Source organism: Plodia interpunctella, chromosome 13 (assembly GCF_027563975.2).
Source record: "Plodia interpunctella isolate USDA-ARS_2022_Savannah chromosome 13, ilPloInte3.2, whole genome shotgun sequence".
Taxonomy (NCBI): domain Eukaryota; kingdom Metazoa; phylum Arthropoda; class Insecta; order Lepidoptera; family Pyralidae; genus Plodia; species Plodia interpunctella.
In genome coordinates, this window is record NC_071306.1 from 3,451,485 (window position 1) to 3,739,842 (window position 288,358).

The following is a 288,358-nucleotide window of genomic DNA, read 5'->3' on the forward strand; positions in this document are numbered from 1 at the left end:
TTAAAATTTTTAGTTTTTCATTTTATTTTTAAGCTTAAAAGCGTCACAATCAACGCGAACAAAGAGAGCGGGCGCGCGCGCGCGCGCGCGCGTGTGTGTGTGTGTGTGTGTGTGTGTGTGTGTGTGTGTGTGTGTGTGTGTGTGTGTGTGTGTGTGTGTGTGTGTGTGTTTGTGTGTATACACATGTGTGTGTATACACAGTGTGTGTATACACATGTGTGTGTATACACATGTGTGTGTATATACATGTGCGTGTGTAGATATAACGACTCACTCTAATTTAATTTTATGACCTCAAAAATAGTTACATGTGGTTACAGTAAACAAATGTACTAATGTTTATCCACAAATCGAAATGTCGAATCCTACTACCGTATGAGTTTTTATCCAATACCAATCTGTCAGTATAAAACATACCGTTTCTAAAGTGAACGAGAAAGAGTCAATATGGGCCCTTATTTTTCGCGAACGAACAATAAATATTGCTTCACATACTCTCACGTCAATCTTGAACTTAATATAGCACAAAAATACGTAACTACGTGACTGAGGTTTTCTTTGTGCTTTACTAAAGATAAGTAAATATATTTTTCTTCTACAAAAACTACCGTTTAATAATTTTCAGATACTTTAAGCTCAAGTATGTTTTGTCTTGTTCTATCAATGGCAAATTTTGTAACGTGCGATAGTGACAAGGCTTAGGGTGAGTTGCATAAGAAATTACTTTTATCAATGAAATTAATGAAATTTTGAAAGTGAAAGAAATATTTTTGAATGTTGTATTTTATCTATTTGTTTGCATATCTCAGTAGCTTTATCCGCGGCCCTGTCCATTTCCCACGGGAACAGTTATATTTCCGGGATACCCTATGTCCTTCTCCGTGCTTCAAACTACATGTGCGCAAAATTTTAATACGATTGGTCAAGTAGATAAAGCGTGAAGAGGTATCAAACATAGTGTGTAGGATAAAACAAATAAAAATATACTGCGCTTCTCTCTTACTTTTGAATTCGGCAGTAGAATATAGTTAATAGTAAATTTCCTAACTTTATTAAATAATGTTTAAGTTCGACATAGTTTAAGTATTAATAGTGCAAATATATGTAATTGAAGAATGAAGGGTACGCATAAAAACCAGTTCGATTCGCTGAGCTGAACCAAAACATCTGATCGCTTCGGCTGACAGCCCGAAATCCATTTTACTAGACTGACAGGCGATAATTCGATATGACGACGGAAAACCCACGAAATAAACAATGGCGTGAGGATTTTGTTAACTTGTTATCGATTTATTTATCATTCATTGTGCAACTGTATATGTATGTATGTATATATTTACGAAGTACCTTGGTTTATTTGTCTTTCTTTCATCTCTTTTCTTCACGGATGTTTCACTGCGTCACGCTTAGCTGTAGATAATACTAATAGAATAAACTTCCCTTAGTCGTGTTCCCGAATATGTTTGATATTTGGGTCTTCACGAGATGTATGGCTTTCGTATAAAATTGGCAACTAGATATATATATATATTAACGTTGGGTTAACGTCCGCGTATAATCTGGGCTTTTGTAGCGAGGATATAATATAATACATAATATTATAATAATATATAAGAAACATTGATTGTAAAGAAAATATTGAAGGAGACTACCATATAAAATAGTATATTATAAAAAATGGTAATTTATATTTAAAAAATGGTAAGCCCTTCCGGCATAATAGGGACCAACACTGTTTGAATGAGTTTCTTTCGGCATTTCTTATCAGCAGTGGTCGTTCCGAAATGCTAGTAGTTTGTAGCTTTGGTAAACATCATTTAATTTAGAATATGATGTGAAAAAGTGCCTGTGAAGGCCTAATTTCTGAATAAATGATTTGATTTTGATTTTGAATAAGAGAATGTAATTGACAAGAGACAAATTTATAAAACGAAAGTTTGTGAGGATGTACTCGTATTTGTGTATGTATGTTTATTATGCTTTCACGCTAAATCTAGTAGACAGATTGTTATGAAATTTGGTACACGATAATAGCATGACTTAACACATAGGGTACTTCTTAGCCCAAAATTCCCACGGAAGCGAAGCCCCAGAGCATGTCAAATATTTACAGCAACAAAAGGTGATATACCCAGTGAAATAATTGGAATAATTAAAGTTGAAACTTTGTAGACTAACCCATCCTTAATGGAGCTACACCCACATAATTCAATTAAGGAGTTAGAGCAAGACAGACATTCGTCTATCTTGCTTTGTCTCGGGCATTAACGTTGATCCCTGCCAATATTGCAAAAACATATTTGCCTCATAGCGATTAAACCATAATTAAAGTTGGTTCTTGCCAAAGTTTCAGGGTAGCAGCTAATCCTGGGTGACCTAACCCCCGTTTAATATTCGCTGTCACACTTGGGATTAAACTGCGATCTCAGCTCTAGATATATCTATCTATCTTCTTATTTGCGTGGAACGTTTGGTGGAGTATATTAAGTTTCTCGCGAGAATACGGCAATACTATTTGAGATTATTCCAGTTGGAAATGTGCACTGTGCTCTAAAATATTTAATAATTTATGTACGAAAGTAATCTTAATACATAGTACTTCTACTTAATACAAGTATTATACTTGTATTAAGTATTAAAATTTTAATACTTAATTATTAATAGGAGAATTAATACTTAATTATTAGTTATAATATTTAATCTCATCTGACTTCCCATTATTATTCTAAAGGCGAAAGTTTGTTACTGTGTTTGTTACTTCTTCATTCTCAAATGGCTGGACCAATTTGTATGAAGTTTGGTATTGAGGTTGCTGATATCTTGGATTACGGCTTATGATACTTTTTATCCTGAAAGTACACAATTTCCGTAGGATTTGGTAAACAAGTTTGATAGTCAATGGCGCTTTATAAAATAGATGGCGCTTCTGTGCATAAAATTAAAAATGTATTTTTTTATGTAATGTAATTTCACATTGTTGAAACAATTACAATGAATGACAAACCGTGGATGACACCGGGTGTTGCATAATTTTAAGAAAAATCTAAAAATTTATGGACAATTGGATAATTTGAAACGATGCCAAACCCTTTAGCCAGTCAAAAGCATGAGCCAAATTGAGACATTACTCTAGACACGCATTTCTCAATGGCGTAATATCCAAAATATTTCATTTTGTGAATAGTTAAAAAATTTGACGAATGAATACCATAAACGAAGTACAAAAATATTTTATGGCATTGACGAGTTAGTATCCCATAAGACAAGTATCGAACTCACTTATCTGTGAGATTTGATTTGTCCTTGTTTTACTTTTTTGTATTTGATTTGTCCTTATTTTGCGCTACTACAATATGTAAATCGCTTCGAATGAAACTGTTCACATAATTATGATCGAACTTCACTTAGAAGTTCGTTTGATCTTCAATTATAGTAATTATTTTATATTTGCGTATTATTATTTTTATATTATACTAATTATTTTACACTAGCTTTTGCCCGCATCAATTTCACACGAGAACATTTATTTTTCCGGGATGAAAGTACCCTATGTCCTTCTTCGTGCTGCAAACTACATATAACTAAACAACATGTCAAGAATGTCAAAGATTTCAAATACTGGTTGAGCAGACAAAGTGTGAAAGGGTAACAAATAAACTTAATTTTGCAATATAATATTAGTTAGGAAATTCCATGGATCATTATTTTAATACACTAAAATAAAAGCAAGAAAAAACTGACTCAAAATATTACATGTCCTTTAAAAACCTTATCATAACAAACACTGCAGTTCTCAGCGCACTGTTTATACTAACGCTTGGCGTGAATCAACCGCCATTGTGCGGGACAATGGCGCTCGAATAACTTTCCGGAAGCAAGTTTTCTTCAGGAAATTACTCCACACAAAGTAATGTAGGTGTTTCGAGAACCACATTTCTCCATGCCAACTTGCTTCGGTAAGTTGTTTGTATTTTAATCAGTATTTTCACTATTATATTTTGAAAATACTTGTCTAAAAAATATTGTTGATTTTTAAAGATTTGGCTTCGATTTTACTACCAGACACCGACTGTCTAAACGTCGACGTCAAAGAAGTCCTTTTTGAAAATTATGTTGTTGCCTATCAATCTATCAACCCTTTTTATCTTTTGCATGACATCCACGTAAGGATATGGCGAGTCAATATGCTAGGGCGGAAATACAATGAAAATATTTCTTCCTACCTAAATATCGTAAACAGAACATTAACTTGAGCGTAAGATGATTAATGGCATCCTCATTTGACTGCGAGTGGCAACATAGTCAAGTCTTTATATTACGAAACATTTGAGCCGCATCTGTTTCAGATCTGCGATTAGTGTGTGGGTTTGTTTCTTGTTATTAATCTTCCAACGTATCTTGCTTGCATTTCTCTGTCATTTTTATTATTTTACTACTACAGACTATTAGTCGGGTTTTGGAAGGATCCCTTTTTATAGGTACCTAGAGCGCAGACCCATTGCAGTCGATGATCAACCCAGAAATTGTATGGAGATTCGATGTCAGTTGACGAACGTCAATGTCAAAACATATACAGAACAATGGAGAGGCACAACGCAACGTAGCAATGCGTTCTCGCTCTTATTCAATTGCACGGTAATCACTAGAAGTTTGAATTATCCTTTTATATAACCTTTTAGTGGTTGAAAATAAATTATAACAAGAAAAAAAGTCTTGTGTCTAGATTAGTGTTCATCAAAGAGTAATAAAAGTACTTTTATAGAATAAATCAATTGAAAAATAAAAATTCTTCAAAGTGAATAAATAACACAAATCTCGACTTTAAAGTAGGGTTACTTTATTCAGAGTTCTCAGATTACTTGCTTTCAATTAAAAGTGCTAATGGAAAGAACTAGAATCCCCACAATGGAGATCATTAATGTTCCCAAGTAAAAGTTTCCTTGATTCATTTACTTTCCCTTTTATTTCAGCATTAAGTGTAGGAGTTATTATGTTAATTAGCTCTATGGAAGCGGAATCAAGTCTTTGTTATCGTATGTATATTATTATGAAATAACTAGTCTCTAAACAAATATTCACTTTATTCAACATTTTTATATCCTCAAATAACGCGCTATCGAATCACCTGATAATTGTTCAATACGAACCATATACATCTTATATATATCTTTACCTTAATTAACGTTTTAATTTTCTCAGTGAGATCGATAATCGCGAGATCCGTCATAGCATTAACTCCTTTCGCCTAGTTATACCTATTCACGAATTCCATATCTACTCCCCAATTCCTTTGCTGTCCAGGCTGCAGTTTATGCAATGCATTGCAAGCTGATATTCACAACGCCCATTCCTTGTCATCTTTTAGGAAGCAAGTAAAGTCTCATTATATTGGTCTTCTTTAATCTATTACCTATTATTATATCTTTATCAACGTCATTAACTCTTGTCTGAATGTATATCTGTATCTTAGTATTTATTTATGATATAATTTCTTTTGTTTAATGTATGCAATGATATTAACTTTGCTGCTCCCTCTTAGTTCATTCTTTCTCTTTCTCAAAAGCAAATGAATCAAATTTCGAGATCTTTCTGGGAATTACAATTTAAATATAATATTTAATTCATTTGAAAATGTTTACATTTTTCACCCGAATTGTTACCTTTTTTTAACCAAATTACTCAACTGTCTTTGGCTATCCGAAAAAAGATTCGAAGGTCTACCCCATCTTAATTAAATGCCGCTACATAAACCTTACCCTTTAAAAAACTTCATTAGTCCCATGACTTGCAAAATTACAAGTACAGTTAAGTATTAAATTTTGAACAATTAGAAACTCTAATGCATTAGCATAACAACTAAGCACACAAAATAAGTTACAGGAATAAGTAAGAGGCGACATAAAAAATGGTTTTTACAGAATTTACTTTACAATGACATCTTTGAAGTAAAGACGCAGGTGGGTAAACACAAATTGAAATAAAAATATATGTAATTATTTACATTGGAATATTAAAACCTGGGGGTGCCATGAAACATAAAACACGTAGCACGTCATGGCTTCCACATGTTCACCCTTTTTTTAAATGACGTTAGTAACGTGTTACGTATATACGATATACGTTGTATATACAATATATGTTTCGTGCCTTCAGTTTCAGCTTTATCGTTATACATGTTTACATTAAAGTATTTTCTTTTTCATTTCATAGACTACAATAAACATTCTAAACTACGTTATCAATCAGACAAACTAAAACAGTAGTTACACAATTCCAAAGTAATTATTCGCACGAACGATTCATCGAATACGAGTACTGAACTTAGATTACCTCAAATTATAACTTGAAAACAAACAACACGTTAGAATAGTGACACAACACAATCATCAACAGAGTATGTTCCATTGTTATGTTGTGCGTAAATACTAGAGGTTTCCCACACACAAGCCAAATATGAAACTTTGAATTTATAGACAATATGGCAAAATTGAAGGCTTACCACGAAACACATACGTGGCACGTTCACATGTTACTGTTTCTTTTCCATAAAGTATACGCATCGTCTAAAAAAAGAGAGAATGTGTGGACGCAATGACGTGCTACGCGTCCTATGCTTTATGGTAGCACCCCTGTTCCATAATCGAAACACGTTTCATGATCCTAAATAGTTCCGTGGTTAAAATAAAAACTAAAACTCCATCTCTGTAACTTTCGCGCATTTCAGGTTTCATAAACAAGGTTTTGAAGATTCGGCAGTGATTTTACAACAGGCTGCCTATCTGAAGTCAAGCCTCCTTAGTTGCTAAATGCTATAAGGCTTATCAGCTACCAAGGCAATATGTCCCTTTGTCGCTTCATAATACTTCCACAGGACGATATTATATAGTAGGCTATTCTAGGCATGACTCTAAGTAAAGACAATAACCCTTATCCAGTCCAACGTCGCTTTTTTGCGTTCACCGACACCAGTCCGATTGCTTCCGGAAATTTTTTCGGGTATTCCGCGAGGCAGAAATCATCAGATATCTCAAAACTTTTGTATGAACACTAGTATCATAAGTTATATTAATGACATCCTGCGTGCATGCGTATTTATTACACATTGTTTGCGGCAATTGTCTCGTAGCATTCTTTATTGACAAGCAAAAATGTTTATTGACAAACATTGAATTTGACGAAGCGCCTTCAACCAACTTTGTTCAGTGTTTTCTGAAATGCTAAAACCTTCAGTCGACTTCACGCATATATGATCATGTTAAGAAAATTTTTAAAAGCTCTCGGTTTGTTTTTACTCATGTGGCTAGTGTCGATGTTGACTGTAGAAAATAATGTCAAATACAAACACAGCTTTCGACATCGTCGAGTGAATCATGTGTATAAAAAAATATTAAACAATATGTCAACTGAATCTGCATTTAAAGGTAATTATTTGATTACTAGAAATCACGCGGGCAAAGCCGCGGGTAAAAGACACGCGATCAAAGTAAATCCTTCAGTCATTGTATTACATACTATCTGCTTATTACGGCTTCGCACGGGTAAAATCATATTAAATTATACACCTAAACCTTCCTCAGAAATCACACTATCTATTTTAATAACCCGCATTAAAATCCGTTGCGTAGTTTCAATGATCTAAGCACATAGAGACAGACAGCGGGAAGCGAGTTTGTTTTATACTATGTAGTGATTCTACAGAGCTGGTAAAATTAATTTGATTCGTATCGTCTTCTGTCCTTAATTCAATTTATCATTTTTTTTTCAGTATGGAGATCAATTCAGCCGGCACCTTTCGAATTAACCCTAGATGAAAAAATTGATTCACTCAAAATATCAACGTTACTACCGCCAGGTATTTAATTATTTTATTATGTACAATCTATATTGTCACATTCCTTCTGCAATTCTTAGGGCGAGTTGCACTAGTCAACTATGACGTTGACTTTAACCGGCGCGCAGCCGACGTTTATACAAAATGGCGTACTTTTCGGTTACCGCGCAGGTTAAAGTTATTGGTGATTGGTGAACCCACTTTCAGTTGTGATTTAGATTTATGATGTTCAAAGTAGCAGTAGTAGTAACTAAACACTAGTCTTGATCTTTTTTATTGAGGAATAGTTGAAGGAGCGCGTCATTTTAATAAACTCCCTCCTACTTACCTATGTTAAAAATGTTGACTCGCTCGCCATATTTCAAAAAGACTGGTCAAACACGTAATCTTAAATATACCAATCTAAACTTTGTGAGTGAATTATAGTACTTGATACCTGCTCCTAGTGATAATTATGTTTTGGTTCATTCTTTTTTTTATGTAAGTTAAATACTTTATTGTGAAACCTTTAGGGACAACGAACGAATATATAATATTGTCAATATTAATTAAAGTTCTCATGTAAGTGAGAAATTGTCCTAATGAGAATAAATGTCTTTAAACCTTGATCATTTTGTCAATTTTGTCTTATTTCATAGCAGCAATACCTTCACCTCTATACTGTAGATAAAGAAATTGAAAATAGTTTACGAGATACATGGTGTGTTATTTGTCCATATGTCTAATTTTAAACTTCCCATTGCGTTATTAAATATTAATAATAAAAGTACCCGAAACGTCCGGGATATTAAAATGTTAGCTGTGCGTGACGTGATATCTGTTACATTATATTTCATATCATATGCCATTACAATAATATGCCCGTTTATTTTTATAATAAAAATGGTTCATATAAATAGTAGAAACCAATATGTGTTATGAATGATTCCAAAGGAAATGAGGAACATTAGTTGGAAACCCATAAGCTAATGGCACTACACTTCATGTTATGAATGGACATCTATGCAGCGGTAATAGTGACTATTTCGTAATGCTTGTAAGCAGCTTGATTTGTTGTCGATTGTACCTGAGTACTTTAATTATGAGTTCCCAATAGTGACATGTAGCGACCAAAGATCAAAGAAATCTGAAAAAGGTCGCGTATCGTCACCAACTTCGTTGTGCCATATAACATGAACTTTTGGCTCTTTGTTTGGAGACAAACTGATCCTATCAACAAACAAACTCGCGAAGTCAATTACTAAGGTATGGAAAAAGTTTCCTGTGTGGAAATATATTTCCGTCTTTGAAATTAGTTTAACGTTTATTACATTTTTTTACATATTGATATAACAAGAAAATTAACGATTCATTTTCGTTCCATTTCAGGAGAAAATGGAACTCCGGTTTTTTTAGAAGATACCAATAATTTGAAGCTTTATATAAGAACGCAAGTAATTAAAGGTTGGCACGATCACGCGTTTAATCAGTATGTGAGTGATATGATATCCTTAAATCGAAAACTACCAGATGTAAGGGATGCTTGGTAAGTTGAGTTCAATAGCAGTGGGTCACACCCGTCAACTTTGATGTTAATTTTAACCTACGCAATCGCTAAGTAGGTGCGCAATTTTGTCAAAACGTGGACGGCACGCAGGTTACTCGTAAAGTCCATGTAAAAGTTGACTGATGCAACTGCCACAAATTCTGGCCTTTAATTTAATACCATTACAATTCTTTACAAATAACAGATCACAAATAAGGTGATCTTTGTGAATTCGCTATGTTGGAATACGCACATACATCACATGATTCAGACCAACCATTCCGCGACGAAATGGCCAACCTGATCCCATTTTAATTTTGCTGCAACGACTTTTACATCAGCAAATTATACTTTACTTGGGAATTATTTGAAATGTCAAAGATGTTATTCTCTTTTCAGGTGCAAGAAAGAGAAATACTCCCAAAATTTGCCGGCAGCGTCCATCATCATATGCTTCCACAACGAAGCGTGGTCAACATTAATCAGAACTGTGCATTCGGTACTAAACAGGAGTCCTCGTGAACTGATCAAAGAAATAATACTATTCGATGATTATTCCACAATGAGTACGTAATTTTGTTGGAAAAAGGCAATTTTTGAATAAAACTTTAATAGCGGTCGTTGGGCTCCGACGCTCAGTGGCTGACGAAGTGTCGGAAGAACGCTCAAATGGGAGATATAGTAATGATGGGAAGTAATCAGTATGTATTTTACATATTCCCCATATGTTTGTACCTATATAAATTTTACTCAATATATGCAATTAACAAAGCTCTCTATTTATTATTGATAAACAAGATTTTTCAATAATCGTACAATACTCGACAATAATCGTATTATAGAAACTTTCACAATATCTCCTGTCTTCTCTTCTTCACCATCATCTTATCTCTATCTGTTTTATTTGTTCGTTACTTATGACTATGGCTCAAATTTCTCAAGCCTTTATGAAATATGAAAAATACTAAAAGACCTTTATAGTTGGAAGGTATTAATATTTGTAATGTGTCAACACTGATCCGGAAACGGAAATAAACAGTCATGACTCCAGCCGGCGTTTCCTTACGTAGCAATAGTAACAGTCAAAGTTCTGATACTTTTCCAATGATCCATATATTTATGTATAGCTGAACCATGTCATAAGTACTGATGTACCTACCTGTAATAATTCTCCTTTGCAGAACACCTCAAGTCTAATTTAGAAGACTACATCAGAAAGCTCCCTAAAGTGATATTAGTAAGGAGTGCTAGAAGAGAAGGCTTAATCAGAGCCAGAATGAAGGCCATCGAATATTCCACCGGTTCAGTTTTAGTTTTTCTTGATAGTCATTGCGAATGCATCAAAGGTAAAATAATTTTAGTCTCAAAATGTTCTGTTGCATATCGATCTATGAAACTATTATCTTATGTGCACTAATGTTTTAAAAGAGGAAGCAATGGAAGGGGGTACTCATCGGAACTACTCAAGGAAATAACATTATTTCTAAATAGCAAATGGTAATTGTTGAACCTAACGTTATCAAAGAAATCAAGTTTCGTATCTAGTAAAATATAAAGGTATTTAAGCCAATAAAATTTAATGATGATTATCTTGTCTATATGTAAAGTACTATTATATACAACTGCTATAATAAGCAACAATTATTTCCCTTTTTTTTAATTTGTAAGTAGGATTGTTGCAAACACTTCATTCTTAAGTTTTTATCCCTAATAGATGTCTCCTCTATTACAAAACAGGTGTAATATTATATATATATATATATATATATATATATATATATATATATTATTACAGGATGGCTTGAACCTCTTCTAGATCGGATAGCCAAAGATCCAAAAACAGTAGTTAGTCCAGCCGTGGATCTCATCAACGATAATACTTTCCAATATACACCTCAGCGTGCAAATGATTTACGCATTGGAGGATTTAACTGGAATTTGAAATTTATTTGGATGCTTATGCCATATAAAACACAACTGAAACGACTGAACCCTGCTGCTCCAATAAAAACTCCTACAATATCTGGAGGTCTTTTTGCTATAGATAAAGAATTTTTTGAAAAAATAGGACTGTATGATGAAGAATTAGATACATGGGGTGGAGAAAATCTAGAATTGTCTTTTAAAACGTGGATGTGTGGTGGGAATTTAGAAATAGTACCATGCTCTCATGTAGGCCATGTCTTCAGGAAGAAGATACCATATGACAAAGAAGATGCATCTTTGAATAGGAATCTATTGCGCGTAGCAGAGGTAAATTGTGTTATGAAGCCAATTATCATTACACTCGTTTGACTAATAACGATATTTTTTAAATACAACTTTTTTCAATTACAATTAGTAAAAGATGCACTTCCTAATCGCGAACAATTTTATACGCGTCCTATTGCATCTTATTATTAACAAATGTATTATATTAAAATCAACGATCGAGTTTTAGTAATGAAAGTAGTTTTTCGTGTGTATACACGAAAACTACTTTCATTACTAAAAATTTTAAAGAAGGCAACACAGCCATCATGAAACATCATTCTATAGTTATTTCTAGATAGCGGTGATCACTTACCATCATCTTGCTCGATTGCCGTAATAAAGAGCCTTCACGAAAATTTAATTTGTTTTTTCATTAATGTTCTTATTATTTTCACAACAGGTATGGATGGATGATTACAAAAAATACTTCCTCGAAAGAATAGGTAACCCCAGGATATATCTTAAGGACGTAAGCGATCGTAAAAAGCTGCGTGATGATTTAAACTGCAAATCTTTTCAATGGTACTTGAACAATGTTTATCCGCAGTTGGAAATACCTGATAAATATGTTGCAAGTGGCATAGTAAGTAACTTTTTTTGATATATTATATTTGTTGTATCTCGTCTCATTCTTCTTCCTCTTTTATTATGTATCCATCGTCTGCGAAAACATCTCTTAAATGTGTTTCTAGATTTCATTAAAATATTTAAATGCAAATAATGCATTTTAATCTGTAAGTTCTAGTAGAATTAAGTACCTGTCTACTTAATTCTAATAGCTTTATTTTTGTCTTTTCAGATTTATAACATAGGACAAAGACTATGTTTAGACATGTCGATATTTGACGGCGATATAAAGTTTCTTGTACAAGCACTACCTTGCCATTATGGAGGTGGTAATCAAGTAGGTACACAATAAAAAAAATTACAACACCTACTTAAACAATAGTTAGTAATAATGACAACTTAGTTACATACCTTGTTGTTTGAAAGTATATTATTTACATGCCATATTTTTTGGCGCAGCATGTAAAGTTACATTACATATCGTAACACCTATTTGAACCATCCTTTATGTAAGTTAATATATGTATTAATATACGTGGCTACAGTAGTTTGACAACTAGAGATGCTGACAACGGTGCGATGTGGAGACGAAAAAGTATGTAAGCGGAGCCAACCCTCATATATACATAGATGTGAGAAAGAGAGAAAGATACGTGGCTACAGTATTAAAAATTTCTATGAAATTTTTAGTCCTCAACATTTTGGCCAGTACATTTATATTAATACTGTCTTTACAGTATTGGATATACACAAAGCAGGGTCACATCAAAAGAGACGAATATTGTTTGGAATATACAGGAAAAGTTTTGCAAATATTTCTTTGCGACGGAAGTTTTGATCATCAAAGATGGCTTTACAACAACATGGTACTTGATTTTTTTTCATATTTGTCACTTTTTAAAAACTAATTATCTATGATCTCCACTTCTTTTTTATTTATTGTTTTTATAATATCTATTACTTCATAAAATTGACCAATGGGCCACGGGTTTTACATGATTTGATATTTGGAACTTGTATAAAGCCAAGTTTTAAAAATGTAGATTGGTCAGTAAATATAAATTTTTGACAGTCAACCAACTGTCGAAATTTCTGGAAAAATTCATCAAGAGCTACTTTACACCTGATCATTTCCTGCTTTTTCTGCCCACTAGTGTGCAACCATTTGTTCGCGTATGCCACCTATTTTTTCTATTTAGCTAAACGTGGCCTTCAAGTTTCACAACTCTTGAACGGCTGTATCTACTCCGTATTGGATAAACACAGATACAGATAATCTGTTAAACTATTTTTCACTTTCTATTACCAGTACTTTAATGTACTTCAATTTTTCATTCATATTTATTCAATCTTTCATTTCATTCTTACTTTCATTCATTTTTACTTATTATATTATATTGTCGAACGATGATTTATCAGAAATGTTATTTGATTACAGACCCGCCATATTAAACACGTAAAAACTAAAAAGTGTCTACAAATATCGAAATATGCCAATCAAAACTCCGACTTCGATTTTACAATAACAGTTGATCAATGTGCGTCTCCAAGCTTACCATTGCAACAGTGGGCGATGCAGAGATTTATATCTGAAAGATTAGATCCTATTTTGTATACCCACTGATTAACCTCCAACGTTGACACAAACACAATACTTAGTGCTGGTTCTTCGTTCACTTCTCGAATCGATTCGAAGTGAGATGCAGCGAACCAATCACATTGCAGTGTGGTTGTCGTTGCGGCACAATGGCGCAATGTGATTGGTTCCCTGAGAAGTGAAATGCAAACCCGCACTTCGCCCACTAAGCGAAGATCTGGCCGAGGTATAATGTATCAATTTTACATTCGAATATTAGGATGTTGAAGACTATTATTTGTAGTTGAAGATTTTTTTTTTATTTATTGTCTCCTAATACCTCATGACGCATGGAACTTTATGCGCTTGGTGAAGAGGATAAATAACAATTTTGTATCGGCTGATGACTGCAGCGATTTTACCATATGCTCATTAATTTATTTCTTCATCTTCAGACTTCCTCAAAATGCTCAACTCATAGTTAAGTACGAAGATAAAATGATAAATGAATTTATAAGGCCACCAAACTAAGTAAATAAACGTAAAGGTAACATTCCATGTTTGTTATAACCAGACTACCAGACAAATATAAAGCTGCAGCCACACTCGTTCCTACTTTGTCCTCAACCGCAAAGACCGCGTCGTTTGACTAACATCATTGTGGTTTGAAGGAAAAAGCTTCCAGGATATTTGCTTTACTTTGTTTAGTAGGAATTTTAGCATTCTTGTAACAATTTAGTTTTTTTTTTTATATAGTTTATAAATCTTTTCTTATAATACTAAGTCATATTTTTTTTTTGTAGTTTAATACGAATACTCTATAAGACAATTTATTTTTTATTTTGCAATGTGCGTGCGTGCATGCCAATATTGTTGTAAAAATAAATTATTTTGATACCGATTTACCCAAAGTGTTAACTCTTTTTTTGTATGTTTCTATTTTGATAGAAAAAAAAAATCTTTTATCTGTTAACAGATGAAATGTAATGTCATTTATATATGTTCCGTAGTTTTAAAGATCTAAGCATGTACAGCGTGGGAAGCGACGTTATTTTATATTATATAGTAATTTTTAAACCCTTCAATATTTTAAAGGCACGCATATTATTTATAGAGATAGAACTGTTATAAACCAGTTACATATAAATATATGAGTACTAGATGTTGCCCGGGGAATTTTGAAATGAAATATAGACTATATAGCAGTCTTGGATAATGTACGTTTCATATGGTGAAAGAACTTTTAAAATCAGTTGGGTAGTTTCGGAAATTACCCGCCTCAAACATACAAACTCACAAAGTCACAAACTTACAAACGCTTACCTATTTATAATAATAGTATAGATTGATCGTACTTTTTCGAAAATTTTAAATACGGTAGTAATTATTAAAAATTATTGTCGTGTCTCTTTCTCTCTGATGATGACTCTCTTCAGCTAAAGGTTAGTAAAGTAAACAGTTAACTCATTAACAATATTAAATGCATCACAACATCGCAATATTTAACTTACCATCGTCTGCTTGCAGTACTACGACAAAATAAACTCATTTATTAAATTAATGGCGACATAATATGACGTAAAGTCCATTGTAAATAGCCTATAGTCCAAATAGAAATTAATTTTGCTCAGCATCGTAATCTCTTTGTTATAATGATAAATACGGTAATTAAGCTAGGGTATACAGGTAAGGATGATTCATAGCACTGCAGAATTAAGTCGAAATAATAGCAATATTTTTTTTCTAATCAAAAATTTATTTGAGGCGTAAACTGTTTGCTTTTTTTTATTTGTAATATAAGCCCCCACACTGTCGGATGCGAAAGCGAATGCATTAACATTGCGTAGTTTGTATGAGTGCTTTTAATTACCGCAATGAAATATCAGCAATGTATACCGAATCCGCCAAAGTTTGGCGAACTGTTCGCGGATAGTGCGGAGACGGCATAATATATTTGAGCACCTTTGTGCTTTATTTCAAATACTCATTTAAAAAGTAATTATTATTGTACTTACTTTATTTTTAAATTTCGAATAAACACTGATATTTTTAAATAGAAAAATTCAAGGTATATAATTTCAAGTGTTTCCCTATTTTTGTTACTGCAACACATACATTTCAGTTTTTAGTGTAGATTAATTTTATCAAAGCAACAAAAAGGCATTGTTGGCTTTTTCATCGGTTTTTAAGTAAGTACCTAAGTACATACATGTGAAAATCCTGGGCTCTGACGCTTTACAACTAAAGAAGTAATCGAATGCATTCAGAGGGCACCATAGAATCGATTCGAAGTGCGACGCAGCGAACCAATCACGTTACAGTGTGGTTGTCGTTGCGTTACAATGACGCAACGTGATTGGTTCGCTGCGTCTCACTTTAAATCGACTCGATGGTTAGATGTATAGCAAACCCGCACTAAGTCCTCATCAAAACATTTTTACTTCAATTCTTAGCTAGCTTTCTGCAATGATTTATTTTGCGGTACGCCAATTTCTATATATTTCGAATGCCATCAAAAAATATATAATGACCCATAATGGAGTAGTCAATTGCCCAAGGGCAATACATTAGATAAGGTTTGAACATCTTAAACATCGGGCATAACCATAAAAAGCCCATAAAACCTTCGTGTAGCCTTAAAGGGGAAATGTCAATGCAATAATATTATCGACATCGTTATTTAATGGCATATAGGTATTTTATGACAAATATAATTTCGGGGAATAATCTTTGTGAGTTATTGAACTAGCAACAGTTGCTTTTAGGTGATGAATAAATCTGATAATACACTCTATGAGAATGAAATATTTAACTACATAAATTCTTAAATGCTCTAATACATATACACACCGTCAGTAAGCATCGCTTATTTTATTTATCTTAAACTAGCAGTCCGTGGCGGATTCGCCCGAGTGAAACTGCAGCTGAACCTTACTCCGTGTAGTACTTTTTGAGTTTATCGCGAACAGACAGACAGACGCGGCAGTGGACATTGTTTTATAATTTACAAAAATTATGATAGCTTATAAGCTATCATAATTCTTACCGTAGTTATAACTACCATTGAGTGGACTTTAATTGAAAATGTAAACAGACAATTTGATTTCACTGGTGTGTTTTTGTATAAAAAAAGTGTAAGATGCGATTACTTGATTGGGACTATAAAATCTGGGAGCCCATGATATCGGTTAAGCTGAACGGGTATTTATTATGTGATGCCGATCATAAACCAGACTCCCTCATTTCCCATAAACCAGAATCGAGAATTTACGACCAGGGAGAGGTAGCTATCTTCCGGACTATAAGATGCAACACTGTGGGATGTGTAAAAATAGTTTTGGTCGTTCTCCCTTTGCACGGTGACTGTAATTTTTAACAATTTAGATTTTTTTTCAAACTCATAATTCGTTTTATTGTCCCGATTGTTGTGACCGGTATCATGGATATTTACTTGTATCATCTAATTACTAAAGAAATTTAAAGAGTTTTTTTGGTTTGATTTAAGTAAGCGATATAAAATAATGAATAGTGCAATGCTCCAAAAGTTAGGTAATATCAAAGTCGAGAAAACTAGACTAATCCATATTTATATACTAATATTAAAGTAAAGAGAAAATATTAGTTAATGTCTTTTTGTTTCGAATTCGACAGACGAATTTTTCATAAGTAACAAAAGTTTTTAAATGGTTTTACCCGAGCGAAACCGGGATGGGTAGTCCTTGATAAAGTGTAGATATGAAAATTATCAGTCTTAAACAAAGTCCGCGCGAAACACTAGTGCACTCATAAATTCAGCGCACCCCTAACATATTTGTTAACCGTCCTTCAATTCTCACTGCGATCAGTTTTGCGAACGTGAAAACTTGTGCAATGTTGAGCCTTATTTCCTGGTAATAAGACGCTCATGGAGTATCCATGTAAATTAAAGGCTCTAGTTTTCAGGGCGCAACTCCGAAGCAATTTTTCTTCATCCCTCCCTTCAATATGTTGCGGTAGCTTCTAAAAGGCGCCATCTATCTTATATAGTCGGCTATTATGCAAATTAGTTTGGTTCGGTTCGGTTCGGATTAAACCGATAAATACTGGTTTTTCTATTAACGACTTTGTATTTATTCGTGCAACAATAAAGTTTTTTAGTAGTTTTTTTTAGATCACACTGGCTAATTTGTGAATAATAATGAGTTATATTTTAAATCAAAACTACAACGATGAAATGGAACACTTTGAGTTTTTCTGCGCAGATCAAAGTTAAAGTCAAAGTTGACTCGTAAAACCCACTCTTAAATTACAAATTTTTAAATTTAAATAGAAAATAATAAAAATATCTTAAGTAAGGAATCGTCTCATACGTTTGATGAATTGTGACAGAGTTTTGAATACCTTTAACTTTAATTCTCTCCCAAAATTACCTGAAAACTCTAACTGCTAAAAGCAAATATAGAAATGTTTTGCAGGGTCGAAAATATTTGTGAAAGAACAAAGTTATTTCATAATACACTCCCAAAAGTTCGTAGGTCCTTAATAATATTAATAAACTCCGATTTTTTTCCTCGAAAGTTGTTTGTATTCGACACAAACATTTTTTTTATTCACACCTCATTACAAAAATTGTGTTCAATTACAGAGTAAATATTGTATCAAGAATAAATGAAACTGAAAATTCATTAATTGTTTTATTTTGTTTTCGATAATAATAAGGTGTTTGTCTGGGAAAAAGGATAAACAATTTTTGTAAACTATTAATATTTAATCTCGGTTTTATTAGGGGTTGTGATGTCGCGAAGCCTGGTATCAGCGTAAAAATATCAATAAGAAGACCTATTTCTTTGGTTGCAAACAGTATGAAAAAATATCATGACTATAAACTATTTAAATTAGTACCTTTTTCCCGCGGCTTCGTCCGTGTTTATTTCCTAGATTTGCTTTTAAGCAACACAACCACCGCAATGTGTCAATTTCCCATTGTGTGTGAATATTTAATTATTATAGCACTAGAATACTACTAATTCGAATCCGAGTAAGAATGTCATAATTCATAACACATTGGTCATAATGGGAAAGTAGCATTAAGTAGTAACATTTTGACAAAGCGACATTATGTACCTGATCGCATATTGATGATCATTTTGTGATCAAACATAATACCAATACATATTACATGTGTTAAGAGTTTGATTAGTAACATAGAAGTTCTAGTTCGAAGTCTTTTTACTTAAATTTACATAATATAGCAACCGCACGGTAACTTACTAAACATTGGTCGCTCAGGTTCTGACCACATAAGCAGGTTTAACTTTAGATTTATTTACATAGCCACCACTTGCGTCTTCTTACATGAATATACTTCAAAGCTTCGTTTAATTCAGTGTATACTTTACAATGTCTATGTTTGTTAATTACAAGCCTTAAATATATTTACAAGTGACTATGACTTTTCATAATCTGTTACAAATAAATACGCTGTGTGTGTTAAAAATAAATAAATAGTTTAAGTTCAAGAATCATGTCCACGGTTGCATATGGAGCTGTGACGCTCCGAAGCCTAGGGTCTGCGTAAAAAAATAAATTTTATAAATTTGGCTAGACTTACGACCGGCTGCCTGTCTGATGTCAACTCTCTTTTGGTCAGTCATAAGATGACTTGAATAAAACATGACACCAGTGTCAATCATACTCGAAAAGAAAGAAGAAAGATAAAATAGAGGATTTGCTCAGTTTTCTTCTATTCAACCCAGTGGGAATGAAGCTAACTTGAAGAATCCTGAAGCTATAAAACCGAAATCACTATTTTTATTTTAGTGAATCTAATATACTAAAGTTGTATTTATTACAATCGAAATACGGCATCAAAGCGGAAAAGTTGTTGTATTTCTAAATATTCAATCAAAGTTTGTTCTTACCTATAGACAACTTTTCGCCTGTAGATATATAAACATGAAGTAATAAAAAAATATACTGTAAAAGAATGGCGTTACGTTTATTTTGAATTTTTAATATAATAAGTAATGTAACTTAACATATGAGAATTTTTATATACACTATCAGGTACTAATCGATGCATAATTTTATATTTTAGACTGGCTGGGTTTGATTCCGAGCATAAACAAAGAATAATATTTTTTTCCTGGCGACCATCTTTGATTTTCACATTACTCATCCACAGATTACATTGCTATTTATCAGCAAGAGCGTCCTGTAACTCACAGATCTATTTGCTACACATAATTATCCTCTTGTGCCTCGTCATGTCTAGATAGATTGACGAATGCTGGTGCTTAACCCTCTGAGAGACATAATTTTGTCTAGCACGTCCATATAGTAATCGCAATAAAATTATAGGATTTTAATATTTTGACATTTTAGATCTTGCCAATTCAAGATTTCAACATTAAGTTAAATGAATACAATCTTAATATGGGTTAGGGGTTAATTTTTTCGCATAGTTTATTTTGTCCTATCGTTCTTTGGCATATTGGTTTTGACATAAAATATTTTGGCATAATAGATCTAAGGCATGATTGAATTTTGGCATACGGGTAAGGAAGGCATTTGACTTTTAGGTTAAGTTAGTTATGCTTCAAATAGTTATACGCATAACTATTTGAAGCATAACTAACTAACTAAAACGTTATGCTTAAAAATCATTATATCATAATTCAGTATGCTATATTACAATATGGTTTAAATTTTTATGCTTATAGATCGGTTATACTAAAAAATGAAAAAGTACCAGATCCTCCTTTACTTTGTTGGCGAATCTTTGTAAAGTTTTACCTTGGGTAAGTTCGAAGGACCCGCCGAGATTCGGATTCGGTAAAAGCAAATTTGACGACTGTTAGACGGAATGTTTCATAAATAAAGAATTACATTGGTTCTACTTACATGATTGAGATAATAAGGAAAATGTTTGTTTTATCACCATGTATAAGTGGGAAGGTATAATAAACATGTTAGAATATGATTACCATTCTCTTTTTTTTTTTATAAATAACGGATGATTTTTTACTGTAAAGTCTCAACTTCGTAGAATCCTGGTTGCCTTCACGATTGTTCTGACCGCGCGTCCTGTGTAAAATACACCTTTAAATTTTAAAGATTTTACTGTGATTTTATGACCGGCCGCCTGCCTCTAGTCGATCCTCTTTGTAAATGCGGTGGTTGCCTATCAGTAGCCAAAACTATATATCCCTTAGTCGCCTTGTACGGTATCCACGGGAGGATATAGACTAGTAATAGGACTAGTCTTTAGGGCGGACTTTAATTTTTTAACCGACTTTAAAAAAAAGGTAGAGGTCTTCAATTCGTAGCGATCTTTTATTTCTAAACCGCAACACAGCAGGACAGCAAAAAATAATTGTTTTTCGTCCCAGTCATTTTGGCCTTAATTACCGCCACACTCAACTGAAACTGGCCATTTGGGACAAAAAGAAACAAGTTTCTAAAAGAATTTCCTCATAAATAGTCTAATTAGCCCATTCTGAGACGGGTCCGTCATTTACATTTGAATTCATTTAGCCATTGATGGTACATCCGTACGGACGTAAAAGACATTCGGTAGATTGAGCATGTACTCGTAATTAAGACGAAGAAAAATGTAAAAGTTTTTTTTTTCAGTTGTAGATTTAATTTATTTTTTGTTTAAGTTTTATTATAATTAGATCTAATTTAAGATTCGTTTTAGTGTTTATTTAATCGTTTATTGTAATTATTTATATCATATTGTAATGAGAACAAAGTTATGTTTCTATTTATTTATCGAGTGTGTTAATACCTAACACTGGTAACAGATTTTATCGTCTACTACTATTATAAAATTGAGAAATAAAATTATACTTTAGACTAATAAGTATGAATACAATTCATACCCTGAAATATATAGTTTTATTTATTTAGGTTAAACATTTTGTCGATTTTAAGTTCTTTTTTGCACTGAAAAAATAGTGTTGTTTTATTTATGAATTTGCACATAATGGGTACTGACTATTACCCAGATGAATATTCCGTAGTACGAGATTTGTTGTTTCTAAAACGCATGATTAAACACGAAATGTGATTATGTCTGCCCCATAACGTTTTCTATATATGGTATTAACAATAATTGTATTACGAGATTTCCGTAGCTCGTAATGACGTGCTTTGAACCCTATTTTCTAGGCTGTCAACTCCAAACTTATCATAAGACCATAATGCCCTCACTTCGTGGAACTTCGCAACCTTTCGTTGCCCGACTTGTTAGGGTTGGCCCAAATGGGTTTTCTATTAAAATTTGAATTAGTTTTGTGATCTACGCCGATGGCATAATTGGTTATTAAAGTTTGCAAACCACTGGGTAGGTAATAAGCAATAAGTTTTCCGGAAATTTACTTTGGTACAAATGATCGATGTGAGTCTTTGATAAAATCATCCATAAAAAGCTTGATTAACTTCGTTGGTACATGTTATTTAGGTTGGAATTGGATGGATTCTAAACACCTCATCAAACTGTGTCATCACTTTAATTGACAATTATTGTTAATACCATATATAGAAAACGTTATGGGGCAGACATAATCACATTTCGTGTTTAATCATGCGTTTTAGAATTTTGTATATATTGAAAAATCCGTGGCTGAAAATCAGTGCTGGACATTTTGTTTTGCGTAACACTGAGCCCTCACCTATTGCATGTACTCTCCAGTTTTATTTGTGTTAGTAAAATGTTTGTTGGGTGTTTATGCAATAAAGCTGTCTATTCTATCATTTTTCGTTTACAAAAAATCCAGTTAAAAAATGGACAACAAACGCGCGGGTGCCTCGCGTCATGCATCAGTTCGACGCGTCGTTTTTCACCGTTCAGTCGATCGGGTCACTGACACAGCTAATTTATCATGTAACAACTGTTACCGTTTCTAAAACAATGTCACACTCGGCTCTGATATATTTTCGATCAATTGATATTTAATCATTGACAAAATATTTTTTCATACCCATAAGTGTCGTTAGTGGAATATCTCAAGTGTCAAGTGTCAAGAATATTTAAAATGGGCCCAGAGGCTTTTCTCTCGTGCGAATTCCGGGATTAAAAGTACCTTATGTGTACCATATTATATTCTACCCGTGCACCAAATTTCATAACAGTCCGTCTACTAAATTCGTGAAAGAATAACAACATGAGTCAGATTGGTATACAAACTCATGTGACTTGAGTAGGATTCAAAACTGGGACCGTTCGATCAACAGGCATCTTAACCAATAGACAACCACCGATTCAAATAACAATTCCATAGTAATAAAAGTATAGTTGAACATAATATTATTCTGTTATTTATTTTTTGAATTATCTGTCTAGATAAAAATCATGTTATCATTCGGATCGTATCAAGGGAAAAGGCAACACTGAAAGCTAAGTATCTATGACATTTCAAAAAATACAATAAATCAACTTGATACGCTAAGCTTGTCACTTCACAGACAAAAATTGAATTGTTTTTTGAACGTGAGCCGACATGTATCCGAAAACAAATTCAAATTTTTTTTTGCACGCAGTATGTCTCCTGAATATATTTTCGTGCGTGCCGAATACATGAAGTAAATAATTTAACTTTTTCTTTGAGTGTCACGACTAAATAAATATTCTATTTAGTGTCCGGTGTAAATCTTTACCCGATGTACCCATCTGTGTACAAGTCATAGGTACTCGTGCATTGATTCTAGATGTGCGTAGTGCAACTTTGCTATTTATATGTCGAGTCGATTCGCAGTGAGACGCAACTAACCAATCACAGTGCATCATTGTGACGCAACGACAACCTTACCGAAATGTTCGTTTGCTAAGTCTCACTTCGAATCGACTCGATAGTAAAGAGTGAAATGCAAACCCGCACTTCGCCCTAATAGAATATGTAAAAAGACCGGTTTAAGAACCGGTCTTTTTACATATTCTTATTTTTTCAAATTCAACCATTACAAATTTTGATTTAATATTTAAGTAAAATACCTAATCAATGAAAATAAACTTATGATGGTATTCTATTTCGAAATTTTTAAATTCCTGTGTTTTTGGGATATCGAACGGTATCATTTGCAATCACTTGCAGTAGATTGATCTGAAATCTCATTTCTAATTGCATACTATATATTTTATTTGGGCTAAGGCTGCATAGTGCACACTACACACGTATTTTTCATGAGCCGATATTTTGTCTTTGTGATTACTTATGTAAGGTACTTGTGTAGTAGGTACTTGAATGTCTTTCATTCTATTCAGTATAATTAGGATGTATATTGTATAATGAATCTAAGTGCTCTTATCGAAAGGTCAAGTACATTTTATTGAAAAAAGGTTGTGAGGACTTTGAATAAGACCTATTTTTTATTGGATGGCTTATTTGGTAAGACTTTTTTTTTATTAAGTCCTTGACTCCGCTGCAATAGCTTAATTATTTTTTTGTCAATTAGTAATGTATAAAATGATAATGTCTGTTCGCCATATACTCAAAAATTAGTCCACAAAGTTTCATGCGGTTTTCACCGGTAGATAGTGTGATTCCTGAAGGAGGTTTATTTTATTTTGAAGAAATTATATAAAAAATATAAAACATAACATAAAAATAAAACAAATTGTGAAAGTGGTTCTGCAACAATTTATCATAACAAATGGTACAGAGGAGGAAGGGATCACACAATCTCTTCATTTATCACAACGAGAACCAGATTTGGAGAGCAATGCGGCAAACGGGTTATTTTTTAACCATTTTTCATGCTAACATAACAAAATATGTCTCGGTAATAAGTAAGTATTAATTAAATCTTTTACTCAATAAAAAACAATCCTACTTATGATATCCAATTGTTTTGCTGTTGAAGTACTTAAGTGCGCGGGCTATGGGTTTTGAGGAAGGTGGGAAGGTATGTAAGAAATATTGGCACTGACTCCCGCTGACGCAAAATCGTATCTGATACAACGCATATCGCTAGCAATACAGCGGGGAAATGCCGCAAGCGTCATGGGCACATTGGTACAGTTCAGGAAGACTGATGTGATAAGTTAGATTATGTATGATATGTTAGATTGGGTAGCACCCTCAACTTTGTCGTTAATGTAAACCTGTGCGGAAAAACGCATTTAAAAATTTTAAAATCAATGACAAATTTGACTGGCGCAACTCACTTACTACTACAGGATCAATTTTGAATTTCAATGCATTTTATGTTTCTAAATGAACGTTAAATATCTATATTTTTTAATCAAATAAACCTCATTGCTTTTTGTATTCCGAGCACACGGGAGAGAAGCAACTGAAAGATGTAATTTTTGTTCAATCAACTCGTTCGAATCATCCCATTACAGAATCCTTTGAATATCCTCAAAGGTCCTAAGTAAATAATTTCATCGGTTGATTAAAAACCAACTATAATATCGTTTGCTTTTGAATGGATATTTTGAAATTTATAAGGTGGTATTATTTATAAGGTGGGAAGGACTTGCAATTTGACATTTATTATTTCTCTTTCATATTATGTGGCTGTGTTGATATATAAAAGTTATAGTCTTTATTTCACATCAACTTTAAGAACGGGGGTACATCAACTTTGATGTAAGCTTTAACGGCCGCAGAAAAAAATAAAGTATGCCATGTTAATAGGCAACAATATTATTTTCACGGAAAAAGTAAAATCACAGGCGAATTTTTAAAATTTTTAGTTTATTTTTTTTGTTACGCTGACCGGGCTTCGCGGCGGCACATGCAGTGCAATTGTTCAAAATACATGAATTATAATTTTCTCTTTCATTATCAGTTTAAACATTTATCATCAAATTTAAGTACCACATAAAAGTGACTTTTTCCACCTTTCACCTGCAAAAAGGACACCCTTAATTTCGCTTATCTAAGTTTGTTACGGCTTATTAACTCAAGAGTTTTCTGGATGGTTCTAAGCAGATAATCGCTGGTCACGAGGTAACTTAAATGGAAAAGTTTTAGGCCTGCTTTACGCATGCCCTCAGGGCTAGTATCGGTTTTAGTATACTGTGTACGTGGTGAGAAATGGACTACTTTCGACAACCATCTTAGATATATCAGATTATATGTAATCAATCAGTATGGTTTCAACTCATCCTTATTCTTACACATATTATAAAACAAACTCCTCTGCCGCGTCTGACTGTCTGTTCGGAATAAATTCAAAAACTAATGCACAAATTTCCATGCAGTTTTCACCAATAGATAGTGTGATTCCTGAAGAAGGTTTATGTGTATAATTTATGATTTTTATCCAAGATGGATATAGTCAACTCCTTTAATTTAGTTTCATTCAAATGTAGTACAATTTGAATGAATAATATTTATAGTGTATGTCCATCTCTCATATAAAAAAGGAGCAATGAATTTTTGTGTGGCTATTTATGGCGGATACTTATGGCAACAGAAAGATATGATGAACGATTAATTGTCCAGCGACACTGGACGAGAAAATTGTCTTATCAGACAAAAGACGTTGTCTTGTAATGTGGATAATGTTTAAAACTTAACCTCGTAAAAAACTTGCAACAGCCAGGGTTTGGAGTTCATGGCGGGGACAACTAGTCATGTAGTTTATTTCTGCTATTTTGTCACGCATAGCAGTATAAAATTAGGTTATAAGGACAAAAAATAATAAATACGATCTTACCTATACCTTATATATATACATATATGACGGATATACCTGACAGGGCAAGTAAAACTTGTAAAAAATGAAATGGTAGGTACCTAAATGCCACTGCATTTAGGTACCTACCATTTCATTTCACTATTTAGTAATGATATTTTATTTTTTTGGGTAAATATCATAAATCACTATTTAGTAATGAGAAGCTATTAAATTCTACGTAACAAGATTAAGGATCGTTAGTACATTATACGGGCTTATTTGCAAGGAAACCAAATTGTCCATGTATTAAGGCAACCTATTTTTGATAAACACATTTTATACTTAGAGATTTACTTAAAGTTGCAGTTCTTGCATTGTTGTGTTCCGATTTGAAGGGTTTTGTGTGTGCAAAAGATACCACAAATAGGCCACAAATCATTTCCACTCGTGTAGGTACTGTAATCTTGTTTTTCAAGATTTTATATATAACTCTTTAGTACTAATAGTTTTTGAGCTAGACCGCAGACTGACGGACGGGCATGGAAAAACTATAAAATATGTATAAATTCAATTCTATAAATTCAATGCTTTTTTTTTTATTTCGTAGTCCTATAGACAAGGTACCCTTATATCGCCATGTCCGTCTATCCGTTAATTAAATTTAATGTTAATGTATTTACATGTTACGAAATTGCTTAAAAATTTAATATGCATTTGTGTAAATTCAACAAACTCCACACCTAAAGCAAACCTATTCGTAACGTGATAACTGTGGCGGAGTCAAATTCGGAGATTTTACAGTATTTCTGCCACGGTTAAGGAATTTTTTAATATATTTTCTCAATGTCTCGGTTACCATCCCCTTAACTCTCTTATTGGGCCACGGGTATTCCGGGCAAACCTCTTTCGATCAATCATTCAGATTGAATATCGGCTAATTTGGTTACCCTCAACCCTTTCATGAGATTTCTAATGGAAAATGTCTTATGTAAAACTTTTGGTTAGACTTAGAAATAGAAAATCTATTTTATTTTTTTGGGTAAATATTTGTTTCTCGATGGCTTGGTAAAGTTTTACGTATCAGTTAAATATTATTATTTAAGAATAAATATTTACGAATTTATATCTATCTCAGATTTTTTTATTGCTAGCTTATATATGTGTAGTGTTCATAATATATGTAGTAACATATATTATGAAAATACATGTCTAAAAACAAAAAAAAGTTAAAAATAAAACTAATGAATTACTAATATCTGATGAATTTATAAAATTGTTTCCAAATCCCCAAAATATAATTTTTCCTTCAAATTCTTAAGTTCTAATTGCGATTTCACTCACGTACCAATTCAGGGCTGACCAAAATGGTTTTGTGACATTGAAAAATATACGAATGTAACCTTTAGGACGTTTTACAAATCATTCAGGCCCTTTCGCAATTTCTCCTTCTTTGACCCAAATCGACACCCAGCCTTTTGACTAAGATGTAACACTTAACATTACACCGATGCCAAAAGAGTAGTATTAGTAAGTACTGCGGGAAATGAATGAATGTGAGCAAAATTTTAATATTTCTAATATAAAATTGTTTGGATTAAAAGTATACAAATTGTAGTGACAAAGAACAATATAAAAATATTATTATTTCTTCAATTTACAAACGGCCAATTGCCAATTTTTTTTATGAACTTGTAATAATCGTTTCAATGTTTGTTTAAACGATTATAACATTAATATAAATTTTGCTAATTTATCGTTGGTTTGGTTCGCTTTTGTGGTTTAGCACAATGTGGTTTAACTTATAGGACATTATTATAAAATTATTTCATTGCGTAAATTCCGACCAATTAGATTAAAATGCATTCCATTGATGTTATCTGTGATAAAATGAATAATCCAAAAAGGAAATAAAACATATCGATGAAATTAAATTCTATCGATACAGGCCAATTTTAAAACTAGACTACTCGTCTCAAACTCAATTATCGTGATTTATTCAAACTTCTAGCAAACATTCAAAACATAGCGTCGAACTGAAACTCACTTTACGTTTTAGAATCCGTTAGTTAGTTCACTCACGTCCTTGTTTCAAGTAGACTTCTGCATTGAAAGCGCGTGGAACTAATCTAGCAACTATATTTCAATAGAAATGATTTAAAATTGACTTCTAACAAAGATTTCTTTGTTTAAATTCTCATTCTTAATACATTAGTCGTACTCAATTTTATAATTTTCTCTTGTTCGTTAAAATAAATATAGAAAAGAGATTCAAACATAAGAGTGTTTCTTAGTTTCCAAACAATTTCCTTGTATGATAAAATATGGGCTAATGAACCTCTCGCAGCTTGTAAATTTAATAATCGATATATTAGAAACATTTCAAAATAAAGACAAAATAGAATCTTAAAAAATAGATCGTATTGAATCTTTGCAAGTGAATTAAGTCATCAAAATTGTTATGAGATTCGAAAAATGCATCAGCAGTCTTCGCTAAACGTAAAAGTACAATCACCTATACATCAAATTATGCAGCTTCGACCCAATCGTCGTGGTAATAGCGACGAATTTAAAATGAATTTGCGTAGTTTGATATGCTGTCGACTGAAAAAGTACCACAGATAACACGTCAGACAAACTTTCTCAAAACTCGTTGGAACTTTACGAAACAAATTCGTGTCGTGTCGATTCGTCTCGTTTCGCGGAAAGGTGCAAAACGGTGTAGGTGTGTTCCTTTTAGCTCTAGAATTTTCATGAGTTATTGTTTTAGCTGTCCCACTATACTGTAAATTCATAACGTTCAATGGTTCACACTAAGCACTAATACAATTGACAAAAACACAGTCACATCTGTGAAAACTGGTACTACATAATATTGAAAGACGTGCAAAGACACCTGTGCATTTCAATTATAAATATTATATTGATCATGATAAATGCAAAAATAGCACTCATTAATCAAAATACTTCAACAAAATTTTAAGTATACGTCTAAAAATTATGAAAATTCACACAATTACGGATCAACTTAAAAATCATTTCCGCAAATAGGTAGTAGCATAGTATGGTAGCATTTTTTGTATGTTCGGGTAGTATATTTTGTATGACATAATAGTCATAAAGAGAATCCAGCAACCGGTCATGTTTTTCAAAATTCCGCTGATGAAATAAAATTTCCGAGTGTAATCGGATTTGCGGACGGCGAAAACACTCCGGCTCCACCCGTGTTCTAAATTACATTTGTTTTTGTAATGTATTAAAAGACTTTCCCTTTGTTTTTAATTGCGAAAACGGATTTTGCTATGAATTTGAATTTATTCATATTAGCGAGCTTTTGGAATCATGTAAGCAAAACACGGCAGCGAATAAGTATGTTTTATATTATTGAGATTTTGGTATTGTTAAGATTTTAAATGACAGCTCTATGACACAATATTGCAAGAATTATGCGTTGATTTTTTGTATTTAGATAGTGATAGATTTATTTATTTTATAGGAGTGATATTACTTTATTATAATATTATCTTTGTTGCCCGTTGTCCGTCGGCCAAGTTCATCTGGGTGGACCACAAAATTGTGAAGTCGTTTACTATGTACCTTTGTTTAGAGCAAGCTTTGGATTATATTTTTTTAATAAGTGTAAGTAGGTATATAAGGAAACTGATATTTATATTGCTAACTAAAAATGAATGAATGCCATCTATTTGTCTGTCTCTTTCGCTTTCACGGCTAAACCGCTGGATCGATTTTGACGAAATTTGGTATGCATATATTTAAAGACTCATAATATAGGTTGCTTCTTTTTCAAAAATCAACCCCTAAATGACTTTAATGGTAAAAAGGTGTGAATTTATCAGCGTAAGCGGGGGTAAATTACAAAATTTTCCCCTTGCTTTGGCAGAGAAATTCACGCGGGCGAGGCCGCGGGCTTTTGCTAGTATATTATAAGTATGTTTGGGATATGTCATTATTTTTGTGCCGTCATTATCCTCGGAGTCTTGCAAAGTATTTTTCACGTACGCATTATCTTGGGCTGTCAGTCACGCAGACGATAGGGTAATGGCAGATGCGCGCCAGAATTCCAAATTACCGAAGAATTTATTCAAATGGAAACGAAGAAAAAGAATTATCTTTTCGTAGATAAAAATGCATTTTTTTTATTTCTTTACTTTGAAAATTTATTAAGTTTTCCTTTTAAATAAACAAGTATAATGCCTAAATTGTAAATAGGTATATACCTATTTACAATTTAGGTAGTAATATCCTCTAAAATATCGTTGGTTGACTGGAAGAGATTCCCTTCTTGGGATAATAACGCCATTACATTTACCTTCTTGTTATGTATGTGTTACGGCTAAAACCCGAAGTGCGGTTACACTTAAGTTTAGCCGGACTCAGTTGGCAAGACCTAGGTGTAATGCAGGGTAAAATAAATATACGGGACATATGAAACTAAATTAAGGATGGAATTCGTGAGAGAAGGATTTATCTAGAATCATGTAGCTATAATAAAGCTTCTTCCACAAATAAATTGCATATTTATATTCACTATCATTAAATCTAAAAAGGTACAAACAAATTTTAATAACAAATCATAGATATTATTCATTATTAAGCTCTAACTTAAAAAATAGTTTAAAGTTCCCAACGCAATTAAAAAAACAGAAGCAAACTTTAAAAAAATTTAAAGTATACCGTTGCGCATTCTAAAACTAAACTAAAGCCATTATTCAGTATAATTACACCTTAAACAGAATGTGGAGAGCTTTATCCATTAGTACGGTCCGCTGTTAATTTTAGCTTTAATTAAAAATAATTTCTCTTCTAGTGGACACTGGCGATGTGGGAAAAACGTTTTTTTTTTTTAACTTACTTTACATTCAATCTTATAAAACTAACTTCTTACAGAAATGTTTGATAACCGACTAAGAATTAGTTCTTAGTCGGTAAAAAGCCCCGGATATCTCTCTCTCTCTCATTTGATTTATCCGCGAGTCCCTTGTCTGCGTGTTCCCAGTTTTTTGCTCAACAGTTAAGCGTCAGAGCCTAGGGGTTCGCTTTCTTAGTAATCAGACCATCAATTGCTCAGCATAGAGCTTAGTTGAAACCAAAAAGAGCTGACTGGAGCATCTAGTTCGATTTTGAATCGCCCCTTTTACTCAGGCGGGAACAGCATGGTCAACAAATATTTCTATAATTCAGCGGATAATAGACTGGTTTAGAGAATATACAGATAAATAAACTTACCTGGAGCACAGATTAAATAATACCCCAGTACCTGGAGAGACCGTCGCTACTTGTTGATAAGAAAATTACCTTTAAAAATTATGTTTATTATGGTTGCCGTCGGTCAAGTATTTTCAGTTGCCATATTCTAAATCTTAAAATTTAATTTCCATATTTGTTAATAACACAAATAATGTATGGTTTAAATCATATCCACTAACTTTTATTCCCCGGAAACTCATTAATGTTCGTGGTAACAAAGTACCCGTTTAAACGTAGTAGTGGTTTTAATTTCGCTCGGAGCGTCAGTTTTAAGGCGATCCATTTTAGTTGTTATTAAGTTTCGACTTAACAGTAAATATGACAGTGTTAACTAGGTTTGTCACGCGGTTTGCCTTTTTATTTATAGTTATATATTGATTGAAAAAAAAAACACTTATTACGATGTTTGATAATTTACAAGTTCAAAATATTCGAAATTACAATTCAAAAGATCTCATAGATTTCGAACATAATTGGAATATCCAATCTTCTTTAATATGCCGCAGTATCATATTAGCAACAGTACTGGCAGAAAATTAAAAAAGAATAATTTTGCCTTGAAATTGGAACCAATAAAAAAAAATAAAACATCAAGAACTAGAGCGAAAGAATACAAAAAGTTGTTATTAACTTCTTTGAAGTAGTAACTAAGGTTGCAACTGTCAGTAACTGCTATTACCGAGTTGAATGTGTCTCAATGCAGTGCTACGGAACCAAGTAGAGCTAGAGGCTATGTCTTAGGAGCTCTATTCGGCAAAAAATATGCTGATCAAAACGCATAGGTACGGTTTGTAAACAATCAGTTTTCGTATATAAAAATAGCTGCGCCCCGGGGCTTCGTTCCAGTAGATAATGCGTGAAGAGTTAACTTACAAACAAACTTACTTTCGCATTTATAATATTAATTTCGGATTATAACTGGAAATACTAAATAGTTTGTATAACTGGTGAAGGAAATTAAATATTTAAAATATCAAAGATAAATGTGAAAAATCGATATTGATTCACATTGCGAATTAATCATAAAATGTTATTGCAAATAAAGGATGTTCGGTATATCTCGATTGTTTTCTATGTTTCAAGAACCTAAACAAACATAGTATAGAGAGGTGATTGAGATTTAGTTGATGAGTTATCAATTCAAGTGTATAAGGCAATCGCGAACCACTTCAGAGCATGACATAAACCTTATATAAATATTTATTACAGAACTGCGAAACTTTATAAATTAAAATTTTAATTAATTAATTATAAATGTCAGGTGGTCGGAATCCGAAAATGTATGGTAGCAGCACTAATTACAAAACGAGGACATTCACATGTTCTGGAGTGAAATTCTGGATACCTCGCAGACATCTATTGTCTTGACTCGTAGATTGTATGCTGCAGGCACTATGTTAATATTGTTGGTGAATTTATTTTCGGGATAAATTTTGATGTTTCTTACATCTTACTGTCTAAATTTTTGTTGGTGAATTTAATTTCGGAATAAATTTTGATGTTTCTTATGTCATACTATCCAAATTTTTGAAACCTTTTTTTTGTTTTCTATAAAAGTATTTAGCTCTTCTTTGAAAGAGTAATCATCACTTTCCAAACCATGTCAATGATGTCTTTATAAGCTTTTGCATTAATTGTAAATAAAGTTAGACAAATTTCATATGAATAGTAATTGTGATAGTAATTTCATCAATAAAGACTATGAATGCAAAAGTTTGAAAGCAAGTTCGTAACGATGTTTTTTACTTAATCTCTCGGATTGATTTTAAAGAATTTAACGTATATAATTAGTTGTGTAGAAATTTTCACGGGAGCGACACGGCCCAACGCGCAACTAGTACTTACTTAATAAAACAAATCTACAAGTATTAAAAAACAACTAATTATCATTACTCTACCGTAACATTTTTGCTCTACAACAATATTACTACTGCATACCATGCCAGTTTGCTTGCATTAATTACGACATGTTTTGTGCCAACTCCGTCTAGATACCCGGGAAATATGACTTAAGTGTGTAGGCTCTGTGTACGCTGGCGTGGACATTACTCTGTGCCAGTTTCTAGCATGTCACTGTTTTGCTCAGCAGGTAAATACTTAGGTATAAGCGAAGCCCCATTGCTCATGTCGTGGTCTAACGTTTTGACCTCCTTCGACAGACAACGTAGAAATTGTATAGAGTTTCTACGTACGACTACATCATCAAACACATCATCATTACGTCTATCTGTGTCAAAATGTATAGAAAACAATGCGCTACGTCGTCGAATGGGGCACGAGTGAGCAATAGGGCATGGCTCAAATGGAGTAAAAAATTACGAGCGCTCTATATGATGATAATACTACTTGTCAATGTCAAAATCAAAATATGTTTTAAGAAACTAGACCTTCACAGGAACATTTTCACGTCAAATTTTAAACTTATTAAAAAGATCACAGAGATCACGCAAGTTTAATGTCTGTTCTATTGTATCCTAGAAGTTTATATTCACTTTTTTAGACTAAATAGGTGCCATGCATGAGAGCTTTATCGAGAATTTTTGGAAGAAACTTTTAATTCATCCTTTTTATGTCTATTTTCCCAGTTTTGTAAGAGATATTTGTTCCACATAACTTGCACATGAGTCGGTCCTAATGGATACTGTCGGTGTTTAGTCTGTGTAATTAATCTGAGTTCACCGATAATCCGTCTTTTAGAGGGTTCCGAGCGAACATCCATCTATCGTGACCCTGTATTTATCTTGTGATCGTGCATTAGTGTTGTCATTACACACTGGTCACAGTCATCAACACTTGAAAAAAATCTTAAAGTAAGGACAACTTTTTGTGCTTTGGTGAAACGCGAACTAGTTTGGCATAAGGAAGAAGTGGGAAAAAAATCTATGTTGCAATATTCCCATACTATACGTTTCATAACTGAAGAAATAACCTGGAATGCGCTCAGATGAAATAGAAGATATTATCTATACATATACATATACACTAGGGGCGATATATTATTATCTGTTTAGTCTTGTCTGTGTTGATCTCTGTCTGTATCTCTGCGGATTATCTCGTGTTTTACCTCCCTCATTCTCGTTTGTTCCCGGTTTGATTGTGGACTATGATGACTACTATACTTCCGAAGATTCAGCTATATGATGATGATTATACGATCAGCCTACCTGATGTTAATTATCTTTAGAAAGACTTGTTGCTTAATACCTGTCGAGGCTTTTTCATATGATATTGACGGGAGGATATAGTCCTATTCTAAAATGAGGGTTTGTAGGTTGGAGGATTGGTGGGTTGGCATATGGACAATCCACATGCCAAGAAAATACCTTAAGTCTTACAATAATTTTCTGGTAATGTGAATATAAGTTTGTGTTTGATTTTATAAAGTTATTTAATTTAATAATAAAATCGATAATACCTAGACACAACCTACAGAATGTCTAAGTAACAAAGCATATAAGTACGCAGCTATGAAAAGACTAAGATACAAGTACCATATAAAGAAGAAGATCCACGGAGAGAGGATATTTAATAAATACGGGTCTCGTTTACAAGGCAAACAACTCATCAGCCAATACAAACATGGAACGCTTTGAACTGTGTATTTTTTGGCGTTTCAACGACTGGAGACGTCGGCATGACAATTTTGGCCTTTGCTCATGGGGTAAGGTATCGAGCGTTTCTTTTTTGGAATGTTCAATAAATCCCATAAAGAAGTACTTAGGCCCTCGGACCACACTCACATTAAATTTAATTCTTTTTTTTCTTAAGGAAGAAATCGTTTCCATAATCCATCATAAAAATGTCCATTACCCTAGTACAGATTAATTATTGGGGTCGGATAGCAAAATTAATTCATGCCTTTGTTGAAATTTGAAAAATTTTAATGACAGCGCGGCCTTGGTGGTTGAAACGCTCTAGGAATGAATCATTGATACCCTAGAGAATTCAGTGTCTCGACGTGATGTGACCCTATTTTACGGTTAAATGCCTGGTGCGTTTTTGCGTGAAATGACACTTTATTTAATTATTAATAAGGCTTGCTGTACTCCTTTGATATAATGCATGTCTTCGTAAACTGAAAGTAAATTCCGAAAACATGAAAAACACATCTTCAGATACCGCCAACTAGTCATTGAAATAATTTTCTAACATTGTGCGTGCATGTGGTTTACAAACAGTATATTATATTTTATCTAGTTCATGTCATGTCACAGTTTAATCTACACAAGATGTCTTGGCACATGAATCAACGTCTTCCGTTCTATGCTCCATTACGCCACTAATCGTATGGGATTTCACGTTGATGCCCTTAATTAATTGCTTATACGCCACGGACCCTCTAAGATTGCCTCGGATTGTAAAGATTAGATCTGGGTAGGATTATGTTTTAATAGGCAAAGCGGTAAAGTTTTACTTTGGATCATGCAAATGGGGATTATTACAAGAAATATTCTTAGTAATTCTGGCGGCTGTTATACCTGTACACATTTATTGTAAAATATTGCTAAATGGTTATCTTTTTTAATGAATGTTTAGTCTGGCTCGTGCCCCGTTGCTCAGTCGTACTATATTGCGACGACGCACTACTTAGCAGCTCCGATATGCTCTGTTCTCTATAGATTTTACACTGACGTGCGCTGACGTACTTAAAAACTGTACACAATGTCTAGGATGGCAACATGACGGAGGACGACGTAGCGTAATGAATATAGGGGCATGGCTCTAACCAGTTAAATTAGAAACAAATACTATCACAATAGATAAAAGAAAAAGTATCCATGCCGCACAGATTCCTCTTGCAGGACGTGGGGTATGCGTAAAAAGAAGTGATAATTGTACCTCTATCATAGATTGTGTAGTATAGTCAAATAATTTTATTATAATTGGAAAGATTTCAACACAGCAGTTAACATAGGTAACCTCATATCTGATGAAATAAATTCCGGTGCTAGAGAATATTTTTTTTATCAAAGATAAGTAAAATATTTTGAGTTATAAAAAAAATGTGGTTAAAGTTGTACAGTTTTCTACCTAATTATTTAAAATAATTTCTATTGTCATAAAAATTTCTGCACGCCATCTAACAGATACTTCATGGATCATTTAAAAAGGTGCTCTGTGGCCAGCCGTTGAAAATGATTTTTCACCAAACAACGAAACCATGGACTTCGGTTGATAAATATTTAGTATCCTGCCTTCAATTTAGATGTCGCTAAGGCAAGTCGACTTCAAAGATATTTTCTGGGGAAATTTTATCTAGTTCCGAAAAATTAAGGTCTTGATCATTTCATGATACTAACACGTTATTATATACTTCTATCTAACAGTTTAACCCTTTATTCAGAAAAAAGTTAAAGCATATTTTAAGCTAAAGTATGTTTTTTATTATTTTTTGTTTCGAATACTTAGGTACTATAAAATGATACTGACAAAACGTACCTACTTTAAACTTTTTTATGAATAATGGTGTAAAAAGCGTAGGTGAGATTACTGGCTTACATATTTGTAGACCTTTACTTAGGTAAATAAATTTGCAATATGTATATTTATGCACGAAATTAAGTAAATTCTTGCTTAATTGTATTTTATGAAAAAAATATCCACAAAACTTTCTCCACATTTTTTTGTGAGAGTTCAGTATATTGAAAATAGTTTGGCGTCGGAATGCAGCTAAAATATCTCATTTTTTTATTAAATCTCTACGATTTTCCTTTACAATTTTATTTATATACGAAATTGCAACTGAGTGCAATAAACTGTCTCCCTCATTGTGAACATTTATTCTTTAGATCAAAAACATTCTAAGTTTTAAGTTTTAGTTCGTTTTAATAAACATGTTTTATCATATTAATAATTCATTCAGCCTATGCATTAATGTGATAAAATTGATATTGAACTCCGAGGTCAAATACATCCATTTCATTCAAGAATTTAGCCTTCGTCCATTGAACACGGAGCCAATATCGTGACGGTGTCATATCGATGTCATATTTGGGCATGCGCACTAGACTTGGCGCATGCGTACCGTCAAATGCTCACTGTTGTGTACACTGTATCATTTTATGCAACTTAAATTGACATGCTTCACTAATAAACACAAATACCTTTGCTATGGTATTATAACTACGTTAACGACGGTTTAGAAAGTAGTTTTAGGTGTAGACATTCAGTTGGTAGAATTTCAGTTTATGTAGATGATGTTATAATTTATTTTCTCGAGTGACGGAAGTATATTATTTCTCAGTGCTGTAGGCTCCTGAATACTAATTACGGGTTTCTTTTTGTGTAAAGGAGATATATTTAAAGGTAAGTTGCATGTTTATTTAACATATAATGATAACAAATGTATAGATATACAACTGATGTGGGCGTTACACCAGACGATTTGCGTGGGCGGAACATCTGGCGGGTCGTAGACTAGACGTCAGTAAATAAGAAAGTAAATAGATATTTGGTTTACAAATATTCATTAAATTCAGACTTTAAAGAAATTGTATCTAACAAATAAATAAAATAAATGTGTTTTTATAAATGTATCATTAATCAGATATTAAAAAGATACTGCATGATAAATTTAATATCTTTCAAGTCAGTCAGTTCAGGAGGGGCCTGAAATTAGATTTTACCTGCCTTATTACCTCATTACTCTTACCCGGATAAAATCAATATTGTGTCTATGCTTTGCAAGTGCTCACGGGTCGCTGGCCGTGTCCTATATATGGTAACTAACAGGAAATTATATTGCCAGAATGAGCTTCACAGATTGAATACTGGATCGCAATTATTGCGTAAAAAAGAAACTGGTGGAAAAAATTAAACTTTTTTTAAATGAGATTTTTATTGAACGATATGTTATTAAATAAAATATCTGCCCACTTTTCTTACCAATTATCTCTGTAAACGTCCACCTAGGTAAGCTTATTATCATAGGAATAGTTTATTACGCAAAGGAATAGTTTTAATTTAAAATGATATAATATTATTTTAATATTTGAAATTAGAGAGAGAGAAACTATATGCGTCGTCATATACTTTTTTCGAATCTACACGTTTCTCTTTCTTATGTACAGATAGAGAAACGTGTAGGTGTTAGAAAAACACAAGAAAAAACAGGAATCAGCGATAATAACTTTTGTTCCACATCGTGTGTATGAGTTTTACAACGCCTATCTATCTTGCCAGTATATGAAAAGGCTTTTATTTCATTTCGCTAGTGTAGCTCGTTATCATACGTTTTTTTTTTGTTTTTGCTTAATTCTCACAATTTTAACATTACATAGTATAAAGTCGTCAAAGTCGCTTCCCACTGCCTGTTAGTCCCTATGTATGCTTAGATCTTTAAAACTACTCAACGGATTTCGATTCGGGTTTTTAAAAGGTAGATAATTTAAGAGGGAGGTTTATATACCATAACACACATATACGAAGCTGGGACGGGCGACTAGTAAATAATGTGAGATGAACAATGTACATAGGACATCAGCTAATTTACTTTTAATTGATTCTGTTTATTTATTCAAAGATTTAATTAAACAAGATGAAGGTGTAAATTTTATTTTATGTTTTTATAAGAAATAGAATAATCTTGAAATGAAACTTACATTAGAGAAACTTGAGTGAACCATCTTAGAAGTCTTTTATGCGATTCCTTCACATTTACAATCGATGTGGGTGCAATTTATAAAATAAAGCGACTATTTCAATCTGGAAGCTTTGCAAGTTTTGAAGTTGGAGTATGATAAATGTTTTAGGTACTTACAAGACTAAAACTAAAGCGTCTAAAAATGAGCAAGCTATGCAATATTTTCGGGTTTGTTAAATTATTGTTGTTGTTTGTTTGGTTAAAGTGAGTGAGTGAGGTTAACAACCATCAATATACAGATTGTCAATTTTATTTAAGTTGTACAGATTACAAAAAAAAAACTAAAAATTTAAATTTCTCCAGAGCGTTTGTTATCTAAAGCACCCGCTTCCTACCTTAGGCTTAACATTAACTTTCTCCACTACCCACGGCCTTTAGCATCCATAGCGATCAGACAAATGGTATGCATATATACAATAAAACTTATGACAAAACTAGGTGATATAATTCGCTTACTAACGTCAGTCACTTGGGCCTCCCTTATTTCATTTTGCGTGAAGTTACGCGTCCCATCCATTTCCTCTTTCCCTCAGTTTCCCTCAGTCTACAAGTGCTAGCCGTTCAGGCTAGACGTGTTGGCTTAGTGTTTAAAACATAATATAAAAATACGACAAAATGGATATCACTATAACAAGGCACTTTAGTTTAGATGAAGTAAGTCTCTATAAAATTCAAATTTAAATATTATTTTTTATTTTAAATTTGTTTTTGTTTAAATTAAGTTGAGTAAATTAAAATATTTAAAGAAATTTCAATTAAAAGTTTTGACAATATTTACCTAAATACAATGTAGCGAATTATTATAATTATTTATTTGGAATTTATTTTACTTTAAATAGTTATGCAATTTTTTTAGAAATGTTTCTTATATTTTAGGTCTTAAGATTATCTCTTAGAGATTTTTTTTCAAAAAAATCTATATATTACGATAACAATGTACCTATTAATTTATGAAAAAATTACTGCTTAAAATGAAATCTAGCCTCTTGCCCTAAATTCTATCTCAAGAGATGTAGATATAGATCTTTATACAGACAGAAGTTATTCAAGAATGAATTATGAGTAAGAAATAGGGATAAATATCTTTCTGTCTGAGTAAAATCTTGATCCAATTATTTTGAGAAACTGTTTTTACTGTTGTAATTACATTTCATTACTGCGCAGAAAGACAAATTCCTTGAATAATAATAATCATTTTGGTTTCCTTCGAATAACTCGGGTTTTCCATCATAAGTTTTTAATCGTTTTGTCGAAAGGAATTGTTTCAACTGAGATTTATGTTTTAACCACACGTTGCTTGAGCCAGATGTAAATTATTACAAGTACAATAACTACACAATTTGCCCCGCACGATACCCTATGTAGTAGGGAATAGAAGCGATTTTACAATGAATTTATCTAGACTTTGACGAGCTGTTTTCTATGGTTATGGTTGAAGACTTTTTGTTTTTGTTTCTCTTTTATTGTTCTAAGATTTTGCCATGATTCATCATGGAAAATTATGTTCCGAAACGAAATATATAATATACAGAATTCTTGTCATATTTTCGCAATAAGTTTATAGACACAACATCTTCAAAAAATGTTAGGCAACAATAACAAAAGACAAAGTACAACAAATGACATAGCAAGGAAAGACGGGTGTTTGAATGAATATTCATATAAAAATATATTTATGGATGTATATTTGTCCATAAACGTAACTACTGAAATATAGCTTGTTATATAATATTTGATAAACCGCACGCACTGAATCCCATAATTCAGAGTCATTATTGTGATCAATTGTTCCTGCCTTTAGTTAATTTGGGGTGTGTGGTTCCGCCCTAGAATATGCCCAATCAATCCATATCCTTCCGTGGATGTCGTACATGGTAGCTAAGGGACACATATAGCCTTGGCACCAATAAGTTGGAAAATGATCACAGTTTGGAACAAAAATGGTAAATACTCGGAAGATTATAGAGAGCCTTTAGTCAATTAATAGTAGTTAGGCAAGTTATTCGAGTAGAAAATGTTAGTCAGTCAGTCTATTTAAGTTGTTTGACAAATTGAAGAAAAAAGTAAAACATCATATTAAGTTCACGGTCGAAAGCCTGCTGTGCTCATCAATTTATCGAAGGATATTTTTTCTCCTTTTGAATCTACCACACAGAGTTTTAGGCGTATCAAAATTTTTTTTAAAGGCATAAATAAAATTTCTATTGTGATTTTAAATCTGATCATTTTTTGTAGTCGTCAATGCGAAGCGGGGCGCTAGCGGCGATGGAGGCTGAGCCTGACCTCAGCACCTTTGAGAACAAGTCGGGCTTGGCCGAGGACATGAAGTTCCTCGCGTCCATGCCCGAGCTGTGTGACGTCACGTTTCTCGTGGGTGACACCAGGGAGCCGGTGTGCGCGGTGAAAGCCGTGCTCGCTGCGAGGAGCAGGTGAGTGAACTGGCAGAGAACTAGTCAAACTTCGTTGGAAACTGCCCGTGGGACGAACTGAGCGGTGTGATGTCATATTCCTTTTGGGTGACATCAAGTACGGGTATGCACCTACTCCTGCAGGTGAAGAAGCCGTTACAGTCAAAGTATATTTAGTTTTTTAATACAATTATACTAATTTTCAAAACTTTTGATATATATAAGTAACCACAACAAATTCTTGAAAACCTGACAAAGCATAATTTAAATTAAAAACAAAAAGTTACACAAGCAAAGAACTTTATGTTTTGCTCTTTTATTTTTTTTGACGACGGGCGGCGACCCTTTGAAAACTTTCCACTAACAAGGAAACTGTAACGAAGTGTACTATTTTATAAAACATAGTTTTCCCTCTTTCAGTTGTTTTCTCGAAATGTATTTTAGAATTATGGCAGCTTTGCTGCGTCCCAAGGCTTCGCTCTCTTAGGAATTTCGGGATAAAAAGTACCCTGTGTATTGTTCCGGTTTATATTCTACCCATGTACCAAATTTCATAACAATGCAGTAGAAAGAGTAACCAACAAACACATGTATGTGTACATAATACACATACCTCACAAACTTTCGCATTTATAATAGTAGGCTGTTATTTATTCTTAGAAATAACAGGAACAAAGTGTAAGCCTAACTACTTTAAGCTTTCTTTTTATTTTATTTTGTACTACCTAATGAATAAATGAATTTTATTTATTTCAGACATTATACAGTCCATGTATGTTCTTAATTTTTAATTAATTGTTTATTACTCTGACAAAGCCTATAGTTATTGCTACAAAAACTTACACATTTGTAAAGTGAAATCATTGAAAAATAATTTTGTAAATGGGTTGAGTAGTTCTGAATATTACCCTCTACATAAAACATTATATTACAGCATATTACATACTTAATTACACAAAATATAGCTATTGCCAACACCTATTCGGGCTAAGGATCTCATTTCCTCCCTTTGATGGCTTTTCTTGAGTTATCAGATTGCCCGCTATTCGTTGAGTAAAAATAAGGTTTCTGTGAAGAACAAAGCTTAGTCAAGATTAATCAAGCGTTTGAAGATTAGGAGTTTTTTTATATCATTGAAGTTACGTATCATTTTTGTTAGTTTTTAAGAAAAATACAAGTAAATACTTTTGAATTATAAAACTATTCAATTAAAAAAATATTACTCATAACAACACTTTTTCAAACGAATCTACTTTTATGTATATTTTAAACAGTAACTGATACAATAATAATCACTGTGCCAGGAGTTCTGGCAATATCGAAAAAAATTGTCCATAGCCTACATAAAGTATATCGTATGTATGTATTTTATGTGTATTAGTATGTGATAAAGTAAACTTTAATATAACAGCTTTATGAGGCCGTAGTAAACCTTATAAAACATCGCTTGGAATCTCATAAAAGGTCAAGTATCTCTATAAACATGACTTTGTATCGTCGGCCGTGTTCATCATTACTGACATTTCGTTTGACTACAGCACTTAATGAGAGCTGTATTTTACGCTCGCAATACAGGAGTAATGGAGTGTTTGTGTTAAGAAAGAAAGAAAACATTTATTTGCCAAAAACATGAGTACAAATATACAAATTGACGTCTAAATGAATTAAACCTACACGTTTTACTGAATATAGGTATGCAAATATAAATAAATAAAGAGGAGCATGCTATCCACTAACAATAACAAAAAATAAAGAATTATAATGTATACTAGCACTAAATTATATCGGTGTCTATCATTAAAGAAATTATTTAAAGTATAATAACATTTATCATTTAATAAAGACTTGAGGTGTTAACTGTGATAAACACATAGTGCTATATAAGTAATATAATGTAATAATATAATTTTGTGAATTCAAAAACTGATCATATTTTGATATAGTTTACAAGGTTTTTGTAAACTACATTGTATTTGATTTGAGTTAGCCTTTAATGATCGATGAACAAAAATCGCTGTATTTTATTATATACTTATTTTTATTGCGATTTATCTCAGAATTGTTTTTTTTCTATTTTTGTATTTTGCCTGGTCTAGGATGAGATAAAAAAAAATATTATGAAGTCGATGAGATAGATAGGGTCAAAGCGCTGACCTAAGAAATACTTTCTTTGTAATTATATATTTTTATAATTGTAATGGTAGTAAGTAAGATGATGAAATAAATAAAATAAAAATATATTATCATATTTTCTCATATCAGGCCAAAGTAAATGGTCCATAGCCATTAAAAATAATATATAATACCTAGTCTTGATTAAATATGTATTTAATATCGAAATTATCTTAATTTAAAATTTGTTATTTTCATTTCTAAAGTTTTAAATATTTTATGAACTTTGTACTAATGTTATTTACATATGAAATATAGGACTTCGCGACTTATAAAAAAAGTCAAAAATTATTTATTTGCTTTAAATATGGTACATATTATTAGATACCTATGCATATCTGTTAGATTGCATTTAAGAACAAGCCTAACCCAAAATAGTAAGGTTGGTTTGTAGTCCCATAAAAATGATAATGCCTATTGAAAGAAATAAATGATACCCACTATACAGTATACATATCTAAATATGCATTTTTCAACAGGGTATTCCAAAAAATGCTGTACCAAGCCCCCAGTCCTCAAAGGAAAAAGGAACCGGCTCCTCGTGAGAACAAGTTGAGACTCTTCCTCAAACGCTCATCCGAACCTTTGCTCAACCTACAGAATGCTGCTCAACAGGTACCTATAATTTTTATAATAGAATTAAAACCGTGTTGAAATGCTACATGTTCATCCTTGAAGTTATGTCTGGTGACGAAATAGATACTGCCCTTTTTGATTGTCAATTCTTGTTTTCGTTTTGACATTCGTGTTTTTTAAATATTATATTGTTCGAGACAAGGGCACGAAAACGTATGTTTTTAAAGCGATCGCGATTAATTTGATCAGAAAAAAAAAGCTATTCAAATATTGTTATATATAATTAATGAAAAAAGGTTGCATGTTTTTCCAGGCGTATATAGGTTAGGCTGTGGTGACCATTTACTTTTAGGTTAGTTCGCTGACTACTGTCGAAGTGGAAGATAATAAAATGAAAGAATAGACTAGAAGTTTTATGAAATCAATATTTTTTTTTTACTTTCAATCACGTATACGAAATATCAATAGGTCACGATGTAGACATTTCATCAAAAATCTTCGGAGTCCGGTGACATTATAACAGTAACGAGAATATTCAATCTGGTGGGAATTCTCCAAATTTATTGCTTTTTGCGTCGTCTTAAGAGTTTTCCGATACGTACTTACGAGGGACCACCAAAGGTTCAAGGAATTTTTTATCGGCGAAAATCCATAATGTGACGTAGATCACATTTAGTGATTTTTAGTTAAACGGTTTTTTAGATTGTAATCGTTTCAAATGTAAAGGGATTTATTTAGTTAATTTTCTTGAAAATGACATTAGTTAATGATGATGAAATTACAAATACAATTTTAAAATATATAATTATATTTCGATATTAAAAGTAGATATATTAAAAGTTACCCATAATTTCATTTTAAACTCTTAAGAATTAATAATCGTTATAATCAAATGTATACAAAGTAGGCAACTTTTTGTTAAAAATAAAGATGATTGAAAAAAAAAATGTTACTGGCCACTTGTTCACAACATATTCTCTGCATGAAAAATAAATCTATTAAAAAGGAAAATTGTATCGACAAAGCCCGCCAAATTTATGTCTTAAAAATTGAAGCTATTGGCTAATATAAATATATTTTATGACAAACTGAAACAGTTTTAATGTGTTCACTGCAGAGGTCGACATTCGCGCAGCAATTGGCTCCGATACAAGAGGTAAAACACACCTTTTTAGGGACCAATCATTTCATCGGTCAATTCGGTGTTCATATTGTAAATTTTCCACTTACACTATGTAGATAGGTGATTTTTTCAGCTGACTTTATTATTATTATGTCTTAGGCCGTCACGATATTGTGCTGCATGTTTTATTTCGTTGTTATCTAAATTTATTGATGTTGTTTATTACTTTAAGAGTTCAAAATATTTTGATGTTTTATTTACAAAATATGATGCCCCAAGACAATGATATTGTGTATATTATTTATTTAGAACATCAGTCGCATTATGCATAATTAGCAAAATTGATATTTCTCAAAAGTTAGTAACTTTCAAGATGGCTGCCAATTTTTTTACGATTTTCATTAGCCGCTTCATAATAATATATTATTTGTAAAGATATTAAAATTTTGATTCGATTAAATACAATACATTTTATGGTGCTTCAGTTTTGTGAATAAAACATTAAGGCTGGGTTTCCAATTTACTATTGTACTGTTATTTAGCTAAAGCGATATACAATTATCGAAAATGTTTATAGAATATGTTTCCTGATTTTAAATAAATCATTTGTTTCGTAAACTGTGTCAGTACTAAGACTTAGAAAGGCATTTAATATATATGATATAATTATCATCATAAAGAAATACGTTGGAATATCATAGAATAATAAATGTATTTTGTTGGATTTTATCGCTGTCTGCACACAATCGGTGGAATATCAGCCTAAATTTTATTTTATATTTTGATTAATTGGCTCAAATGCAAAATTTTGCACTAAATTGCATGTCTATCGTATTGTTTATTCTTCACACATATTGATTTCTAATTTTTTCGTGACAATTGGAAAATTATTTTAATTTTTGCCGATAGATGCTTACCATGATATTTTAGTTTAAATTTTAAAAAATTGAACGTGTTTTAACATGAGTAAATTACTTATACCTATTATTTTTTCTACGTTAATTTGTATTCAGGTGTAATTTTTTTAAGTTGTGATTCTTGCATATAAAACTTAACACTTTTTTTTTATAAATGCCTATATATATAAGGCGCAGTGTCTTTACGTTGTATTTCTGACATATAAAACTTTATAAATTTTTTACTCCCTTTTTTTCCTAACAGCCATCTTCTCAGCAACATCAGACCTTGATCATCGAGGAGTTTGAACCTGACGTCTTTCGTCAGTTGATCGAATACATTCACACGGGCTGCGTCACTTTGCAACCAAGAACATTGCTCGGTAAGTAAAAAAACTTAGGGTCGGTTGCACAGTCAACTTTGACGTTAACTTTAAACATGGGCATAAAAACGCAAAGTACGCCATTTTGTTAAAATTTATATTTTTCTGCAGGGGTTGATGGATATTGCATTTGTTTCATATTTAACATGGGAATACAAAGCTTTTTTGTTAATCGGATCTACAAAATACTTACTTGGTCAATCAATCAATCTATCAATATTTGCATAGATAGAAGTCTGTACAGGTGCTACATTTGATATACAATAATATCCCTTTTACATTTTACCTCTAACTACCACATCTACAAGTTTTCAATTAATATAAAAAAATATTCTTTAATAATGTTGCAATATAAAAAACTATTATTAATATATAAATAAAAAAAAGAATGTGTGTCACTTTGCTAAAAATAGGTGATTTATTTTCGACGACTAAAGATTAACAAAATTGAATATATTTTCGCCAAGCTGGGGGCTAAATTGATTTGTCCAGTCAACCGAGGTCCAATACAAAGTGGACGGAAAATCCAATTTGATTTTTTTGACAACAACGAGCAGGGAAAGGCTTTGTGATTTTCATTTCTGGAGAATGTGTCCAGTGTAACAATGTATTATTTAATGATACTGTGTTATTAAATCTTCACATCTTTTGCGTTTGCGAATTGATTATTCATTATTATTTTCTGATGATTATGACGAAGAAGAGCTTCGATATAATGAGTGAAACTGACATTAAATGTTACCTAATATTCTATTAAAAATATCAATTAAAAATTTATATTTATCAAATCTGTTTCTGTACAGAATAAAATCGTATTTAAAACTCAACAAGCAGAGGTACGTACTATAATTTGAAAAGTTTTAAATATGCGAGTTTTATTTCTGGATATATCGCTACCTTCCTCACTTCTATTTGTTCGTAACGACTAACCAATAGTCTGAGAGTTTTGGAGATCCCTTCTTATATCTTTACAAGTACATACTCTGAAAGTAGAACAGCTTCACATATTTATTGTTATAAATAAACGTTTAAACGTGTGGTTCCGCCCTAGAATAGGACCACTCTATATTCTCCCGTGAATGTTTTTCGAGGCGGCTAAGGTACACGTAGCCTAGGAAGCTGATTGGAAACAGTATTTCCAAGGAGGATTAACGTCAGGCAGCCGGCCAGTTTTAAAATCATAGCTGAATCTTCAAAATTTTAAGATTGCGGAGATGAGAGAAAGATTATTGTTATGAATATAATAAAATATATAATGCTACATTAAATTATTTCATAACTAATTGAATTCATAAATCGTTATTACAATTAAAAGTACCTACCTATTTTTAAATCAGTAATAAAATTTACGTTTCGTGTAACTCTTATCATAATTCGTTATTTTGTGTAAAGATGTTTCATTATGGACAATAAACGTTATTCTATTCTTCAAACAGTGACAAGAAAGTTGACTAGACAAAAATTAGAAGATTATTTTGTGATTAAATTTTCTTGACAAATTTATACAACAGCAGCGACTCTCGATTAGACTGGATACCGGTCGATCTGTACTCCTTTAAAATAACGTTAAATGAAAGTTAAAATATAATGCCTATTTAGAAAATGAAGAATTTTCATCTTTTTTATAATTATGTTATCTGTGAGTAGTTTAAGTTGTCTGCGAGAGTAAGCGTTAGTTTCGAATCTCGATGCCAAAGGATGTCACGGCCAGGCAACCTTCGTCACGTCATGACAAAACGTGTAATGAGCTGAGTAGTTATCCTTTATTTTAATAGGTTTCTCACTTTTTACAGAATTCTTAAAGAAAAAAGTGTTAAAAAAAGACGAGCTGAACAATCAACAAATTAGTTTTTTTTTTTTTTTACATAAATGTAAATTTTTCAACTTTTATTCGTCGTCAGTCAACTTTTTGCTTTCAATGTACAAAAAATGTGCGTTGAGGAGTTCCCACTGATGCCGTTCCTGGGTGCACTCATGCTTATCATAATAATGCATTGTCATCCAAACTAAATTCATTTCAAAATTGAGTTGCAAGATCCTACCCGATACATTTTTATATCGCAAGTTAAAGCTTGTAAAAAGTGGATCCATTTTGTAACAAAATATTCTGTATCGTAATTTTTAAATTTCTAAAATTTGAAAAATTACGATACAGAATTTTTTGGGTTAATTCTGTTCCGTGTAATTATTTTTAAAATGCTATTTTTAAAAGGATTCGACTGTTGTTAAATATTTATTGTACATTTGGCGAGGTCGCCGTTTGCAGGGCAATCTACAAGCAAAAACAGTTTTAGTTCAAAGCAAAATTTGAAATTTTGACTTTAATTTTCAGATTTTTATGATATCCACCCTCTTTAGAAATACTGCTTTTGTACTGCTATCGTAATTTTTCAATTTCTAAAATTTGAAAAATTACGATACAGAATTTTTTGGGTTAATTCTGTTCCGTGTAACTATTTTTAAAATGCTATTTTTAAAAGGGATCGACTGTTGTTAAATATTTATTGTACATTTGGCGAGGTCGCCGTTTACAGGTCAATCTACAAGCAAAAACAGTTTTAGTTCAAAGCAAAATTTGAAATTTTGACTTGAATTTTCAGATTTTTATGATATCCACCCTCTTTAGAAATACTGCTTTTGCCTCTTAACTATTAATGTTTTTATCTAACAAATAGGACATCATATGAGTATATAATATGGTCAAAATCTTTGGACGAGAATTATATTAGAGTACGCCACATAGTAAGATAAACTAAATAAAAAATACAAATCCAAATTAAATATTTATTATTATCATTCTTCATAGATCTATAAAGTAAATTAAATACATGAAATCTGGAATATTCCCAACAATACAGAGAGTACAGTAGGAGATAAATGTATGCAAACTGAATCTGTGCAGAATGTAGAAATTCCATTAGAGTGCATTTACCCGAAGGTAGCGTGAAAATTGGATTATAGCTCTTGGTATAAAATCTGGCATACTATATTGTATTATAGCATAGTTGATGGAGTGTCATGTGTTGAAATTTGAAATAGATAATTTTTTATTTATAAAAAAGTGATTTTTTGTGTGTGTGATAAAATTATTCGAGAGAAAACGTTTTCACTAAAACTATAATGACAAATCTCTTTGATTTTTGTGTCAATTGTGAAACGATGGCACACAAGATTCTAGATGTATTGGTGTCACTATTTTTTAATATATATTTTTCTATAAAAAAATATTAAATATTTACTTTAGGTTTCTAGATTGTTCAAAACTTCTTTCAAGATATAACTTCAAAAGGATTCGATTTCTTAAGACGATTTTGAAATATAAATTAAATAAATATACACCCATACAACCTCCTATGTAGTTCCAAAAATTGTTAACAAAAACATTTTAAATACTAACTTTTACTTAACTTTTACTCTGCTAAAAGGTAGGTGAAAATGAAAAACTGAAATTCCTGTAGAGCCGCAGACAAAATTCACTCGTCAATCTTAAGGCTCGTCTCCAGTACATCGGAGAAGAGATGTGGTGCATAGCTCGAGGATAGAAAATTTTTCGGTGATAGTTGCCTAAATCGATGCTGAGTGGTGTGGAGATATATATTGTCTAAAGAGAGTTGTATCGCTGTACAGTCAACAGCACAACAAGTTACCCTGCATGAACCTTTATGCGCGGTAATAGCGGCGAGTTTACAATGCATTTGGATAGGTTTATGTGTTGTTGACTATACCATCACTATCCGTGGAGGGTTGATGTTAGGCGGCCGGTTGTAAAATCACAGTTTTACAGGCCTCGCAGTGGCGAGGCCTGTAAAACTGTGATTTTACAACCGGTACACAGTGGTGTATACTATACATTTCATCCCGGTAAATGGTCAGGTTCCCGTAGGATAATTGAAAAACTAATTATGAATCAAAATTGCGGGACGAGACACGCAGCTAGAAACAGGAAATTAAACTAAAGATGAGAAAAAATGCGAATTTGAATCATATAATATAGTCTTACAGAGTACGCGATAAAAAAATTACTGAGATTTTTCTATGAAAATCACGCGGGCGAAGTCGCGGGCAAAAGTAATTCATAAAATTTTCATTACTAAACAAAACTATTTCTAGTCTTTGTTAAAATTTGAAAAATTGTAATTAGTACACAATAAAGTACATTACTTGTAAAGGTCAAAAGATTCGCATGTGATTTTAGAATCATACGTCTGCCTCTCGTAAAGGGTTTCGAGAGGCAGAACTACTACTCAAATTAAAATTCATTTACCTATTTCGAAAAAAAAACAATTCATTACATGTTGCTAGCGGGGACTCAACAATTAAGTTCGCAAAAACTACTATAGCAAACTTGGCGCTACTGTCGCTAATTTACACACGTGATTTTTCTGTTATTTAGTTTCATATGTGAGCGCGTGACTTCTTTTGTATACTTAATTATTTTCCATGGCTTTTATGGCGGCTATACATTATCGTCAAACTCAGACATATGCCGACGCGAATGCATGAACATTGCATGGTTTGTATGAGAGCTTTTATTTACCTCAACGAAAAACCAGCTATGTATCCCGAATCTGCCAAATTCGGTAAATATTATACAACCAATGCTTTTAGTAGCGAGTACTCAGGCTGCTGATACGAAGCTACGCTTGTCGTAGACGCGTAGCGAATGAATTCGTAGCGGAGTAAAGATGTCATTATTTTGTGAGCGTAGCACATTCGTCGAGCGCCATCGCCATCTCTATAATTATATAGGTATTTAATCTATGCTCTCGTATTTATTGCAAGGCCAATTTTTATTGTTATAGGTACAATAAAAAAAATACGTACTGCAATGTCAGTAATAGAATAAAAATTAAAGATTGTTATTAAAGTTGTAATTATTGTCGCGAAGTCTGAATATGATCTAATAATTAAACAAGAAAATCTTAAATCCATTATTGCCATGACTCACCTTTACGCTAGTGTTTTTGGGAAATGAATTTCCCAGCCTCCATATCTTTTAAAGTATATATAAATAAAAATTGTCGAGAAAAAGTGCCTGTGAGGGTCTAATTTCTGAATAAATTATTTGAATTTGAGTAATTAATTTTTATAATTTTCCCTATTATTCCAGGAGTAATGAACGCCGCGGACTACTACGGCCTGGACGAGTTGCGCCGCGCGTGCGCAGGTTTTGTCCAATGTTGCATCACAGTGGACACCGTGTGCGCATTGTTAGCCTCCGCCGAGCGGTACATCCAATATAAGTGTACCAAGTCGCTGGTACAGAAGGTAACCCAATACCTATATGTAACACAGGCCATATAATAACATCCTCTACGCTCGTCCCTCGGCAACCGGTTATTAATATGGAGTAAAAATATAGTTGTGCTTGGATGAAGTTATTAAAATGTTATTAAGTATAGTTTTATGTATGATACGTCTATGGTTATAAATTTAGTAACCCCCGACGCAAAAAGAGGGGTGTTATAAGTTTAACGTGTCTGTCTGTTCCCGATTTTCGTTTCGTTTTTTTTTTTGTTTCATAGATAATTTTATCCCGAGTGTTCTTATCCATGTTTCATGAAAATCGGTTCAGCCGTTCAAAAGTTGTAGCGAAATGAATGTTGGAAGTCGGGAGTTTTTTAATTTGTCTAACAAATAATTATGTATATATATATATATATATATATATAGAAAGTTTCCATTTTATAATGCCCAACGTATGATGTAGATTTTTGGATATCTGCATCCGTTAATCGTCGGAACCCAGGCTCTGCTAATTGTTTCTATATATTTTCTTATGCAATTAAGTAATATCAAACAAATGCAAAAAATCTAACGGTATAAATCATAAACTAACTTCAGATCAAATTCCATAAATATATTTAATAAAAAATGGTAGGTACAGATAATCCTCCATCAAAATATATTTTCCAGGTCTTGGAGTTTGTAGACGAGCACGGCAACGAGGTGTTGAACCTGGGTTCTTTTACTCTGCTCCCCCAACACGTGGTGCGACTGATACTAGCCAGGGATGAGTTGAGAGCTGACGAATTTACCAAGTTCCAGGTAACACATAACATAAAATTTTATTTTGTATTATACTGTAATCGAATTTGGTTATTATTGTCTAGTAATCAGTAACTGTTGTAATTCATTAACAAATGTAAAAAAAATATAAATTTAACATTTCTCTAAGGGTTAAATCCTGAAATCCTGTATTTAAACCTTAGGGCAATGGTCTATTATCTGACATGATAATTATATTAACATCATCATATCAAGTGTTATTACTAACACTGGTGTCAGATTTTATTCAAGTAGCCTAAAGGCATCTGACACGATTTTTACAACTACTTACCGCCAACTAGTGTATTTCAACCAATGTGCAGGTTTGCTCACTATGTTTTCCTTCAGTGGTATGGCACGAGTAGGATATGAACCTGAGACCTTTCTATCCACAGGCGGGTGTCTTAACTATTACACCACCACCGCTTTAATTATGTTTAACAAAATAAATCAAACCATGAAGCTATGTGGCCAGTATTGGGACAATATGATTTCACCTGTTATAATAATTATCAGCTATCGTCAATACACAAAAAGTATACATAAAAAACCATTTCAAGCAACAATAAAAAGAGAATAGCCTCTTCTACTTTGGCGATTTAAAAACATTTCCCGCGACAACAAAAATAATGCCCCTGCTCTTGTTTATATTTATGACGTCACCGCGTGTTGTCGAAATTCTAGGCAGCCTTGATGTGGAGCAAGAAGTACTGCGATACGAACCCGAACATGTCTCTGAAGGATGTGATCGGCAACTTCCTGGAGTACATCCAGTTCCATAAGATTCCCGCCAACGTATTGATGCGGGAGGTCCATCCGCTCGGTCTGGTGCCCTACTCCATCATCATGAACGCGCTGGCTTACCAGGTGCGGTGTTACAGATATTGGTGTAGTGTTATCATGTAGTAGTTGTGTTGGAGCTATTCAATGGAAATTTACAATTAAATAGAAGTCATTTAAGAAATTTATCTAACAGTAAATTTTGAATGAAAGAACAGATTATAAATTTGCACATGAATCATGTGCTATTCACTGGACTAATTTATTAGGAGTATTTTTAGTGACAGTGACATGTGTTAAGACAATAGAATAAACCGTACGAAGTATCTCACTCTGTGTATTCCATGGATTTAGTAAGCTAAATCCATGGAATATACAGAGATTCTTCTGTTGTTAAGACTTGCATATTATTGGTTGGTTGTTCATCAGATATTTATGCCATCTTTCAGGCTTGTTTATGTATGTTTGTAACATCGATCGTAGAAACATTGAGTAGAGTGCTGAAAACGCTCTTGTTGCAGGCAGACCCGGCCAGCATAGACCCAGGCAAGCTGTCCCCGGCCCGCGTGCGGCGCGCCGGCCGCTCCATGTCCGTGCAGTCCTCCCTCGACCCCTACGGGTCCAACACCACCCTCTCCTCCACTGGCTCGAGCGATGTCCCCTCTTCAGACTCTCGGCACAACTAACGCGAGGGGAACTTCCCCCGTCCCACGCCCGAACCCGTCCCCGGCCCCTCCTCCGCCCCTGTCGCTCCTCTTCCAGACAAATCTGACAAACCTCCCGAGAAACTTGGACTATTCTCTTCTATCAAGCGAGCCGCTAGCAAGAAATTCGGCGATCGGAGGTCTCCCACTCCAAAAGTTAGGGAACCGCGTTCCAAGTCTGATAGCATTAAACACGCAGCGCTGACGAGACAAGTCTCGGAGACTGTAGCCGCATCAGGAGATCCGACTTTCGAAAGATGTCGCCCGAGAAAACGAGACAGCGAGACCGAGTTCCCCGTTCGCAAGTCCACCTCAGAACTCTCTGAAAGTTTCCCCTTCGTGAGACGCGCTTTAGCCGAGATAGAGAACGGTTTGAACTATTTCAGAAAATCTATTGCTTTAGAAGAACCGAAGTCGCTCTTTACAAGGACTGAACCAGTGGTAGTCGTCGCAGCAGCAGAAGATGATCCGCCGCTATCTCCTCCACCCCCGATGGGATTGAAAGAGCGTCGAGGCTCTCGTGGTTCCCCATGTGCAAACCTACCACCACTTATGTTACCTCCGAGTACCCCAGAACCATCGCCGAGTCGTTTATCTCCGAACCGTTTGTCTCCGCAGCCAAAAGAGCCACAATCTGCTCCGATAATAAGAGGGAATCCGCCTCGTCGTTCAAGAACACGCTCAGAAATGCCTCCTGATCCCCCTCCACGCTCTCCTCAAACACCAAGACCTGCTTCTGTATCTCCGAAACATACATTTGCATTCAAGATCGTTTTGAAAAAGGTGGAGAGCACACCTAATACCTCATTCGATCGTCCCGACCAATGAGAGTACCTCCTCTAAGCGCGACCGCTGTTTAGCGGTGGAGTACTCGAGGATAAACGCGCTTTTCTCCATTTCCTAGAAAATGCTAGCATAGATTAGTTAGCGACGAACACTGGTGAGGTTTGTCAAAGAATTTGAAACGTGATGCTTCGGAAATATCTAATTCTTATGAGGTCAGAGCTGGTCCTCTGATCCATGTTTATTATCGGCACGAATGTCGATATAAGGTCTTTAATAAAATGTACTTATCGTATGTAATGAATTTAATCTGTTAACCTGAATTGTATGAAAAATATATAATGTTCGTAAAATGTTTATGATATCAAGTGACTGTAAATTTATATTTTATATTGTTGTTTCAATGTTGTGGAGAATTGAACAATTTCTTTCGATCCATTGATACACGTTGACAAATTTCAAAAAGTTCCGCTATCTTGTACCTCAAATATACCTATTCAATTCCATAAATAAATATATTATAGGGACAAATATTGGGAACACAAAAGAAAATTAATGTAAAATTTCCTAAAGAATTTAAAAATAGTTTTGGCCAAAAACCTCAGTCATAATCCCAAACTATGATTATACCATACATTTCATAATGTGCCTACATTCCTTCTATTTCAAAGTTTTAACCTATGTTCACTGTAAATACAATGTAATTTTTATACCTATAATCTATCAATAAACAATGTGTGTATTTTCGATGTTATACAAAACTACCTAGTGTGAAAATATTTTTGTATTGGTGTAATATTCATACAATGTATCTTTGAGAGCATATATTATTTTGAAGCTAAATATGCATGATTCGTAAATTTGTAAATTAAAGAAATGAAATAAATGATTCAGTTGACATTACTTTTAACATTGGGAATCAATAATATTCGTAAGAGTACCTAATATTATAAACTGGGTTAAATATTAAATGAGGTATTCAAATAAATCATCTAAGATATTTATATATCACTTAAGTTTAATCGATAACGCGATTTACAATTTTTTTGATGTGATAAAATTAATGGGTAATGCTTTTTAATTCCAAAACTGTGACATCACAGAACATCACTATCGTACAACTTCATATTCTGCTAATCTCTTTGGCATGCAATGAAAACGAATAAGTACGTGACAGTAGGTATACAGTAACAATACACAAAACAGTGTACAGATAAGTGTGGGCTCAGCATAAAACTGTGAAAGACATTTTTCGCTCTCAAAGTTACATCAGACAACCCAACCACAATAGCTGTTGTATTCGTTCGTTGTGGAGTGATAATAATATGTGTGATTAATGAATAAATATATACGATGTGAATGATTATTATATACATACTCATTATAAACAATTCATAATACAGTTGAAACCGTTGCTGGAATCCACGTAACGTAACATAGGCCAACAATCAAAGTGTCTAACCGCACATTATGAAATTATTAAAGTAGTTTTCTATTACACAATGAGGAGTCCAATGGCCCAGTGGTTTGCGCGCTTGGCCTGTAATATATGGCTAAATATAATTAATATAATAGTGGCGGTTAAATCACTCTCATAGTGTTCGGTCATTGGATAAGTGACGAAAAATGTATTACCTTGAGTTTCTTCATGTTTCGGAAGGCACGTTAAGCTGTTGATGGGCTAAATAATTCGCAATGGGCCCGCGTGGTGGATCACGGCCCATACTCCTTATCCATCCATAAGGGAGGCCAGTGCCCCAGAAATAGGGACATTAAAATAGCTGATGGTGATGATGACACAATATAATTCCAATTGACTAAATTCGTTTAATCATAATTGTGACCAATATAAAACTAATAAAATTGCTAAGGTGGGTTGACGTCAGGCAGACGGCCGGTTGTAAAATCCCAGCCAAATTAAATTCAGTTTTTGCTCTGACCTAATGCAACTAACACGCGTAGATCAGATAGATAGGATTTTTTTAATGAAATCCTTGAAGTAATAGGCATAATTCGTCAAGATCTATTTTATTTTTCGCTAAAAAATAGAAAAAGAAATTGATAAAAATGTTAAGGTGGCGCCAGTGTGCGGTTAGATACGGCCTTAAATCGAAAAAGTAGCTTTCTATTTATTTTATACTTCAAATAATTATTAAAATTAAGCAATGACTTTTTACTAAATACATCAACAAACTTTGTTTATTTAAGGAATAATGTATTTTAAACTGCATTATATTTAAACTTTTTTAACAGTAAAAACTACTCAGATCTATAGATATATCTTGACTGGTCTGTTCTAAACATTTGTTGTATGAGATATTTGTGTTTTCTATAAAACATATTATGTAAATAAACATGTTGTCAATGAAACCAGAAACTGTTTTATATTAACCCATGCTTTTGACTTAATACTGTTAAATATGTGTAAGGAAAATATTTATCAATCAATCAATAAATTTAAGGACGGAGGTTCTTGTCAATGAATTATAAAATCTATGGCAGGAAACAGAGTAGAATGGAAACATTTATATAGATTACTAAATAATTTCTCATCTCAACTAAAGTTTTTGTATTTAGCAGGCATAAAAATTTTGTGATCGTGAATTTTGTTGAACTTAATTTATGCACGTTGGCATGTGTATAAAACAATTTTGCGTCATTGTACCCTAGAATAGGCCATACTACGAGGCTTCTTAGGGATAAATTGCTTTGCTAGCTAAGAGGTATCAATAGCATTCCCAAAAAGGATTAATATCTAGCACTCATTATAGCGGTGAATGTGAATGAGTAAGTAATTTATAGGTAGGTATATTATTAATTTATAGTAACTTCTTAACTTAAAATAGTTATAAATTATTTGACATAATGTGATATAACGTCTTTGTTTTCTTTATGGATTTAATAAGTTCTTCGTACGGAGTAGGTACCTACTAATTCCATGTTTTACACAAGTGCACAACGCCGTTAAAAAGTTTTCACTTCAAACATACTATATCACATTTTGACAATAAAACCTTCGATATGTCAGCAGCATCTGTTGAAATCTTGAGATGAGGTTCGTGCTTTGGCAGCGAAACAGATGTTTTACAAAAACTTGGATCAGTTTCAAAAGTTGAGTGCACTTTGGATTGCAGTCAGATTCTTAATTCCGACGTCATTATTGGGAAAACGATAAAAGAGAAAGAAATATTTTATAGTTCTTTCTCTTTTATAAACGTATTTTGGCTGAGGGTCACGATCATGAATTTCAATTAGGTACCAATTAACAACACACATAAAGACTTTAGTGACTATTAATGGAGTGACATTGTCTTTCCATTTCACACAGTAGGTAATAAATTTATCAATTACTGCCCAGATTCTACGTGATATTTTTTAATGATTTCAAGATTTTTAGAGAAATATTCCTAGAGAAAAAAAAAAACAAAAATCAACTGCTCTTGCAAGTCTAATAATATAAACTTTGTTACAGAGGTAAAGAAAAACATGAAAGCGAAAAAGTAGTTCCATAATTATACATTCCATTATTCCCTTTGTGTTTGCATTATTATCCAACAAGCAGCTTTGTTGTATAATAAGTTGTGAAACGGAACGAGTTGTTTCATGGCAAGAGTTTTCATTTGTGCCCCTCGTTAGTTCTGGAGGGCACTCTTCTGCTCCTCGAGATTTTGACCCAAAAAGAATTACTGTCGCCTCTCTTTTATGTTCATTTGCAAAGTTTGCTGTTTTATAAATCTGTGCATCTGAATATCAAAACCATGGAATCAGTAGGTACTCCGTTGTACCTACTAATTCCATGTTCAAAACAAACAATCTGACAAGTCTTATATCTATTTTATGATACTTGATTTGTATTTTTGTTTTATTGTCTTTAATAACTAGAAATGCCCCATAGAGTATATTTCTATTTATAGGAAAAATTTGAAACATCGCGTTTTGGAATAAGAAACTCCCTTAAGAACCCTACGTAATACTCTAGTGTATAACCCTAGTGTACAATAACTATTTATTACTATTTAAGCAATATAAATAATCCTTAAAATATTCTCACATATTTTCCGAGTATATACCGTAATAAACTGACGACCAATTCCATTTATAGACTACGTTTATTGTACTTTTATTGAGTTCCAACATACGGGATCGTAAATGCTGTGTATGGTTTTTATTATTGTTATTATCTTTCTTATTTATTTTGCCATTAAAAAGGGCAATTATTATAGCTGATTATGATTTGGTGTTAGCCGCGTTTTAATATATAAGATCATAAATTTCGCTTTGCGCTCCGCCGGCCTGCGGCACGTTGACGTCCGTCGAAGATATCATATGAATGCAAAACAACGTAGACATTGTATGGTGTTTTGACGAACGTCATTGTTAAAACTTAGAAATCAACAGAGCGATAACTAAAAAAATTACTAAAACAATTGTAAACTAAAAGACTAAGAAGAAGTAAAAGTGAAAGACTGGAGGTGGAGTGCAGATTAAATACATGTATGTAATCTCGACATTATTATGATGCCAATTTAAAGTTATCAAAATAATATTTGGAGACCTATTGTCATAAATGCCCCAATCAATAAATCATATTGCTAACACTGGTGTCAGATATTATTCAAGTCGCCTAAAGCCATCTGACAGGACTTTTTACGACTACAGTAGCAGGCACCTAGTCGCATATACACTAGTGAACTACTGTCTACCAGTGTGCAAGTTTCCTCACGATGATTTCCTTCACCGGAAGTAAGTGGTGGTCTATGAAAACTATATGTGTCAGATTGGTATATAAACTCATATGTCACGAGTGGGATATGAACCTGAGACCACCCCTGTGGATCGAAAGGTCTCAGGTCCATTACACCACCACCACCTCTTCAATAAATACCTAGTAACTAAAAAAAACGTAAAAATTCAAATGAAAAGTTTTACTGCTTAATAAAAAGTACTATAGATATATTCCACTTGCGTTCATATTTTAAATTAATTTCGTCGTTTCATAAAACATGATGGAATTTTTGATGACTTTGAAAAGTGAAATATTTATCTTGCAAAATTAAAAATGGCTGTTAGTCACAATGGACGAAATATATAAAAGTATTAATATAATCCACAATATTAATGCTTCAAAGAAAAATATCGTCAATGTAAGGTATTGTCACAAAAGATAATGTTTAACGAACCGGCATAAAGGGATCGTGTTACCCATACAGTATTACCCGATATTTGATATCTAAGAGCTGAGCATTTGTCATCATGTTTGCAAATATCACACTTTTATATTGTAGTAGAAATAAAAAAAAAATCCGGTGAAGGAAAACATCGTGAGGAAACCTGCACACTGGTGTGTGAAATGGAGAAGGCAATGGCAAACCATTCCATTAATAATGCCAACAAAGTTGTTGTGTGTGTTTCATTCCACGTAATGACCACGACCCTCAGCCATGAGGAATATGACTATGAAGAGAAGAAATAAAAAATAGACCTACCCATAATTTTGATTTCTTATTTTAGTACGATTTTTACCGTAAAATATGATTTCTTATACATAAATAATTACAACAACGTCCATCAAGTATTGACATTTAAAGTAGTTCGAATTTTTATTCAATTTTCTGTCAGTCTGCAATATAAATATACTTTACTTTTAAAAATAATACTCACTACATGCTAACTGTTGTCAATAAATATTTATGACGACGAATTTGTGTTTGGATATGTCTATAGTCTGTTGCATCAGTAGCACATTTAAAAAATAGAACCAAGAATCGTGTAGGTAGTCTTAAGCCACGTTTGGCAGGACAGTGTTTATGGTAGAAATATTTATGATAGTACGACGAAGAGAGACGAAAACTATTCCCGATCGAATACTTTTCACAGGTGTGCGGTGAGGTTCCCCAACATGCGATTATGTCACGACTTCAACATCCCCATAAGTTCTACTATACCTGCCCTCTAACTTAATATAATGGCTATTTAATTGGCTACTTTAGCCTTATGTTTTATAAATTTTTTTTCGCAGATCCACTGGAAGAAATCTCTATAGAATTAAGTATTTCCTTTTTGCTTAGTTATGTTTTATATTTACACTATTATGTTGTGTAACATAAATAAATCTCCAAGTCGAGCAAAAAAAAGTACGAAGCATAATAATTTAAATTTAATAATGAACGATGCGATTAAATAAATCTAATACTGAATATAGGATACTAACGATTTTGCAAATTAATTAAAATACTAACGCATATTTTGCTCTGTTCGTTATCTTTAATATCGTCTTACGTACAGAATACTAATGACGTGGCTTTTCTTTGTTCTACAGGATTTTAGACAAAGCGTTAACCTGCAGGTCTTGAAGGTAATGGAATGCATTGGATTTTATGAGTACTTTTACCAACAATGTAAGGATATGGTACTATTATCTATGAAATTGATTTTTGTGCATAAAACTTTCTTATTTATCGCCAAGTCGATTTATGTTCACTTACATTCTGTTGCCTGAAGAAAATTAATTCAAAATAAAGTTCTTTTTTTTTCAACTACACCTTGCGATCTTAGATATGTGTATAGTTAGGGAGTGACTATGATTTTGTAGTGATTTTATACATTACTTCATAATATTATACATTCTTATTATAGGTTGTAAATTACTAAAAAAGATAACATTTTTCGTTATTACATGTAAAAATCTTTTTTAACAAGATTGGATGGATGCCTTATAACGTCATCAATTATACTGGCTTCGTCTTTGAAAATCAGAGGATCTTACGTTACGCTCCTTGGCTCGAAATAATGTCAAGGCCCAATTTCCCTGATTTGTCGTCTTTAATTTTTATATTTTATTTTATTGAGATGAGACCATCTCATCTTTTTTTTAATTTAGCTGCCACGTTTATATCAAAACATTTATTATAATTAGGTGTATGTTTGAGTAATTTGCTTCAGTACATAAAATGATACATTTTAAGTATCAGTACAATCAATATAAAAATAAATAAATAGAATAAATGTATTAGCGAAATCAATAATGTTCTTTCTGAATTTCAAACTCTTTTACGATGCTTACAGCTACCTCTTTATCCATTTTGTCCCTTTTCTGAAAAGCATTGACACAAAAACGTTTACAATATTATCATAAAGTTTACACTTGACTGATCCTACAGTCATTAACGACTTTACCTTAAAATATAGATATTAATACGGGTAAAGGCGAAATATTTAAATAACCATTATTTAATAATGATATGAAAATTAAATAACTCTTCCTCATATTACAGCCGTGAATGCAACCACGCGCAAAGTTTTTAAGCCAGCCAAACCAGTTCAAAGCAGTGTACTTTAACAGCTGACTTGCATATAATATTTGTGAACATGTCACAACAAACATAATGGATTGCAATTGAGAAGTATCGATTCCTGAGAGTACTCCTGTAGAGGAAAGATGCTGAGACGGTATAATAATATCGTGAAGCTTGTGACTAGAATTGAATAGAAATACTTGATGTTAAGAAATTATACTGGATATGACTACAACTTGTTTTTACATCACATCAACAATTTAATGTCCCATTTGTTGGGACACTGGCCTTCCTTATCGATAGATAAGGATTAATTTTGTTTGACCTTGTCAATAAAAGAGTTGTCAAAACAGTTTATTTATCGATATTTTTCCCGCCACTTTCATAAGGTTTCAGTGGGTGCATGGGTAAACAGAAATTACATGTTGACCCACCGGTGGGTGAAGCTGGTGGGTGGACAGGTTGCGGCTTAGTTACAGCTCATAAGGGCCCATATGAGCCCAAGTTTGGTGAGGAACAGAACTCTTCAATAAGGGTTATTCTTACAGCACGGAGATATTTTTTTGCCATGCGTTACAAGACCTCTCTGACGACAATAAAAGCTTATGTCAATATTTTCATTATCTTAAATTCCAAATTTACCAATCGTTTACACTTGATCGTTCCTATCTCAACTCCTTACTAATTATTACGCATAATTTTTTTTGGTGTCATTTCTAGTATATATTTTATAGTCATTGGTAATATTGTGTGAACGCTTTTGTGGAATTGTAGCAATGGCAGCTGCTATCTCTTGTTCTGGTATTACTGCAACTATCTTCAAGTATTCACAGTTCCGTTGTGATTGTATATATCTTGATTTCACAGTGCCAATGGATAAGAATTTTATAGTTGTTTTTACTTTTTGTCATGATTAGTTTTAGTTGAACAATATACACTTTACCTTTTAATTGTGTAAAATATATCGTTTACAAGTAATGTTTCAATGGGGGGTCTTTGACTACATATATTCCAAATTTCATTAAAATCGTCTTGCTGTTTAGCCGTGAAAGCAAGACAGAAAGACAGACGTTCGCATTTACTATATTAGTATGGATTACTCTACGTCTAATCAATAATGGTGGATATAGAATAGTCAGTTCAAGATTAACAGGACCAGTAATAACGAATTGTGTTATACAAACGTATATTTCAATACAACGTATAAACACGGTGGTCTAATATAATTACTCAGGAAACATAACTTAGTTCATTATTAATGTGGGTTCCAGGAACTAAATTATTGTGCTGCTCCCTTTATAAATGTAACATCAAGTATAACTTCAAAACTAGAGGACAGTCTTTTAGAAAATTGGTGAATCTTTGTTATTATAAATATAGAGCATTAATTCTTAAACCATGTATAATTAGAATTCAAATTTATACTAATATTATAACAAGCGAAAGTCTGTTTATCACACTTTCACGGCTAAACTACTGAGATGATTTTGATGAAAATTAAAGTAATATATAATTAAAGTAGATATCGTTAAAAATCCGAGCTCAAGCATGGACTACCACGGGTTAAGCTAAAGCTAGTTTAGCTTAAAATGGTCTTATAAACCTACATTTGATTTCGAACAAAAATTTTTGTATATTTTTTTAATCGGACTAGTAATTTATACTAGTCCGATTAAAAAAATATACTTCCATTTAAACATTCAGAAAGAAGAATTCGCGCTACATATAGTAAACGAGTAAGACAGGACTGGTTAATAAAATATAATGAGATGGTGTAAACGATAATATTAATGCGATTAGTCGGAAAACTGGGAAGCCGACAACCGTGCGTATTGGAGACACAAAAGTTCGAAAGCGGCGACTTCGGGCTCCAACACTCAATGGCTGAAGAAACCGGGAAAACGCAAAGATAATAGAGGGTTAATAAAATGACTGTAAATTTCATTTATTTCTTTAAGATCTAACAAAAATAGATATGTGTTGTAGTAATATAAGAATCAAAGTGAACAAGGGTAAACGAGATGTGTCAGTTCGCACAATGAGGGTGGAAAAAGCGATTCATTTACAATGCTGGCCTACTTTGTCTTTTGTTTTGACGTGACATGCGAACACGGCATTGCAAGTGAAAGACTTTAATGAGAATACATTAAACATTTTTTGTTTTTAGTTTAGATTTGGAAATAATTTGTAATGGCTGATGTTATAAACGCAAAATCAACCCGCAAATAACTATTTTGGGGGTTAAAGTTTGTATAAAAATCATGTCTGTTTCGCTTTTACGGCTTCGCTTTTACGGCTAAACCGCTGGACTTTTTTTCATGAAATTTGATATGCGTATAGTTACATAACCCCATTCAAATACTATGTTTTTCAAAAAATAACCACTAAAGAACTTTAATGGGGGTTGATTACATTATTTTCATACAAACTTTCGTATGAAAATAATGTTGAAGAAGACGACTTATCTGGGTAGTAAGAAAACATTGGTCGTAGAAATTAGTAATTTGGAATGGGTAAAAATATAATTATGTTTTCAGAAGAAGCTATTCCACGCTGACGAAGTCATGTGTAAACAGCTAGTTAGTTCATAAATTAAAAATGAGTAAAAATAGAATCGAAATCCTATTAAGAAAGAAGAATTATATAAATAAATATTTCAAGTAATTAAAAAGTAATTTCATACTGTCGCAACTTTAATGAAAATAATATTCTCTTATTTTCAATTGTGTACATAAGTACAATTATCACTACTTTGAATTAATTAAATAAAAAGCAAATAATTACATGTAGTAATTATTGATACATTAAATAAAGTATTACAGATTAGCTAACAATTATAGTTTAGATACACATATTATTATACTACACTAGATTACACAGTACAGGATAATAGTTAGATAGAAGCATAGAAGGAAAATGGAACATAGAAGCTTCTCGAAGGATTTCTTTTAGAATTATTTTATTTTCTCTTTGATCTCCTTTGGAACTCGTAATCCTCAAAAGGAACGGAAGTATTAACCGTTTTGCATTGTCTTCTCAATTATACAGTCTCATAATGAAATATGTAAGATTACCTGGATTTTAGAATTAGTTTAATTCCGTACCGTAAGTATGATTGGAGAATCACGTAGTTATTCGTGAAACTAAATATCCAATAATCAAATAGTCGAACGTGACAGAAAGGTTAATCGTTTACTCGACTGTGACGAATACAACCCTGGGCTCCCACGCTTTGCAATTGAGGAAGAAACCGAGAAAACGATTAATTTTGACATCTGTCTCCATACAGTCTTTCAACTTTAAAAATACAAGTAACTCACATGTACCTTCCAACGGAGATATTGGTTTTAGTCTCAATTTCTTTCGGACCCGTACAGGTTCGAATCCTACTCGTATGCAGCACGAGTAGGATTCGAATCTGTATACTAATCTTATTCGACCTTCGCTTATAATTTCTGTACCCCGGGTGTATATCAGTTTGTTTATTAAATATTTTAATTATATATATTTTATTATCAATCTCATATTCAATACAGTGCATTACTGATATTTTATTTATTTTACTTTAATAAATTGTTTAAATTTCAGAAAATCTGACCGCGACTTTCTTCCCGTGAAAGGAAACGTCGTGAGGAAACCTACGCACTGGTTGACTATTTAGTTTATTAGTGTGTATGCGACTACTTATTACTACATTGCAATAAATAGTCATAAAACTCATGTCAGATGCTTTTAGGCGATTTGAATATCTGTCACCAGTGTTTACAAAAGCACACTCGACTAAACAGACATCACTTTATATCAACGTTCTTCTATCTGACTATATCATTTGCTCATAAAATTAGTGTATTAAGAGAGAAAGACATAAATTATAATTTAATTTTCGAAAGGTTATTTTAATACTACGAACAGCTTAACAGCAGCGTCATTAATAAACCTTATAATCCTCGACACTTTTCCCAAGGCACGATATTGTGGACCGAAATCTGATTCTGGAATATTCCGTTGCCGTACAGATCTTAATTACGACATAAAACTTACCGATGATCAACTGGCTTGAATTATAATAATTTAGAAAATACATTAGTAGAAAAATTAACATCAAAACATAAGAAAATAAACAACGTTGTTGCGTTAGAAGCTTAGCTGAGCAATTATTTATGTGGGCTATATTTATATATATTTATATAGCCCATAATAAAAATGAGAAAAAGACAAGATAATTTGTATTAAATTGCTTTCACCTCAATTTACCGACAGTTTTCTACCTATTATTTTAAGTCACTAATTGTTGACTCATTTTGACTTCTCGATAGCCCGTTTCAAATATAAATATTTGCTGCTATAGACATAATAAACATTATAAATATGATATAGTAGGTAAGTAACTACTCTACACTAAAATAATGGTGTGCTCACATGTCCACAATATAGCCAGCTCCACACTATCGCCAAACTCAGACACATGCCGACGCGAATGCGTGAACATTGCATTTATTATCTGTTCTTTTAGTTGCCGCAATGAAAAACCACCAATGTATAAGTTTGGTAAACTGTTCGACGACAGTGTGGAGCTATCATAAGGACTTTGACCAAGAAGATTGGCTACACAAGCCATTGAGTACTAAATTGTTGAAGCTGCGTATACCCACCCCGTTTTTCATAATAAATACTCAAGCATTCTTTAAGCTAAAGTATGTTTTGTCACTATCGAACTTTATAAATATTTGTTCAAGCTTGCTATGATTTTTTTCTGAAAAACAGGGATAGTGTATAGCAGTCGGAACAAAATTATACGCACATAATGTTGTTTTCGTCTTTGGTTTATATTCAGCAGTGAACTTTTTGTGGACAGCCATAAGATGATGAATGTTGCTTTTCTGGTATCTATAAAAATGGTGTAGATTTCATATAGTTACATTCTAAGGATAGGGCGACAAATGATGTAGGAAACAAATGCCTGGCCTCGCCTAGCAGAAATGGCAAACCCAAAAAGTGCGGGCTTGATTTTGTCAAGGAGGTACCCTGAGCTTGGACGCTTAGCCCTAGAGGAACAAAGCGGGAAACGCGAAAGATTCAAGAGGATTCTTCTTTCAGACGTCGATAGGTTTTGGAATGGTCAGTCTTATATTTCACATATTTCGGTCTTGTCATAAGAACAAACAGTTGTTTTCTAGTGTGCTCTACACCTACACACAGATAACTGAGCCGCAATGCAGTGCAGTCATTTTAAAACACATTAAGTGTAATTTGTGTGACTTCGTTACACTTAACAACCTTTTTCTGCACGTAAAAATTAAGTATGTAAGAATTCTAGGACATTATTGCGTATTTATTTTATACTAACTGTTGTTTTTAACTCCGCCCAGTAGTGTTCTGCATAGGTTAAAATTAACGTCAAAGTTTATTGGTACAACCCACTCCTAATTCTACATGTTTCACCGGCTATGGGTATTCCAATTTCAAATAGAGAGTTTGCTATCGCAAACACATTTTGTACTAAAATAAGAACACAATAAGAAAATGTGTTTTTTTTTCTTGGGTAGTAACCCTAAGAAAAACGTTGTAGAACGAACAATTAATTATTTTTTCCACGCGAACGAGTAATAATTCAATTTTCTTTATAGTTTCTCGTTGTAAATGACGTTTGCATGAATTTCCTGTTCGGTGGCATAAATTAATAAACTTGCTTTATCTATAAGTTTTTGATTAGTAATCGTTATGACCAAGACTACATATTCATTTTAGAATCTACTTTTGCCTTCTTTTTTGTCAAATTCAAAATTCTTTACTCAACTTACTTCCAAAGCGCAGGTTAAAGAGAAGATTTTTTACTCTTCTCTGTGTTTGTAACTAATACTATAATGTTGTTTCTTGCCAGTTGACTGGAAGATCTAAAAAAGCTACCGATGAAGCTAGCCTGAAGTTTTTACCTGAGCGAAACCAGGACAGGCCGCTAACACTCAATAAAACATGCATAGAGTTGATTTGAAGTTCATAACACTAATACTAGGTACCATCTACTATAAATGTTGAAAATAATCAATACTTACAAACTATGAGAGCACTAATATAACATACGCCAACTTAATACTCGAAAAACTCCATCAAGCAAACACTAAACTACATAGGGATGGGACATTATATCGAGTTTAATTTGTCGATAATTTAAAAAGGTTTTATTAAAAAAGACAACATACTTAGATCATGTAATTATATGTATTCAATATATGAAAATAAAATATAAAAAAGTAGACCCTGGGCTTCGACGCTCAACGTCTGATAAAAACCTGGAAAACGCTTAGGTAAGCGAGATTCGATTGTTTAATAGTTTATAGATTGGGTAATGATAGTTTTTTTATCGGTGGGGCATATTATTAAATTGCATTAAAAGACCCACATATAAAAAAACTATATATTGAACCACTCGAGTAAAATGTATTAATACTTAAAATAGTAATACTGAGTTTCGGGATAACAGCTATCCTATTTCACCTACCTACCTTACGAATCGGTGCAATTTATCTATTCTATATGAATACTCCGCGATCGACGACGGTTTAAATTAAAAACTCTGTTGAATATTATTAAAGTTTTTCAGATGATAATAAAATATCTTGGCTCCGATTTTGTTTAAATCAAAATCGTTGAGAGTACGATGACAATGTCACGATTATTTGTTTCGATAATGATATTTATCGTTTCAATGACGATTCCAACACTAATCGAATGTTTGGCTAGGCTGACCTATGAATTCTTTCCACAATGGGAAATCCAATAAAGCTTTGGCTGCGATACAACGAAATCATTATTGAAATATTAATTGTCGAAATATTAGTGCTATGTACATTATCGTACAACGCGACTAAGGGGCACGCACATAGCGAGGTTAGTTAGTATAGGAGAATAGTTTTTAAGCTTGAGTTATTTATTTTGATACTTTAAAATATTATTGTACTTTTGTTTGACAGGAAAATCTACACTATACTGTGGTTTTGTGTTTGAGAGTGCTTGAAATAATAGAAATAAGATTGTGTCAGGCGGTTTGGTTACGTGATGGGAACGAAAAAATAAAACCACTACATAAATTAATCATTTATTTTTCATCGTGATAGTAAATATACGTAAGGATGTAAATAATTGTACAATATACTTAGATTTTATTATATATTACATTAGAATTATGAGCATTTATATAACTATTGTGTCATTTATAGATATGTACACCTTTTGGTAAAGTCTACGCGAATAGAGACTAGTATCATGTAAAAGCTACTTAAATTTAATTAAGTACCAAATTTATTTAAATTATAGAGAGATATATGGAAATTTTAATGTTAAATTAAAAATGTCAAAGAGTTATTGGAGAATAATGATTTTAATATATTTAAAATGTGTCTATTCCCAATATATTTTTTAAAATTATCATTTTGAAAGACATTGAGTAGTGCATAAAGATCTATTCTCCGTCTTGACGACATATTGTTTAATAATCAAAAAATATGTAATAGAATCGTTAGTTACCTTTTGATTATCAAAATTAGCGAGATGTCTTGTCACTTCCAATCGTTTCATTGCGAATCAGCAAATAATTAAATCAAATTATTTTTGAAAAGATTTTTTTTTGTCAAAAGACAAAACACCTTAATAATATAAAATCGAATTTGATAAATGCGTACCATTCTGAAATATTAAATTTTACAGACTAAGATCTTTTCCGTGAAAATTGGAAAATATTTTGTTTTGAGTGAATTTACAAAATTGCGCCTTTCTTTATACTTTTTACAAAAATAAAACAATGATTGCAAAAGTATTGGCACAAGGTAACTTCAGAAAATATTATTTTTAACAGGATTCTAAATTCTATTTTTCTACATTATTTTATAATCCAATGCCGTTATGGCTTAAAAACTAAATTTGCGCTTGAATAACAGAAACGTGGATAATAGAATAGAAGTGCTGTTCATTATTTAAGTAAAGTGATACAAGGACACTTTTACAGTACGAGCCATGCCCCATTGCACAGTCGTGCTCCGTTGCGACGACGCCGCACGCTGTGGCTCCATTGTGTTCCACAGGCTTTGACATTGACGTGCTTTAATATCCGTCGAATCTCCATACAATTTTCATTATAGTTGTTTTGCGTTGTCTGTCGACGGTGCGCGACTGATAATCTGGTATGGCTTTAATGCGTAAATTAAAATTTGAATTCGATTCAACCAATCTCAAATCGAATTTTATTCAGTGAAATTGAAAAAGTATTTGTCACCTACTACAAAATAATATTATGTGTATTTAAATAACTATTTCCACTTTTGGGCAGTCCTTAGCCCTCATTGGCATTAAAAGATGTTTTGGCGCTTTTATAGCACTTCAGATATAAGTGATATTCGACATTCAACATATCTTCCAAGATCTCAGTACTTGAAATTAGATAAATAAAAATGCTGACATGTAAATATATAATGTGCAACACACGGATACCTATAATATTTCATCGCTATGAAAAGTGCTCGTGTTGACTCAGCCTAATGTCTTTCTGTTCTGGTTTTCAAAATGAGGAGTTTCGGAGTCGGTTTTCTCTAACGCATAATTCGGTCTATTTTTTTTTATCAGTGAAGCAGACTGGATTGGTCACAGCCAAGGCTCAGATACCTGGTTAATTTTGAAACCGGTTTTCGCTTTGTTCGGAGATGCCTCCATACATATGTAAACAGCGATTCAACTTGGACAATACTTTTCTTTTCCGGCGTCTGATCGAAAGGCGTTTTCATTTTAATTTCGTTCGATTTTTCAGTTATTCAGTTAAAGTCATATGCGTATAGATCGCAAGTGTACCGCATAGAGCGGAGAAATTACGCGTTACTTGGTTAAACCATTTTTAAACCAGATAAAAAAATACCGGTTTCGAGCGCTGATCCCAGTTTCTAAACACATCTCTCATGATTTTAATCAGTTAAAAATTTTAAATGGTGCATTACTAATTAACTTATTGCTAGAAGGTCTTTGGTAATTATACAATGTACATTAATTCAACATTTACATTTCATTAAATACATTAAAGGAGATAATTAACTTCACTTTATGTAAATTCAGATGTTTCTCTTTATTACCAAATTAATATTCAATAAAGCGAATAGCGCTTGTACAGTCGACATCACAATAATCAAATTCTAATCAAGACAGCCTGACTGTACAAAAACTGTTCATAATGAATCATCTAGGGATGTGCACACACAAAACAGCTATCTACTCGATGTAGGATACATATATTTAATAGTGGAGGGAATAATGCATAGTCTTAGGTCCGAAGTATTAAGTTCAATTATATTATATTCCGATATTTGGAATTAAGGCCTACACTGACATTTGGCCGTCCCTGGCCCCTAAGTACCAGTCCAAATAAAAAGTAAAAATCTAATTGTACAATTTAGTGCCATCAAATTCTAAAATTACGAAATTTTAAAAATCAAAAATGAATAATTTTTAATTGACAATATTTAAAATACTTAATTGTTCTTCGTTTAACAAAAAAACTTGACAATAAATTATCCTATGTAAAATGAACGTATTTATTGTGTTAAAAACATTACTAAAACAATGTTTATTATATAAAATGTCTTTTGTTTTAATATAGACCTTATATATTGATAAATACCATAATGTTAAACTCTCAAATTACAATATTTAGAAAAAGATTAATAACTTTGACACCGTCATTCTCTATTTTTCAAATATTTATCATCTATATCGTAGTGAATAAAATTAATATAAAATGTGAATCACTATTAATATACCTACTATTTTAAATATCCTTTTAAAATTTTATATGTAATACTGTGATATCTGTCCTCCAAAATCACTCACATTTGTCGTTAAATACTCGACAATTAAATGGGGAAAATTTAAATTAATATTACTTGATTTCTTAGGTCATTGTCCATAGAATAAAATCTCTAAAGATACACTACAAAGTCACATTATTTTCTTCTCAGATGTTTTCTAACAAATTCGTTTCTTAAAATCCTAATACACCATGTGCAGAATACATCATTGGACCAAAATTCAACCTTCAATTCTTGCAATCTTTCTAACACTAACATGCAAAATGAATTGTTTACAAAAATGTAATATCTATAATAAATATTAGCACACGGCATATGAATAAATTTTATTCTGAAAAAATAAAACATTATGCTGTAAAAACAATAGTGGACATATAAACAATATATTCAATTCATCGTCAATTATCAAAAAATAAATGAATATTATATAAATTATAATTGTAAACATTGCAATTGATTACAGAAATTACATTTTTAATAAACAACGATAAGTATCTACGTGAAACATGATAATATTAAAAGTACTGTAATTATAGGCAATATGTAAAATTTCTACACTTAAAAACTATATTTCCGTATATATTATTACACTCATAGTGGACTAGCAAATGAAATCGAAATATCTAATATCGGATTTATATACAAAACTAAATTTCTTCGTAGCTTATATAGTACAAAAATTGCTTATAAGATCATTTGATACGCACTAATTTACTTAATAGAATTTAAAGTGGCACTGATAAGTTAAATATTATTAATTTACTTACATTTTTATTGTGCAGTCGTTAAATATATTAAAGTGGATTCAAAAATCTATACGCCGATATCTTAATACTCAATAGAGAGAGGATAGGATAATTACAAAAATATACACATCAAGGGTAAATTAATCACACCGTACGTACCTAAAAAGACTATGGTCCCTCTTCAAGACACACATTAGAATAGCTACAGATGAGAATTTCACGTGAGAGTTTTAGAAATTCGTTGTAACACTGTTCCGTATCACTCAAACAAGACTCCAAAAATAGTTCAGGGGATTAGCCACGGATCAGCTCAAGGGCTTGGTGCGGGACTAGGCCACGGAGGCCTCATTTTTTCCAGCACATATTTGAGCTGAAAACCGGTATGGAAATGCTACAGATACTCATCTATTTGATCGTAGTCCTCGTCGGGAGGTGACGGACCGGAGACTGACAAGATAGGTAGTCCAAAATGTTTCACAGTCTCCACACTACCGCTGTCGTCGGATTTGGCTTCCTCGCTTATAGTCTCTTCCCTGGGTGGTTTAGCGGTGCAGAGGCGTTCTGACGAGTCGCTCATTGTTGTGAGCGGAATATTGTCTGCTGACCTATAAAGATAATGGATAAAGCCTTTCAAAGGGTATATTGAAAACGGGTAAATTATTCATGTTTTACAGGCTGCCGGTGAAGTCATTTTTACGGACGGTAAACCTATAAAAATTACGCTTTTGTTTGGATTCAAACTGACTTTGAAAAGTTTATATAAATGGTTGTTTAATTCTTTAAGAGCTTCATTATGTGGTCTAAAGAAAAACTAAAAACAAAAAACATTATTGGACACGTGTGAAAATTAAAATACAGTAAAAAGTACATACCTAGCTTTGCGACATAGTTTCGATTGTGAACCATGTCGTCTCAAAAACTCGCCCGCATCGAACCCAGCAAACCCTGTGGGTTCAGCAGATACGAATATGGCCGAGTTGACTCGGGGTCGATTGCACCGGGCCAGTAGGTGCTCCTCACACTCCAAGCTTTGTGTGTGGGTGTGGGACCAGCGCATATGCTGAAATAAATTATTAGCATTAATGATAAGAAAATTATAAGAATATTAGACACTAGTTTTTCCTAGCGATTTGGTTAGTGTGATTTTGTCTGCTTCGCTCTCGGTGGTTTTCAAAACGAAATATATAAAACTTGCGTGTCATATTATGAAACTGGATATCACGATGATTTATCGTATTCATAGTGAAATATAATCAATGTTTTTTAAGTTTTAAATTTAAGATACATTAATTAAAAAACAATTTCGCAGCGAGTAAATAGTAAACACGTGACAGATACAAACTAAAACATTTAAATCGAAATTAAAGGAAAGTTATGTTGACAAAAACGTCAAGTTCCTAAAAAACAAAGCTGAAAAGTAGAATTGGATGCAAAATAATTACACGACTTCTGTCATGTACATATTTGAAAACATGTTTGAAAAGCTCCAAGGGAAATTTGCGAGTTAAATGAAATTATAGCAACTTTCAAATAAGATTACGTGTGTCCTCGGAACTCAGAATGAAACGGAGTTGGCGAAATTGATTCATTTAGTCTAAATAGACCTTCAACACAGATGTAAGTCTATATGTTAATGCTCTTATGATTAAAACGTAGCATGTATTTACCCTACAATAGGACTATACCATATCCTCCCGTGGATATCGTATGAGGCGACTAAGGGACATATAGCCCAGGCTATCTCAGATTATTTTTACCTCGAGTGTCGTAACGTCACAGCCCCGAACGAAACCAGGAACATGCGAAGAGGTGAAAAAAAGAGAGAGTACTCTTGTAATAAAAACAAGGAAGAAGAACTGGCTGCATTTTAGATTTTAATACTTGTAGTAATATTAGTTTGTATTACTAGTTTCCTTAGAATGATTTGTATATCACAAAACAGATATTCAACGCGCACGTACCTTTTATCCCTCATGGTACACGTTTAATACCTATTTGAAATAATTACATATGAAACTCGGAAAGTTTAAATTAAAATTAGTTACATAAATATTACTGTGATCCTATTGGATATGAAATCAAATAATTACCAATTTTCATATAAAGTATGCGGACAGACAGCTAATTCATTATGAACAAAATAATCACTTTTAGGTAACAATTTGAAAATTGTTGGCTATCGACTTTTTATCGATAGCGATAATGTCTCTGGTCGAATAAAGTCAGTATTGCCTAAATCTCGCTACTTATAAAACCAAATTACTCCAAGCCGATTGTTATTAAAGTGGTCAATATCTAAGAAGGTAAATAGATTATCAGATATTTGCGGATCTGACCCCGTTATCAATATAAAACATAAAGCACACTTTAAGCTAAAGTATGTTTTGTCACTATCACACTTCACAAAATTTTGCATTAACAATACGAGACAAAACATACTTAAATATGCTTTAATTATTTGATATAAAATATGCTTTAATTTTTGCCAAAAATAAAAGTTGAACATGAACCAACTAAAAATTAAATTAACACAATGTTTTCTAATCTTTTTGTATGATATCGTACCCTTCTAACCCGCATAATTCGATACCTAGCTAAAACTCCATTTGTTTAAAGGTTCTATGTACGTGGTCTAACTTTTTGCTGCGGGCTTTAAGTTAGCCCGCATATATATTGTGATTGTTAGAAACTTCATAATCAGTACCTACAAACCTGAAAAATCTTGTGAATAAAAAAAAACGATTTTGCTCTGACTATATTTATTCTTTAATGCTAAAAAGCTTTTTGCTATTTCAATTTCACGATTTCACGAAGACTTCAAAAGAATCCCTTGTTACAAATGTATTATTTGATTAAGTAAGTACATATTTTATGGACAAAATAGAATTCTCTATAAGACTATCTTTTCTCATTTATTTTGTATCGACTGAACACACTTTATATATACGAATTGCTTTGTGAAATAATTATCATTGTAATTTTAGCATAAAAGTAGTTCGTACAATTCATCAAATAAAGAAAACTAATCTATATCTGTAATTTTGGTTAATTTTCTTTTAGATACTTGGTTGGTTGGTAAATTACTCTTCAATAATTTTATAATAAATCTCGTTGTTACGCGACTGTGAAAATTAATTTGACTATTTACTGAAAAATTTGATTTCATAATTAATAATCATGGAAGTTTAGTTTAACCTATTCAGAAATTATTCACAAGTATAATATGAGGTTGAATGTGAACCAAATATATATAGTATTATTTTTTCATTTATTAGAATTAGAAAATAGTGAAGAAGATCTTTATTTTCTTAATTAACTTCCGCAAAAAGATTCGTCAAATTATTACAATACTTTCCAGGATTATACCTGAACCTGACTCAAAACTCATAATAAAATATTCATTTTCTTTACTATTAAACTATTATATATAGTGTAGAAACAGTAGGTAATGTTGATTCAATAATCAATACTTGTTCGGTTTTTTTCCTGAAAGTGTATAGAAATAGACCAAAGGCATTGAGAGATCTAGTTCACGCTGCTCAAACCCCTATCTATAAATACATTACTGTCCGCACTAGGATATCCTACATTTCTATGCTAAAGCCACCGCAAAATTTACATACAGTGCGTCATACTCCCTAGAGAATATAACAAGTAAAATTGTATATTCGAAACAAACTGTCGCGTGTCTCTTCAGTCATTATGATGAGCATGAAAATACTTACAAAATTCACTACTCATTGACCGTGAACGAAGAGCTTTTATGACAGCATTTTTGAGAATATTACTTCCCTATAGCTAGGCAATAAAGTTCATATTGCCGTGACGTTGTTGAAAATTTTAAGATGCTCAAGGTGATATAGTCTGAGGGCACGCGATTCGCAAGTTAAGTGTGGAAGGGAACGTTGGAGAGACATTTCCGAGTTTTTGTTCTGAAAGTGTTGCCATATTCGAAATCATCAGGTCATAAAAATATGGCATGTTTATTTTTGTGGTTTTCCTCGATGTACACTTACAAATCGAAGTAACTTCTGTAATCGTTTGTATTGATAAAATATTTCTGATATTTTTAAGCTGATTCTGGGTCATAAGTATAAACATCCTACATCCACTATTTTCAGTTTATTTATTTATGACCTTTACGCATTTGTCTTATATAATCTTGAAATTTCGCACAAGTACTTATTGGAGTCATAGAGTAGGTGGTAAATTCACACGGCTATATGTAGGAGTGCGGTCTATGCTGGTATGGCCACGTTTTACGTTAACCAGCAAATTACGTAGGAAACAAATGTCTGCCCGTTTCTCTCTGGTCCTGGCAGAAGGCAATTTTAAGAAGTCTTATGTCGTCAAGAATGAACAATATGCGTGTCAATAGTCTAATATAGAAGGATGGAAAAGACTGTGCTAATTTGAGGAGAAAAGAAGCGATCGTTGAACTCCAACGGTCTATGGTGGCGGAAGAAACCGGGAAGAAGCTGAGAAAGAGAAAAAGAAAAGCTGCGGTCAAAAGCTAGTTTAAAAGAATGTCGATGAACGTGCGAAGGGTTCCAAAATTTGACGTAGAGTAGAAAAGCGATTCTTAAATTCTAACGCTCTATGGCTGTCCGAAACATATCTACCTACTGCCTCCACGGTTAGACAAGTTATGTTACGTAACGAAAGAACCCTGAACCCTGAGTTTCATACAATGGCGGCGGAAGAAACCGGGAAAAAGCTCAGCTAAGAAAGAGAAACAGAAAAGCCGCGACCAAAAGCCAGTTTAAAATATATTTCAGGCATCGCAAACATTTTTATACGTTCTTAATGCGTTTTTAAGAATGCAAGATAACAAAACGGTTTACATTAAAATCGGCCTCATTTAAATCGTGGTGGATGATAAAATACCATCATTTTATAACATCGCTCGCGTGTTGCTCCTAAGACAATATGGTACAAGGTCTTGTTTCATTATTGAAACAAAGGAAAGTTTACATTTGGCGGTATCTACACTCACACAAATGCTTTTATGCCCCGTGCCTTGTACAACAGTTTAGCTTTGTCAAATATTATTTCAACTTTAATATTTTTACTTAAAAGTTATATAATGGAACATTGCAGTTAAAAACCTATTTATTTCAAAATGTATTTTTTTTCTTCAGAAATAGGTAGAAAGTACCAATTATTACGAATTAGATCTTTATCTCTATTAGTTACATAATCAAGTGTCTATATACTTCTTATATCGTTCGATAGTCTGATGGAGAGACCGATAGCAGCGGCTTGGTAAGTGGCTCCTCTTTACCGATACGGAACCTTACAAAAGTAGCTAAGTCTACCAAAAAGTAATTGATTATGGCCAAGTGGACCCCGGGTATACAGCTAGTCAAATATAACGAGGAATATTTGGACAAATATTTGCCAAGATTTAGCAATCCATTATGAAATAAGTTCTGTTGACTCAATAAATGGAGCGAGTACTTTGTATTAATTAATTGGCCCTTTTTATTTCAATGCCACGGGACAGATTTTTTGTAATAACACTTTTATGTCTGTGATTCTTTAAAACTCTTAATTTATCATATTTTAAAACAGCCACGTACATAGTTTTTGTCACCAAAGGGTGACAAAAAGAGATAAAACATTAATAAATGATGGTTTGAATTAAAAAACAAAAAACCTAAATAAAAAAATAAATTTTTAAACACTATTATATTTAAATAGAATTTTTAAAAAGTTTAATTCACTAGTAGAATGTTGGTACTACGTGTTCTGATATTAGGTACTTATGACATGCAGATGGATTTTGCGCATACAAGCCTAATAATATATGAAAATTATTGGGCTTGTGGATACATTTAAAATATTATATTATGACTAAGTGAGTACCATTTGTAAACTAGAAAAACCGATATGTACAAATAATCCAAATCAGAAGTGAAATATATAAAAATAAGATTTTCAAAAACTAAAATTATAGAAATCTTCCAGTCGTTTATAAGTTCGTTTATAATGTAATATTGAAAAAGAAAACTTCTGGGTAGGTAGGTACGTCATTTAATATTCATTATTCCCGCAAAACCTCTCGCAAGGTACGAATAACAATCTTGTTAATTTTTACGCTGATTTTGCGAATAACTTTGCATATTTCCAAAGTTTCACTTCCTCTTCAAGTTTCTTTCAGATATGAACACGAGAAAATTATTTTGACATTATTTTAACTTCTTTCAAGGTAAATACCTGATATATTTTACAATATCATCAAAAGAGAATGAGAATTTTTTGTTTTCAACAATAAAAACTTACCAGCGTATTGGCTGATTGCTGGTATGCGCACTAGAAAAACGAAAATAAATAATATAATAATCGATAAAATAAATTAAAATTTAAAAACCTTCATTACATTACATACGTGCTTGATGTTTTTCAAAATTGCCAGTGCGTACGTGATAAGTGAAAAATGGTCGTGAAAAATAAAAACTCACTAGTGTGGTGCTTGCACATTACTATATTTCAAAACTGTTTCAACCTATCCTATCCTTCCTGTTTCAACATAGAAATCATATTTGATGATTTATACAATTTTGCCTTCGTGAAGTCTATGACTTTGAAGAAAAAAACATTGAATAAACAAATGTTTTTGAAAGTTAATTAGATTCATAATTTAATTCGAAGATGCAGAATTAAATCTTTTCTCACTGTTACCTGTAATTAAACGAGAAATTCGCATCTCAATTCGAAGTCTTACACCTATCTGGCCATTTCGGAAACTTTGGCAGCCAGTTGTTAAAAAATAAACAATATTAAACATATCTTTCAGTCCTACTCCACTATACCCTCTGTACTAACCTAACAACAACACAGAAACTGAACAACCGGCGAATTCCTTATTTGCCAAGCGCATTGACGCGTGAACTAGCGAAAAGTGCTGAAACGTGATAGCGTGCGTGATAGCTTGGTTCTTCGTCCTCGTCTTACTTGATGGTCACACCCGGAGCACCTGCATTGGCAGAGTTGGCAAGCCCGCGGCGGAGCGCGGGCAGGGCTCCGCTAGCTGGTGTGTTCTTCATTAGCTGCGTGGAGCAATGCGAATTGACAACCGCAGTCGCGCGCGCTCCGCCTGGGATATTGGAAGCAACGGTCGAGGAGGCAGCAGACATCCTGAGCACCACACTAGTTGAGAAAAGCAAAGCTAGAGTTTCTGTTTCGAAGCTAAATGTGGCTACATCGCGAATTTTTTAAAGATTTGAGACAGGTAAGCTTCTGTGTCATGTTATATTGAATTCAACGTAAGAATCGAAAATTAAAATAATATATTTTTTACGATAAATGATGCTCAAGAGTTGTTTAATTTATTTTACGTTAGCCCACTTCTAAACTGGTAGACTATAAGTTAGAGTGTCGCCTAAGAATTGTAGAAGCAGAGCCGAAGTCAGTAGCTAATACTCGTTATGAAAATAAGCAGCTTTTGATTAAATCTAATTTAAAACTCGTTGGATTGGCATCCTCTAGCCGTGAAGAAAGTTAAATCTAGAATAATAAACTAGAATGTTTAATTACCTGTGAAACAATCCTCTAAGTGAATGCTACAGACGTTCTTAAGTCTTTTCAGTAACGTTATTTGGTACTGTAAGTAACGTTACTTGATGGTACTGTAAGTGGTAGTGGAATTTTAAACCATAAAGCAACTACAAAGATACCTAATTTAGTATTAAGTTCTATATAAAACGGTCTAATTAGATCTAAACAGCGGTGTCTAATGGTAATTTCTTTATTTCACTATCCAGTATTTTGAAATTCGATACTACAAATTATGTAATTATTGCTTTCTTTAATTTTATTGTTCAATAAGTGCTTCTTTAGTTTAGTTCGTAGTAACATTTAGTTTTTTTTCCAGTGCCAAGTAAAAAACGACTAAAACTCCTAACTGTTCATAAACATACCCTACTCCCAAAGTACTAAACTGAACACCCGACCTTCACTCAAGTAGCTTATTCCTTATTTCACGGTTTTGTGTATTACAGACAGTTAAAACTTTTCTTGAATAAAGTTCTTATGTGTGAACTTTATTCAAGAAAAGAAAAGTAATTCGCAATTTAATATAATAATGTTAAACAAGACTATTTATCCATCAAAGAGAATAATGATGAACATTGCTGGATTGCAAAGAAAATTGTGTTACGTCATCTAAACTATGGTCGCCTAATTTACTTTTGAACCATTGAACCCTTTTTGAAAGCAAAGGTCGCCGTGTGGGCAGCATAAATTATTATGACACAGCTGACGTCCGACAAAATGGCCCATCCTTTATAAACAGTAGGTATTTTAAATCAATCACAAAAAATATTGATTCGCCTTAGTAAGTTAAAGTTGTTCATTTGAAGCAGCGAAGTGAATAATTCTATTTGATGCCGAGTGAAAATAATGTGGTATTGATTCACCTCATCGGGTTTAAGCGAGAACTCAAATAAACGTTTTCTATGTCGACGTCTAACAAACATTTCAAAAATCTCCTGGATTTGAACTTAGTTTAGACTCGCAATTTGTTAATATTGAATAACCGTTTACTGGAAGAGATGCCTCGTCAAGAAACCCCAGATGGTAGCGTCGATCGATTAGAACATGCCTCGTTAGTTGAGAGAGGTGAGAACGTGTCTCGCCCGGGGCAACAGCAAGAAGCCCAAAATCAATCTGGTTAAATTAACAATTTAACAACTTCTATATTGATAGAATCAGGAACAAATACAAGGTTTAATGACCTACACCATAGATACAAGTTATTATTTTGTTATGGAGGAAGCCATATCACGTAAGGCAAAGAGTATAAATAAAAGTTTTTTCATAATAATCCTATCCTTTGATGTGCTATTCGGACGGAATATATTTCGGTAAAAAATTGGGTTTGCTAACCATGACGATACATAATTTACTTTCAGTTTTGACTAATTTCGCTTCGTTTCGAAAATATATGGTAGAAGAATTTCCCTAGTAAATTTTTATTTGAGCCTGCTGGGAAAAAAATCTTTGAGTTGCTTCCATTCGTCTGCTGCATTTAGTGGATAATCTAAATTTATATCATTACTAGCTTTGGCCTGCGACTTCGCCCGCGTGGGAATTTTGAGACAAAATATAGTCTATATAGTAATCTTGGATAATGTTGACCTCTCTAATTGTGAAAGAATTTTTGAAATTGGTACGGTAGTTTCGGAAATTACCCGCATCAAAAATACAAACTCACAAATGCTAACCTCTTTATAACATAGTATATAGATTGTACATATTTATTTACAACAACGAACTTCAAAATTAGACAAAAGTTATGATTACAAAGTAAAGCGAAGACTGGTAGGTAAGATTGGTAGGTACTCGTTTGACCGAAAACTGACAAGCATCACTTTAACAAACTTTGGTCTTTCAAATATTTTAATATCAATCCCGGAGACTTCAAACTTCGATTGTACAAGTTTCAAACAGCGAGCACTTTCTGCCAATTTAATGATGGCCAATTACATTATTTTTTGGTCAAATTATTCGGCAATCTCGGCAGATTTCCAGGCGATGTTCTCATTTTTATGTGAGACTTAATATTAATATGGCATAAAACATAGGCTACTATTCATTGATGATATCAGAAAAAGTTCTTCGTATAAGTACCTATTGTAAGCGATAGTTTTTAATTCAAAAATTCCTGGAATTCAGAAATTATCCTGGGTCTAGTTTTATGAGTTAAAGGGTCACGTCGTCAGAAAGGGCTTTATTAATTTAGCTCCTCCTTATTTTCAATATCGTGGTGAATCCATTCAGTTAGTAAATATGAATAAACACCGAAACATAAATGTCAAGGACAAAGTTGAGTCATGTTGGAAGAATAAAAAGTAGAAAAATAATACTAATGTAATGAGACAATTTAATTATCTAAAATGTAAATTATACGAGACATTGTCTATTGCAGCGTTCGTATTAGGTAGAACGTTAATGATTTAAAAGCAATCAACAAATGAAAAACATCTTTAATTATTTCAAGTTGACAAACTATTCACACAAATTAGCTATAAATCCACATCACCACGAGTCATTCCCAAAGGCTTAGAATCACTTCAGACAGATCCAATGTAATGTCCCCAAATCCCTTTGTCACCTCCTTCTTTGTCCCACGTAATCTCAGGATTTTGTTTCGAATTTCCATGAGGAGCGGAGAGATTTGTGTCGTCAATGTATCTATTTTGGAATCTCTAGATATTTTATTCGAAATGTGCTGTATAAAAATGATAGTCTCTTATTTATGAAAGTTAATTTTACATTTGTTTTAGAAATGAATTCATTATATCTTTGAAAATAATCGCAGTGAAAGTTTAAGAAGACGTTTCCGATCAGTGTAAATTTTAAAATGTTTTTTGTTAAATGTTTTTTGTTAAATGTTTTTTTTTTTTACTGTAAAATATCTGATGAAACAGATATCGTTTTAATACTCAATAATAAATTATTTACTTTGGATACTATTGTATCCGAACGGTATATAGTAAATGTTAGCAATCGAGTTCTTAAAACTATATCAGTAATATATTTTCCTTCATTTTACGACTTACATTTTGCCTCTAAAGTTTCAATGGTAGGTAAGGCAAGTAAATTGCTAGATGCATTGCAACAATTTATACCCAGTGCAGTAAATAATACATAAATGAATAGGCCACACTAGACTAATGAATAGATAGCGTGTGGAAAAAAACTAATTTTGTTTTCAAAACTGGGCCATGTTTTACGTGTTGCAGTTCGAGTAGTTCAATTTAATTTTGTTACTATGACATTTTTTCAAATCATTTTGCTGTGTTAAAATGTATATGCCTATTTCAATAGAATTGAGCCAAATTGCACCCATCATCGGTTCCATTAAGTGTACCGATCTATAATATTAATATAAGTAGTTTTATGGCTTTGCTATCGTGTAATATTTAATAGTTGTAAATGAAGTGAAATAAATAAAAATATTTTTCAGGTGCTGTTCCACGAATTATAAAAATAATAGCTACGCCGCGGGACTTCGCTCCCGTGGGAATTTCGGTATAAAAAGTATGTTTTATTCTAGGTAATATTTTACTCGTGTACCAAATTCAATAACAAGCCGTGCAGTATATTTTGCACGCACACATGCACAAATACATCCTCACAAACTTAAAACACCTCGAGTTAAGTAGTGGTGATCTATTTGTTCTGAAGATATGAAAAATATAGGATACTTATACACTTCGCTTAAACTCAAAACGCATCGATTTACGATGTCGTTAACTTCACTATTAGACTGACCAATAATGTTTAAAAGAACTTTTACTAATCACAAGAGAGTGCCAACATGATAAATCGATGCTAATCAGGTGTGAAGAGTTTGACCTAAAAGCGTTTAAATGACGTAAGAGTTTGGACAGACACTAGACCAAAAATAAAGCCTTTTGTTTTTATATTTTATCAGAAGAAGTTATTATACCTATTTATTGAAAACTTATAATGGAACACATTACGGGTGAGTTGCACCGTAAAATTTAACATTAATTTTAAATGGCGCGCCGCAGACATATAGATAAAATGTTGTACTTTGCGTTCTTTTTCACACTTTCGCTTAAAGTTAACGTCAAATTTGACGTACATCGTCAAATTTGACGAACTCTCGTTTGAAAATACAGACTTTTTTTTTTATTTTGAGAACAAAAAAAGAAGACTACCTAGGTCTCAATAAAAATATAATTCGCAAACATTGGAAGAGTGTTTTAATTTAATTAATTAATGTCTGTTGTGTAGACATAGACATGTATTTTATTTACTAAATCTAAAATGTATTATTTGTAAGTACATGAATTATTAATTACTGAATACATTTTCAATTCTAACGTAAATAGCGTTTGATTTAAATGTTACACCTAGTTTAATGCCAGTTTCATATTAAATAATATGGTAATATTTCTCTACACCAGGATATCTAATCTAAAACTAAATTAGTTCCTTCATAACGTACACGTGTACAAGGAAAGGTGAATGTTACGGCCAAAACACCGAAGTGCGGCTAGACCTTGGTATAGCCGCACTTCAGATTTAAGATATGTTCGAAGTAATAAAAATAATCAATTCTGTATGATTTCAGCTAAGATAGAATAGATAGATAGAATTGATAAGAATGTTTTTTTTATATATTTGTTTTTAATATGCATTAAAAACACAAATTGTAACATTTTTAACATTGCTAATGCTAATGTAAATGAATGTAAAGTCGCGAAACTTGGTTAAAGAAACAGAATAGGACGACCAAAATCAATTTTCCCAAACTGTTTACATAAAACGATTTTTTATTAAAATATGGGAATATTTTACTAGTTCGGGAATATTTTAACGTTATTTGGCGCGTAACCTTCTCAAAAGCCGTAATTACCTCTCCATATTTTTTTCTTTTTTCGCACTCACTCAAAAATGAAGTTCCATTTCAATTTTAATTAAGCTTTCGTACTTGCACGTACTGGCACTTTAGCTTAGATTGATATTCTTTTGCTACTTTTAAAAAATACTAATATAAAAAAATATGTATTTGATGTAAATAAATTTATAAGTATTTATTGACGACCTCGGTGGCGCAGTGGTAAAGTGCCTCTGAACCGAGAGGTCCCGGGTTCGATCCCCGGTGCGGTCATGATGGAAAATTATCTTTTTCTGATTGGCCCGGATCTTGGATGTTTATCTATATATGTATTTGTTATAAAATATAGTATCGTTCAGTTAGTGTCCCATAACACAAGTCTCGAACTTACTTTGGGGCTAGCTCAATCTGTGTGATTTGACCTAATATATTAAATAATAAATATAAATTTTATATTTATAAGTTTACCCATAAAATGTAAGTAGTTTAATTTTTGCTAAAGTGAAGCCTGAAATTGATTTTAGTAAAGTTTTAGTAAAGTATAACCAATAGAAGTTCATTTTGCATGAATTTTCTAAATTTTTAAAAAGTTTACACAATTTTTGCACTTACAGAAAATCATGATCGAAAAACTAGTCATACTATTATTTCGTGAAAACCGTACGAAATTCCGCTCCGTAGTTTTTAAGTTTATCGCGTTCATTCTAACAGAAGTGACAGGTAGACTTATTTTAATAACACGTGAGGATTAAACAATAAAATAACGAAAAATTTACTTTCCATGCTATACCCAAGCTTAATTTGAAAGTAAATCTATTTGTCTATTACCTAGTCTTATTGAGATGTAGCTTCTAACCCAATAAAATTCTTCAATTGATTTTACACTCGTCGCTGCCGTAACTTCGGTATCTTTATGTATTCTCGTGACAAAGCTTGGTTACGATCAGAATCAGATCTCCCCCCACTTAAAGGACGTAGGGTTTTACAGGCCATTTGTATCAAGGGAGTCTTTGATAGTAAGATTTGAAGGGCCTCGTCAAATTTATATTTTGTTTCAAATAACTTCACTGATAACAGCCTTTGCGACGACCTTTATAATGCAATTATTTTCAATTGATCAATAGTGATGACCGCAACTGGTTTTTATCTGATCGTATTTCCGATCAATAGAAATCAATAGTGTCATTTTCAATAGAAATAGATATAAGAAAAATAATTTACGTATACATAAATTAAAAAATCTTAAAACGAAATTAATGAAAATGTTATCAAGCATTTCATTTAATAGAATTGCAGTTTATTTGCGGCGGACACTTTTTATTTGCCCGGTACAAACCCGTGGGGCATTATAAAAGGGAATAAAACGCGTTTTACACTTCATTTTATAACATTCGTAAAATGTCTGAATGTACGTCTTTACGTCTACAACATTGCGATTGCGGGATCTATCATGTTTTACTTAGGACTCGTAAAATTCATACGTTTTCTTGAAATTACTACGTTGCTTTATCTATGCCTTTTTATGAGTGAATGCGTAGTTTATGCTTCGAATCATCGTTGTGTAAAAATATTATATTCTTTCTATGACTAATATAATGTAAAAGAGTGAATTTCATATGTTATTTTTTATGCTACAAGTAAAGTTAGGAAGGTATTGTTATAATGTATGTGTTTCATAAAACGAAACTTGTGCGACTTTTACCATTGCACGATGATAAAGAATAATAAACAACACTAATTTCAATGCATAAACAAAAAAGAAATACCTACTTTCAATTACACTATGATAAAAATAACTTGAAAAAATTTAAATTGTACCTACGCTCTAAGGATATTTAGTATCTCTGAGATATCTCCAAACCTATTCTGTCAAAAGCTACAATATTGTTTTTATATTAAGTGTCATATTGCACGCTAACATTTCAACGGGTATTCAGCAACATTTTGTTGCATTTTTTAAATAAAAATCTATGGACATCGTTGCTTTGAGTACATTGAACGGATAAAAACTTATACATATTAGGTTTCTGTAATAGTTGATTTTAAAGTGTGAATATATAAATGAAGTTTACCTAGAATATAATTTATGGCAAGAAAAACCAATCTAACTCAAGTAATGGGAAAAATACGAATTTGCAGTTACAACATAAAAATTAAAAGTACACGAATCTCATCATCATCATCAACAGCCATTTTAAACGTCCCATTGTCCAACCAACCCAACGGTAAGGAGTTTGGGCCATGACCCATTACCCGGCCCATTGCGGTTTGGCGGGTTGGCGGTCATGAATCAAATTTGGGTAAGTATTTTGTTTTATTTTTGTTTCTTTATTTTTAAATTTTAATTTTGTTAATAAAAATAATAATTTTTAAAATGTCATCCTATTAACCTTACTATTATTTGTGTGAACATTGAAAACGATTTCACAATTCATTTACAATCATCCAATCAACAGTCATTTGGTAGTCAACCATTTTTAAATATAGCTCGTTGCAGGATTTGCCTGACCTTCATGGCGTGGTGCAATGCGGTTCAGATCACGCTATAGCCACAGTTGCAAATAAATTCCTGTCTTAACCTTGGTGGACTGATAAAATCTGAGTTTATTTCTCATCAATTATAAAGTCTGTATTATGACGATTTTGATATCTTTCAAGCTTCAATAATAAACATTTAGTTCTTTGATTATGCTTGCATTTTCTTTTACGTATGGGCTTGCAGTAGTTTTTCTTTGTATTGTCCCTCTTTCTCTTCAATATTTGACATTGAAAGAAAGAAGTATATTTTTTTCTATATTTATTTTATATTTTTAATAATGAAATGTATATTACTATATTTCCCTAATTAAACTTTCTTTTAGATGGTTTCAAGGTTGGTACTTTACATTCTATTCGTATGTGTAACTACGCCTTAATTATGTCAATTCACTTAACATTCGTTATGGTAGGTACTAGGTACATTCATTCCGAAATTAGCATATTTTATTTACAATAGGTACGTCGAAAAGACCCATATCCACACACAGATAAACATACTCACCAAGAACCTTCACGAACGTGACATCATATTCTTCATTTAAAATTTGTATCCGACACATAAAAATGAAAAGAACATATTTTTAAAAAATAACATTTACCGAACACGCCGACGGTGCTGAATGTGCACCGCAGGTCCCTCCTGCGGTAGCTGCTGCCAATGCACTGCTTCCAGGCACCTATGAAACAAAAAAGATAAATATTTCCAACAATCCATTCAATCCTGAAACAGCAAATGATATCTAAGATATTGGAAATGAAGTGAATAATACGCCTAATGAGCTAACAAATGAGATCATTGACGAACAAGATTAAATATAAATAATCTACCTACACGATAATCTAATTCTACTGATTTTATACGTTTCTGCTACAGTATGTAGGGAGCAAATAGGAACAAGGACTTACACTTTGCTAATGCTAATTCTATTACTAATATAATAAATGAAGATTTTATATATAAGGATATGATCGAGGAGCAAAGAGCCATGTAATACACTAGCAAATTTAAAGTAGGAGGAATTGGTACAGTATTCTTGAAAGCTGCTGTAGCAATTTTGGGCAAAAATTTTAACACACCATATTGGGGTCCTATAGCGGCGATGGAACGAGGGGATGGCAGTGATCCACCTGCCAAAATATTTCTCTTTGGAAAAATATAGTAGAAATCTAGCCAATATTTTTCTCGAAAGGATCTTTTCATATTAATATTTTCCCTAAATATTAGGTTTGTGCAACTTGTTATGAACTAAATTATAGTGTAATTTAACTTTTAAACTATTGTGTCTGATTTACATACAAATTAAAAAAATTACTACTATACAACATCACGACTTATATAAACACATTATTATAATTGAATTTCAAAATTATTAATGAAATGAAGTGAGTCTCCTGCGTTACGTAGCGCATATCAGTCTATGTGATTCGTCTCTTGCGCTCTTGAGGTGTGTGATAGAGATAAACTGTATTCACGTAACGACTACACGCCACGCCGTGAACATTTTTAAAATATTTTCAGTTTATTTAAAACTATAGTTAATAAAAATGTATAAAAAATTGATCCTTTGACATCAAAATGACAGTCTTTCTCACCTTTAACTGTTCCTGCTTGTAATCTGGCTGATAGGGCAGTAGCATCCGGATCTTGCCCCATCGGTTGAAGAAGAGTGCAATAGCTCCGATCCACACTATCAGAACTAACACTACGATGCCTATCTCCACGCCCCTTATCTATGGACAAAAAACACACGAATGTGTTTAGGAAAGCTAACGAGAACGGGTATCTGTTTTTAGACATCCAACTAAACTTTATTGTTCATTTACGCATTTATCATTATACTAGCTCCCCATAACTTCGAATGTTAATAAAAATCCGTATCCCGTGGGAATTTCAGGTAATCCCTTCTTAGTGCTCCCCTACACTATCCTAGGAACCTACACACCGAATTTCGGCTTCCTACGCCCAGTAGTTTCGCCTATGCGTTGTCTGTCAGTCAGTCACTCAGTAACGCAATAGTTTTATATATATAGATGAAAAATATTGTTGAGATTTCATCGAGTAACTAAAGTATTCCAAAGACCAGGCCAAGTGGAGAATAAAAAGTATGAAAATAGACTCCGAAGCTGTCATCATAGAAAACCGCTCAGATGTGAAAGTGTTAGGTTGATAATATTATGATGATTATTTTATATCTATTTATTAATTTATATACACAATATAATAGTGTAAATATGAAACTTATAAATAGGAAACTAAGTACAAAGGAACTGCTTATTTCTATAGACTTCTTTTTAAGTGGACGCGAAATAAAAATGCCAAAAAAAACTCCCTTTCTTAGCAAGAAACTTTATAACCACTATAAAAAATGTGATTCTTATTCGTCCTTGAAAACTTACTCGACTTATTGAATAATTATTTTACTCCACATAGCGACTGAACTGAAACTATTATAGTTTCGTGTTATGCATAACTTGATCACGCAATCCCTAATCCAATGGTAAGATTACATAATTTTTGACCGCTTAACCACATTATAACAAAGAGTTTTACCCTAAACTCTGTCATGACGTATATCGAATTTATTTCATTGAACTCTGGTATTAAATATTATCAGAGTGGTTTATAATAATAGATTTAGATTCGCAATGAATGTCTAAGTAAATAAATTAAAAACTAGAAACTCTACGAGAATAACTTTACTAATTACTTGCGAAATCCAATTGAGTGTTAAATTTCAGTTTAACACATATACATCCGTGTTATTTATACAAATCTTCATATAAGCTTCAGAGATATCCGGGTAAAATAAAAAAATAAAATTCAGTTCATACTTCTTTTGTGCTAGCTGCACTCCGGGACTTTATTAAAAATATCATACTTATGTAATAGAATATAACTTTTAGGGTGGCTTGCAACGTCAACTTTGACGTAAACTTTAATGTGTGCAGTATAACGTAAAGTACTCTATTTTTCAAACCGTCAGCGGCGCGCCGGTTAAAATCAATCTCAAATGAACGTTGATTAATTGATGGTGAGTTTCAACTTACCCTTAATATGGCTGTTAATTACAAAATTTACGAAAGAGCCTGATCATCCAGGACACAGGGTATTCTAATCTGGAACCCAGACCTCATCATTACATGTCGTAATTGTATTGTAAGGAACAAAATTATAATAGCGTATGATTTTATTTTAAACTAGCCGCCGGGCCCGGCCCCTCTTTGCACGATCTATTAGGCTGTAGTGTATGTTTAAACCTTAATTAATAAATTGTCTAAACAACAGTGAAAACTGCATCAAAGTTGCGTGATATCAAAGAAGAAAACTTAGAAACATACAGACGCGACGGGCGATTTAGTTTTAGGCTATTTCGTTGTTTTAAATACATTAGCAATGAAAACATTGTGATATGTACCGTAGGGAAAGTTGGTGAAGGATCAGGTGGCGCGACAGATGAGCGGGGCGTGGCCCCTCCCAGCGCGCCGTCCTGTTGCGGCGACGTCCGCGGGGGCTCTGCAACAGAATATCGATATTAATGCCAGCTACACACAACTATCGCTGATTCTGATGACGTAAATCAATGTACATCGTGAAGTTTATATGTGAGCTTATTTTACTATCAGCAAAAACCAGCAATGTACGTTAACACAAACCACCAAGTTCGAAGTACTGTTTGCTAGTGTATAGGCAGCTTATAAATCAAAGCCAACTTGCACACTAGCGCCACCGTAATATTTTCACCAATTCATTTTTTTGAATTTTTTCAATTTCAGACTTTTATTGGACACAGCGGCTACCAAAATCCAAGTCGTAAATTGTGACTACATTTTGTATAATGAAAAATTATATGTTTATCTTGTGTACCATAATCTCCAGTAGTATGTTTCTAGTTTTTGCTATAAATTAAAAGAAATTGATAGATATGTGATGATAGCGCACTGATGTGTTGCCATACAAACACATACATAAGACATATCGTGATAACCATGGCACAACGATATTGTTATTAAACTTGTAGAATAAAACGGAAAATTATTAATCAATTAGCTTTTACTCGGCTTCACCCGCTTCACTTTCCCAAGGAAATTATTCTTTTTTCCAGGATTAAAATTAATTTATGGAGTTTGTGTTATACAAAATTTCAAGAATATTGTTTGAGTAGTTAAATCATGTAGAGGTGACATAAAAACTACTAGGATAAATAGTTGTGATTTGGATAGGATTTTTGGACATGAGCTTAGAAATTTTTTTTTCAATGATTATCATAATATTTTTGGTCATTTTATTTGGAAACATAATTATCATGCTTTTGTTTTCCAAGATATTTATTTATTCGTACAAGATATTGATATGTTATCAATGGTTTCCTGCAGAGGTGGCAGCATTATGCATTCGACAGAGATTAGTGAAAAAGAACGGTCTTTGTCCCACAGGATACTAAAGGAGGCTAAAAAATGTTAATTAGCGACACCTATAGAATTTCTGTAGCTATATAACAACCTATTACATTGCAACAAGACAGTTTAAATGTCGAGTACAAGTTTAGAAGTCGGTCAGAGAGCTTTCAGTACGCTCTGTGAGAGTATTTAAAGCGTGCTTGGCGATCCAAATGTGAGAACTCGTATAGTCGACTAAGAAATTGTTTACAATCGTCTATTACATTTATTTAATCTACAGGATTATTAGTAAATCGCCAACGACCTTCTTCTTATTTCTATCTATCGTTTTCCTGTCAAAACAATGTCACCTTAACAGCAGTTCACCAAATAATTAACATTATGTGAAGGATGTTTAGCGTGCCAATGGTCTGACAACTAGGGTTGCCGACGACCGTGCGAAGTGGAGAAGAAAAAGTAGCAAAGCGGGCCCTGGGCTCCGACGCTCAACGGCTGAGGAAGACCCGGGAATACAATTAGATGATCTTTCATCTGATCTTATTCCCGGTTCTGATTAAGGGAAAATTACCAATATTAATTTAAGTAGCAGAATTGGGGATGTCGATATGGATGTGTTAGTGTGACAAGAGTTAGGAGCAAATATATTAGAGGGACTATGAAGGTTACTCCGGTAGTAGATTAAAAATAAGGGCAGGTATATCTAACATGGTGTTTGGTCATGTAATTAAATGTGTGAAAGTATATTATGTACTATGACATATTATTATAAAAAAACAATGTAAAAAACAATAATGGTAAGCCCTTCTGGCATGATAGGGACCAACACAGTTCAAATGAGTTTCTTTCGACATTTCTTCTCAGCAGTGGTCGTTCCGAAATGCCAGTAGTTTGTAGCTTGTGAGAAAGTAATTTCTCACAAGCTACAAACTACTACATAAATAGTAATATTTAATACAAAAATTGACGTGAAAAAGTGCCTGTGAACGTCTAATTTGTGAATAAATTATTTGATATGAACATCTTGTGAATGAAAGTATGACAGAAATCAGATTGTTGCGGAAAAAAAGATATTGGCGAACACCACATTTAAAATTGATTTCAATATATAGAATCTGCTCATACCTATCTGGAAAGACACCAATGGCAATTAGATTTATTAGCCAGACTGTACATTTCAAGCATAAAACAATATTACCCATCAACAAAACTAACAGCAGTTACGAGTATATGCAAATAAAATTAATCTGCATCGTTGCAACAAAACTGCAATTTTGTACTGCACTTACACAGAATGGTCAATTAGCTTACACTGAGATTTATTTAATAACAAATGCTCACCTAATTCTAGGCTAGCGACAAACGCAGCAAGTTAACGGAACGCAGCGCGATACGTCAATATAAGTCATGTGTTTACTTTCGGCCTATATGCATGTCGCCGTCATTACCAAACACGTACTTGCACAGCTTTGCAACCCTACGGTATTTAGTCGCTCACCTAGGACGTTGGAAAACAGACTGTACTAAACTCAAAGATAAATAAAATTAAATGTACTCGTCTTAAACGACTCGTAAATTCAGAATAACCATTACAAGACCAGTCTTACACAATATAAAGATAATATAAACCAAACTATATTTTCAATACAAAAGATAAGTAGGTAATAAAATATACTGGCTTTTGTCCGCGGCTTCGCCCTCGTGAATTTCTCTGAGAAAGCGGAACCGACATGAGTTTCGTACAAACTTTCACCCCCCATTATAGTCATTTAGGGGTTGGAAAATAAAAGTTCTTCTAATTGTTTAAAAAAACATAGGTATCTATTCGCACTTATATTATTTACTTACTACCTGTAGCCCGCGGCTCCGCCTGTGGCAAAAAGTAGTCTATGACACTCTCCAGCTTTCCAACATTCCACACCAAAAATCATGTGATTTTTGGTGTGGAATGTTACGGAGCAACAAATTGATGTCAATTTGTTGCTCCGTTTTGACGTTAAAGACTGACAAACAAACACACTTTTACATTTATAATACTGTTATGGATTAACTACACACTTTATTAAAAGAACATATAAATAATATATACAAACATGAAAGGTAAAGACGATACTTCTTTTAATTTTATTCCATAACAACACAAGTATCTACTTGAACAGAGAAAACAAATATTAAAGCTCTGACAAGCTTTGCGATTGAGAAAGCATTCGGGAAATCGTTCAGCTGAGAGAGTGAGCGAAATTGTAAGCAAGTTTTCAAGAGTTATTCTTGTGCACTGACATTATTCTACGATTCTAGAACGTTACCCCAGGGATATAGAATGCAAGCGCATGAACTCATTGGCTTCAAGCCAGAGGCGTTGTGTTTCCTGTGAAGTTTGATCCAGAACTGTTAATTGATAGGGTTATCCCTCGACACGATTGAACGTAATAAAATAATCATTTTTGTGTATGAAAGTGTAATGTAAAATCGGAGCTGAATTTACACATTTTATGTAAGCTGAGCCTCGCGGCGTCACAGTACCGAATGAAACCAGGAAGTTGCGGATATAAGAGCTGAGAGAGTATTTTGTCAAGATTTATTTATGCCCACGTCATGTTCATCGTCTGATAGGAAAATGTTAAAAATTTGGCACTGTTTTGTACTTCGTACTTGGTTGTACCACCTGCAGTATGTACTTGTGGCCTTGTGAGTTGAGTAGGTCGTAGATATACCTACCTACCTTGTTTTCGCACGTGTTGCCCGTTGGAAGTACCTACATTTACTCAAACCGCAACTGCACTGATTGGAATCGTAACAATCTGTTTTCGTTTTTGTTCCCTTTCTGTCGTGTGTGTATAAATAATTGATAACATTGATTTCAGTTTATATTCAAGTCGTCTTGACTAATCTACCATAACAATAACGATTACCGCCATCTAGTGGCAAGTAGGTACACACATTAGTGAATACACTGTGCAGGTTTTGCCATTATATTTTACCAGTACCAAGTAGTGATCTATTAAAACTACTCTACATGATTTAGATTGGAATACAAACTCATGGCACGAGTAAGATTCGAACAAGTCTTTCAAACATAATATTGGCGTATTTCTGATAATGGGCCTCTTAATCACTGGACCACCACCGTTTCTTACTATTTATCTATATATTTTATCTACTGTGTATTGAAATTGTAAAATATTATATATGTTAGCAGTGAAAACAGTGAGGTGGCTGTCTGGCAGATCAAGGAAATGAACTTTCTGGAACGCTGCCAACTCCACAGTGTAGAATGTCTGTTACGAGTCATAATGAGATCAACTCTCTTCAGACTGCATTTAGGAGGCAAGATGCGAATCAAGCTATTTCTACAGCAATTTTCACTAAAGAGGATGTTATGAATGTACGAATCTATATATGATATTTAACGATTTCTCTATCAGTAGGGCAGGACCAACTTTCAAAAATTTTCAAATAAACTTTGTAAAATTCCAACAATATTTATTACAGTGTGTAGCTCTTATATTTACTTGGATGCTCTTATAATTATTTAATGGCGATAAAGTATTTTAGGTAAATACCTATAAAAGTGAGTTTGAATGGTGAAGCGCGAAGAATATGTGTTATAAAACTATAAAGCCCAAATTGATAAATATTTTGTTGAAGTTCAAAATAAGTATAGGTAGGTACATAGTTATAAGCCCATAAACCTTTTTTGATACAACTCCGCGTGGTTATATAGATATTAGTTACACGTTTTAATCACAACAATTCTTCGTGATGGAATTTTTTGTAAAAACTGTAACTTTATTTTATGTTTTCTTTAAAATACTTTTATATATATTTAATTAATGTCAGTCTCAAATGAATAGCCACGGTCATGTGAACCTAGTATTTTTCTTTAATTAAAACGAACTAGGTATTATTCCGTTTAAATTAACTCCACAAATCTTGGGCTCAGTTAAATTGCTTTTGAGGTCAAAGTACCGTTAAAGGAAAAACACTGTGATTTTATCATCATAATAGAATAAATCAAATTTTGTACTTAAATGAGAATTGTTTGCTTAAAACCTCGTGAAGGGAAATTTATTTGCATTTTAACAAGTTCCTCAATTTTATAGTACTTTTACGGATATTAATTCGGTTGGCATACAGAAACCGGTAACAAATAAAAATAAAATTTGCAAGCATTTAGAACCGATACTTCATAATGTTCTTCCAGTTATAAGATTGAACCTTAATTCTTAAGGATGTGCTGCACAGTCCAACGTTGATTTTAACCGGCGCGCCGCTGACGTTAAGACAAAATGGCATACTTTGCGTTTTTCTGCAACTTAACTGTTAAAGTTAACGTCAAAGTTGACGGTGCAACCCAACCTTTTAATGTGGTGTTTATTTTCAGCCATCTTTTACTAATCATATAGTTATGAGAAGGATTTCCACTCATAGCAATTGAAACAGATCGATATTTTTTTTATTTACGGAAAAGGATAACTGTACCATTCATCTCTGAAAAAAAAAATATTATTTTGGAAAATTACCGCTAGTTGTGCAGCGGGCAAAAGTTAGTACCTCCATAAAATCTGAGGACAGCAACTGGCAAAAACTAGTACATATAAGTCTTAATTCTCGCGGGACCTCTGGGTTTGAAATAGCTATGGAACTTGAACTTGATAAACGCAGAGGGCTTACCATCATCTCTTAACGCGATCCACTATACGGCCTAAACTGCATCGCGTATTCTTACCATGGACTTAATTTATACTTAATAAATAAAATAAATAAATAAATTTTTAGTATGAATGCGATTCATTTTAGGTTCGTAAATTGAACGGAGTTGCATTGGAATCGTTCTGAAAAAGTTGATGGTAGGCCTACAGAGGTCGGTTTTAATGTTTAGTGAGTTTACAACCGGGGAACGGAAAAAATTATCAAATATTGATAGATTTATAAACAACATCCAAATATGGAATATTTTATTTTAATCTTTACAAATATTACGTCAAACAAAATACATATAATCGCACAAAGTAATACAATAATTTAGTAATAATATACTTGCCTAACTTATTTGTGGGCACAGCAGTGCCCCCGCAAGTCGAGCAAAAAAAGAGGCACTGCCGTACCATCCTTTTCTCGATTTACAATTGACCCGTAACGTGTCCGGGGGAAAGGTGCCTAAAACACACTGGCAGCATTGTCACGCTGGATTGCAATGGCCAATCTCTGCACCAGAAAGACTCGAAGTGGGGGTCACCATTCTTTTCATCCATTCTATTCCCCAATTCGCTGACTAAACGTTTAATACTATACCCAAATTAAATGGGCATTATTTAAGAGGCCTAGAATATACATTCTAAATATGTATGTAATACACTATACGTGTATTACTACAAATTAGGCTCAAATGTAAGAGAAAATAATATATTGCATTAAAATTCATGTTATCTGATTTTCATAAGGAAGCAAAAAGGATTTTAATACCTCAAAAAAATGAAGATAGATAGCTATATAACAATGTTTTATCAAAATCCATCTGTCATTAGCAGTAATAAAAAAATATGTTCTAACCCGGCAATTACGTGTAAAACATATAACGGTAGCAATAAAAAAAGAATTGAAATTTTTTATAGCGCATATCAATGTCCCAGTTTCAATCGATCAACGGGTCACAGAGGGCATAGACCATAATGAAAGGTCATATTAATAATGTGTTATGGGTACTAAGTGCGTATAGAATAGGGACTAAGTACACGCTCATCGCACGCAACAGGTACCGCCTATTAAATTATCCATCTTTGCGATAAAGCTGATGTTACACTGGCCATTAATTGTAACTATAATAGCGAAGAATAAACAGAGTTGTATGAAATCATACGGAGATATTTTACCTCCCAATTTGTAGGCCTCTGAATTATGTACGATATTACAGCCAACCTTTATATGTTTCATCATCATTATCGAATTTAAAGTTCCTTCCATTACTCTTTCGCTTCGTATAGCTAATTTCTCCACTTCTTGACAAGACATGACGCCCACTTTTTGTTTTATTTGCCTGATGTAAGTCCGTCTTGGTCTTCCTACAGAACATACTTAGATTATTGATCTGACACGTAAGGTAGTGTTGCTCCTGATGTTCCATAAAAATCATTTTGAAATTAGTATGGATCATCAGGAGCAGGAGTGGACAGAGCATTGTCAGTCTAAAGTTGTAACGCCACGCATTATGACCTCTTTAGTCATATCGCGTGCGCGCTGGCATGATTTTTATTTCTTTCAGCCTAAATTCAAAATTTTAAATTATTGTTTCACTTGATATTTGGACACATTTTGACTCATTCATTACCATAACGATATCGGCACGTACTAAAAAATATTGTCTTGTTTACCCCATTAAAAGAGCAACATCTTTATAAAGTATCTAACTAGACAACTGTATCAGCCATTACATGCATTCGGTATGGAAAAAATCACGGATATACACACTCTTGAACTGTAATAATGCAAAGATGTACAGTTTATTCAGTGCTGAATCTTCAAAATTGTACTGTAACTTAACATAAAGTATAATTTACTTTGATCTCGGGTTTCGCAGCGTCACAGCCCATACACAGGATATTTCAAATATAATCTTGATTGTACGATGATTGTATGATTGTAATCGTAATACACAGAACTATATTTCTACATTTCACTCTATTTTGTAGAAATAAAGGCTCAGATTAAAAAGGTGGTCTATTTTTATATCTAGCGAGAAATGGTAGCGTGTCATAAAACATAATACGGTTATCTGCGGTCGAGAAATTTTGTGGTCTTTGTGATATTTTCTCATAGATGTAATATGTACATTGTCCACAAGGGTCTCATTATATCCAAGGATTTTATATTCACTGTTATTCAAGAAAATAAAATTGTATTATAACATTGTTCGTTGTTGTTATTGTAACTTATTTAAATTTTCGTAATTTCGGATTTTTTTTATTTAGAAGTAATTTTTATTCTTAAGTTATATAATAATTAAATAAATAAATAAATATATTAGGCCAATTACACAGATTGAGCTAACCCCAAAGTAAGTTCGAGATTTGTGTTATGGGATACTAACTCAACGATACTATATTTTATAACAAATACATATATAGATAAACATCAAAGACCCGGATCAATCAGAAAAAGATCATTTTCCATCATGACCCGACCAGGATCGAACCCTAATCCATAACCATCTCGTTTCAGAGGCAAGCACTTTACCACTGCGCCACCGAGGTCGTCAAATACTCAAATCTCAATTTGCTCGGTAAACAAATTAAAATATTATGATAATAGATAATATATAGATTTATAATTATCAAAATGAACAATGAAAAGTATAAAGTTTGCAAATAAACTAATTTCGTACAGAATGATAGAACTAAAATATCTCGAGAGTAATTTTTTTGCCAATTTATTATTAAAACACAATATAATGGGCTATTTAACTTGAGTACCGCAATCCATTCAGCCACTTTGAAAGATTTACGGAGCTTAGTTTAGTTGCTGGCTAGTAATAAAAACAGTCTTGACGTAAAAGAACCAATTTTATATACTTACGTTGATGAAGCGATAAAACATGTTCGGACTAAAAAATCCTACTTTTTTTCTCAGTATTTTACCGCTTGCTTTGGCATTAACTACAGTAACTAGTTGACAAATATAACTGAATTGTAAATATGTGTATTTGGGGTTTTAGATAAAGCATAAAGATGTAATCGCAATAAAAAATGTACATCGCTTATTTAAATAAAAGGTAAATATTTAAAAAATAGTTCTGAGTGTAGGCATACACAGAATTATTTTGAAAAGATAGTCCAGGGAAACAAATTCTGTAGAGGTTGTGGCCGTTTTGTGAGTACCTAAACAGTATAGAACCAGGTGATATTGGTAGCTCTTAAAAATCTGCGTTTAGTTAACGTTATCGTATACTAACAAAAATTTTGCGCTAAGGCCACATAATATTGTATTAAATATAATTTATAGGTAGCCTATTCATTAATGTAAAATGAAATAATTTTTTATGGTCTAAAATTCTACCAATAATGACACACAGAACAGAGAGTCATTTAAAAAATGTATATCAAATCATCATCGACCAGCCGTTTATGTATTATCATATATATCATATATATAGTCAATGCATCTCGTCTCATCATGACAACTACACGTAAAGTTACTCTGCACTCTACGTAACGGTAAGAGCATTGAAATTGCAATGACATTGTTAAAGTCCACCGTACAAGTAAAGAAGACATCCTGTTAATGGAAATGAATGGGTCGCATGTCCGTCATATTTGCTGTGAGCACGCGAAACGCGATGCAGAGTTCGTTAACACGAGTGCTGAGTACTCACTGGGGACAAAAGTACTACCTAGTTACGAGTATAGTCGGTTGAATTTACAAGCTAATTAGTGGTGCGCGGTTCCCGCCCAAGAATAGAACCAGTCCAAGTCCTCCCATCTCATAAAAATACTACAAAAGCCGCATAAAAATACTTAAAAGGCGTGACATAATGACAGGAGTGGAGCAGGACACGATTTAAAACATAGATAAATCTTTAAAACATATAAGGTTTTTTTGCAATTGAAATAACCGAAAACGTGTGCGAATAAGAGTGGAATAAAAAGACAGTCATATGAACCTTCAATCATTTAATTCTCTGATTAGATTTGGAGTAGTTTTTCTTTGTTTTGTCCTTCTCTTTCTTTTCAGTATTTGACATTGAAAGAACGAGCCAATACAGAGAATAACTATTCCGAAGCTAGTCAGAGGATAACGTTTTTATTAATAAGGGGGTTAGAACGTAAGTATTTTAAATAGGCAAATACCTACGCTACGTTATGGACTATCGTTTTTTATTTTTTGTTTTTAGTTGTGTGGTTGATTCGATACCTAACACTTATAAGAATATAAAACAATACAGCTCACTTACCCAGGGTGCGGAAGACAATAGGCCTGCTCCTATACTTATGGCCGCCCCACAGAGCGGCGACAGTCACTTGATACTGTGTGTCAGCCTCCAGTCCACTCAATATGACGGCGTCCGAATTGCCAGCGACCTCCAATACCACTCTGTAACTAACGATCAATCAGTCAATTTCGTAGTAGTCTATTGACATGGAGGAAGGGAGAAAGAAGAAATGAAACTAATCTAATAGTTATAATAAACAAAAGTTGGGTCGCGATAAAAGGAAGGCAAAACGTGATAGATTACTGGACCAACGAAAAAAAATATGGATTTTTATTGCGACAAATTAATAAATTACGGCAGTACAGTCTGCCATTTTAACTTCGAATTAATTTCTAAATTTTCAATTGTAAAATTTATTTAATTTTAACTTATATGTGGAGATAAAGTTTTGAGCATAAAAAATAATATGCATTTTTTTTTTGTTTTAACCAATTAGAATATATGAAAATATGTTTTGCTTTTTTAAAAGCACTTATGCTGAAGCTCAAATAATATCTAAAATTATCAAAATCTGTAAGAGGCAAACGTGGCGCTTTCCCAGTACTAAAAGTTAACACGTTGAACGCCATGACAGATAAACATGGTTAGCTCATTGAGCCACGGCGGACACCATGTGACCGCCAGTATGTCGGGTCCAGGGAGCCGCGTCGGACAAGGTGTGTCCGCATGCCCGCGATAACTTCAAAACCTTCTAGACGGCCGACGGACAGCGTTTTGACTGTTTTTACTAAGGAAAGTGATCCGCGCGGCCTCATAGTACAAACAGGTTACTTGGCAAAAGAAAACTAAAAAGGACTTAGAATTTCTGGGCTTTTGAAAATGTCAGTTCTAAAAATGACTACTCAAATGTTAATCGTTTTTGACACTATTATATAATATACAAAGATATATTTTTTGGGCGTTATGATGTGTTGTCTTTAGAATTATTTTACTAGCGTCAAGTACGTACCATATAAATTAATGGGTTCAGTAGGTAGTATTTAATAAAGAAGCCACTTTTATAAGGAAGTGCGCAGCTAAGAAGAGTTCACAGAGATATATAAACTCTTTGAAAATATATAAATTAAATAAAGTAGGTAATAATATTTTATATTTTAAATTATATTTATTTAAACCAGAGATCAATTTTAATCACATTTATATAAAATAATGCTCGTAATGAACTTCTCAAACATCAGAGCGAACTATCAAATCAACAAAACGTAATAAGATGTTAAGTTTAAATTTCAGTTACTAATAAATCAATCTAAAACCTATGCCTTAATAAAACTGTACTGTATAAGAGCCGGTAAATTAAAAAATGACATATCCTTTTAGAAAAAGTAAAAGAAATCTAAACGTGTACTTTAAAAAAACAGATATTGCACAAAACTGGATTTCCAGGACAAACGCTACAAAAGGTGTTCACTTTTTTGGTCTTATTGCGTGCTTCTAGACGACCCATATTTTTGACATTCATCTTGTAACATTCTCCACAGTTTCGTCTCGTTTTTCTGGATGGTCCGTCAAATTTTTCCAATACATGTTTCTTTCTTTTTTGTCTTGAAGTCGTTGGTTCACCTGATTGTTGTGTACTACAAAAAGATTTTAAAATAGCAATTCTGTATTGTACTATATTTATTTTTCTTTTATTTACTGACCGGTAAATAATATGACTATTGATGAGAGCTATATTCAGAAGCATATCCACTGCAATTTTTTTGTACCATCTTATTGATTTGCGCAATGGGGTCGAATAAGAAGCCATCTGGTCTGCTAAATCGACACCTCCTTTAGCCTTGTTATATTCCAACACGATTTGTGGCTTCCTCAAAACTTTTCCGCGTTTTGTAATCTCTACGAAGCGCACCGAGTGCTTCGTGGATAATACAAGAACATCGCGCTTATCCTTCCACTTTAATACAGTTATTCCATCTCTACTCTCTTCAGCGTAATAATGACCCCTCTTGAGTTTGGTGCTTATAACTTTTTTAGGAAGCCCCCGTCTATTTTTCCTAATGGTCCCAACAAGATGTGTTTGTTTATCTAAAAGTCTTCGTGCTAAATCAATACTAGTATACCAATTATCAGTGTGTAAAGTATGCCCCCTGTTAATATAGTCTTCACATAAATCCATAACGACGTTTGTAGGTGACGTGTTTGTAACATCGTTTTTACCAGCATAAACATTAATTTTATGGGTATATCCAGGAACTGAGCACAATTTAAATAATTTGATACCATACTTATGACGTTTATTTTTGTTGTACTGTCTGAATATAATTCTACCACGAAAAGGCACCATACTCTCATCGATGCAAATATCTTCATTTGCAATGAAATGCTGGCGAAAAGAGACATTCAAAATATTCATCAAATTTCTTACACGATGAAGGCGGTCGGATTTGTGTTCATCGTCATTTTCAGAAAAATGCATCATGCGAAGCAAAATTTCAAAGCGGTTACGTGACATAATAGTTCTGGGAAAAGGATGTCCGATAACTTCATCCTTAGACCAATAATCTGATAATTTTGGAAGCTTGACCACACCCATGAAAAGAAGCAAGCCAAAGAATTTTTTTATCTCATAAAAATTTGTTGGAACCCACTGTTTTATTCGTGCACCAGCAGAAGCTTCTGGGTTCTTGGTTATTTGTTCTATTGCGAATTTGTTAGTAGCAGAAACAATAAAATTTATCAAGTCATCAGAAACGAAAAGCGAAAAGAAATCAGCTGGAGACTTATTTTGCATTGTTGAACGAACAGAAAATGTTGGCCCAGAAATGTCGGTGAAAGGAATCAAACGCCTTTGTTTCCCTTTAGGAGGTCCCCATTCATTGCTATGGGTTTGACTGACCATGTCAGGTAAAATATTTTCTGAATCACTTGCCTCACTTTCTGAGCAAATAATGCGGCGGCGTCGACGTTTAGGTGGCTGCAATAGATCAATCTCCTCATCTTCAGAAGAAATGTGAAAACTTAAATTCAAGAGGCTTATTTCAATGTTCTCGATTTCATCTAAATCTTCTTGTGTCACTTCAAAATTTTCAAATTCTTCCATAGTGGGTAATAATAACAATTACACGTGCAACGGAACCCTAATTTTATAAAAATACGACATCACCTACTCTCACGCGATCGCAGTGGCAAATGAACGAGCAAAGCGTCGCATTGGAACCCGCGGGTGCGCAGACGGCGTGGCGCGGGGGGAGCCGACAGCGGGACCCGCGCGGCCCCCGCGCGACAACATACGGCTGAACATTTGACTGGGCCGTGACGGACACTGCTGTCTGACATTTGGTTATTCGGAAAATAATTACGAAATACGTGTTTTTGTAAGTTGTCCATAATTATTTTGTTATTTCCTTACTATATTTGCAAAAAAACTCCTCGATGATTTTTCAACAACTTTTGATTTATTGGTGTGGCTCCCGGCGAAAAGTACATGGCAGACACACGGTGTCCGTCATGGCGTTCAACGTGTTAAGTACCTACATAATAATACTTAATATTAAAACCCTACAATATTCTTAAATCTAAAGCTATACCCTACATTAGACAATTGGTTTCTCTGGGCTTAATTCCCTTATTAAAGTATCATTCACAAGTATATCGAAAATAATGATGACTTCCCGTAAGTCGTTCTGCGAAGCAGAAATAATCCCCATATAAAAAGGCGTTCGAACTCACACAAAGCATATACCTATAATAATACAAAGAGTCACAACAAACGTTTTACCCAGGAAATTTATCGGTAATACATCTTCCGGCGGTCACCCCGCCTGTTCCGACCACGTTTTGTGCTTGATACTTTGCTTTTAGGGTACCGTCATAAGTGTGGTATTAGTAAAAAGTAAAAAGTAGGTAACCGAGCTCCAATCGGTATTCGGTCAGGCATTGCATTTTGAAGGAGCCGCAGGCAAAAGCTAGTCAATTTCAGTATTTTTCAAATTTCAATAAAATCGATGGTTACATTGAAAAGCTCGAAAACGAATTCAGCTTTGTATTGGGGCCATATCTAAGTTTTATATAACTACAACACTTAAGTACTACATAAAATAAATAAGGTACCATTAATACTTGAGCATTTTGAAATCTACTTTGTATTAGCTGTAAATAAAAGCCAGTCTTCAAATATTTTTACATTTAAATCAAAGTACGGATCCTTCATATGAAATCGGCTCGCCCGTTTCCTTTCTTTGCCGGTTACTTACAACTTATACAAAGTTTTGTTTGCGTGTAGTGTTGCGAATCGAACAAAGGTTTTGTTGAGTAAAAGTAAATGAAACCTAATATTTTTTTAAAAGAGGGACATTATACACGACCGGATGTATTTGATTTCCAGTTACATTATTTTGTTTGTGATACTATCACGTACGTTTTATTCTATCGAAATATCAATAACTATCAGAATACCAATAACTATAATTTTTTTCGTACAAACAAGTAGATGAAGTATCATTTCAAGCATTTATGTGCCAATGCCAAGGAGACTCCTCTCCACAGATTAATCTCTCATTATTAGCTGTAATAATTATTTTAGTTGTTTTTATTTTTGTACGATTATTTATCTTAAAACTTTACTGCAAAAAAATTACAGATAAAAAATAATGTACAAGTTGTGGTGGTATTCATGTTAAACGTCAAAAAGAAGCGCTCAGAATTCTAATTCTCTCTATATCAGTCCAATCTCCGGGCATGATGGATAGCATATTTGACACGGACAGTTATCGACTCCCACAGGGGTCAGATTAACCGCCAATCCATCAGAAAGCACTCAGCCTGTTTAGTCTGTGATAACGTTGACAGTGAAAACAATGCTGCGTTTTTAAATATTTTTAACGTGAACTTCACAAAAGAAAAAAATAACTAGATCAAAATCGATTCAGCTGTTTGGCTGCTACGATTTTATGGACAAACATACTGATACACAGACACGTTAAACTTATAACTCCCTCTGTTTTTGTGGGTTAATAATAATTATATATAAATTTGAAAGTAGTTTTAATTTAGCTAGAATTTCAAATTGCTTGTTAAGTCCCAGTTTCTGAGAAAGGATTAAAATCTTGAAATGAAACTGAAATCTTATAAAATCCCGAGAGAAAGTTGCTACAAAGCTCCGTATAATAAGGAGTATGCTACAAAAAGAATGCAATCTTATTAAAGGTGAAGCTACGTCTAACAAGACGACATAGTTAACAATAAAAAAAATGATTAGAGTTGTTTAAAATTATATCTGTAAAGAAAAGTCATTACCTATGAAAAGTTAAGTTATGCAGCAGTTTCACTTGACATATTGCTATCGCCGGTGCCGTTGTAACCTCTCAAAAAAGTCTGACGTTTAGAGCATGGATTGAAGCACTTCACGGAGAACCTACTAATTCCATGGTTTAAGATTGAGTGAAATTTGACACTGATTTTAATCGGCGCGCCGCTGACGTTTAGACAAAATGGCGTACTTTTCGTTTTTCTGCTCACGTTAAAGTTGACGGTGCAACCCGCTCTTAGAAAATAGTCAATTTTAAAGTTAAACACGATAGTAAAAGGTCGAAAGACAATTGAAGTCGCCACCAAACCAAGAATTTCCATAATATATTGTCGTTTTTGCAAAGTTTCCCACTATCAGTTAGCAAAGGTATTGAATATTTATCAGTTTGCGGTATTGGCTTGCGGATTTTAATACATACATATATTAAACTAGTCTGGGTGTATATTGAAACTACTGAAAGAAAAGTTAAAAGCTATAAAAAAGATTTTGATATTTTCATTATAAGTTTGTAATTTATCACCAGAAATTGGAGTTGAAAAGATTAGATTTAGATTACAAAACATCGATAAGTAAGTCAAATTTGCATTACGAGAACTATTTAATACTACAGATATAGATACCACGTCTAATAAATTACTGCCATTCACCGTTGTGAAAATGACACGGAAAGAAAAAATGCCTAATGGTTGGAATAAACACGTTTGTGATTGATAATTTGTCAAAGACCAATAATCCTACGGAAACAAAACTCCAAGAAACCACATCATGGCATTGTGATGGATGAGCAGTTAACATAAATAAAGAAAATCTTCATACAAACTTTGCGATCTGTTGATAACTAAAGTTTAAATATCCTAGGGATTTTGGGACAGAACATATTGTTGTTTGTAAACTATTTAGATGAGGCTGGGAGGACTCAGCTTATCTTATAACACGAGATTATGTTGGAATAAGGACATTTCGTCCTCGATATTGTCGGTAAATGAAACTGTAATATCATTTACAATACTGTCCTCTTTCCAACTTTTTCATCTCCACTTCGCACGGTCGTTGGCATCCCTAGTTGTCAGACCATTTGCACGCATATCATCCTTAACGTCATATCCTCTGTGATTTTCCTAGTATATTCCATAGGAAACACTGGGCAATCGTCCAATTCTGACGAGACTATGAAGATAAAGGTTTATATAACGTACGTTATTAACTTAAAAAAGTACGAATATATTTTTTACCAAAGCTTAAATTATTTAACTTCTATATGAAACGTTTTTTACGTTGTTCATTTTAAAATATACCTAATTCATGCTAGTCATAAAGTTACGACTTTTTTCGCGCGCGAGGAAATAACAAAGCGTCTCCTCTTATGTACATCCATCGTGAAAAGTGTTTGAACAAAAGAGTAATATTCAAAAAGTGGTCTTTTGTTTCCTGATATTGACCTACATTTCTATTTTCGCTGAAATTCACTTTAAAAGAACCTTGATAGGTTTCTGAATTTAGTTACAAATCGTTGCATAAATTAAATGCCATATAATTTTTTATGACTTGGAAAAAATAAATCAGTTATATGTGCTTAGTAAAGAGAAGTGACAATTAGACCACTTACTTTTGGTTATATATATTGCCCGCATTTTTGGCCACAAAATACCATTTTAACTATACAGCTATCACTTATACTACATCTCCTTCTCTGTGTCAAATTGTATCAAGCCGATCTTGAGATCGGCTTAGTATTTTTGTATTTATTGTTAACTCACAACAAAAAAAAACAAAATTTTCTGTTTGTAATATGTATAAGAACATATGGAAGGTTATCATTTAATCATTCATGCATATTCACAGCATCACAATAACAATTGGTTGACAATAACAACGTAGCGAAAACAATAGCCGAAAATAATGACGTCACAATATCAAGCTTCATAGTTGCAACAGCCTTAATTTGCTCCCAAAATTTAATATCAAGTTGCTTTCAATTACCCTTACACAAAACAACGATGATATACAGAAACAATTTAATTCGGTTGTGTTATATGGAAATCTTACGAAGTATAAAATTTTACTACTTTCCTCGAAGAATATGACGAAATACAAAGTACATGCTTTTCCAAGCGAGTTACTTACGTTTATTTCATTTAAGAGTTCGGAGAAGGACATATGTTACCTTTCATGTAGATATTGTTTTTCCCTTGGAAAATTCACGCGGCAAAAGCTATATAATAATCAGCTAAAAAATTAAAAGAATGTCATTGGATAAACGATTCCAAGTGCTTCTCTATTCTATTTCCATTTTGTAATGTGAGGGCGAAGCGAGTAGCGAAGTTAAATCACAGTGATTCAATTTTAAGACACGTTCTTAAAATTTAATTACTGTGCCAACTCAAAATTTTTGACAATACCAGTGTCTTTGACAGTCATAACTAGCGACCTAACCCGGCTTCGCTAGGGTAAAAACCATATTAAATTATACAAGTAAAACTTCACACACCACACCAATACGCAGGAAAAAGATTAAAAGCTAAGTCAAAAACAAAAAGGAAAATAAAAGAAAACATATAAAATTAGAAGCAAAATAAGCACGACTCGATGAATCCTCACCTGGCGTCCGAAGGTTTATAGGTGACATCGTACTTCTCCACCAGGTCTGCCGTGGTGGACCACGACACCTTCACTGTTGTTGGGTTGAGGAACGTCACTGTGATATTCTCTGGCACACCGGGTCCCATTGAACCTGATCATGAAAAAATATTTTTCAGATTTTCTTTATGATTTACTAGCTTATGCCCGCGGCTTCGCATCGCAGGCGTGTAATTCGTCTGCCCTATTATTACTGTCAATATATCTTACCTATATACAAGAAGTTAGACCATCTGCTATATAACTGAGAAAGCCGTATCAAATTCCATTTCCTGTAGTTTTTACGTTTTGTGCGAACAAACATAGCGCACTTACAGTTTTATTAAATGTACTTATTATATAAATATAGATTGCAAGTTACGAAAGACTTGGTTAAGATAAGGAATGATTATGCGAGAGGAAGCTTGAAGGTGGCAATCATTACAGGAAAATTGGAAAGTAAGACATCGATGGTAATAGTCACGTTATGAGACGGGAGGAGAGCGACGTTATAGGGAGAGTTAGGGATTTTAAATATAATGGGGAAAAATAGGGGAAGGTCAAACAAAACATGGATGATTATTATTGCAAGTCACAGTTTTAAGTAGTAACATATATAAATGAAGAATACTTAATACAATATTGATATTATTTTCTAGTCGAAATGACTAGTTTTTTATCTAATCTTTGCGTGTTCCCGGTTACATTCAGGGCTGTAACTCCGAGAAGGCTTATCTTGATAAGCGTAAAAAATAACCTTAAATTGAAGATTCCATTGTGATTTTACAATCGGCCGTCCTTGGAAATGCTGTTATTGCCTATCAATTGCCAAAGCTGTGTTCTTAGCGCAGACCATTTAACTAAATTGTCTGTGGTTTTTAGTCATCACGTACAATATAACAATCAAAATATCATAATATATGGACAATGAAATGGCTGGTTCAACAAAATGTAATTAGGTAGTAAATTGGTACAGTCAGCAGCACATCAAACTACCCAAATTCATTGCAAATTCGCCCTTATTTCCGGTACATAAAAATCTATGGTGGGTAACTTGATATGCGATCGACTGTACCTACCAAATTATTCAGGTAGTTTTTGATATATCATTTATCGATATTGTCATAGGTTTAGATTGTATTTTTTATTACGAGAAAAGGGCAAAACAGTACAGAAAATGCCAAATCATTTATTCAGAAATTCTGTTTGCATGTATTTTTATCCCAGCGGAAATTCGTCACTTCGTCACAAAATAAAATATGCCGATATGAAGTTGCAAGATACTGCACTTTGAAATACTTGAAGCGAAAAAGCTTTCAAAGCTTGCACGAACACGAAATCGAAGCAAAAAATATGATTTCGGTTGAAAGCTCAAAGCATTAATGTATATGAAGGATTTATTTTGGCAGGATTTGGGTTTCTAAAAAATTTGAATATCAAAGCTCAAATTTTTTAACTTCTATACGAAACTTTTTTTTACGTTGTTCATTTTAAAACATACCTAATTCATGCTAGTCATAAAGTTATGTCTTTTTTCGCGCGCGAGGAAATAACAAAGCATCTCCTCATATGTACATCCATCGTGAAAAGTGTTTGAACAAAAGAGTAATATTCAAAAAGCGGTCTTTTGTTTCCTGATATTGACCTACATTTCTGTTTTCGCTATTATTCTATCTATAACTTTGAATATCAGTATAGACTAGGGAGAAGTGTACCAGCCACTTTGACATCAACTTCAAATGACTATAATGGCGTTCTTTGCGTTCTTCTGTTTAAGAGTTTAAGAGCTGGAGAGTGACAATTGTCTGCGATTCTTTGTTTAGCGAACTCGTCTAATTATTTTTATGCTACTTTAATAACAAGTTACTTAATTTTATGTCGTACGTATTAATCAAACACCAAAAAGATTGCTGTATAATTGTTTTCTAAGCATTATTGCATTAAATGCTTTATACTATCTGCTTATTTAAGTATTCTGAAATATATAACAATGGTTTAAAATTTAAAATCCCTAATATTTTTAAAATTAAATTTAGCACACCCTATAAATAGGGGAGCCAGCAGACAATGTTATTGATTCAGCACAACCAAGTCCCAGGTCATTTTTTTGTACTAAACAGCTACCCCATCATAGATTTATTCCGCTTGTTGTCCACGTCTTTGCCTCTATAGGGGCCAATTGATACATTTTTCCTGTTGTCCCCCATTAGTATGTGAGAGGGCAGACAAGAATTTATTCTTTATCAATATCCAATTACTACAAGACATTACCCCTAAATTATAAGACTTAAACCCCATAAACAAAATTTACTCTTGTAATCCCCAATGAAAATGAATGATAATTATACAATAGATTGATGATGAAAACTAAAAATTCTGAAACATTCCCTTATGAACTTGCTTTTGTCACAAGCTTTTATTATGTATTTTATGAGGGCCGATGAAAATAAAATATATCTCATGTATCCCATGAGGGCCAAAAGGAAGAAAATATTCTGTTGGAGCAATTGCTTGACAAGCGTAATAACCCTCATAATATAGTGTCACGATATCACTATTTATGTTCTAACTACTAAATAAAAACCGTACATAGGTAACATACATCTTGATGTTGTTTTATAATTTTAAACGTGCGATCTTGACAATTATATCTGACTTTTATATTATTTTTAATAACTTCGCTATAAAATGCAACAAAGCAATAACAGCTTGAAATTAAATTATTTATTTATTTATATATAGACCTGTATGTACAGATTAACAGACATAACATCCAAAACACTTGCATGCTAGTCAACACTAAATTATAAACTAGAAATTGTAACTAAAATTGTAAATTATAAACTACAAACTAGAATTGTAAATTATAAACTACAACGTCGAATTGGTTAGATATTTTACAAAATCATTATTATATTTATAAAATGTTAGTACAATAAAGTCATGATAATAATAACACGTCATACAATTAAATTAATAGTATTTAAATAGGCTAATACATTTTCGATAAATACACTTATGGAGTCATTGAATAAATCTGTGACATTGTTTTTAAGGAGCATGTCTTCATCAGTCAAATAATTTTTTCACGCTGCGGAAGTTTAAAGTTTTTATTATCATCAGAGAGATCTTATTGCATTCAACGCGTGATAAAAATATTACGTGCAGTAAACCGTTGAGGCGTTCCCTCGTCGGGAGCCGATACTAGGTGCACCATCAAATCAGGATGTAACGATCATCATAATAATGCATTGTGCACCCAAACTAAACGTGCATTCAAAATTTCAGCTCAATAAACTGCTAAGTACTAGATTAATAAGTCTCATTCTAGATCCGTTTAAAATCTGAGTGTTAGCAATTCCTCCACCCTTGATCAGAAAGAAGAATCTGTAATTTACCTGTCAAAACTATCAATATGCAGTACTAAAAAGTTAATTCAATAACTGTGTCCTCGATATTCAGCTATATTATAGTTAATTGGTCTAGTCATAACATTCGATAATATCACATTTACATTTACGAGCACGATAATTTTGTGAAAATAAAATTATATAGACAAAGACAAAGATTATTTATATACCTAAATATGCTATTACTTTTTTATTATATACCTAGTTTATTATTAATCGTCTATAAAGTCGATCTACGATTTATTATTTATATAGGTACGACTATGAAAAATAAATGTCATGTCATGAAGACGGCATTCGGTTTTTATCTTGTTACATATCGCTTCGAAGTAATGTTGTATCGCGCACTCATTCGAATAAATCGATACATTGAATTATTATCATTCGACCACATGTCTTTTCCCATTAAATAAAATTAATATACGTATAGAAAATTTCAGATGGACACTAAACTGTAATTTTGCAATAAATTTCATGAATGTGGTAGTAAAAATTTCATGTTTGACCTCCATTTTAAAAATTTTAGTCAATTAAAAATAGTTGTCCCGTATCGTCTATTATTTTTTTACAAATTTACGTATCGTAAAATCGATTCCAGAGTGATGTTCGATCGAATAGGTTCCCTAGGACTATAATTAATATCTGAACGGATTGAGTACGGATGGTTTTTTTGAAAAATAATTACAATGATATTCTAAAAGTGGGAATATTGGGAACGCGTCATGAATTCATCGCATGGAAAATACAAAACGCAAGTTTGTAAATTGTTGTAAACTCTGAGTGCAAGTCGCGATGGCTGGAACTCGACCAACGCTGTGCTATGCTAAGTTATGCCGATGCTAAGTTTTAAACAACCAATAGAATTTAGTTTATCAAAAGTTACGAAATTGTATTGGTTTAACTTTCGCGATGCGCCACTATTGAAAAACCTAAACAACCAATAGAATTTATTTTAGTAAAAGTTACGAAACTGTATTGGTTATCTCGCGATGCGCCACCCAACTGGGTATTGAAAAACCAATGGAAACAAATCACGAAATTATATTACTTTGAAGCTTCGCTCTGCATAGCACAGCTTCGGTCGATCCAAGTCCAAGATACAATAAAAATAAGTAGAATACAGACCAGCGTTGACGAGACGCAGCAGAAGCGATAGCGCGAGAGCGACGGCGGCGGATTGCGCGGGCGGCGCGCGCCGCATGTCGCGCCCACCCAGCCGCTCATGCCATACCGCTTCTGAAAAAAAAAGTAATTACAATTTTTCAAATTTTAACAAAGACTAGAATTAGTTTTACTATCTGTACATCTATTTTCAATGGTAATGAAAATTTTATGAATTATTGATTGTTAAATGATTCCTTTCTCAATAAAACTGACGGAACGTATTGACACCGTAGCCGCAGCGGTAGAAGGGGATCATCTTTCTACTCTCTCTCTCTCTCTATCTTCGCATATTCCCTGCTGCATTCAGGGCTAGATCATCTTCAGGCTTTGGCTTCAGGCTAGTTTTTGCCAGGGACTCCAAAATAGCACAAATCACATTCATAAATGTAACACGATCTGTTACACAATTATTTATGTAAAATTTATTTGAGTGTTTTACTTGTTTTGCTCTTCACACTTATGAAACTGTAGCAGATATACATATGTTTGAATCTTGTTAACGTTTTTCTATGTATGTCCACATAGATATAGACACTACGTATACAAATAGACAAAGTTATTCGAATGTAGACCTTATTTCGTGTGACAGACATTAACACTAAACATATTTATTTGAAAACAGATCATTCATTCAGCGTAGTTGGCAACCAATGACAGAAAACTATGGCAGTTTAAATAGAGGCCTTTGCCCAGTAATGGGATATATAAACAAGCTATTAATAAATAAGGGGACAATAATAAAAAGATTTAACTATTAAGAAGAACTTATTTAAAAAAAACTATAGTAAAAATTTACCTTTGTAGTTAATTTGTAATCTTAACCAAAAAGGTAAAATTAGAGATATGGTTTCCGTACGTCCGTAGAATTCTACCTGCATAAAAATTACATGAGCATTGAGTTATAACAGCCCTATAACCTTTACTCAGTCTATAATCATAAAAACATAAATCATAACGTAAATTCTGCACCACCGCTGCTGTAATATGGCACCTACAAAACCCATTGGGCTAGCAAAAATAAAGTTAGTATAGAAGAATCTTTCATTTGGAATTTTATTAACATTGACTTAGAGATCTTAAAGATATAAATCCTACTAATATCATAAAGGTTTTGGGGATGTATGCATGATTGTTACCTTTCACGCAAATCTATTAGACTAATTATTATGAAATTTGGTAGACGGGTAGAATATAACCTGGAATAACACATAAGGTACTTTTTATCCCGAAATTCCCACGGGAGCGAAGCCCTGGGCGCTGCTAGTACCTATATATATAATTTAATAAGACTGATAATATTAAAGTAGTATAAAATTATTGTGACCTATTTTTCTTTTTACTTTAAATCGGTCTTATAAGGGTGGGTTGCACCGTCAACTTTTATGTGCGCTGGACGTATGATTTATCTTTGAATGTCACAGACCAATCAGCCTGTCAGAGTTGTTTATATGCCTAGGTCGCCTGGTACTCGTACGATATCCAGATTACGAAGTTTTCCCTTCAAACGCTTCTAAGCGGGAACCACACGCCCAAAGATAGGCCGCTCTGGCTTCTATTTATTTTGCCGCGTAAACGGAGAGTTCACGCGACGAAAATTCTCTTGAATGATTTATTCCGTTAAGCAAAGTGGCCTTTGATGTCAGATGTCAGAAACCCTGGTTGGTTTACTTTAAGCACCTTCGTCTTTTCATTATGTGGATGCTTCTGTATACTAATCACCATTGGACACTATCAAATTTTTAGTATCAAAATATTTGCCAATCGAACATCAAAAGACTTCACTTTATTTAGTAGTTTTGGAGAAAACTAGTTTTTTTGTATCAAGTCAAACAGACAGATTTACGAAATAGAAAAAATCCTAAGATAGCGTATATAATCAAGGTACGGGACCCTCTCTCCGCATATTTAAAATGCACTTGACCGATTTGTTTATTAATGTTACGTTTTGAGTAAAGTTCCACAAGGAAAAATAAAAAAGCAATAACAATTTTTACAGGTAATATTTATATTTAAATATTTATATATAGGTATTTATATATTTTGCATCCACATACAATTCTCTTTATGGTTAGATTACTGTTAGATAATGCTTTTTTGCACTTTTATATTTTTGGGCAATAATAAAAAGAAATAAAATTTATCAGACATTGTTTCTAATGGAACCACTAATGAACGGCATTGAATTCATCAAATCATTTTTTATTTTACCGAAGAAAATAAAGCGTAAAAATGGATTTAATCAAATGTTACACAGGCATGTCAAAAAATTTAAACAGTAGCCATAAATTTTACTAATAATGTTTTTTAAATTATATGTTACGTGACAATGTTGATGTACTCATATTATTATGGATCAAACTAACATTGCATCCTTACTCCGTTTGTGTGTGTCACTTGACACTAATGATCGAACTTTGATCACCAAAGTTTTGTTGATAAAACAACCTATAAAGTTACATAACTTTGTTACTCTGATTAATTTATCGTTCGAGTTCAAATATAATCAATTTTGTATAAGATAAAGTATTAATTTCTCCAATAGAGAGTTTAATTCCTGAGGAAGGTTAGGTGTATATTTTATTATGTTTCTATGCAAGGAAAGCAGGGACGGGCCGCTAGTATAGTATTAAACAATGTAGCCCTTTGCGTCTGTCTGTTTCCAAGCATTCTTCTTTTAAACCACGCCACAGATTTTGATGTAGTTTTCACTATAATTTGCATAATTTATTCCTGAATATCGTATATAAAGACCGCGATCGAAACCGGGCGAAATTTATCAAGAAAACCGCGACAGCTCCACGGCGTAGCAATTTTCAAGTCGACCAAAAGGTAGTGTCTTTACAAATTGCGGCTCAAGTAAAGTTTTATCTTAATTACAAACCCTAAGGCTTTCTTGTTTCCTCCACAATGAAAATGAAAAGCCATTATATGCTCCAAGTCTTTCAGCCGAATTTTAGGAGTTGGATCACGTTTCGATGGATCAAGGGGTATACGATTTGTCGCGGGGTCTTTGAAATTGGTATTTTTGGTGTTTCAAAAAGAGATGAGACATAATTTGTTTAGAATATCGTTGTCACTTAAAAATTGAGAAAAATATATTTATTGAAACCTACTTGCAATAAAATAATCATTATGGGTACCTAGTACTATCTATTTTTTCTTACGTTTTTCTTAAATAATATATATTTATTTAATAGTTAATTAATAAATAGAAATAAAGCAAAATACTCCACATTTAACTAAACATAAAATCTGCTATTTTAGTAATACAGTTTTTATTTTGCAAAGTGAAGGTATAATTTCAAAACTTAAAAAAGGGAATGAAAAATAATTAACATAAGTTGAAAAAAGTCTATTTAGTGGGTCAAAACATGCGCGTCTAAACGGTCCGAAGTCAAAACATAAAATAATATACTTACTCGTATACTCGTATAGATAATAAAGCATAATCCATATGAATCCATATTATAAGCAAACGTTGAATGAGTACCTACTCACTCAAAAAACGAACACGTGAGTCCATTTACCTTTATTAGATTTTTTTTAATTTGCTTATTCATCCCAGGAAATTGTCAGATGAACATTTGTTGAAACGATATTTTCACAATGGATCGTATTTTTTTATCTCATGTTATACCATAACACTTTTATAACTCACTCATACGTATTTATGGAAATGAAGGTGTTCGTCCTTTTAATTTCATACGCACATGAGTGCGTATGAAATTAAAAGGACGAACTACGATCCATTTCATCGTTAAGTTTTAGTATTGACGTTTTGATCCCATTTAGTATAGACAGACACACTACATAAAATTTGTCTTCTGAAAAGTAGCTAAAAATTACTCGCACGAAATTAAACGACGATTTCACACTTAGACATTTACCGATCTTCAGATTCGTGGACATTTTCGAATATAAATTCAGTTGCTGTTTACAAAATTGAAATTGCAGTTTGCAAAAGTGACCAATCCAGCATGATAGTTAATTTTGTACTTTACGCAGATATATTGAAAATATTATCGATGAAAATATTATTAACTCATTATGATGCAAATTGAAAATTTTGTCATCACAGATAGCAATACAAAAATCATTAGTTTTAAATATTCAAATGAAAAGTAGGCCAACACGCGTACTAGTGCTCAATTTCTTTAAATTTATAGCGAAATCCAAAAAATACCACAGAACATTATGCTACACTAGATAAAGGATTTTATTAGGATCATCAAAATCTGCCATGAGAAAACTGCAATGCCCCACGGCATTGCAGTTTTCTCAGTTTTCTCTTGGCAGAAGAGACAAACTCAAAAATGCTGCCTTGATGTCGTTAAGAAGTATAAACCATGCGTACCAAAGGTCTGGCTCCCGATGATAACATATACCATGCTAAGTGGAGAAGAAAATATAGGAAAGACTTCGAGAGAGAAAGAGAAAGCAGAAGCAGGCTTTCTGATTTTACTAGTTCCTTCAGTTCAATTCAGTGTGCTCTTCGAGCCAATATTTATGTGTCATAACAAATCAATCTCATTAACTGTACAGTGTCATCAGATCGATGCGTCACAGGTAAATTAATCACGTCGGTGTCCTGGTCCAGTGTGACAATATTGTGTGACGTCATCAATGACACGGCAGCCATTCATGTGATGTGGAGGGAATTACAGCCAGTGGCCGATAAATTAAAGATTGTATTGACCGAATTTTCAATTTTGGTTTCGGATTTTGCCGCAATATTGAAGACACACTTAATGAATAAAGTGACATTAATTTTTGTAGATAAATAAACGCATCTTAATATAAAACCGGAACCAAAGGTTTTCTAAAATATTCGTATTTATACGCGAAGTAAGTACCTCAAATACAAAGAACATCATCAATCCTAACTTTTAACCCACGAAAAAGAAGGGTGTTATAAGTTTCGCCACTAAGTGTGTCTGTCTGTCTACGTGGCCCTGTAGCTCATCAACTGGTGAACCTATTTGGATTGGATTTTTTAATTGATAGCTATTTTTTATGCGGTGGTTCTTGAAGATGTTTGATCAAAATCGATTCAGCCGTTCAAAAGTTGTAGCGAAATGAATATTGAAAGGCGGGCCTTTTTAAATTTGTCTAACAAATATACTTGTATTAATCTAAGATAGTAACCGTAAATGCCTAAAATGTACTGCCTATGTAATACTTTTCAACGAATCAAAATGCCTAAACAAGTGTAATTAATTAAATCATCGATTTCAAAACTACGCATTTTGTTAAATCGTTTTCCCAAAAACTAAGGACTTTTAGCCGGTAGATACCAATCGACGCGCACCGTTGATTGATCGATATTTTCGTCACGGATTTGAATTGAATGAGATTAATGAAATCAGTATTAGCTTTCAATTCGTTAGGGAAGTATTTCTGGCTTAATTTTTTATCGGCTTTGAGAAATTTTATCAATTTTATTTGTGACGAATTTGTGGTGTGGAATGAATTTGGCGCAGCTTCAAGCGGTAAAACATTTTAAATCCTGTTTTATGGGCTGTAAACATAAATATACCACATTCAATTCCACATTGCCATATTCGTAGAATAATATATAGGTTATTTATCTGAATAAATAAAAACGCATAATGCTTTTTAAATATTCAAACATACCTACCTATACCTACCGATAGCTAAATAACAAGTAACAGTGAATACTGCATGTAAATCCATTGCGTGGTTTAAAAGAGCTTAGAAACAGACAGGCGTGGAGGGCGACTTTGTTTTTTTCTATATTAGCTGCGCTCAGGGGCTTCGCCCCCATGGGAAATTTCCCCAAGTGATAAAAGGTACCCTATGTGTTATTCCAGGTGAAAGAACAACAAACATACATCCAAATAAGTACATCCTCACAAACTTTCGCGTTTATAACATTATTATTAGTAGGATTGTTGTAAAATAGAATCGTTATATATTTTTAACAAAAAAAGTATATACCTGAACACAATTAAAGCGATGTCAAACTAATCCGGATATCATGAATTTAAATCGAAATTCTCTATACCGTTATAATAGGGCTATCAAAAGCTTGTAATGTAATCCGACAGAGTTTCCTAACAATATTGTTAACAGAACGTGAAGTATTCAATTGAGTTGTCTACTGCGCGTCCCTATTTTGTTGTGAAAATGAGCATCCATTTTTTCATTGTTCTGTTAGCTTTTCTTATATAACGAACTAGCGGCTTGTTCCGGCTTCGCTCGGGAAAACTATAATAAAAAAAGTAGGTAGCCTTTGAGGATTCTTCTGTCTCTGCGCAAAGTTTAATCACATCGACCTAGCAGTTTTTGAGTTTATTCATTACAAACAAACAACCAAAATATTATATGTTTACTGTATATAATATTAGTATGGATAGGTACCTATATAAGTAAGTAAAAATACTTACTTGTATCAAAAACATGATACACGATACAATTTTGAATAAAACACTTAGAAAAATGTACAATTATTATTTTATACTTATCACTCGCTAGTACAATTTCTTCCAGGCAATCTTAAGGAAAAGAAATTTACTATATATCTACATACATATAATAACACTGTATGAGCGTTATGTTTATTCAAAAACCTTTATAAAAGCTATAAAATATCTTTACATAATATTCATGTCTGTCTATATTAACCCGATAAAATCAAAAACTACCGGGCTGATTTTATCACGGTTTTCACCAATTGAAGTGTGATTCCTATGGAAGGTTTAGGTTTACAATTAATTATGTTTTAGCAGAGCGAAGCCGGGTCAGCCGCTAGTTAAATATGAATAGGCCGAAAATATATCAATTCACGTCCCTCTGATCAACAGCTCTTTAAATATATCGAGTGCGTCCTTCGTATGCGCAAACAGAATGTGTTTGACAGTGGTGAAGCACATACTGTTTTTAATTAAATTAAATGTTGATCGCTATTGAACATTAATTAGTTTGTATTTATGTAAGGATAGATAGAAATAGAAAACGGTTTGTCTTACCACAGACGCTAGTTTAATAACAAACAATGAACAATTGAAAAAAAATACCATAAAACAAAAGATGTATGACAGAAGAAGAATATACAGAAGATGTATGACAGTAAAGCAAAATGGCCATAACTAAAATGAGATTGATGAATGATGATAGCGATTGATTGATTCGGCGCTGCAAGAAAAAATAATATTTTCTATCATTAATCTGACATTAAATTATCGTTCAAAAATCAGTTAGATAAAATCGTCGTCTAATGTGATGTATTTTATTACCAATACATAATATGTTTGAATGGCTGTTACAAATTAGGCTAACTAACGGTTAAGTTGGACAGAGGAGATTGGCGTACGCGAAGAGAGACTATGCTCAGCAGTGGGCACAAAGAGATTGAAATGATGATGAACTGTTAAGTTATTAAAAAAATCGTAACTTCATACTTCAAACTACATGTATGCAAAATTTCAAGAAGATTGGTTGAGTAGACAGAGCATGAAGAGGTAACAAACAAACTTACTTTTGCATTTATAATATTAGTTAGGATTAGGATTAAAAACCGGATTTCGATTGGAATAAAGTGAGTGGATTTGGCGCAGCGTGCGTGAGAAATCAAAGCGAGCAATTACATCAACGAAACATTGTACCAACAGTGGATTATTGTGTAAATACGCTCAGTCAGTATTAGGAAGCCGTGGAAATACATAAACTGCCGGAAAAATCGATTGTTCCTACTTTACGCATTGACTGCGCACCTGTGAATGCCCGAATTTATGTTTAGCCAGAGATATTTCGTTTGACATATACTTACGTTTACTAGCGGCCCGTTGCGGCTTCGCTCGGGTAAAAGCCTAATAAAAAATGTAGCCATGTCACTCGTGAAGATTTCGTATGTCTCTGTGCCAAATTTCATCAAAATTGATCGAGTAGTTTTTGAGTTTATTACAAACAAACAAAATACAGATCTTTTCTCTTTATAATATTACAAGACGTCTGTCCCAGCTTTGCTCGGGTAAAACCATAATAAAAAGTAGCCTAGTATGTTATTCGTGAAGGTTTCATCTATCTCTGTGTCAAATTTCATCAAAATCGAGCGTTTTTTTGAGTCGAGTTCATTGCAAATAAAAATACAAATCTTTTTTATTTATAATATTAGTACGGATTAGTAATAATTGTATTATATGGATTATTGTCATGGAAGTATGGATAAAATTATTTTTTTATTTTTTTTTATTTGGGACAATAAACAACAGTACAATTTATATCTTAGTCTAACTTACAATTTACATTTAAAGTATTTTTAATTATACGCCTATAATACTATATTATTAAAACCATGACTAAATTATTTTTGTCAAATTTCGTATTTACAATTTGAGTAACAGTAATATTATATGAAATATAATTGCCCTAAATTCAGTAATTAATAACAAATCCCATACGTGGTATATGAATGCCCAAAAGGGAGCGGTCGCCCACATCAGAAAACCTTGATATGGACATGACCTCCTTTACAGAGGACAATTTAAGCAACGTTTCGCAGTAAAATAATTAATAAAATTAACCCAAGTACATTTTCAAAAATAATTTTGTATGGAATAATATTTTCCTTAGCACTTTGCAAGCATTTGTAATTAGTAGCTTTAAGTAACAGATAAATGATTTAATCAGACGTCGCATATCATTTTAATACGAAAGAATATATTTTTCAACGATTTCGATTTTATCCGTTTTGAATTGGCGCATAATCTCATACATCTGAATTGCTCAAGCAATACGAGTATATGCAATCCGTAAATCTCTCGCTCACTCAACTTCGCATGTTCCCGGCTGCATTCGGGGCTATGACGCCACGAAGCCAGGGTCAGCGTAAAAATAAACTTTATTTTTTCTAAGATTTGGCTATGATTTTACAACCTGTCGCTTGCATCACGTTAACCCTCCTAGGTATTGCTATTATAGCCTATGAATTGCAAGGCTTTGTGTTCCTTAGTCGCCTCGTGCGATATCCACGGAAAGATATGGAGTAGTCTATTTTAGGGCGGAATCACACCAAGTAAACACATGATGTTCATGAAAGTTTATTACAATTTTACTTTTTATCTAAAACATTTTCTATGTTCTTAATTTCCGATACAAAACAATAAAAACCGTTAATAAAAAAAAAGGAATAACAATAATCAAATTCACAAAATTGTACCTAAACACTTCGTTATCCGGGGAAAAGTCAAATAACAATTTCCTCTGGAAAAATTGGAAAACCGCAAAAATTACTTGGGACACCAAACGCCGCCGGTGTTAATCTGGCTTGTAGGATGAAGGGTGAATTTCATATTGTATTACGGTTATTTTGGTAGAACGCCTTTAACACATAGTAATTTTTCTTATTTTTTGAAACCAACCTTATTTTAATTATTGTAACTCATTATATAACTTGTCCGCAGCTTCGCCCGCGTTAATTATTAGTTGTATGAAGGCATTCAAATAATTTAACGTTATATGATTAATTGTCACTTTAATTGATCAGTTTTATTAATTACAGGATTTACTTTTTTTTGTTCTGATTATAGTATCTTAGGGATGATTTTAGACTCAAAAATGTAATGTAGACAGGAGTCTTGCAAGCTCCATACATGTTTGTTTTTGATATTAGAAAAAAATGTCTGATTGACTAGCTGAGGCGTGGGTTTGATTCCGGAACTCATTTCATTATTAAAACTACTTTAAATAATATGAAGCAACATAAAATATGGTTCCATAAATATATAACATCTGCAGAATTTTATTAAGATTGTGGACATGCTTCGGAGTAAAATAGAAGTCGTATATAAAAATAAAATTTCCGTTTGACATAACAAATGGCGGCAAAACATGCTAATATAAAACCTGAAATAAAGTAAGTACCTACGTTTATAGTACAGTAGCAAAAATTTTACGTTCCAGTTATACTTATGTTATAATCAAGCTTTTAATAGCGTAACGCTCAATAAATCTGAAAATATGAAAGCTGTCGTTTTCTAATTTTCAAATATTTACTAATGGTGAGTTGCACCATCAAAGTGTAAAGTTCTGACAGTGAAAGACAGTGCAACTCTCTCTGAAGCATCTAAGAATATTTAAAAAAAGTTTTTCTTTAGTTTTCCATATCTTGGGAAATTCATATATTTTGTTTATCATGTGAGGTATGTTTACACATCACTGTACTGAATTTTAATGTATAAATACCTATTATTATATAGATATGTAAAGTTATTGAAATTTTCAAGGCAACTGATAACAAGGCGAGGGCGTATCCCTTAGTCGCCTTGTATTACGTTCAGAAATGGAGTTGTCAAATTCTAGTGTATGAGCACCACCAATATTTTCCATGATTTACCTGACATATAAAAAAACACGAGACCAAACTGTTATAAAATTCCGTCGCCAGTCAGCGTATTATGTACGTCCTGTATTACAACATACGATTTCAGTTATTTTTCATAACAGCTAAACCAATGAAGAATCGTCAACATAGCCATTGCTCTCACTCATAACATGTTGTAGGAGTTTAAGCACAAGAGCGGAAAATTATATTTCCACAATTAAATTGACTTGTTAACCAGCTTGGAGGTGTTCAGACGAAGGTTGTTATTATTTTAATAGACCCACACAAGTTTATTAAAAATAGAATATGTAGTTTATAGTAATGATAAAGTTGACCTGAATACAGCTGGGTCAATACGAAAGCCTTGAATGTGATATGCCGCTTTCCACTACGTTCTATAATAGTCGAATGTGTACTATACTGACAGGATAAACTTGTTGACTTATTTATTGTTGCAACTTAATATGACGTTGACTTTAACCGGCGTGCCATTTTCTGCACATTAACGTTTAAAGTTGACGGTGCAACTCACCCTGTAAATACAGTCTGTGTATAAAGAGTTGAACACGAACTACATTTTTTGGCATCGAATGGTCAAGATTGGTTGATAAGCTCCCAGTATTGCCAGCCAAGAGTCAGTGCTCTATCTGTACTCTATACAGTGTTTGACTGTACCGTATGGACTGCCTATTCACTCTTCAAGATTTTTTCTTTACATCGCACTTCACTTCACTTCGCGATTTAAGTTACGCTACGACAATCCAAAATAGATTATATTAAAGGACACAGACACAATTGACCATACATTTGTTATTTTCGCGTCGCATCGTGCCGCTTTGTCTCCATATGAATAACCTGTAAGTGGCTCCTTGAAACATCCACACGAGAATAGTATATAGATAGCCTTGGAATAGAACTACCATATTCTCGTTCAAGTGGTGTATGAACCATAATCTCCCAAATATAAAATAAAAAGTATTTAGTACATATTAAGAAATTTTTAGATAAACTGAACTCGTTTCTCCTCCAATCCTGTCGAGATAAACTCAATAAACCCCTGTGTTAGCTCCATTTACTTAGTTACATTCACAGACCACTTTTTCAGTAGATAATACAAGCTATTCTATATTTTATATTTATTTAGACAAATCTATTTATAATATCTTTTACTATTGTTGACAAAATATTATCCGCCCGGCTTCTCATCTGGGTGGATGAGACAAATGTCCTTCCACACGTCAAAGTTTCAAAAGTCGGCAACGCAACGGTGACCCATATCGGGTTGCTAGTATCCATGAGCTACGGTGTTTCCTTACCATCTAGCAACACGTATGCTCGATTACCTACTATACTATAAAAACGTGAAAAAAATTAGCATCAGACAGAGATTCGGTCGTCCGGGATGACTGACGTGGTCTAAACATTATATAATATTTAACCGACAAACTTGTTTCTTAATTTCCTGGTGACCGGATTCATTGCTTAGTTTTTCAATATTAAAGTTTCAAATTGAAACCATCGTGCTGTCTATTTCTTTTTCTATCAATGGACACACTGCAGCGTCTAGTATTCTCACCTCAAATTGACTCGAAGATTGCTTCGCGGGCATCCAATAATTGTTAGCTACTGTACATAAATACTTCTTCAGATTTTTACAGCAGATTTTCTTTTGTTATTTTATTTCGTACTACAAGACATGTAACAACAACACTCTTATTAGCTGGATAATACAATTTTACGTGAACGGAATATAAACGTCTAAAGCATAGCTCTTAATTGCGTTAAGGAAAAAAAAAATTAAAAAAATATTTGTTTATATATATTTACAAATAGTTGATTTTGTACTAAGATATTGAAAATGACGGTATTAATTGTAGTTTAATTATTCATGAAATCATGAAATATAAATAAATAAATATATTAGGACAAATCATACAGATTGAGCTAGCCCCAAAGTAAGCTTTAAACTTGTGTTATGGGATACTAACTCAACGATACTATATTTTATAACAAATACATATATAGATAAACATCCAAGACCCGGGGCAATCAGAAAAAGATCATTTTCCATCATGACCCGACCGGGGATCAAACCCGGGACCTCTCGGTTCAGAGGCAAGCACTATGCTGCACTACTGCACCACCGAAGTCGTCAAATTCATTAACTTTCACATTTCGCGTTATAGTCACGCATTTTATTATTGATTCATGTCAGCTTGCTATCTTTTTGCCTTGAGCGTAGCCTATATATACATCCTTCATCTAAATTGTTCTACCCTACTTTTTCATAGCAATAAAGATCATTGTCCAATTTTCTCCCTTCCTCTGAAAGGGTCAAGCCAAGTAGTGGCCTGTGGCTGGTCATTTCGTGCCAATTGGAGAGCTTACAAGTCAATTTAGACCCTTTTCTATAGTAATCGAAAACTGAGGAACTATCTAAGAAATGGGTCGGGAACATTCCTTTTCGCGCGAAGTTATTCCCAATTTATCTCACTCGAGTTAAGTTTTTTAAAATGCCTGTTTTGAGTCTACTTAAAAAGTTTTTGTTTAGTTTCATCTATCATATTTGTCCATATTTCGGCGTCTGTCTGACTGTTATCATATTTTGAAAGAAGAAAATAAGTCAAACTTATAATATATATTTTGTGTGTCAAAAAGGTCGCCTCTCAGCACGATATTGCGGTAAGAACCACAACGCTAGTCTTCCGAGGATTCCGTTATAAAATTAAAATTACATCACTTAAAAAGGACAACCAGCCTAAGATGGCGCTTCTCTCTGAACAAACAACAATATTAAATTTGCATATTTAAAATTAAAAATTGAACGAAATATATTAAAAGGTTCAGTAAATATTTCGTATATATGTATATATTACAGGTTAAACTTACCTACTTACGTAATTTGATTACATACACCGAAGTCGTGTAAATTTTCCACGTTCAATTTTCATGACAATGTATTTGTATGATCAACATGCCCTAATGGTATAACCACAATCGGCTCGTAATGAATTAAACTTCTCAATGATTTAGTGTCCATATGTGTTTTCTTTTTGTCATGCGTTGAATGTAAAAGGATGCCTCTGAAGACAATAAAGTATTGTGCCAAAAATGTTATTTTTAAGTAAATATCTTATTTCCAAAAACAAAGCAAAATCTGACAATCTGATTTTTCTCATAAAATTATTTTCCACTTGAACGACACTATAACGATTGTAAAGTTTTCCAATCACGAATTTTAAAGCCTTTTAGCCGATTATTTTACTTCCAATGTTGTTTAAGAAGTCTTAAAAATGAAATTAATTTCGAAAGAAAAATAAAAGTACTTCAATTTTTATTTTCATTAAATTATAACTAACTAGAACTAAACTAAATAAACTAACAAGAAATCTTTGCAAATATGATTTCAATAGGGATTCGAGATTAGCACATAAGTAGTTTGAAAGTCACTTCAAATATTCCATTGATTATGGTTGATTTTTGAAAAAAAAAGAATTGCCTATGTTTGAACGCGGTGTCTTTAACTAAATTCATACCATATTTCATCAATATCGGTCGAGCGGTATAGCCGTAAATGTGTAACATACAGACAGACATTGAGACTTTTGCGTTAGATAATTTTGAAATGAATCGACACTAATATTATAATATTAGTGGATTTTAATTTAGATGATTGATGGATAATTTAACATAAATAGAATTTAAAAAAATCCCTATATAACACTTTATATTTACCATTGCGAAAACACGCAATTTTATCTGTACCTGTAACAAAAGTATTATTAGAAACATTAGTAACAAACAGTCATCCTAAGAAACAGTATATTCAATAGACCTCTAGTGGATTTAAATAAGAAATAGGTAATCGTAAAACTCGTGCTAGATTCCTGTACGTAACTTGAATAAAATCAGACACCAGTGTTAACAAAGACACACTTGATATGATGATGATTATTTAAAGAACTTATAAACACACTGGGGTCCCCAACGACTCAAAATAACATACAGTCTGACATTCCAGACAAAAAGTGACCGTTCTCAAATCCTGTAAAATGAAAGAGGCAGGAATGAGTATTTTAGACCCTTATTATTATTATGAATTCATTTCAATGGATAACGCGTAGTCCACATGGTCGAGGAGTTTGAAAAGGATGGTTCTGGTATTGGGTTGTACTCAACTACATACATCCAATGTATAATGATTGGATATATACCCTTACCTACCTACCCTGACCCTTTCAATATGTAAGCTGAAGTATGCGGGGCCATTTTAAGTGGGGCAAATTGAGTAGCCGTACTGTAAACTATCACTTTTCAATCCTACTAATATTATAAATGCGAAAGTAAGTTTGTTTGTTCCTTCTTCACGTATTCTAGACCGATTGTTATGATATTTGGTACACGGGTATAAAGGGTAGACGGGTAGAAATATATATATATATATATATATATATATATATATATATCTCTCTATTTAGTAGACAAACGAATGTAAAGATTGCCTGATGCCAAACACTGCGGTCAATGGACACCAGTAATCCGATAAGATTTATCGATATAATGCTTAAGAGTTCGTTGCACGAGTCCACTTTGATGTTAACTTTAACCTGCGCAGAAACACGCAAAGCCATTTGATATAAACGACGGCGGAGTTCAGGTTTAAGTTAACGTCAAAATTGATAGGTGCATCCCACTCTAAGAACGCGATAGACTTTTTTCTTGTACTAAATGTCTTACCTATTCAAGAACACCACCGAGGGTAATCCACAGCACAGCGCAGCGCAGAAAAAAGTTACGCAAAAAAACTAACTGTTGAGCACCAACAATCAAGGGCTTATTCAGGAATTAAATATCTTAACAGACATTTTTTCCCATCAAATATCATACTAGCAAAAAGCACAGCTTTACAAGGAATTTTTTTTAAAAAGCTACCAGCATTTTGGAACGACAGAAAGAAACTCATTTAAACAGTGTTGTGGTAACCAACAAATAGAGTTGCTATTTAGAATAAATAAATTAAACATGTACGAGTAGGACAATTCGTAACTCGGTTCGCTACGAATCCAGTTTTTCAATTAATTTCGCGTCCCACACAGAGTGTAAACTTTCCATCGCTGTTGTGGGAAATAACTAATTTGTCAAACTTGCTTTTGTGGTGTTGGTGCAACTTGCTCGAGTGAATGATGATCGAAGAATGATGTGTTTTGCGTATTATGTTGTAAGAGAAAATCAAATCATATATTAGATCTTCACAGGAACTTTTTCATGTCAAATTTAATATTATACAGTAATTTCACAAAAAGCTATAAACTACTAGTATTTTATAACGACCTACTAAACTACGTGTATGCAAAATTTCTAAAAGACTGGTCGAGTAGATAAAGCGTGAAGAGATAAAAAACTTACTTTCGTATTTATAATATTAATAATTATAGGATAGTTATTACTTGGATTATGTATGATTATAGTATGTAGGTAATTTACTTTTAAACTTTCTAAAAGTCCCTATTTTAAATCACGAGCCGGGTTTGGTTTAATACTCGATCTTCTTTAGCTAACTCTTACATTAAATAAAATATTAATTTGTGATTGAAATCTGTTGAAATTATATTCTAAATTAATTACCGTTGATAGTTCTTATAATTCAAGAGCTATAACGTACAACAACCCATTTAAATTAACAGTAGTTAAACAAGCATGATTAAACAAGCAAATACAGCGAGTCTAGGCAATAATTTCAGAAACAGACAAACGCTATTTATCGACTGATATTTCAGAATAACATGATAATAATTCATACTACATTGAATTATTATCATATTATTCTCAATGTCTTTCTACGTTTTACTGTAATATAGTTTTTGACGTTCGACGACGGAAGGTGTCTGTGTATCTGTATGTCTGTCCGTGGCATCATCAGAAGCCAAGTGGTGGAACCGATTTTGTCTAGTTTTCTTTTTATTTGAAAGAGAATTTGATCAAAAGTGTTCTTAGCAGTGTTTGAAAAATGTGTTTAGATACTTTTTAAAATTCAGCAGTTTAGAAACCGTCAGCTCAATTATAACTAATAAGAGGATACCAGCAACTTCGTGATTCTTGAATTTTTCATTTAGTTTTTATTACAAGATTTAGATCATTATTTCTATGAGTTTCCCCTGTCCCGGTATGTCTATAGTTAAATCTTGCAGGTTAAATTTCAGCTAATTCCGCTTCTTCTACAGATTTAAAATTTTCCACATCGCTTCAGTTGCCGTAATGAAATGTATTATTATGACACTTGTTGCACCCAGGATCGGCCACCAACGAGGGAACTCCTCAACGGTTAATTGCACAGATAATTATTTACACGCTTAGTGCAACATGATCTCTCTAACAACAAATAAAGCTTGCGATAAAAATTATATTTTTGTATGAAAATTTATAACGTATAAAATTTTTCCTTTTCAATTTGCAGGCGACAATGAATTCTGAAATATATTGCACATGCTAATGTAAACGTGCTTCTTTATGGCGGTTGTGCTACTATCAATAAAATATTCATACCAACCTTCGACTGCAAATAGACGGGGGTTTTATTAATTTACACGATAAAACTGTTGAGTCCCGTTTACTTAACTTGTGAATTGCGAAAATAATCGTTTCCTATTTTGTTTTTCTTAATGGCGATAGAAAAATGGCACAACAGGGTGAAGGGAAAGGAATGTATTCACGCACATTCATGTGTTTTATTTTCTTCTGTGTGTTAGTATTATGTTGAATGAAAAGTACAACTCTAATTTTCTTAACAAATCTCTTTCGTTTCTTTTTGCCTTTGGGTTCGCCTGGTTTTCACCGATTTCCTTAAAAATAAGCCAATGGGAATACGTACTGTTGTTTCCTATCAGCTGTCTAGGTTATTTATTCCTTAGTAGTATCGTATGACATCATGGGCGGATATGGAGAGTGAAGAGGTTCCAAGCTTTGGCAAGAAACACGTCGAATAATTCCTTATTATACATTACTAGCAGCCCGTCCCGGCTTCGCTCAGGTAAAAACATAATAAATTATACCCCTAGACCTTGCTAAGGAATCACTCTATCTATGGGTAAATGGTAAAACCACATGAAAATCCGTGCAGTAGTTTTTGAGTTTATCGCGAACAGACAGACGCGAGAGAACTTTGTTTACATGTATAAGGATCATATTACTAGGATAGCATATCATTGGATAGGTGACATGAAAATATAAAACCTTGAACACGAAAAGGATGGCATGATTGGTACGTCCTTTAAGTCGTTGGTCTCGTTTCGTTATAATCCACCAATCTAAAAAGAGCCCTCGTGATGTGTTCATGGCTAATACTTTATCCATCCATAAGGAAGACCTGTGCCCGAATACGTGGGAACGTTTAAATGGCTGTTGATGATATTATTACTAGAAATATATTTTATACAAAACTAAACAGTTCCATATTTGGGATAATGCGAAGCAGCCATTATAAACTGCTTTTGTAAACGATAGTATTATATCAGACACACAAAGGCTAGGAAATCTTTTGATGCGAGAAATTTATTTGTGGTGTTCATATAGAGTGTATCTTATCTGGATTCGGTGTGTTGAACAATATAATTGATATTCTTGATACTGTTTGTGTCTGACTATCTGACTATGCCGCTTTTGCCAAAGCGGTGTTGGAGTAACGGTTAAGAGTTCTTAACTGTGAACCTGTGAATCGAAATCAAATCCTACTCGTGCCACATGAGTTTGTATACCAATCTGACTCATGTATTGAAGTCTACATAGTCCACCACGCTTCTGGTGAAGGAAAAACATCGTGAGGAAACTTGCACTCTGGTTGATTATCAACTTATATGTAGTATACCTAATAAAACCGTTACATCAATATATTACGTCGAATTTGCCACTAAATTAATTGACGAGTATCAAATTACCCAAAACACGAGTACATTTTGCTCGTGTTTCTGAAAATGATTTATAGTTTAAAAACAAATATATTTTACGTAACAACTAATATTCATGAATACATTACTGAATTTGTTGAATACTAAACCAATAAAAGCAAACCATTTTCCGTAACAAAATAAATATAGTATATTTGGTTCTATCAGTTCAGTAACTTGACTACATTGAAATATAGTTCATTTGGAATAGGAACCTCTGAGAGTTTGTATTTCGAACAAACGTCCAAATTCCAAGTTCAACAATTCGTTCAAAAACAGCCACCGTTCCACCAACAACAAACAGTTCGTTCAAAAACAGCCTGTTTTTGATATTTCAGTTCTATTTTCAAATGGTAAATTTTAGCCTTGTTTCCGATTCGAAACAATCTTTGAAGCACGTACATTAACAGTTGTTTGTTGTAGATTAGGTCAATATTGCCTTTTGATTAAGACAAAGATTAAGTATTTCAAAAATCTCCTCTGGTTCGACTGCCTTTGTCCTACTGATCGGAAGACAGCTGGATCCTAACTAATTTAGCCGCACTTATGGCAGTATCAATATCAATCATTAGGAATGCATAGTTAGTTTTTTACCACTTCGCGCTTTCTATAGATAAACATAATGTAGATGGGATCTTCACGCGGGCGAAGCCATGGGAAGAAGCGAGTACTTTAACATATTTTATAAATATACCCAGCAAAGCGAGCTAGAATAGAATAGTTTTGTGAAATAAAAAAAACTGAACACTTTCGTAGTAAGGAACACAGCAAAAAATAATATCAAAATAAAAGATGTTACACCCTAAAGAAATAAGTTTTACAGGGAAAAACAAACGGGCTTCATATTTCAAAATAACTCTCGAATATTCCATCGGACGTGCCTAGAATGTAAGTCTTCGTCAAATATTTTCAGAATTTAACAGATTTTGCCTGTTCGGCCGTGGTTTCCGGACAGTGGTTTGTGATTAATAATTAGAAAGGCTGCTCAATTACATACCCTTTAGAGATGAATTAACTCTCTTTCATTTGAGCGTGAGAAGCGGTAGCTTTCTCAGTTTAATCCATTCGCTTTTTTACTTTTTTTTCTTCTCTATTTTGCACGAACATCAGCGTCCATGATTATCAGATCATGATGGTAAATTAACTAATCTCCTATTATATACTAATCCGTACATTAAATGGCTGCACCTTTTCGAAACCCGTTAGATAGTCACAAAAGGTACAAGTTGCAATGTCAGCCATAACAATTAGAACAACTGTGATCGGACCCGGACCCGAACCCGGAGCCCATGGTTCTGTCTATCCCAGAATCGAAAAAGACTTGATATTTGTTACCACCCCATTGAACTGGTCTAGATCGCTAGTGAAAAGTAATCTCAAAATAATCCGTAATCTCTTTTTATCGAATTAATTGTAATTTCGATTGAAAATAATATGATTAATTTTAATCTGATTATTAATGAGATTACAAATGTAATCTATTACATCCGACTTTGCTGTAGGTATTAGTTCGAGTGGGGAATTGAGAATGTCCTTACTGTCTCTATTATATCACTTGAGACCTTTTAATATTGTCCACGTGCAACATTTTAAAAAGATTCATCTGAAAGAAGGGCAGACCAATTTGTTCGTTGTTCTCATTCCCAATTAACATGAAAGCAATATTTCAAAATAATTAATGCGTTTTTTGTTTGATGTAAGATTAGATGAAACCGATTTAACTAGATATACATTTATGAAATTAAACTCAACACACCATTTCATTATCATAAATTAAAAAACTATTGTACTTATTTTCATGAGGTTTTTACTATAAAATTATCAACTATCCATATCCATAGTATCCATGGTATCCATACATCCAGAGTAATATTATATGCGAATGTCTGTCATGCATTCACGACTAAACCGTTGAGAACCGTTGAAACTAAATTTTGATGAAAATTAGAATAAATATAGATCAAACCACCGCGGGTAATATCTAGTAGGTAATAAAGATAATATATATGTATTCGCTCATGACTTCGATGATCTACCATGAAGATATAACTAAAACGAATTAATCAGAAGATACCAATGATATGTTTGATTACAGTCCGTTCCCCGATATAAAGAATTGGGTCGTACCAAAGATATTTCTAAATACATCGATCGGGCGACCTATTGCACTAAATACGATGTGGCTTTTGTGTTGTGGCCTAAAAATAATAAAACATTTGGTAGCAGTTGGCGCGGCCGTGCATCAAACATGCATAAGGAGCGATCACGCGAACCTCTCTTATGGGGACATACAGACGGACATTTTGCATATAGATGGTAGGGATATTACTGTGATGTTATTATTTACTTTGGGGCTAAACCTTCAACCAGTGTGATTTGTTCCTATATACTAGTTGTTCGCCGCGAACTTAAGACCTCGTAAAACAATAGAATTTTGAAGAGTTTTTACAACATTGTGAATATTTTAAAAACTAGATAACCGATTTTGTTGCCCCACGAACTTAAAAATTCTATAAACAGATTAAGTGATCACGTTACAAACATACTAACAAAAAATGTATTTTTGCCCCAAGTTGATTTGTAGACCTCGCTCACTTCGCTCGCTCGGTCAAATATTAGAAGGATTATTTGACGCGGTGGATTATTTTCAATTTAAATCATCTGGAAAATTCCGGACCGGATAAGTATATTCATAATACAATAATCAAGGAACGTCAGTTTGACAAGGTCGTAATCTCATATAAAAACAGTGCAATTTAAAACTGTGTGTCTCTTAAACTGTAAAACTACACGTTTGTCGCAGTAGGGCCGACAAAGGCCACGGTGTCGTATGGAATGATGACCGAAATAACTCCAACGCTACTCGTTGATACACCCCCACACAAATCGAAGGTGTATTTATACAAACGATTGGTTAAATTGAAGAAAAATTATGTCTTTTATGTTCCATCTTAATCACACTGTACGGAAATTTTGGAAAAACTGACATTGTACATAAAAAAATAAACATTTATCAGAATCTGCTGGAGAAAGAAATGTTACTATGTTGTATATGTGGTAATTTAAATATACATAAAATAAGTAATAATGTATAGAAACATAACACATAGATTGAGTTAGCTTCTACTTGCGTGTGCGTGGGATATTTAATTCAACAAACATCCAATTAATCATACAATTTACATCCAGAAATATTTTCATTATTTTCTTCGATTCACGTGAACATACATGACAGAGATTATTATAAATAACTTAGCAATAGACATAAAAAATCTTGAAGTGAAAAAAAAACAATTTCAAACGTTTTTATATCGAATTTACTATTTCTATGGTTGAAAATAACCTGTGGATTATGCTTACGACTGCGAATAAAACAAAATAATAATGTCACAGATATCCATATTCATGAGAACTGCGAATCCTTTGATATCACTACATGCGCATACGAAATTGACGTTGATTGATATAGGTAAACAATAAATTCCTGTTGAAATTCTAATACTGCTGCCAATTTTCAAGTCAGTCTATATGTAAATGATTTGTGGGTTTTCTATAATGAAAGCTGATGATTTGATGATTATCTATTTATAAGCTTTGATGTTCGTCAATTTTCGAGGAAACAGTATTAAAAACTGTTAAATTAAGGTGGAAACGCGAGCTAAACTAGAAAATAAAAAATAAAATACAAAGCTTTGTAAAACGATAATTGGCATAGTTCTATGTTTTTTACCATAGTAAGAAGTAAATAATGCGTTCCCATATTTAGTGTTTATTATGGTTGGATGTGGTTGCGTTCATATTTCTATAAACAGGGATGTCAAAAGATCTTTATGCAATGGGAGCAAGAGTTTTTTACAAGTGTTCCACACGCTTTTTTATATAGAGCATAATGAGCAAACAAACAGGCATGTGCACTATCTAATGGGAAGTGGTCACCGCAGCCTATTGACGCCTGTGACAATATGGATGTCACGTGCGCATTGTTAGCTCTGAATGAACTAAATTATTACTAAATTTAAAACACATTATAATCACTTGTTTTCCATAAAATATATGATTTATTATTATTTATTCCAGATACTTGATATTAAAATATTTTTTATATTATATCTTTTGTGAAATTATCCACTTTTAATTATGACCTGATAAATTATGTGCAAAAATACCTACCTACTTATTTAATACTATTACAGATATAGTTACCAAAATAGAGGATATGAATTCGTTTTTCGATTCGATAATCTATTTTTCCACCATTAACATTAACAAATATACAAGTGCTGTACATACACGTATAATAAAATCAATCATTCATTAGAAATAAATAACGCCTAAAAATAGGCATATAGGAAATGTCGGCATGATTAAATGTGAGTCAGCGTTCAAGGAAAAGTGATTACTGTTTCCTGCGATGATTAATAATGCACCCTATTGTGTTTTACACAAGGGCTAACTTAATAGATAAGCGTGAAAATGTTAATACAAATATCAGGATATTTCCAAGATTATAAGCATATAGGTATATCGATTCACCAAAGAGCTAACCGACTGTTTAATTGAGTGTCTAAACCAATGGTCGCTGTACATAGAAATTCACATTCAAATTCAAAAGTCTCTGAAAAATTGTTGTCCTTACTAATAATGCGAAATAATAAATAAATGCGAAAGTAAGTTAATTTACTCAACCAATTTCTTGTTGCATACATAAAATTTGAAGTGTGTGGAGAAGGTGCAATGGGTACTTTTCATCCCGGAAAAATAACTATGCCGGCAGAACTATTACGCGGGCAAAGCCATGGGTAAAAGCTAGTCAAGATATAATTTTAGACATTCATCAAATTAAAATAAAGGCAGGCATGCGGCATACACTAAAATATTTACTATTAAAATTGAAATATGTACTATATATTATTTATTTATACTATTACTGTCCCGCTGCTCAAAATAGGACTCCCCAATTATCAATTTTCATACGAATATTTGTTTTATGTATTTTTTGGAACCCCACCCGATACTGAAACCTGGCTACGCCCGTGGATAGTTGTGTAAAAAAAGAAAACAAATAAAACCCCTTTCGACATTTCCCCAAAACTACAAAACCACATTATTATTTCAAAAGCCGAAATGTCAGGAAGTTTCACTGCGAACAAACTTTCTTCTAATTTACTCATTCGTATATAACTAACGTAACGTTTTCGTGTTGTTTGTGTTATAACTTAAAGCCTGTTACCCAGTAATATTAGTATGTTTTATTGTATAACCTGACTTAATTTAGGTACTCAGAACATTTTGTATTACCTGAAACTTTTTGTTTTTCGAGGTACACACCAGTCAAGTTTGATGTTAATTTTACCTACGCGCCGCGTACGTTTAGACAACATGCCGCGCATTGTGTTTTTCTTGGCAGGTTCAAAAGTTAACGTTAACATTTTTGATGCAACCCACTCATAATGAACTGATGTGAGAAATTGAACTTTAATTAAAGCCAGCCTTGTGTAATTTATCGACTGTTGTTTCAATTTGAACAGGCAGCCAGCCGGTTATAAAATCACAACTGAATCTTCAAAATTGTAGGTATATTTTTTATGATGACGCCGGGATTTGCAGCGTCTAACCGCAAATACAACATGCGCAGAGCGGATGCAGCGGCGGGAGCATGAGAGTAGACTTTACATATAAATGACATAATAAAACAATCTTAGATATATTCAAAATTTGAATTTGAATTTTATACCATTATTACATTCGAATGTTTTTATTAAAAATGGACGCAACAGAATATAAACGATGAACGAATATCATCTGACAGAGAACTTTCCACCGTTCGACAATTCGACTGTCGTCAGAAAATGTGACAATCCACAGTACAGCAAACAATGAAAGCGGTAATAGCAAACGTTTTGATTGCAGACTGCTGATCGGTATCTTTGGACTTGATGTTATTTACACTGTAATCACGGACTTCCAGCCACGATTGTAGAATCTTTTTGAAAACTGTTAGTGGATTCAGCGCACTTCATTGACTGCGCTCTTTCTGAAGTTTAAGTATACACTTTTTGAAGTGAAAAATTGATAGCATTGTTATTTTTTTAATATTGTCTCTCTATTTAATATCCTTCGTATCTTCAAAACAAAAATTTGTCATCTATCCTATTACATCATAATGTGACGCAATCGACGTGAATGACGCAGTGTTCAGAATCTGTCAGTTGCAGGATGAGATGGTGGGTGGATTAATCAGTTGTATCTTACAATATAGCTGTTTAGGATATTTCGGGACCTTACCCTGATACTTATTGAGTAATTAAGTCTACTGATTTCTATAAGAACATGGTCTAAATCATATTAATAATGGGTAATTATATGTAGATTATAATGTATCAACAGAAGTGTAGGTATTAACTTAAATAAAATTGTTTGGACTTGCTAAATTTAATATTTTAGTTCAAGACATAGAGCTTTCTAACGAAGTTACAGACATCAAAAGCGTTTATTAGTTTAAATTGTACTTAAGCCTATATAATATTGCACAAAAACTTAATTATTTATATTGCTCACAATTTTATACATTCGTACTAATCATACATACTATAATACACGTACTAATTATACATACTATATATAAATTGGCTTTTGCTATTGAAATCATAAGTATATTCTTTATTTGACTATGTTAAATTAATTTATTACTATACAGAATCTGATTGTAATATATTTGTTATCTTAATAATAAAAAAATGTGGAACTTTTGAACAAGTGTCGTGTCCGCTCTCTTGAGATCTTTGAGATATAAAAATAAAATAAATAATAAATAAAATTGTGTCATAAACAAAAACCTTTTCAAACAATACGATAAAGTTAAACAAATGGCAGGAAAATGTGATTACTGTTAGTTGTTCCTTCACCTCGACTGCTAAAGAGGAGCCATTCGCAGATTTCAATTACGGCGACTTGTGCCGAACATTGCGGTGAACAGATGCTAGCAGATTACATGCAAGTTTAATACGAGGTTTAAATCGAAATTTCCTTTGGTATCTCGCTTTAAATCCGTAGTATAAGTATTCATGTTTTGTTTCTTTCAATTGTGCGTTTGAGATTGTTATATTCTAAGTTGAGCTCTGTAAACTCTACTCCCGTAGGACATTCGAGATAAGAAGATACTATAATAATAAAGGAATTATAATTTTCTTATAATTCCTTTATTATTATAATTTTCTTATAATTCCTTTATTTTATATATGTAATTCAAAATTTAGAAATATGCCCATGAAACAGGTGCTACGCATTTACATGAGCCGAAGTTCATGTAAATATATAAATAAAATAAATCTAAAGTCGATTTTGTGTAATGAAATATAATATGTTACGGCTAAACCCCGTGCGGCTACACCTAGATTTAGCTAGCTAAACCTGGGTGCAGTGTGCAGTGAAGCATGCTCATCTTTGTCAAGACCTAGATTTAGCCTTGACAATTTCAGCTAGATAAAGGTTTTCATCGTTCCGGCTTGGTTTCTTTATATCGTACAAAATCTAATCCATTAATTTAGTAAAAAAAACACTAATTTTGCCTTAACTTTTATTTTTTAAATGCTTTATAGAGGTATATCACGTATATACCTACAGTTTATAAAATAAAACATGAAAAGTATTATCTATATTCCCGGAATAAGCCAGGTATTTATAATACTATCTGCGTCTCGGGGTTTAATTCAACCCTTGGTTAGACTAAAAATATCTTTGCTACAAAAAGAGGAAAAGGCACGACTCAAAAGTACAGTATTTTTCATTGCAAAAATGGCTTTGTTACGCCATTCGGGAAACGAAGCTGGGACATTTTGGGACCTTATCCTCAATGAGGTTCTGAATACTATTTTTAGGGATCCGTGCCCAAATTTATTTATTATTAATTTACAGGCTGCATCTCAGGAACCGCGATAGTAATATAAGTACGGTTGAAAATTTCACAGTTGATATATTTCTGTTGCCACTATATCAATCAAAAAATAGTAAAAAATAAAATAAATATTTAAGTGGGTTCCAAATACAGAAAACGTGATTTTTTTGCCGTTTTTATAAATAATGGTACGGAAAACTTCGTGTACAACTGCGGTTTTTTTGTACCGTCAGTTACGTACGTCTCTTTCTTTTATTTTTTTGCTCTTTTCAATGCTTTTATTTCTTGTGCCTGTTTGTTCGGAAGTCTTGTAACTCCATTTTGAAGCAGATATCTTCATGAGAACAATAAAAGCTTGTTAGTTTAAAAAAATACTTTTTATCACATTAATACCTCTAATACTTCTTTTTTTTTTTTACTTGCTTTCGTTTTTATCATTAGTTAGGATAGTAGCGTTTTTCTAGAAGTTGAAACCCAGTTAATAGTCGTTCCGAGTTTATAGCCTTTCTGAGGATGAGCGAGCAATTAATAAAAAGTGAGTTCATCAACTTTTTTTAATTGCCTCTCAGAATAACTAATTAAATTCATTTAATCAACAAGGTTTACGACCGTCAGTAATGAATACGTAACTATTAATATATAGTAATATATAGTACCTACTTATGTTACTTTAGTCATGTGTTCAAAATATAAAAGTATATAGATATAAAACACTAACTAAATAGTAATTTTGAAAAATTCTTTATATCATTGCCAGCAACGAATTATATGTTCAAACAATTTCGAAACTTTCTCGAAGCTTCTCTAGGTAGACGGGCAAATAAGTATTATATATGACTTAACTAGGCAAGAAGAACCTAAGTAATGCGTACTTAGTTCAGCTTTAGCTACCTAATGCTTATGTATTTGGAAGTATTTTACATAAAAGTTATATTTACTTCCTTTTTTTTGTAGTAATAATATGGTCATGGTCAGGCTCGCGTATCTGCCAAAAACTGTCACATCAAAATTCATCACTACCCACCTCTGTAAAAAATGACTTAACTCCTAAAAATATTAAAAATAAACTTAAGTCCTACTTTATAGAACAATTGTGTTAGATTGCAACTTACTACTAGGTACTTGTTTTGTTTAAAATGGTCTACGTACTATTATGTACTATATATATTTGTTCTTTATATGTGAAATAAAAAAAAAATAAAAAAAATAAAAAATAAAAAAACTGTACCATCTCTCAACAAATGAAGTTTAAACTTTAGCCAAGTTTAAATGGATTTGTTAGGTACATGTCACATTTGTTTTGAACTTCATTTTTGAAAATAATAATGAGCTTTAACTTAATTTTGAAAATAATAACTCTATCCCGGATTGATAGCGGGGTGTGGGTTCAATTCCCGCTCGATTCCAGAATTTTTTCATATCATTATTATTTTCAAAATTAACTCAATAAGTTATCTAACGAAACTAGCGGCAAAATTTATATTTACCTATTATTAGTGATAATAGTTTCATGAAGTTAAAATTGGATGTGTAAAGATTTTACGTGTGAAAATTGATGTGTGAAGAAGCTTTTACGTGTGAAAATTTTTCTTTGAAAGTTGTACATTTTATTAGTTCGACAGTTTTTCCAGACTAAAATTGGTCTGATACATTTGAAACAAAAGTAACCACGATAAAATGGACAATGACCTTGTCGTAATTGATTCATTAATAGCCTCCAGCATTGCATAAAATAAATAACATAGACACACTCGTATCGCAATAGAATAAATACCATAGACACATCGCATGTTGCTGAGTCGTGAATTTTGTTTGTGGTTTACAAAAATTTAAATCAGACCAGAATATTGCATCACGGTTCCGTTTTAAAATAATAAACATTAATATTTTCAATACGGATGTTTTAAATTCTATCCTCCTTATTAATAAAAACGTTATTCCTTAATTAGCCTCGGAATAGTTAATCTTTGTATTGTCTCGTTCTTTCAAAGTCAAATGCTGAAAAGAGAGAGAGGGACAAAACAAAGAAAAACTACTCCAAGGCAATTCAGAGAATTAAATGTTTATTAATAAGGCGGTATAAGAGTTATGGTAATTATTCATCAGGTAACAATCACTGTGCAAATAAGGAAGAATTGTTATCTCAGCAAATATAGACCAAATTATGAATAATTTCTTATGGAAAATATACTTAAATTAAGTGTGCAGAATTTTATGACTAATGACAGCAGACTCAATATTATAGGTTAATAAGTAGGTTGAGGAGCCAATATATACTAAAATCTTTACTTCTTTATTCCTTTTTTCTTTTAATGTATTATCTGCTAACAGTCTTTTGCCTGTCAGACAATGGTGTCAGATTTGTTCTTATATATTTTTATCAATTTTACTCAAGAAACACTTAACCGATTTTTATAAAATTGCACCCGATATAGACTACATTTACGGTAAACTAAAGTATTACTACTAATATATAATTACCATAATAGACCTTTTATAGTAAAAATAATATTGACAAAGTTAAATTAACTATTTACGAAGTTAAACCTAGACCAAGCAAGTCGCTCACATAATTTACTTAGTCGAGTAACGAACGATATCGATTTTGACGAGTAACATCGCCCATACATCCCAGTACATTAGACATATAGACATACAAACAAGTCATCGATCAATAGTAATCAACATCAACGGAATATAGACTTCGTCACTTATTCAGTAAACAAAGTGAACTGTTTTAAGATTCTTCATTTTTTTATAAAACTAAAAAACAATCGTAAAATGTTCTATATACCTACACTCAAATACATTTCTCAGTCTCATTATAAACTATAGATTAATTATCTCTTACAAAAAAAAAAATTACGTAAAAATTGTCTTCTAGTTTCAAAATTGAAATAATTCCCGTGTAGATTTATAAAGTATTCCAAGTTTTTTCGTAAATCTATAGAAATATACTCAATTAATGCTTTTAAATGAGATCTTTCCTAATCTCTATATTCATTCGAAGATGTGACCTGTTTTTTGATTAAATGACTACGAGATCTTTCTAGGCTGTAAGATATCTACAAAACATTTATTCCTGTAAACACAGTACCTACACAAAAGACTGACTAAATATGTTGTTATATAGTTATATAGGCGGCCGAAAGGGTTATATACCTACCTACATTCTGAACTGATCTCGAGCAAAAAGTCAGAAAACTAAAGTGTTAAATCCAACAAAACCAACATTCCACATACTCCGAAAGCTGTTAATAAACCCTGGAGTTTATGCTCCGTAAACAAGTTCCAAGTCACATATCCTTGGCTAACATTAAACTGGATTTATTAGCCCGAGGTTTATTCAACTTCAGGGACCAATTTTGACTTTTATATCCCGTTCCGAAGAGATTTAGCGACCATACGTGGTTTACCAAGGGTTGAAGTGTGAAGGAGTAATAAAGCATTCGTAGGAAATGTCGACGCCAACATCAACGTCAACAAACTTGTAAACCAAATGTATTCTTTTGCCCATTATCATATTCTATAAAAAAATTGTCGAAGAATATCATCAATGTAGTAATATATCATTTTGATTAAAATCACAATTAACGAGTGAAAGTTTTTTTTTTGTTATATTTATTAAAAACTAGCTTTTGCCCGCGGCGTCGCCAGCGTCCGCTCATAAATTATTTTTGTCAATATCTCGAGTTTTAAACAAATTATCGCGATGAAAGCTACACCATATTTTAAGTTAGCCCATTAGTTTTTAGGTGATGTGCGAACAAACATAACATACACTAAGGATGCCGACAATCGTGTGGAGACGAAAACGTAGGAAAGCGGACACTGAGCTTCGACGCCCAATGTCTGAGATGAAACCAAATAAACGTTCAGATAAGAGATATAATAATACTTCTGTCTAGTAAACAGTGGCAAACAAGTTGCTTGGCTGAGCAAAATTAATTTAGGCGCATAGACATACAAATAAGATTTTAAAAATAATTGTTTTGGCTTCTTTTAGTCCCCTAAAGACATATTAGTCTTAGTCCAATAATCATTTTTCTTTAATAACCTCCTATGTACTACTTGTACAGACATAGCCCACTTACAGTTTTATTAGGTATATGTAATACGTATGTATAGATACCGTTCGGTTCTTTATTTATATTGTCACAGCATAATTATTAAATTGCGCCATGCTAATGTGTTATTAGATATTGATTTATTGAATCTATTTTTAAATGAAAGTAAACAGCTGTTTCTTGAATAAATTATATTTTTATAGTCTTAACTAACAATACCTATTCATTAATTTTCTAAGTAAGATTAGATCCCTTTTACGGAATAGTTACTCGATAATATTTTTTGTAATTTATGTTTTACGAAACATAGAGTATAGAGAGGCAAAAACATAAAACCATTATCGAATTTTATTTACAGTACATTATTTTAAATACCGAGACGTGCCAAGTCACGTGAAAAGGTCTGGTCAAAGTTACTTAACTTGCCACTATTAGCAAGACTTAGAATACTTACACAGGATTTTTACTTACAATTACCTACCTAGAATCTAAGTAAGTAACTTAACTTAGAATCTAACTAAATAAATAAATAAATATATTAGGACAAATTACACAGATTGAGCTAGCCCCAAAGTAAGTTCGAGACTTGTGTTTTGGGATACTAACTCAACGATACTATATTATTATAACATATACATATATAGATAAACATCCAAGACCAGGGCCAATCAGAAAAAGATCATTTTCCATCCTGACCCGACCGGGGATTGAACCCGGGACCTCTCGGTTCAGTGGCAAGAACTTTACCACTGCGCCACCGAGGTCGTCAGCTAATTGTGGGTCACACCCAAGGGTGGGTCAGCAAAAAGAAGATACGCTACTCCCTACAATTATTTTGAACGACGATGCGGTAGCATCATAGCGAAATAGAATAATATTTCTATATCGCTACGATGCTAATGCATATTTATACATGTCCATAATATAGAAGACAAACTCCAAGAGGCAAATTACGTAAATAACAAATAGGCTATGCTGTTCCCTGGCAGAAAGAGCAAACCTAGGAAGTGCGGGAGTGATATAGTAAACGATGAAACTTGTATGCATGCCAATGTTCAACTGGGGATGCCAACAATCGTGTGAAGTGACGACGAAAACGTAGGAAAGCGAACACTGAGCTTCAACGTCCAATGTCTGAAGAAAAAACCAAATAAACGTTCAGATGAGAGATATAACAATACTTCTATCTAGTAAACAGTGACAATCAAGTTGCTTGGCTGAGCAAAATTAATTTAGCCGCATAGAGAAAATGCTTTAAAATTTCATATGCTCAAAAGATAGCAATTTTGGAACGAAAGTTCGCACGGAAATTCCAGTGTAAAGAAACGCTTTTGCGCCGCAAAATGATCTTGAAGTAACATTATAAATCTCATCTGCGTACAAGTAAATCACCTATGTAATTAATGCGTATTTCTTAATGCAAAATTACACATTTAATATGTTCTGTTGTTTATTTAATCACGTCTCGTTGAGGATTGAGACTGTTTTGCGTCTTGCTATTTTATTTTGCGTTCCAGATTTTATTATCAGGTTCAATAGACTTGTATAAGTATTCTTTATGTACATGTTGATCGATATAACATTCACCTCTCTCTTATCTGAGCGTTTTCCGGTTTCTTCCTCAGTCTTTGAGAGTCGTCGCGCAGGGGCCGCGTTACTACTTTTTTCCAAATATACATTCACCTATTGAATAGAAAAATGAACCAATCCATTGTATTTTCTAGGAAAAAATCTCACAGGATGTTTTTTTGCTATTTTTTTCTCTCAAATTTTCAAATAGTCATATTATTATTTTTAAAGAAAAAAGGACAATATTTATGTATAAAATCAAACATTTCACTTAAATATGAAAACAAATCAAAATGTTACTTGTAAATTTAATTATATGATGACTTTTTACAAAATATAGAATTTTATTCTAAAATGTAATGGTTAATGAACTCATTATAATAGCTACATTTAAATTCAGTGTAATTATTTAATCAAATTATAAAACAGAATCCATTTAAATCGAGTAATTATTAATGTTCAAATTTTGAATTAAATTGTTTACGTTTGATGAAAATTGGCCCTAATTTATTTGTTTACAATTCCTCGCTAGCCCCTTTCTGGGAATATCAAATGAAGTAAATATTTATTTGGAACAAAGCTTTACTATTAAGACAAAAGGGTATTAATAATGGTTAGATTAGATTAAATAATAATTTGAAGATAAGTGTTATAATTCGCAGTTATACCAAAAACAAGTCACTACACATATTTGTAACGTTTTTTTGCAAGCGACAAGTCTTACCTTTTATCTAATAAATTTGGGACAAAATACTTTATTTCCAATGGGAGTTCCAACATGTAAACCAAAAAATATAAAAAGAGAATTTTCACCAATGTTCAGCAGTTCAAAAATGTATATAAACTAGTATTTATACACGCGGCTTCATCCGCGTGATTTCATACGGGAACATTTATTTTTCCGGGATGCGAGATACCCTATGTCCTTCTCCATACTTCAAACTACATCTACGCAAAATTTCAAGAAGACAGGTTAAGCGGGTAAAGCGTAAAGAGGTAGCAAACAAACTTATTTTCGCTTTTATAATATTATGATTAGATTACTCTATTTTGAGTTACTCTAGTTTCAACGGATTAGGATTACTCTAGTTTGACGACCTCGGTGGCGCAGTGGTTAAGTGCTTGCCTCTGAACCGAGAGGTCCCGGGTTCGATCCCCGGTCGGGTCATGATGGAAAATGATATTTTTCTGATTGGCCCAGGTCTTGGATGTTTATCTATATATGTATATGTTATAAAATATAGCATCGTTGAGTTAGTATCCCATAACACAAGTCTAGAATTTACTTTGGGGCTAGCTCAATATGTGTGATTGGTCCTAATATATTAATATATTACATTAAATATAAAATAAGCGTGATTTTTCGATATAAATTCTTCTTTCGATTTTCGATATTCGATTTCGATAAAGTCTTCGAGATACATTTGTTTGGTTAGAAGTTTTATTTATTTTGCATAAGTATTCATTGCTCGCAGCAATCCATCGTCTATTCAGCCGGGGTAATTTGTTAAACGACCAATTACCGAATTTCGTGAATTACCGTCACGCATGCCTCAAGGATAGGGGAGTGGGCAGTGTGTAGTATCTATTTTATTTCCTAACCGACTTTCCAAACTATATTATAATTGGTAACATTTAAATATTTCTTTTTAAATTTATAATAGGGTTATAACTAATTGCAGATTTTACCAGATGTGTTAAGTAATAAAATCTACATAATGATAAAATATATTTTGTGGCTCTATTAATCTGTATTTGACATGATAAATACCTATCGCTATGAATAATCTTTCAGTTTTCTCGAAGGTTGACTGATTTTGATTTTATTTAATGTTTTTAGCAAGCCGCCCTTATACCAATTTGGAAAGTTGGAATAAAATAAAATAATGTAATAAAATAAAATATATTTAATCCTCAAATGTTTTAATCCGGGAAATATCTAACACTTCTTGTCAAAATCAATCATTAGAAAATTTGTTTTACAACAACTAAAAAAATTATCAATTTGATGTGAATCATTTTGATGTGAACTCTAAACTGCGGAAATACACATACCAGTGGCTTCCGCATTTGCGTGCCAGCTATCGACACGTGCCTCTATTACATTATTGTATGGGAGCCCTCTAAAATATGTATTTAATTCTGGTTTTTAGTATTTGTTATTTTAGCGGCAACAGAAATCATCTGTACACACGCATAGACAGGCGGACGGACAGCGGAGACTTTAGATTCCCATTTTACCGCTAAAAATCAGACTTCTACGGCTATAAAGCCTATAAGGTATAATAAATGCAATTCTGATCTACCTATTACGAGGACAGTCCCCCAGAGGCCTATAACGCCCGAACCGAGATGGAATTCCTTACAAAGTTACTGACCTGAATATTTACAACGGATTTGGAGTCACGGCGCACGAGCGTTTTGAATTATTATGTTAGTATTGATAAATGATTCAAGAACCAGTATTTATTAAGTTTACTCAAGTAGGATTTTTTTAAATTTATGTATGTAGACTACACGGGGCAAGATTCAACCGCAAATTTTAAAATAATAATAATTAACGTAATATTTGGTTGTTTAAAAGAAATCCATGCCATATTCAACGTCATCATAATTATCAAGTCTTTTGTTAAGTTTATCCATTTAAAATAAGATCACAATATCTAATGCTGAAAACCGTATGAAAATCCGTGCGGTTATTTTGAGTTTCTCGCGAACAGACCGACAGAAGCGGCTGAGGACTTTGTTATAAAATATATAAATAAATATAAAGATTTACTGACAAATGTTTTTGCACCATTAATGCACAGTAAGTTGTTCTACCTACATTTTAACTAAGTAATATTTCTTTGACTTTCCAGCACAGACCTAGGCAATGCTAAAATTGGAATTATCAAATTAATTCAAACATCAAATCAGTCGTTTTGAATACGGACTGATCAAACGGATTGATCTGATTTCAATCCCGAGTAACCCCGAATCGACCACAGACATCAATTACACGGTCATTCACTGAGATTGGTCGATATTATCTCGAATATAGAACAGATATTTTCTAAGTTACAAGTGTATCTGCTTCATTACCGGTATAGATATATGCATTAATCCTATTCTAACTAATATTATAAATGAGAAATTAAGTTTATTTTGTTTGTTACCTCTTCACGCTCTATCTACTCAACCAATCTTCTTGAAATTTTGCATGTATATAGTTTGAAGTATAGAGAAGGAATAGATTACCTTTCATCCCGGAAAATTAACGCGGGCGAAGCCGCGGGCAAAAGCTCAGCAAGAACAGCGCTTTCATTTAGTACACTTCATATACAGACTGTAGTCTTTTTCATAGGTCTTTTTAAATAGTTTATTTGACAGATTCAGCAGCAGTAGAATTCCCAAAGAGGGTTGAAGTCAGGCAGGTGGCCGGCAATAAAATCACAGTATAATGGAATCGTGGCCGCTAATGTAACATTGAAGATGAGAGAGAGAGAGAGAGATACGCATAACTTTGTGTTATATTAAACTAGCGGCCTGTCCCGGCTTCGTTAGGATAAAATCGTAATAAATTATACACTAAAGAAATCCATAGGAATTATTGAAAAAAATCTGCATCAAAATCAGTTGCGTAATTTTAAAGATCTAAGCATACATAAGGATAGACAGACAGACAGTCAGTCTTTGTTTTATACTATGTAGTGTTTTAATCCACCTCCGCTGTTCGGACAAGTTAATCTCTGCAACACGGAATGTAACATGATTTTCTAACAGAAGTAGGGATTATCTCAGCAAATTGTGTATAATTTACAATGCACTTGCCAGGCAATCTGTTTAAATATTTAGTGTTACTCGTGTGAAGTTGCAGCGAATTTAACAGATAGATTGATCTTAATCTAGCACAGATTATACTGCTTGTCATGTTACTTGAATATAAAAAGCGACGAATTTCTAATTTTAATAGGTGCCATGTCAATCACTTTCATACATACCTACTGTATTTTTCTTTTCAGCAAGATGAAATAAATGTTCGAGTCACAAATTGTAACAATATTACTTTTTTCGTTTGCCAATATTTTTACGAGCAATATTGTTATAATTTACTGACCATTTTCATAGTAATTTCCTCATCATTACCGAAAATACTTCATGTAGTAAATACCTATTGTATTTACGAATACAAAGATACGTTACAACACACGTATGTGAGAAAATCTATTGGCTCCATTACAACACCCCTCCCCGGTACAATATAACCACCGTGAACACTGCTTTCGTTTTTACTTATTTCTCTTGAGAACGGTTTTTGTATAAATCTTTTAGGAAAACATATAATTTCCCTTTGGTATCAATGTCTTAGCTGTACCTAATTTAAGTATATACCATCACCTTTATTTTTCATATTCGTAAATCTTTCTTCTTGCTCTCTCTGATACTTGCATGTTCCGGTTTACATTCGGAGCTGCGTCGCGCCGAAGCCCAGAATTCGCGTAAAAAATCAAATCAATAAAATTTGACTATGCTTTTACGATCGGCTGCCTGTCTGACGTTAACCCACTTTGGGGATACTGTTATCGCCTATATCCCTCAGTTGCCTAGTACGACATGTACGGGTGGATTTGGAGTGGTCCTATTCTAGGGCGGAACCACATGCCACAAGCTGGCTGCGTTTTCACGTTGTATGGCAACTCAATCCTTTGCACCATCGATTGAGCAAAATTAATAAAATACCCACTAATATCACACGCTTCTAACATTCCAGTGCATAAGTTTTATCAAGTATTCAAGAAACTAGTTAAAATCGATAGTGTCTGAATATCTAATTGACAGACGTTAGTCGATCAAATTCCAAACCATGTTGAGATTTATTATTAATTCCATGGCAATTTAATTAAATACCATAACAAAATGAATTAATGAAATTATTTGTTTACTTTTTTAATATTTGCCAATATAGAACACATTCTAGGATAGCATAGAATAAAAACACCTACCCAATGAAATTACAAATTTTTATACCAAAAATACTGATATGGTTTTCATTAATTCCCGGTCGGATCATGATGGAAAATGATCTTTTTCTGATTGGCCCGGGTCTTGGATCTATATATGTATTTGTTATCAAATATAGTACCGTTGAGTTAGTATCCCATAACACAAGAAACTTACTTTGGGGCTAACTCAATCTGTGTGATTTGTCCTAATATATTTATTTAAGGAATCCCTAACATATGCATAAGTACCTAATTGAATTACATGCGGTAACTCAGCATTGTCTGCAGGTCCATGAAATACGCCTATGGTACTCCACCAAAGTACCAACGATCAAGCAATACAATACAAATCAAATCCACAAAGCACAGCGTTGGTGGTGTTCAAGCCTAAGGCTACAATACTATCTGAGCTGAGCTAAGCTAAGCTAATAGCTTAGCTATCAGATGGATCAAACTTGCCTAAGCCATTAGTTATATGAATAACGAATAGCATATAATTGTTTATTGTGACGCGACGACAACCGTACCTACAGCAATGTGATTGGTTAACTACGCCTCACTGCGAATCAACTCGATAGTGAAATGTGAATTACAAACCCACACTTGACCTCTGCACAAGCACATGGGCTTGCACGCACTTAGTTTTATAGCTTAGTTTTATAGAATAGCTTAATAGTAATACACATTAGCTTAACTGCTCAACTACCTCGATATTGTATCTTGTCTAGCGGTATCTTAACCTAATTGTTGTGATGCTAATCAATTTATTGGCCACAATCAAATTACACACACAAAGAATTTCAGCAAAACGGTATGCTACTAATCTATATCAATATATTATATTTAGTAAAGATGAAGAGAGATTTTGAATGCAATATTCTCTGAAACCACCATTAGAATTCGAACACAATTAACCAAACACATTTGTAAGGAAAATTTGCTTTTACCAGCAGCAATGAAGATAAGAGGAAAAAATGTCTGTATGTCCTTTTCTGTACTCCGAAATAGTTAGGTTAGAATTTAATCTATAGATTGCCTTTTAACCTAACTATAGGTTGATCAGATAAAGATTGAAAAGCTAACAAATTCGCATTTGTAATATTCGTTAAACATTACTTATTCTTCTGTTATTTACAATTACTGTATGTCAGTACTGTATGTCCGTCTCATAAAATAATAACAATTTCGTTGTTATAATATATATATTAGGACAAAACACATAGATTGAGCTAGCCTCAAAGTAAGTTCTAGACTTATGTTATGGGATACTAACTCAACGATACTATATTTTATAACATATACATATATAGATAAACATCCAAGACCCGGGCTAATCAGAAAAAGATAATTTTCCATCATGACCCGACCGGGGATCGAACCCGGGACCTCTCGGTTCAGAGGCAAGCACTTTACCACTGCGCCACCGAGGTCGTATAATGAACCAATATAATGAACAATAATTATAATATAATCCTAATTGATTTGCGAGGGAGTCGACAAAACCCGCAGATATAGGAATGTTTTGGTTTGGCGTATTACTGGCAAGCGGCCAGTTTATTATAGTTTAATTGGTGATCATTAGTAATCGTAGGTCTCCATTTTATGACCGCCAATATCATAAAACCATCCATAAACTTACGATTAGCTTTGAAACTGAAGTAACAATACAATTTAGATATTTTCCCTAATCCCAATCGCAATAGGTTTAATAAAAGCTTTTTGGTCACCCATCCTGAGACAGACTGCGAAAGCGCGCAAACCAAAGAAGCTACCAAACCCCTCAAACTGTCTCTTTTATCATAGTGCTTCGTGGTTGGTTTTCAGCTACAATAGGTCGGATGCCGCCTTCTCACTGTTTGTTCTCCATATCGCAAAACCTTCGTAATCTTTCCTCATACTGCAAAATGTCCTTATACTACAGAGATAGGGTAAGTCAAGAACCAACTGGTGAGAAGTTTTGGACAGGTTCCGCATAAGTATACCGGATAACTATAACATAGGACCGGACAAATGGAAAACATTAAGGGAGGTCTTTGTTTCGCAGTGAAACATCTGATGGTTCTAAATAAATAAATATATATCACTCTCTTTAGACCTACAGCAATCACTACGTATTAATATAGTTGCATCATAAACAAACAGCAATCCGGACTTCCAACAAAATAAATGTTTACTTTCACGATTTAAACTAAACATCAAACATTTTACATACGAGTACGACTTAAGCTAATACGTGGTAGCTTTACTTAGAACTGTTTAATTTGTCTTGGTGAATTATTTCCTATTGCAACCTTCCCTTGCCACTGAACGGTGGATATAATATACTGATATAGCTGCGCCCTGGACTTCGCTCGCAGTGGGAATTTCGGGATAAAACCCTATGTGTTATTCCAGGTAATATTCTACCCGTGTACGAAATTTCATAAGAATATGTCCAGTAGATTTTGCGTGAAAGTGTAACAAATGTGAATAAAATCTTCATCCATGAAGAATAACACTACAAAAAGTGTCTACGTAATATTTATTTATTACCACTGCAAGATTATATACATGAGCGTGGTGAGACTTTTAAGCCGTTAGTGAGGTTTTAAAGGCTGTTAAAAGTAAGTACCAAATGTCCATAAAATATAACACTACTTCTACAACATAATATTTATAACCTCATTCACAGTAAACTTGCTTTTAAGCTGGATTCATTTCTAAAACTATATTATATAATATAATAAAATTGCTTCAAAGAGCGACAAGTGGCGCAGTGTAAGAAAGAGTGGGAAATTCTAGTATCAAAGACCAAGATTCTCTTTGAGTCCAGCGAAGTACCTAAGTCTTTCTTTCATCTCCACATGTTTCCGATACACTATACTCTTCTTTTATTGAATTTTCCTACTTCAAAGCTATTCGGAAATTCCGCTAAAGAAAGATTATTTCACAATTTAGTGCAGTTTGTAGATTTTAAAATGTTTTATTGTTCACATAATATAACGCTTCTTCTACAATGTAATATTGCATTGATTGTCTCATTTTCATCAACGTCCTGCAGTGACAGCCCATACAAGCAATGTCAAGACGACGGTAGGTCGTCGTACTTGTCAGTTACCTTTATTTAATTACACACACAATAAAAAAAAAAGAAATGACAACCCACATAAAAGCCTTCGTTCATTTCCCTGACAAAAAATTATCGTAGATTATTTATGGGTACACCAGCACCTTTTACCTTCACCCTTGCTTGTCATAATATTTTTTCACTAACATTTAAAAAAAATATACAAGTTTAACAAACCGTCAATTAGTTGACCCGATGGTTCCAATCCAATTTAACCATCACTACTGGGCTCGTTAGAGTTGTTAGGCTGAACTAGGGTAGGAAAATTATTAGCAAACATTTGTTTTGCTGGAAAATAAATAGTTACATTGACTTTTAACCCAGCATATCCATGCTTGGATTCCTCCCTATTGGAATCCTCCAACAGTTAATGGCTGTAAAAGGAACCAGGAAATAGCTCACATTAGAGAGAGGCAGAGATGAGAGAAAGAGACAAGTGATTAAATGAGGATTCCAATTTACCTTTCAGGTGTGACAAAAATAGTATTTTGCAGCTTTTCCATTCCATTAAAAAATCACAGACAACCTTAAATTTATATGCACAGGAAGTTTTTCTCATCAATATTTTAATTCCATCATAATTATCAGCTTCAAGCTATGTCTAACGCGAGTTATTTAATAGTTGGCATATAGGGTATCGCCCAGTCGTGCCAGAAGGGCTTTCCTTTTATAACATATGTCCTACATTTACCATAGACCACGTTACAAACCAAACATTATCTTCAGGATCGTAATTGTAGATAGCCAATAAAGAAAATCTGATCTCAACTACCAACCCTATTCGCCGACGTAGGGACTGGAGGGCTCCTCAAAAAGATGGCCGGCCTTCCCGAAATAATAGGGCAGAGGGCATAGATGATAACAAACGTTGTGGCTTTCTTTATGGCGGTGTGTCCATCTGACCCGTCCAGGGCTGTGTTATACTAGCTAGGGCCCTTGACTTCACAATTTGGGGCCCTTTGGAAAGCGAATTCGCTCATTGTAATCAGTGTTGCACGTTTGCTGAGAAACGTAATTATGATGACTGTATGAAAGCGTAAATGCTGTCATCATGATAAAGTGTCCAAGTTTATTTATTATTTCATTAATATCATAAGTATTTAATTACTGAAAAGGTTATATGAGCGATATTCTACACTAGCTGTTGCCAGCAGCTGCGCCTATGCTAGACCTCGAGTCGTATCTAAAATAGATATAGTAGACCAATTTTGATGAAAGGAATAATTACTTTCATCAAATCGATTTCCCAACCAGCAGTTTAGCCGTGACGAAAAGCAATTAACTCAATACCCACATATCCATGATATTTATAAATGTATAAGTCACTCTATGCATTTATAAATATTATGGAATTATGGATATTGAGTAAATTGCGTTTCAAAGGTGTGAAAGTATGTGGTTTATCAAATTATATAAACATAAAGTTAATGTACACAAAGCTTAGTTTACGTATAATTACGCTCAATATAATAGCTCAGTCCAAAATTAACAAAAGAATTCTTAAACACCATGTTCCGCCCGTAATTTAGCGCTGTTACTTGCAGAAATGGCGTTTTCAATTAATTGCGAATTAATTATGTATGTTACGCCCAACAAGCAAAGTACATAAATGTTAGGTATCAGTTTAATCTAAGTAGGTCGATGACTTAATATTAATGACGAAGGAATCGCTTTCATAAAGAAGGGAATACGTGATATTAGGCCTCGTTCGCAAGAGTGTTAGCAACTAAAGGACGTTTTAAACCGCTCACAACATAAGCGATATTGGTACGGATCCCTATTGGTACTACCGTACCCTAATATGAAGCGACTTTCGTATGAACGAATACATATACAATCTCTCTTTAAAGAATATAATTTTTTTTTTACGATCTAATAGGTATATGTTTTTTGTATACATTTTGACCATTGTATTATTTATATTATGAATTAATATTGTTTCATTTTACATTACAAATAGCAAAATAGGCTGTTCTTTTCTTTCTGTAATAAACATCTCCTGTACCCTGTTTTTGTGCAAATAAATTGTTATGAAATTGAATTTGTACTCGTATTTCCATTGCAATACTTTTTATCGCGCGCTGAAAAAGCGCTCGTACGAACAAGGCCATACTGTTTACCGTCATATTTGTCTGTTTATTTTCCGCACATAAAATTTATTTACATTTATTGCTTAGAAAACTACATAATGTACTTTGCCATAAACCGTATGACGCGAATATTAGTGCTTATAACGTGTTTATAGTGCAGTGAAATGATTCTGTACAAATATACTAATTTAAATAGAGCACAGACTCTCCAAATATAATGATGAAGAATGACTAAATAAAAAAAATCTATACAGTTGAAGGCTTTTGATTTATCGTAAAATGTCAATCGGACTATATATATATATATATATATATATATATATATATATATATATATATATATATATATATATATATATATATATATATACTCCTTGATCTTTTTAATACTTTCCCTAAAATGATCATAATTTTAACTAATAAGTTATAAATTGAAAATACTTTTATAGTTAAAATCGTGTTTAGATAGTTTCTTAGCAGATCCCTGGACATATTTCAACGTGAAGAAACCTAAAGAGAAAATACAATTAGAAGATGCTTGTATATATTTTAGATAGATAGATTAACTCCTAATTGCACCATTGACAAAGGACACCCTACACCGAAATGGAAAAATTTCTACACAAGAAAATATTCCTAGGTATTTCGCAGTATTCAATATGGAGAGTGGCGTTATGTAGGTCGTATCTCACATCGAACTAAATGGTATGTATTGAAAATCTGAACAACCTGTAGTCACGCATAGTTTCCACCTGCTTAGGTTACTAACACAGATTTATTTCAACTAGATACCGCGTCTTCAAGGCTTGAAACTGCCAATGGGGATACATGTACGCGTAAATATGCTAAGTACCTATTTGAGAGAGAAAAAATCAAAGAGTACCTACCTACTCAAAATAAATGTGCATTTGAGAAGAAAATTTCGATCCAGGTCTTTGATATATTATGGCTGAGATAAAAACCGGGACAGACAGATCGATTCTTCGACCTATATTGTTTCATAACCAACAATTAAAAAAATGGCCACAGATAACTATTATAGAATTGTAAAAACAATTCATTGTGATAAATCTGAATGTGCAATTGTGCACATGTGAAAATTCGAATTTGATTAATGTAGTATACATATATAATAACACACTAGTGTTATATTCGATTAGTGTAAAAATACCTAAATATACATTTATCCTTCCCGTCGATCACCTATTCCAGGGATGATGTGAAAATATTATGTCCACTGGTATCGCATACGGTATCTAGCTGAAACTAATTCTGTGGCAACAAAACTAGTTTGCTTAGTTCTATAAATGAGCATGGCTTTGCGTATAAAAGCAAAGTTTGCTTTGCATAATTTCAATTGGGCATGAAATGGTTTTTTTAACAAAGTTCATATTCATATTATTTATTCGCCAACCAAGTGTTACAATGATCAGTTTATCAGATTAATAGAGTGTACTATTGACGAGTAGGCAGTAGGTACTTACGCTGCCAATTCTACACACAAAAAACAATAAGTCAATTTAGGATGATATACTTACGTCACTTATTGACGTCAAAAATTAGCACAAACACACAGTACAGTAAAATTTGACAGTAAAATTTATTTAAAGGTAAGTCTACTGCCGACTTCCAAAGCGCATGTGAAGAAGAAGCAGCGCAGCAAACTTCACCGCAGCGTCAATTAACACATGTGGGTCTTATAAGACATGGGGTGAGTTGCACCACCTACATCAAATTTGACTTTAACCTGCGCGCCGCTTACGGGTACGTTTGTCTGCGCTGGTTAAAGTTGACTGGTACAACCCACTCAGTGGATGAATGAACATTATAATACTCATATCACAACTTAAATGTAAAAAAATATGCATATTCAATTCTATTGTATAAAATATATATATAAAAAGCTAAATATGCGCAATTATGTTATAATTTTTTTAACTCCCACAACACATTATTTATTTCTTGCTTTCATATTCACTGCGTACGATATCTTTTTACATTAAAGTTATATATATTTATATCACTAATATTTGTTACGAGGATACTGAACCATGCTTGAGCCTAATAGTCTTGTCGCTAAGATAATTATCATTGTCTTCAGTCTTGTACTAAGTATCAATGCTATGCACATACATTTTCTGAGTATGCTTTTTTAAACCGTTCCAATGTCTACATTTGGACAAAATTGTTTCAGAAGTTGTGACATCCTTGTCAGTGTCAAGGAATATGGCTAATCTATCTCTCGAAAGAAAGTATTCCAACAGGAATAAACTTAGGAATTATATAAATACGCGTAATAAAAAAGGTTATGAAATTCTTACACCTGTCACCACCCGTCCTTTTTACACAACTACACGAAAAGGTGTGTTATGCTTTTTCTCAGAAAAATGTCTTTTAGTAAATTATAATTTTGTATGTTTTCGTTGTGGATAAATTCAAAACTTTTTAAATATTAAATTAATTTATATAATTTTGCTTTTGAAAATAATATTTGAAATTCGAATGAATAATAGAGCTTAAAACTTAAAATATAACTATCCAGTTATATTTCAATTATCAGATTCCGGATTTACATGATTTATGAATTAATTTACGTCAATAAAAAATAGGATACAACCTTTCAACCGGAACTTCGTATTTTCAGATCTCGAAAACTTTGAGTAATGAGTTATTAGTACAGGGAGCAAAAACTCTAAATGTACATCGATAAATCTAAATAAACTACAAACATAAAATATGCACCTTATTAATTTGATTTATGAAAAGAAAAAAGCTTTTAAATAGGGTAGCCTTACATAAAAATGAAGTGTAAAGTCACTTCATAAAATAACTCACCTTTTTTAGGAAGAAAACTCAGCAGTATCGCACTAAATACTCGACACGGGAACACTTCAAAAACTTTAATACACAACGTTAAATATCCACAACAACGTCACCGTACAGCGACGTATACTACACTAGCACATACAAAACACATTTAAAAATCGATCGGAATTTAAATTTTTGGTCGTCAAATGGTCGGATATTAAAAATTTACGTTATTTTTGGGACGCGCGGACGCACCTCTTGTCTTGATCAGGTGTAAGCTACGACTGAATTGAAAACGGTTGCGGGCGGGCCGAGCAGGGCGGGTGGGCTTGTAACATCGTATTCATGTAGATTAATTTCTGTACTGGCCAGTTAAGTAGTCGTTTTATTTTTCTTTCTTAACTGCCAGTGTTGATAGAAAGGGCATAGTTAAAGAGGTAACGGTCTATGGTTGATTTTAGTGTTGTTTTTACTACCTTTTTACTGGGCGATGAAACATAAAATACACTAATCCTGAAACGACAATGTTTGATTTTTTATTTTCATCATATTTTTTTTTCAATGTTTTATATTTTTCTCATAGCAAAAGACTAGAAACAAGTGAAGTGACAGAAATTTATATTGCGACTGGTTTGAAGATGAAAAAGGAAACAGTAACTACGTAACTACTTTTAAGTACAAGTCATAAAATCCGATCAAAGAAATGAAACTGCGCAATTAAATGGCTAATTCTGCTTCTGTTCCTATATCAGAAACTGGGCTACATAATTAGGTTTATTACAAGGCTCTGAACACCCCATAAAAGTAAAACATTGTCTATATCGTGTCCATACGAGGCACAGTTTAAACGATAACGACTGACAAAAATAAAGAAATGCCAGTGTGTCATGGTCAACGAAATTATCAATATTGTTTCAAATTAAATATTCAACCCCTCGCGTACAACCCCCGGGCCCTGGGGTACAATTCTCAGTTTTCTTTTAGTTCTACTGTATTAAGTACTTTTTTAAATGAAAAAAAATATATAATAGTAATTCTGTACTACAATAATACTAAGTTTAGTAAAGTATCACGCATTTTCGCTCACGGGTTGGCAGAGCCAGTAAATTGGTAAATACGAAGGCCGCGTTTAAAGCGGACTTATTGTTGAAATTGGGATTATGATCACTTGTATATTGTCACAAATTTATATATTTTCACTCCACGGGAGAATATTGAGTGATAATATTTTAGAACAAGAATCACACGATTTCATTTTTTATTTATTTGAGTTAATATATTCATCATATATTTATATACATAATACATGGTCAACGTGTATTTATATTTATGTACTAATTGAGGTTAAAGAAAGTAGAAAATTTTAGTAATTACTTCAATGGTTCATTAACCGTTGCTTAATAAAATTAATTTAAAAGAGACATATAATTGAACAGTCATACAAGCATTTGAGAGGAATAACTAGATTTTTCTATTTAGAGTAATGTCCATAATTGCATTAATACTTGACGTAATTAATCTGAATGACGTAGCATTCGGGAATCTGTCAGTTGCAGGATGAGCCTGTCAGTGGGCGGATTAATTTATGATCGCCTACTGAGTATCTACAAAATAATGGCTAGAATTAAATGTTTTCAAGTTTTCAAGGTAAATTTGTAATTTATTTGGGTGTTTGACATCGGATCCTGACTGAATTCTCGGGTCAACTTGCCATATAAATCTGACTAACGCTATTCAGTGATTGCACGTACGCCCGACTACGAGTCCTAGTGACCCGTAAAACAGGTCAATTTAGGTACTTACCTCTAGCTAGGTAAGTACCTAAACTGACCAGTTCTCCACATCCTCTTCATTATTTATTTCTTAATTTCATTTTATTTTTATTGTCAATTGATTGTCTTTTGTTATTGTAATTCTGATATTTTGTGGATTAAAATAGATGTTTATTAACATTATTATCAACAGTAGTTTCCACCAATGATGTTCTGTGTAAATATCAAAATTATATTGGTCGAATCGAAACCAAGCTGCGCACTGCACTGCATGCATAGATTTGGCGGAGTTGCCGCTATTACCGCGCCATAGAATAGATATACTTACCTAGTTATAACTAAAAATATTCCGATTGTGAATTATTTTGGACGGCCGTGACGTCAAATAATTATTTATACGGACGTGAGGCGTCACAAAAATTGAACACTACTTTTACATCGGGAGTTGAAACCTCGCACGTTCATGAAGTTCTAAGCTATAAGCTATGCACTGTGGCTGGCTATGCATAACTTTAATAACTAAGTACTTTGTGGAACTCGTGTCATTCGCGAACTAGTAGGTAATATCAGAATACGTAAGTAACTTTTATTGTATTTACTGTAATATGTACATTATAGTATAAAATTAGAATGAGTTGCAATTTAACGTTTATTTTAACCGGCGCGCTGCTGACATTTAGACAAAATGGCGTAAGTACTTGGGTTTTTCTGTTACCACCCACCCTTAATGAGCATTATATGTAAGGATTTTTTGTTTCACCAAATTAGTCACCCTCTAATGTTTAAATAATAAAAAGTCGTAACATACCTATTACATACATTGTAGGGTCCATTTTATTTCTTTTTATTCAGGTCAAACTAATAAAATGATTTTTTTCTTATTACGGGTTGTTAATTCTGCTAATGATAAGTCAAAATCGTGTCTCAATGGTTTTCTAAAAGTAGTAATAATCGCTCCATTACTAAGGACTATTATTTAAATACTGTTGGGATACGATTACGACGTATCCTTCTGCAGAATCGCCGCCCAGGTGGTCAGCCCTGACACCGTAAATAAACAATGTTTTTAACCTGATTTCGGTAGAGGAAATCTATCTCAGGAAACCACACACTAAAGAAAAACGTAAATAAATTTCCCGTTCAATTCCCGGTCGATGTAAATTACGTTACCTTGAATAAAGTAAGGGAAATAATTACAGCAATTAGACCTTCGGAGAAAAAGCTTCGGTTAACATGTGGCTTCCAATTGGGTCGAACTTCGATTTTTTTAGGAACAAGGAAGTATCGATTGCTTTCTACATATGAGTGGGCTTAAGACGTTAATGTTGTTCTTTTTATCCGGGCGGGGTGGAGCCTATATAATGTTTTTTTTTTTATCAAGATTCGACTATTACTGCCGTCTGTATCATAGAAAAAAGTATTTAAATCAAGGATTTTAAAATAGGTATTTATAGATAGATACTAAATAGGCATCTAATAGATTATCTATACTATTATTATGAAGAGTTAAGCGTTTGTGAGTTTATATGTTTGAGGCGAGTAATCTACCAAATTACGGAACCGATTTCCAAAATTCTTTCACCATTAGAAAGCTACATTATCCAAGATTGCTATAGGCTATATTTTATCTCAAAATTCCCACGGGAGTGAAGCCACGGGTAACATCTAGTAATCTATATAGACTAATGCTGTGTTGTGGAATGTTTCAATTGCTCCGGCAAACATATTCATAGTGTTATCTGTACCTTTCCATACTTGACGATGTTTATTGCGTGCTCTCTTCTTTTTGTATGTTATGTAGCATTTCAAATAAATATATTTTTTCTATTTTACTCCATCGATTTTATTAAGACTAAATTTTTATAATCAATTAAGCAGGTAAAAGCACGATTTCTGTAGCCACTTATTGTCGAAAATCATAATGACGAGTCTGCCTTTTCAAAAATTAAATAGCATTTTTCAATAATATAATTTTCGATTCGATAAGATGAGCGAGCTAGATTAAGACCAGTGACTTTTTTTTATAATTTTCGAATAAAATCGAAACGTAGAATAAGAAACGTACATTGCAATGTCATAATTGTAATGTACCTAGCTACGTTTCTTATTCCAATTGGTCTCATTCGTTTGGTGTATGAACACCAAATGGAATGAGACAGAAATTGACGGTGCAAACTGTCCTACACCATTATCACATTGTAAAAAATTAATCAAATGGCGACACGTGTCGTCTGTGGCAATTTATTAACTACAGAACTAGGGCGTAGGGTTAGGCTTGTTAACTACCTAAATGCAAAGGTCATAGAACTTTTTCCATGAACAAATTGTTTTCCCAATTTAAAGTTTGGACTAAAATACTACTGTTATCAAAAATATGACCGATTTCGTTAAAAAGAGAATGCGTAGCTATTACAAAATTTCCTTATAATTATAGAAAGACATTAGATTTCATGTGGAATACGGTACCGCCCTAGAATAGGACCACTCCATATCTCCCCGTGTGTACAAGGCGTTGTCGTACAAGGGTACTAAGGGACACAAAGCCTTAACAGCTGATCAGCTGCAGCTGGCAACAATAGCATTTTTAAAGAGGATTGACGTCAGGGCCGCGGCGGCCGGTTGTAAAATCGTAGACATATCTTATAATTTTTTATGCTAATCTTTTAGAGGCCTCACAGCTCCGTAACGAGAATAAGCGAAAAAAAAACAATTTTACCAAAATCAGGACCATACAATGGTCACCTGACCCAGTAACTAAAAGAATTACTTTCTTTGCAATATAAACAATGCATAAATCTATTTTTCGTTAAAATGTACGTAACAAAAGTTGATGACTCAACAGAAATATTAAGTTCATCGACCAGAGTGATGGAAGCTGAACTGGGGCGTTAACATTTTTATTGTGACGGTTGGAAATCGGTCTGAATTCACCTGATTCGTAACATGGTTATTTTTGGCGAAGTAAAACATTCACGCCTGCTTTTTAGGGTTACCTGATCTCGTAATATCCATATCCTCCTGTGGATGTAGTAAGAGGCGACGAAATGACACAGCCTTGGCAGCTAACAGGCTATAGCATATCCAAGGAATTGAAGAGGATCGGGTTGACGTTTGTAAAATTACAGCCGATTTTTTAGATTTATTTTTTGATTTCTCTTATCTATAAGTATAAAAATTTAATCCATAATGTAATATAGCATACTGTATTAAGGCGTAATAATTTTTAAGCATAACTATCCTAACCTAACCTAAAAGTCAATTATGTCACGCTTAACCCGTATGCCAAAATAAATTATGCATTAGACCTATTATGTCAAAACCGGTATGCCAAAGAATAGGACAAAATAAATTATGCTAAAGAAAGAACCCTTATTCTTTGCCTTTACCGCGAGCTCCGGCACCTTTTCACCATTATCCACTCATAAAAATATTGACTAATAAGTACTCTCTTCTCATACTCACGTGTTTCTTTGAGTATTCGGGACTGTGACACCACGAGGTTCCAGGTTAACGTAATAAAATAAATCTTACAATTATGACGTTAACCCACTATTGTTTCTTATCGGCTCTCAGATCCGTAACATACTTATCCACAATCCACGAGAGGATAAGGAGTGGTCCTATTAGAGGGCGGGATCACACGCTAAACCTACTCCTGCTGTCACGCCACGTTATTCTAGCATTGAAAGATATTCTCAACAATCACTATCATATAATAATAAACCATGTTTTACAAGCCACTCGAGCAACCAGCCCTATTTTGAGCGTCTTTGTTGGTAAACGAAACGCAATAATACTGGTATAGCTCAATTTACAGCACGCGCAACTATAGATGGGTTTACGCCTAACATTTGCCAATTTTCTTCCCAAAAATTAGGGCGCAAACTCAACTTTAAGATGGATTTGCGCCCGATTGTTTAGGAAGGAACCGGGCGTAAACCCATATCTGCGCGCAACAAGTTTATTTTGATACAGACTGCAGAAACAGCACACTTGTGGGGCGACTTCAACTGAATTTACGTGTTTTACTGGAAAAAACTTCAGTTTTGAATGTAATAATGAGATGAAAATTCGGGACCAGATTGGGAATAAAAACAAAATTAGTTAAAATAGTTAGTTTAGAACCTGACACTTGACTGATAGAAGGAACCTAATGATTGTAAATGGAGGAAATACAATAAAACATCAGTTTTCTATTATATTTTAAAACTTCTCAAAACACCTGTTCGAAATATTAAACACTAGTATTTCAATCAAAGTTTTACATCGAACGACGTAAAACTTGACATATGACACATCCGTACATTGATCATTACATACTCGACTTTAATAACGCGCTCCGCTTCGAGTCTCTCAAAAATCCCGCCTCGTATGCAATAACCAACGTTTGAAATATTGTATCTATTTGATCTAAATTGATTTGAAAATTCTGTTTATGCATTTAAACAAACAGAGAAATAATCAAATGAAAAAATACTTTATTTTTAAAACAAACAAGAATTATATATTTTTTAATTTTGTTTAGTCTATATAGTGTAAAAAGTGTAGAATCAAGTTTGCATATAGTAATTTTCACAGGTCGAATCAGATGGAGAATAGAAAACTTCCATCCATTAGTAGTCTTCCATCTCTCTCGGGTAGCTCAGCTTAGAGTCGTGACTGAAACAATGTAAATAAATTTTTGTTCAATGACCTCAAATAACACAATTCTAGATTAGATATGATTTTCTTTTAAAAATAGAAATAAAGAGTAATTTTAATCCTTATGGAACAGCCAATGGATATGGAGTGTAAATTTTAATGAGAATATACTTACTTAATGTATACCTAATATAGTTTTGTGTGTCATATCTGTCAAAACTAATGTCGTTTAATTTTGAATTGAATTTCTTTTTATTACTTAAATATCAATTTAAAAAAAACATTTAATTTTTATTAGTGATGAGTAGCAAGTTAGATTTGGCAAGTGGAAATCCTTTGTCCATGCCTACATACATATTATCACGCCTATTTCCAATGGGCGTACCATTGGAAATAGCCGTAATAATATTCAGCCTCATCAGCGTTCGCAGTCTGGTCATGTTAGGTGCAAGTAATTATTATGGCTGTAATGCTCACATCATCTCCTCTGTGGATAGCAAGGAACACGTCTAACTCGTTGGCTCCAATGGAGATCCTGGCACGTCCGTCATTGCCGACGGTAACAGATTTGCCGGTACAGCTGTTACCGCTCTTGGAGCCGGAGACAATGTCGCAGTATGTGCCGGCAGGGAGGCAAGTCTGAAAGAAACGTATAGAATATCGAATTGGATGTGTTTTATTGGTAACACTTTTTTAAGATTCATTGAAGCCGCATAGACGTATCTGACATGACTTTATAACTATATATCGCCATCTAGTAGCAAGTAGTGGCATATATATTGTAAACTAAATTGTCAACCAATGCCAACCAAGCAAGTGGTTGCTCATGAAAACTAATACATGAATCTTATTGGTATACAAAATCATGTCGCAATAAGATACAAACCTGGGACCATTCGATTCATATGCAGGCGTCGTATCCACTGGACCAACCCCGCCTCGCTCCGGAAGGTGCGATTATACCACACTAGCGAATGCTCATTCTATCCCCAGTCTATTTGCTGTAGGTATACTATAAGTAAAATACTCTAATGCGAGGCGTTTTGCTGGCTTTCGAAATCATATTTTGACATGACTTTTACGATTACCTACCGCGTTTCGTGGCAAGTAAACGCATGCATACTAGTGAACTTAAACTACCAACTTTAGGAGACTATACTTATAAAATCTAAGTCACACTTTACCGATTAAAAAAGTTCAACGATTAAGTAAAGTTAAATTAAATAATCAAACTACTGATATTTAATAATAAAATGCTAATAAGTAATTAATGAATCAGTCAATCAACAATGGATAATACTATACTGCAAGTAAAATTTCAGCTTAAAGATATAAAGGAAAATGAAATTAACTCTGCAATTTCAATTTCATTGTTAAAATGCGTTCAAACAATTATTGTGAACTTTCTTTATGTGGTTAACCTAAAAGCATTTACATTACGTTTAATATTAAATGAAAGGTTTCACAAAATGTAAATTAATTTGTTGGAAATAAGACTATTTCTTACCTGAAGATTCTCGTTCATATCCCAGTACTCAAGGTTGAAAGCGATGAAAGCCTGGCCACCGCGGCAGAAAGCAATCTGGTTGCCGCCATTGTCCCACCAGTCGTTGAGGCCGGTGGTGCCAGCTACATTCCTGAATTGAACCATCTGGAAGATCTGACGCCAGCGGTGCTCGCACACCCAACCATTACCACATGTTCCATCCTGCACAACAATCATATTCTTATTATATATTTTACGGTAAAGAAAAACATTGTAAATGTAGGTAAAACTAAAATTATCAACAAATATAATTTTTCAAGCACTAAAAATGAAAAATAATGATAACTTACAGAATTAATAGATGGAGAAATGATATTGCCACTGTTGTCCATTGGAGGACCAGCTTCAGTATTAGTAAAGGCGAAACTGCTCATTAACTGAGGTTCCCCGTATGGATGGGCTAACATGAAGGCAATAGCTGCTTTGTAAGGTCTGGCATTCTTGTAGGTGAGGATGTTACCACCAGCGCCATGACCTCTTTGATTGTCGTGGTTATCAATGAAGACAAGAGATACGTCTGAAGCCAAAAGACTCCATTGAGGACCCCAGTTGACCAACCATCTTAGCTGGTTTCCTCCTTGGAATGCTCTGCTCAATTCCATGCCAAATTTGAATTCCGTGACTGCTGCAAGAGGAGTGTATTCATCTCGGCTGACAGCTTCACTGCCAAGGTCAATGACTTCTTGGTAAATATATGGACGGGCACCAGATGGGAAGCCATGGTCTGTGTTCAAGTTTTGTAGCCTGTCGTAGATTATGCGTAGATCTCCTGGCCACATATGTTTAGCAGCATCAATCCTAAAAAGTTTGTAATGTTTAGTTTGTTTAGTTAATTTAATATCTTTTAAAAACAAAACAATTTTCAGTAACATATCATCAGCTAGTACTAATTCGTGTATTAATCATTGATTCAAAATAAACAATCGTAACAACATAGGTACCTGAAACCAGCAACACCCAAGCCAATGAGGTGGTTCATAAAGTTGACGATCTGTGTGCGGACATACTCAGTACCTTGGTTCAAGTCCTTCAGACCAGATAGCTCACAGTTTCGTACCTATAAATTATAAAATTTATTGCGAAATTAATTTCAAATTATAACCTTCATAAACATTAATTTCTATCACCAATCCTCCATATACAGATAAGGGTCTTATCACAAAAAAAGTTTAGATTTACTTTTTAGTATCCCAAAATATTCATCTCCTTTGGTGTGACCTTTAGGTCTACTACTTACTCTGTCAGCGCAGCATCCGTAATCATTGCCGCTGATGACGCAATTGGGCCAGTTGAAGTCGTTGGTGCCATATGGCACAGCTGGGTAGTGCCAGTTTCCAAAGTTGGCGGTGCTGCCTCCAGTTCCAGTGTTCTCGTTCCAAGTGCCAGTCATGTGGTTGATGATAGCGTCGACGTAAATCCTGATGATAACGTAAATAATATTATTGCTAAATATTATCATTAAAATATCTATATCCGTGATTCGCGATTGCAATCAGATCTATGATTGGTGATAAAAATTGTTATTGCAAGGGATTTATTCAATAATTACATGTAAGGTCGTATTTTTTAACATTTTTTTCAGCATCATGTACCACCTATGTACCAACATTGTTTATAAATAACAACAAAATTATCTGATCCTGAGGAAAACACTTATCATAGGCCACTTATGGATGGCGACAATATCAGATCAGATAAATTCTTGAAACTTTATAATACATAATATTACTTCTTGTCCTAAAATTGGTACTTCTACCTCTGTTAATAATATTCAAGACCCGTCCAAGAACATTGTATGAAGTGCCACATTTTACATAGCGAAGGAGGACAATTTTTCTGATAAAATGATACTAAATTTTCCTTTAAAAAATTGGTAACAGTTTTTAACATTCTTCTTATTCAAATCAGAGAGATCTCTTTAAATTAATTAAATCCTTTAATCATTACTACCTTGAGTAAATTTTTATTGTATATGTACTATTAGCAAATATACTTTGTACTGAACATATTACTAAACAAACAATCAAACCTAATGGCTACTTATACATGACATGACCATACCTAACACCAGCACTGTTGCATCGTCTCACCATGCTGGCGAACTGCTCTTCGTTTCCAGAACGGGTAACAAGCCTGTAGGAGATGGGCTGGTAGCGCTCCCACCAAGGGCGGTTGTGAGACCAGATGACCAGGTTCTCATTTGCGGGTGATACCTGTGAATTGTAAATGATTTTAATTTCATATTTTAAAGTAATTTAATCTTGGGTGCCATTAATACGATGAATTATGAGACATGTAGCACGTTATTACGTCCACACATTCTTACTTTATTTACACTATGCGTACATGGTAAGTATAGGAAAAAGAGATAGCATGTAAACATTAGTAACGTGATACGTGTTTGTGTGTTTCATGGTAGGTTATGTTTGGACGTAATAAAAATAAACTTTTTTCATCGTTATATTACACACAGGATAATTTCGGAATGTACTACAGATAAAAATTTTATTTGGGTGGAGAAGAGTTTACCTATTAAATATTTGAAAGAGTACGGAATTTTTTGTTTGCATTTGCAGGAACTCGTCATGTTTTATTTGCAAAAGTCTATACATTACTTATCCACCTTTTAACGTACAAAATATACAAAAAATACTCTGACTTGTAGCTAAAAATATCCACGACATTTTCTAACATTTATTAACTTTTCGCAGATAAATAAAAAACAGTAATTCTGTTTCGCGAAATGCGCAGTTCCTTTGTAACTTAATTATAGTCATTGCGATATTCCATTACATTCTGCTGTACAGTTTCCAAGGGTGTCATGCTGTCATGTAATTTTACGATATCGGTTTTTTTATACTTAGTATCATCATTTTAAATTATATATATTTCAGGTAGATATTTAATTTGTTTACATAGAAATATGGAACTTCAGAAGAATGCAAAAATATGTACACCTTCAGACATATAATATGTAGTACCTGTTATATAAAACATTTAATAAATCTGTTTAATTCGGTTTAAATTCCATAGTCAATTTTTTTCAATTATAATTAAATATTTTAAATTTGTTGACCAAAGTTTAAAAGACCTAAACTATATAATAAAAACTAAAAATGACAATATAGATGTCATACCTGAATACCACCAAATCCCCTTGGGCCCAGGAACCGCTCACACTCAGCCGCGATGTCATCCCACTTCCATTCGAAGAGATGGACCATGGTGCTCCGGCCCGCGGCATAGTGAGGGTTAAAGTAGGCCACGGCCACAGAGGCCAGAGACAGCAAAACGAGGTAGCGAAGCATCCTAAAAAGTTTGTCGTACTCGTATTAATGTTTGTCGTATCACAAAATACTTATAATTCTAGGATATATCTTTTAGTTTTTATCTATTGTTAAAATTTGTATTTTTTTTCAGACAGGAGTCCATAATCTATATTATCTAATAAATAAATAAATATATATTAGGACAAATCACATAGATTGAGCTATCCCCAAAGTAAGTTCGAGACTTGTGTTATGGGATACTATATTTTATAACAAATACATATATAGATAAACATCCAAGATCCGGGCCAATCAGAAAAAGATCATTGTCCATTATGACCCGACCGGTGATCGAACCCGGGACCCCTTGGTTCAGTGGCAAGAACTTTACCACTGCGCCACCGACGTCGTCATAGCTAGGAAGTATGAAAATAAAATAAACGGTGCTTGTGTTACGTTTGATCTGAAACTTTGAATAAAATTAAAACATAATCTTAATTTTGTAATATAAGTGACTTTATAACTTTGTACTATATTAATTTATTTAAAAACTTAAAGTTACATAAAATTGTTACCTCGTTTTTTTTTAATTTCGTTGGTGTCCTGTAACACAATTATATATTATATCACTGATATTTACCTCGTACCACGCTAACACTTATATAGTATCAGATAAAATCTCGGATTTTGTTTGCTACGTAACATTATCTTCTTAATGCAATTAATCCTTGATAATTTATATACTAAGCACTATAATAAATAAGAGTTATTAAAATTAGAATCGATTCGCAAACCTGGCTTGGTAACCGATGTTCAGGCTGTTTTGTTGTGAAATTTCATAATGACTCAAACAATTCTGATAAGATATGAAAACGGCTTTCACGGACTATCGCCTAGTCTTGATTATCTTTATTTTCACACTTATTGAAATATTAATGTATATTAATATTTCAATAAGTGTGAAACGTACGTTAAAGATAACGGTCGAACGATAAGCATACCAGAGATTGAATTTCAGCTGACTGATGAGATAGGGATTTGCATTTCATTTCTAACTATCGAATCGATTTGAAGTGAGACGCAGCGAACTAATTACAATGCGGTGTGGTTATCGTTCACAATGGCGCACAGTGATTGGTTAGCTGCATCTCATAGAAAATCGACTCAATGGTGAGATTTAAAAAGCAAAGTCGCGTTAAATATAAAGTCATATAAAAATACATACTTAAATAACTTACTTCGTTTGGACACGTGACGAGAGTAAATAGAAATGTGAACGAGATGATGTTGTGTTAAGAAGTCATCGGGATAATTATAGACTATGTTTACACCCTGCTAAAACGAGTTTCATAATTTAAGCTCGTTTTAGCAGGAGAGGAGAACTAAAAAAAGATGGATGGATTGTATTAGGGAAAGACCCTGTAGTGAATAAACTGAGTACTACCTAGAAACTGTGAACTACCTAGTATAGAACTGGATATGCGCAGTTACATCATTGGCATTACTAAAAGAACAAGGCTTAAAACAAATCAGGGCATTCATTATGAAACATAATAGAACAAAAATACAAATTCAAACTTAGTTCAATGTATAATAAGTAAGAAGTGTAAGCAATAAATCAATTTACACGTCAAAACATTGAAAACATACTTTCAGATTAAATACAAGGTAATCTTCATTTCTCTCGGGTCGTTCAGCTTAGAGTAGTGACTGAAACAAAAAATAAAATTAGTAGTTTAAGTAGTAATAGGACTCATTTTGAAGAAAGAATAGATATAGTTACAGTGGGTTGCACCAGTCAACTTTGAGGTTAACTTTAATCTACGCTGAAAAAAATTGTCTAAACTTCAGCGGCGCGCATATTAAAATCAATGATAAAACTGACTGGTGCAGCTCACCCTTAGTGACCCGAGGAGCTGCAGGTAACATTTAAATACTGGAAGTTTAGAAACTGAATACAACTTGTAAAAATACTTACGTCAGCACCCCTGTGGATAGCCAAGTACATGTCGTAGTCGTCGGGACCGATGTTGATGTTGGCACGGCCATCATTGCCGACAGTCACCGTCTTCCCAGTGCAGCTGTTACCGTTCTTAGTACCGGAGGCGATGTCACAGTATCTACCAGCTGGGAGGCAGGTCTGAAATAAATGTGGAATATCAAAAATCTGCTGGTAAGTTTTTATTTCTAAGGGGTTCTTTAAAAAATATTTATTTTTTATATACATGCATATAAATAGTAGTTCCATATATTTATACAGAACTTAAAGAAGATATAGAAACACAATATCATTTCTTACCTGTAGGCTCTGATTTAACGCCCAGTACTCAAGGTTGAAAGCGATGAAGGCCTGGCCACCGCGACAGAAAGCGATCTGGTTGCCGCCGTTGTCCCACCAGTCGTTGAGGCCTGTGGTGCCAGCTACATTCCTGAATTGAACCATCTGGAAGATCTGACGCCAGCGGTGCTCGCACACCCAACCATTACCACACGTTCCATCCTGTGTGACAATAAATTATATCAGTATCTTACACTGAACTTACTTCTTAATTATCATTATAGTCACAAGATAATACATGTGGAGTCAATATGAAAACAAGTTTCAAATAAAAGCTTCAAAAGCGATTATAACTTGGACATTTTCCTTTTTAATTTTGACCACAATTATGATTATGATTATATTGCAACAAAATACTTACAGAGTTGATAGCAGGAGAGATAATATTGCCACTATTATCCATTGGAGGACCAGCTTCAGTGTTGGTAAAGGCGAAACTGCTCATCAACTGAGGTTGACCGTAGGGGTGAGCCATCATGAAGGCAATAGCTCCCTTGTAAGCCCTGGCACTCTTGTAAGTGAGGATATCACCACCAGCGCCATGGCCCCTTTGGTTGTCGTGGTTATCAATGAAGACAAGAGACACGGATGAAGCCAATAGACCCCATTGTGGACCCCAGTTGTACAACCATCTGAGAGCATTTCCTCTTTGGAATGCTCTACTCAATTCCATGCCGAATCTGAACTCCGTGACTGCTGCAAGAGGAGTGTATTCGTTCCGGCTAACAGCTTCATTGCCAAGGTCAATGACCTCCTGGTAGATATAAGGACGAGCACCAGCTGGGAAGCCATGATTTGTGTTCAAGTTGTGTAGCCTGTCGTAGATTACGCGCAGGTCCGATGGCCACATGTGCTTAGCGGCATCGATTCTACAAATAAATCTTTAGTAAATACTTTTATACAATATATACCCATACTCAATGAACTACGTAAAATGTAATAGATATGAGGTTGGACCAATTCTTTTATACCTGAAACCAGCAACACCCAAGCTAATGAGGTGGTTCATGAAGTTGACAATCTGTGTACGGACATACTCAGTGCCTTGGTTCAAGTCCTTCAGACTGGAAAGCTCGCAGTTTCGTACCTGTGAAATAAGTCATTCTATTAGGACGTATTTTGTAAGTTATTAAAGATCTATTTATATAACTATAGAATTGAACATTTTGTTCTAAGTAAATACGATAAAACTTCCCTAACACGGAATATTGGAATGATTGTCCATAAATGTTTTGTCATGTCAAGTAATAAATTGGGCATTCTAAATACGTAAATAATGCCCAATATGACAAAGAAAATGTACTAAAAATTAATGACTTTCTATTAAGGAGGATAAGAGGAAGGTAAAAAAAACCCCAAGCTAGCAACTTATTAACTATGGGTTAAAAATCTTACCCTGTCAGCGCAGCAACCGTAATCACTGCCGCTGATGACGCAATGGGGGAAATTGAAGTCGTTTCTTCCATAAGGTACCGATGGGTAGTGCCAGTTTCCATAATTGGCGGTGCTGCCTCCAGTTCCAGTGTTCTCGCTCCAAGTGCCCGTCATGTGGTTGATGATGGCGTCGACATAAATCCTGATGAAGATGTTATAAACAGAATATGATTTTATGGCTAAATTTTACTTCTTTAATTGGAAAATCTTCTTAATATTTAGTTAGTGATAAAGTAGCTTATAAGGTGTATTCCCAAGATAGCATACTCTCAACGTGCACCTATAATATATATTATTATTTATATCATACCTGACACCAGCATTGTTGCATCGCCGGACCATGTTGGCGAACTGTTGTTCGTTTCCAGAACGGGTGAAAAGCCTGTAGGAGATGGGCTGATAACGCTCCCACCAGGGCCGGTTATGAGACCAGATGATCAAGTTCTCGTTTACGGGAGACACCTGTATATCAAGAATATTTCACTAAAATCGTTACTTTTCGTGTTCGAGCCGAGAAATGAGAAAGAGCGACTGTTGGGACTTTTGCCATTGATAGTTAAATTAAGACAGGTAAATCTTAGGATTTACCGTAGCGTTCGGGCTTTTACACTAACATATATAATAAAAAATACAGCGACGAGAGCAATATATGGAAGTATAGATTTTGTACCTGAATACCACCAAATCCCCTTGGGCCGAGAAACCGCTCACACTCAGCCGCGATGTCATCCCACTTCCATTCGAAGAGATGGACCATGGTGCTCCGGCCCGCGGCATAGTGAGGGTTAAAGTAGGCCACGGCCACAGAGGCCAGAGACAGCAAAACGAGGTAGCGAAGCATCCTATAAATTATTTATGTTGATCATTTGTTAATAAAATATACCAAAATGAATATATAATTATAGGACGTATTACCAAATTCACTGGTTTAATGTTTTTAGTTTTTAATGTTAAACTGGAAAAGTGCATTTTATAAATTTATTAAAAAACAAAATATACTAGACATACTATCAGCTAATTTATTTTTTATGAAAATAAAACACAATGAAAATGCATTAAATACTTTTTACCTAAAAACTACATATTTATTATCATTTGTATGCATGCAATCATGCAACATGCAATCGCGAACTGTTGTCAGTCGCTTCGAACGCAAAATCTGTTTTGTAACTTAAATTATTATGTACTAATATAATAACTATTATAAAACTAGAATTCTATGTATTTTATAATCAAAATAAATGTTACCTCGTAAATTATGCTGGTCTCCTTTAACAAAATATATATCACTGATGATTACCATCTAATGCTTAACGCATTTATAGTTTATAAATTGATCTCGGTTTTTGTTTTGTCACTTAAAATTATCTTATGCGTCATCATAATGCGTCTAATCAATGATAAGTTGTCTAGTAAACTGATCACTATAATAAAATTTATAATTAATAGTCTACTTGGAAACCGATTTGTTGCTGTGTTGTGCAACGTATATAATAATTATTAAAAACTGCTTCCAAATCCGATAAACTATCAAAATATACACGTTTACAAACATTTTGTGCATTTATTTATCATGCAATTTACAATAATGATAAGGTAGGAAATTATAGTTAGCCGTACTTGGTTTGGACACATCATAAAGAGAAAAGATTCAACAACTCGAAATATTTCGAATAGAGCTGAATTCAAATATGAATCGACATAAAAATGATAAATGAATGAATCGGAGTCACATATAAAAGCAGATATGGTTGAGTTATTTTATGGAAGATATGAAAGTGTTGCTAGTTTAGTCGATGAAATGAAATAATAAATGAAGTATTTTGGAAATAAATATTGTAAGATATGTGCTCAGCCCTGGTAAAGCCGGGCTGTTATGAGCTTGGCCTAAAATTATAGGGAAAATCATATCAGAAAGCTGATTTCATAATCTTTAAGTAAAAATTTTCTTGAAGCGCACTATAGGTAATATTTTCGACTATAAGGTATGAACTCCTCTTTTGCCAAAAAGTAATCTGAACTTAAATATTTATATGTTTATTGATGTTAGCAAAGAAATATTCAAATGAGTCCAATATTTTTGTGGTGCGTCTATTACGGCTTTAGGTGTTTTTCACACCCTTTTCCCCTTTCACAGCTTGGACTGAAAGTGAAAATACAGATGTTTTGATACACAAATTAATTTGATAAATTGTAGAAACAGGTTTCTGTTCATGCACTTGCCTCTTTCCCGACGTGTATTGCTAAATGTATATCTTCTTCATTAGCTTTCTTCACTATATTTGCATATCCGTCAGTACCGACGGTGATCTTAGAACCTGAACAAGAACTGTCTTTTCGTTTACCACTTATGACGTCACAGTACTCTCCCTCGGGTAGACCTGTCTAGATTGGAAAAAAGTGTAAAAGAACTTTCATTAATAATGTCCTCAACCTACTCGAAATTTAGCAATTTATTTGTTATTACTGCTACTAGGTCTATACAATTCATACGAACATTAAATTCACAGCTGGATGATCGGTTCTTTTATCGGTTTCGTCTATTTTATCCTAAGTAACTATTATATCATATCATTTTACGAATATTCATCGCAAATTCACTCAAAATACAGCATCATTAAGGTTCATACAAGGTAACTTGACATGTGATTGGCTGTACTCGTACAGTCACTTTCATAAATTACTCTGCGTTATTAGTAGTCATAAGTTTTTGATTGTTTGTGCTCGTCGAGATAAAAACTGTTTATTGTTAAATTTTAAGTTTCTCAGTAAGTGAATACCTTGTATTTTTTTGAGAAATAAATTCTTTAAACCTATTAGAATTTAGGGTAGGTTAAATATATTATGTACATTAAATCATCTTGTGAAAGATAATTTCTTATCTTATACCCTTATATTATTAACAATCTATCTTATATCTTCTTGTCCTATATCATTATCAATTTATCCACCTGATTACTTACACCTGCATTACTTAGATATACTTTTAAATTCACCTTTAAACGTTGATTAAAATCTGTCCCTTCAAGATTGAATACTATGAATCCTTTATTTCCTCTGCTGTAAGCAATCTGGTTGTTGCCATTATCCCACCAATTTTGCACAGGTTCGTTCTTGACCACATTCCTAAATGCAACCATTTGGTATATCTGGCGCCACCGGTGTTCACATACCCATCCATTGCCGCATGTATCGTCCTGATTAAAAATAGTAAATAAATACTAAACATTAAGTTATTTCTTTCTTTTCGAGAGTGTTATTGCTATATCTATTGATAGGCTTCATTAAAATCTCTTAAGGCATCCGACGAAGCTTTTACAAAGCTATTATATGACAAGGAGTCGCATACACACTGTGTATGCGACTGTGCAGGTGCAGACGCAGGTTGCCTCACTATGTTTTGCTTCACCGGAAGCAAGTGATGGATTATAAAAACTACTATAGGTATATGAGTCAGATTGGTATACAAACATTGAATTAAAAGTTTAAACTGTTGTCTTGTTTTAAGTCAAATCAAGGGCCCTCTTTCAAGGTCCTTTGTATATAATAGCTTTGATAATGTCGTATGATTACGTACACAGCATTTGAATGTATTATTACGCAGATTTACCTACCCAATAAATACGGCTTTCGATGTTCAAACTTACACCATTAATTGTGGGAGAAATGATATTTTCATTGTAGTCTTCCGGAGGTCCTTGGTCGCTCGTATCAAAGAAATAGCTGCTCATAATTCTTGTGATTCCGTAAGGTTGTGATAACATAAAAGCTATAGCTGCCTGAAAATCAAAAACAAATATTACTGGTGGTTAAAACACAATTACGAGTAAGGTATTGACGGCAAATTTGAGTTTGTCATTGTTTAATTTTCTGTTTCTAGCGAGAATGTTTCAAAAAGATGTCGAGAAGTTTCAATTGTTTGTTTACAGATCAATAGTTTAATAACTTTCAAACAAACAATTAATTAAATATAACCTCAGTTTAAAATGTTTTAAAATGGACAAGTGAGAATCTGTAGCAATATTGTCTACTTTATAATAAGTTTGAGAATTAAAATTAGTTTGGTTAATCTCAGTCAGAGGAAGTTGTTAGAAACTTGAAATTTTCAGAAAGTTCGGAAGGTTAGGTTAAGGAGAGGTTAATTATGAAGTCTGGTTTAATCCAGTTTAGGGTAAGTTACTCCATTAGTCGCAAAGATTCGTGGGTAGTTATATGTACCTATATAACAATATATCCTATCGTAATCCTAAACAGTGTGGTTTAATAGGATTAGATAAGTAACATCTTTAAGACCGTTTCAAACCAAGTTTTTCGATTTTTTGTTATAAATGTTCTTTGCGAATACGCCTTTTCGTACCATTGACAAAGGATTACATTCGATAAATCTGTTCTATCAACCTTATTAAAATTCGCTAAAAAATTGTATGATAAATATTAAAGTATGATACAGTGTATTTTTGTTATTAAGACAAAACTACAGACGTAGAACTATAAAGACCAAGCTGCATTGGTCCCGCGTGGTATGGTCACGGATAACCCATATCTATCTGACAATGCCCTGGCTATTATCATCATCGGCCACTTTAATATCCCCAATTAAAAAAGGCTCATTGTTTTGATAGCCATAAAAAAATATATAATGAAAGACAAAAATGTTAACAGATGAATAAAAAAAAACTTATAGGCTCTGGATTCCTTATAAGTGAGGGCATAGTTACTCCTCTGAGTGTCATGGTTATCAATGAAGGCCAAAGCAGTTTCAGAGGGTGACAGACCCCATTCTACCCCCCAATTCACCAGCCATTTCAGCGCATTCCTCCCTTTGAAGACTTCTTTCAATTTTGACTCCACCTGTAAAAAAATAAATATAATCGCCCGGATAAATTTTCCATGGGATCAGTTATTTTTCGCGATGAAAGGTACCCTATGTCCTTCTCCATACTTCCAACTATATGTATGAAATAGGATTTTGCCACGGTGCTCTGAAATTACACTGCCTTTCTTACCCTCAACCTGGAACACAACAATGCAAGCGCTGCTGTTTGGCGGCAAACACATGAGAGAGAAGTACCCAAACGACCTTTGTACCGAGGTCTATTTCTTGTGGATTACCTAGCTATTTGAATTACCATCAACGCGCAGTTACAGCTTGACCATAGAGAGTACAAATTGAAGTGAAACAAAAAAATTCATATAAAATTGTTGCCACACTTCAGCATTTTACGTCAAAAATGTGAGTTACTAAGTATCTAGCGCACTAATTTTTTGTCATCATTTTATGGTCAAGATGTAATTTTAGTTATTTATACCAATAATTTCTAAATAGTAATACTTTCATGTAACAGAAAAACAAAGAATACCGTCGTCTATAAAATCCAATAAGCAATACTGAATATCTGTTCCCTCCTTTCAAATGCAAATTGCTATAAATTGAACGGAGTTTACAGACAATATCCTTTCATGTTTCTCCTCTATAAAATTTAATGGAGATATTCGAATACTTCCCAGCCAGCGGTGCCTTGTCACGACTCCCGCTCTAAATTGATTTATTCGTGATTTTTGGTTAGTTCCTTTAGTAACCGAATTTTTGAAGTATTAGACTAAAAAATGCATAAATATTATTAGATGCTTTTCAGTTACCATTATCATATTTCGATAGCTTGAATGTGACATGATGTTTTTCATGTCAGCTCTGAGTTACTAGTTGATTGATGGCATCAAAATTCGTTGCAAGTATCGAAACCGTATCAACATACATTCTAAAACAATTTATATATTTATATTATAGACAGACGAGAGTGACATAATTTTTTATATTTTGTTGTAGATCATCTCCAGTCATTTACCACATGCATGCATGGGAAATCCACCAACAATAAAACTATTATGCGAAAATGTAACAAGATACGGAAACAAAAGGAACAAACTCAATTGGACGATAACAAATTTGGTTACTCGGTAATGAGGACGTTTTCATCGCAATTTGCTTGCCTATGACCTATTAATAGAATGTAACCATTGAAACAATTTTAATATTAAATCTTATATACAACATAGGTACGACTAATAAACACATATAAGAAACAATCATAATAGTAAATATGCATATATAGATTTCAAACACTTGTGTAGTGTTGTAGGCATTAAATACAGGCACTTAATTAATCAAAGTAAAAAAACTGTCCATTATGACTTTGGGCGTTTTAAAACACTTATATTTAAGATGGTGGTATATATAAGTGGTGAGTGAAGAGTGAGACGATTTTATAGGTATCTTAAATCTTTTTGTGTTTCCTATGTCTCTGTTGGAAGTTAATATTGCAATTTGTCAGTAAAATACTTGAAATACTTATGACACAGTCTGTGGGTACAGTTTAACTAAGTAACGAGAACTCAACTATTTTAACAATGAGGGAAACTTAACCAGAGTTATGTTCAATATTAAGTTGTCCAGTCATCTTAGTAACTGAAGCTAATGCCAAGTATACAGCGATTAGCGATTTCAAAATAGAAAAAAAGATGTTAGCTAATCAGCTAACACTTTTTTTTCTTTTTTTAAACTTAGATCACTTTTTTATAAGCTAATAAACATACACAGAATTTATTATATTGATATTATGTGATACTACTTATCACATAATATCCCTCCCGTGGACGACTTGCTGAAGTAGACTAAAAGCAAGACTAGACTAACCAAAAGTTTATGTTTAGTTAGATAACGGACTTATTGGTTGACCCGAGATTCTGAAAAAGTGTCAGGTTTTTTTAGTAGTATACAAGAAGACAAACAGACATGCGGCACATTATGAGAAGTGGTCACCGCAGCCTTGGTGTTGCAGGCGTCCTAGCTGCAAGGACGCCAACACCAAGAATGTTAAACACGTAGCCCATATATTGTGTGTTTATGCCGACAATGGTATCAGGTTTCGTTCTTATGATTTATAAGTCGTTATCAGTGGTAAGTACGTATATCTACACATATACACTAACTACTAATAATACCAAAACAAGAATAGGTACGTTTCAGTAAAAATGTTTATATATATATATATATTATCAAAAGATCTTGAACATCCGAACCATTTAATCTTTTATTTTTATTATTAAGTTCGAATTTTGAATTATTGGTATTTGTTCGGAATAGAAAATTATATTCAGTAAAAACAAAACAAAAAGTAAATCGTTTTACGCCGTCAATTAGGCAACAGCTTTACATACCCTGAATTCCGTGACGTCTCCAAGTGAAGTATACTCAGAAGGTCTGATGTCTTCATTGCCATAGTATAGAACCTCTTGATAGATATAAGGCCTCGTGTTCGGGGCAAACCCAAAATCAGTGTTCAGACTGTTTAGCTTTTCGTAGATTTTTTTCAGGTCGTTCGGCCACATGTGCTTTGCTGCATCAACTCTGAAAACACAGAATATGCAACCATATATCTGGCTGTCCAAAAGAAAAGGGACCTTATGGCTGGCACTTAGGTTCGAATACAAAACAGTGTGCCGGGCGCCATAAGGTCCCTTTTGATTTGAACGGCCACATAATATGTGGTATGGAACAAGACAGTTATATACAAATAAGACAAAAATATAAGAAATAATTATGTAGATAAAAATTGTATTTTAAAAAAAGCATATAATATGAATATAGATTTTAGCAACCAATATATATATAATAAAATGATGTAATCGCAAATATTTCTACGGTTCTGGACGTGTTACGCCCGCGTTATCGGGTCCGCGTTACAATAATGCTTAGTGTGGATCATTGAGTGCTGTCGATTTATTTCTTTAATTGATTCTATGTTTTTCTTTCGATTCATGATTAGGGTAACAAACCTAAAAATAACTTTTTAATCGCTATTAAGTTGCAGTAGGCGCCAAGCTAATCGATAATTAACATTATATTATCTATCACTATCAGAAAGCAATAACAGGATTTTTTTTAATACCAGATCAGATTAATGCATTTATTTTATTTTAAGTATTATCCAGTAAAATTCTCGATAATTCACCGCGTGTGTCTTGATAAATAAAATATGTACATACACAAAATGTATGAAACATGAACAAAAGGAATGCAAGCTTTTCTTCAATACCTACTACATGCTAGCTGCGCCCCGGGACTTCACTCCCGTAGGAATTTCGAGATAAGCATTACCCTATGTATTATTCCAGATTATATTTTACCCGTATACCAAATTTCATAACAATCGGTCCAGCAGATTTTGCATGAAAGAGTAACAAACATAATACACATACATCCTCATAAACTTTCGCATTTATAATATTGGTATCAAGTCGACAACAGATAACAACAGATAAAGTTGTACTAAAAGAAAAAAAAATACAAAAATATCACCTGAAGCCGGTCACACCAAGCGAAATCAGATGATTGAGAAAATCTGAAATTCTGTTTTGGACGTGGGGTGAATCATGATTAAGGTCCTTTAGACCAAACAAGTTGCATGACCTCACCTGTGGTAAAATACCATGGTTATTCACTGTCCATTACCGAGTGACTGTGCGAACACAAGCAACATTTTCTATACCATGTATGTACGTATAGGTGGAATATGTAAAAATTGAATTTTCATACAAGATTGTAGGAGAAGCGTTGCTATAGATTTCTATGTAATATTGTTATGTATAATTAATTAAATATGCTAAGAAAAATTTGCTAGTGTTAAATAAATAAAAACACACAATGAGCAGAAAGACACAGAATGATAACAAGATTATTAGTCGAAAAATACCCAAACAAAGACATGCCGTGATTTTGTCCCTGTTCATAAAAGGAACACACTCGAAATTCAATCGAATAGAATGCAAGGAGAAATTGGAGCAATCGTAGTATTCAGTCGAAAAAGTACAATCGACGATGCGATCGATTGTATTTTATCGATTGTGGTTTATTACGAATGTTGAATTAAAAAAAAATCAGAAAATTAATTTCAACTTCTATATCGGATTAGGTCAAAAAAATATTCTAATTGAATGGAACTGGGTATTCCAAGAAAATAATTATAATTAGCTTTACCAATCCAATTGTTGCAACGCAAAGCCAATCCCTCTTTGCGGTTCGCTTTGACTTGCATTATGCTCACTAAATAGGTTCTGCTAGATAATTAGAGTCTACACGGGATTGTTGATTTACGTTTGATCTTATACCTTAATAGGTACTTAGGTACCTGGATAATAATCCAGTATGAATCATCATAGCCATTTTAAAAAAAACTTGGCACGTTATGATTAGCTTTTGACATTATAGTGACCTCATTCAATAAAAAACTAATAGAAAACAAACACTTCAAAAAATGTAATACTAAATCTAACAAACAAACATTTAAAAAAAATTTTTAATGAGGACTTATAAATTAGTATAAAGAAAATGCTTAATCAAATTAACGTAAACAATGACAAAAAGCCAAACTCCATATTGAGGGATTTTAAAAACCAACAGAAAAGAAAGAAATGTGAATTAGTACGTAAATGAAGAAACACAGATAAAGCGCTCCAACTCAATTTCCAACCAATCCATTCCATAATAAGTAGGTACCTTAAGCCGGCGATTCCAGAATCAATAAGGATATTGAAATATTCAACGATCTTGGTGCGGACGTAGCCCATCGTTTGATTTAAATCTTTTAAACCTACCAGTTGGCAGTCTCGGACCTGTTACACGAACTCAACTTGTCAATAATTTAGACAAATTACACTTGCAATTGGATTAATAATGAAAAGTGAAAAATTAGAATTGATGTTTGTTATTCCATTGGAGAAATTGGTAACCAAACAAAGACTAATCGGCGAAAAAGTACCGTTTTCTGTCTACCAAAAAAAAATAAATTCATCAGGTACCTAAAAGGTGAATTCCACGAGTCAACTTTAACCTTGACCTTAACCTGTGCGTCACTGATGTTTAAACAAATGGCGTACTTTGCATTTTTTTAGGCAGGTCAAATTTAACGTCAAAGTTGACGGTGCAACCTCTCTAAATGTTGAAAATGTAATTACCTCTGTAGCATTATTGTAATTTTTGACACTACAATAGGGGTAGTGGAAGTGTTCCTGGTGGTACGGAACTCCTGGGTATTCATACTTCTGGAAATCAGCAGTGCTGCCACCTGTGCCTATGTTGTTTGGGTTGTCTCCAGTCATGTGGTTCATTACTACATCTGCGTAAATTCTGGTGACGATGGAACAAATTGAATTGGGGTTTTGTCAGCTACTAATACAGGTAACATAATACAATATTTGTATACGTGAAATACTAAATATGAGTAACATAATATAATATATTATTTGTTTCAATTTTTCGACTTTTTTTCATGAATTTTTGTCAAAAGACTTATTTATAGTCCTGTTAATAAAAAAATAAATACTTCACGGTCGCAACACGAAATCATTTCGCGTGCACGCAGTAACTACGAGTACATAGATATGTACTTTTTAAAGAAAGCACGTAAATAAAAATATGTTTACGCGTAGGTACTAAACATTACCCGTACCTAAACTATTTTTACTCTCAAACGTGAAATATATTTTATATTTTACTTTAACTGGCACAAAACCTGCTTATACTTTAGAGTCTAATTATAATTGCAATGATTGAATGGTCTAAAATTATCAATGACAAAAATCCTTTCTTTTTATCAATGATCCATATCTTTCGATTGACTGATGATCAGCGAGCGTATCAGGAACTGGAATTACTAACCTTACACCAACTTTGTTGCACCGTCTAGTCATGTCCAGAAATTGATTCTCGTCTCCGGACCTGGTCTTCAACTTGTATGACATGACCTGATACCGTTCGTACCAAGTTCGGGAGCCGTCATTTAGATGGATGATCAGGTTTTCAGATGGAGGGGAAATCTATGGAAAATAGTATAATAAAGTTTAATAAATAATTTAATAAAAGTTTATGATAAATATAGGAACAAATCCCACAGATTGAGTTAGCCTCAAAGTAAGTTCGAACTTGTGTTATGGGATACTAACTCAACGATGCTATATTATATATAACATATACGTATATGGATAAACATCCAAGACCCAGGTCAATCTAAAAAAGATCATTTTCCATGTTGACCTGACCGGGGATCGAACCGGGACCTCCAGTGTAGCAGTCCGGCATGACGACCATTAGGCCACGGAGGTCGTCACCTATGAGTCTGTCTAGCAAACATCTATTGTCAACTTTTTTGACAAATGCGGTGTTCTAACTACAGACGTTGTGACTTTGATACGTTGAGACAAGATTTCGATATGTTCGTTGTACCTACATTTATATTTATTTTTAATAGTATCAAACATAATAAGTACATTTTTTGAGAACGATGTCTTGATTTTTTGTGTTTTGTAACGACGAAAGCATAAACGAACACCTTAGATCATTCGTTGGATGTCTATTTACGTCCAATTAGCAGTAATTACGCCCTTACAGTTCCTATTTATTCGGTAAGATCTCAAGTTAACTCTAAGGTTATCGAATACCTATAGATTAGATGTTTCAAAACTAAGCACTTCTTCATAAAAATACCTGAACTCCACCAAAGCCGTGAGGAGCCAAAAACCTCTCGCACTCCTCGGCTATATCTTTCCACTTCCATTCGAAAAGATGTACGATAGAAGTTCTATCTGGCAACATGTTGGTCCTGAAGTGATGGTCTCCATACACCACGGAAAGAGAGAGCAGCAGTAATAGATAATACATTTTTATAATTATATCATAACGTTGCTCCTGAAAAGATATTTATTATCATGAAAAACAAATAAAATAATATTTAAGTATGTGCTACAAGATGGCGGTCGAAGCAGATTTTGACAGTTCGAGAGTAGAATAATGCGATCTAAAAAAGCCAAGTTTCCACCCCTTGAAAATATTTATTAATAATAAACATGTTTAAATGTATATATATATATCTATGACATAGAGGTCATTATGTGATTATTAGAAGCCAAAATCATATCTTAATTTTAGATTTCCTTTCTCTGTTCATATGTATGTTTGTTCGCACATCACGTTAAGATAACCTTGATCGAATTTAAAGCGGTTTTCAAAGTATATGTATGGCGGATAGTATAATGATGAATGATCGAGATGGTGAAAATAATAAATGATGAGCGTACGCATGGAATATACGCGGGCGAAGTCGCGGTCAGAATCTAGTCTACAATAGTCTAATATTAAGTATGCGGTTCTACAAAGCAGCGCGTTAAATTGAAAAATGGCGCCATTTTATTCACGTTCAGTTACATTCAATATACCTATGTACGTACATACCTGAGTACTATCAGTCACAAATATTTACTACGAGTTTATTTTCATTCTTACTTATTTACAGTTAACATACAATGCAATGCATTCCTTTAGATTCATTCATACATTATAGATATATACATAGGAATACAAAAAGGACACCGCCAATATAGGTATATATAACGCCGTATGCACGAATCTTATTACATGATGTGGATTATTATGTAGTTTATCTACCTTCATTACAACTCTAAATGACCAATAGATTTTGCTCTCTATAATTTGCATACTTATTAACAAAACTGACTGATGATTACTAGCGTTGTTAATTCCAGAGGCTATAGACAAAAACAGGAAAAAGTAAGGCTGACTAATTAAGTAAGTACTTTGGTACATAGTCTGTTAAGTAGTAACTTTCAGAGAGGAAAGTTTCAGTGTTTAATAGTGCCACCTTGACTTAGACTCTTTCAGAAAAAAGGAGAAAGGGGCCAGATTTGTTGCGATTTCACGTCACGTAGCATGAGTAAGCTAGTCCGAATGTAGTTTCAAGATTCTATTCATATGATTTTCCGGAAAAAAATCTAGATTATTTGGCCCTAATTCCCAACTTGAAAAGGGACTAGCCAACCTTTACGAAATAAATGTACCATGTCACGCATCCACGCTTAGGTATTCTTAAATTCAATGTAGTGTAAGCCTATCTAACCTTAATTAAATTTTAGTAACAAGTGGAGAAGTCACTCACGCGAAGTTGATATCCAATTATAGCTAGTGATAAATTCTGATTTACATAAATAAACAATACTACGTACTTTTGAATTGGTACTAGGCACTACGTCGCCGTCGCACTACTATATGAGTGACTGATTTTAAAATGAACGTTTCACATATTCCAAATCAATATAAATATCAGGATTTTTTTTATTCAGGATTAATATTTTTCTATTAGTAAAATTATCTTGTATACTTCTTCGTTCAAACAAGCTCCAGATCATTGTAATTAGGTAAAAGGATTTATAAAATAGGTACCTACTAGCTACAGGCTATTCACAACATGAAAGTACTTAATAATAAAGGTACCTATGATTAAACAAGGAAAGACAAATGGTAACACTAACGTACCTCATACACGTACCTAAGTACTAATTAGGTACGTATACATGAGGTAGGTAACGTAGTGTTACCATGAGAAAACACGTAAATAATCGTAGTCAAAGAACAAAAAGTTAGAACTAATGTTGCGTCATACTTTCAGCGCGTCGGAGGTCGATTTTAATAAACTTACTTGAAAATAGTAACACTTTTCACGCACAAACCATCGAGCTAGTGAGCACTACAATACCAATAACGCTTATCAGCTATACTAAGAGGTCACGGTCTTGATCCGAAATGAAGACCATTACTCACGCATAGCACAGGTTTGAATACTCAAGGTACATCATGTCATTATTAGCCTGCGTGGACTTTATAGACCGGGGATAGCGGCGAATTTGCAATGAATTTGAGCTTCATGTGCAGTCGACTGTACGCAGAATCCGCGCCAGAGATTTTAAACGCGCACATATTTTTTAATTATTTACATAGACCAATAAAAAGAAAAAAAAAGCAGTTAACTGTATGCAGAATCCGCGCCAGAGATTTTAAACGCGCACATATTTTTTAATTATTTACAAAGACCAATAAAAAGGATTCGCTCCGTCGTTGTAGACGTCGGAGGTAAAAACGATTTGAAGGAGTTTATTCTACTCTTTGAAACTTGTCCATCATTATGGAACCTCAGTCATTCTAAAATAATTTCTGTAATCGTCTAAGTCGTCGCCCAAGATTCATTTCCTGAGTAAAATTTAAACGAGATATAGATTTCTTTTTGCAATCCAGTCTTTACCCAACATTTTCTTTTTTTGCCCCTAGATTTTAAAACGTATGCCAGAATGATCGCAACAGCTGCCTTTTTGGTACTATCCATACTTAAATGCAAGTTAAACACTTGGTACTTCGCTCTAGTACTTTCAACTCAGTACTGATGGTGATATTATTGACAGTGTAATACCCTACTTCAATACTTGCGATATTATCACGATCCTAGGATCGTGATAATATTGACAATGTAATACGCCCCACAGAGGTATTTTTGAGAACAGGCAGAATTCATACGAAATGAAACAAGAATATCTAGAAATGTATATAATAGTTTATTTTAAAATTGACTGTTATGCTTCGTTTACTTAAGACTAGAAATAAAGTTAGTAATATAACGCTGGCATAAAACATTTACTAAATCAATCATAGTACCTTCTCCCATTATATATCAGTCTTTAATATGTAATTTTTCTTTACACAGAATAGAATAAAGCAATTTTATTTAAGACATTATATATTTTGAAAAATGTTTGTCGAACTCAATATTCTGTGATCAGACTTAGATTTTGAGGGTACAATAATTGACTAATTTTAAGTACAAATGTTATGATTTTTTCCCCAGACTTAAGTATACAAATAAACTTAACTCTTAAACAATCAAAAATAATGAACCACCTTGAAAAGCACATAAATAACGAAATATTTTGTAGTTGATAGTGGAATAAAAAAATACAAAATACCTACATAAACATATAAAAACAAACATAAATGTACAAAATCGATAATTCCAACAATCCTTGACACATTGTCTTGGCGCTACCAAAGAAGGAAACGACGCCGACCTCACCATGTGGGAAAGAGACAAGAAGCAAATAAATCTACAAAACAAGTTTTTGTGCACTTGTGCAAAAATTAATGGCAAACATAACCTATTCTTATGAATTAGTAATTTAAAGCCAATTGGAAGTCTTATGTTTAACATAAAAATGAATAGAACATTTCAACACATATTGCGACCAAAATATTATGTTTCAAAAATCATACAAATACGAATAGTACAACTGAACACATATACCTAGTTAGCATACAAATAAAATAAAGCTATCAAAACTTCATATTTTCGCATTTTTCTATAAATTTTCTTCCAAAGATTAACAAACATAATAACATACATCCTTACAAAATTTCGCATTTATAATAATAGTAGGATATACATACCCAGTCGATTTATACTTAGTTGTAATATATTGAAGACTCAACTAAAATGTCTTTGAAGAAAAGACTGCGGTGAAGTTTGTTTAGGTATCTTTATATCCATCCTAAGTTTAAATAAGTATTTTGTAATATATTTTTTGCCCTGAAGCCCATTTGAAAATATTTATTGCACAATATAACAATTTTATTATTGCACTAATATTCAATCCAAACTTTATATCCATAAATTCAATCCAATATATTAATTTAATCAGATCAATGAGGTTTTGACGTTAGATTGTTACGAAGTAAAATATTTAATTAAAGATTAAATTGTTACGTGTAAGTGAACTCACAGACATTGTTCTACACATTTCATGTGTAGAAAATGTGTAATTTGTCAAAATAAATTGGTATATATATATTAAATTGATAAAAATTGTCGTTTAATACAAAATTGTGCCAATTGGTACAAATACTACAATAGAATTTCTGTGCAGCACTTTTGTACGGAACGCGTGCTTTAAAATTCCATACAATTTTATTGTACATGTGCTGGATACGCGTTCGGTGTGCACGGTTCTTAATCCAGTGGTGTACAAAATTAGAAAGATGATTATCAAGCTTGTGTTTAACGACATACCTGCTATAATTATTATTTATTATACTAGTATTTAATAAAATGACTTCTATAAGACTATTCCTTTTAAAGGCGGTATTATTTGGCGGTAAGATTAATTTACAAAAATAAAAGATCAAAATAATTTAATTCTGTAAAGGAAACAGTTTTTTTTTTAAAACGGCATAGTACAGCTAAGCAATTATAACAAAAATTTTACCGCTGGGGCGGGAAGTTAGTAAATGCATATTAAGCAGCAAAAAGGATCCTTATTCGAACATAGGCGCCAAGAACAGCGGGCTGGGAGCCGTGTTGATACTCGCCGATTGGAAAGACCTCTTGATCCTAACATGTGGGTATTGCTCGCGCCATTCTAGCACCTGAAAATAAAAAAAATATATATTTCACTAAAAGTCGAATTAACAATGTACTATAAAAAAATAAAAAGTAAAACAATTTATAGAGCTAGCGTAGTTTTGAAATAGAAACCATTCTGCTGGGACCTCGAGACTTTGGATGCAAAATCTCTCTACAAAGAAATTTCTGATTACGCCATTGACTATCAGACCAAATCCTACCGGAATCGCGATTCCGATAGAAAGTATCATATTATGTGTTAATTCAAGGTATCAGCTACTTCAATACAAAATTTCATAAAAATTGGGATATTATCATTACGACTATCGTTACCTCCGTGGCCTAATGGTCATCATGCCGGACTGCTACACTAGAAGTCCCCGGTTCGATCCCCGATCATGTCAACATAGAAAATGATCTTTTCAGATTGGCCTGGGCCTTGGCTTATTTATGTTATAGAAATACAGTATCGTTGAGTTAGTATCCCATAAAATAAATAAATAAAATAAATTTCGAACTTACTATGGGGCTAATTCAATCTAAGTGATTTGTACGTATATATATTTATTATTATAGTGGAATATATTATGTACCCGTGAATCCTGAATCTGATCGCAGAAACTGACATCTAACAGCCTTAACTCTCGGCATTCGTCAAGTATTCTGAAAAAAAAATGGTTTATTACATTTTTAATACAAACTATCACAGATTGATAATATATTTAAATAATAATAGTTTAATTAAAGTATTTAATTGTAATTAAACACACGCCTTTTTATTTTTTACCGAACAATAATAAATACTAAATAATTATATACTATTATACATTATTATTATTATTACTAAATATATTTTCGTGCAATAAAGTTATTACAAACAAACAAATACTAAATACTCACGCGTCACATATATCCGGGGTAACAGCTCGGACACCGAGCAAATCGAGCTGTTGTAAGCGTTGCATCCTCGGTAATAGCGCCCTTATATCCCTGTCGCAGATACCGCGTAATGCTCCTAGGAATAGTTTACGTAGTTCGCTGCCACTCAGCCAGGCCAACCATTCTCCTGACGCGCCTGCTTGAAGGCTGAAAATTTTATATAACATCTTATTGATTTAAACTTTATCACATAAAAATACGATTTATAAAAGTACAAAAAGTGGACTTAATGCTAAAAGCATTGTCTAGCAGTCAAACATTAGATCATACAGAGAATGTGGATGCAAAAAATTAAATAAAAAGTCCTAAAATACAGAAATACGAATATCATCGACATATAGCCTTAGGGTAGTTGCCATTAAGTTATATCAGATTTTTTTTCGTTGGTGAAAAACAACAAATTATATATAGGGCTTGTATTACAGTGAGCACAAGTGACGTCACAAATGATCATGTGATGTTGAAAAGCATTTTAAATATACTTTAATGGGAACAAAAAACATACTACAAATAAATAATTAAATCGAATAATTGATAAGATACATACCACCATCCAACATCCAATTCCTGAAGGTTCCTGCAGTTGCCAAGGACTCGTATCCCGTTCGGGGTCAAAGAGAAGGACCTCCAAAAGTCCACAGACTTCAGATCGGGACAATTGCTGCCAAGAGCGATCGCCACTTCGTCCATAGCTGCTATCATTTTACACGACCCTGGAGTAAATCCATACTGATATTATGATCTAGCTGATATCCGCGCCCACCATCATAACTGGAATTTGTAAATGTTTTGTTTAAGTATGTATCAATATGTAGATAATAAAACTAATCATACCAACATTGAGGTGCTCCAAACCAGGGTTCGCCGACACAATAGCGACAGCGGCCGCGGTGGAAATATCAGTTCTATACAGATCCAGACGCCTGAGCTTCTTCAGAGATGATAATACCGCCCAATCGCTACAACCCACCACGGAACGGAGACATAATTCTGAAATCATCGTGTAGTTTGATCAATATCCATTAGATTGAAATAGGTAAAGTTCTCCTTAAAAATAAAATTTTCGGTAATTGCTGGGGTATCATTTATCTTTAGGTATTTACAAAATCCCCACTATGCTACTACTAAAATTAATATCGTATGGTTATATGATTGCGTTGACCCCTGCCAAACGGAAAATTGTATGGAGAATCGATTGTACGAAAAACCTATGTAAAACAACAGACGACGGAGCACAATTGGGCCGCGGCCTAAGCCAAACAAATCCACATATAAGTACGGATACACGACTTACCTCGCAAACAAGGCGATGTGACAACTACAGCTCTTAGCACTGAGTTGTCAACGAATTTGCAGCAATTCATACGGAGGTGTGTCAGCTCCGCCCCGCTGTCTTTAAGGAAGCTGTGAAGTGAAACATCCTGATTGCAATTTGAGAGATCAAAAATTATGTAATGAGCATCACTAGTGGTACATGGTATGACAAAGTAGCTTCCCTTCCGCTGTCTGTCTGTTTGTTCTATGAAATGTTTAAATGTTGAAAACTACACAACGGATTTGATATACACAAAATGATACTTATTTGTGTATGTGTTTTCAACTGAGCACCGAAAGCAAAAACATTGTTGATGCAAGCATTAATGTGTAATTAAATTGTTATTAGTAATATTAATAAGAAGAAATTAATTTGGAAGCAGTCTGTGATTTTTGAAATTATGCTCATTTTTGAAACATTTTTTTCAAAATCATAAAAAGGAAATTATTACAACAAAGCCCAATCCACTCTATATGTTCTTTCTAAAAGTAACATATGTAGGTAGTTTAGATCAACTTTACTCAAACCAATATGGTTAGTTAGTTTAATACATGTTGACTGTACACAAAAATAAATAAATATATTAGGACAAATCACACAGATTGAGCTAGCACCAAAGTAAGTTTCGGTAACTCGTGTTATGGGATACTAACTCAACGATACTATATTTTATAACAAATACATACATACAAACATCCAAGTACCCGGATCAATCAGAAAAACATCATTTTCCATCATGACCCGACCGGGGATCGAACCCAGGACCTCTCGGTTCAGTGGCAAGAACTTTACCACTGCGCCACCGAGGTCGTCAAATAAATTAATAGTATACTGCAAATGAGATGTTCATGCAATCTAATACAAGGTCGAGGCGTGAAATGTGTTTAGGAAGGAACTGTAAGATAATTGATCCATTGACTGTTATTAAATCGCTATTTCTTAATTGTTTCGTGACAACTAACAATAATAACTTTAATATCATTTTAATTGTTTAAAAAATATATTGATATATTTTTTATTAATAACTAGCGGCCAGTCCCGGCTTCGCTCGGGTAAAAACATAATAAAAAGAAATAAAACTTGTCAGGAACCACACTAACTATTGGTGAAAACCGCATGTTCGTGCAGTATTTTATGAGTCTATCGCGAACAGACAGACAGACGCGGCAGAGGACTTTATTCTATAATATGTAAGGTATAAATTCACATTTTTAGAGACTAGATTTTATGTCAATTAAGTACTTGTAGATTTATTCTACATACTATTTGCTAGCGGGGCTAAGCTGCTTGAATATTGTATTTTGCCCCATAACTAAGTGGAATTTAGAAATACGCAATCTCACTCTCTCTCATTTACGTGTTCATTGTGGCATTCTTGTCTGTGACGCCCCGAAGCCCAGAGTTTATATTATAAACCTTTAGAGTTTAAAGACTCGGTTATGATTTTATGACCGACAGCCTGCATGACGTCTTTTCTCTTTGGGAATGCTGTTGTTGCCTATCAAGGCTGTTCTTATTCCTAACTCGCCACGTACGACATCCACGGGAGGATATTAACTGGTCCAGTTATAAGAGGAACAACGCGCTTCTTAAACTAGCTAGGTATAAAGAACCTCTCTGCATCAAGTTTTCAATTGGAATTACAACGTAAATTTTGCATTATAATATGACACAAGAGGAACGTCAATAGGATCATAGTATTCTGAAAATGACATCATAATATGACCGACATATCTACGTCGCTAATATTAATAAGAAGAAATTAATTTGGAAGCAGTCTGTGATTTTTGAAATTATGCTCATTTTTGAAACATTTTTTTCAAAATCATAAAAAGGAAATTATTACAACAAAGCCCAATCCACTCTATATGTTCTTTCTAAAAGTAACATATGTAGGTAGTTTAGATCAACTTTACTCAAACCAATATGGTTAGTTAGTTTAATACATGTTGACTGTACACAAAAATAAATAAATATATTAGGACAAATCACACAGATTGAGCTAGCACCAAAGTAAGTTTCGGTAACTCGTGTTATGGGATACTAACTCAACGATACTATATTTTATAACAAATACATACATACAAACATCCAAGTACCCGGATCAATCAGAAAAACATCATTTTCCATCATGACCCGACCGGGGATCGAACCCAGGACCTCTCGGTTCAGTGGCAAGAACTTTACCACTGCGCCACCGAGGTCGTCAAATAAATTAATAGTATACTGCAAATGAGATGTTCATGCAATCTAATACAAGGTCGAGGCGTGAAATGTGTTTAGGAAGGAACTGTAAGATAATTGATCCATTGACTGTTATTAAATCGCTATTTCTTAATTGTTTCGTGACAACTAACAATAATAACTTTAATATCATTTTAATTGTTTAAAAAATATATTGATATATTTTTTATTAATAACTAGCGGCCAGTCCCGGCTTCGCTCGGGTAAAAACATAATAAAAAGAAATAAAACTTGTCAGGAACCACACTAACTATTGGTGAAAACCGCATGTTCGTGCAGTATTTTATGAGTCTATCGCGAACAGACAGACAGACGCGGCAGAGGACTTTATTCTATAATATGTAAGGTATAAATTCACATTTTTAGAGACTAGATTTTATGTCAATTAAGTACTTGTAGATTTATTCTACATACTATTTGCTAGCGGGGCTAAGCTGCTTGAATATTGTATTTTGCCCCATAACTAAGTGGAATTTAGAAATACGCAATCTCACTCTCTCTCATTTACGTGTTCATTGTGGCATTCTTGTCTGTGACGCCCCGAAGCCCAGAGTTTATATTATAAACCTTTAGAGTTTAAAGACTCGGTTATGATTTTATGACCGACAGCCTGCATGACGTCTTTTCTCTTTGGGAATGCTGTTGTTGCCTATCAAGGCTGTTCTTATTCCTAACTCGCCACGTACGACATCCACGGGAGGATATTAACTGGTCCAGTTATAAGAGGAACAACGCGCTTCTTAAACTAGCTAGGTATAAAGAACCTCTCTGCATCAAGTTTTCAATTGGAATTACAACGTAAATTTTGCATTATAATATGACACAAGAGGAACGTCAATAGGATCATAGTATTCTGAAAATGACATCATAATATGACCGACATATCTACGTCGCTAATCTATGAAGTATAATCCGGCATAATGAAGATGACGCGCTTACTTGACTACGTAACTCGATTGCACCATGCGCCTGCTTCCGCACCATGATAAGTCTAATTTCTGTAGAAACTTGCAGCGCATCGATAATGTTGTTAGCACCTGGAGATAATGAGGATATTTTTAGAACACTTGTACAAGTAAATAGCAGGCAGCCCAAAATTTGAATAAATAAATCTTGTATTTTTCGTTCATTCTAAGATTCAAGGTTCGATACAATTACTTGGCTGCAAGTAGGTAGACGCTAGTCACAATGAAAAACGACTGAGCAATGGGACATGGCTCTTACTCAGCTGCCAAGATTTAAAAAAAATATTGAAAAATACATTTCTTGTTTTTCAATTTCAGAAACAATCATAAAAGTTTGTTTTATTGACCAAAATGACTTTAAATAAATACATCGAATGCCCAGTGGGATAAGGCTATAATGCGCAAGAAAATATTTATTTATTTACTGCACAAAATACTATTTATGAAGTACATAAGGTGGACTTTATGCTAAAAGCATTATCTAACAGTCTAAAATCGAATGGTGTCCTCACCTGTGACTGCACACAATACCAATAGGGCCTCAGATCTATGGTTCTATATAGCACAGAGTCAGAAGCTAGCCTGCTGAAATGTCTGTTCACTTGCGCACATCGACATAGGGACTGCATGTCTAGGAACTTCATTACATATAGAATTGTCTCGTCCTGTAAAAAAAATATTCTTCAATATAAATTGTAATAGATACAAAGAAATGTATTATTTATTTAAATTCACTAAATTAATGAGAAAACTGTATAACTGAACAACAACAAAAAAACGTATTTATTTATTTGGTTCTAAAACCAAAAAACAAAAATGTTTTTAAAATATTTTTTGGATCTTTTTTATACACTGCATTCAAATTCATAACAATTATTTGCAAACTGAGTGGTACAAGTCTTAATTATTACATTTTTTACTTACACACAGTTTTAATGTTAAGGTGAGAAGAAAGAAAAAAAATTAATTTACATAAATCGCGTAACCGAGCGGTAATAAAATGTCTCCATGTTATTACATGTATTTCTTATTAGAAACGATAATAAAACCCTGACCACTGTTCAATGAGATTTTATTTTGCTATCAAATTCAAAGATTCAAATATAAAGATTTAGTCATAAATTTCGCGGGGTTTAACTATGTTCGTCGAGTCGCAAAATATTTAGCAATGAATAAGTATTATATTATTTTATTTTTTTTGAATTATTGCTGTATAAATCCACGCTAGTAAAATTATAATATTATAAATAATGCATGTCAATTGGCGTATTTGAAGAAATGCTGCGGTGAAGTTTATTGCGCTGCTTCTTCACCTGCGGTTTGAAAATCTGCAATTTTGATGTCAATCATTAATGTTAGTTGAATATAGAACTTTGAATTCATAGTTAAGTTTTATACCTAAAGGAAGTGTTCATTACCTCTTCCGTATAATGAGTACATATCTAGATCATGTTAAAATTTATCAACATAGTAAAGTCATAAAAAAGCTACATCATTGTCCTAGAAATAGATCCATTGTTAGCACTTCCGATATTGCACTGTTACGTCATGTGAAAATTAAACAACGTTCATTGAGGAAATCTAGCTATTAATAGATTGTCTTGGAAAGAATCGTATAAACAAGGTTATATACAGTGTTCTACATAGAATTACAATTAATCTTCTTATCAATACCAACATTAAAAAAAAAAATTATATTTCTGTTTTATTTAAAAGAAAATTTTACTTATTTCGAACCGCACGCTAAGGACGTTACGGGCTCAGCATCATTATCTGTTTTAGATGATCGTCGAGTGAAAACACAGTGACGAGATAGATATGTTTCTAAATTATATAATTAACAACTAGCTGTTGCCCGCAGGTCTGTCCGCGGTAGTCTATGTATGAGCTACCTATTCTATTTATTAGTTGAAGGATAGATTGTAAAGTCTCTACATCAACTTTTAAACCACACAACAGATTTTGATGCAATGTTTATTATTACCTATTCAGACAATTTATTCAAGAAAGCTTATAGACCGGGTCAAAAATAATTTATCTCGACCTTAAGGGGAAAATATTTTTTTCTTGATACATTACATACATTATAGGCCAATGCAAAATGTTCATACATGAAAATACTTACAGGAAGTCGTTGGAAATCTCCCAAAGTTGGTCCCCTGTCAATCTCTCTGTGCGTCTGTGAGACAGCAAACATTGGCGGTACGATGTTTTCGTGGAGATTAGACGACAGAACTCTACTCAGGATTTGACCTAAAAGTATTATATTTATTTGTTTTTATACAAAACAGAAAATAATATTTTAAAAATGTTTTAAAAACAAGATTTTATTTGAAGGTCATGTTACTAAAATAAATATATAGTAGTTTTATGATAAAGGACTGTAAAAACTCGTATCGCGCAAGAAATATTATTTTTTTGCATGTAAAAATGCACGCGACTTTACTAATAATAACTTGACAATAAATTAACTTACATTGGTTTATAATATCAGATTATTAATACTATGGTTAGAAAAGTTTAAATATTTTATTTAAATGAATCACAAAAAAAATATACAATACTAAAAGAAATAGTTGTTTTTGTGGTTGTATAAGATAGGTAGAGTAAAATAGTTAATAAATTAAGATGACTAGAAAAAGTCACATTTGCATTTAAAATTTATAATAAAATACAGGAAAAAAATTAGTACAAGGGTGCTAGTTACTTATTAGAAAATAAATCTTTTCCAGTAGACCCTTGAGTGAAAGAGAGGTGGTACTTAGAGGCAGACCACTGCATAAAATAATAACAATAAATCATAAATAATGGTAAGATCTACCTTTTTCAATAATAGGTTTTGTGTCGCATCCAAAAAACGAAAATTTTTTTGTCTGTGGCACTTCTTGTTTGGGACACAGGATACCTCGGAGCAGTATGGCATCTAGTTCTGTATAGTATGGCAGTAGTTTGTGATTAAATTCCAGTCTTAATACTCTGAAAACATATTGAGGGAATCAATCACATTGCAAGACAAGATTGTATTAAAAAATAGGACATGGGCTCCGACCCCCTACAACTATGTTCTCTCTCATCTATATGGAAAAAAATCAAAACATAGAAAAAAGGAAGAATGGAGACAACTATTGTGCAAGGGTTTGGGATGTATCACGCATTAATGGATAAACTCAAAAACAGGATCCCATATTTCAGTGAAGGCCTACTTACCTATGAATTATTACATGAATATGCTACCTATCTCATAGCTTGAAGTTGATGAAGCATTTTGTGCAATTTTTTTCTAAATATGTATGTTTTTTCATACATTTAAAAATAAAGTTTACTGTTTAGTTTATTTAATTACCTAGTTGGTTCCTTAATTTTCCTAATAGGAGGGCAAAATATCCTCGGAGTATCACCAACATACTGTGGCTCTCCCTCCCACAGCAGGTACCAAGTTGTTACCCCTCTGGCCCATATCCGCACTAGTGCTCCTGGGTTGTATGTCTCAAATACTGACACATCTAGTGGGTACACTGCTTCTTTGAAGGACACTTCTGCCAAAGGTAAAATTGTTTGAAAACGGACAAACTTTGTATAGTCCATTTTTCTAATGAGTTGTAATATGTAAACAATTTTCACAGTATTTCAATTTTGTTGAATTTGGTTGTAAATAATTCCAATATTCGTTCTTCAAGCCCATACTTATACATTCTAAAGTAAAACATGTATTAGGTACAAAAAAAAATCACAATTAAGAAATTAAAAATTCAATTCAATTCACAAATTAAAATTCTATTTTAATTTACATTGCTGTAAAATCGTAAAAAGACATGGTAATATTGTAATGTTTACATAAGACTTGTAAGAAAAAGCTTTACTGTAGAAAATTTGCAATTGTGCAAATTTTATTGGATACAATAACAAAGTGATTGAATTAAATTGTGAATCAAAATAGGGTTAAAATAAATAGTTCAATTGCAATGACAAAAAATATCCTTGACAAACTCACCTACAAAATCTTGACTTGAAACTGAATCATGATTTTGTGGCATATAATTCTCTTGTGCTGATGGTGCCTCATCCCACCAAGTACCGTAAGTTCTCTATTTTAAAAAAATATCATAATTTATATTACAACATGAACAGTATTGCCTGATATTATCACCATAATAACATAAATAGGTTTTTATCATTAACAATGCGAATAAATTATTTACTGAATTTTTACGCGAGAAATAGTTCTTCAATTTTTGCTGCCTACTTACCATAACAAACGCCTGAGGATAGTCCCCATAGTCAGGATAATTTGAAGGTGGACCACGAATGTTAAATGCTGTGTACGAAATACTTATTTCACTACCATACTGCGAACTAAAGTCTTCGACGTCTAGCACAAATTGTTCTATCACTTTTGGTTCTTCAAGTTTCCCGTCATCAGTGTACCAAAGAAGCGAAGAAACCATATCTGACGCGCACTGCATTGCTGCGATTGAATGCGCTATTCTAGACTAATCTAGACTGCGTCGCAAAAGACAAAAACAAAAAGACAAAAAAGTACTTGGTTACGAAGGATCATCAATTTCTTGATCTTTATTTACATCGACAACCACGATAAAAGTTTTTAATAACAAAGGCTGTCGACTGAGTGCTTAACTGCTCTGCTCTGCTCGCTCAAGTAAATAAATAAGTAGTATTGAATGAATGAAATGAATGACCACATTTTTAGTTTATAGAGAAAATAGTGTTGTACAACTATCTTGTAATTTACTATTATAAACGGGTTTATTTTTGTCAACCGAAACATAATACTGGAGCCAGTACTCCCAAGAACTTTTGACGCAAAGTAAAATCTACATTATAATGCTATCTCTTTCATCGGTAGGCTGACCTCTCTTTTTTATACATTACGAAATATATATGTAAAGATTTAAAGTGTAGTCATCGTATAGTATTACCTTTCATTATACAACCTCTTCCGGGCTATTGATGGCCGGATTAAATTAAATATATTTTTTGAAAAGAATCCTATGTATAGTTTAGCTCAAGTAATTTAACGATACTGTAAGTAAATTTATAATTCTTCTTTAATGTCCACACCACGATTGCGTAGAAGGTATTTTTGGTCGTAAATCTGCAACAATATTGAAAATTGGCGCTTTTTGCCTCCATTGGCAATGTTTGTGAACCTTAGTTGTACCGGTAGCGCCATCTGCGCTGAGCTTTGCGTATATATTGCAATATGCCCTATTCATCATCAACATGATGGAGACCGTAGGCTATTCTGCAATTAACAAATGTGCACAGAATTTTTATTGAAATGCTGTATGAAAAATCCTGGTAAGGTGAATTTCACAAGCGTTTGAACGCGTCGTGTAGCATTTCATTAGTGTCCGACAATTTTCTGAATAAAGAATCAGTTTTTTTAATTAAATTTTAAAATTAACATTATACCAGTACTTTACTTACTTATAAAATAGGATAATTAAATTGATTACTGTGTATGGTACGATTTAATACACACTATGTAATGATAGCCCGCAGCGGAGTTCCAAGTTCAAAACGCTCGTGAAATTTGTCATGCATTACATCTCATCTCACAGCTTATTTCACGTGTTCTTTTTACATACATATATTTCCACAAAAACCATGTCTACAAGGTAAAAAGCATTGGAAGTACTTAGGTACTAAATCCATGATTTTACCACCTATGTACTTCGTTGAGTACCTACTAATTCCATGGGTAAAATAGCAACATTGACAAGTAATGAAATGAATGAGTGAATGGCCGACAAACAAGTGAGCTGATCTGATGAAGCTGAGCAAGACTCAAGTCGCGAACAATCTGAAAGAATAAAAATTAAAATCAAAATATCAATTTCGGAAATAGTGAAATGGCAGCGGGTCCGATCGCTGAAAGAAATCAAGGTATTTATGCTGCTTTCTCACAAATGTTACAAATTTTAATAAGTTACAGAACACAGTGAGGTTATGTTGTCATTTTCCCAATGATAATTTGCTAATTTCATTCTGCTAGCAACCGCAACAACTGGCAATCAATTTCAAATAGCACTTACAATTTTAGGTAGGTACTACAAAAAAGTAATATTCATTCAGTCTATCCAGTTTTCTTTTTAAGTTTTATTAGAATGTTTTTACGTGGTTGTTACTCGTATACTGCAACTTTAACCTACCTATAAGCACAGATTTACTCTTGAATGTCTATCTAATAGAAAGAAAGAAAACTATAATGAACCTCATTTCACTGGTTACCATAATGCTAGCTTATTATATTATAAAAATACCAAACTGATTCCAAAATTACCTTTTACCATTAGAAAGGTACTACATTATGCAAGATCGCTATAGGCTATATTTTATCTCAAAAATTCCCATGGGAGCGAAGCCCCGGGCAACATCTAGATATAGTATAGTTATATGTATAACAAATATAATAATATTTTATTACTATATATTGATTGTTTTGATGATTTGCAGCTTGATATAAACTTTCAATGTGTTTAATATTTCCAGATGCTACCATATATGTGGGCGGTCTTGATGACAGGGTCTCGGAGAGTTTACTCTGGGAACTGTTTGTGCAAGCTGGACCTGTCGGTGAGTTTACTCATACATGTTGACAACAAAATGTAAAATATTGTCTTTTTTAAAATACTATCTAATTTATTATGTATTATTTGTAGATTTTTATCCAAGAAACAATTAACATTTTAAATTGTTAATAAATCAAAAAGAAAATCAATTAAAAGTGGTTATTCCCTTGCTTGGCTTAGCTTGGCCTGTTAGATTGCCAATTTGTTAAACATACTTTATTATTCTTGGTGGATATAAATACAAGAACAAGCACAATACACATAGAGTCATAGACAATACCTTGCTTGCACTGAGAGCCTTACCCAAGACCTCCAAATGGCAGATGAGCTTAATGCAGGATGTTGTTCTAGGTTTTTTTGATGATTTCACTCATATTTTTAATTTTGATTTCAGTCAATGTGCACATGCCAAAAGATCGTGTGACACAGACACACCAGGGCTATGGATTTGTTGAATTTATGGGAGAGGAAGATGCTGACTATGCCATTAAGGTAATTTTTAATCTAACTTGTTTCAATGAATGCCATAAACTCAAAAACTACCCAACAAATTTTAGTATGGGTTCTGTTCTACCAATAGACAGTATGATTATTGAAGAATGTGTGGGTGTATAATTTATTATGGTTCTACCAGAGTGAAGCCGGGACGGGCTGCTAGTTTGGAATATAAAGGTCATGGAGGTATGAAAAATTAAAACAGTTTGTGACAATAAAAGTAATTAGACATCTTTTTACTGTGAATAGATACAGATTTTTTTAACAAATCCATTATGGCTAAGGAATAAACTGAGAATGTGCTCAGAAGAGAGAGAAGGATTCTTTTTCTCACCTAATTCTTATAATGAAGTGATTTTATCTAATCAAGTTATAAAAAATTATGTATTTATGTAATATTTTCAGGTGATGAACATGATCAAACTTTATGGTAAACCAGTAAGAGTAAATAAAGCATCAGCACATCAGAAGAATCTTGACGTTGGAGCGAATGTCTTCATTGGGAACTTGGATCCTGAAGTTGATGAGAAACTTCTCTATGACACATTCTCTGCTTTTGGAGTTATATTACAGACACCTAAAGTATGTTTTCTATGTATAAACTATAGCGACTGTCTGTGCCTTTGCCAGCTGTTATTTGTGACAAAATGTAGCCTTGTTATTTCTGAAGTCTTTGTGTCAAATTTCATCCAAAACATTGCAATATCTTTCATTTTAAATAAACATATATTTCCTCTATTACATGAGAATTGATGCTATACTGATGATATAATAAAAATTCTTGTTTTTGATATCAGAGTGAAACTTTGATAGAGCCCCAGCTGTATACTTAACAAGAAAATGCATCTCTTATATTTTTTCCTGACTTACATTAATATTAAAGGAAACAATATGCCCATATATTCTCCTTGGTGTTTCAAAAACATTGCTCATTAAGGGTTATTTTATTGCCCCTTACCTAAGTCTATTTAAAAGTAATGCTATTTTCAGGTAATGCGGGACCCAGAAACTGGTAATTCCAAAGCATTTGCATTCATTAACTTTGCCTCGTTTGAGGCGTCTGACGCGGCAATAGAGGCTATGAACAACCAATACCTATGTAACAGGCCAATATCAGTATCATACGCTTTCAAGAAGGATGTCAAAGGAGAGAGGCATGGATCTGCTGCAGAAAGGTGAGTTGATCCTCACATCTTGGAGCTCAGAGTAGCGCCTACAGTGTGTTTTTGTTTTGTATGCCCTTCTCAATTTTGTCCACATACTAATTTGTTTGCTGCTTTCCAGATTGCTAGCCGCACAAAACCCGCTGTCGCACGCGGATCGTCCTCACCAGCTGTTCGCGGACGCACCACCTACTTTGATGGGGCCAGTGCTGATGGCGCCCCCTCCGCCCCCCACGCCGAGCCCGATGCCCCCTGGGCCCCCCATGCCCTCAAGAATGCCCCCACCATTACCAATGCAAGCGCCACCACCGCCACCATCATCTATGCCCCCGCCTGGACCACCACCGCCACCAGGGCCTCCTCCACCCCCTCCCCCCTTCCACCACTTCCCGCCTCCCCCGTTCGGGCCCCCGGGCTTCGGACCCCCTCCCCCGCCTGGCTCTCGCCCCCCACCCCCGTGGAGGCCCCCCCCGCCTCAGTTCCGGCCGCAGTTCCCTCCGCGTGGACCTCCCCCGTTTGGACATCCCCCATTCCCGCACCACCCGCCTGATCCTAATTATAATTATTAAGGAATATAGTATACTTTGCTAATATGCGTTTTATTGACTTATATTAAAACCCATCTCAGCTCTCGCTCGGGTAAAAGCAAAGACAGTAACATAGACTTTTTGCGTGAAGGAAATTTTTGTCCCTCTAGTTTTTTTGCAAACAAAAATACAAGTAATAATATGGAAGTATGCATGATACTATAAGACATTGAAAATCCTCAATCGAAATCTGAATCAGAATTAGTCTCACATTTTACATAATAATCATACAACTACATAATGAGAACAAATTTGCATGTCACAGTTAGGTAATGCACAAAATTGGCAAATGTATTTTACCTAATTTTTGCACAATATATTGAGCCAATTGTTTGTGGTTCCGCACTAACCTAATTTTCGTATACAAACTGCTCATTAATAATATAACGTTACATACAGTTATTAGAACAACATTAATATGCCTGTAATCGGCTTTTCGTTTCGCGACTCGGGAGGTAGTACATGCTATAGAAATGTATATATATCAAATCCCACTAATATTATACAGACGAAAGTTTGTATGTTAGGTAATTCTTCACGCTCAAGCGGCTGGTATTGTAGCTGACACCTTGTAATATCACAGGGTAGGTACCCAGGTACTTTTTATCCCGAAACTGCGCGCTGCCCCGACGCGATGAGAATTTGTTCAAAAATCTTCTGTAGTCAGTGTACTATTCATAAAAACAATTACCTACCTATTCTTTTAATAATAACACTGCAGCTAGTATATAAAAGATTTATAAGACTCCTTACTGTCGTACTCCTCATGGCTGAGAGTCGTGGTCACAATGCGGAATGAAACACGTGTTTCTTGGCATTAAATGCATTGGTTTGCCATTATCGCTGCCTTCTCCATTTCGCGCACTAGATGAAAGGTAAATAATCAACTAGAGAGCAGGTTTCCTCACGATGTTTCCTTCATCGGCAATGATGGTCGGTGAAAAGTACTATAAATGAGTCAGATTAGTGTAGAAACTCACTTTCACAAGTAGGTATTTTTAGGCTTTTGGTTCGGAGTTACATGTTTTTTTTAAATATGTAGGTATAAATATTACGTATCACGAAGGTACACGCCTAATCTAATAGTCTGTGTAATGAACAGATTTTATTATTCCGGTCTGATCCTCAACATCTGATACCCTTGTGTAAGTATGTAGGTACCGGACAAAAGTACTTAATTATAATAATTAAGGATGTATCCGTTTGATCGATTAGATATAACTCACATATTTCGATGACGCCTAAGTTAGGAAGTGCTTAGCAGGAGACACTGCAATCACTCCATTTTTTTAATTGATAATATAAAAAATGTTTATGTTTATAAATAGGTAGGTACCTACTCTCTTGTATGGAATAAATAAAGTGTACATTCTACTCATTTCTGAAATGTTCAAAATTGATAGCCAACATGAAATAGGGGTTAAATCTAGCGAAATATTTGGCCGTCGCTCGGACAATCGTGGCCACGATAATGGCTGCCCAGTGCGGGGATTAAAAACATCGTTAGCCGGCAAAATGAAAGGCAAATATTTGCGTCATACTATGCTGTGTGAAAAGGATTATATTTTGAAATTAATAAGCCTGGTTGATAGCGTGAAATAGATGGCCCATTGTTTTGTTTGGTTTAGGCAGCCTAGTAGGTATAATGTGTATAACATCGCTATGTATAAAAATTATAATACTGTGGGTATTATAATTTTTAGATTTAAGACTTAAATTACATACATCGCTCTTATATCTATGATAATACCTATAGTACCTAACTACATGTAGTCTTTAGCTCTCTCTCTCTCTCTGATGGTTTTCCCCCTCAGCCTTTAGCGTCGGACAGAGCCGAGGATCCACTTTTTCTTCTATTTCGAACGGTCTTCGGCATTCCTATACATATTATTGTCTTTGGCATTTACCTAGATCAATGGTGAAATAATGTGGCAACTATCCACATGCAACGTCCCCTGCATAGCTTTTAACATGTGTATCCCTAGTATAAAACTATGAAGGTAGGTAGGTTCTTTGACTACCCATTACTAGGTCTTTAATGTATTATTGTGTTGTATAGTCAGTTTGCCGTTTTAAGTATTGAAATATCACATGGTGACCGTATCTCCAAGACTATTTAAGATAGAAAATCGTGGCATAGATCAGCCGATAGAGAAAAAATTGCTCTATTCCGCTATATATAAAAGTCAAAATTACCTAAATGCCACTTAACGGCCTTTTAGTAGTAGGACGGCAGAGAACTTATTTCCATTTTCGTTAAAAATCGCGAGTACCTACTGCAATAGCAACCAAAGTGCAACCGCGCCAAAAACTATCGAACATCTTATTCCCCACGTCTTAATAAATACTACGAGTAGGTACTAGGTAATTCCTATCTTATCTTTTTACTTACCTCGACGATATTCGAAATATCGACGGATATTCGCAGCATACAAAATATCGAATTCATTTTTCCTTTGTCCGCCCACACTGATATTATCGGGTGGGATCTCATCTTCAAACGGGGATTACTATACCGTACTGATTCATGTAAAATATTGTTCTCAATACAACAGGGAAAAGCAAGTAAGATACCTAAGTAGGTACTTACCTAATAAGTAGGTAAATGTAATTAAGTATTAGGTATACATTAGTTATAGTAACTACCTACTTAGGTACTTAAAAGTGATCTACTCGCGTACCTAGTGTAGGAAAGTACCTATATAAGACTTTATCGTAGCGATTTGTACTAGGCAGGTACTGTAAAATTGTTTAGGTACTGTATGTAGTATATAGGTTTTTTTGTATTGTAACCATGGTATTAGTAGGTACTCCGAATTAGGTACTTACTAAATCCATGAATTTAACACACCTACGCGGAAGCGTTGATGAATGACATCGTGTCAATTTGAAGGAACCTATCGACTTAAAGCTAAAGGTTAAGTTAATTTAAAGGAACCATTAAGTACCTATTACCCACAGACTTATTATTAGTCTGTGTATCAATGTATGGATTTAGTAAGCACTTCGTAGTACCTACTAATTCCATGATATCAACCTAAAAGGTACCTATATAGGTAGCTTTACTTTAGACAGACAGTCCTTTCACCTTGACACGATGTCATGAATCAGCGTTTCCGTAGTTAGGTGTGTTACAATACATTTTTTTCCTATATATACCTGGTTCAGATTCGAAAATAACGCAAAGTTCAACAGTGAATGAGAAAATAAATACTTACACATCCACGCATTTGAATTATAAAGACTTTCTTTCTCATAATTTTATTCGTAGCATTGTATGAATTTAATATCAAAGTAGGTAGGTAGATCCGTAGGACGACCGTATCAAAGTATTATTTTATTCGAAACATTATTTATTTATTTACGTCCCAGTGAATTTCCGTCCTACAGCTGACGTGAAAGCGTACAGTCAACGATAAAAGTCGCTGTTCTGTTGTTTGTTATTACCGTACGATAAGATTTAAAATCGATTGCATGTAGGTAGGGTGTAATTTGTCGCTAGACATGTTTCGGCTATGTCTATATACTTGGTTTTCCCCACTTCTGTTTATTCTACCGAATAATCATGTTTACAATATTGATTCCTCGGCTTTTAAAAGAAAATTGCTACTTAAGTGGGTCCTTATACTTACATATATTAGGTAATCTCTTTATACTTTTGTACCTATTATAATACATAACAATGTAAGTATTAAAGTATCTATTTCTCTTTCCCTCTCATATATCTGAGCTTATTCCCGGATGCTTCCTCAGCCGCGACATTCAACATTCTAATTTAGTGAATTTGCTGTTCCAAGTGAAGTTTCTGTTTTATGTCTAATAAATGTTTGACTCGAAAATCCGATAAAGCTTCGGTACTCATAACAAGTTGCAGAAGTTTCGTTGCAAGATACCGCCTTGAGATCAGAGAAAAGAGAAAATAGAAGGGTTGCTGAAAAAATTTAAATGATTTTTATTTTATTCTGATCATTGCTCAGGAAGTATTGCATAATCTGTGTTTTAACTAAGTATAATTCCTGTAATTGTAGAAAAGTTAATTATTGAAATAAATGAAGTCTAAATGTTTTTATTTAAATAGGCAATAGGTAATAATTATGGCTTATTAATATTTTAACGGTCATAGAGTTTCATAGCTTACTAGTTGTAGGCTGCCTCCAAAGCACAAAGTAATAAGAAGAAGCGATGCAATAATTTTAAGCTGTCATGATAGGAACCTACATTGTGATCATAGTGATTGACCTAGCAACTAGCTATTTATATTATTTATACTTACACAGAACACATACATATTGCCTTGCATATTTTGAGCGTCGCGTTTCCTCGAATCGCGCTGCTTTGTCCCAATAAGGACAACCAGAGGCCTGGGTAGTTCTCACTTGACACTTGCTGCCGACAAACTCCGTCCGACAAACTCCGTCCGACAAACTCCGACAAACCGTTAACTCGCACTCAAAACGTAGGTTTTTAAGTGCGAGTTTACTTAACTTAATCTCCATTTTTCAGTGATTGTAGATATTTACGCACGTTTCAGCTGTGAGTGCATCACGCTCGGACGTTGAACTTTTTCATTGGTTATTCAATAAAATAGTGCATTGCACTTTTGCAGCGAAAACTGAAAATTTAAGTGGCATGGTCAGTATCGGTAAAATATTACACGGTACGGAAATTAACATTTTATATCTGTTTATGATTGTTGTAAAATGGAGTTTTATATTAGCAATTTGTAGAATTCTTCTAGAGATTAATATTTTAATATCGTGGTTAGGTAAAAGATTTAATGACATGGATATAATAACCGTCATTACTCTTTAATAACGAACTCCCATTGTGAGAGCAATCAATATTATGAACTTTATGAACAACGACTCTTAAACTGATTCTAGTAGAATTCACAAAAACTTCAATTTTACTAGTTTAAATGCGTTTCTGAAATCAACTACCTACCCAAATCCAATCTTAGACATCTGTAAGTAATTCTGGAAGGTTCCCTACACAATAGAATCCCAATTTTCCGGTGGCACACACTACACGGCAGGGCGAGATAATACAAATGATGTAATTAGAGGCACGCTAGTGAGGTACTGCCAAGTCGAAAAGCGTTTAAAATAAATTCCAAGTTAAACTAAATAGTCGATAAACAATCGATACCTTGTTATAACTAGATGAAAAATAGAATGACTTTGATTTTTTTTAATTGCTGAAGTCTAAGTGAAAGAATTGAAATCACGCAGGTAGGTATGTATTTTGCAAATTTACCACAACAAGAACGGTATATGATTATACTTGTACGAATACGTAATAATTTGCTTAATTTTAATTTGATTAATCCCGAGTTCGCAACCTTGTATGAGTCACGCAATTGGAAGGAAATTCCCGGTAACAATGGTTAAACAAAAGAATTCTAAAGACAATAGGCATACAAAAAGATCTTAATTGGCGAAGATTATAATAGAAAATATAAATTTAACGGTTGATCGAGGTGTACAAAATTCATTTAACTTTTGGTTTTATTCAGTTAAATAATTATTGACATACCTATAGGTATGCGTTTTAATTCTGACTCCGATAGTTTTGCTTTTGGTTGTATCTAGGTACTATACAGAATAGTGTGGCGCAAGGAGAAGACGTATGGACATTATGCGTGTGTTAAAGCAGTTTATTTAATCTAACAATGATCACTATTTGTTTAGCCCCGAAATCAAGTGCCTCCCCTCTGTATTTTTCGTGAAGAAAACGCATTAGGTAGTTTAATAGGTAGTACATAGTTATAATTAGCTATTTAATGTTATACTTAGGTATGAGGTAACAATGTACAATCTACCTATCTTTACATTTTATAAAACAAAGTCCTCTATCGCGTCTGTCTGTTCGTGATAAACTTAAAAATACAGCACGGATTTTCATGCCATTTTATCAATACATAATGTGATTCCTGAGGAAGCTTTATTATGTTTTAACCCGAGCGAAGCAGGGACGGGCCGCTAGTAGATAAATAACACAAGTTTTAAGCTTGCCATAAACTTGAAACTTGTGTAATATACATAAGTAGGTAAGTTACTTTTTGTAGTTATATAAAGGTCTTTATAAATAAGTGATTGATTTACAATCCACTTCTTTAAACATAAATAAACGGAATATTTATTTCGCTCATGACTCACGAGTGACATCCGTAATAATTTTATCGCAATCACAAAATAAACATACTCAAATGATATCATATTACCCCTTCAGGGCCGCGCGCCGGAGGTTATCCCCAAGAGTTTAATAAAGCAACATAAATATCACTGGATACACTTTTATAGCACTTAGAAAATAATATTTCACCCAACGACATATAGCTTTAAGTTACATATCGACATTTAGAGGGTAACAAGGTCATATTGGAGCGAATTGGCTGAAAGAATTATTGTTATTTTATTCATCGAGTGCTTTGCCCGTATTCTGGGAAGCAATTCGCTTTTTAAGGATTAAGAGCAATTGGCTATAGAATTTGGTCTTTTGCATTAAATTGTTGTTTTCTACGCTTCTATTAGTCGGACTTGTTACATATATTTACTGGCTTTCGGCAGCACAAACCTCACATTTTCAAACCCCTTTTTCAGTAGGTGCAATTTTCTCTTAAGTCTTATTTTAACTTAATAATTTTAACTTAAGTCTGTACCTAGATAACAAACTTACAGACTACAAACTTAAGTTAGTAAATAAAGGAGAACAGAGAAGGACTTAAGCTACCTTTCATTCCGGAAAAATATATATAAAGGTAATAGGCGACGTGTTGTATCAAGAAGTGAATGAATTAGCTATGGAGAGAGAACAATGGAAGGAAGTTCTCCACCAACAAGAGCATGGCTCTTAAAATAGGTAGCTAGGTACTACATGATGATGATAAATATGACAAATAAATAGTATCTATAAGCATCGTGCTACAAAATCATAGTCTCACAAATACAAAAAAAAAACCTCAGGTTCGTCAACCTCAAAATCACTGTGAATTTCTTAGTTTGAAGTGATTATAATCACTATCTTGTCTCTAAACTAAAATCATGGAATAATTCGAAAAAATATCGTTAACCAAGACTTTACGATGTCACTATTCGTGCAAAACTCCTTATCTCTGAATTCGTTGCATGGCCATTCGGGGTTATGTAGACGGAGCTATTATGTTTGGTCATTTCGGGGTCAATTACCTTGAGGGAGACGCATTGGAAATAACGATCTCATTTCGTGTAAGGGTGTTTCACATACAGCAATCGGCTTTTTTTTAACATATATTTAACCAAAAATAGGTACGTCCGTGTTGTAAAAACCTTGAGTAGTTGCGCCTTTGGAAGCATAATGAGAGATGAGTTTTTATAATAACTAAAATAATATGTAAAGTTACAACTTTCTAGGATAAGCATGCTTCCTATAATATTTAGTTAGAAGAAATGTTTGAGATAATAAGCCTTTGTTTGCGTCTCTTTATTTTATTGCCCTTTCTGTATGTATTTTTTATGCAATAAGTTTACAAGCAATATTTTAAAGATTAATCGTACCTTGGTGAATTTCCCAAGCATTTTGAACGCCGCCGTGGGCTATCATTAGTGTTTATTAAATTGTACCATACACAGTAATCAATTTATCCTATTTTATAAATATGAATTTATTATTTATCCTATTTTATAAATAAGTACTGGTAGAAAGTTAATTTTATAAATGTTTAATTAAAAAAGATTCTTTATTAAAAATAAAATGTGCGACACTAATGAAAAGCCGCGTTCAAACATTCGTGAATTTCACCCACCTATATTAATTGCTAACCAAACTGTAGAAAACTAGCCTGATATCCGCAGTACTAAACTAGCGATTTATACATAAAAACGTGACCGACAGACAGGCTTTTATATTTATAATAATACTAAAATAGAATTAACTAAGTAGGTCTCTAATCTATGGGTCTGATACTTAATCAAATAACTTCGGAGATATTCGGGCTTCTCATTTTACAAATAAATTAAATACCATAACTTATCTTTGTTAAACTATTGAAATATTCCAATGAAGTATGGCAATATTCCATTATAACGAAATAACAAACATAGCGAATTAATTAAAAGCTAGAAAGTCTGTGGTTAACAAGACGATATTCGACGAAAATTTGATCTCTATATTATTTTTTGTTTGATATCATTAATTTTCTCTGTAAACGCTGATGCAATCATACAAACATACGAACGAATCGATTCTGGTCATTTAAAATTCTATTAATGAGAATGTTGCGCCGCTTCTTCTTCACTTGCGCTTTGGAAGGAGGCGTTAACTTAGTTTTAAGTAATTTTACGACGTCATTAAGTGATGTTTAGCATCCGACATTAAGAAATTTGAATTTGAAAATTTTAGTATAGAGACTTGATTTCAGTTTTCTTTTAGCCTCTGATACATCTCATTTATTTTCCCGGTCCTGAAACGTTCTGGCCGTGTGATCGCAGCCTTAATACCAAAACGTGGAAGGAGCATCGTATCTCACGTCGCACGATATTGGACAGCCGAATTATATGCATTCCTTGAGGAGCAAGGGTGCATGGGTGTGTATGAAAGGACCGGTAGTTTATGTATGTGAATGTCTCACATAGTACCTATTCAATGTTATGGTCGAGAAGGAAGCTGTTTTGTCAATATTTATCTATTTATTTATTAGAGAGGGTTTTGTCAGAATTGACTATGTCACCTCCATAGGTATTAACAAAAATCGTATCATTTTATAATACGACATCCATCATCTTTGCGTCGTCCGATGAAGGGGAGGCAAGGATGCTAGAATAATATTCTAAATTTAATAAATATATATTAGACCTATGTAAAAAAGTGTATCTTTTGCATTCGATGGATTTCGACGGATTTGATTCCAAAAGCTTTATGGCAAGAGATCAGCTTCAACAAAACTAAGCTAACCAAACAGTTATATACAGTCTGTCAAGAAAGTGAAGAAATTGAATGAGCTGGCGCTGTCTCCTGTTGGTTGGCAACACTCCTTGTTTATCAACCAATCTTGACCATTCTATTTGATATTGAATGGCAAAAAAATGTAAGCAGTTCGTCAAAAATCCGTTTTATTCACTTTCTTGACTGAAATAGTTGTAACAAAAAACCTAGTCTTTTCATACATCGTCCCCTGAAGCGGTAGTTCGGTATTCAATCCGCATGAGGTTAAAATGGAAACGTAATGTGAAACTGGGGTTTTTACCAAGTTATATTGAATGTGATGGTAATTCTTTTTGACGAGTTTCCTGTTGCTCTTACTTTTAGGGTTGAGTTGGTACCTACATAAGTTTATTTATTTTCCATGAAAACAGGATCGTATTATGTATTTTATTTCATTAATTGTCACGTTGTTATCCGTCGACGGATACTGCAGGACAACGCAGAAATTGCATAGAGTTTCGATGTACGTCAACGCACGTCAGTGTCAAAATAATGGGGGCCCTCTATCAAGTCAAGGTTGTGAATCATAATCGTCGCAAGTTAGTATAGTAAAAAACAAAGTGTGTTTTATAGGGATAAAACCGAAACTACCCGTGTATTAAATTTCATAACAATAGGTCTAGTAGATAATGAGTGAAGTGGTAACAAACAAACTTACTGTCGCATTTATAATATTAGTTGGGATGTTATCTTACTTGAGCGCATTCTCGGTTTCATCTTCTGCCACACCAATTGACAAACGTTGGATCCCATTGATAAAGATTTTAAAGAAGTAAGAGGTTATTAGCACCTACGGAACCTTTGCGTGAATATAATTTACGCTCAACAAGTCTTTTTTTATGTTAAAAAAAGACAAGAACAATACCGAATAATAAAGTAAGTAAGATAAGTTTAAGAAGTGTCTCGAACACACAAGGAAAGTTTTGATATCAAGAGAATATTTTAGTATGTTATTGTTGCGCATAAAGAATACTTAATTTTCATAATATTACATAAAGATAAATAGTAAATAATTTCAATATCCCGGAATTTTAACACTTAATTTTTTGCCCCCGCAAATCACCCATATCACATATTTAAAAATTTTATTTATTATATTATTATATATAGCTATTATATATACCTAGGCTGGTATGGGCATATTTTAAGAAGAGATGAAAATCACGTCACTCAAATGGCATTAAAGATGAAGTAAAGGGTTCCAGGAATAGAGGAAGACCTAAGAAGAAATGGATGGAGTGTGTCAAGGATAGTATGAACACGAAAGGAGTATCAATGGATATGGCAAACGACAGAACAAAATGGAAGGAACTTACATACTGTGCCGACCCCACATGAGTGGGATAAGGTCAAGAAGAAGAAGATTATTATATATTTTTATTTACTCTGCAAGGTTTATATAGTATCACACCATCTTACCAAATTCTAAGGACAGACAGGCGCACGAGTGACCCTATAAGGGTTCCATGTTTTGATTTTTTGTAGGGAACCCTAATAAACTTTACCCTTTTTTTCTCTTTCCTCTCTCGGGTCTGCTGGAAGAGATTTCTTTAAAAATAAGGAGTACCTATGTACTATTATTCCACGTTTTACTTTTCTTATATAATTCTGTTCGAGTACATAAATTGGTAAATAAAAAATGATAAAAATTATCAAAAAGTTTTCAACTTCAAAAGAATTATTTAATTCTGGTATAAGTAAAACGATAACAATTTGGTAAAAATGATAATCCAAACAAATGTTTCTCATAGAAATTGGAAATTTTAATTACTGAGCGTTAGAATTTTCTATCAGAATACAATGTTAATTACTTTTTAATTTACAAAATACAAAAAGTTGTTAGTCTTGGAACGGGCATGAAATAGAATGAAACGTTCCGTTCATGTCGTAAAGAAAAAATATTCCAATTATATTTCGGAACGCGAAACATTTCGGTGGGACCATAATTATTACGGGCAAAATGTTAATTGTAATTTTGTCATTTCGAAAACCTACACTTGCAGCCCATCCTGGCTTCGCTTGGGTAAAACCGTAATAAATTACCTAAACCATCTTATAAGTATTTACATATTACAAAACAAAATCCTATGCCCCATTTGTCTGCCTGTTTGCGATACCATAAATAGATAGTGTGATTCCTGAGGAAGGTTTAGGTGTATAATTTATTATGTTTTTACCCGGCTTTGCTTGGGTAATGATCAAAAATTCCCATCGAATCCTGCTCGTGACAGTTTTTTACCAATCTGACGCAAATAGTATAGTTTTCATAGGCCACCACTAGATTTTCTCTAATATTTTTGATGCCTTTAATTTTTATGTGATATTTCCCTTTCAAAATATGGCGTATCCGAACCTACTTTTGAGCTTTGTCATTCACTCTTTCACAATACTTTCACAATACCCCTACTTTATATCATTCTTTTGAGGCAAAAATGGAACTATAACATTAGCATACCATTTTTTTCTGCAAACAAAATGCATTAATTAATTAATAACCCCCTCAGCCATATTGGCATTCCATGACACGACAAAATGAGCTCCATAAAAGTATACTTTCAGTGAAATGATGCATAATTTTTACACTGAAGTGCTCTTTAGGGAAGTGAAGAGCTTGGTCACAGTCGAACGAAATTCCATTAGGGAATTTTGGACCGCGGCCAGCGCAGTCGCGTACCTAGTCAATGGGCGGTTTTATTTGAGCAGATGTGGCAGGAATTACTTAGATTAAATATTAAAATTAGGTGCCGTCATAGAAATTCATAAGGTTGGGAAGTGAAGTAAGTGCCAAAATGAGATGATAATATCCCGGGAAGAACTGATGGGTGTCTTCTTTATGTTTCTTCTTCTTCTTTCCTTACCTCTTTCTATTATTTAGGGTTGGCATGGGGTTGGCCCTACTCGTTCTCATGCGCCAGATAGGTCGATCCTGGGTTGCTATTTCTACCACTTCTATGGCCACTTCATATTTTATATTTAATATACTAAATATCTTTGAAGTATGTAAATCAGTATTATAGTATGCACCACATAACCATGTAACCAATTTTGATGACACTTGTTTAACGACCGGAGTTTAAACATATGCTACTATTTTCATATTTTTACCCTAAAGGTCAGAAATGGGGAGGTGAAAGTTTAATATGAAATCCAGTTATGCTGACAGCTAGTTATAAAATAATATACATGTATTTTAGATTAAAAGTTAAGTAGATGGGATAAGTAAAACAATTAAGGATTTAAGACTAGGGTTTTTTTTTTTGGTTTAAGATATTTATTCTCATTAAGAATTAGAACAAATTCACTTCACATGAGAACAACACAATTAAATCTAAACAACAAAATCTATGTCCGGTATGCGCGTACAAATTTGCGTCTCACTATTATTAAGTGTTCGGTGTGCATTTACCCTCACTTAAAAATATTGCATCGATCGAGCGGTCACAACTTCGAGCGTCGAGTGGTATCATACAATGATGTAAAGCCCAACGGTTACAACAAAGGTTTTACACTGACCATAGAAGGTTTTTAGTCAACAGTAAAACAAATATTTTGTACACTCCAAAAGTCCATTGGTTACAGTCATACAATGCCACCAAAAGCTTGATGTCACATCACGGACGGTCAACGAAAATAAAACCAGGAAAACACACACTTTCATTCACTTACTGTACGTGCGGATACTGCAATGTTATAGAGAAATATTGAATAGACGAACCAAACAGTTTCCCACTGAATTCCAGATGGATTGCTCAGCGCCGTGTTTTTATGTTCAGGAGACTGAATCAGACATAAAAATTATATCTTTTTTGTGGAGACAGATTTATTTACTAAGTGACACAAGATTTTTTTTAGGATTATACTCGATAATGTTTATACTTGTGGGTATTATGCGAATGCCAGACATTATCTGGGCTGGACGTACTACTTGGCGTTTGGTTCGCACCCTAGAATAGGTATATATATATGTGTGTATATATATGTGTATATATATATATATATATATATATATATTCTAATACCTATATAAGTTGACAGCATAGGCAGCAACAGCATTTTCAAAGATCGTTAACGTCAGAATTTTAAGTCATATATCATCATACTCATCTGTAAATAATTCCAGACAGTAATCATTATACATACGTAACTGGCGGCTCGTCTCGGCTTCGCTTGGTTAGGAATCACACTTTTGGTGAAAACCATAAATACATTCGTCCCGTAGTTTTTAAGTTCATAGCAGTTTTGGCGAAATATGAGAAATGACAATTCTTAATGGAACATTACTAACTCGAATTTGAAACTTTAGTTGTAACCGTTTTGTAGTACAATTCAGTTTATATATTTTTCAGATTAGCATTGTAAAACTCGCAACAGCATAAAAAATCATGAATCCATGTTATTTACAAAAAACAGTTCAAGTATTTTACGACCATACTAAAACGGGAATATCCTAACAAAGTTGCAACAAAACGCATAAATAACTCGGTTGCAAACACGAAATCGGGATTGCAAACAAATATTCATTTATTCAATGCAATCTTTCATATGGGACAACGAAATGCATTATGGTACAAGTTAGTACGTTCTCGATTCAAACTCGACTTTGTGAATTAAACATGAGATGATATTCTCAATCTGTCGCCTGTAATGGCCAATGTAATAAGACCCGCGTTGTGTTTTTCTTCTGAGTGGATTCCTAGGTTTTATAAGCGAGATACAGGTCTTGTAAGAGTGGTTTATAGGCAAGTGTTTTCGGTAGCCGCGAAAGTTTGACAAATCGCTTGAAGTGCAGTTTGGTCGTCAGAAGATAAGCTGATATGTCCCCTCGGCGTGAGCCAGTGTTTTCCTAGTTATTGGATAGTTGCGATTTCATCCACTTGGGATAGATTTATGTTATCTGTTCGTTCGGACGATGCTTTATTTTTATCGACTTTGCGACGACAATTATAAGAAACTTTATTGTTTTGGTTTCGCTATACAGCAATTCGCTGCGACAAATTGGCAAGGACTGAACTAGTTATTTTCACAAGTGATGTGAGTAACAAAATCATGGAGTAGTTTCTAAGAATTTGTACATTGATTGAATTTATCTTCCGACTTCCTTATGCAAGTGATTTGGCATATTTGTATGCATCCCAATGTGGAGAATTAACATATAGAATACTTTCTTCCGAAGCCTCATTTCTGTTCAGAGTCTGAATATATGTATGTATTTTTTATTTAATTACGAAGAAACTGGTATTTTATGTTAAAATTTCATCAGATTCTAAAGATTATTAGATATTAACTTGCAGGAATATTATCAAAATTGGTCCAGCGGTGTAGCCGTGAAAGCGGAACAGATACAATATTAGCATGTAAGTTATGGATATCTAACCAATCGACCATTGTCGCTTAAAAAATCTATATTTTGTTTATTTAATCGTTTATAAACAGCCAACTGTTTAGAATTCAAACTGTCCTTTTTCACATGGTCAGTGCGTGAAGTAATTAAGGCCCCCTGTGGAAATTAAGCCGTATTTTGGGACTAAACAAAGCACACCAAAGTTAGGCCATTAAGTCAGGCCGGGCGGGTCGCCATGAATGCCAAAACAGGCTCTGGAACTATTTTCTAGTGAAAAAATAGACGATATTTTTGTTTCAATATGTGGTAAATATGGCGCAGTTGATCCTTATCTCTTTTTATTATGTTATCACGTTTTTTCGATAGTTTTCTAATCGTATTTAAATAGAGTTATGGGAATATACCAGCTATGTCATTAGGAATGAATATGCACATAAAGGAAATCAATATATGTAAATAATAAATCCTAAGAAATATCTATACATATTTATAAAATGTTACTACTACGGTTTTCTCTAGATAAAATATTATCTACCATAGTGGTACAGAATGTAAATAGGTACTAGCCTAAATATAAGTAACAAAATTTTCAGACTCTAAAACGTTTACCTACGTCATGAATTTTTAACAGCATTAAAGATAAGAAAATTCGAGCATTATAAGAAAATTTTGGCACGTCCCCTGATCGCGAGAGACCAGAAAAATATTTTGAAGTATTTAACCAACCGGAGAGACCGCGTGACACATTCTTTGTCTCTCAAAGCTCAGCATTATTTTATATTATTTACATTGGCAGTTAACCATGCAGGCGGCGGTGAAATTTGTTGCGATGTTTCTTCTTGCGTTTTGGTTTGTATGTTATCCGATTTTATTTTAATTTTATTTTTTTACTAGGCTGTAGTGCACTTTGTGTGACTATGTCAGCCTCATGGGGGATCTCTAATATAAACTTAAGTTTATCTTGTCTTGTGGACAACAATTATAAAGCTAGATAGCTTCCATAATGGTTGTCCACAAGATATAAATGGATTTAGCCACCTGTCCATTATGGACTGCAAAACACTATGTTCAGCAATCCATTACATACGCGCACTTTGCTTAAAAATCTATCGCGTAGGGCAGAATATCGACCACATTCCAGTAAGACGTGTATCAAGTCTTCCTTCTTGTTAATCCGATGTTGAATTTTAATTTCGTAGATAAATGTATGTGTTGTATTAGATTCTGTCTATTTGGTGATATTTTGGATTTCGCGTTCTCTCCGGTAGGTTTAATACTCAAAGGGAAAATGTTATAAAATTCAAGTTAAATACTGAATGGCTTCCCTGGGCGCCAAGCGTTAGGAACTTTTCAAGTTATTCTTGAGCCATATTGTCATTATCGTAAACTAAATTCGTGCTGTGACCCAGGGTTCAGAAATTTAAAATGTTTGTTCTTGATTCTGTTTTTTTGTTGTTAGTGTGCTCTTTCTTACCGGCTACTGTATATTGTTAAATTCTATACAACCATTTCACAAAATCACAAAAATGTGTATATAATGTGTAGATTTGACTATATTTGTTTGTGTAAGTATATGTAAAAAAAATAGTAACTTATTTTGTAATTTGTATTTTATATTTGCGATTGGTAATAAATTATTTTAATTTTTAAATAGACTGCTATACAGTTATTTGCATTTAAATATAAAACGGCAGCGTTTCGCTTAAAATATTAAATTAAAACGTGTCACAGTTAAAGCGACACACGAACACAGGTTCACCGCGGCGGGTTATAAGTTTGAGTGCTGCACGAGAGCTCAAGACGCGAAAGTTGCCTATTTCAGACTCTATTTGATTTCAATTTGGCAGGTGATGTGACCCAATTAGCGAGGCGTATTGCGACTGTCACTTATCCTACGAACCAGCGGTTCTCGATTGTGTTTTGTTTTTGTAAAATAAAATAAGTTGCAGAGTTGGGGAATAAATTATTGCTTTATGACAAATAAAACCTGACAAAGACTGCAATTAAATTTGGTCGTTGTGAGAGAATACCAAAAATAGTTGCTTGAATGACATTGAGCCACGCTTAATTACTCGTAATGTATGAAAAAAAATGTATATAAAACTCGTCCGAAAAAATAAGCAATGAGAACTATATCTGTGGGATTATGTTAAAGTTTTCACATTTTTTTATTTCTACATTCAGATACGTTCATTTTAGAATAATCTGATCACAAGTAAGTAGGCCATCAAATTGTATAAAATACAAATGTACTTTTTTATTACATTTAAAGTATGTGACTTAGCAAGATTACACCAAAACAACTTTCTGCATTTTCATTGCATTTCAATTTCATAATATCGTGCGTTACACTCGTTTGTTCCGGAGTAACTGAATCGTGTAATTAAAATAAAAAGTAATTGTTTATTGTATCTTTTCTAGATAATCGAGTTATGATAGTAGTAAAAGTTGGAATGCAATTACGTCAGCATTCTACGCGTGTGTTGACGGCAAGTCGCGATGTTTTGTCGCCTGCATTTAACATGTCCGTGCGTTATTACGATTATTTGCTCTGTACTTAGGTTTGTTATTAAGAATTATGAAACTTAAATGTCATAATTACATTTAAGTTGCATAATTCTTAATTAACTTCCTCTATTTCAAATAACAATCTCAGCCACTGCTGGGTGTAGTCCTCTGTCACGAGTGATAATAATAATGTCTCTTCATACCTGATGGGTAGATGTTCTAACATGCATATACTGCATGCATATACAAACTAATATAGTATACATGCTTGCACTTTAAGATGAATTCTTACATATCGTAAAAAGAAGTAACGTATCTGCCTGTCTGTATGAACACGAAAAACTCAAAAACTGCCGAAGGGATTTTTGTACGGTTTTTATCAATAGATAGCGTGATTCCGGAGGAAGGTGTACAATTTATTCTGCTTTTACTCGAGCAAAGCCGGATGAGACGTCAGTATCTAATACTAATGATTAGATTACAGTCTATATAGAGACTTTCACATTCAAAACAAATTTATAAATATTGTAACGGTGTGAATTTCAGACAGTGGATCGATATTGGCCATTTAGTCATTGATATTAGCTTTACACGGTTCTATGTCAACGTCACTGTCACTTAACAGGTGTCAAGGGCGGTGTTGATAACGTACAAAATTTGCATCTGGTTATGGAAATTAATTGGTAAATCAACAAGGATGATTATTTAAGTATGATAAAGTCATGCTGAAGGACTGAAAGAAGCAGTTTTCGTAGTAATTTCCCCAACGAATCAGCAGGTAATTTATTTACTTTTATTATTTTTCTCAGTACTTGAACGATAGTGATTTTCTTTCTTACATCATTTTCTTTTGTCGATGGGAACCAAGAGCAAATTTATTAAGTATTGAGGTTTCCCACCTGATCTAATCAAATTCGAGATTAAAGTTAGTGTTAATTTCACAGATCAATTAAGTGATTATATTATTTTGTAAAACAATGAAAATAACAATCACATATTCCCGAACACGAAACATTCAATTAATACTTTCATAACCCGATATCTTGGTAATAACGCTTCATCCATAACGCGGGCAATATAAAGAAGACAGTTCCTTATTAATACTAATAACTTATACGTGTCAAGTGAGCTTGCAAAATAATGACATTGCAGAATAGGCTATTCGACTGGGTAAATAATAAAATTTATGAAGGTATTTAAATAAACATAAATAATTAAATGACACTTAATTTGATCAGATGAGATTCACTATTTGTTCGGTCTCATATTTGAAATATTTTCCAAAACATAAGAATATAAGTCGCTACAAAATTGCATAATTATTACATATTATAAAACAAAGTCCTATGCCGCGTCCGTCTGTACGTTCGCGATAAACTCAAAAACTACTGCACAAATTTTCATGCAACCAAGATTGTGTGGTTTCTTAGGAAGGTTAAGGGTATAATTTATTATATTTTACCTGAGTGAAGCCGGTACGGGCAGCTAGTATCGTATAGATTGAAATAGATTCGTATGCACTAAAATACGAAGTTTAGAGTATAGGGTGACACATCTGCACTCTCCTTCTTTTTCAACTAGGTGGCACCCATTAAAGGTCGCCAATAATGGCAATATGTTCCTAAGGGATAATGGAGAATGACATAAATTAGGGCCCTTAGTGGAAGACCCTTTAAAGGATTTCAGCTTTGATTTGCAATTAAGGAAGAACTTTTAACTGTTAACCGCTTTATAGGTGTAATTTTATGATTTATAGTTATTACTGGACAGTTACGGACTTACCTTCTTTGTATTAATAACTTGGTCAAGTGCGAGTCGGGCCTAATGTATGAGTTCCGAACGCAAAAGGATTAGGGTTACGTTCAAAATTACTTTTAAATTTTATTATTTTACCTATACAATTAAATGATACCAAAAATGGTTTAGAAACTTTACAACTACATCTCAAAGGATATTCATATATGAATATATTTTATTTGCAAAACACATGTAAATTTAATCGATGAAATAATTGACCGAGCGGGAAGTCAACTTGGGACAAAAATATTTTTTTTTCTATGCATGTAATTTAAAAGGCATGAAGAATCTGTCAATAGATTTTTTTAAGTTTGTGGGGCATCAAAATCGGTTAAGTCCTTTTTCAAATATTCACAATTTTGTAAAAACTCATCAAAAATTTATTGTGTTCACGAGGTCTAAGTTCGCGACGAACAACTAGGTCGCGATTGGGTTAGATCTATGTTAGATTAGATCTCAGTTTAACTAAATTTAAGAATTAAATGTAATCTACTTAGAAATATGACCCTTAATTTTCTTAATTTGTCCCCAAACGATAAAATCATTGAGACTGGCGTCTAATTCAAATGAGGTCTGCTAATACCCGGACAAAGTGAGGAGTCACGGAACCTCTTAACTGACTGGTATTACAATAAAGATGTTAAACGACTGGCGTCTGGGCCAACAAGTCAGATTCTGGGTAATAAATTTAATGTAAGGGTAATAAGTTTTTGTGTTAGGGTAATGACTCTGCATAAAATGTTATAACAGATACGGTACAAAATGTAGTAAAGAAGTTAAAACTCATTAATTAAAATTTCAAACACATGTCGTAGCAATCGTAGACGTGTGCTACGTATCAAGTAGCAGCTGTAGATGGCGTAGCAGAAAAGGTTATGTAGACAACGCGTAGCAAAGTTTTTCCTACTTTAATACTACTCTTTAAAAAGAAGCGTGTGTGTTAGTATCGGAAAAAGAATATAGTATTTTAAAATCTTTCTTTATTCTGTAATTCTGTAATATCAAATTAAATAAATATATTTATAATAGTATTTTATATTAATTCATTATTTTTATTCATTCCCGGTAAGTAATTAAGTATAATTTTGTTATCATTCAAAATTTTTTCGCTTGTCCTGTATGTATTAGTATACTAGTTTTTGTCCGCGGCTTTGGCTTTCGTGATTTTCCCCCGAGAAATTTTTTCTCGGATGAAAGGTACCTCTCTTCTGTGATTCAAATAAACTTACTTTTAATTGGGATGTAGAAAAGATTCAGGTAGATTCTTACTGGTGAAAAAATAACCAATTGAGTAGTTCTGACTATTAATCCCTACACCATAGATTATTATTAACTACACACAAACTTAGAAACATTTAAAAGTGTAGATTGATATGTTAAGAATTAAATGAATGTAAATGAAATAAAACATTCATATTTACCCTAATTTCATCATCCACTTCTCCCAGAATAATAGAATAGACCGTCATTTACTTCGCGAAACAGGAGCCTACACCTACACTATTGTCTGTAGATTCAGTAATGTAACAATCGAACCAGCGATGGTACAACCACGCAGAGAAGGGTAGGCTCCCACGGGTGTAATTTTCTTAGTTTCGCAATTGAAACATAACTACGGAGGAATTTAATTATACCGTTCATTTTTAGCGTAATATACAATATTTTAAATAAGTACAATGCTAAAAGAAAATTATTTGTGTAAAGTTAGAAATATATTACACTTTTGTCAATGGTATTCTTTACGCCAAATCTACTGAACAGATTGTTATTAAATTTGGTACACATATATGTATAACTAGATATGCCTGCGGTATGAAAAGCACTATGTCCTTTTCCATGATTCAAACTACATGTATGAAAAATTTCATGAAGATTGGTTGAGTAGATGGAGCGTGGAGAGATAACAAACAAACTTACTTTCGCATTTATAATGTTAGGATTAGCATAAAGAGGTCGCATTTTAACACTGTATATAAATAAAAAATACACAAACATTATCTTCTCATGGCGACACGCGCAGGGAATTTTGTTTGTTCCAACAATTTCGTCTTTATTTCGCGTTGCCAAAATTGTGTTCAAAAATCGCGAAACAAAAAGGAGCAGATAGGAACTTAATTAAATGAGTACGGACCTTTGATCCCGCCTGTACTACAGAATTAGACGGAAATCATTTATTTGGACAGAAAATTATCTACAGGGCTGAGTATATAAAATCTCTTTGCCGACACAGATGATAAAAATCAGCTGAGTTTACGTGTTTTCTTTTGGGAGTTACAAACGGAGAAAAGATTATACATTTCTATGCTTTGTATCATGAAATACATTCAAGTCTAACTAGTCAACTTTGACGTTAAATTTAACCTGCACCGATTACGTTAAAGTTGACTTGAATAAATAGACTTTTGATGACCCGATACAGCTAAATTTAGTTTTACTTAATATTTTAATAAATACCGCTATATTTACCAGTACTGTATCGTATAAAGTATTTTTATGATCTTGTTCTTGTATAACCTTATAAAACAAAGGATTTTTATCTATCTTTAAACTGCTATCACGAATAAGTGTAAATAAATATAATAGGTCTACATCATTTAACGATAAATGAAATGTAGATTTGAAAAATGAAAAATAGTCTTTTATATATTCTTAGAATCGTAAAAATCGTCTTTTTATAGATCCTTACATTTCCACTATCTAACTGCAAAATTGTCCCCATACCCTAGGGTTAGGTACTTAGAAAATTAATATATAATTAATTTTCTAAGTACCTAATATTAAATAGCAGTTTACATTTGTATTAGCTTGCCTAAGCTTATAAGGGCAAATTACTTGAACAGTTTGACAAAGTAAGCAATGGATTTACATAATGAAGAACAGGCAATTTAAAAGCGGGATTAGCACTAAGCTTATCAAAATTGCTCAATAAGCACGTCTAAACTTTGAATTTACTTATTTCAAGGAGAAATTTTGAAGTTGGTTTAGAATGTATATTAATATTTTGTTTACTAGTCCTTACGCTTAGATGAGAGAGTTAAGTTAACCCAAGTGTCGTTTAGATTTATCAAAACTCATGTGACGCAATATGAAATACTAGCCCGTCATGAGGAACGACTCACTCTCTGTATACTATTTCAGGTATTATGTTATCCTTGTACCCACCAAACCCTTCGATATCCATCCTGTAGGTAATATGTTAACTCAAATATTTGCATCTAGACTTTCATAATTATAGCTAGCGGCCTGTCCCGGCTTCGCTCGAGTAAAACATAATAAATTACACACCCAATCGCCCACAGACAGACAGACGCGTGTGATGATCTAATTTGCTACCTTACCTTTGCTTGTTTGGTTTACTAGTAATATTTTTTGATATATTGTAATAACACTTGCTTCCCATGGGATTATCCTATGACAAGGCTTTCTACAGAGACTAGGGATTTCCCCTTACAACGACCCTGGCAAATCTCACTTGCTTCTTCTATGTTCATATACATATTCACTCTATGTTCCAACATGCTCGATTGACGACCTCGGTGGCGCAGTGGTAAAGTTCTTGCCACTGAACCGAAAGGTCCTGGGTTCGATCCCCGGTCGGGTCATGATGGAAAATGATCTTTTTCTGATTGATCCGGGTCTTGGATGTTTATGTATATATGTATTTGTTATAAAATATAGTATTGTTGAGTTAGTATCCTATAACACAAGTCTCGAACTTACTTTGGGGCTAGCTCAATCTGTGTGATTTGTCCTAATATATTTATTTTATTTATTTATGCTAGCGCGTTGAGTGTCACAAATATCTTTTGAAGAACTGCATTTTTCCAAAACAAAAGAGCAAGAAAAAAAAAACACGATTGAATTAATTTATTATCGTATACTTTTTGCCAATTCACTCCGCGACTATGCCCTGACATATTTTCCCTCCCAAGCAGGCATTAGCGGGGATCCCAATTAATCCGAACGAACATCTTCATTAATTGTAACTTTCACCCTAGTGTCCCCAGCACTCTGCTTTTCACATTGAGACAGTTTATAAGATTGTAAGTTCATTTGTTTCCTCTATGTCTCATGTCCACATATTTATCAGTTCGGTGCTGTGAATTCACGAAGCCTAGGGACAGCGTAAATAATAAATAAGTTATTTTATAACCTTCCTGCATGACGACAACCCTTGGGATTGCTTTGTTGCTTACAGCTGTCTGGGCTATGTATCCTTTAATCGCTTCGTAGGACATCCACGGATGGACAGGGAGTGAATGTGCCTTAGGCGCCACGTACGACATCCACGGGAGAACGAGTGGTCTTATTCTAGGGCAGAACCGCAAGCCACAGATTTCTTTGTTATCTCTTCATGTTTTATATTTTAAATTATTATACCTAAATTAGACGTACGAAAAAGAAGATAGACAATACCTTTCATTCCGAAAAAATAAAATTTTTGGAAATACACGCAAGCGAAGCAAAGAGCAAAAACGAATATTATTTCTACGCTGATCAACGTCAAAACAATTGTATTTTATTTAAATCTTATAATTTTGCTGGACCAATGTAAACTCTATCGTTTTCAATGCTGGCAACCCCTAAACAAACTTCTGTTGCCGATTAACGAAACGCAAGATTAAATTCTTTATTTTCTTTATTCCCTTCCCCTCGTCTTTTTATTGCTAAGGATTCTAATTTATTTGACTACATTATTAAATTTGACATCAATTCTTAACATTACGCTGAATTAAATGGTGATTATTCACTTCTTAGGCGTATTTATAGGCTTTGAGTCTTAACATTTTCATGGACGCGCAACTGCTATAGCAGAACAATATTCTTCACAGAATATTTTTCAGGATAGACGCCTAGCATTCGCGTATATGTATTAATTGGCATTTCAAGAATTGTATTAATATTTTATGCCAGATAACAGGGCTGAATTTGAAGGTAAAATAGAATCATGCCTTAAACTTGCACTTTGTCTTGTTTTGTACCGTAGATCGATAAAGAAGTATATAATTTATTTTCACCAATCCAATTACATATAATACTATCATCCTTTTAATCCTATAGGCTAAAGGTTAGTACGATGGAGAAAATTACTTTGTCAACATTTTCTAAGCCATAATCTCTTGACCTTACGATCTCAATCCAGTGTTGGTTTAGGCCATAGAGTACACAACACTGTTTGTCTCTAATCTACCCACAGGAGTTAATCTGATGACAGATTCACAAAATTATTGTACTGTGGCTGCTATTCCGACGAGTTTCAGCTGTTTAATGAATTAAGTTATTCTGGAGCGAATTTTGGGACGTTGTTTAAACAAGTATACAAAATAACTGTACAGTGTATATATATCCCTTGAGTAGTCTCTGCTAATTTATATTTATACTAAAATAATAAACGGGTGATTGTTTTTGTTCTTAATTCACATCAAAACACTGGATAGAGGTGAGTTGTTGAATGAGTTGTTATTGAGATAGTTACAGCGCTGAGAGGACATTTTGCGAGAAGCGAAGACGCTAAAACTAACTTTTCTAAATATATGTTAATGTCAATATATAAGCCAATAGAAGACTGGAAGTAAGAAGTGTAACATGTAAATTATGCTTAAAAATTAAACAAAGAATTGCAAAATTCACCGCAGATAAGCGACACCAAAATCTTCCGAGTCCCATTCATAAATCCTAGGGCTTAAACTGAAAACATTCCAAAAGCCGAGATGTGTGGGTAATATAAAATTTAAATGTAGTAAGCTGTTTAATTCTGGCACCCGGGATGATTTATAATTGCAGCTAGCGTTGTGACTCAGTAAATCCGCGGTTATGAAGCCTGTTTGTTTTTACGATGTCGAAATAATTTTTTTGGTTATAAATTGTACTCTCATTCGACCACGGGAATGTTGAACACTATTTGTTTATGCAAAATTAAAATTACTTATTTTCTATTATTAAATTACATATTAAGGTATAGGGGTGTCGTTTTGCATTTGAAATGGATCATAGCATATCCACCAGGCGACTAAGGGATACCCTTGGCAGCATTTCCGAGCAAAGTTAATTAGTGTCAGACAGACGGTCGGTTGTAAAATATTAGGTAAGGTTACTTTTTAGATAAATAATTTTGGCAGCTGCTAGGCAACCCGGGCTTCGCAGCATGATAGTCTCGAATGTAACCGGGAGTACATGAAGATGAGAGGGTTAAAGATAGTCAATATTATATTAAAGTTAGGTTTAAACAAAACGATCTGAATTAATATGAACCCTCACTTGGCCATGGTATTTAAAAGGACCCTTAATTAAGCTGCTGGCATTTATATAAACACACCTTACCACGTCTAAGTCAAACTTTTAACACATTTTGCGTCGAGAAACGATCTTCAGTCTATCGATAGTAGAATCCAATTTTTAACAACCATCCGTAATGGCATTAGAAAACTATACACAAACGTGTTAAACTTTTAGCACCTAACTTTTGTGTCTGCGTTAAAAGTTGTAGAACAAGCATCAACCACGCTCGTTACTGGAGTAATTGTTATTTTACCACACACACGAGCGTTGGAACTAGGACGTGAAGACGTTTACCGGCAATTTCTTTCTAATAACGCCGCTGTTAACTGTAACCGCTTGGTAGTGGTACAATTTAAAACGGTTTTAGTAGCAACTTTTGAGGTAGTTTCTTCATAAAATCGAAATCTATATAAATGAAATCTAAATAAAGTGCTCAGCCAACGAATATTAAAATAACAAAAACTTTTTTGCATGCGTTTTCTACAAAACTGCTCAGTACAAAAGGAGGGAGTTATAAGTTTAACGTGTATCTGTATCCATATGTCTGTTCGTGGCATCAAAGCAGCCAAACGTTGATCCATCGACGGACGTCAACGCAACGATGCAAGACAGAGCGCAACGTAGCAACGGTGCCAGGCTCTAATAAGGATACGTGTAGGACGTCAAACAAAAGGCAGTCGGGCGAACGCCAGCACGCTGGAATAGGCTCGTTAACTTTTCAATTCTCCGACGTAAGCTGAGTAATAGTGATGCGACCCCTACCGCGAGGCTTGCACTCGCTGACGTCGAGAGAAATAGAGAATAACATAAAGATTTACATTGCTATGGAGAGTGTTATTGAAATATTCTCCCACTTCGTTGAAATATGCTTATAAAATCCATATTTGTTAATTTACGTCTAGGGAGAATCGGCTGTGGTGAAGTTTATTGCACTGCTTCTTTTTCACCTACGCTTTGGAAGTCGACAGTACCTAGTTCAAAACTACGTCTAGAGCTTAAGTTGAATAAATAATTTGAATTTCGAATTTGGCAAGATTTACATGGTACACAATGGTTTTAGAGTGTAGATAGTTTCTTATATAATCATCTTCCAAATCTATCCTTGAATTATATTCAGAAATATACGATTATTTATAAATAAAATGTTTAAAAAGTTACATTGTGAATTTTAGCGATTTAACGCTTTCATAATGTTTTTCCCAGTAACTAGTAATGTATATTTACAAATGTCTCGCATATAGGTCGAGAGGTTTCTCTTGTAGAAATATGAAAAATATATATAATGACAATAATGTATTATTATACGAAAAAAATGGTTACGAATGTGCGGCTTAAAATTATACATACATCTAGCATATACCGTCGCCTTCAGTAAATTAATTTGCAATTTTAATATTGTGAACATAGAAAATCTTATGATTTGTGTTATCTGTTCAGTTATGTGGTCAACACTGGCACTATTATTTGTTGCTAGTTGGCAATAAACTGCCGACGGACATGATGTAGCTATTTCGAGTAACTTGAATTTTTGCTATGAAGTTTTATCATAATATACACGTAGGGCCTTCAACAAACAAGGGTAAGGAAACGTTTATGAGTATTTTGTAGCCCTTGAGCCATATTTGAATAGTATATAATGTATTTCGTATAGTTTGTAGTTTTATGTGCCGCTTCTTCTTCTTCACCGCGCTTTAGAAGTTTGCAGTAGACTTTTAATAACGGAGTTTAATTGATTCATTTATACTTTCTCGACTTTTTTTGTCTTCTTTTCCTTACATAGAGCAGAATTGTACTATACTATGATTTAGTTTGGACAGATATTAGGTATATCATATTCTAGTATATGTTTTTATTTAAAGTTCTTCCTTAATTGAGTTGAAACGATGTTTCTGCGTGCCAGATTTGGAATTTTCATATTTTCACTGTAGATATATATAATTTTGATTTTGGGTTCGATATATAAATACGACCAGCTATAGTCGATAGCTTAGTTTACCTAAATTCATATCGTGGTATATATGCTTAATTTAAAAAAGTTTAAAAAAATAACTAGATAAATATTTTCATCCAATTTCACTGAGACCACAAAATACTCTAGAAAATTAAAAGCATAGACAGCGAAACATTTTATTACAAAACTGCAGCGGCGGAACTGTGCATGCATGGAAATGCATGAAAATGCAGCGCGGCCGGTCATTACACGCGTTATTTGATAAAGCTGCGGATAATGAAATTTCCGAGGGAAATTCCCGACTAAATAAGATACCGGCCTCCTGGGTTTTTCCAATTTTGTATATTCTATCCTGTTTTGGTTTAGAATTTTTGAAGTATACAAATACAAATGCCGTTCAGCGCATCGCTATGATGTGACTTTGGAATATATTAAGCCATAGCCATACCATATTAAGTCTAAATAATGTTATTCCTTATGGAAATATAGAAGTCAATGTCTCAAAACATAAGTAAATTAAAATCAATTGGTAGATTTTCTTTTACAAATCTGTGATGTTTGTAGACTCTGGACGTCGAAGAATGGGTTATGAGATTTGTTAGGGATACTCATGAATATAAATATTCATTTGACAAAAATACGTATATATAGAAAATAAGTAATTATATTATAACCTATATATTAATACAAAACCTTTTACTTAATTAAATCTCAGTCAACTTTTGAAACAATCAGAAAAATGGGGAAAAACTGTAAGAAAGCGGATAGACTTACAAATTCGGCCAATAAGAATCAAGATAAAGCGGCAACATTTCATAAAGTCACATTAAGGGAATGGCCTCTTTCAGTTAATGATAGACTCCATTAATTCTTACCCAGTATAACCTTCCACGGATCGCGGTCGAGGAATTATATATTTATTTTCTGAATTATATCCCCATTTGGAATTTTCATCCGAGGTTTGTCTGGAATTTATCACTCTTTGGTGTCGAAATAATTTATTTCTCACAAGATTAATAAGTTTAAGTATTATGTTTCAAAATCTATATAAAATTTTGTTTATTAGATTAATTGGGTTGTGATAATCACTTATCAAAAAAAGACCAATACATATTTGTACTCAGGTTTGTATATTATTATTTTATGAAATAAATATGATATTTACATAAGCTTGCAAAGATTTTTTAAATACTATTACTTTCCTAAATAAAAAAAACGTACTCAATTTACTCCAAAAATTTACTCGTCGGATCGTACAACGTTATGTCGACAGGGTTTTTCATCTTTAGCCATCATTTTGCTTCGTTTCTCTCATTTTCATTAAATAATAATTCTCATTAAGTAATATATAAATGCAATTAAATTCTACATTACGAGATTAATTCAATAATAAACGAAATGCTTGAAGACAATTTCAATATTTCACTCTCAAAGTCGAATTTTATGTCGTCGTAAACGTGAAGATTGGAAAAGAGGCACCTACAAAATCTTTATGACGCCAGGTAATGCGTAAAATACGTAGCCGTACTAGACTCACGCTGGATATTCAGCCTTTTAACATGAAATTGGTATTTCTAGGTGCTGTACTCATTTCAGAGGAATCCTCACGTTCTCGCAAGACGGAAAATAAAAATTATTACCGTGCATAGAATGTGCCAGCTGCTTCAATTAATAGACTTGTTTGAATATATGATATTTCATAATACTTATATAGGTATATTATTTTAATTAACTTTTAATTACGTTCACAATAAATTTAACTATTCCTATGCTGTATTCCAGTGGCAAAACGTACTGGATCATTTATGTATTCAACATCTATAGAATATATAAATAAAACATTCATTCTTTCTTTCACCTCCCACGCAGATTGGAAAGTCAATCAGGGGAAAGGGCAATAAATTGGAAATTCTTTTCATAGGCGATGATGGACTAGCAATCTGCCACTATTTATCCTCAATTCCAACAATAAGCCAAAAACACTATACACGTAGCCGCTCTTGGATAAATTATTTTTACATTTTCATTACCTGTATAGTCGTTGAGGAACCATGGTGGCTCACTCACACACCCTGAAAACGAAACACTCCTTTACCAAACAAAGTAAGTTTTCCTTTCTGCTAACCTTATCAACCTTGGCTACTTAACCTAACTAAATAGTTGATTGAACTCGCTCAGTATCGAAGGTAACAGTTGATTGGGCTTGACTTTGTTCCTTCTAGTTCATTGAAAGTCTTTACGGGTTCCGGTCACGTGAAACTATTTGTATTTAACCTAGGAAAAATAATGATCCTTATTTAATTGGTAAATAAGTCTGTTTTCGCTTGCTTTTTGTATTGTGTCAGGATTTATTTATACAATAATAAAAAATAAATAAACAAAAACAGTAATCTTATAATTGTAAAATCCTTTAAATCGTTTTACCTATTAATCAAGCATAAATATAATTTAAAATATATACAATAAAAAAACGGATTATTCTTTGAAATGCAATGAGTGGAAAAGAAAATAAACTTTCACAGGAGCTAGCTTACGGTATTTTTATAAACCCAATTAATTTGGATGTGGAGAGAAATGGATCAATTAAATTGTTCCGGGCCGTTGCGCTCTTTAGCAGTACAGTCAACAGCATGCCAACCTGCCCAAAGTCATAGCAAATTCACCTTTATTACTCCCATATATAGACCAGGCAGTGTACCTTGTTAGTTGTTGCGAGCCGTAAGATTCTATATTACAGAATTCACATTCAAGTTGTCGAGTCTGCTTAGTTATACGAACTTAGTTGTATACAATTGTTAAGTTTAGAGTATTATTAGGTTATTTTTGCTGAGTTTCTGTCAGTTTGTCACAGTCGATTTGCCATGTATTAATAAGTTAGAAGAGCGATCATTCTCATTAGTGAACTGATAATAATTTTTATTCTTACTATTTCGATGTAGAAATCAGGATAGAACTAGTAAAACCGATGAAAATAATCGTAGAAGAGGTTATCATTATAACAATGTATCATATAACAATACATCGAAAGTTAATTCATCGCATCACACCCACAAGAATCGGAATATTTTTCACGCCTACACCATACATTATGATGGCGAATCGGCATGGCAAATTAAATAAATTACTCTAATCGTAAATTTAATGTATTATTTTACTTCTTTTTAGCATTCATACAATTGCGAAAATTTTCTCCATGAAAAAAGAATTTTCTAGACGATATGGATCAAAAACTCGGTCCCAATTAAGGCCAATTATATGTTCGAATTATCCTATCAGCACAATATAGTGCTCTCATTAATTAATTAGATTTAAATTCCTAAATAAAACGAGAGGCATTGTTAGTGAAAACCCTGAACATGTCATGGAGTAGAGCGTTGGAGAGTCGTTTATCAGAGGCTGGTCGAGTAGCGACGCGTAATTAAACGTTACACATCGTACATACAGGCCGGTAGAATAGACAACTTTCTTTCTCATCTGTGCGTATTGGGTTGCAATGATGGCTGTGTTACAACGAAGCTCGGGGTGAGACGATATTTTAATTTTTTGAGGATTTTGCTGTATTTTTGCAACCTGTCGCCTGACGCCAAGCCTCTTTGGAATTATATTGTTGACGATTAGGTACCAAAGCTATGTCGCATTGAACGATATCTAAGGGATAATATGTATTAGTCGTCTTCTCCCTAGATGTACCACACCACATAATGAACAGACACTTTATGTACATTTCGTTCCTGGTAATCGTCCCTGAAATAACCACTGCTAATAATTGTATTGCTGTGTTGTGGTATTCATTAAAATGTTAAAAAAAAAAACGTGAACCTAATATATTATTTACGGATCAAATTTTATTTTCCCAGACATAGCCATAAGGACACATTAAAATGTAAGCTGCATTTTTTTGCTGGCAATTCATACAATTAAATACTAGCTGAACTTGGAACCCGTGTGTACACGTTTGCCGAACAAACGGTCTGCTCTAGACAAGTGAAATGAAATGGATAGGAACGAAGTCGCACGAGATGTCGCCTCAAGTGTCGAGACTCGCGTAGATCGCGATTACCCTGTCTTTGCGAACTTCGTGCTAACATCATACTCAAATTAAAGTAACAACAGAAGAACAGGTTCCTATAACATTAATTGCGCTCTCGACTTTAGAAGTCAATGTCAACGTATTCAGAAGTTTCACAAGCATTTTTCGAGTCAAATTTTAAATTATATTATTCGAAAAGTATTGTACTCTTTTAAACGGTGTTGGTCCCTATCACATCAAAAGTGCATAAATGCTGCTTTTTATCCATTTGTGACATCTGATATTAGCATACGTCCATTGGCAGCGGTGAACACTTCCCATCAGGTGGCTTGCTCAGTAGCATTTAAAAATAATAATGTTTTATGCGCTTCTAATCTTTACATCTATTCTTTGTATCTAATCGACCTATTGTTGAATGTGTAAACAAATTCATCAGATTTTATGATAAACTACTTCACCAAAAAGCGTCATTTCTGGAGTGTAAATATTTGTTCATTAAGAGAGATAAGGTCTATTACACCATAGTGTGGAGTGTCATCGTAGGAAGAGCAAATATTTTGAGGATAAACTTTGCCTATTTGTATTGCGTTGTTACAATACAAATAAAATCTATTTTATTAGGCAAGATCTTTATAAAATTAATATAATATTTAATGGTATTATGTGGCTGATGATATGATATGCATGTCCGGTTTGACAACTAAATAATGCCGATATTGCACGGGAGAAGAAAAAGTAGGAAAGGGGACCCGGGGCTCCGACGCTCTATAGCGGGTGAAAAATCGGTAACACACTCAGATGATTGCGTTCCACTGATTGAACATTGTTCTCTCACAATTTAACCTGCGCGTCACCTATGTTTAAATATAAAGGGCGTACTTTGCGCAGGTTAAAGTTAACCCCTAAGTTGGCTGGTGCAACCCACTCTTCCTCCTCCTCGCGTCGTTTTCCTCAATGCTGAGGGTCGTGACTAAACCGAAGGAGTAACTTTTCCTTCACGTCTCCATATATTCCGGTCCTTTGCGTCGTGAAGAACTACATGCGTCTTGGTATCCAGAACGGCGCTTATTTGGACAGACCATCTGATAGGGCTTCGGCTTCGCATCCGTTTGCCGTCAACTTTGCAACCCACTCTTAGAACGACACAAGTCCAATCTGATACAACTTGGGTACGCGGCCCATTCTCATCACACATTCTCCTTTAATAATTCCAATAAATCTTTAATTAATATAATGTATGTGATATTTACATATTGTAATATGAATACTGGGAACATATGCAATACTGGGAACGGATTAAGTACAATCCCATCTGTGTACTACGTTTGATGTTCAACAAAGCTCAGTAATTAATTTTCAACAAAGCTTAATTAATTTTAAATTATCATTAATTAAATTACCTTTGTACGATGCTGAAACGACTCAATTGGTACGGCATCTATGTCACAGATATTGAGAAAAATAGAATGGGCATTTATTAATTTTTATGAAAAATGTAAACGACAAAATACTATTGTACTAATAAAGTATATGTATTGTACCGTATTTTGATGGTCCCTATTTCTTAACTAAAAATACATTGCAGTACACTAATTTTATTCATGTTATATAACAGTTGTATGTGTGACGATTCGTCCTCGCTGGAATAAATCAGATTTTGAATTTTTGTGTGAAAAATTATCTACATACCTTAAAAAACTTGAAAAAATCTTCAAATTGCTTTTGGTGTATTAAAAAAAAAGTTGTTTGTAAAATTGTCATCTAATGGCACATATATACACAATAAAGCGAGCTCATTGGGCGAGAAGTTAAATTTAGACTACAAAGGACAGAATAAAATAATTCAAAGCCATAAAACACCGTGCTGCTTCCATTAGTAAACCTCTTAATCCTTACCAGAGCTAAGCTAGATCCAACAATTCTCAGTTCTCGTATTTTAATAGCTCTGTCGCATCTAGTAAGATGATACAATCCGTCTTGGTAGCGGGCCCGCCGTCTAGACGCTCACAAGACACCTTGTGATTGAAATTCACTGAGAAGCTTAGGATTTTACTGTTTGGTTTAAAGGGAATCAATAGTAAAGTAAAGTAAACTTTTTTGATTGATTCACTGATCACAGAGGGTCAGCCTAAAGTTATTAGGCTGACCCTCTGTATTATACTAAAGTTTTCCATTCTTCTTGCACATTAACGTAAATTGTTTTTTGCACCTGCAAAAAACAATTTACGTTAATGTGCACAATGCCTTAGTTAGTGAAGATATAAGAACGTGAAGTTCCAAATAATAATAATATAATAATATTTTTTTATTTACCTAAACAGTATACAGTGGTATCTTAGTGTAAAATCTTAATGATAAAAAATATGGAAACTCATAATTACCCTTGACTTCCACACTTGAACTGGCTTAACTCGTGGGAGTCAAAGCTTTTTAACAAATACATGTGTATAAATATCCATGTCTACGCGATCACATAGCAATAATTTATTATTTAAGTAATCATAGTAAGTTGTTAAAAATTTGTAAAAGATACAAAATTTGAAAGAGATAAAAGATAGAAAATGAGATATTGTTTTACACGGCGCAACTAAACAAAAATATCTTGAAATTATCTTGTGGCTCAGCAAATAGAGCAACTTGTCTGAAATTCGCAACAATTGCTGAGCGTCGGCACTATAGCGCACTGCAGCTAAAAGATAAGAGGGTGATGCATTAGCGGCCAGAGTTCACTAAGTAAACAGTCGACTATCGCGGCACGCCCTCCACTGGCCGGTTACCGGCGCGCTTAGGTCGCTAGTCCACGGCCATAGGAATAATTATAAAAGCTAAATACTACTAATGGACGATGGAACAACGATTCCTCTTCACGTGTCGACTCTGCTAAATTTGTGAGGATTAATATAACGCCACTGATACAACGTTTTCTGTGATCATACAGTTCTTACGCAGTATACAGGTGTGGCACGCAGGGCATGTCAATTAATCAGTAAGTGAGCCATGGTTTGAAGAGAGGCAAAACATTGGTGTGGTGTCTCCTCAGCTGTAGCCTCATCATGGTTAAGTTTTCTTTGCTTTGACCAACTTGCGTCCGGAGCCTATTAATAGGCTTCCATGTCGGCCGCGGTAGACTAGATATACGTGGAAATTTCTCTGATAACGTGTTGGGAAACTAGGAGGGAAACGGGAACAACGATTGGTAAGACCTTACGATAGAAACTCATTTATTTAACTTTATACCAGTACTGTGCGTTTACTTTGATGGAACATGAAATAAATAAAAGTAAAAGAAGAAAAAAACAGAAATATCATAATAAGCGTACCTATATATTTTCTACTTCTACGAATTATTATGTTATATTATTTAATTTTAAAAAGATGATGCAATAACGACCAGATTTAAAAACATAACTTCTTGCTGCGCTATTCTTTGTACGAGACTGATGTATGGTCTCGCTACGTTATAGAATCCCTGCTCGTCTCTAGGTGGCACGGCCCTAATGTGTGTAGACAGAATATTGTAGTTAGCGACTATGGCTATACCACCACAGATGTAATTTTTTTGGCATAAAGATTAAAATTTATGTTGTCACTATAACCCCCTTCAATAGATGCCCTCCTTCATAAACGAAAACTATGAAAGCCCAGTTTACGTCACCTTGTATTATTTTAATACTTCCATGGACACCTCAAAGGCTTTCACTTGGGACATTAAAGGCAGGACGCGCTTTGAGAATGATCGATGACTGAGATAACTTTGTGTGGGGTAATGCGACTCTCCTTTGAGTTAAGCAAGTTAGCCTGAGGCTGTTCCGTTACAGGGTGATATTGTAACCTGTAAGATGCGTTAACAAACACTTTCGCTTAATATTAAAAACACTTCGACTTCTAACGGACAAGAGAATATCTTTCCGTTCATTTTATGAAGGAGGATCGGATTTACCTTAACATTTGTAATAATAAATTCACTTTTTAACCCTGGTTTAATGTTTCAAATTTGTTGAGTTTAAAGCTTGCTACCAATCTGCCAAAAGTCACTACTTCGCTAGATTTTCTAACGAAATCGTTAAAAGTTCTCACCTACGCCACCATTTGTAAAAACTATGATTTTATTTTAACGTCCAAAGTTGATCAATCATCGCTTGTAATTGTAATTTACTGTACATTATGAAATTGTGTTCATACATTTACGTAAAAACATTGAATGGATGATTATACCATTCAATGTTTTTAACCAATCGGCCACCACCACTTTTGAATTTATTTTCTTAGATATTTTTTACACAATGTTTTGTAAAATAGAATTTATGGTATTATATATATGAGTATATCACATCAGGCTTCATTTTTAGCTATAATGCATATACTTATGGTGCTATTAATTCATCAAGCTAAATTTACATCCCAGTCTGCATAGTTGCCCCAATTCAGTAATACAATTGCAGGGAACTAAAGCAACATTATAAACACAGCCGGAGTGTTGGCAGTGAAATCCCAACATCGAGTCGAGACATCTGAATTCACGTGAAAATATGGAATGTGCACAAAATAGTGAAGGATATTTAAAGAACTTCCGCGAAAAACTTCTTTATAATTATTAACAATTTAAGTACATTTTATTATAACATTAAGAACAAAAATATTCAGTCACAAACACAAAGAAGTCACAAAAATTTTAAACAATTAAATAAAATAAATAAAATATTACATATTATTTCAATTAAATATTAAACAATTTTTTTTGCACTGCCTGTTGAATCCGTCCACACACTAATTCTTTAATACAAAGTTTAAATCTGTAGATTCGCCATTTTGCCTCGACTTTACCTGTTTGTTTGAATTAAGAGGTGCAAACTTCCGAGGCCGAGGCTGGATTCCGACGGCATAATTATTTGCACAAAACGTCGCCTAATTGCATGCCCTGTCGGAGTACGACGTGACAGGCCCACTACATTGCTCTTGGTACAAGTCACAAGTGTTTATTTATTTATACTTATCCTTACATATTATAAAACAATAAGTTTGCGATAGTCTCAAAAACTACTGCATGGATTTTCATGCGGTTTTCACCAGCTTAGATAGTGTGATTCCTAAGGAAAGTTTAGATGTACTTATTATATTTTTACCCGAGTGAAGTCGGGACGGGGCGCTAGTTTATTCATAAAAACTCATACAGATTTCCAGACTATACACCCAAAATCTGTATGTTACTCAGAAATACATCAACTTATTATATATAGAGTTTAAGGAAGTCAACACACGTGTTAGTTACAAATCCTAAGACATTACATATCTCCTCTATTGAGTGATTTTTTTTTAATGATTGAATAATTTTTATCATTTTCTTCTGCGTTATTGTACAGTCGCCCGCATATTGTGTTACAACGGCGAATTTGCAATGAATTTGGGTAGCTTGATCTGCTGAAATCACCTTTATGTGTGAGTCACTGACTTGATTCCTGAGGTGGATGCAGTAAAAGCAATATTTAGCGATTTTGACTACAATACGCCTTTGTGTATCTACGCTAATAAAGAATAAGTTAGAGTAAGATTACCCTCTACATACAAACTTACAAAGTTTGTGCGTAGAGGGTAATCTTCTACTAAACCAATCCAACCAAAAATCATTATAATGGGTGATATAGGGTACTTTTATCTTAATATCTCGCTGAAGTCGATGAGCTAGTTTTTTATATGCTAAAGTAATTGCGACGCTTCGTTTTTCACAAAATTCTCAATAAACTCACTATGTCCTTAAAACACTGATTTTATTACTAAACAGTATTAATTTTATTATTTCCGTCTTTTAGAGATAACGAAATATGTGTCACGTTCCGAGCTCATTCTGGCGTGAGCACGCCGATGAAAATTGCTACAATATTGGTTTCAATCGTAACAATACTCCTACTGTAACACCACAGATTTTTTGATTCCTCCTTTGTGCCCTCATTGTGAGCAGACGTGTGTCACCTGTGTACAAATAAAATCAAATTTCTAAATTCCTATTGGCTAATTAGATAAATTTCAATTCCTGCTTACTCTTGTGGACTTTAAATGGTATAGCTCCTCCTCCTAGGCGTGTCGCGAGTGAGATAGATGTGAAATGTAAATACGTCTTAAAAAACTAAAGTTGTGCTAAATCTTATTGGTGTCCCGGAATTGAACTCGGAACTGTGGAGAGTGCAGTGAGAACCCGACCGCTACACCAAGACAGCGCGGTGAGCTACGTGCGAAATTTGAGTAAACAAGTCAACCGCTACGAGTTTCGACGTCATCGCAGCTACGCGCGCACTTAGCGGGATCCCTACCAACGCGCTGCGTGCCGTACCCCACCAACCTGCCGCGCTACGACTGCTACGAACGTCTACGCACTCGATCACCTGTGCTACGACGATACTTACTGCCGTGACCGTCTACGACGTTGCCGAGTCTTGTAGCACTGTAGTTTGAGCACATCAGTGTACGAAATAAGGCTTAGATTTCCCTGCAACAGTAGCATGCCGCTTAAAAGAACGCCACCGAATACTCCTACCATGTCACAATCCGACTCTGATATACCGAATCTCGCTAAATATGATGCGCCGGAAATCAACGTTACGACTAGGTGCAAACGTTTACGAGTGGAGTCATTATCTCCAGAAAATATTATAACGAACGATTTTCAAAAAGAAATGCGAGTCATGATGGAATCGCTCCAAGCAAATCAAATGGCTTTCTTTAAAAAAATAAGTGATGATGTGTCTGAAATCAAGCATCAAAATCTCCAAATTCAACAGACAAATACGTGTATTGTGAAAAACCTTGAAGATATGAGAGAAAGTCAGGAAAAAATGTCTCGTAAAATTGAAAAATTGGAAAGTGAGAAGCAAAGTCTAGTCAACCACGTTCAACAGCTACAAACCCAATTAAGCGACCTAAAACTCAACTCTAGGTCCTCCGCTATAGAAGTGCGCAATGTCCCTTGTGCTGATCTCGAGACAACGGAAGACATTCTCTCCCATATAACAGGTATTGGAGCTGCTACAGGCTGCAACACACAGTCCTCTGACATACGAGATGTATACCGTCTCCCAGGAAAACCGGGTAATCCCCGCACCATTGTTGCTGAGTTCACAACGGTGTCGCATAAAAATAACTTCCTTGCAGCGGTTCGCAAGTTTAATGACTCTAATGGCAAGGTAGATAAGCTAAATACATCTCTGATAGGATTTACAGGTAATAAAAAATACCCAATTTACATTTCTGAATTTATCCCAGGAAGTGGACGGAAATTATTTTATCAATGTCGAGAGTTTGCCAAATTACACAACTATAAATTTTGCTGGTCTGCAAATAATAAAATATATATTCGAAAATATGAACATTCCAAAGCTATTAGAGTGGATTCCGCAGCGGCTCTGGACGCTGTAGAGGGGAAATGACTAGATGGTAGCGATGCCTCAGGAAATTATTATGTTTTTTCTTATGTGATGCACTTGTTTCATCTTGTAAGTTCTATTTTTAAATGGGTTTTTAAACATAACTGTTGTAGTCTTAAGATTGTACTTTTTAATTTATTATTATGCATCTCTCACCGTCTTAGATGTAGCATAAACATACGTAAAATTAAATGTCACAAATTCTCTCCCACGCCCAATATGCTATGCTTACATGTGCCATGTGAAGTATTTACGAGTATACTTGTGTATTGTAATAGAGGCTTGTCAAAACATTTTCATGTAGTTAAGAGTATCGGATTAAATAGATCGGACTCGCTGCTGACCCCGGTCACGTGCGCTGGGCTGATTTTTTCTGAGTTCCCTCTTTTTTATGCAAAATATATATCAATTTACTTTAATTATGATTATAGATAATTTTATTACTATTACGTCGGAACTTGAGAATCTTAGCTCATCGCGTTCATTTGTCTGCTTTCCGGAACAATGTATAAATTATTTGAAGTGTGATAATTTTAATACTATAACTGTAATACATTTAAATATACGTAGCATAAATCATAATTTTGACTCTTTTAGTGTTTTACTGGCTACTATGAATATAACGGCCGACATTCTCGTTCTCAGTGAATGTTGGTTATCTAAGGCTCCTTTCTTGCCACAGATTCCTGGATATAACAGCCATAACACTCTTAAAAATGCCAATCAAAACAGTGGCGTAGTACTATTTGTTAAAAATAATATTAATTGCAAAGTATATGAGCCAAATTGCATAAAAGAAGCTGATTGTTTGGTATGTGAGATTGGAAAGTCCTTTGCATTGGTAGCTGTGTACCGTTCACCATCTTATCAAAATATCGACACCTTCTTGAATAGTCTTAATTACTTGTTCATGTCCTTACCAAATTCTCAAGTTTTAAGTATGGTGGGAGACTTAAATATAGATATAAAATTGGATAACGAGGATTCGTATGCAAATGAATATCTAGATTTAAATGCAACTCATGGTCTCCTACCAACTCACACGTTTGTGACAAGAGGTGATAAATGTTACGATCATGTGATGCTGAAATCCAAGTTGCTCTCTACGACTTTGGTTCTTGACACGCATATAACGGATCACAAACCTACGTTCCTAATAGCGAATCTCAAGAAAAAACCTGAAGGCTCATTAAATACAAAAACTAAAATAGATTACGAAAATATCCATCGTACTATAATAAACACGGATTTTTCTCATATTTACTCGACACAGGATGTAAATTTGGCGGTAAATAATTTAATTTCTACTACATCAGATATAATAAAAAATAATACATGTACAGTGAAAGTTCCACGCAGCAAAATAAATATAAAGCCTTGGATAACCCCTGGCCTCCTTCGTTGTATCCGAAACCGCGATAAAATGCACCGGAAGTTACAGCGAGATCCCGATAATCTTATACTCAAAACAACATACACACGATATAGGAATTTTATAAACAAGCTTCTTCAAAATATTAAACGCACATATCATAAACAATTATTAAATAATGCTAAAAATAATTCAAAATCTACCTGGAGTGTTATAAAGACAATAGCTAATGTAAAACCTTCGATATCCGATGCAAAATCCCTTTTAAATCTGCATCCTAATCAAAAAACATCGGTAAATCTGGTCAATGAGTTTTTTGTGGACGTTGGTAAATCCTTGGCGTGTGCTATACAAAACCGACAGCCCCCCAACAGCCCAACGGTGAAGTCTCATCCTGAGCCAAGCTCAATGGTTTTCTATGATGTCGATGAACACGAAATAGATGCGATAATAACAAGTCTCCGCAGTGACTGCGCTATTGGCTGGGATGGTATATCTGCACGTATTTTGCAGACATCGAAACTGGTTTTTGTTCCCTTGCTTACCCACATTTGTCAATTAGCGATATCTACTGGCAAATTTCCTGATGCTTTTAAGAAAGCTTTAGTGCATCCAATCTATAAGTCTGGAAATAAAGATGATGTGTCCAATTATAGACCCATATCGGTTCTAACTGCTCTCTCTAAAATTTTAGAAAGGATTTTAAACAATAGGCTGATAAACTATTTGGAGTCAAAAAATATTCTAGCAAAAAATCAGTTTGGTTTTAGGAGGGGTATTAGTACAGAAGATGCAGTCAATTCATTACTCGAAACGATTGTTGAGGCATTGGATGGTAAACACCGATGTATTGGTATGTTCTTGGATCTATCCAAAGCCTTTGACACCGTTTCGATTCCCTTGCTTGTAACAAAATTAGAAAGCATTGGTATTCGCGGTCTTCCCCTCTCAATTTTCGAGGACTACCTACAAAATCGCACTCAATGTGTAAAGATAGATGGGGTGGTCAGTGATGAGCGAAAACTTGTATTTGGTGTCCCGCAGGGATCTATTCTTGGCCCAACCTTGTTTCTCATATACATAAATGATCTATGTAAGCTTCACATCCCTCTTTGCCAGATTTTCGTTTACGCAGACGACACTGCTATGATCGTTAAAGCTCCAAATTGGCCGACAGCTTTTGAGCGTGCTGAAAAATCATTATCCCAGATCATGTCTTGGCTAGACTCAAACTTACTAACCCTAAATTCAACCAAAACAAATTATATAACCTTTGCGATAAACTCGTCCACTTTGCCTCCAGAAAACGAATACAGTATCAAAGCGCATACTTGTGGGGATAATTTCTCAAACTGTACCTGTCTGCCTTTAACTAGATCGTGTACTGTTAGGTATTTGGGGGTTCAAATCGATAATTTCTTAACATGGAAACAGCATATTAAAGCTTTAATCCCAAAAATAAGAAAACTCATATACATTTTTAAAAACCTAAATAAATGCGCAGACCTGGATACACTAAAGCTAGTTTATAATGCACTTTGTAAGTCCTTATTAGCATACTGTATTACTGCATGGGGTGGTGCAGCCAAGACCACGATTATGCCGTTGGAAAGAGCTCAAAGAGCCGTTCTTAAGGTTATGACAAGAAAACCTTATCGGTATTCCTCTACAAAACTTTATGCCGATACATCAGTGCTAACAGTAAGACAGATCTATATTATGATGACCCTTCAAAGGAAACACACACAAATGCCATATGACCCGACTATATATGAGCGGAGACGCAGATCGGATCTCGTGTGCGCTACCCCCATCCACAGAACAGTTTTTGCATCTCGGCACTTTAAAGTGTTTGGATGCTGCATATATAATAAAGTTAATAAGATATTAAATATATATCCCAATTCTAAAAGAATAATTAAAGAGAAAATTAAACAATGGTTATTAACACTAGATTATACCAAAACAGAAGACCTTATCTAACTTATGAGCTATTTCAAAAATAAACTTCAAAAATAAATATAAATAAATATACATATACAATACATGCATGCGAATATATTGAGTTGTAAATGGGCACTTGTGACATATTCTTTTATTTTCCTTTTAATGACGGTAGAGAGCATATATTTATGTAGAAATAAGATTTTTATTTTTATTTTCTAAAATACAAAATATGGTGTCAACAGACTAATTTCTACAAATTCCCAAAATACAGAAAATTTCTAGTTTGGGAATTACTGAATCAAACATATCTGTATTCTTTTCAATTGTTTCTTTAATAAGCCACTTCCGTAAGCCCCTCATGACGCCTCACGTGAATTGTAATCACAGGTTAGTTCCTAGCTCAATCGCGGGTTGCTGATTTGTGGAGCATGCGGATTTGGCGCTGTTTACATTAACCATGTACTTTAGCGTAAGTAGTTTAAGAAACTATCAATAAATTTATTTTTATTTTATTTTATTTTTATTTTTTACAATCTTCAGATAAATTCCTCACGCCGCGCCCCGAATATAAGCCAAGATTGACACAAAGTGAAATCACTTTATTGGTTTCAATTCTATTTAAAATATTACCGCCCTCTTCTGCTTTTAGGGCCGCCGTTCCATTCCACGTTTAACTTTATGGGACATTATAAAACAAAGCTCCAGTGGGACATTGTAGCCAACAGTTTTGTACCGTAGTTTTGGCACTTTCATATTCAGGTTATATTGCATACAACGAGTGTATGTATGAAATGGAGTGTAAGGTCGAATTAATTGAATCTTTATGAGGTTGTTGGATAAACAAGACTTTGTACTATTTCCCTCCTGTTTTAATTATGAATATCATTCACTTTTAGGACTTAGGTATTAATATTATCGAATGAAATTCGACAACAATTAATTAAGAATATTCAATCGTATAAAAAACTGGATGCCGCTCGCGATTTCGTCCGCTATTAATTTGCGAAAAAATACAAATCTTCAAAATTTCAAAATTTTAATATGAATGCGACTTTAAACTTGTGACTGTACTCCACTGTGATGACAAATAAGTAAATAAAAAATGTAGAATAGTACCTGTTTTTAGGGATGATATTACAAAGAAATAAAAATAAACCTTAATTAAAAAGATTTTAAAGGCATCCGAGAACGGCTTTCAATGGACACAAAGTTAACAAGAAAAAATAAGAAATACTCGTAAACAAAAAAAAGAACTTGCAAAGATACTGGTAGAATATAAAATTTGTCGCAATTTCTTTGGCAGCGTTTAATTTTATACGAAAAAACAAATAAAGTTATCTCGTTTGTAGGCGTGGATTGAATGGTGATAAGTAAAATCTGGAGAGGACAGATTTAAATTTTGTTTGCAACTAAACTTCTGGAATTTTCCAATAGCAGTTCTTTTTTGTCTTACAGATTTCCCTCTTTGTAATGGAAATGGAGTGATTGAAATTAGAAGTTGGGGACAGCATTGTGACTTTGTCTTCAATTGTTTTTCATATATAGGTATACAATGTCTATCCGCATTCATAAAACCAATTCCTAAAAACTGCATGAAAATATTTTTTATTAATTTTTCACGATCAGCCAGATTATGTACAAAGTGTATTAATTTATACTCATAAATAGGTAAAAAAGAGAAAGCAGAACAATAGAATGAGTCAGCTAATAAATAGATACAGAAAGATCTAGACTATCATACTTAAACAACTTCTAAAAAGAAAGTATTAAGTATACAACAGTTTGTTTACCAGCGGACCACAATCCGCAGAAGTGTCGCAACAAAAGTTGGTCGTTGTTATATTATTGCAGCTGAAGCAAACATCCCGACCAGTTTCATTCATTGTGTCCTAACAATTAAGTTTTCTCACGTTCACTGGAAATTGAAATGACTTTGTTGTTTTGTTTGGTTACCAAAGCACTAAAGAATAGCTTTCTTGATTTTTCTCGCGAGTTCCTACTTGCATTTAATACCGATGTTTCCCGTTACTAGCCTTTCTTAGAACCGGTTCCATCATTTAACTTTGATGTTAACTTTAACTACGCAGAAAAACTCAAAGTACGCCATTTTGTCTGATCGTTAACGGCGCCCATGTCAAAGTCAACGTCAAAGTTGACTGGTGCAACTCAACTTTAGCGTCCCGATATATTTCCTCAAGAAACCTAAGTATAATCAAGCAGTTTTCTACGCGGCCTAGTTTGAGCTTTATGCGTTGTTGTTTTTTTTAACTGCTGAAGAATTTAATATTATGATTCTTCCACACTGTTCATTCATACTGATGTTATAAATGCGAGTCTTTCTGTAAACCACGCTTCCACAGCTAAATAGATAAAGAGAAATAGAGAACACTGAATATATTATGCATAAATGGGAAAGCAGGGGGTTTATTTTACAAAATTACAAGAACACATAATGAACGCCCCGTAATTCGATTGTTTGCCACCACACCGATCTCATCCCGCTACTAATCGTAACTTGTTCTTTCTTCAAGTAAACAACAAGACAGTGGGAGTTTATTCCGCTTTTTACCCACTTAGTGGGGCGAAGCAGTCTTGCCACTTTAATGGAGACAAAAAAAAAAACATTTTTCTTACATTTAATACTTTAGTTGACACTCCACGGGGCGCAAAAGAAGATTAATTATTTGCAATTAATCGCGTATACACTAGTAAACAGTATGCAAATTTCGTCACGATATTTCCTTCATCGGAAGCAAGTGGTGGTCTATGAAAACTACAAAACTCATGTGGCTCAAATGATTTAAACTTAAGGCCTTTACACCACAGGCGGACGGTCTTAACCACTTGACCACAATTGCTTCAAAAATGGACAGGGGATACATGTATTGAATTGGATACATGTATTGAAATCGATCAATGCAATAATCGAAATCGTCGAATTACATTCGTTAAAAAGTATTGCGTTTACTTCCTCTTGTTCGACTCGGTAAATAAGCGCGAGAAATCAAGAAACTTTCCGTATTTCAACGTGAAATTGAATTGCTAGTTTCCTGAATGACAAAAGTTGAGGTAAATATTTGTGTGCCATTCTTGTTTATTGTATTGTAGGTACATTTACATCTCGTGATTAAACATAGTATTTAGTTATATTTGATGAAAAACTAAATTGCCAGGTGATTAGTTATTGTAATTATAATGCAATCAATATTCAATTGAATATATTGCTATAATTTGTTTATACTATTGCTTAAGTATGAAAAATATGTTAGTATTAAATCCGAAAGTCGGTAGATTTTAATACATTCTTACGCGTATGGATATTATTAAATAATATGTATAAGATTGATTAGATAATTTTAAACTAGGTATGTAACGTTTACTCACGGTCCTTTAAAACATTGTATGTTTGTTTGAATATTGTTATTGCACATAACAAAATATAAAAAAAGAGAGAAAATATAAAGAGGTAACTGAAAGTGTGTTTATTGTTATGTATTCATGTTAATTACAAGTTTGGTGTCATAAGGAGCGTGCCATCGCGTGGGGACCCGCACTCATATATTGCAAGGAGGACGTCGTAACTCTCTGTGATGGATTAGCGCTTTTCCGGCTTTTCAACGGACCCCTAAATTGTCGGCAATACCGTCCCACAAGTCTTGTGTGAGCATGTTGTGTTACCGGTTATATTAAAGTTCAGTTTCAAAGCAAACGCTTTGTAATCCTTAAAATAAATTTATTATATATATATATATATATTTATATAAAATTATCATTACATTTTTCCTTAATACTGTATTTTGTTTAATCATCTTCTATGCGTGTCAATGAAAAATCCGTAAACGAATTGGCTATACTAATTCTATCTTGGCAGAACCGAGCCACTCCAGAAGCTTCTACCAAGTCAACACGAGTAGGTGTTTGGATATTCGGAATAGACAAGTTAATGAGTCACTAATTGTGTGTTGACACCTCAGTAAATGATGTATAAAGTTTATGTTAATTAAATATAGGTTATAGAACAAAATCTCAGGCGGCAATTCCAAGCACGAAATTCGCCAAATTTGAAGAAGCCGCGAAATATCAAAAGGCGGCGATTAACTAACAAAATGACCCAAAACTTGACACAACAGGTCAAAGGGAACTTTGCTTCGCGTCTACAAATTAACGTTATTGTTAAAAATTTAATCAGACTTTCAGGTCCAAGTTTCTAAACGGCGTAAATGAAATTACGTCCCCGCTTATCTTTTAAAACTTTCCCTTTTGGATGGAATTTAATATTACCCGAAGTTGCTATCTCAAAGACAGGGTTAGGTGTGAACTCACTTCTGATTGGAGCGGGATTTTTTATCATTTTAACGTTTCAGCAATTTCACGATAAAACTTGAATATTTTCTGCGTATATTTCTGCGTAGACTTATTCTCGATACAAGCTAAAAAAACCTATGTTTTATTCGTCAGATTTTTCACTACCTAGACATAAAATTTAATTTTAGCGTCCTTAGATATATGATATATAATGTACATAAATGGATAAAATATGAGAGAAAGAGTAGGCAAGAGTATTTGTTATGTTTGAATTATTCTGATACTGTGACCATCATGGCCATGACATCTTAAGATACACTCTCTTATATTTTTGTTTTTGTTCCACTATTTCGGTGTGTTAACGTGTAAGCAGCATAAAGTTTTGCTGGGAAGGCGCCCGGAAGCGTCCGGTATCCGCTACCCGGTATCGCGGTACATTGCACATCAAATGTTTCGCGATGATTTTGCCATTTCGCTATTTGTTATGGTTTTACTGGCTGGTTAGATGTTTTTTTTCTTTGTGATGTTTTTTTTTGTATACAAATTTTATCAACAAAGTCCGCGAAGCATATTTAACCCGGCGAAGGAGTCACGGCTATTGACTTTGCGAAAAAAATTACATTTTAATATGACTTTAATTTTCAATTTTGATCGCTCAGACATTATGACTGTATATTGCACATTGAAAAGATAAGACATACATGTTAAGATGTGGACTGATTAATTTTGTGACTAATTTGTTGACAACATTTAGAGTAAAGTACGCCTTTTCTCTAAACGTCAGTGGCGCTCAGGTTAAAGTTAACGTCAAACTTGACTGGTGCAAAATTGTTCAAAATATTAGTGTCATCTTTAAGCAACTCGTTTATTCTTTTTTAAACACAATACTCCCGAAAATATATAGTTGAAGTCGAATGTTATAAATATGGTTGTTTATAACATTCGTAGTATTTTCGGGATATTACTAAATATTAAAATATTAATTGAAAACAGCAATTATGGAGACTAATGAAGCGGATAATGAGTCTGCCTCTTGAACCAGACTGATTTTTCCTCCTAATTATTTTTGAAATTAATACTTCTAGTTAGTATTGGAGTTACATAATCAAATGAGGATAAATTATGAATTAAATATTACTAGCATTAGGGTAGAAAGAGTTATATAACATTTTTTGGGGTTGTTTGATAACCTTAATGACTTAATTATATAGGTACATTTATGTAATGAAAAAATTGGTACTAAAAACCGAAATGATCTGTGATTGTTTTAATTTCAAGAATAAATAAATAAAAAAAAAACGATAGCTTTTGTTATTTCATTCTGAATTTTACTTATATTGTAATATACCTATATTGTACTGTATTACTATTAAAATAAAATAAAATAAAATTATATTATATTAGTAGTAGTAGTACATGTAAATTAGGTACAAAAATTTATCAAGCAAATCTAAATATACAATGATAATTAATTGTTATGGCGAGCCTCTAAAATACCCACATCGTTTATAAATAAAAAAATAATTCATAACTTTTTTTAGCGTACAGAGAGCTACTAATCTAGCGTAACAATTCCTTCTTATCATAGGCCTTATTGCGGTGGCATTAGATCCTTACAAAATGTATATGTTAATCATCATATGAGGTACGCGTTTGTTTTAAAAAGTTGGGCGCCATCGATCAATTTGTTTCATTTGGAACTTTCTATGCCCACATGAATTCACTCGTGTATCGAAAAGGACATGTGTTCATCAATATTGCTTATCCTTTTTCTAAATAAATACGAGTACAAACAAAGATTTCGAATAAACAATACCACAGAAGTTGTGGCGTATTTCTCCGCCCTAGAATACGACCACTCCATATCATCCCGTGGATGTCGTACGAGGCGACTAAGAGACACAGCGTAGGCAGCTGACAGTTAACAATTGCATTCCCAAGGACGGTTGACGTCGGGCAGGCGCCCGGTTGTAAAATATCAGCCGAATCTTCAAAATTTCAAGGTTTTATTTAAGCTGACGCCGGGATTCGAGGCTTCACAACCGCAAGCGCAACGAGAGAGAATATATCTGTGGTCAATTTAACTTTTCTTGAAAATTTGAAACAGCAATTAGGAAAGTTGATATTCATTTTGTAGGCAAATAACCTCTTGCTATTTCAGAATCTGAATCATTGGTGGAATTTTCTATCGATGTAAACGTGTCCTTTGAGTTACTTTATTGTCTTTGTCTCACCCGTAAAGGATAAATGTGTAATTGTATCTATAAAGAGGTCAAGAAGGTTTCCATTCCAATTGCTACAAATAAGTAAAAGAGTTGGTGTTGTTATCACAACAACATAATATCTTATAGTATAACTTAGGTTTTATAGCAAAATTATGGTTATTCATTAAATCTGCGTTAAGTTAAACCCTACTTATAAGTATATTTTTATCGCCGATTAAATTCAAACATCAACAAAAGTTGCAACAGTATTAAATTCTCTGACGTTAAAAATCTCAGTCACGAATTTCTTGGAAGAATTACGGCCCCTTCAGTAGAAGGTCCCCGGGGGCACCCTAGGGCGCGTTTTATTAAAGAAGGGTTCTGTATTTATTAAATGTGGAAGTACAAGGACCAAACACCTTCCGGCGGGTCCCCAAAAGTAATCGACAGATGCTCACAAAGACGCTTTAAAATATATCAAAAACTATTTTAATATCCCCACTGCTGGGGTACTTTCCCACATCACGCTGGCCTTCTTTTCCCACATCACGGGCTCGAAGGTAAAGCGAACAAAATAAAAATAATAATACTTATTTCCACATTTTAGCACCACTTAAGCGAATAAATAGGATTTCCTATTCAAAGTTACTCCAGCTGAATTGAATTTGTCTTTCTAGACAAAAAAGGAATTTACATTCTTACTATTTTAACAAAGGTAGGTATTTATAATAATATTACAAATCTTACTTTTATTCATACATTAATATGTGAAGCTTTACTGATATTACAAATATGACAGTTTATTTGCTTGTATCCAAGACTTTATTGCATTGTTAGGGTTTGGGATGGGAATGGGAAACAAAACCTATAAGTATAGGATGACTATTCCTTATTCTACGCGTGTTCGTCTGGTTTTAACTCAGTAAAATAAATATTTTACTCCTTTGGTATACACAAAGGACTCGTGAAAGAGAAAAATCTGTTTAGGTACTGAAAAATTTAATAGGTTAATAGGTAAATTATGAAATATACCTGCACAATCGGCTTGGTGTAAATAATGACACTATTTGTCAACAACGTAGCGCGAACATAAAATATTTCCCCTACAAAATTGCAGAATTGCTGCTCACGTATTATAAAGTTTCGGTGCGCACAACAAAAAGTTAGGTTGTCGTTTGCAGACAAATGTTATGTTTCCCTATTACCGTGATGTTTGCAAAAACTTCTGTCGTATAGATGCGGTGGCTGATATCACCCCCCGCCTGACTGCGTAAATATTTTACTACCTCCACGTAAAAGTGAGTAAACCGAAACAAATTTCATAGGACTAACTATATATATCTAAAATATTTGTACAAATTTGTACTAACATAAAAATGGAATAAAATGTAGAGGTCGCGACGACTCTTGGCTCCAACATAATATAGACTTGTAAATAATTTTCTCTATACATGATTAATGTTCAGATAAAATATATTTGGTCCTTAGTTGGATTTTTACACAAAGTCTGTTTTAATGTTTTTTCAAAAGCGACCTCTTATTACATGAAATCGCACCACCATCTAACGAGACAGAAAATAATTTCGCTTCGACGAAAAATCTAGCGATGAATAAAGATTCATAGGATTAAATAAAGATCAGTGTAAATAAGCCTTTGGGATTTATTATTTTCAATTTATATTCAGTAGCCTCAATACAGCCTTTGTCTGGAATATTATTTATTAGGTTATACACCTGCCGAAGGCCTTTGAGAGATTGTATTAGTACGTACCTGGATTTTATTCAATATTTCACTTTGTTGTCTGAAAGGAACGCATTATCTTAATAGTTAACGAAAGGTTTTTCTAAGAATTCAATGTACAGTTATTTAATTATAAATGAAATATCTATCCGCATTGTAAAATAATTAGCTATTTGATTGGGATAAAAAAGGGCCATATAAATTATACGATTTTACTAGTTATAAAGTCAATTAAGAAAATGCTTAGGTATAAAGTATAAAGGAAATATATCTAAAAATATTTCATAATTGAAATATTTTTAGATATATTTCAAACATATATTTCAATTATGAAATATTTTTAGATATACTTTCTTTATTTTAAATCAAACATATTAAGATACATAAATCCATAAATATTACAAAAATACGTATTCCTGTCTTATCTGTCTGTTTTATGAACACGATAAACTCAAAGATTTTCATATGTTTTTCACCAATAGATAGTGTGATAGCTGGGAAAATTTATAATTTCAGTGTTTAGGTAATTTACTAGCTAGCAACCGCGTGTATTCCCCGCAGGAACAGCAAGTTTTTTGGGGAAGAAAGATATTCTACGCCCTTCTCCGTAGTCGAAACTACGTGTATGCCAAATTTCAAAACAAATTAACTTTGGCATTTAATTTATAATATTAGTTGGAATTAAGGTTTTACCCGAACAAAGCAGAGACGGGCCGCTAGTTGACTAGTAAGAAAACGGCAAAATATTATCCAATATGTGTTGTGATATTGTCATAATAGAATTCCGACGTCTATCTAGTTTGCCAAAAACTGCGCATTACTGCGACAAAACATCGGCGAAATTGAAAAGTGAAGCCAATGAATATATTATATATATTTTGTTGCATACAAAATATAAATGTTTCCAAACTAGCTCCTCGGGTTGGGTGACAGCCCTATTTTTGTCAAGGGTTGTCTTATATGTCTTCTTTTGCCGTTATATTACACATAAGGAGGCAAATAAATTACGTTTGTATACATTTTTGTATATAATTGCCAGGTTTGTGCGATCATCATTGATTTAATTCGATTTTTCTTCAAATTCACAACATTTTTTATTGCGATTCAAAATCTCACTGACTCTTCGGAACGAATGTTATTACTTATATTATTTTTATTAAAAACACATGCTCTTAAATTAAAACACTATGGAATTTAAAAATCATACAATGGATTGTCTATGTGTTCCACATTAATAAATACTTTTCACGTCCCATCAAACAACACTACGCTAAATGCATCTAGGAAAAATAGTTTGGAAAATAAAACTTATCCGTTCATTATTGTACCTGCAGTTTTAATGTCATGATATAATATTCATGCACTGAATAAATCAGGGAAATTTTATTCCACTTGGAGCTGCGGCTTTCGACCGCACAAATGAACTAATATACTAATATCGCATTTTATGTGTATATTTCCAGCAGATTCATTATTTTATTAGCTAAGCATACTTATCTATGGTATAATTAGGTGAAATTTTGAAGTCGTTCTAAGTATAGTGGTTTCGAGTTTATTCGTTAGATATATAATAATTTTAATCTCTTTGTTATGTACCTGTACAAAATAAATGTCAATTAACTTATGTATACTCTTGTATCTTACTAAAAATAAGCTGCGAATGGCACTTTTATTTTTAAACTAGCGACTTCACTCGTATAAAACTATAATAAACTATGATCCTAAATCACTATCTAATGGTGAAAATGATACAAACATCTGTCCGGTAGTTTTGAGTTTTTCGCGTTCGCACAGACAGGTTCGCGACAGGGAGAACATTTTTTTTATAATTTGTAAGGAAAGAATTCCCATTTATTTAAAATTAATAATATTATTTTCTTTGAAGTAACCACGTAATTAACGTACGTGTAACTATTAGTATTTTTGAAACAAACAAGTACGCCAAGTATTGGTGCAAACCAAAAGGATCTATAAGGACATGAGGGTGGATCGACGTTACGCCATGAAACCTAGTCCTTAAAATGTCAGCCGTCAGTGTACAATCATGTTTCAATTTCCAACGAATGAACGATTTTAATACGTAATCATACATTTCTGGTACGTTGCACCAGTCAACTTTGACGTTAACTTGCACATAATCAACAAAGTACTTAAGCCATTTTATCTAAACGTCGCCATGCGGCGCGCAGGTTAGAGTTAACGTCAAAGTTGACTGGTGCAAGCCACTCTTACTTGAATCGCAATGTAATGAAAGAAAAAAAAAACGTTTATTTGCGCAATCATACTAAGTATTATTACAAAAACACCATACGTGTTCGATATAATAAATCTCGAGTTGAAATTGGGAATTTATATTTTTGTATTTGATCGATGTGATTCATAATAAATTATACACCAAAATTATGGGTACAACTTGACAAAATTTCAAATTATTGTTATTGTTATGGATAAACTTTGTTCAGCTTTTGTAATGGTTCTGTTTACCAATCTTTAATTAAAATCGATTCAAATTTATAAAGATCTATTAATTTTAATTGCGAAAGTTGAAAGCAATGGTTTAGTATACTTTTTAAATTTCCATAGACAATATTTAAGATACACAATGGCTATTAGATAGATTGAAAAACGGTTACATATAATTATAAATATACTTATATATACTTAATATATTATTATAATTTATAAATTGGTATGCATAAAGTAAAAAAAAAATGTTTTTGAGTTTATTTATTACAATAAAAAAGATTTTCGAGTTTATTAAAACTGACCACTAGACGACGGAGCGGTGAAAATAATGTTTTATACCACGTCCACCGTGACCTGCACTTTAATCCCAGTAGGGATGAAGACTCGATCAAGTGTCCCGGTTTCAGTATCGTGTAGTCGAGAGTTGCTCTACTAATTATCTCCCAGTCGAGCGCTCATTCTCACCGGGATAGTGAGGTAATATGGAACGTTCTAGATTGGATCCCTTGCGGTGTGGTGTGCGATATATAAAACTAACTTATGTAATATAAAACTAACTTAAAAAATAACTTTTAATTTAGATATAGATTACACGAGACATATTATGTCTCGTGTAATCAGAATCAGAGACAAGTTATTTTTTAGGCTTCCTTACTCCTTCCTTACCTTAAAAGTTAAAAACAGAACCCTTATAGGATCACTTCGTTATCCGTCTGTCTGTCCGTCTGTCCAGATCCTTTTTCTCAGGAACACGTATAGGTATCAAGTTGAAATTTATACCAAATACCCAGGTCTACGGTCTCTTTCAGTTGGGAAAAAAATCAAACTTATACGTTAACGCGATCAAAAAATATGACCATATTTTGCGATTTCACAAGGGAATCAAAGCCTACAGGGTACTTCCCGACGACCTAGAATCATGAAATTTGGGATAAAGTACGGGCATGCTGATGCTATGCTGTATAGGAAAAAATCCAAAAATTGGTAATTTATATTAACATCAGAGAAAAAAAGTTATATTTGTAATTAGTTTCGTATAAAATGAGTAAATACGCCCGCTTTTCACCATTCCCACTGATGGCTTTAGGGGACGACTACGAGACATAGGCAAACATAGCATTCCCAAAGAGGGTTGATGTTAGGCAGTCGGCCGGTATAAAAGAATCTTTAAAATTTTGTATGGAACCCGCACTTGACCGGCTTTTTTATTCAAGACTTAATATCGTTTCTACTAAAGCTTAACATTTTCGCGGGCGCAAGGTAGTTCTGCAATTGTAACACTTATTTTTTCTGCAACGATATTCGAGTAGAAAATCTAACCAATTTTTACTTTTTCTCATTGGTGTCTATTACCGGTTTCTTCCCAGATTTTATACGTTGGAGCCCAAAGTCCCTTAATCCGTGATTTTTTTTACAAAGGAACATTTTTCACTAAAGGAATACTTTGTAAGAATTTGCAAAATGACTAAGTACAGAGTTCGCATGCCAAAGTGCCCGGTTCCAACTTAAACATTTTTTGTAAAATAAAATTGCTTCTTTGAAATCCTCAGTGCCAAGAAGGACCAAATTTTTTGGACTTTCAAATATTCATTATAATTGCGAAAAGTAATGTAAAGCTTTGTAAAGTTTTTCTTTGTTTCATATAGAATACATTCTTTTACTTTTTAGTGCACTCTGAGATTTCTTTCCTTTTTAACCGACTCCAAAAAGTTGAATTAGTTCTGTATTTTCTTTTACAAATTAACTTTGTGTTGTGTTTCACAAATGTGTAACATATAATAATCTGAATAGCATTATCATCAACTTTTATAATCTGCTTTCTATATAAAGATAAAAAGCTATGTAAAAACATGATTTCGTTCCAAATACTTGTTTTTTATATAATTTTTGAATAACTTTTTGGAGCTTTTCCACGGCCGCATACAATATTAATAGCAATGTGGTCTTTGTTTCTGTGTACTTAGTGGCGGAAACTGGCTACAACTAAGTTTTACATACACTCTTTTCTGGTAACTATCAATATAGACTTTTATTTAATGGTTTCTACATTTAGTAGATATTATAGTTGTTGGCTTTGTCTACCCCATAAGGGATAAAACGTGACCTTTTGTCTGCGACTTAGAACGTGCGCAAATATTCCGAGTAAAAATTCTTTATTAATGACGGATATTCATTATATAAATTAGTCTCGAAAAGGAGTTCTTTCATTAAAAAATGAATATCGAATGTTGTAAATCAGTACGGTTCTTAGAATAAACTCCAGTTGTTATTGAGTCTCATGTTACGTTACGTCTACAATTCGTAGGACGCTAAGTGGCTCGACTCGCTGAGAAAATGTAGTTATAGCTAAAAGAACGTCAGATTAAATTACTCCTCTTTAGCTTCAATACATTTTCGACTTCGCTCAAATAATTAGATAAATAATAATTAAATATATAAGGACAAATCACCCAGATTGAGTTAGTAAGTTCGAGACTTGTGTTATGGGATACTAACTCAACGATACTATATTTTATAACAAATACATACATAGATAAACATCCAAGACCCGGGCCAATCAGAAAAAGATCATTTTCCATCAGAACCCGACCGGGGGATCGAACTCGGGACCTCACGGTTTAGAGGCAAGCACTTTACTCCTGCGCCACCGAGGTCGTCAAAAATTGCTTTGATCGCTGATATAGCTAAATGACATTTTTATAAAGAGTTTGCTGTGGTTTTACACCCGGTCACCTGCCCGACGTCAACCCTTCCCGGGAATGAGACGCAACGAATCAGATAGTTTATGGGAATAATTAACTAACAGGGTAAGTTAACACAAAAAATTATCACTTACATATATACGTTAAATTGTTTTTAAATAAACAAAACAAAATCAGTAAATTTTCCCATGCATTTTTCTTTTAGCCATTGATCAACAAGACCTTATCAACAGGAGCACTATAGGTTATCATGCACGGATTATACTCGGTTTGATCTGCGATCAGGCAGGTCAAGATTGAAAATGATATTTTTCAGATTAACCTGGGCTTTGAATGATTATGTATATACAAAAGTGTAAACAACAATTAGTATTCTTGAGTTAGTTTTCCATAACAAAAGAATCAAGTTTATGGCAGCTACCTACGAACCTGCTCGAAGCGAGATACAAGGTTTACTCACTTTATATTAATATATTCTTGACATTTTCACTAAATAATGATGTTCTTTAATAAACAGAACAAGGCCCTTGTTATCGAGTTATCCTGTTACGTTTGTTTATGACGTAAATGGTGTTAAGTGGTCCTTTCTTTGTCGGTACAGTGAGAGCTCGTTATTTGAAACTCGAAGGCGTGCGCTAGAGATGTAATGATTTCAAGATATCCAAAAATTAGGATGGTTTGCACCAGTCAGCTGTCACGTAACTTACTTAGCAAGCGTGCAGGTTAAAAACAATGTGGATGTGACTGGTGCAACTCATCTTTAGTGTTATAATAAAGTGTATTATCTGCTTTATTATAATTAGGAACTATTTTCAATATCCTTCATTATTAGACCAATTTATATTAATTATCATGTCGTTTTTCCTTACTGGATCGACAAACTATACAGTTGTGAGACTCGAAACATCCATATTTAGCTAGATGATAAAAACTAATAAATTTGCGGGAAAGATTTAAGTGAATATGAGACAAGGAATTCATAGAGTCGATTTGGCGAGGCAATCACATAGATCGGCAATAAATCAACAATTTAGCGCGGCAATTTCCATAATTCACACAGTATCAAGTTACCAGGGCGAGAATAAAGAAAAATCCAATTTCCTTCGCTTGCATTACCGAGGGGACGAAAGGAGGTTGGGACTAGAGCGGCGTTACACTGGGACTCAACTGTACACTGCTAATTTAACAGTCTCTCTTCTATTATCAGACATTTTATGTCACGTTTTATTCTAGTCAACTATAGGCATCTGTCACGAATTTTACGATTATCTATTGCTTCTAGTAGCAAATAATCCCGTATACACTAGTGAACTTAAATTGTCAATAAATGTGCAGATTTCCTCACAATATTTTGCTTCACCGGAAGCGAGTGGTGGTTTATACAATATTACTTACATGAGTCAGATTGAAGTAAACAAACATAAATAGGCAATTAAGGTAGATTTCTGACGAAACAATCTTACATGTAAATGTCAGTTACAATTAGTGAAAGTTTGGGGCTAAGTGCGGTTATACAGGGGCTCCATACTGTACACCTGCATACCGAGATTTGACAATAGGTTTGTCAACTTACGAAATAGTATGTCAAGCATTATCAAGGAGTAATCTTATAGCTTTTGGTAATAAAATTGATAAGTTCTCTACTTATTAACAAAATCAGATACAAAATGTATAATCGGTGATTCACAGAATGTCTATGTATTTGAAATTAAATTTATTATAATTTTTATATGTATCTCCTTTTGGGATTCACGGCACATAGTCCGGTCCTTTGAGAGGCTTGCGTGGGGATATGGATCCTTTTATCTCCTTTGGAGAATTTTGATGTTGTGTAGGTCTCCCGCCAAGACCCGCTCCCGGATATACCAATGAAATGATATGCCCATGAGCAGGTCTCGGCGGGAGTGTGAATAATGGATAGAAGTACTGGTCTATAGAATGAAATTTGGATGGGCTGAGAATGGGCTATTGCAAAGAGTTCGGTCACCTGCCATAATCATGATAACTGACTATTCAGTGCCACTGGATGGGCCCCTCAAATCAGTCGCCGCGATTGGCGACAAAGGGGCAACATTGGCGTGGGCGGCTAAGGGTGTAGAGAGGTGAGTCTACGGGGCGCGAAATCATGGTGATCCAGTCAGACGCCCCCGGCGTTATGATATTTTACACCTCCACCCTTCGAGCATATAGCTCTCGCGACTCCACTCTGGCCGGCCGGCGAAAGCAAGCCAGAGGTAGGAGTCCTGTTACCTCTCGGTTTCCACTCCGACCTTGGGGAAGGAAGATCGGAGGTGAGGAACAGGGGCCTCCCCTGGGAGCACTCAGGTCCGTGGGGTCGCTACTCCCCAACAGCTCGCCACAAGCTGCCCTGCGGGCTTATTATTTTTATCTCCTTTTGGGATTCACGGCACATAGTCCGGTCCTTTGAGAGGCTTGCGTGGGGATATGGATCCAACACGTAGAGGCCCTTTGGAGAATTTTGATGTTGTGTAGGTCTTATTATTTTTATTATTATAATTATAAATAATAATTTATATTATTTATTTGAAACATTCACATTCACACATTCACTTCGAAAAATAATAAGAGATTACAAATGAATTCCTTTTTTTAAAGGTAAAATAAACGTGGATTTGTGCAAAGCATTTTCCTGTGTCCGATGCAATAATAATCCGAATTGCTAACAATAATCCGAAGATAGAAACTCACTCTCTTTTAACATCACTAACTAAGTTAATTAAGTTAAAATCAATTTTCCGGTAGTATTTCCGCGAATAAAAAAGACTGATGTGAGCTGAAATGTAGCGAATAACTGAATGTGAGAAGAAAATTGTTAAAGGTAGATTTTTGTTGTTGTTTTACACTCACACATGAACGGTAACCTCTTTTTACATAAATTCATGTAACACTATTTCACGCTATTTCTGTACGCCTATTTCACGCTAAAATTAGATTTAAAAATGGTTACGTGGGTTTTATGAATATACCTACGACTCAAACGGGCGTATGCTTGACTATATCCTTTTGCCTCAATCTATTGATTTTAAGAGATTGCCTCTAAAAATCTAGATTAAGAAAATCATATACCAATGTGAGCATTTATGACAAATATGCTCTTCTATAAAAAAATATAACTGCTCAAAAATTGTGTAAGATAGAAATTATAGTACGTTGATAAACTAGTAATAAAGTGTCAGGTTGCATTCCCAGACGTCCCGTTTTTGGCAGGACGTCCTGATTTTTTGCTCCAGAATTTACTGACCTGCTTTTATATATTTGTAGTCAGAATTAAAAACAAAAACATTACATTTGTACAAAGTCTAAATCTATAAAATAAGTACCTAATTAAAATGTTCAACAATATTAAGCTAATAGCTTTATCAGAGAGCTACATATTTGTAAGAAGGGTTACAGAATACAAAAGTGTGATTCAACTTTCGATGATACTTATTGACGTCGATGCTTAAAACTAAGTCTACAGCCGACTTCCAAAGTGCAGATGAAGAAGAAGTGGCGCAACAAACTCGTATGGTTCCGTAGTTAGGTGCTACAACAACGAAGCAAGTGCGAATCGGACCGAGAGTTACGTATCCTGCCACCAGCAGCTTGACAGTAGAATACAGTTTACTCATAAACTTAGATACCCAATTTAGGTGTGATAGTTTTCCATCTAATTTCGTTATATATGACTACTAATGACGTGACGTTTCAATTCCTAACAACAACCCTTACGTTGGTAGAGAGGGGCAATCTCAATGAGAATTGCCACTTTAAAGCTTAATAATTTACAAACGGTTTACTAAATCCGAAAACGGTCTTAGCACACCTGTAATGTTTTTAATAGACGTATCCAATAATACCCCATACTAAAGGATAAATGAAAAATGTATATAGTACCTATTATAAATTCTGTTCTTCTCGGAAATAAAAAATATGGCGTAAGTTAAATTCCTTCATCGCGATTATTTAAGTGAGACGCAAGTTTCTTGTTGAATGGACTCGTATGATCCGTACTATAATACTCAGGAAATTGCCCAACCTTTGTCCCCAGTGTGGACGTACCCTCAGGAAGGTGTTTCGGATATGAGCGATTATTCAGGCCGCGATAACAATGGAGTAATAAATTATGATTGATGAATACCCCCAATGTGCATGCCTCTTTAGAGACAATAAAATATATGCTTGTTGCCCCCGAATTGATTTATTTATTATGATGACTTAATGATATTTGTTTTATTATCAAATATACGTTGTATCAGGCATGCGGCCACACTGTGTATACACTCTTCATAGTGTTAAAATTCGTATAATAATCCGTATTCGTTAGTAGTAGTAATTCGTAGTGACTAACAAATTATTAACATTGGAAGTATAGATATCTGTTCCCGTAAAAGTCACACATGTCTTATTACACATTTGTATGAGTCTTGATGCTAGAAATAAAGAATATTTTTATTATCATATCTGTCGTCAATGAATTAATATAGATTCTGCACATTACTCAAAGTCCGACACTGAGAGTAAACAACGGCGCCCATTCCCGGCCTTATGAGTCATGTCATGAGTAAATACGTTTTATTTAGTCGTGTACCAACTAGAACTTTTGGTTAAACGCTAGTAGTTTGTAGCTTTTTGAGAAAGAGTATTGAATATAAAATGTGACGTGAAAAAGTGTTCTGAATATGATTTGATTTTGATTTGACAGTACTATCTGCTATAGAATTGAGCTAATCAGTAAAAAATATTTTAAGTTCAGCAGTGGTCTAACCTAAACTACGTGATAACTTTTGAAAAGATTTTCACTAAATTTCATTAAGTACCAAGGTAATTGTGTACTGGTACAAACTTGCGCAGAAAAATACACAGTTATAGTTGACATCAAAGTTGACTGGTGCATCTCACCCTTAGTTCTATATTTACTCATGTGCTCAGTAAACAACATTACTCATCTGTCACAGTAACCCTACAAAGACAAACATTTTATGGACGCAACCTCATCTCGATATATTACTTTCGCTGGATTGGTATGTAAAATATGTTTAGAATGTGGGAAGGGTTGAAAGGTTAGGAATATGAGCCAAACGTGTGCGTTATTTTACCTATGGTATTGAATTCTAGTTTTGTTGGAATTCCCGGAAAAGATTATATTTATACGAGTCCCTTTCATGGTATGCTGTATACTAACACGTGTCAGCGATTTTCAGTTCGTGTTATTAGGAATTAGATTATTTTAATCTACTCAACATTTAGCTCCTTATTTAATATTATAGGTAACATAATGTACAGAGATTTTGTGTCATGAACATGCTAAAGTCAGAACCGAAGTTACCACTATTACCGGCGGCTCTCGGAATTTGGGGGCCCTGATGCACCGTACGGTCCAGCTCTCCGGTAGCACAGTCCGGTAGCTACGCCACTGACGAACCTGACTCAGAATCTGTGCCAAGTGCCCCAACCGTTAGACAACGACCTAATAAGGAATGAAATTAAAAAGGAAAAATAGGGAAGTAATAAATCAAAACATGGATAATGAATTAGATACCTAGTCTGAATTAGTACTTAAAAGTCCTTTTTTATTCACCAATTCTAAGTTCCCAAGAAAGTTATGAAACTTCACGGAGTTGAAAAGAAGTTGAGCACTTTTTGCAAACTGAAAAGTAATTGAAATTATGTTTGGGGCATATAAAATTTCCCAGAAGTTCCGCGGAAGTCGGAGTGCTGCACTTCTGGAGTTTTATTATCTTAATAAAAAGCGACCGATGGTTTATTTTTAGTTTAGTCCCGTTGATTCTGATATTTCAGCCGCTGTTATTTTTTACTTCACTGTACTTAATTACCTAATGCTTATTAATACTTCCAAAACATAGGTTACAACAGATTTTTTAATTGTACTTACAAGTTTTTATTGTTTTCTGTAATATTATTTTCTCTGAGATTTAGAGGTTCTGATTTTTAGAGGCTCTGGCGACCCACCAACCCGCACTGGACCAGCGCGATAGGCAAATGGTCCAATCCCCCATAATGATTTCACGATGAAGGACACGGCTAAAAATGGAGACTTTTAGCACCGACCATCTCGCCCCTCCGGGCGAGACAGAAGACGAGATGGTCGGATGAGCTTAGGGCAAACATTGGACGGAAAAGACCAAAGAACGGACACGTGCAAAGAGAGAGGGGAGGATTTTGCCCAGCAGTGGCACATATTATAGCCATTAAAAAATATATTTTAACAATAATTATTAGGTTGGGTTGCTTCTAGTGAATGCTTGTTGCTATGTATTAATTACTTGGATTTTCATACTGTGTTTGCTGCAGATTTCATCGTTCTGTAAGTCATATCATTACGTACAGTGGCCAAATTATAAAAAAATAAGGTTGAATGGTACTAATGTCTAGATGAGAGGGACTTCGGTGATTAATACAGCAAACATTTTTTGTATGTTACATAAGGATCGAGTAAATAAATAGTCGCAAAGAGAAAGCATCTTTATTTTTGCCAGCAATATTTCGAGATGTCTCCACAGCGAAGTTTAGGTTTGGTAATTAAAAGTTTCGTGTCGTTACCCCACTGCACTGCCGCGACAATTTGTTCGCAAGTATTCGCGAATGTTCGCAAGTGAACGCTCTCGCTCGGTCACCCCGAACATTGTGTTTCGTTCTGTATTTGCATCTTTTTGTCTTTCTTTGTTTGACTGTTTCGGACGTATTTTGACTTGTATGTTGTTTATTTAAGCTGAGTTTTGTAGACGTATGCTTTATTTACTCGTAGTAGCATTGTGTTTGTTAGATATTTGTATTGTTTTAGATATTTATTTGTTTTGTGTTTTGTAATCTGTACATATGTTAGAAATAAAGTAGCAATTATTAATATTCTTTTAGAAGCATGATTGACGTCATTCATAACACAAACATAATAGTTAGCCCTTGAAATCAAACATAAATCATAAAAATATGTAAGTTTATAACATAATTATAATAAATATTGACCATACACTGAAGATGTACAGTGTTTGTCCTCTGATCATAAGTATCTATACACCCATAAAGTATATATCGAAACTAAGGCTGTCTTACTATTCTGACTAATAAAATCTATTGTGAAGAAAATTCCCAGTAGTTCTACTAGCAAGACTAGGTAGGTACTCAATTGTTTACATATGTCTAGAACTCGAAAAATTACTGTGCTAAGAAAACATTTCATAAAGAAATATGAAAATAAATCAGATATTAATATTGATCGATCAGATAGGAGTTGACAGGACCGAAGCGGACAGGGCGAAATTTTCTCAACTTTTTGTCAAGTCACTTATGCTAAAATAGCACTTAACCTTAATGGGATATGCCATTAATTTCCGCGAGATGTCTTAATGCTTTTGTCGCCAAAAAATAAAAAAACCAGTGAATAGCAAGGGTCGAGGGAACACCGCTTTACTAATTTTTCGGGCTCGCCATACAATGACGCGTTTTTTCCGTATTTTTTATTTATACGACATTAATAGAGACGTTTTTATTGATTATGGAACAAAATTACTTGATTATGAGAAATATTTTTACTTACATTCTTTCTATCGCGAGATATTTTATCTGTAAACTTATGCGGGAAACATCACTGCCTGAAACCAAAATACTAAAACAGGAACTACACAAAATAAATCAAATTCACAAAACTGCAAGTAGTAGCAAAAAATGTTAACAAAATCGACATTCTAATTAGAAGTTTTGTCGCTAGCTCTTTCCACACAATAAAGAGGACACCGGTCTGAACACCTGTAAATCTACATTACTTTTCGTAAAAATAGCATCTCAAATAGAGATATTTTGGTTATTATGTAAAATTAGTGTATTTTAATTAAACAAGAAACACAAAACTGCAAATTATAGTAAAAAAAATACACAATAGACATTCTAATTATAGGTTTTGTCCAGTAAATATATATTACTTTTCGTAAAAAATAGCATCTAATATACAAATATTTCAGTAAATACTTGGTGGTTATCTATAATGACACACTACCGATTCTTAGCAACTATGTTAAGTCAGTTAACATCTAATTTAATATTTGGAGGAATCAAATGTTGGTTAACCAACAAAGTTTGGCTTTTTCTTAATTTCTAGTATAGAATGTCTTGAAGGGTCGACACTATCTATCGAAAAGAATATAATAATTAAGAAGAGAATAGTTGGCACGAGGTTATTCTTCTATATTGTTTATGATTTGTATCGTTTCTATCTAGTTTATCGAGTTCGTTAGCAACCACGGTAACTGTACTGCTGACACTACGTTGCAGCGGGTCTGTGAAGTCTTTATTCTACTAATATTTATAAATGCGAAAAGTTTGGAGGATGTATGAGACATATTTCAATTGATAGCACGAGTAGAATAATCCTGAATAGCTCTAGTGGGGCAGTCAATCATGTCCGTGGAGAAATCCGTTGACAAGCTCTTGAGAAGCATTGGGAGCCGATCCTGGGTGCACTGTCAGATCATGCTCATCATACATTTCTCGGTAAGACTAGCGAAATTTAACATAAAGGACAGGATGAAATTAAAATAAACACTTGTATGGGATGTATTTGTTTTATGGTGAACCCAACGATTGAGAATGAGCACTCATTAGGAGCTTGTTCCCAAAATATAAATTTTCCTAAATATTACTTGTTTCTTTAACGGAAATTGCTATACATAACTGTACAAGTACAGTTACCTCTTCAATTCCCCATTACGCTTACCCTTTATCTAAGTTCAAACAATGCTAATTATCCAACCGGTTAAAGTGGTGCCACGGGTGCTGAATTCAGTACGCGAGTGGCATACAAATGAAGTTGGTCGGATTATCTAGGCAGGTGATATTGTGTAACCCACTGACATCGAATCACTTTACAAGTTTAATGCGGAGACGTTCACAGCTAGTGGATAGCTAGAATTCTCTATTAACTTGATAGGCTTAACAAAACTAGACATTAAAAAAATCTCCTGAAGGTATATACTCTCTGCGTCAAATTTTGTAAAATTCGGCCTAGTGGTTTTTGAGTTAATTCATTATAATTAAAAAAATACAAGTCTTTTGTCTTCATAATCATCATCATCATCGTCTGCTGGGCATAGGCCTTCGACCGTCTCCGCCAACCATCTCTGTCCCGGGCCATCCCCATCCATCCATAATATTAGTATGGGAGGATATAGTAAGATTTATTTACATTAAACATGGACGAGTTTAAGTACATAAATGAAAGAAATTGATTTATTTCATTGCGAGAACATATTAAGTCAGAAATGCGCTTTTTACTCAATCTCACTGTTCCGATTTACTTAGTTTCCATAAGCAATCTCGTCTCTCCGTCTTTGGAGTACCATTTGCCTACAAAATAACCAGTAAACAGGAATGGTCTTATGTATTAATAATTGGCCTTATTTTTTCTACTCTTTAAAATGTACTTATAATTAACTTTTTAAATATAATTATTTTATTTTGTCAGTCCGTTTATTAAACTAAATTTCGCTGACATACGTGTGGTGCGTGGAATTCTTAGTTGATCTATTGGTTAGTTACAAATATTAATATACAAAATAATAATAGTATACAAAACCTTTCCTTAGTGGGTTTATTGACTTATCATTTCATATAAGTTGATTTGAGTTCATGAGTTACCTTTCACACTGGCGACGATTGTACACGATGATAAATGACTGAATTTTACGATATATATCATAATATGGCCCCGTCTCGGTTTGGTTCGGGTAAAAACAACAAAGTTATACACTTAGGGTGGGTTGCACTGTCAACTTTGACGTAAAATTTAACGTGCATAGCAAAACGTAAGTTACGCCATTTTGCTTAAACATTAGTGGCGTGCCGGTTGAAATCATCGTCAAACTTAAATCTTACTCAGGAATCATACAATATGCTGGTCACTAATAGCATGAAAATCTGTGCGAAAATATATTTTTTTTTTTAGTTATACGTACAGACAGATAGACAGACGTAGCAGACTTGTTCTATAATATGTAAAAGAGATAGATAGATAGATAAACTCTTTATTGCACCATTCACAAAGGAGTATAGTTACAACAAGATATTCAAACATAATGAGTGCAAAGGCGGACTTATCGCTAATGCAATTTCTTCCAGCCAACCTTTGGATGGAAAGAGAGACAAGTAGACTAAGAGGGTGCAGTAAACTTAGCAGTATTAAATAATTAGACAAACAAATAAAATATTAAAATAAAAAGATATAGAAGAAATATATAAACAAAGAGACAAGCGTAAATGTTGTTGTTATAGAACAATGAATAAATATATAATAGATTAAAGAAGACTAATACAATGAGACTTTACTTGCTTCCTAAAAGATGACAAGGTACATAGATAGGTACAAGAGTACCAAGCGAAGTACTATTTCTATATATTATTTAATTTATACATACCTCCATATACGAGAAACGTGCTTTTAGAATTAATTACCTCTCGATCCATTTAAACGATTACAGTTCACTAATTGAATGTAAATCATATTGATATATAATTGATTTGAATCGACATTTGATAATATACCTACGATGCAAATTGAATTAAAAAATAGTTATTGTAAGTTAATTATTTGCAACTAATTTAATTTTTATTGCTTTCGATAGGAAAATAGGTCAATTAATCATGCTACTGTATAAATTTGCTGAACTGCAAAAAATAATAACCACAAAACCAGTTTCAAATGCATACGATAATGCACTCAAAATACAATTACAGTTATTATATGCATAGTTGCATACCTTTTTATATGTCTGACGTTTTGGGTCGTGCTACAATATGTTAATTTAATTAGCGACCCCTTTGCAACGGTGCAATATATGCATGTTCCTACTTAGAAACCTTCCTCTTGAATCTATCAAAAAACATCCAAATCGGTTGCGAAATTGTCTAAGCATATATAATATTGGGACAGCGGGAAGCGACTTTGTTCTATATATATATATATATATATGACTGACGACTGACAGATAACGCAAAGCCGAAACTACTTGGCGTAGAAAGCTGAAATTTGGTGTGTAGGTTCCTAGGACTGTGTAGGGGAGCACTAAGAAAGGATTTCCTGAAATTCCTACGGGAAGTTGTGGGCAAAAGCTAGTACTAACTTTATAGCTATATAGTATGATAATGAAAATTTATGTAACAACAATGAAATAGGATAAAAAGTATTCTCCCTCTAAGGTTGTATAACATTCATTGATTACCGCTATCGTCCGCTGAAAGTATCCGCGCCCGGGAAATTCATTTCCGGTCACGTCCCGACTTCCGGCGGCTGACTAGGACCGTTCTTACCTTATCATTTGGGGAGTTGGGTAAATAATAGTGATCCCAGGTGGTTCCGTTCACTGTGTACTACAATTTTCTATTTGGTTACTAGGGTTAAAGCTTTGGATGACCAAAAATTTATCATCTAGAGCTAATTCGTGCTTGGGATGGCACGTCAAGCCGTTGGTCTCGGTTTTATTTGCAGTTGTTAAAACCCGCCAATTCGCAATGAGTCCATGAGGTGGACCATGATATACCCCATATCCATTTATGAGAAAGGTCCGGGCCCCAGCCGTGGGGCAACGTTTAAATGGCCGTTGATAGTGATTACATATTAAGGCACACTATAATAACCATATTCTTCTTTTATCTATGATAACTCAAATTATTGAGAAATACAATTATATTTCTTAATAATGTTATTTATTTTATTTTTATTTTATTATCATAGAAAGACCAACAGTAACAAAAAAACATCATATTAGGAAGCAAAAATAGTTACACTGAAGTCAATTAATTATAGGTCCTCACAAATAGAAGAGGAATGTGTTTACAAATAAGTCGAACATTAAAAAAATTATCTGGTTTATAAAAGTGTGCCTTATTATGTAATTTTACATATTGTTAATAATTTTTACCAGCGATAAAAGAATAACTGAAATTTTACTTCGATTCCTTTTAAGAACTGAAATTTACGCGTGCGATGTCACGGACCAAAGCTAGTACTTACATAAAACTTAAAGCTAAATAAGTGTACAAGAATATGCCCATATTGAAAGCGATTTCTTGCAGGTGATCTATTGACATGGAAAAAAAATTGAATAAAAAAAGAAGCAGATTAGAAGAAGAGCGGGTCAGATTAGGGTAGGGTTAAGTATTATTTTTCAAACAAGTATGGTTTAAAATTACTTTTGATATTAATAAATAAAAAATAAAATAAAATAGTCATTTATTCCAGTAATCTTGGTTACAATATAAGGCTAAGACTTCCCAGAACAGACTTCCCTTATTGAACTATAAGATAAAAATAATCAAAATGCATACATACTGTAAGATTTTCAAACGAATATGTAAGTATATTTGTAGGGTAAGAATATAATAATATTCAAGTTTTCACCCCATAACACAACCCCTCCTTAAGTACCACTGTGGGGCCATTCAGGATTCAAAGAATTTCGTTCGATCTTGATTCTTACGTCACGCATAATATAAATATGAGAAAAACCGTACACTCGAGCGAAATATGACTTCCTACGGAAAGATAAAATAGGGAAGAAATGAGGGGTTCTTAAACCATTTCTCTGGCTGTTTTTGAAAGTTATACTACATACATACATACTTATTAGTTTTTTTATTTAATTGATGAATCTGAATTGAAAATAAACCATTCCAACCAAATAAATAAATATATTTAAATACGATAGGATTAAAATTCGAAAGTAGTAATTCCGAAACAGAAAACTAAATTCTGTCAGATATACTCGTCTAAAATCTAGGACTTAATAACACGTTATTGTTCGTATTTCATTAGATAAGTTAGTGAAAGCATTAAAATTTGTTGATTGTTTTTTATTTAATTAAAATATATAGTTCGGCCCGAGAATAATACATTTAATATTTCGTCATCAATACTTTTTCCGAAAGATGAAAAATATGGAAGATAGGTTATCATAAAATACTCAAAAGATCTCACGCGCTTTTACTCAACTTTTACTGCTCGTCCTCAAACAAATAAAAAATACAACATCGCACTTATGGCCGCAACAATCATAAAGATTTTTATGACGTCGTAATAATAATGTTTTGATTCTATGTTCAAGGGGATAGATTTCTTATGAATTCGAAATCACAACGTAAAGCCTAATCCCAGTAAAAAAATGTAAAGGTTTACATAAAATTGAAGAGTTTCACAAGTACAGTAAGTTTTAAATAGAGTAATAATTATTTTGAAAATCGATCCACAACTGACGGGGAATTCGTTTAACATATAGGTACATAAAAAATAAATAAATACATACTTGAACATTGAACCTTCACCTTTTATGGAAGTCGGGTAAAAATATACATACCATATATTTGACCAGCACCAATTTTTTTGACAATTTTCTCTCTATTAATAAATAATGAAAAAATAAAATAAAAGATAAACTAAATTGAATTATGGCATATTATTGAATCAAATACTGATGATCACCTCTTAATTATTTAAAAAAATCTGAAGTTAAGAGCTGGTTGGCAATACAAACGATTTCCAATACCTACAATAAAAATAATACTAAGATGGCTAAAATAAACCTCCACTCATGCAAAAGACAACATTATCTTATACTTATGCAATAAATATGAAAATTATATTTGTATCCTACTTTTTTTAAACCAATAAACAATTACTGGCGCTTACTAAATTTAGGACAAAATTTACACAAAAATATGAAATATTGAATAGTATACGTACAAACGTACACTTGTCGCACTATCATAAAACAACTTGTCCGAAATATCTACGCAATAAATACAGCACTTTTACGAGCACAATAAATGTCGCCAAGCCGCATAATGAACGTAAAAAATTGAAAATTAAAAAGAAACGACAAACAAGGCGAGTCAATTTTTATAACCCTATTCTATGGTCGCAAAACACAGCTAATGGCAAGCAGTTTTACAATCTGGCAATGAAATTATGAAATCATAGTCTTTATGTAGTGATACTTATACTGGTTCTGCTATATCTTTTGTAAAACAATAGGTACATAGGTGAGGGTATCATTGGCATATTCAAGTATCCTGAACTTCAAGAAACATCATCATACTTTCCCTTTACATGGATAAGACCCGTATGATAATAAGTCTTTTGTTTGTCTTTAATTTTCCTTATGAAATTCTGTCTTGCACCTCCGTTGCTCCTTCTGCCTAAACTATGTTATTTTAGACCAACATATGTTTGATATAATCATTCTACCTGGTTGCCTGGAAGAAATGGCTTAAATTGATAAGTCCGCAATTTGCGCAATAATGTAAGTCAGTACATATAGCATATTAATGCTATATGTGATACATTTTGGTTATTTATATTGTACTAGCTGATGCCCACGGCTTCGCTCGCGTATTTTTTACAGTTATTTTTCCGGGATGAAAAGTATCCTATGTCCTTTTCCATTCTATAAATTACATCAATGCAAAATTTAAATAATGGTTGAGTAGATAGAGCGTGAAGAGGCAACAAATAAACTTACTTTCGCATTTTTAATATTAATTATTACTATATAATTTGTATAATATTTTACTTGTAATTTGTAATAATATAACCCACCGAGCTCTTGCCATTGTCCATCTGCCTGCCGTGCGGTCTGACGCGGGATGATGGCAAGAGACTGGATTGAATGACCTAGTGCCCTGGACTTTGGGACGGACATTGGTATGGGATGCTACATGTGTGGATACCCTGGCTCCATCTCACTTTCCGGTCCGGGAAAGTGCGGACCGGTGCAGACCGGAAATATTTTACTAATAATACAAACTAAAAAGAAAAAAGAAACTAATTTGTGTAATTAAATTTAACATTTAAATTGTTGTCAGTTACCACGTTCCACGTGTCAATAGCCACAGTGGTTTCCACCCTTTCGCAGTGAAACACCGGATGTTTATTGCATGTTTACGAGAAAACTCTTCACCAAACGGGACAATGATTTTTTTTTTGTTTTTATTCCGTGCTCTCGCTTCGGTCCCGCAACGATTTAACGGATTTCACATTGTATCTGCATCGTGTTTGGACATTTAAATTTTTATTTGCCCCTTTCTGATCCGATTTTGGTGGGTAATTCAATTACATTCCATGTGTTTGCAAACCGGATTTTTATATAAATCTTCGGGTTTCACAAATGAATGATTTGGTTTATTTATTAGAGCAGCGGTCTTGCCTGTTATGGCACAATTAAAATAACTTTTCTAATGTGTGATGATGATATGAAATATTGTAATGTCTGTATTAAAACAGAATACCAGTTACCTGAAAATAAATTTATCACAAAAGAGACGCGGCACCTACTTTTCTCAGAACATAATTATCTTGCCGCGTCCGAGTTGTTTCTTGTTTATTATGACATATATTAGACACTCTTTTTACTGAACACTCAACGGTAAATTTACACCAACCAGACTACTCAACTCACATAACTCTTTAAACTATACGTTTCATACATCATTCCGCAGCAATGTATTGAAACTACTGTCAAGAGATATAAAATAATTGAAAGTGAGATATATTCAGAAACACATTAAAACAGTTCATTACATGGCCAGCCGAGAGCATATCAGTGTTCCGAAACCGCGAAAGCGAGCGCAGAGATCGGGCGAAATTGGCCATTTTGGAAACATTTTATAGATTCAAATAGGGAATTTTAAAAAAGCCAGATTTTACCCGGTTTTTGGCCCGGTGTTTGCCCATCTCGAAATGGGTGCAATTAACACGTCCCCCACAAATCTGGTCAACTGAGCGCACTTTCATTTAAAATGGGGTATTTAAATTACGATTGGTTTACAATGGTGTGTTCCTTTTGGGCCCGATGACAAGATAGGACGACTAACCAATATTTTTTATATTATCAACTGTAGATAGTGTTATTTACCTAACTAACTAGTAGATATGTCTAGTTTATGTTACTTTTGCCGCAATGAATAAGAATGTAAGCCGCTTTTAAGTCCTTTGAGGAATCGTCATATGAAAGCGGTGAAAATATTTATTTATGTATCTTTAAAATGTTTACAGAAATTAATAGGACGTAAGAAGAGAAGTACCTATCTGAGAAACCTATTTACGCCATATTGCGGAGTGTTGCTTTTAAAATTATTTTTTTCTCTATCCTTACCAACATGGTTTAAATCCATTACTAGCAAAAATAATAAGTGGATAATAATCATTAATTCAAAAGCCATGGGTTTGAAGAACGGCTGAAAGCAAGCTACAACGGAACTGAACCAGGGCCTAAAAGTATTTGGAAACAAGGCCGCCGTAGGGTGGAACCCCTCCGAATACGAATAGTTCCGGATTCGGAATTACGATCCCACCGACCCGACGAATGAATTTTGATTCCGCTTTTTCTATCCAAGGATTATTGTCCGCACCCAAACTGTACTTATGCTGACCCTATACACGTAATCTGTATAAATTTTAAATATTCACCAATCCTATTTTCTTAATACTTCGTCTTTATTAATAAAAGCATTATATCAATTTCCAGAAATGACTCCTCTCTCTTTTATTAAAAACATTTCCGTTTCCCAATTCATTATTTATTTCCAAAATTTGCAAACGAGTGAACGTAATTCCTTATTCCTTACAAACTCGATTCAATTCACAGGACGCACTGAAGTTTGAATTTATTTTAGCTACCTCTAATTCGCAATATTCATTTTATGAACGAATGATTCTCGAAAATTTATTTGATAATAACGAAACATTCAATTTAACAACGAATTTTCTTTGGTTTGTTTTTCGAAATATTAACCCTATCCATTCTATCCGTCCATCCATTCCTAATTTTGTTTTGTGAGTGGTGAATAAATGTTGAACATTTTCTTTCAATTATAAAATAATCTATGTTAAACGATCTTTTGCGAGCGGTCAAAATTGCTGCTCATAAGATCTAATACAAAGATGCAGCTATTATCATAAAGTAATGATAATTACTGCCTTTTTCATAAAAGACATAGATAATACAGCAAGCGGAGCCACAGGCAACACCTAATATATTATATATTATAGTTATATGTGAAAATAAATAGTATGATACTGCATTATGCTATAGAGACTACAGAGTTACAGCGGCGGGTCGCTCGGTAATGAAGCCGATAGCATCGGGCAGAATCGACTGATCTCGGGGGATTGATGAAAACTATTACTGGAAATGAGTTCTACATCACTGTAATTAAAGCATTTAAGAAAGGGATAGTAAAACGTTAAAGTGTGCTTGATAATACTGCTTAAATTTCTGTGCCGGAAAATAGAGGCCTGGTGACACGTAAGTACAACGAAATTGCAACCCACCAATGTAATCACTTTAAGTAGTCATTCAACGGAATCTAAAGCAGAAACTCAAAAGTAACAATAATATGGCAGAAACTAAAACTAAGAGTTTCATGTTTAATAGTGTTTCACCGTCTGGACCAGATCAGAAAAATAGCTTTAGAAACTAAAAAAGAGAAAAAACATATAGAAGAAAAAAAAATCTTACAAAATTGTCTTTCGTATTGATTGGTAATTTATTTCTTATTTATGAAACAAAATATAAATTTTAATTAAAATATCTTGAAATCTTTCAGCATTTTTGATAATTTACTTATGTGCCATCATGTAAAAATTATACAAAATAAAACCATACCGCACAAAGTACCACATCAACAAATTCTTCCATCTCTGTCGCCCACTGTGGCAGATGTAATCTCAGTAGGAACTGGCCGCAACATTAACTAATGACACGAAGATGGGGGCGCGTCTTCGATACTGATGCCTATCGGAGTAACAGAGAGGTAGTATTTGATTACCTAATCCTGAGCATAACTTCAATGACTACAGATTTTTAATCTGGGTCATCTTATCTACTCTATATTGATTTTATCGATGCGATTGCTGGCAAACTTAATCTTCGCATGTTTGTTCTTACATACAGACAAGCGTCTATGAAACTAGCTTAGTTATATTATCCGACGATAGGGTATATTATATTTTAGCTTTATCTGGAAAAAGTGAAGATAGAATATGTTTTTTAAACTTTTCTATGAGATTTATTATAACACATTTCTATCGATTTCCTGTCGATTGATCGATGTGTATACATATTTTAGTAATAATTTCGACACGTCCTCAATCGATCGGATTTTCATGAAAATTTGTACACAGAAATACAACCCCGAACACAGTAATGTAAACGTAAACTATATATATATAAATAAACACAAAACAAACCAGGATTCAAAACGGTCGGCTCTGCTTAAGGGCTTCCCCTTGTCAACTCACAATAATATTAGACTTAGAAGTCTTATTGAGGGCTTTGGGACATCTTGAGGTAGTGATATGTATGTTTTATTGTTATTTGAGCACTTGGGGCTATGATGCCGAGATCCGGAGGGATAATGCGTGATAGATAATTGTAAACAATCTTGTTTCGTCTGTTCTTGATGGAATTGTCAATGTATGATTACTAACAATATGGCTACAGATGTAGTTTACATTAATGTAATCACCGGGAAAACGCTCATAATAGCTATCTATTATGAGCGTTTTCCCGGTTCATTCACTCAGGGTTGTACAGTCTTTGCTTTTCTACTTTTTCTTATTCTCTTTACACGGTCGTGGGCACACTTAGTTCTCGGACTATTGGCGTGCATTCATCACTGATGATCAAGCCATGTAGTTTTCACTGTCAAACAATTAACTTCCGAAGCCTAATACATTCATTATAAATTGAAACCGATATGCCGGATCGCTTGTTCGTAATAAATGCAATTAAAATAAATTTTGTAGATACATATTATACAGCGTGATAGGTATTTTTGGATTCAGCATGTTCCCTCGCAAACGATTGTAAATCTTTATTCGAAGTGGAATTGTTTGTTTGTTAGCTTTTACCTCCAGAACCTTCCGGTCTGAAAGCTTTGTCTCTGCGGCCATTAGTAAAGCATTAGCGAGTGCAGGGAAAACCGATCGGTACGCCTACATTCTTTGTTAGTCGGAGACTCTCGATACGATTCTTATTTTACAACCTTTTAACTTGTCCCAGTGTTTGAGCGTTCATCTATCTGTAACAACATTTTGTGAGAGTACATTTGAACTTACTCTTCGGCTTCTAAATAATGGTAATAGGTGATTAAACTACTACGAGGTCTATGAAATTTGTAACAAAATGACGTAATCTCATAATTCCTTACATTTGATTTATTTTGGCGAAGCATTTTTGTAATAGTAATAAAACAACTTAGTTGCCATTATTTTTTTGTGCATTTTCCTGTTCCAAACATGTTTAATGTTACCATTTAGAATAAACATAAAAGCCTCAATAGTAATTTAAATATCTTTAAATACAATCTATATTAGACATTCCTACTTAAGTAAATTGATATCTATTCCGTTTGTGTAGTCCAAATTCTATATCAATGGCAAGTTGTGTGAAGTCAAACGGCATAATTGTTATTCCCAATTGGACCAATTACCATTTATGTGGAAACTTACGAATAACTGATGTGGTCAAACTTTGATATACACTGCATTAAGTACAAGAGATCTCTCGACAGCATTAATATGAAAGACGGTACGGTATTAGCATGAACGAAACCAATTACTATATATATCAAATAAATGTAAGTTTTAGCTGGAATTTATTTTATTATTAACAGTAACAATAGCCGACTGCCCGTAATGACATTACCATTACCATTGAATAGTACCACTTATGGTACTACTTGGGATCTAAAAATTGGGGACAATGTAAATTATGTGAATCAATTAATCCACAAGATGGACCTACGTTAATGGACTTGTTGTGTGGAGCGGTCTTTACGCTATTTGCAGTAAATGGCCTCTTGAAAGATGGCTATTTCGATGCAAACTCTAGAGTAGCCCTGAATGGAATTGAGAATGTTTATTCCACTTTCTTCACCTGGTTGATATAATATCAGGTTTACATGGATACATATTCACGAAGTATGTAATTCTGCGCATACATACATAATGTGAGCGAGATTATAAAGGTACCCTTCATTAACTGTAACGCCATAATTTATTTTGTATATTAATAACCATAGGGTCAATTAAGGACGAATTAAGTACATAAAATGGCGTGAAAATCAACATTTCAAAATAATTACCTACTCACCTCTACAACATTGCATTATAAATTTACTAGTTTGTTAGCCCGCATAAATTTCCCACGGTAACGGTTATTTTTCCGGGATGAAAGGTACCCTATGTTCTCTACACATCAAACTACATATGTATGCTATATTTCAATATATTTGATGAGAGAGAGCAGGAAGATATAATCAAACATCAAACTTACTTTTGTATTTATAATATTAGTACGATATTTCAAAACATATTTGACAAACATCATGAAGTTTCGAATTGAATATTCTTCGCGTTTGAATCAATTGCGTAACGCTCTAAAATATATTTCAATGAGATTGGAGACCTTTATTCTAATAGGTAATTGTAAACAATTTATATAATGACTTCATTATAAGTTAGTTACTATTCTAATTCTACATACGAGTGTGTATTATGACTACTTTATGTTATGTCGTAGTTTAATTTATTGCAGGTAAAAATATAGTTGAACAAAATATTATTAATTCAATGTGCAAAATCAAAATCAGTCTTTTCAAAAACCGATTAACGGGCCGAAGCTAGAGTTAAAATAACGTTAAATGCGTTTTCTCACCAAACGAATTTAAATGTGTATGGAGCCTGAAGCGAAACAAATTCGATTGTGTATTAATGAGAGATAGGTAGTATATTTGTATGAAAATATAATTAATCATTCATAATGGCACCATCACATTTTGACACTGATGAATCTGATTTCGAATTCATCTGTTTATATTTCAAACTGGGATTTCATCCCTGATTTACACACACATATTTAAATGGGATCTTTGTATGTCCAACAGTCTAGTCCGTCTAGCCCAAGTACTACTTACATCAAGACCTTTTTTAAACTATCAGAGTGGTGACGTTAGCGGCGCGCAGGTAAAGTCTACGTCAAAGTTGACTGATGCAACTCACCCTTTTGAAAAATCGTGTAATGTATGACTTTGGATTTTTAATTTATACGAGTATTTTTGTTAGATCACACCATTAATCCATTTAATATAATTTCATTATTTTTATCTTCAAGAGATCTTGTCATAGTCAACGTATACGGTAATAAATAAGGCTCGCACAGTTATGCGGTGAAAAGTTTCCTCACTGGGAACCACTACTACTACATCACAGGGTAATGAATTTGTTATAGAAAATGAAGCGACGTTGAAAATTTCTACTATATAAGACAAATGATAGTTCGTGAAATTTATCGTGCACGATTTTTCCACTAACAGACAGGAAACAATTAAATAAAAGCTTGTTATATTTTACATTGTTTTCCTTATATGAAAGTTAAATACATATAATTGATTTGATGACAAAATTAAGTTTTAATTTTTATATTTTAAAACCTGAAACTGTGCATACATTAGGAAAGTCATTACTAAAACTGCACTCGTTTATTTTTACACCCCAATTGATACCTGTGTTGTCCAGACAGGGTGTGTGAAATTAGATACAGGGTGGGGCCGTGTAATAATGAGCGATTAAAAGCGTTTACACACTAATAAAAACGTGACACTGACATGGCGAACTAGCACGGGGGATTTCTAATGTGGGGTTGATAAATTCATGGAAATATTTTTAACCTTGGATTAAATAGTCATTAAAACTTTTAGCACCGTTGACATATGATACCAGATGAGTTTCAAATTCATTGAAATGAACAGTGGATCCAAGTGGAACTTGGATGCGTGACCTAAGATAATTTAGAATATGTGAATATAAACATGTGGATTTTAAAATAGTTTAGAATGTTTCGAAAAGCGTTCTTTGACAAAAGGCTAAAGGCCTGTTTCACCACTTTCGAATAATCACTTTGTAATCTGTCAGATGACCTTTTGATATATCTGCCCGAAGCTTAAGCTTGCTTGACCAATAAGGTTTATCCAATACTTGTGAATCATATTTTAAAGCCAATCTGTTCGATATCTTACTTAAAAGTAGGCTATCAAAGATCATCATCAAGCATTAAAACATGCTATAAATTAGTTATTTTAGAAGATTATTATTTATTTTATACAATAAGTATATTTTACGTCCACAAGAATGCATGTTACAATGTTATGTGAAGAATTTCTATTTGCGCTGTCTACGCGACCGACTCGTTCTCGTCGTGGAGTCACCCTACTGTACGCGATAGTATAATTAAAATTGTGGCAAAACCGGACAGGGAGTGCCGGGGTGGGGTGCAAGATTTTTAGTAATTAAATTCCGCGATAAATCAAGTTAAGTACTTCCCTGGTACTTTCCGTGCTATTAACATGTTTGGTTATATTTTTACGACCGCTTACTTGAATTAATTTGTTTTAAATGGAGTTCTAAATAATAAATATTTAAAGAGTCATTATTTTTTTTTAAATCAATCAATTGTCGTCCCCGTCTACGAAATCTTGTGTTTCATATGAAATGATGTAAGAAAATGTAAATTTCATAAAATTTTAAAAAGCAGTGCATATAGGAATGATAAATTAAACGAAAAATACAATCTCATCACCTACTTTCTATTTTATTTACATACGTACTTACTTTGTCGTACGACACCCATTATCAAAAGTAGATTTTAATTCAGCAATGGTGAAGTTGTAGGTAAAAATAGAAAAAAACTATCTCACCAAAATCGGATATTTTTTACCTAGTACAATCCCATTCAACGAGGCACAAATTAGACAAGTTCTTGAAAGTTTGGCGTGTCGTGTTCGAAATAACACGGACAGAAAATTATAAATATGCTTCGGTGGGACAAAGAGAAAACACATAATTATGTATTATCAGTAATATTTATATGTGCAAATAAATTCCACACAATTTTGGTGCACGCATATCGTTTTCAATAAAGTTGGTGTGGGATTAAAAAAGCGATTATTAAAGTAGTTTTTAAAAGGAAATAAACGTTACTAAACATATTTATAATAACTTATAATACACTCATTATTATTCATAAATAAATTAAATGATAATATGATGGTTAATGTTACACAATAAATATCATACTACATACAACGTCCCCACTGCTGGGGTACTGGCCAATACCCCAGCAGTGGGGACGTTGTATATGGCTTATGATAATGATGATACCTAACTAAAGTAAATAAATTATACATACTCAAAATGCAACTCGCACATAAATTTAATTATGAGTATTGTCATTACATTTCCTTACTTAAAGAAAAAAAAATTGTGTATTGTACTAAAACTCACGCGTAATATTTTAATTAGTTGTATTTATTTTTTGCAAATTCATTTTCATTTATGAAACTTTATGGTTAGTTATCTCAAAATTATATTTCCCTTGGCCACATTGAAAGGGTGTATTATCAGGACGCACAGTCCCTTACTTCTTTGTAGATATAACAGTGCGGGCTTTCGCTTTTAGACTCATTCATTATTACAATAGCCATTCCCTTTTGATACTATACAGATGCACTTCCCAAAATAAGATAAACCTAACCATTAAATAATTAATGTAACATTGAAATTATTTTATGATATGAAACTCTTTACAAATGTATTATTTTACACTGAGCGTTTTCACGGTTTCTTCCTTAACGGTGAAGCGTCGAAGCCTGAAGTCCGCTTACCTATTTTTCTTCTCCACTTCACACGGTAGGTGGGCATTCTTATTAGTCAGACCATATAATCCTTAACAAGCCAGCACTTTAGGCGTTTACCCCTTCTGTCAGGCCCGGGTTAAAACGGCATAGACTGCCTTTTTACGTTAAGTTGTTGGTTTACAGAAGACGTAGCCATATTAGCGCAGACGTCATTCCTGGAATGTATGCAGATGAAGATGCGTTTCCACCCGGGACTCATAGAAAGGGCAAACGGGGCCTGATGTTGTCAAAGAGTATATATGTCAAGCATGTGTAGCCTATAAATATCAGTATCACATCTTTAACATACAAAGTCTGAGTAATTCGTTAACCATCGTTTTATTAGTGTCTAATATGGAGAATATTACGCCAAGTTCAGACCAGATGGCAGCACCGACACCAACCAATCGCTGCGTTTCCATGGTGACAAGTCGACATTGTGGTATGTCTAAATGGGTGTAATGCATGGTACTCCGTGTACGGAATACCTACTAATTCCTTGGGGTAGCGTTAATCCTTAACATATTTTGTATTACACTGAGAGCACCCTGGACCTTTGCATCAATAAAATTCCCAAGGTACCCGGTAAACGTCAGGCAGCAGTCGCTTTACCAGACGAATCTTCATTATTTTAAGAATTATATTTTATGCTGTCCTAGATGTTCGCGGTGTCACAGCTCACAAAATTCAAGTGAGAATAAGTAAAGACGAGGGATAGTAAGAAACATCAATTGTCCAACATAATATTGTTTCAGATAAATGAAACAATAAATGATATCGCCAGAAAACAACAGAGCCATCGCCCTCTTTATATTTTAAATATTTCGCAGACTGAGGAAAAACAAACACACAACAGACGTGACCTTTCTTAATCAGGTCGTTATCATTCGTACCAGCTTCTTGGCTCTCTCATGGTTTCCTTAAGACCCCTCTGCACTAAATCTTTAAATTTTGGGAATGTTTTTTTTTTCAGTTTTGTAATATGCTTTTAAACATAGATAGATATTTGAGGGCATTTCCGTGCATAATATTGTTAAAATTACTTAAAAATAACATTTAATTCATTCTTGGTAATTTTTCAATTCCTACGAGTATAATTATTAGTGAACTTCTGATCAATTACTTTTAATGGTGACAATTATTATGAGAAAATATTTATATTCTCCGCCTTTTATATAAATACTAAGCTGTGCCCGCACGTAGTACGTATGCATGTGATTCGAAATAAGTAAAATTTTATTTTAACTTCTATATATTACAGCAGAATAAATTATTTCAACTTATATCTGGAAAACAAAAAGTGTCTACGTTTTAAATTGAAATTAAAAGAGAATGCTTACGTATATATGACTTTAGATTATATATATATTTTTATTATTAGTTTATTACCTTTTTGAAAAAATGTCAAAAAAAAAACAATCACACACAATTGTATGTACAATCCCTTAATAAAAATGAGAGCTACCCTTCGATAAAGCAGCCAGATATGGTGAAGAGCAGCGTAATGAAGATAGCTTTAATCAAGATGATCATAAATTGTCTTACAGCCACCCTTAACCTCCTAGAAGTAAGATAAGTAAGACTTTTTAACTTCGGCAATAATATAAATACAGTTAGCAATAAGTCGTTTAGAAAAATAATAAGTTGTTAAGAAGGTAGGTAATGGTATAAAGAGCGAAAGATTCTAAGATCTTTTGTTGATGAGAAGACCAACAAAACAGAACAAAAGAGAGGTAATGTATACTTTTCACTAACGGATGGTGCCGTGGTACTTTTAAGGCTTGTGCAAAATATGGTGAGTCATGAAAGGCTAAATTTCTGAGAATTTACTTTTAATGGAAGGTAAGTTTGTTGTTTTGAATAATATTCCATCAAGTGCAAGGCTTAATAAAAAATAATCTAAAGTAACCTAAAACGTGGCCGACCATAAAAGCGTTGAAGTAATGATCTGAAGATTTAGTTGGGTTTGGCATTGGATAGAACGGCTTGGAAGAAGTTGGGAGAGATCTTTGCTTTTAAACAGAGGGAGATCTTAAAAAAAAGGAATGTAATTCATAGCTATTGTTTGATTTTTAATTCACGTACCTAAAAATTTTAAGACGTATGGCATTAAAAACCATTTTTTTCTATGAAAATCAATGTTGTATTCAATTGCAGAATAAACAGATATTTTTTTGTATTAGTGCAATTTTGTTACAAACACAGGAAACAACGCCATGCAAATCACAAATTGTATATTCCTTCAGTTGCAAACTGGAATAAGCTTTGAGACTAGGTATGTACATTTGGTCGAGTCCTTTGTTTCTGAGTACGCATATTTTGTGTTGTGAGGCAGCAAACAACGCTTAAGTCTAAAAAGAACAATATTCGTAAAAACGCTTTGAATGTAGTTTAAAATATATTTTGCTAAAAAAGTTACCTAATCTAAAATGTCTTAAGAAAATTTTATCAGTATTGCGGAGGTAGCTTTATTGTTTTAAGGTTCTGTATGTCTTCATAATACTTATATATATTTATCGATGCATTTATATAACCTCTATTTATATAACCTAATACTTATTTACTTAAAAAATAAACTATGCCATTTTATGATGATGATTTACTACATACCTACGCGGCTATAATTTAGCTACTGAATAATATCTAATATTCGTTTATGGAATTTTCAGATCCCATCATTTTCGGTGCTCAAAATAGCATACGCATTACAACTAGCTTTGCGAATAATTGTTTGGTTACTTCTTTAATTATTTTGCAAGTTTATAATAATACGAAACATATTCGCTAGCTAATAAACACATCCTCTTAATTATTTAATAGAAATACGCATATACAGCGCGGGTTACTGCCTTCAATATTATAGATAAGGCTTAATGATAATGGTCTGACCTCTAAGGGGATTAAAAGTGTAGGTACGGGCCCGTAATATAAATGGGTTGGGTAAAAGGGATGAATATATAAAAAACAACAATATAAAAGATTCATTGAAAGATTTAATTTATCAACCGCTGAAAGAGCTTACAAAAGTGAAAGAATTCAGTGTAAAATAATTTTATAGAATTTCAAAGTTAGTACTATACATTCCGACGAAAATGATTATTTGAAAACTTAGCCTGCTTTATTTAATATAGTTTAAAAAAAAATCTTTATTTCAGAGAAAAGTCCATTATATCTATCTGGACTTTTCTCTGAAATAAAGTCGTATTCTATGTAAAGTACGTAAAGTATTCTATGTCGGCCATACGCCCGTGCCAATGCTCTGTATTGATATAAAAAGAGGATGAAAAAACAAAGACGACTATAAATATAATACGAGTTTTTTCACACGGCTCCGGCCGCGTAAATTTCAACTCGTGTGCATTACAATCTTTTTCACCCAATGCGAGCATGTATTAGCACAGCAGCGAATCCATATATGCGGTAATAAAAATTTTCTCGCGTTCTCAATGCATTTATCTGACTTTCGTCGTGGGTAAAAATATATCCAAATATAGTGACTACTTCCACAAGTTGCTAAGTAAGGTAACTTAAACTAAAGTAAAAATATCGATGTCTACTTGTCTACTTTGACAGCCTCTTAGTGGTAGAAATTTATAATAGTGGCTTCCATTACCCCAAGTGCTGTCTGAGTACTGATGCATGACGCACTTGGGTGGAAATATTATTAGCAAAGTATTAAAACTGGACTTAAAAGGATTTTTGTGTTGTTTTATAAGGAAACTGGCACTGTTTTATTGGAGCTACATCTTTTCTCACGCCCAAAATATTGCAAAAATGTTTGTAACATTAAAATATAAGTTTTATAATTTGTATAAGGATAAGGTATTTACCTTATCCTTATACAAATTATAAAACTTAGTGCTCTGCCGAACTGTCTGTGGCGAACACTGAGTAAAAGACATCTATACTAAAATCACAAATGTCGGTTTGTCTTTGTATTTGTTTGTCACGCTTTTAAGCCTAAATCTTGATTGAAAATTCGATAAAGCGACACGAGTTCAAATATACTTAGGCCGTATAACCGCAGACGGAATTTAGAGCATCAGTTAGTTTTATAAATCCTACAGTTTAAAGTTACGTTACGTATAATTCAAAGTAGACAAGTAAACATTTTTACTTCTCTACTTTGACTAGAATAGTAATTGAATATGTTTTCCCTCGCAAATCAATCTCGTACGCTCGAACCCAAGTAGAACCGCATGAAACAGAAATAAGCGGGTATTTTTCGGTCAGGGTAAATAATAAATGTGTGCGTGCATGAAGGGTTAGGGTGATGGATGTACCCTTCCGACGGTCAACGTATTGGAATGCAGTCAGATACATAGATAGTAGCGACAAATCACACTGATTAAGTTAGTCCCAGAGTAAATTCGAGACTAGTGTTATGGAATACTAACTCAAGGTTACTATATAGTATAACAAATTGCATAAACAATTAAAACATATCCAAATTATATATATAGGTATATAGGTACATACGTACATATTTTGATAAAGTAGCTAACCTATTTATATCCTGAGAAAATTTATGCCAGTTTTGTAAAAGTTATTTCTGTTTGGGTTCCGCACAATTTCCTCGTGAAAATATGATCTTATCGGATCATCTTTTTAACTACTTATATTTTTAAATATTTATTATCCAAGTGATGTACTTACCTAAGTTTAATCTTTTCGTTCAAAGTGTAAATAATAACTTATTCGTAGATAATAAATATGTGCGCGCATGACAGAAGGGTTGCGGTGATGGACGTATTCTTCCTACGGTCAACGTATTGGATCAACCTCGGTCCCGAGAGAAACGTTTTTGACTCAAATATTTTATCTTTGCAATACGTCACATAAATATTTTGTTCATTTATTTAGATCAATCAATTTTATATCATGTTTAAGTATACTTTGTAAGATAATTTATGTATGTAACTTAATTAAACAAACAATAAGCATAGATAGTATATACAAGTAAAAACCAAATTTATTTAGCGTTACATTCATGGTTTTTTATTACCACTTTTTTAATAGTCTGTGGCGGACAAGGCCTCTTCTCTATTTCGCCATCTATCTCTCAATATTACGTAACTCCTCTAGTTTTTATTACAACTTTTATTATGTTATATTAATACATAGATATTAAAGTAGTTAAAATGTTATTTTAAAGTACGAAAATAATACAAAACACTGTGTGTGACTCGAAATTGCAATAATCAACCACAAAACGATCACGTCGCCTATTGTTTCTTAAAGGACAGCAAATGCGCATACGCAATAAATTCATATACAAGTAAGGAATTATACTGCATAATTTCATTATTTGGTATGTTTAGAATATGTAGTTCATAGTTGAGACCTAGGAGACATGTCCTATTGTTCCGTTGCGCTCCGTCGTCGATATCCGTCGGCGGTCAATGCAAAATTGTATGGGTACTCATTTGATGTACGTTAATGC

General features: G+C 33.4%; 9 protein-coding genes across 17 annotated transcripts; 4 read left to right on the top strand and 5 right to left on the bottom strand.

Moving 5' to 3' along the window:
• Positions 1–9,205: 9,205 nt before the first annotated feature.
• LOC128674884 (putative polypeptide N-acetylgalactosaminyltransferase 9) lies at positions 9,206–13,909 on the top strand. Its single transcript, XM_053753866.2, has 8 exons — positions 9,206–9,356; positions 9,756–9,922; positions 10,538–10,702; positions 11,152–11,609; positions 12,010–12,192; positions 12,409–12,513; positions 12,914–13,042; positions 13,615–13,909. The coding sequence occupies exons 1-8, from the start codon at positions 9,313–9,315 to the stop codon at positions 13,798–13,800; spliced, it is 1,437 nt and encodes a 478-aa protein (XP_053609841.2). The 5' UTR covers positions 9,206–9,312; the 3' UTR covers positions 13,801–13,909.
• A 23,746-nt stretch (positions 13,910–37,655) lies between these two features.
• gprs lies at positions 37,656–54,345 on the top strand. 4 transcript variants are annotated; one of them, XM_053753981.2, is made up of 9 exons: positions 37,656–37,935; positions 41,507–41,700; positions 44,331–44,466; positions 45,545–45,583; positions 46,712–46,829; positions 51,940–52,097; positions 52,746–52,877; positions 53,562–53,744; positions 54,179–54,345. In XM_053753981.2, the coding sequence occupies exons 2-9, from the start codon at positions 41,513–41,515 to the stop codon at positions 54,341–54,343; spliced, it is 1,119 nt and encodes a 372-aa protein (XP_053609956.1). In that variant the 5' UTR covers positions 37,656–37,935; positions 41,507–41,512; the 3' UTR covers positions 54,344–54,345. The 4 variants fall into 4 exon arrangements, with proteins under 4 accessions (XP_053609956.1, XP_053609954.1, XP_053609957.1 ...); XM_053753979.2 differs by lacking the exon at positions 37,656–37,935 and adding an exon at positions 39,828–39,925; XM_053753982.1 differs by lacking the exon at positions 37,656–37,935 and adding an exon at positions 39,828–39,925 and having other exon boundaries at positions 54,183–54,329.
• A 273-nt stretch (positions 54,346–54,618) lies between these two features.
• LOC128674885 (proline-rich protein 2-like) lies at positions 54,619–55,189 on the top strand. Its single transcript, XM_053753867.1, has 2 exons — positions 54,619–54,662; positions 54,748–55,189. The coding sequence occupies exons 1-2, from the start codon at positions 54,619–54,621 to the stop codon at positions 55,187–55,189; spliced, it is 486 nt and encodes a 161-aa protein (XP_053609842.1).
• Positions 55,190–72,595: 17,406 nt separating this feature from the next.
• LOC128674852 (uncharacterized protein) lies at positions 72,596–158,856 on the bottom strand. 2 transcript variants are annotated; one of them, XM_053753803.2, is made up of 9 exons: positions 158,592–158,856; positions 113,725–113,835; positions 109,172–109,304; positions 101,287–101,426; positions 91,361–91,458; positions 89,538–89,675; positions 88,544–88,621; positions 73,903–74,090; positions 72,596–73,635 (listed from the first exon to the last, which is right to left on the bottom strand). In XM_053753803.2, the coding sequence occupies exons 2-9, from the start codon at positions 113,798–113,800 to the stop codon at positions 73,422–73,424; spliced, it is 1,065 nt and encodes a 354-aa protein (XP_053609778.1). In that variant the 5' UTR covers positions 113,801–113,835; positions 158,592–158,856; the 3' UTR covers positions 72,596–73,421. The 2 variants fall into 2 exon arrangements, with proteins under 2 accessions (XP_053609778.1, XP_053609777.1); XM_053753802.2 differs by having other exon boundaries at positions 101,287–101,432.
• Positions 158,857–164,794: 5,938 nt separating this feature from the next.
• LOC128675057 (alpha-amylase 2-like) lies at positions 164,795–170,490 on the bottom strand. The gene is made up of 9 exons (XM_053754153.1): positions 170,368–170,490; positions 169,661–169,832; positions 168,585–168,736; positions 167,761–167,941; positions 167,465–167,580; positions 166,814–167,321; positions 166,485–166,685; positions 165,455–165,616; positions 164,795–164,995 (listed from the first exon to the last, which is right to left on the bottom strand). The coding sequence occupies exons 2-9, from the start codon at positions 169,829–169,831 to the stop codon at positions 164,984–164,986; spliced, it is 1,503 nt and encodes a 500-aa protein (XP_053610128.1). The 5' UTR covers position 169,832; positions 170,368–170,490; the 3' UTR covers positions 164,795–164,983.
• An 873-nt stretch (positions 170,491–171,363) lies between these two features.
• Positions 171,364–174,948, bottom strand: LOC128675056 (alpha-amylase 4N-like). 2 transcript variants are annotated; one of them, XM_053754152.2, is made up of 9 exons: positions 174,813–174,948; positions 174,235–174,406; positions 173,875–174,026; positions 173,526–173,706; positions 173,102–173,217; positions 172,492–172,999; positions 172,092–172,292; positions 171,771–171,932; positions 171,364–171,502 (listed from the first exon to the last, which is right to left on the bottom strand). In XM_053754152.2, the coding sequence occupies exons 2-9, from the start codon at positions 174,403–174,405 to the stop codon at positions 171,491–171,493; spliced, it is 1,503 nt and encodes a 500-aa protein (XP_053610127.1). In that variant the 5' UTR covers position 174,406; positions 174,813–174,948; the 3' UTR covers positions 171,364–171,490. The 2 variants fall into 2 exon arrangements, with proteins under 2 accessions (XP_053610127.1, XP_053610126.1); XM_053754151.1 differs by lacking the exon at positions 174,813–174,948 and adding an exon at positions 174,635–174,684.
• Positions 174,949–175,105: 157 nt separating this feature from the next.
• LOC128675058 (alpha-amylase 2-like) lies at positions 175,106–187,220 on the bottom strand. Of its 3 annotated transcripts, none has more exons than XR_008405225.1 (11): positions 187,112–187,220; positions 185,107–185,307; positions 184,282–184,439; positions 183,579–183,750; positions 183,121–183,236; positions 180,783–180,972; positions 178,362–178,415; positions 177,179–177,343; positions 176,561–176,761; positions 175,788–175,945; positions 175,106–175,707 (listed from the first exon to the last, which is right to left on the bottom strand). XR_008405225.1 is itself a non-coding variant. In XM_053754154.1 (11 exons), exons 2-11 carry the CDS (start codon positions 185,278–185,280, stop codon positions 175,696–175,698), a joined length of 1,404 nt encoding a protein of 467 aa, XP_053610129.1. In that variant the 5' UTR covers positions 185,281–185,307; positions 187,112–187,220; the 3' UTR covers positions 175,106–175,695. The 3 variants fall into 3 exon arrangements, 2 of the variants coding, with proteins under 2 accessions (XP_053610129.1, XP_053610130.1); XM_053754154.1 differs by having other exon boundaries at positions 175,788–175,949; XM_053754155.2 differs by lacking the exons at positions 178,362–178,415; positions 183,121–183,236 and adding an exon at positions 181,924–182,039 and having other exon boundaries at positions 175,788–175,949.
• A 777-nt stretch (positions 187,221–187,997) lies between these two features.
• Positions 187,998–199,991, bottom strand: Fbxl4 (F box and leucine-rich-repeat gene 4). Of its 2 annotated transcripts, none has more exons than XM_053754149.2 (13): positions 199,567–199,991; positions 199,311–199,404; positions 198,663–198,852; positions 198,141–198,295; positions 197,445–197,572; positions 195,832–195,984; positions 195,294–195,391; positions 192,090–192,199; positions 191,630–191,785; positions 191,343–191,508; positions 190,757–190,942; positions 190,450–190,519; positions 187,998–189,879 (listed from the first exon to the last, which is right to left on the bottom strand). In XM_053754149.2, the coding sequence occupies exons 1-13, from the start codon at positions 199,780–199,782 to the stop codon at positions 189,769–189,771; spliced, it is 1,833 nt and encodes a 610-aa protein (XP_053610124.1). In that variant the 5' UTR covers positions 199,783–199,991; the 3' UTR covers positions 187,998–189,768. The 2 variants fall into 2 exon arrangements, with proteins under 2 accessions (XP_053610124.1, XP_053610123.1); XM_053754148.2 differs by having other exon boundaries at positions 198,663–198,855.
• A 1,074-nt stretch (positions 199,992–201,065) lies between these two features.
• Positions 201,066–204,155, top strand: Spx (Spliceosomal protein on the X). Its single transcript, XM_053754156.1, has 6 exons — positions 201,066–201,226; positions 201,833–201,916; positions 202,307–202,404; positions 202,813–202,989; positions 203,398–203,582; positions 203,692–204,155. Exons 1-6 carry the CDS (start codon positions 201,193–201,195, stop codon positions 204,137–204,139), a joined length of 1,026 nt encoding a protein of 341 aa, XP_053610131.1. The 5' UTR covers positions 201,066–201,192; the 3' UTR covers positions 204,140–204,155.
• The last annotated feature ends 84,203 nt before the right edge of the window (positions 204,156–288,358 follow it).

Excerpts from the sequence above, each read along its gene's own strand:
- LOC128675056 (XM_053754151.1), bottom strand. The coding sequence starts at position 174,684 with ATGTTGCATGATTGCATGCATACAAATGATAATAAATATGTAGTTTTT. Across the intron at positions 173,707-173,874 it reads TGCAACAATGCTGGTGTCAG|GATTTATGTCGACGCCATCA; the intron begins GTATGATATAAA and ends CATCTTCATCAG. Across the intron at positions 171,933-172,091 it reads CGTTAAATCAGAGCCTACAG|ACCTGCCTCCCAGCTGGTAG; the intron begins GTAAGAAATGAT and ends CATTTATTTCAG.
- LOC128674852 (XM_053753802.2), bottom strand. The coding sequence starts at position 113,800 with ATGCGGCGCGCGCCGCCCGCGCAATCCGCCGCCGTCGCTCTCGCGCTA. Across the intron at positions 74,091-88,543 it reads CAGCACCGTCGGCGTGTTCG|CATATGCGCTGGTCCCACAC; the intron begins GTAAATGTTATT and ends AATTTATTTCAG. Across the intron at positions 73,636-73,902 it reads AAACTATGTCGCAAAGCTAG|GTCAGCAGACAATATTCCGC; the intron begins GTATGTACTTTT and ends TTATCTTTATAG.
- LOC128674884 (XM_053753866.2), top strand. The coding sequence starts at position 9,313 with ATGATATCCTTAAATCGAAAACTACCAGATGTAAGGGATGCTTG. Across the intron at positions 10,703-11,151 it reads TCATTGCGAATGCATCAAAG|GATGGCTTGAACCTCTTCTA; the intron begins GTAAAATAATTT and ends ATATTATTACAG. Across the intron at positions 11,610-12,009 it reads ATCTATTGCGCGTAGCAGAG|GTATGGATGGATGATTACAA; the intron begins GTAAATTGTGTT and ends TTTTCACAACAG.
- LOC128674885 (XM_053753867.1), top strand. The coding sequence starts at position 54,619 with ATGTCGCCCGAGAAAACGAGACAGCGAGACCGAGTTCCCCGTTC. Across the intron at positions 54,663-54,747 it reads CGAGACCGAGTTCCCCGTTC|AAAATCTATTGCTTTAGAAG; the intron begins GCAAGTCCACCT and ends GAACTATTTCAG.
- LOC128675057 (XM_053754153.1), bottom strand. The coding sequence starts at position 169,831 with ATGCTTCGCTACCTCGTTTTGCTGTCTCTGGCCTCTGTGGCCGTGGCC. Across the intron at positions 167,942-168,584 it reads TGCAACAGTGCTGGTGTTAG|GATTTACGTCGACGCTATCA; the intron begins GTATGGTCATGT and ends CGTTATCATCAG. Across the intron at positions 167,322-167,464 it reads TTGGGTGTTGCTGGTTTCAG|GATTGATGCTGCTAAACATA; the intron begins GTACCTATGTTG and ends CAAACTTTTTAG.
- gprs (XM_053753979.2), top strand. The coding sequence starts at position 39,887 with ATGGATATCACTATAACAAGGCACTTTAGTTTAGATGAA. Across the intron at positions 44,467-45,544 it reads TACAGAATGCTGCTCAACAG|AGGTCGACATTCGCGCAGCA; the intron begins GTACCTATAATT and ends TGTTCACTGCAG. Across the intron at positions 45,584-46,711 it reads AATTGGCTCCGATACAAGAG|CCATCTTCTCAGCAACATCA; the intron begins GTAAAACACACC and ends TTTTCCTAACAG.
- Spx (XM_053754156.1), top strand. The coding sequence starts at position 201,193 with ATGGCAGCGGGTCCGATCGCTGAAAGAAATCAAG. Across the intron at positions 201,227-201,832 it reads GATCGCTGAAAGAAATCAAG|ATGCTACCATATATGTGGGC; the intron begins GTATTTATGCTG and ends TAATATTTCCAG. Across the intron at positions 202,990-203,397 it reads TTATATTACAGACACCTAAA|GTAATGCGGGACCCAGAAAC; the intron begins GTATGTTTTCTA and ends TGCTATTTTCAG.
- LOC128675058 (XM_053754154.1), bottom strand. The coding sequence starts at position 185,280 with ATGTATTATCTATTACTGCTGCTCTCTCTTTCCGTGGTGTATGGAGAC. Across the intron at positions 180,973-183,120 it reads TCTGGAATCGCCGGCTTAAG|AGTTGATGCAGCAAAGCACA; the intron begins GTACCTACTTAT and ends CTGTGTTTTCAG. Across the intron at positions 176,762-177,178 it reads TCGAAAGCCGTATTTATTGG|GACGATACATGCGGCAATGG; the intron begins GTAGGTAAATCT and ends ATTTTTAATCAG.
- Fbxl4 (XM_053754148.2), bottom strand. The coding sequence starts at position 199,782 with ATGCAGTGCGCGTCAGATATGGTTTCTTCGCTTCTTTGGTACACTGAT. Across the intron at positions 198,856-199,310 it reads TTCAAGTCAAGATTTTGTAG|AAGTGTCCTTCAAAGAAGCA; the intron begins GTGAGTTTGTCA and ends TACCTTTGGCAG. Across the intron at positions 190,520-190,756 it reads ACCCCGGATATATGTGACGC|AATACTTGACGAATGCCGAG; the intron begins GTGAGTATTTAG and ends TTTTTTTTTCAG.